This window comes from Pan troglodytes, chromosome 18 (assembly GCF_028858775.2).
Source record: "Pan troglodytes isolate AG18354 chromosome 18, NHGRI_mPanTro3-v2.0_pri, whole genome shotgun sequence".
Lineage (NCBI taxonomy): Eukaryota > Metazoa > Chordata > Mammalia > Primates > Hominidae > Pan > Pan troglodytes.
In genome coordinates, this window is record NC_072416.2 from 86,727,815 (window position 1) to 86,970,234 (window position 242,420).

Here is a 242,420-nt window from a genome sequence, read left to right on the forward strand (position 1 = left end):
CGGACAGAGGGTGGGGAAGGTGAGGGGACAGAGGGTGGGGAAGGTGAGGGGACAGAGGGTGGGGAAGGTGAGGGGACAGAGGGTGAGGAAGGTGAGGGGACAGAGGGTGGGGAAGGTGCGGGGACAGAGGGTGGGGAAGGTGAGCGGACAGAGGGTGGGGAAGGTGAGGGGACAGAGGGTGAGGAAGGTGAGGGGACAGAGGGTGGGGAAGGTGCGGGGACAGAGGGTGGGGAAGGTGAGGAGACAGAGGGTGGGCAAGGTGAGGGGACAGAGGGTGAGGAAGGTGAGGGGACAGAGGGTGGGCAAGGTGAGGGGACAGAGGGTGGGCAAGGTGAGGGGACAGAAGGTGAGGAAGGTGAGGGGACAGAGGGTGAGCAAGGTGAGGGGACAGAGGGTGGGCAAGGTGAGGGGACAGAGGGTGGGCAAGGTGAGGGGACAGAGGGTGGGGAATGTGAGGAAACAGAGGGTGACAACTATCCAAGCGTGAAACTCACAGGTATGTGCTTGGGCTGCAGACACCCTGGCCTCACCCCACCTTGGCCCTTTTGATCCATGAGACTGCACAGTTCCCCTCCTGGACCCTTGGTTCCCCCCACACCCAGGAGGCATAGAACAGGCAGGACATCCTGTGGCCAGAAAGATGATCGGGGGTCTCCAGGGCACGGAGCCCCCACCCACACACTACAGTAGGGATTGACAGTAGCCTGACCGCCACTGCCCTTTCCCCCGTAAGGTGGGGTTCCCAGTGGATGGCCAGAGGGTCCCACCCCAGTGGCTCCGATCCCCACCCTCCACGTCAGCACCAGCCAGGTGGTCACCGTCAATGACCCTGTCACCCTCCCGGGGGAAGGGGCTTCCAGGCCCACAGCCCTGGCAGGTTCATGTGGGGCACTGGCCCTCTTCCTGCCCCACCCACCAGCCCTGTGGTCTGGGTGCCTGGCTCACACCTCCCTTCCTCCCACACGCACCAGCCACAGGCTCCAGGGTCTCAGAGGAACTCCTGGGACATCCCTTTATCTGGCCCCAAAGCCCGGGGCAGGGCCTGCATGTTGACCGACTGCCTTCTCTGCTCTGGCTGGGCTGAATAGCTGGGCCCAGCTCCCTCCCGGGGACTCTTCCCCCAGCCAGGGTTCACCTGAAGGCACCAGTGAGGCAGCGCCACCCCGAACAGGGGTCCCCAGACTTTGGAAAAATCACAAACCAGAAAACTGTCGACAATCACTTCCGGGTTAGCATAGGACTCTAACCTTATGTTTTTTCCAGATACTGACATTAATTTTTTTAACTATTGCTCAATAGTCTCAATATCTCATAAAAGCACCTTTTAGCACCAAATACAGTAGGATAGCACAATCTCTGAACAAAAAGCCTTTTACACGAAAGTATTTTTTTTTTAATAGAGACAAGTTCTCCCTATGTTGCCCAAGCTGCTCTCGAACTCCTGGGCTCAAGCGATCCACCTGCCTTGGCCTCCCGAAGTGCTGGGATCACAGGTGAGCCCCCGCGCCCGGCCCACGTGAATGATTTATTCCACTTGGCGCTCCTTTTCCTCATTTCACTGTACATCGATGAAGACATTGGCACCAACACACAGGTCCATGGATCAGAGTTGAGGAAAGTGTGTTCCAATCTTAACCCTTTTGGTGCTGGCTTTGTTTTACTGAAGACGAAACAGAGGGTCCAAGTGGTTAAATCCCAAGCGCCGGCAGTGGCTGCACGAGGCAGGACTGCCTCCAGCTCTAACTGTACTGCACCTGCACCCACCAGCCAGGGTCCGCCGCTTTCAGCCGGAATCCATAGACAATTCACACGGCAAAGAGAGGAGACCAAGCTTGGGTTTCAAAATGAGCTGAAATATCAAAGCAGAATAAAGTTACTTCTTTAAACGTGGGGCCATTTCAGAGTTAATTTCACAAAAGGAGACATCGTGTTGCTTCAAACTGCGGTGCAAACATCAGAGTGACTCCTTATTTCTCAGTCAGAAATACTGGCAGTCACTTCTGATCTGCGTTAGATTGTAAGTCATTTGTTCTCCTCTAAATAGCAACAAGAGGCCGGGCACGGTGGTTCATGCCTGTAATCCCAACACTTTGGGAGGCCGAGGCAGGTGGATCACGAGGTCAAGAGATCAAGACCATGCTGGCCAACATGGTGAAACCCTGTCTCTACTAAAAATACAAAAATTAGCCGGCGTGGTGGTGCGCACCCATAATACCAGCTACGCGGGAAGCTGAGGCAGAAGAATCACTTAAACCTGGGAGGCAGAGGTTGCAGTGAGCCGAGATCGCGCCACTGCACTCCAGCCTGGGGACAGAGCGAAACTCCATCTCAAAAAAAAAAAAGAAAAGAAACTCTGAAGTCAGTCTGAAGCCTGGGAGGGACAAAGGTGTTTTGCAGGTTCCTGCAGCTCAGGCACCCAGCGGGGGCTCACTTGAGAGGGTTAAGAGGGTGAGTGCCTGGGAGGAGCCTTCAATCAAAACTTAGCTGTGGCTGAGTCCAACTGTGTGGTACCTCCCCAGCACAGCCCTCTGACCTGGGAACAGGCCCAGAGAACACAGAGGGAGTGAAGGTTGGTTATCTCCCTCTGAGGTCTGCGCTCCTACCCCTGGCTCCTGATCCGAGCCCTTGCTGTCAGAGAAGACAGGGACCTCACACTTCCTGAACACGCGCAATGCCCCTACCAAAACACGGGAGCTGCAGGCGGGCCTTTGGTCTTCTTCTGCTCCGTGCCCATTGCCATCTTCCAGAAGACACACATCATGCCTGTTCTCTCCTTCCAGGCCAGGCCAGGGGAGAGGGTGGCCCCCACCCCAACCCCAACTCTGCTCCAACCGAAGGAGCCTCCTCCTGTGTGCACCCCCGTCCCCAGCACGGCGCAGCTCTACCACCAAACAGGCAAAGCACAGCCAGCTCTGCTTGACCCAGGGAGGCCGGGGACCTTGCCCTCTGGAGCAGCCCACGTGGCCCACGGATGGCGCAGTGGCCCCCACACAGAAGGCTGCCCTTGGGCTCCTTTCCGGAGCGGCATGGCCCAGAGGAAGTGGCCAGGTAGCAAGGCCAGGCTACAGTGAGGCTGGCAGAAAGAAGAGGAAATGGGTGTGGACACCATCTGCCGGACTCAGAGCCCTGGGGACTCAGGCAGTCTGACAGCAACCTTGGCCCATGAAAACACGGAGCCTAAGGGGCTCCCGGGAGAGGACAGTCCGGGCTCCGAGCCCAGCTCAGATGAGAGGCTGCCCGGATAATGACCTTCGGAGGGCTCTGCTCATCATTACATGAAATTATGCAAATGAGACTCTTTATGTATTTATTTAAGAGTCTCTGTTGCCCAGGTTGGAGTGCAGTGGTGTGATCTGGGCTCATTGCAATCTCCACCTCCCAGGTTCAAGTAATTCTCATGCCTCAGCCTCCCAAGTAGATGGGATTACAGGTGTGAGCCACCATGCCTGGCCAAGACTCTTTTAAAATGCGAATTCAGGCCAGGCGCGGTGGCTCAGGCCTGTAACCCCAGCACTTTGGGAGGCCGAGGCAGGTGGATCACCTGAGGTCAGGAGTTCAAGACCAGCCTGGCCAACAGGGTGAAACCCCGTCTCTACTAAAAATACAAAAATTAGCTGGGTGTGGTGGTGTGGGCCTATAATCCCAGCTACTTGGGAGGCTGAGGCAGGAGAATTGCTTGGACCCAGGAGGTGGAGGTTGCCGTGAGCTGAGATCACGCCACTGCACTCCAGCTTAGGCAACAGAGCGAGACTCCGTCTCAAAAAACAAAAAACAACAACAAAAAAAACCCGCCCCATTAGCAGCCGCCTGCCTCTCCCCCTCCCCAGCCCAGACACCCCCAGTCCTCCCCCCTGCTGTGGCTTTGCCTCTTGTGGGCATTCTGGAGACACAGAGGCACACGCGTGCAGCCTCTTGTGACCGGCGTCTTTCACTCTGCAGAAGGGTCTCAAGGTTCGTCCCACTGTAGCCTGTGTCAGCGTTCCACTCCTTTTTATGGCTGAAGAATTTTCCAGGCACAGATGGACCCCATTTCGTTTTTCCATTCACTCATCAATGAGCACCTGGTCTTGTCACATTTTCATTTTTCATTTACTTATTTATTTATTTTTTGAGACAGAGCCTCACCCTGTCACCCTGGAGTGAGGGTGGAGTGCAGTGGTGTGATCTCAGCTCACTACCACCTCAAATTCCTGGGCCCAAGTCATCCTCCCGCCTCAGCCTCCCGAGTACTTGGGACTACAGGTGTGCACCACCACACCCGGCTAATCGCTCTGTCGCCCAGGCTGGAGTGCAGTGGTGCAATCTCAGCTCACTGCAACTTCTGCCTCCCGGGTTCAAGCAATTCTCCTGCCTCAGCCTCCTGAGTAGCTGGGATTACAGGCGTGCACCACCATACGTGGGTAATTTTTGTTTTTGTTTTTGTTTTAGTAGAGATGTGTTTTCACTATGTTGGTCAGGCTGGTCTTGGACTTCTAACCTCAAGCAATCCACCTGCCTTGGCCTCCCAAATTGCTGGGATTACAGGCATGAGCCACCACACCAGGCCTGATTTTTTTTATTTATATTTTTTGCAGAGATGGGGGCCTCACTGTGTGCCCAGGCTGGTCTTGGACTGCCTTCAGGCAATACTCCCACCTCAGCCTCCCAAAGTGCTGTGTTTACAGGTGTGAGCCATTGCCCAGCCTCATCACATTTTTTAATGTGTTCATTGGCTGCCGACAGGTGCCAGCTCTGGACTGGGTTTGGTAGAACTGAACCCCGGGCTCAAGCCCAGCTCCTTCCGCTCCTGGCTGAGCTCCTCCTTCTCAGGGCTTCATGTCATTGTTACTGAAATGAAGGCTGAAAAAGCCCTCTGCCTCCCACAGGGACACAACCTTGTCCAGGGGCTCCACCGCTGGGAAGCCTGGCCTCGCTGATCCTCCGGGTCTGTCTTCCCCAGCAACACACTTGTCCCTGGTCACGCCTGCCTGCCACAGGCTCTGTGGCTCCCAGCCCCACACTCCTGAGCCCTCTGGAAGACACACTGCCCCACACATGACCTTCCACACCCACTGGGCCCACAGGGCCCTGCTCCTCCTGACGCATGCCTCCAGCTGTGGGCTGTTCCAAGTGGCGGGAATGCCCTTCCCTTACTCCTCCATGTCCAAATCCTTCTCAGCACGGAGGGGCTGGGGCAATCTTCTGCTGATACCCCCTCATTTAGAGGCTGTTTTAGGTTGAGCTGTGTCCCTAGCCCCAGGACCTGTGGATGTGGAACCAGGGTCTTTGCAGAGGTGATGAAGGTAAGATGAAGGGTCACAGCTCTGGGCTGCTGTGGCTTATGTCCTTATAAGGAGAAGGAGACAGAGACACAGAGGAGGGGCTGTATGAAAACGGACAGCGAGGAAGCCACCAGCCAGGAGCTGGAGAGGCAGGAAGGGGCCTCCCTGAGCCCTGCAGGGAGGGCAGCCCTGAGACCTCTTGGTTTCAGATTTGTGGCCTCCAGAGCTTTGAGAGAGTAAATTTCTGTTGTTTTAAGCCTCCCACCTCCTGGTTGGTGGTCACGTGTGACGGGGCAGAAACCGAGCCCCGGACCTCACAGGGGTAGAAACCGAGCCCCAGGCCTCAAGGCTTTGCACCTGGGTTCTTGCTATTTAAGTGCACGCTGCACCTCTGACAGCAGCGGGGAGGCTCCTCCAAGACACAGCTGCATGGTGGCTCTTTCTCCCACGACACAGCATGGCCAGAGGCCCACAGGACGCCACAGAGGCGGTGCCAGCCGGGCTCCCTGGGCTTTTCACAGACCTGGCATCACAGGGGCCACTAAGAGGAAACATTTTGCCAAGTCCTTCAGATCGTGCTCCCAAGAGCCACGGTCGTTCTACTTTATTTTTCTCAGAGCCACGGTTTCAGGTGAGAGAAGAGTTTTCTCTGTCTCCCTCAAACCTGCCATGAAAAGTGAGTTAATCTGCCAGGCGCGGTGGCTCACGCCTGTAATCCCAGCACTTTGGGAGGCCAAGGCAGGCGGATCACAAAGTCAGGAGATTGAGACCATCCTGGCTAACACAGTGAAACCCCATCTCTACTAAAAATACAAAAAATTAGCCGGGCACAGTGGCGGGCGCCTGTAGTCCCAGCTACTCGGGAGGCTGAGACAGGAGAATGGCGTGAACCCGGAAGGCGGAGCTTGCAGTGAACTGAGATGGCACCATGCACTCCAGCCTGGGTGACAGAGCATGACTCCATCCCAAAAAAAAAGAAGGAAAAGTGAGTTAATTTCACACTCAGGAGGGACAGCATTCATCATTTAATAAAGCTGCAGAAGCTTGCCTAACTTCAGTGCAGTAACCAAAATTAATGAGTTTATACACTTTCCATTAAAAGACACTTCGTGTGAATGTAGAGGGGAATGCGTGCCGAGTGGAGATCCACTGCTGTTTTGTGGGATCTGGGGAGGAAGGAGTCAGCCCCGGTGGGTTCCTGCAGGGCTGCCGTCTGCAAGCTCCAGCCAGGGCGGGACGCACGCAGTGCAGAGCTGGGACGGACGCCCTCAGTGCAGAGCTGGGACGGATGCCCGCGGTGCAGAGCTGGGACGGACGCCCGCAGTGCAGAGCTGGGACGGATGCGCAGCTGAAATTCCGGCACTGCCATCTCCTCTCTCTCTGACTTGAGCCTGGGGTAAGGGGATCTTCAGTGAGGTATGGAAAAAAATGACAAGAGATGTTATTGCTTCTGTGAAAACCCCAGTGTGCCTGGGGACATCGGCCCAGGCTCATCACTGGGTCACCGCCGGAGGAAGGCCTCCACGTTTGCTGGTGGCCTCATCACAAGTATAAAATGTTTACAGCCCCAGCTAGCGGAGAGGTGGGAGCCTGGGCAGGTCACCAAGAAGCCCCGGTCAGGCTGGGGTGCTGGTCTCTGGACGAGGGTCCTGTGGCTGCTGGAACAAAAGACCCCAGAGTTAGTGGCTTGAAACCACACAGCTTCATCCTCTCACAGTTCTGCAGGCCAGAAGCTAACGCGGGTTTCTCAGGGCTAAAATTGAGGTGTGGGCAGGGCTGCTTCCTCCTGGAAGGGCTCCGGGGAGAATCCGTTCCTCGCCTTTCCCAGCTTCCAGAGGCCGCCTGCGTTCCTTGGCTCTCAGCCCCTCCTCCATCTTCAGAGCCAGCAGGGCAGCCTCTCCTCTCCTCTCTGACCTGCTGCCCGCCTCTTACGAGGACCTTTGTGGTTCGGGGGACCCGCCCGGATAATCCAGGGTCATCTCCCCTCTCTTGATCCTTAACTCAGTCATATCTCCAAAGTCCCTTTTGCCAGTGGGGTCCCAAGGGAAGAGCAAGGGTCAGGTCTGGAGCACTCAGGAGGAGAGACTCGAACCTGGAGGTTATGGGCGAGTTCACACCAGGCCCCTGCCCTTGCCTTGTATCTCCCGGACCCAGTCTCTGTCCCAGCCCTCCTCCCTACTCCTTCCGCTGGTCCCGCCTCAGCCAGGCCCCTGGGAGCATTCGCGTCCTCATCTGAAGACCCGCAGCAGCAGCCTCGGCCCCACCCCCAGCCCAGCTGGGCCTCCCTGACACAGCCTCCCCGCCTCCTCTCTTGAGCAGGGATGGGCAGTGGGCAGCTGGGAGCCAGGGAGACAGGGACAAAGGACTCCCCTTCCAGGGCTGGTCCAAGCCCCTCCATGCTGGCGCCAAAGGCCTGGTTGGCTTTGAGGGAGGCCCTGCAGCTCCCAGCCTCCCCGCTCCCTCCCACAGCCGCCAACCCTCCACCAGGGAACCCTTGTCTGAGCCAGGGGCCACCACCCTTCCCCACGGCCCCATTCCTCCAGCCTTGCAAGGCGCCAAGCCAGGGGCATCTCTCTCCCTCGGGCCTCATCCTGCACACCTGACCTTTCCCATCCCAGGTGTTATCATAAACTTTTAGCAGAATTTTGCCTTAATTCTCAGCATTTTTGGCTTTTTTTTTTTTTTTAGAGTTTCACTCTTGTCACCCAGGCTGCAGTGCAGTGAGGCGATCTCGGCTCACTCCAACCTCCGCCTCCAGGATTCAAGCGATCCTCCTGCCTCAGTCTCCCAAGTAGCTGGGATTACAGGCGCGCACCACCACACTCAGCTAATTGTTTGTTTTGAGTAGAGACAGGGTTTTGCCATGTTGGCCAGGCTGGTCTTGAACTCTTGACCTCAAGTGATCTGCCTGCCTCGGCCTCCCACAGTGCTGGGATTACAGGCATGAGCCATTGCACCCGGCCCCCATCCCAGTGTGTTACCATAAACTTTTAGCAGAATTTCCGCTTAATTCCCAGCATTTTCAGCTCCGAGTCTTAACACCTCCCCTCTGTCTTAATGTGGCTCCAGTGGCCCTTCGTCTCTCCCCTGCCCCTTCCATGCCTCCCGCCCCATCCCCACCCCCTCTGCCCACCCCCTGGCTCCTCTCCACCCCCGGCCCCTCCACAGCTCTTTGTCTCCACCTCTAAGACTGGGGCTCCTGGAAGCCACTGGTCCTCATCTTATTATCATCCTGGTCTCCACGGAGCCCATGACGGAGATTCACACAGCTCAGTGGAGCGTCGCCAAGCTCGGAGGGCACGCAGTACCCTAGCAGCACCTGCAATGGCACCTGTGCTCTCTCTCGGGAGGAGATGATGGCCCCAGCTCAGGGCCCAGAATTCGTGCCTGACTGTGCCCCCTTCCGGACCTAAGGACCGCCCTCTGCTGTGCTCGGACTGCCTATGCCCAGACAGAGCGGGGCTCACTCCCCGACCCAAAGGGTTCCCCAGAGTGTGGCCCCATCCCCAAGGCCCTGCTGCCCCCACTGAAAACCCGCCCAGCCCATGGTGAGCACCGCAGAATTCACAAGGCGCTTCCTGCAGACACTTTCTCCCAAGCGGGCCATGCCTTCATTGCTACTCAGATCTCCCTAAAGCCACTGATGTGGTTTGGCTCTGTGTCCCCATCCAGATCTCATGTCGAATTGTCATTCCCAAGGTTAGGGGAGGGGCCTGGTGGGAGGTGACTGGATCACGGGGGTGGATTTCCCCCTCACTATTCTCAGATAGTGAGTTCTCACGAGATCTGATGGTTTTAAAGTATGTGGCACTTCCCCCCTCCTGCTCTCTCTCTCTCTCCTGCCGCCATGTGGGGACGTGCCTGCTTCCCCTTCACCTTCCACCATGATTGTGAGTTTCCTGAGGACTCCCAGCCATGCTTCCTACACAGCCTGTGGAACTGTGAACCAATTAAACCTCTTTCTTCATAAATGACCCAGTCTCCAGTAGTTCTTTAGAGCAGTGTGAGCCTGGACTCACACAGTCACCCATTTCCAGGACCTTTACCACCAGGCCAGGCAGCCACCAGTCACTTTACACACAGCATCTCGTTTCCTAGCACCTGGGCGAAAGTGCTGTTTTCAGCTCTACTTACAGGCAAGGATGGAAAACCCAGAGGGTTCAGCCAGCCTCACCTGCTCGGGAGGGCACAGCTGGGCCGCCTGTACTGCCTTAGAAGGAGAAAAAGAGAAATGGAAACAGGCTTCACGCTGGGGGCCACTATTCTTACCTCACCATAACCTCACAAGGACTGAGCACACCACGGGGGCTCAGAAACCAGGGCCCCCGCTCAGAAACTGGTCCCCTCACTCACACGTGATGTGGCCACTGAAAATGGCTGGGCGCCCTGGCCGGGTGCAGTGGCTCAAGCCTGTAATCCCAGCACTTTGGGAGGCCGAGGCAGGCAAATCACAAGGTCAGGAGATCGAAACCATCCTGGCTAACACAGTGAAACCCTGTCTCCACTAAAAATACAAAAAATTAGCTGGGCGTGGTGGCAGGCGCCTGTAGTCCCAGCTACTCAGGAGGCTGAGGTAGGAGAATGGCGTGAACCCGGGAGGCGGAGCTTGCAGTGAGCCGAGATCACAACACTGCACTCCAGCCTGGGTCACAGGCAAGACTCCGTCTCAAAAAAAAAAAAAGACATCCATGTCCCTAACCCTAACCCTGTGAACGTGACTGCATGTGGAAGAATGGAAGAAAGGTCTTTGCAGACATGATTGAGTTAAAGATGGAGAGAAAGAAGGCATCTGGACAGACCCGACGTGATCATGAGTTCTCCTAAGAGGGAGGCAGAGGGAGATTGGACACAGATGGAAGAGGAGAGGCGTGGGACCACAGAGGCAGAGCAGGAGCTATGCAGCCTCAAGGCACGGGAGCCACGGATGCCTGAGGCCTGGGAACCTGGAAGAGGCCGTGGGGAGCCTTCCCTGCAGCCTGCAGCCCTGCCCGTGCCTCGAGTTCCACTTCATGACTATGCTATCAGACATCTGGCCTACGGAACTGTGAGGCGATATGTTTCTGAGTGTTTTTGTTGTCACTATTGTTGTCGTTTGAGACAGTGGTGCAATCACGGCTCACTGTAGCCTCGACCTCCTGGGCTGAAGCAAGCCTCCCGCCTCAGCCTCCAGAGTAGCTGGAACTACAGGCGTGCACCATCTTTTTTTAGAGATGGGGGTATCACTATGCTGCCCAGCCAGGACTTGAACTCCTGGCTTCAAGCAATCCTCCCGCTTCAGCCTCCCAAGTGCTGGGATTGCAGGTGTAGCCACTGTGCCCAGCCAGCTTCTGTTGCTTTAAGCCGCCCATTGGTGGTCACTTGTTACAGCAGACCCAGGACAAGCCACTCAGCTGAATGAGTTTAGAGTCTGATTTTACCCTTTCTGGGCCAGGAATGCCCTGCGGGGCAGGCGGCTGCAGCTGAGCCTTCTAGACCTCTCTCTACTGAAAATACATAAAAGGCGGAGGTTCAAGTAAGCGGAGATCGTGCCACTGCACTCCAGCTCTCCATCTCAAAAAAAAAAGAAAAGAAAAAGCAAAGTAGCCGTTGAGTAAAAAGGGAAATGACAGAAGAGTCTCACTCTGTCGCCCAGGCTGGAGTGCAGTGGCGCGATCTCAGCTCACTGCAACCTCTGCCTCCTGGGTTCAAGCGATTCTCCTGCCGCAGCCTCCCCAGCAGATGGGATTAGGAGTTAAAGATGTGCGGTGAGTCCCGCGTCCCCCCATGCTCCGGGGGTGTGAGTCGCGCGTCCCCCCCGTGGGGGGGTGAGTCGCCCGTCCCCCCGTGCTCCGGGGGGGTGAGTCCCGCGTCCCCCCATGCTCCGGGGGGGTGAGTCCGGCGTCCCCCTGTGCTCCGGGTGGGTGAGTCCCGCGTCCCCCTGTGCTCCAGGGGTGTGAGTCCTGCGTCCTCCCGTTCCCTGGGGGTGTGAGTCCCGCATCCCCCATGCTCCGGGTGTGTGAGTCCCATGTCCCCCTGTACTCCGGTGGTGTGAGTCCTGCATCCTCCCATTCTCTGGGGGTGTGAGTCCCGTGTCCCCCATCGTCCAGAGCTGTAAGTCCCGTGCCCTCCTGTGCTATGGTGGTGTGAGTTCCACGTCCTCCCGTTCTCTGGGGGTGTGAGTCCCGCATCCCCCATGCTCCTGGGGTGTGAGTCCCGCGTCCCCCCATGCTCCAGGGGTGTAAGTCCCGCATCCCCCCATGCTCCGGGGGTGTGAGTCCCGCGTCCCCCCATGCTCCGGGGGTGTGAGTCCCGCGTCCCCCCATGCTCCAGGGGTGTGAGTCCCGCGTTCCCCTATGCTCCGGGGGTGTGAGTCAGGCGTCCTCCCGTTCCCTGGGGGTGTGAGTCCCGCATCCTCCCATTCCCTGGGGGTGTGAGTCCCGCATCCCCCATGCTCCGGGGGTGTGAGTCTCATGTCCCCCTGTACTCTGGGGGTGTGAGTCCCGCATCCCCCCATGCTCCAGGGGTGTGAGTCCCATGTCCCCCTGTACTCTGGGGGTGTGAGTCCTGCATCCTCCCATTCTCTGGGGGTGTGAGTCCCCTGTCTTCCCGTTCTCTGGGAGTGTGAGTCCCATGCCCTCCCGTGCTCCGGTGCTGTGAGTCCCGCGTCCCCTCATGCTCCAGTGCTGTGAGTCCCGTGCCCTCCTGTGCTATGGTGGTGTGAGTCCCGTGTCCTCCCATTCTCTGGGGGTGTGAGTCCCCTGTCTTCCCGTTCTCTGGGAGTGTGAGTCCCATGCCCTCCCGTGCTCCGGTGCTGTGAGTCCCGCGTCCCCTCATGCTCCAGAGCTGTGAGTCCCGTGCCCTCCTGTGCTCTGGTCGTGCAATGTTGAGTTCGGCACTGAAACTCTCTGAGCTTCATTTTTTACCATCAGCATCCTGCTTCCCAGTGCCTTTGGGAGGAGCAAAGGAGAAAGTCGGGCCAAGGCCCTGGCAAGAGGCCAGCCCTAGACAGCTATTAGCTGGACTTTGCTTCCATCCTGAAACAATACAACTTCTGAACCACACGGAGCGCTGTTGGCCAGAAACTCAGAATCGGATGGGTCCTCATATCTGTGTTTTAAAAGTCACTCCAGACTTCTCCAGGGGACAGCCCTGTGCTTCCGGGGCCTGCAGGTTGGGGGGAGGGGAGGAGAGGTGGGCTGCTGGGGACACTCACAGGCACCTTGACTCCCCTGGGCCCCCTGGTGTTCCCTGCCCTTTTTTTTTTTTTTTTTTTTGGAGATGGAGTCTCGCTCTGTTGCCCAGGCTGGAGTGCAGTGGCACGATCTGGGCTCACTGCAAGCTCCGCCTCCTGGGTTCACGCCATTCTCCTGCCTCAGCCTCCTGAGTAGCTGGGACTACAGGCGCCCACCACCACACCTGGCTAATTTTTTGTATTTTTAGTAGACACGGGTTTTCACCATGTTAGCCCGGATGGTCTCAATCTCCTGACCTCGTGATCCACCCACCTCGGCCTCCGAAAGTGCTGGGATTACAGGCATGAGCCACCATGCCCGGCTCCCTGCCTTTTCTTTCTTTCTTTCCCCTTCCTGTCTTTTTTTTATTGAGTGAAATTCACGTAACATAAAATTAACCATTCTGGGCTGGGGGCCGTGGCTCATGCCTTGTAATCCCAGCACTTTGGGAGGCCAAAGTGGGCAGATCACCTGAGATCAGAAGTTCGAGATCAGCCTGGCCAACCTGGTGAAACCCAATCTCTACTAAAAATACGAAAAATTAACCTGGCATGGTGGCAGGCGCATGTAATTCCAGCTACTCAGGAGGCTGAGGCATGAGAATCACTTCAACTGGGAGGCAGAGGCTGCCGTGAGCCGAGGTCCCACCGCTGCAACTCCAGGTTCGGCCACACAGTGAGTCTCCATCTCAAAAAAAAAAAAGAAGAAGAAGGAGAAGAAAAAGAATTTTTCAGCATCCCAGAGGCCCCTGGCCTCCCAGCCACTGTCCCTCCCTTCCTGGAGGCCAGCCACCATTGTGATGAAGAGAACCCCTTCTCTCCCTCAACATGCACCCCAAAACACCATCCTCTATGTTGCCTGTTTGTGATCCACACAGAATTCCACAGAATTGGGCCTGGCCACTTCTGCTCAATGTGATTGTTTGAGAGAGGCTTCCGTGCTGCGCATAACTGCAATTCGCCCATCTCCACTGCCGCGGAAGAGCCCGGCGATGGGATAGACCGTGATTCGCCCGTCTCCACTGCCGCGGAAGAGCCCGGTGATGGGATAGACTGCAATACATTTTCCCATGAAGCTGTTGATCGGCTCCTGGGCTGTTTCTGGTTTGGGGGGTGTCATGAATGAGGCTGGCATGAGCACATGAGTTCTGGCTGAGTGGTATTTTCAGCAGCTTGGCCAAAAGGTATGACTTTTCAGGACCTGGCTGAAGGAGGGACTCCAGGGAAAAGGGCTGATGGGCGGGAAAGCGCTGGCAGAGGGGATGGCCAAGCCACAGCTGGTAGGCTATGGTTCCCAGAGCCCCAATCAACACACCTCAGCTCCCAACTGGGGCTACCTGGAACGACAGGAAAGGCTGACTCCATGAGCTGTCATGGCGTGGAAGACCCAGTTGTGCCCAATGGACGCAAGCTCCCTCCATTTCTGGCCATCCCCTGCTGATTCCCTCCCACCCCCACCTCCAGCCCGACCCCGCCTTCTCCACCAGGTGCCCTCCCGTGAATTCAGCTCCATGGACAGCTCCCAGGCTGCTGTCCTCCATGTGGTGCTGAAATCACCCCAACAGGGAAGCCAAGGCATGGAGAAGCTAAGGAAGAAAATGGAATTAAATGGCATGGGATGGAGCTACAAAGCCATCTGTCCTGAACCCGCCACCACGTAGAAGTGGAGACAGGGGTCCAGAGAGGGAAGTCTTTTGCCCAAAGGGGTCATGAAGTGCTCGGTGGTAATAAATGGAATCGTCTACGACGACCAAGATTTACAGAACCCTGTCTGCATGCCAGGCACCACGCTGAGTGTTCGTATGTGGACCGCCACCATCAACGCACACGGCAAGCTCAAGAGTAGGGCCCTACGATTGTACCTGCTCAACAGAGGAGAAGCCTCATCGGTGAGCAGCAGAGCTGGGCCTGGAACCTGTGTCTTCAGCCCCACCCCGGGCCTTTCCTCCCCTTGCCCTTGGTCTCAGTGGGTCCACTGTTTCTCTAGAACCAGAAAATGACAGTCACAGCAGCGTTGACGTCACCCCCAGTATATGAGTCAGGGTTCTCTAGAGGGACAGCACTAATAGGACAGATGTATACGTGGAGGGGAGTTTACTGGGAGTATTGACTCACATGATCACCAGGTGAAGTCCCACAATAGGCCGTCTGCAAGCTGAGGAGCCAGGAAGCCAGTCCGAGTCCCAAATTCCAGGCGGTGAAATGGCAGCTGAACTGACATTCATTCATTCATTCATTCATCAATCAATCATTCATTCACCCCAACCAGCCTGCAGAGGTCCTACGGTGCCAGTCGCTGGGGCTGCAGAAACAACAGAAAAGCCCCAGCCTCAGGCTCAGCTGCCCCGGGAATCCTTTCCCCGGCCTCCCTGGGGTCTGAGTCCTCGTCAAAGAGTTGGGGGCCCATGGACATCTCGAGGGAAAGGCAGGGGGCCAGATGGGGTCAGAGCCAGCATCCCTCCAGAGGCTGGGACAGGGACTGGAGTGGACTCACTGTGTCTGTGGTGGGGGCCATGATGGAAGTTGGGGGTCCCGCACAGAACAGACAGGGCTTCCTGCAGGTTTCACCTGCAGTCCAGGGCCTGGGACCACCCCCACCCCCCCATCCCCCCGCCCCCATCCCCCCATACCCCACCCCCCACGCCCATCCCCCCATACCCCACCCCCCCCACCCCTCTATCACCCTTCACCCCCCCACCCCTCTATCACCCTTCACCCCCCCATCCCCCCTTCCCCCCGGGAACAGCGGCCGGGCGGAGTGGGAGTGCCCTCTGGTGGCTCTTTGAGGAAATAGCAAGGGCTATCCTTCATAAAATGCTTTCAGACAGAACCGCTGGTATGGCACTCGGCCTCCCGCTGAAGACATGGATACAGGCTGGACACACACGCTTCGCTGTGTGATACACGCATGTAATGGGGCCTGTGGGGAGTAACCAGCGCTGGTGGGGCCCGGGGATATATCCCTTGAGCGAACATGAACAAGAAAGTGAGCCCACGTTCACCCTGGTTTTCCTTGTGGGGCATCTTCCCGCATTGGCGTGGAGGTCCAAAAGCAGAAAGCACAGCCTTGCCGAGCTGAGAAACAGGGATTAGAGTTTGAGGCTCCAAACCTGCTGGGGCCTGAGGGAACTTGGAGAAAGAGCCCAAAGCCCTGAGTGCAAATCCCCTTCAGGCCGTGGCCGCCCCCTAAGCTGAATATGCCCCCAAGAAACTCCAAGAAACCCAACAGAAAAGGCTCCCGGGAGGATGGAGAGCTGAGCAGGGGTGTCGGCAGCTGCCACGGGCTGCAGACCAAGCCCTATGGGGGGCGGGGGCTGGTGACCATCACAGGCTTTCCCTTGGGAGCACAGAAGTTCCACTCCCTGGGAACAAGGGCTGTAACCCCCAAAGCCAGTCTGGACAGGGCTAACCTGGGCGCGATGGCGCATGCCTGTAATCGCAGCGCAAAAAAAAAGAATAAGAAAAGTTACAAGGTGACTTAGTCTGTTTCCTGTTGCTATAGCTAAGAGTGGGTAATTTATAGAGAAGAGAGGTTTGTTTCTTACAGTTCTGAAGGCTGGAGGTCCAAGAGCATGGCGCTGGGAAAGAGCACGCCAGCCCAAGTCTCTCTTTCTCTTTTTTTTCAAGATGGAGTCTCGCTTTGTCACCCAGGCTGGAGTGCAGTGGCACCATCTTGGGTCGCTGCAACCTCTGCCTCCTGTCTCAGCCTCCCAAGTAGCTGGGATTACAGGCACCTGCCACCACGCCCGGCTAATTTTTGTATTTTTAGTACAGACGGGGTTTTGTCATATTGGCCAGGCTGGTCTCGAACTCCTGATCTCGCGCTCCGCCCACCTCAGCCTCCCAAAGTGCTGGGATTACAGGCGCGGGCCACCGCGCCCGGCCCGTTTCTTTTGTTATGAGGCCACTAGTCCCATCATGGGGGCCCACTCTGATGACCTTATCCAATCCTAATTACCTCCAAAAGCATATAATTGTGGATATTAAGTTCCCAACACATAAAGTCTAGGAGAAACATTCAAACCATAGCACAAGGCATGCTCTCAAAAGGGACCAGAAGCCAGGAGTGCATGCCTGTGTTCCCAGGGACGAGGGAGGCTGAGGTGGGAGGATCACTTGAGCTCAGGGGGTTGAGGCTGCAGTGAGCCCTGTTCATGCCACTGCACTCCAGCTTGGGCAACAGAGTGAGACCTTGTCTCAAAAAAGAATAAAATAAAAATAAAAAAAGAAGAAGGGACCAGATCACCAGACATGGTGCTGATGCCCATAATCCCAGCACTTTAGGAGGCCAAGGTGGGAAAATCATTTGAGCGCAGGAGTTTGAGACCAGCTTGGGTAACACACTGGGAACCCATCTCTACAAAAAACGAAAACAATAGCTGGGCATGGTGGTGCACACCTGTACTCCCAGCTACTCTGAGGGCCGAGGTGGGAGAAGCGCTTGAGCCCAAGAGTTTGAGGCTACAGTGAACCATGATTGCACCACTGCACTCCAGCCTGGGCAACACATGCAAAACCCCGTCTCAAAAATGTGGGAAGGGCAGGGCACGACAGCTCACACCTGTAATCCCAGCACACTGGGAGGCCAAGTCAGGCGGATCACCTGAGGTTGGGAGTTTGAGACCAACCTGGCCAACATGATGAAACCCTGTCTTTATACTAAAAATACAAAAATTAGCCAGGCATGGTGGCACATGCCTGTAGTCTCAGCTACTCGGGAGGCTGAGACAGGAGAATCACTTGAACCCGGGAGGCGGAGGTTGCAGTGAGCCAAGATCGTGCCGCTACACTACACTCCAGCCTGGGGGATGAGTAAGACTCTGTCTCCAAAAAAAAAAAAAAAAAAAAAAAAAAAAGGCAGGGACTAGATCACTGAAAACCAAGAGAAAAAGCACTTAATAGCGACGACAGAATCAGAGGTGGTTCAGATATAGGAGGCCTTCAAAATGATAACATGCTGCTTTCTTCATGTTGCTCCCCTGCTCAAAAGCCTGCATTGCTTCCCCTTGTTCTTCAATGGGGCAGTCACTACTTTCTTTGCAAGCGGCTTTGCACAATGCCAAAAAAAAACAGCTGAGAACGCTGGGTTTCAGTGTGGGCTCTGGCTAAGCCAGGGGTGGTCTTGGAAAAGTGATCTCTGGGCCTCAGCCTCCTCTGCACATAAGGCAACTGGAAGAAGTTCCTGCCTCCAACTCTTCTCTCCTAGCAGGTGCCCTAAGGGCTGAGTCATTGTCACAGGGCTCTGCTAGCGAGGTGGGCCTGTGTGGATGCACACTTTGTGAAAACTCATCAAACTGCACACTTACAAGTGTGCATTTTGGGCTGGGCGTTGTGGCTCACACCTATAATCCCAGCACTTTGGGAGGCCGAGGCAGGCGGATCACGAGGTCAGGCCAATATGGTGAAACCTCGTCTCTATTAAAAAATACAAAAATTAGCCAGGCGTGGTGGCGCACCCTTGTAGTCCCAGCTACTCGGGAGGTTGAGGCAGGAGAATCGATGGAACCCAGGAGGCAGAAGTTGCAGTGAGCTGAGATTGCGCCACTGCACTCCAACCTGGGCAACAGTGCAAGACTCCGTCTCAAAAAAAAAAAAAAAGTGTTCATTTTGGCAAACCCCAACTCAATAAAGTTGGGGTTTTTTTGTTGTTGTTTTTTGTTGTCGTTTTGAGACAGAGTTTTGCTATTGTCGCCCAGGCTGGAGGGCAGTGGCGCAATCTTGGATCACTGCAACCTCTGCCTTTTGGGTTCAAGTGATTCCCCTGCCTCAGCCTCCTGAGTAGCTACGATTACAGGTGCCCGCCACCACACCCGGCTAATTTTTGTATTTTTAGTAGAGACAAGGTTTCACCATGTTGACTAGGCTGGTCTCGAACTCCTGACCTCAGGTGATCTACTACCTACCTCGGCCTCCCAAAGTGCTGGGATTACAGGCGTGAGCCACCACACCTGGCCTAAAGTTGATTTTTAAAACTAGCTTCCTGCCTCTTCCCTCCCAATTTCCACCCCCAATTGGCAACAAGTTTTAACTCTTTTCATGGTCTCTTCCGGCATTTTCCCGATTTCCAGTGATATTCATACCAATGTTTCTTGACTTTTTCTTAATAAGGGCACTGTCACACTCCCAGCAGCAGAGTACGTGATTCCAGTTGCTCCACATTCTCGTGAAAAAAAAAAAAAATGAAATTAATTTTTTAGACCAGTTTTAGGTTTAAAGAAAAATGAGAGGCCAGGCACAGTGGCTCACGCCTGTAATCCCAGCACTTTGGGAGGCTGAGGCGGGTGGATCATGAGGTCAGGAGATCGAGACCATCCTGGCTAACATGGTGAAACCCCGTCTCCACTAAAAAATACACAAAAATTAGCCAGGCGTGGTGATGGGCGCCTGTAGTCCTAGCTACTCGGGAGGCTGAGGAGAATGGCGTGAACCTGGGAGGTGGAGCTTGCAGTGAGCCGAGATTGCACTACTGCACTCCAGCGTGGGCAACAGAGCGAGACTCCATCTCAAAAAAAAAAAGAAAAATGAGCAGAGTTCCCCTGTACCCCCAGCACCCCTGCCCATCTCCCCTCTTATTAACACCCTGCACTGGTGCAGAACATTTATTACAATTGAGATAGGAGGCAGGACTTGACTCCAGCGGCAGGGCTTGGAGCTGGGACCAAACAGGACTGGCTAAAACAGGGCAGGGCAGAAGCAGCTTTTTATAAGACACACCAGACTGGGCGCAGTGGCTCATGCCTGTAATCCCAGCACTTTGGGAGGCCCAGGCAGGCAGATCAGCAGAGGTCAGGAGTTTGAGACCAGCCTGGCCAACATGGTGAAACCCTGTCTCTACTAAAAATACAAAAATTAGCCAGGCATGATGTCCCATGCCTGCAGCCCCAGCTACTCAGGAGATTGAAGCAGAAGAATTGCTTGAGCCCAGGAGACAGAGGTTGCGGTGAGCCGAGATCAGGCCACTGCACTCTAATGTGGGTGACAGAGGGAGACTCCGTCTCAGGAAAAGAAAAAAAAGACACACCCACCAGTGTTGTGTGTCAGTTTACCATCGCCATGGCAACACTCCCACCCCTTTCCATGGCAATGACTCAGTGACCCAGAAGTGACTACTCCTTCCCTAGAAATTTCTGCATAAACTGCCCCTTAATCTGCATGTAATTAAAAGTGGGTATAATGGGTGTGCAGAAGTGCGTTGAGCTGCTGCTCTCTGCCTTCTGGGCAGCCCAGCTCTGCAGGAGCCGTCACGGACCTGCCACACTGCCTCTTCCGTCAAGTTGTTCTCTTCTACCTCCGGCTTGTCCTTGAATTCTTTCTTGGGCAAAGCCAAGAACGCTCGCAGGCTAAGCTCCACTTTGGGCCTCACCTGCCCTGCATCACAACCAACCAGCCCGTATCGGGACACGATCATTGACTTAAGTCCACAGTTTACATTACAGTTCGCTCTTGGCGTTGTTGTGCGTTATGTGGGTTTTGGCAAATATGTAATGTCCCATAGCTGCCATCATGGGACATTACATATTTGTACTTCTTCATACAGAAGAGTTTTGCCACCCCAGAAATGAGGCTTAAAAGTCATTTACCCACTTCCTGCTCTGGAAGAGGAGGGTCTGTTCTCTCACCGCCAGGCACGCCGTGTTCCGTCCAGCCTCTGTTCTCTGAATGAAGTGTTTTTAGGCTAAATAAAATGTTTACTAAATATTTTTAAGCACTAATAACAATAATGGCCCCATGCAGTGGCTCACACCTGTAATCCCAGCACTTTGGAAGGCCAAGGTGGGAGGATCACTTGAGGCCCAGAGTTTGAGACCAGCCTGGGCAACAGAGCGAGACCCCCACCTCTACAAGACCCCCACCTCTACGAAATGAACAAATAAACAAACATGATGGACTCCAGCTTAAAAACAGAACATCCCAACCAGGTCACGCTACTGACTATCAGCCCCCACCGCAGGCTCCCTGGCACTGCCTCCTGGTCACTGCTCCTGGGGCCCCCATCACCGCAGATTCGGCTGCCTGTAATGAGTCGCAGCAACACGAGCCGAAGCATTTGTGTCTGGTTTCTTCTGCGCAACATCCTGCCTCTGAGATCCATGTTGCTTGTAGGGGTAGCGTGTCCTTTTCGTTCCTGTACGATATTCCATTGCGTGGGGGTTACACCACAGCTGGTTCATCGTTCTGTCACTGAAGCACCTTGGGGTTCCTCCTAGTCCGGAGTGTAACGAGTCATGCTGGGGTGAACGATCTTGGATGTGCCTTTTGCTGGACGTTGCAGCTCATCTCTTCCGGGAAGTCACAGAGGAGTAGCACGGCCCAGGTGCCGCGGCACACAGGCTGCGGTTCCGTGAGCGCCGTCGCAGGCTTCTGGAGCGGGGCCGCCATTTTCACTCGAGCACAGACCGCAGGCTCTGGGTGCCCCACACCCTCAACAAAACCGCTCATGATTTCAATTTGATAGAAACGTGGACCGGGCGTGGTGGCTCACGCCTGTAATCCCAACACTTTGGGAGGCCGAGGCGGGAGGATCACGAGGTCAGAAGATCGAGACTGTCCTGGCTAACACGGTGAAACCCCATCTCTACTAAAAATACAAAAAGTTAGCCGGGCGTGGTGGCGGGTGCCTGTACTCCCAGCCACCCTGGGAGGCTGAGGCAGGAGAATCGCTTGAACCCGGGAGGTGGAGGTTGCAGTGAGCCGAGATCGTGCCACTGCACTGCAGCCTGGGCGACAGAGTGAGACTCCGTCTCAAAAAAAAAAGAAAAAAGAAAAAAAGAAAAATGTGCCCACCCTGTCTGCTTCTGCACTTTCCTTTGTCATGCAATCTCACAGGTGGTCTTCACCCGTTTATTTATATCTGTAAATACACACTGGAGGTTCATGCAGTAGCATTTTTAACAACCACGATGTTGCAAATGTTGTACCAGATTACTATTACAATAGTACAATCATCTGCTCATCAACATCTGGGTGGTTTTCTGGTTTTTTCCTTTGTTCTTTTTTTTTCTTGAGACGGAGTCTCGCTCTGTTGCCCAGGCTGGAGTGCAGTGGCATGATCTGGGCTCACTGCAAGCTCCGCCTCCCAGGTTCATGCCATTCTCCTGCCTCAGCCTCCTGAGTAGCTGGGACTACAGGTGCCCGCCACCACGCCCAGCTAATTTTTTGTATTTTTAGTAGAGACGGGGTTTCACTGTGTTAGCCAGGATGGTCTCGATCTCCTGACCTCGCGATCCGCCCGCCTCGACCTCCCAAAGTGCTGGGATTACAGGCATGAGCCACCGTGCCCGGCTCCTTTGTTCTTTTAGTTATGACTACTAACAGACCTGCTATGTCCTTGTTCATGTCTCGTGCCCATGGGCAGATGACACCCCAGTCCGGTGGCCCACCTGTGCCACTGGGCATCAGAATCCCCTGAGAGCTCTTCATGGACCACAGGGCCCCAGGACCCCACTCCCAGTCACTGGTGCAGCCACTCTGGGGCAGAGCCCAGGAAGGCACATTCCTAACAACCCCTAGTGATACTGAGGCTGCTTGCCCAGGTCCCACTTGGAGAACCCTGTTGAGGGTGGCACTGCTGGTCACAGGGCACTTCTTTTAAACTGACATTGTTTTCCAAAGAGGCTGTGACCAACAGAGTTTACTGTTCATGAAACTCAGATCGCAGCCAGGCACGTGTCTGTCATAGCCGGTGCCGGCCGCTCCTTTCCATGGACAGTAACGTCCATGCAGGCTTATGTTCATCAGCTGAGAAAAAGGCACTTGCTGGGTGGGAGCTTGTCTTATCGACACATAGAGTCTGCAGAAGGTGCCAACTGGTGTCGCAGCGCTGCTCCTGACACGACCCGAAATCACCAGGGTTGAATTCACATTCCTCTTACGTAACCATAACAAGTTGCTGGGACTACAGGCACGCACCACGGTGCCCTGTTGATTTTTTTGTAGAGACAGGGGTCTTGCTTTGTTGCCCAGGCTGGTCTCAAACGCCTGGGGGAGGTGGTCCTCCCACCTGGGACTCCCAAAGTGCTAGGATTACAGGTGTGAGCCACAGGGCCAGGCCTGTGGTACCTCTTCCAAGGACACTAATCCTATCAGATCAGGACCCCACCCTTATAATCTCATTTAACCTTAATTACTTCTCTAAAGGCCCTTTCTGCAAACACAGTCACATTGGGGATTAAGGCTTCACATACAAATGTTAGGGGGACAGAACTCGGTCCATAGCATGGAGTCGCACAGTGTTTGTCCTTTTGCGATTGGCTTGCTTTACTTAGTATGTTTCCAAGGTTCACCCATGTTGTGGCATGGGTCTGAACTTCACTCTTCTTGATGACTGACTCACACTCCACTGCATGGACAGCCCGCATTTTGTCTGTTCCTCAGTTTGTGGACATCTCGCCCCCTTGTTTCCACCTTGGGGATATGGAGGAAGATGGGATGGGCGAAGCCCTGTGATCCCCAGGACCAGCCACGTCGTTGGCAAGGGCCAGCGCAGGATGAAACCGCCGGCCCCTGGTCTCCGGCCGGGCCCTCCGTCTCTAGAGCAGCTCGCACCGCTGCAGCCCCTGGACGCCCCGGGCTGTGGACGCGCCCGTGGGACACCGCGCTGAGCAGGACACGCGACAGGTCCCCTCACTGGCGCTGCTCGCGTTGAACCGCGCGGGGAGCCAGGCAGCCCACGGGAAAGGTAAGAATTGTTAGGCTTTTAATCTAAAGTCGATACCTCAAAAAATAATTCCGGAGCTCAGCATTTAATATCAACATTCCATAAAGCAGGAAGTATCAGCCTGACGAAAACCGCCTTAAGTTTTCCGCTTTGACGAACTCGATCATCCCCGGGGATGAAGAACCCGCCGGCCCAGCCGGAGCCCCGTCACGTGACCCGGCGGCCGCGGGGAGCTCTGTGCGCAGGCGCGGATCCGCACGCCCGCCGCCTGAGAAGCCAACTCCCCGTGGCGCCTGCGCTGTAGCGGGGTTTCGGCTGGCTCGCGCGGGTCCGGGCGCGCGCTGCGGGGGCGGAACCGCGCGGAGGCCGGAAGGAAGCTGGAGGGGGCGGGGCGAGGGAGGGAAGCCCGCCGGCCGTAGGACGACCGTCGCGGCCTGATGACGTCGCACAATGGCCGGCCCCCGCGGGTAGTGGAGCCCGTTTGTTCCGCCCGTGTCGAGCCTGGAGCCAGAACCTGTGAAGAGCGGAAGGGCCAAGGGACGTCTTCTCCACGCCGCTCCGACTCCAGGGGAGCCGTGGCCTCCTTCCGCCCTAGCGCTGAGGTTAGCTGGGGTCGGGCGGGCGGCGGGAGGCCGGGCCGGCGGCGGCGGGAGGAGGAGGCCGCCGAGGCGGCGGCGGCGGCGGCGGCGGGAGTGAGGCCCGGGAGCCCGGCGCGCCTCCGGCCGTGCGGACCCACCGGCCGAAGCGTTGCCCTCGGGCCCAGGGAGGGGGACCTTGAGACAGGCACCACCCCGCGTTCCGTCCGTAAGCCGGCCCCGCGGTCCTGGGGCGTCCTGGGCGCCCGAGCTCCTCGCGCGCTGCCTCCGCGCCCCGCGGCGGAGTTTATTTTCCTGAAGCTGTCATTTCTCTTCCGGGCCACTCGCGTGGCACATGTGTGCCGCCGGCTAAGGGGCGGTGAGAGGCGCCCAGATTCACCTCCAGAGTAGGTCAGCCCGGGCTGTTGCTGGGCTCTTCGGAGAACTTTGAGCTCTTTATGAACCTCCTGGAACTTGCTCCGCAGCTTCAAAGTGTGCACAGGTTGGACGTAGTGATTGCCCCAAGACGCGCGCCGGTCTCTTAGGAGTATGTAACTTCCTTGCCCCTTGGATTAGGAGATCAGAGGTGCTGGGTCCTTTATATAGACCAACTGCAGCTATAATGCTCGAAGAACTGAAACTTAACAGCCTTACTCCTGCCAAACATTTTTCCTGAATACTTTATGACAGCTGAGTTTGCCGGGTAGAGTGGCCGTTTTAAATGAGCTTTGTTCGAACAACGCTAACTCATTTGCAAGAGTAGGTCATTCTTCAGACCCATTTGGGAAAATGGAAGAAGAGAGTGTTTGGCATCTGAAGTACCGTTTGGGGTGTAGCAAGCTGCTCATCATTTCTCCTTTGAGACTCACTTCCAGCCTGTTGTCTGTAGAGTAGTCCTTTCCCTTTCAGTAGTTGGGATTCTCCGGGTGGGCCTTGACCTCGGCTGAATCCCGCTTCCCAGCTTTGGGAGGAGAGTCTTTGCCTGATAATTTTACTATCTAAGGGCAGTATGGAGCCCAGCCAGCCCTGGAACCAGTCAAATGTGTCCCAAAGCCGGAAACTCCTCTCCCGTTGTAGGTGGGACATGCTGAAATATTGTAAGAAAGCTTTGTGGAGTCACTCCAGAAAGCAAACAGGTAAGTTAACCTATGGCCTACATCGTGTTTACAGAGATTTGTATTTTGTCACAGCTACAGAGCATCTCAAGGTGAGTACCTCTTTATCAAGGAGATTAGTGGTCACGCTTGGTCAGTTTGCACGTGGGGTCTGTCACCAACCTTGATAACGTTCATTTAGATATTTTAAGTCCATGAGGTTATGAGTCAGAATTTTAACCAGATGTACCAGAACTTAGGCATTCAAATAGGTACTGCTCTGTTGAAAGTAATTGTCCCAAAATGTGCTTGTATTTCATCGGTGGTTCTTTGCCAGAATCTCTTTAGAACTCCTGTTTTGGTAGTAAAAATGTAGTCATATGGGAAAATCAGTCTTATTCAATAGTCACCCTCCAGGTTTGACCAAAAGGTTACTTACGTGGTTGGTTGCTCACCTTATCAGGTGAGACTCTGACTTGCAGCATTTTATCAAAGTGACTAGCTTGAGAGGAGGAAGATTTGCCACCACTAAGAATACCAGAAGACTTCTTCAGGCTTGGAAGGTCATTCGCAATGAGAAGGTCCCCAAACGCTCTGCATTTCAGCAGTGCTGTTGGAGTCTGTGCGTCCTCCCAGAGGGGCTGCTCGGAAGGGAGGTAGCACCTACTCTTTATTATTACTATTATTTTTTGAGACGGAGTCTCACTCTGTTGCCCAGGCTGGAGTGCAGTGGCAGGATCTCGGCTCACTGCAACCTCCTCCTCCTGGGCACTTATTTTAAATTCCTTTCTGGTAGGCAACAGGTAGTTCCTCAAGTAGCGAGTTTTTTGTCATGTATTCAACAAATATCTATCAAGTATCATCTGCCAAATGCAGAAAGCAACAGAGACGGGACGATGGGCACTTGTTATTTCATTCCTTAGGCAAGTTCACCCATCTGGTGGATCAGAGGACTAAGGATTTAGTTCTAAATTGTGCTGAAAATCTTCAGTTATAGATAGTGTAAGAAGACCAAACTGAGCACAAATTGCAAACGTGGGTATCAGTTGAGACTCTTCTACTGACACCCCTGTCTACACTTCTCATTTCATTGTCTACACTTAAGAGGCCATGTTTCCCTTCGTAGCACCTTATTACTATTTTTTGAAACGGAGTCTCACTCTGCTACCCAGGCTGGAGTGCAGTGGCATGATCTCGGCTCACTGCAACCTCCTCCTCCTGGGTTCAAGTGATTCTCCTGCCTCAGCCTCCTGAGTAGCTGGGACTACAGGCACGTGCCACCATGCCCAGCTAATTTTTGTATTTCTAGTAGAGACAGGGGTTTCACTGTGTTGGCCAAGGTGATCTCAAACTCCCAACCTCGTGATCCTCCCGCCTCAGCCTCCCAAAGTGCTGGGATTACAGGCATGAGCCACCACACCCAGCCAATTGTGTGATTTTTAAAACTAGTTTGAGGGGACATTTAGTTTTGCATAAAAGTTGGTTTATTTAAGAGATCACTTTGTTTCCAAGGTTGACATTAAACTATAAAACGTGAGAATGAGAATTTGTCATATTTCAGGTCTGGGTTCAGCTTGGGGCATCCTACTGGGTACCAGGTGCTCCGCTTAGGCAGCTGGGGAGATGTGAACTACCTGCCCTTCTATGATGAAGATGTTTATACATTGTAATAAAAAGTGTACAAAGATAGTATAGGATGTTACTAATGTCAATAGCTAGGCAAGAGAGAGAATTGCCAGTTTGCCACCGGTGACTTACTGCCACAACCCCACACAGACTCCCAGTCTTGAACAGTGAATGCGTAGAGGCCTTAGCAGCCTTGGCGCTTTTCATCCTTGCTTTTGTTGCCTTGGGCTGCAGAAATGCTCTGTGCATTAAGCGCCCGTGTGATACTGTTTGGGGATCAGCTCCTTGACTTTCCCATTTTCAGCAGTGTATACCAGTTTAGGACTACCTTTAATAAAAAGACGAGGGTCTTACCATGTTATCCAGGCTAGACTCGAACTCTTGGGCTCGAGTGATGCTCCCACCTCAACCACACAAGTAGCCGGGATTACAGGTACATGCCACCACTCCTGGCTTAGGACTGACTTTTTAACAACTCCTCCCAGTAGTCCTGTCTCTGGATAGTAACCGAATAGTGTACTTAGAAAACCAAAAAGTGAATCATTTTCAGAACTGTCTGCTTTTAAGTGACTTGGAATGGATTGGTTGGTTTGTAAATCTATGTTATTGCTAACCATTTAGGGTTTTTTTTTGAGGCGGAGTTTCGCTCTTTTTGCCTATGCTGGAGAGCAATGACACGATCTTGGCTCACTGCAACCTCCGCCCCCCCGAGTTCAAGCAATTCTCCTGCCTCAGCCTCCCGAGCAGCTGGGATTACAGATGCCCACCACCATGCCCAGCTAACGTTTTGTATATTTAGTAGAGACAAGGTTTCACCATGTTGACTGGGCTTGTCGTGAACTCCTGACCTCAGGTGATCCACCCGCATCAGCCTTCCAAAGTGTGGGGATTACAGGCGTGAGCCACCACCCTCGGCCCATTTACTTTTTATAAAGTGATGGATTTTAAATGATTTGAGTTTTGTTTTGAGACGGAGTCTCGCTTAGCCACCGCCTAGGCTGGAGTGCAGTGGTGTGATCTCGGCTCACTGCAACCACTGTCTCCCAGGTTCAAGCGATTCTCCCGTCTCAGCCTCCCAAGTAGCTTGGATAACAGGCACCTGCTATCACGCGCAGCTAATTTTTGTATTTTAGTAGAGACCGGGTTTCACCATGTTGGCCAGGTTGGTCTTGAACTCCTGACTTTGGATGATCCACCTGCCTTGGCCTCCCAAAGTGCTAGGATTACAGGCGTGAGCCACCACGCCTGGCCAAATTTGGGGTTTTTTGGCTTTTTTGTTTTTTGGTTGAGTCAGGGTCTCACTCTGTCACCCAGGCTGAACTGCAGCCTCGACCTCCTAGGATCAGGTGATCCTCCTATCTCAGCCTCCCAAGTAGCTGGGACGACAGGTGCCCTAGCACACCCAGCTAATTTTTGTTTTGTTTTTTTTTTTTTTTTTTTTGGTAGAGATGGGGTTTTGCTATGTTGCCCAAGCTGGTCTAGAACTCCTGGACTCAAGTGATCCGCCCACCTCAGCCTCCCAAAGTACTGGGATTACAGGCATGAACCACTGCACCTGACCAATTTGTTCTAATGTATCTTTTTTTTTTTTTTGAGACGGAGTCTCGCTCTGTCGCCCAGACTGGAGTGCAATGGCGCGATCTCGGCTCAATGCAAGCTCCGCCCCCTGGGTTCACGCCATTCTCCTGCCTCAGCCTCCCGAGTAGCTGGGAATACAGGCGCCCGCCACTACGCCCGACTAATTTTTTGTATATTTAGTAGAGACAGGGTTTCACCGTGTTAGCCAGGATGGTCTCGATCTCCTGAACTCGTGATCCACCCGCCTCGGCCTCCCAAAGTGCTGGGATTACAGGCATGAGCCACCGTGCCCGGCCTCTAATGTGTACTTAATCTTAATGATTTCCATTAACAGCCAAAAAAAAAAGTGTTTAACTGTAGGTTGATACCAATTCTTGATACTGTGCATCTTTAAACAGGTTGTATTAAAAGTATAAATTTAAAAGATGAATATTTTTATCTTTAGTGTGTATGGTTATTTGAGATACAAGACATATAAATGTGTGTGTGTGTGACTTGCTGCGTCCGTAGTTATCTTGAGATGAATAATCTGTTTCCAGACCTTGCCGAGATGCCGAGCAGTGTGACGGTGACATACGTTATTTTAACAGCCTCACAGACTGAAGAGTCAAGTGACCGCTGACCTGGCACCATCCCTGCCGCTCCACACTCACTTGGTGGTGACCAGCTGCCCTGGTAGTGGTGGTGTGGCAAGTGTTTGCCAGGCAAGTGTTGCCGTTCTACACCTTCCTACCCGTCTTAACACCGTCCACTTTTAAAGCATGGGTAGCAGTGTACTTTCTATGAGTTTTTGAGGTGGGAAACTAGAAAATATTGACTTTATAATTAAATCTGGATTAGTAAAAATAGGAATGAAATCTGAAGTGACCCCGTCTTTTTTTGTTTTTTGAGTTTTTTTGGAGATTGGTCTCACTCTGTTGCCCAGGCTGAAGCACATTGACGCAGTCTCGGCTCACTGCAGCCTCCACCTCCTGGGCTTAAGCGATCCTCCTGCGTCAGACTCCCAAGTAGCTGGGAATACAGGCACACACCACCACACCCTGTGACTTTTAGTTTTTTTGTTTGTTTGTTTGTTTTTGTTTTTGTTTTTGTTTTGAGATGGAGTCTCGCTCTGTCGCCCAGGCTGGAGTGCAGTGGCGCGATCTCAGCTCACTGGAAGCTCTACCTCCTGGGTTCACGCCTTTCTCCTGCCTCAGCCTCCCGAGTAGCTGGGACTACAGGCGCCCGCCACCACGCGCAGCTAAGTTTTTGTATTTTTCATAGAGACGGGGTTTCACCATGTTAGCCAGGATGGTCTTGATCTCCTGACCTCGTGATCCACCTGCCTCGTCCTCCCAAAGTGCTGGGATTACAGGTGTGAGCCACCGCGCCTGGCCTGAATTTTAGTATTTTTTTTTTACAGAGACAGGGTCTCACCATGTTGCCCATGCTGGTCTCGAACTCCTGGGCTCAAATGATCCTCCCGTTGCAACCTCCCAAAGTGCTGGGATTGTAGATGCGAGCCACCGTACCTGGCCAGCCTCGTCTTTTACATACGCGTGGTACTTAAGTGTGTCAAGTTTCCTGCCAGAGTTCTTTCCAACAGCAGCTACCTGTATGGGAAGAAGGGTTCTCACCTTAGGAGTGTGAGTTGCTGAGCAGGTGAACACGGCCCTCTCCACACGTGCTGGAGGGGCCAGTGAACACGCAGGCAGGGCTCTGAGCCTGCATTACTAAAGGGCAGCCAAGGGATTCTCGGAGGCCCTCAGAGGCTGGCCTTCGAGAAGTGTGTTCAGTAACAGAAAAGGCTCCAGACTTGGAAATTGCTGAAGGCTGGCCCAGGTTCCTGCTTCAGGATGACTCCAGAAAAATGGTGAGATCTGGGCCGCAGTTTTGCTTCCTCGTTCCATGATACAGTTTATCTTTAATGTCAAAAGTAAATACTCCTCTAAGAATGCACACAGCTGTCCTTTGCGATCCGTATCGTTACTCACTTTCTGTTAACTCGTGTGGGCTGCCCTTGAGCGGGGAAGGGCTAGGCCAGGCTGCGTCTCGTTCTGCCACATCTCATTTTGCCAGATTGCCAAAAACGGGAGGCACTTAGCACCCAACTTAGCTGAGCAGTCTAGCCTTGTGGAGTGGAGTTATGGCCTGTCTTTCTCTGCAGAGTGGAGTGTGGGATTTGGGGCAGGGCCGTGTGGGGCCAAGCAAGGTGGAAGTCCTGCTTCTTCAGGCCAGGAAAGTGGGGACAAGGTTTGTTTTCCATTTTGCTAAAGGCTGTCAATCTGTATTCTCTCTTTTGCAGAACCGTGGGTACCGATGGATGTGGCCGAGAGCCCTGAACAGGATCCTCACTCTCCAGAGGATGAAGAGCAGCCACAGGGGCTCTCGGACGATGACATTCTGAGGGACAGCGGGTCCGATCAGGATTTGGACGGGGCGGGGGTGAGGGCTTCTGATCTGGAGGATGAGGAAAGTGCAGCCAGGGGGCCGAGCCAGGAGGAGGAAGATAATCACTCCGACGAGGAGGACCGGGCAAGTGAGCCTAAATCCCAAGACCAGGACTCAGAGGTGAATGAGCTGAGCCGGGGCCCGACCAGCTCCCCCTGCGAGGAGGAGGGGGACGAAGGGGAGGAAGACCGGACAAGCGACCTTAGGGATGAGGCCTCCTCAGTCACCAGGGAGCTGGATGAGCATGAGCTAGACTACGATGAGGAGGTTCCTGAGGAGCCAGCTCCCGCCGTCCAGGAGGACGAGGCTGAGAAAGCGGGGGCTGAGGATGATGAGGAGAAGGGCGAAGGCGCTCCCAGGGAGGAGGGGAAGGCTGGTGTTCAGAGTGTGGGAGAAAAGGAATCCCTGGAGGCTGCCAAGGAGAAAAAGAAAGAGGACGATGATGGAGAAATCGATGATGGGGAAATAGACGTGAGTATGATGGAGCAGAGCGTCGCGGGGCGTCCTGCCCAGCAGCCTGACAGAGACTGGTGCTGGAAAGGAGGGACTCTGTGTGGGACTGACTTAGTGATTTGTTACTAGGGATGGTGCAGGAGAATGAGAGGCTTGTTTTGGGTTCAGTCCCATAGTGATTGGAGAGAAAGAGCCGGAAATCGAGAATGAGAATAGGCAGCTCCAGAAGCTGCCAGCAGGGTTTCCGTGGCCCTCGGCCGGCCAGCTGGTGGGATTGTTTGGGTCGTAGTGAAAGATCTAGCGCCCGGTTTTTTTAGGTTCTAGGAATGAAGGGTTAATGTCTGCCCTTGTCTTTGCCGTCTTCAAGTGATACTCAAGTTAACACTCAACCAGAAACCACATGGGTTTCCACTCTTGTCAGGTTTTTGGACTGAAAAGAATGAGGAAATTTTCCATCTGGTTTTGGATGTTTTAGGCATTTTTATGCTGGTCCTAGAGCCTGACCTCTGGAGAGGGCACCAGCTGGGCCAGGCCTCTTTGGATGTATCCCTGAAAAGGCTTTGCTGGGCACCTCAACTTCTGACAAAGCCAGCACACTTTTTTGTACATTAAATTAATGTGGCCTTCAGGTTGAGGGGAAGGTAGTACTATCTGTGATCCTAGGTATGGGTAGGTGGGGTTTTCTTAGCAGTTGATGCCGTTGGAAAAACTATGAGTATTTCGAGAGAAACACCCCAAAGTCCTCCTGAGTGATACTTTCCGGAGCTATTGAACTCAAAGGAGGTGAGCAAGGGACAGAGCAGTTGAACTGAAGTGGGTTTTTGTTGTTTTTTTTTGAAGGATCCCGGGGAAGGGGATTGTGCTTATGGGGAGTCATTGCGGTGAAGGGTGTCTGCCGAGAGTATCTCTCTGATGTCATGTTCTGGGTTGAGGCAGGTAAAGGCTGCCAGTTAGATGTGTAACCGCCGGTTTGCCTTGAGTGCTGTGCTCCTTTTTTTTGAGAGAGAGAGTCTACCCTGTAACCCAGGCTGAAGTGCAGTGGCGCCATCTCAGCTCACTACAGCCTCTACCCCCAGGTTCAGGCAATTCTCCTGCCTCAGCCTCCTGAGTAGCTGGGATTACAGGCGCCCGCCACCACTGGCTAATTTTTGTATTTTTAGTAGAGATGAGGTGTCGCCGTGTTGGCCAGGCTTGTTTCAAACTCCTGACCTCAGGTGATCCGGCCGTCTCAGCCTCCCACAGTGCTGGGATCACAGGCGTGAGGCACCACGCCCGGCGGGTGCCATGCTTCTCCAGTAGCGTGCTGGCGTGCGTGCTCTCAGTGCACGTTTGGATATGACTTTCCGGCCATCGCTGCTCTCTGTGGCACTGCTCAGTAATTTATAGGGTTTGAAGTATTGCTCATCTGACTTTACGGGACGTGTGTGCACCTACAAGCTGAAAATTTTAGATGTTTCGTCTTTCCACAGCGAAGTGTAGGAAGTGGTCTCCTCAGCTAGTGCTTTTTGCAAGAGGAGACCTACCCCAGGGCTGGCAGAGCGAAAGGAGACACGGTGAGATTCAGGTTCATCAGCTGGGGGAGCTGGTTGGGTTGAGGATGCCCATGAGACTTGAGTTTTTGTGTCCTGGGGGTAACAGCCCTGTCTGCACCACCACTGGGAGTGCAGCAGGTCCTGCACCCAGGGCTCTGGCGTGCTCTAGTTCCTCTTAAGAGGACTGGCTGCGGACCCTCAAGTCTTGGGGGAGATTCATCAGATGGATCAAGGGTCCCCATAGTGGTCCTGAAAGGCCATGTCTGTGGGGCATACTGTGAGTTCTCAGTGCCGCATCATGGGCGCGGGCGGTGCGGTAGATGGGTCCAGCTGCCCTGGAGAATGGCCCTGGCTGCCAAGGGCCTGGACGTGCTGGTTTCCCCTAGACACAGCACATGGAAGAAAAACCCTATTTGGCATTTTTGCCTACCTAGACCTTGCCTGCCCTGCCTGGCACCGTCTTGTGAGGGGACCCACAGTTGAAAACGGAGTGCTGCTGTGGAAACCCCAGCACAGCTCCCTTGGCAACCGGGGAGGCAGGTTTCTTCCACCGCACAGACTGCCTCCAGCGCCCCACATCCCCCATAGGTCTGTGCTCCTGGACACCAGCACAGGTGGACCTTGCTGTGCCACATGCTGAGTGTGACTGGGCAGGGCGGAGCAGAGCCCGCTCCTGCTGTGGGGGCAGCAGGCCTTTAACCAAGGTAGGCAGTGCTGTGAATGGTGGGTTCAGCCTCTACGAGAGCACATTTGACTTCAGGCCCCTGGGTTGCTTGCCCCAGGAGCCCCCGTGGTCTCCTCTTGTTCCCACGCCCAGCAGCGTTTCAGGCTCCTCCATCCTTTATGTGTCAACCTCAGCATTTGCGTAGGCTGTTTCTCTGTTGCCTCTGCCTCTCTGTCGTGACACAGGTTCATCTGTGTGTGTGTGTGTGTGTGTGTGTGTGTGTGTGTGTGTGTGTGTCTGCCTGCTGCTTCCCCTATTCCCAAGAACATGTTTCCTAAGACTGGGGGCTACCTGGCTGGTTCCCCTATCTCCCTGGGGCCTGGCACATGGTGGGCAGCCAGTCAGTAGAGGAATCCTACTTGCCCGGGGCACATTGAAGGTGAGAGCCTTTGTAATGTGAAGTGGCAGTGAGTGGAAGGTCCACGCTCAAGAGCCAGTCACAGATGGAAGGGAGTTCACGTGAGCAGCATCAGCCCTCCACCCTTGCGGGAAGGACCCAGCAGAGGTATGCGCCACGCCATCCTGTGCATGAAGAGCTGCCACTCCGGCTGCTTCCAGCTTTTTCCTCCTCTCATGCCCGGTTCCAAGCCTGTCGTCCACTCTTGCATCTCTGCCGTATCTCCACCAAGCCCACCTCCTGTGCCTGCCTCTTTCTCAGAGGCCCTGCTGCATTCCTGCCCCGCGCCCTGCTCCTTGTCTCTAGCTGCGTTTCTCTGATGGACTGGGAGCCCTGGGGTGCGCCGGGTCCGTGAGCAGTCAGCTTCCCACCAGGCCTTTCGCCCGGTCCCCTTTCCTTTCAGTCCCTGGAAAGCAGCCTCTGCGTGTGGTGGAAAGTGTCCGTTCTAGAAGACATTTTTCTCGTTGCCTTCAAGTAGAGCCCTGGTGTCACGTCTACTACCCAGATGGTTCTCTGTGGAAGAAGTACACTCTTTGGCCTGTACCTTCGCAAATGGATGTTTCTGAGGCCTCATAGCATTCCAGATCCCAGCAGGGTCTTACCGGCCCAGTCAGGAGAGGGACTGATTCGCCTAGAGGCTTTCCCTGAATGCCTGCAGCCTCGTGGCCTACCCCTTGGCACCCTGGTCTACTGGATGCCTGGAAGGACTGAGTGGCAAAGTCTAGAGAGCCATTTGATTTGGCATTCTTTTCTCTTTTTCTTAGTTTTGATTTTTAATTTTTGTTGCTTTTAATTTAAAAAACAGATGGGGTCTCACTATGTTGCCCAGGCTGGTCTTGAACTCTTGGCCTCAAGTGATCCTCCCACCTGGGCCTCCCAAAGTGCCAAGCCGCTGTCCCTGGCCTGATTTATCATTCTTTTTCAAAAGCGCTTTCTCTTCTCTCAGGGCACATGTCCCTTTTAGATTTTGGGTCACTGGGACAGGTGAACTGATTATGGGGTACACTTTCCTTGATCGGGACATCAATTTGTACAATAAGCCCTTGAAATTCTTTGTTTAAACCACATAGCTTGTGCCTAAGGCCTTGAGTCTGTGTTTGGTATGCTGCCAGAACACCCCCCGATACAAGTGTCTTCTGGAAGTGCCGCTGGCCTGCGTGGTGGGGTGGAAAGGTTCCATACGGGGCTGGGACCAGCTGTTTGCAGCACCTGGTTCATTTGTGGTGTGGGTGAGGGTGTCTCTGACACCAGCTGACCTTCAGTCACCGGTCTCTTACCTGTTCAGGAAGCGGCATGGAAGAGAGCTGGGTGCAGCAGGCCTTGTTTTTATGCTCCTGCCGTCCCCCTGAAGAGTGCGTGGAGCCCACCCTGACCCACTCATGCCATGTGGCAGCCTCTCCTTCCTCCTACACGTCTAGTCTCTCCCCAGAACCACCTTTCCTGCTGGGAGATGACAAGCTCCTTCCAGCCTGGTGAGGCTCTGATTTGCCGTTACAGTTGAGAGGCCTGGCCTTGGTCTGTCTGCCCGCTCTTTTGCTCACTCCGTGTTCCGTGTTTATATCTGACTTGACATTTGGTTAGCAGACCTTCCGTCACCTGGAGCACACTGGCCCTTGGAAAGGATAGGGTTCCCATTTTGTTCCATTCTCCTCTTATTGAGGACCTCCTACATTTGTAGGGTGGCCTCCCAGCCAGCCAGCAGCACAGTGGGCCCTGTCCTGAGTGGGTGGGCCACATGACTCCTGTCATAATTGGTAGCTCTCAGTCCACCTTTTGGAACATTTTCTTTGCACATGGTCTTTAATATTTTCTCCTGTTTAAATCCACCTTTCCTTTTTCTTTTCTTTTCTTTTTTCTTTTTTTTTTTTTTTTTTTTTTTTTGAGTTGGAGTCTTGCTCTGTTGCCCAGGCGGGAGTGCAGTGGTGCGATCTTGGCTCACTGCAACCTCTGCCTCCCGGGTTCAAGCGATTCTCCTGCCTTAGCCTCCCAAGTAGCTGGGATTACAGGCATCCGCCACCACGGCCAGCTGATTTTTGTATTATTAGTAGAAATGGGTTTCACCATCTTGGCCAGGCTGGTCTTGACCTCCTGACCTCGTGATCCACCCGCCTTTTATGTCTGGATCCATGAGCTCTTCTGCAGAAGATTCTTCAGCTAGCCTCATGGCTGTGGGTTTCCACTTCAAGTGGGGTTCTCTTCCGTGTCACTGATAAGGTGCCAAGTGCGCCCATTCTATTGCCAAAGCCCAGGAAGCAGCGGCCTGTACCACACTTGGAAAAGGGGCCCCTATAGCATCAGTAGTAGGCTCAGAGACCTTCTGTGCCCCTTAGCGTGGTTAGTGTTCCACGTAGCCACGTGAAAAAGCGCAGGCCACCGTCCTTACAGCTCTGAGGCCTCAGAAGCTCTGAGAACTGAAACCTTTTCCTCACCTGGTGGCAGACCTGGCCCAAGCTGACGTGAGGCTGCTCATAGCCTCCTGCCTCCCCTCTTGTGGGAGGGGCCCCGAGACCTCTGCACAGGATTGCTGTGTACCTCGAAGGCTACCGTTTTAGACCCTGTGTTGTCACCTTTCTGAAGCCAGAATATTTCTGAATTCTCAAGACACCTGGCCCCACAGGTTTCAGATAAGGAATGATAGACCCGTATTTTCACCCACATCCTGCAGGCGAGATGCCCAGGATTCAGGAGGTTGTGGTTGGCCTGAGTGGCCGTGCCAGGTTGGGCCCGGGGCCCTGCTGCTCGGCTTCCTCTGGCACAGCAGCTCCACGCAGTGGCCCCCTTTCCTTATCTGCATCTGCCTTTGTACAGAAGCTCCAGTGTGAAATAACTTTTTTCTTGTTGTGTAAGGAATACATGTTCACAGTGTTCTTTCTATTTAAGAAAGGAAAAGGCTGCACAAAGAAGAAAGCAAAAATCACCTGTGTCATTGCTCTGAGTTAGTCCTGTTTAGCACATTACCAGTGAGGCGTTTCCTTTGAAATAGAGGACTCGGGCGCGCTTGCTGAGCACTTGCTGCTCATGTTTTAATCCCGGTGCAGCATTTTCCTTCAGCCCACATCAGCCTGCTCTGGGGCACCTGCCCCGTGGTGCAAAGGGGAAGACGAGCTTTGCAGATCAGGTGACCTTTGCAGATCAGGTGACCTGTCCACACTCACAGTCATGACAGCCTGGACCCAGGATTTGAACCTGGGCCTTTTCCCCCACTGCATGTGAATTTTATAAAGGCTCTTAAAATTGGAGTAGATGATGCCCTCAGCCTGGTGTCCTTTATCCACGTGTGTATTTCCCCTGCGGTGAGAAAGCACCAGCAGGAGTGTGCCAGCGTGGAGACCCAGCTTCAGATGGGTGCACTGAGGCCTGTGTGTCTCCTCACACTCACCCTCAGTGTCCACGTGAACTTGGCCTGTCCCAGGTGGTGTGTGTTGAGAGCCCCACGGGCACCATCCCTTTTTAGGCCAATTTGTAGCTAGCTGGTCCACTCAGGCCCCTCCTTGTCCTCTGCTTCCTACTCTCTGTGGCTCGGGTCACATGAGCAGAAGGCCATCGGCGAGAGGGAAACCAGGAGGCCCGGAGTTCCTGCGTGCCAGACACTTAGTGTGACAATCTCAGATGACTTCAGCTCTGGGTCCCTGTCTTGAGTTGTCTTTGCATGATATTCTAAAATTTAAGAACTTGTTTTAATTATCCATTATTTAGTGATTTGTTTATTTATTTTGGGAGGTTGAATATTTTGTTATTTACACATATAAAGTAAGAATAAAAATTGGGCACGGAGGCCGGGCGTGGTGGCTCACACCTGTAATCCTAGCACTTTGGGAGACCAAGGCAGGCAGATCACCTGAGGTCAGGAGTTCAAGACCAGCCTGGCCAACATGGCAAAACCCCGTCTCTACTAAAAATAACAAAATTAGCCAGGCGTGATGTCGGGCACCTGTAATCCCAGCTACTCAGGAGGCTGAGGCAAGAGAATTGCTTGAACCCGGGAGGCAGAGGTTGCAATGAACCGAGATCGTGCCACTGCACTCCAGCCTGGGCGACAGAGCAGGACTCTGTCTCCAAAAAAAAAAAAAGCATGGTAATCATCCATTATTTAAAAGACCATTGTGCTAAATGGTGATTAGTTGAAAATTCACAATATTGCTGAGTGATTGGTGGATTATTTTTGTTTGTTTGATTTTTTAACTGAAAGGGGCCATAAGCCCAGCACACCAGTATGTACAGCCCCTGTTCCTTGCGGGTGTAGAGGCTGGGTGACTGGGGTCAGTGTGTAGGTGCTAGTCTGTGTTCTTTGGGTTGAAATGATGTCTCGCACCTTCAGTATGCAACTCGTCTGTTTACTGATCACCTTTAGTAGCTACAGGGTCCTCCCTCCAATCTTAAGGTGGTTACATTGTTCTCCTTTTTTGCTTCTGTGAATGTTGGTGGTTACATCTTTGCAGAAACAATGCTACATCTGATCTAGTTTGTTTCCTATTCATCCTGATGCGGAAAAAACCCTTCTCACCACCTCATCTCCTACACGCTCACTTCCAAGTAAGGCAGGAAGATTGGAATGGATTCGAACTTTCCAAATGAGTTTTGTTTTTCTCATGGGAACAAAGAATGTGTTCTCAACTTAGATTTGAGCTTACATAGAATACCACGTTGAGATTTTAGTGTGGTGCTCATTACTGTAAGAATAGTAGTAAAAAGAAGACACAAACTAAAAGACCAGAGAAGAGAGACATCCTGTCACTTGGCATAAATATGCCTTCTCTGATCATTTCTTTTTTTAATTTGTTATATTTGATCATTTCTTTAAAAAGTGATTCTGCTGGATTACTTAAGGGATATAACTCTCAGAAATCTGTTCTTTTCCTTATAAAATACTTTTTAATAACCAGATATCTTTGAGGCAAAAGATGATGCAAATATTTAAGCTGTGAAAGTTTAGGTTGTCGTAAATCCAGGGTTTGGTTTCAGCATTTTTTCATTCAACAGATAATTACGGACTGTTTACTGTGAGCCAGATGCTGCCTGGGCCCAGCAACTTGGCGATGGGCCTGCCCTGGCAGACGTGGGCCTGCCCTGGGAGACGTAGGCCTGACCTGGCAGACGTGGGCCTGCCCTGGGAGACGTAGGCCTGCCCTGGGAGACGTGGGCCTGCCCTGGCAGATGTGGGCCTGCCCTGGCAGACGTGGGCCTGCCCTGGGAGACGTGGGCCTGCCCTGGCAGATGTGGGCCTGCTCTGGTGGGGCACAGGGTTCAGCCAGGCAGGTGATGGTGTTGTCAACACAAGGGTGCTCAGGTGTGGCTGCAACACCTGCAGGGCTTGGGGCTGCAAGGACCTGTCGTAGGGGGAGCTCAGGGAAGGCCACCCCAAGGAAGGGGGCTCAAGCTTCCATCTGAAAGTAAGTTGAATAATCAGGAAGAGGAGAGGGAAGAACACGGTCAGGCCTGGAATTGGAAAAGGGCGCTTCACACTGAAGCGAGACTGGAGGAGTTGAGGAGGGAATGAGAGAGGTCAGTTAGAAAGTGGTTTTACCAGGCTGGGTGTGATGGGCAGTGGTGCAGAGTGCAGGAGATGGGGAGGGGGATCGAGAGGGGCTGCATGGGACCGGTGAGATTGGTTACGCTAGGGCTGGCTGGAAGAGGCCGGGATCAGGCTGACGAGTACTTCCATCTTGGATGGTCCTGTGTCAGGGATGTCAGGTGGGCAGCTGGTGCCCACGTGGGCTGGGGTGGTGTAAGGAGGGGTCTCAGCTGCACGTCCGTGGGAACAGGCCCTGGGACAGTGGGTGGCTTGGGGAGAGCACCAAGCAAGGGTCAGGTTTGGCTGTGCATCCGAGTCCCTGTGGGTGAGGCCCAGCTTAGAGCTCCTGGGTTGTTCTAAGACTTGACAGCCAGGGTGAGGAGCTGGTTGAGGATGAGCCTCAAGGCGGGCCACTCCCGGCTGCTGGCATCACTGCCCTGAGGCACCCAACTCCTCCCCTCCCCAAGAATTGTAAATTAGAGGAAGTTTGTGTTTAAGGGACATAAAATATTTTGTTCTCCAAATTTTATTTAAATGTTAAAAGTTTTAAAACCCCGAAGTGTTACTATTTCCTGCCCAGAGTTGATAGTTAAGAGAAATGTCACGAAAGCCCACTCTGTAAATTGCCCTGTGTGCTGCACAGTGCTTCTCCCTGGTGCTGTGGCGGGATGCTTAGAGCTGCCGGGCACGCTCTGATCATCCCTGCTATGTAGATCTGGGACCTAAGATTTGGAAAATTGACGTGAATTCAATTCCTGTGACAATATCCAGGTTCCACACGCAGCTTCCTGCCCCTTCTGGTTTGGAGAAAGCAGTGCTGATTGATAGATGCCTCCCCCACGCTAAGCCGGTGTCCTCTGTTTCAGGATGATGACCTGGAAGAAGGGGAAGTGAAGGACCCCAGTGACAGGAAGGTGAGGCCTCGTCCCACCTGCCGGTTCTTCATGAAAGGTAATTGTCTGCGTGTGAGGCCTTCTCGCAGCCAGCTGGGGCCCCAGCTTCTGGGGCTGTGGTGCTGGCTCACCTTGCCAGGCCCTGCTCTGCTCAAGGCGGTTCTCTGGGCATTACTGGCTAGGTGGCGGTGGTGGTGGTGGTGATGGCAATATTGATGGTAAACAATAGGCCCTTTTATTGGTGCTTTTATAACTTTAATGACTGCGTTGGTGGGAGCAGCCTGGTCATTCTCATTCTCACACTGGTGGTCCCAGGCCCTTCCGATGGCAGCAGACCCATAACTATAATGCAGATGGCATCAGTCATTTTTCAAAGGGGTCCTTTTCATAAGGCCGAATGTTCTAGACACCAGAATTAGCATTTTCCCCACCTCTGTAGAGATGGCCCCTTTTCCTGCAAGATGTGTCCGAAGCGTTTGTTCGTGTGGAATGGATTTCGAAATGGCCAGAGATGGCCGCTGAAGGCAGCAGGGCTCTCTCCTGTAGAAGGAATGGTGTGAGTTCAGGAGCTGCAGCAGGGGGCAGTGTAAGAAAGTGTCAGAAAAATCTGGGCTGACCCATCTTAAAATGCGGCAGAACTCTAGCCTGATGATGTTAGGGCTTTTTGTTTCGCTGCTTAATGTCTCGGGGGATTCGGAAATGGAAATGAGAATTTCCAACTTGTAAGGGTATCTTTGATGTGCAGCAGTAGTTTTGGCATATTTCTTGTAATTCAGCGTTCCCCTTGGAAAGGTGGGAAGGTGTTTTTCTCTTTTCTCTTAATTTTGCTGTAAGCCCATAGATGACTGTCACTGCCAGCCTGTGTGTGCCGTCTAAAGCTCACAAGAGCTTCCTGTACTTCTTTTCCAGATGTTGTGACACCATTATCCACTCTTCTTCCACCAATATCCAATTCCATACCATTCAGAGGCCAGGTTAAAGGTACAAAATACGCTATATTCACTCTCTTCAGTACCTTAAAGTCCCCCTACTCCAGAGGCCAGACTTCCTTCTCCTGGATCCAGAACACAGCTGTGAAGCCAGAAGGAAAGGGGGTCTTTGAGGGGCAGAGAGCTGTTCGGAACCTCCTCCTTAGAGGCACGTGAGCCAGTCGAGCATCGGGGACAGGCAGGACACACCCTTGGGGTGTGGCGGAGTCCCATCATTCAGAGGCAGGCTCTGCTCGTAGAGCAGCCAGGAACGCCCCCGTGCAAGAGATGACCTGATGATGTGGGGCTCATGGGAACCCCGGGTCAGGCTCGCTCCTGTGGGTGTGTGCTTGCTTGGTTTTGCCAAGCAAAAACAGTTGATGCGCCCAAGTCACACGTGCATGTGAGGGGCCCCCACTGGGGAGAGCCTGTGAGGGCAGCAGACTTAGAGCCGTAGATTGTCACAGACACGCCTAAGAATGCAGAGAAATGTGCGGTACATTTTGGAAAAGCCTTGGTATTCACAGTGTCAGTATTTCAAGAAATTGGAGTTTAAGCAGAAGACCTCTTTTCCATAATAGTGTGGGAATTAACAACATCAGTGTCTCAAATTTCTGTATGAAAGTGATGGAGAACAATCTGTACACATGTACGTGTACACATTTGCAGTCATTTTGAATCAGCACCCATCACAGTGCAGTGCTCTGGTCTCTGGGTGGCAGTGTGACTGGGAAGCTTGACCAGCCAGTCGGCGTTGGCCTGATGGTTCCAACTGCAGGAGGCTGCAGCATCCACCAGGGCAGGGAGACTCTGGACCAGGAGCCCAGGGCTCACTGCTGAGCTAGTTCAGAATTTAACAACAGAAGCACAAAACAGACAAAGAGAGATGGTTACTGGAACTCTTCATTCCCTTCGTTGGGAGATGCCTGGATGAACACAGACAGGATCCTGTCTCCTTGCACATCACGTGGGTTGGTCAGAATTGGAAGGTGGTGCCCCCAAGGTTAGACTAAGTACTGAGTTTGGGTTTCAGCGAGTGAGACCATGTGGAAGGGTTTCTACAGTCAAGAAAGGAGTTTGAGACCAGCCTGGGCAACATAGTGAGACCTTGTCTCTACAAAAAATGAAAAATTAGCAGGGCTTGGTGGCACGCATGTGTAGTCCCAGCTACGTGGGGGGTGGGGGCTGAGGGGGGCAGATCACTTGAGCCTGGGAAGTTGAGGCTGCAGTTGTGCCATGATCGTGCCACTGTACGCCAGCCTGGGCGACAGTGAGACTCTGTCTCTTGAAAAAAAAAAGAAATCAGAAGCTAGATAAGGCAGCATTTTTGCAGCTTAATCAGGTGTTATCAATAACTCATTTCAGAAGTGTTTTTATTCTGTTGAGTGAGGTGATACGGTACAGAGGAAGTGGCTGATTCTTACCGTTTTTTAGATCATGTCTTCTGCTGCTGCTTTGTTATGAGAAATTTGGACTTAAATGTTTCTGCCTACCTGCAGTTTATATGAAATTGAAATTCTTCAGTTTATGATCCCTCCAATAACAACAAGTTATTTTAACAACAAAATGAAGTTTGTTGTGTTGGCAAGGATATGGAGATGTTGGAGCCCTCATTCACTGCTCGTGAGAGGGTAAAACAGTGCAGCTGCTTTAGGAAACAATTCCTCAGAAGCTCCCGGGTTCCCACTGTATGACCCAGCAGTTCCACTCCAGGTATGCAGCCAAGAGAAACGGACGTGTGCATTTATGTGAAAGCTTGTGCATTAATGTTCACAGCAGCATCATTTCCAGTAACCAAAAAGAAACAACCCAGGTAACCAAAAAGTGAGGAATGGATAAACAAGTGTGGCCTGTCCATGCAGTGGAATGCTACTTGGCCATAAAGGGAATGAAGCACTGGCTCATGCCACAATGTGGACAAACTTTGAAGACGTGCTGAGTGACAGAAGGGAGCACAGAAGGCCACAGATCCACAGAGAGAGAAAGCAGATTGTGACTCACGCCGCAACGTGGACGAGCCTTGAAGACGTGCTGAGTGACAGAAGGGAGCACGGAAGGCCACAGATCCACAGAGACAGAAAGTAGATTGTGACTCATGCCACAATGTGGACGAGCCTTAAAGACGTGCTGAGTGACAGAAGGGAGCACAGAAGGCCACAGATCCACAGAGACGGAAAGTAGATTGATTCCTCGTTGCCTGGGCTGGGGGTGGAGAGTGATAGCTAGTGAGTACAAGATTTCCTCTTTGGGGTGATGGAATGTTCTAGAACTAGCTAGTGGTGATGCTTACACAACTTTGTGAATATACTGCAAACCAGTGAATTGTACACATTAAATGGGAGTATTTTATGTTATGTGAATTGTGTCACAATTAGAAAATTCTTTTCTTAGAAAAAAGTCGGTGGCTGGGCATGGTAGCTCATACCTGTAATCCTAGCACTTTGGGAAGCTGAATGGGGAGGATCACTTGAGCCCAGGACTTCAAGACCAGCCTGGGCAACATTGCAAGAGCTCATCTTTCTTTTTTAAATTACTTGTAGAGATGGGATCTCACTATATTGCTCAGGCTGGTCTCAAATACTAGGCTCAAGCAATCCTTCCACCTCAGCCTCCCAGAGTATGGGGATGACAGGCATGAGCCACTGCTCAGGCCTCTCTTAGCTTTATCTCTGACACGTTGTGATATAGAGATTAATCATTTAATCGCTTAGTGGACACATTGAGATTTGTGACCAATTGACAGCAAAATGCACTGGGAACACACCTTGCTCACATTTTAGAGATCAGTGCTTTGTGTACGCCTGCCCGGCTCCACAGCACATACACTACAACTGGAGCTGTACTTCTTCATGGGATGTTTTTACCTCTCATGGGCCTGTGTTGGATCATCAGGACACAAAGTTCTGTCCACAGAGGAGTAAGTAGCATCTTCTTTAAACTGTCCCACTTCGGGTTTCTTTATTTCTTCTTTTTTTTTTTTTTTTTTTTTTTTTTGAGACAGTGTCTCGCTCTGTCACCCGGGCTGGAGTGCAATGGTGAGATCTCGGCTCGTTGGAACCTCCACCTGGGTTCAAGCGATTCTCCTGTCTCAGACTCCCGAGTAGCTGCGATTACAGGCATCTGCCACCACCCCCAACTCATTTTTGTATTTTTAGCAGACATGGGGTTTCATCATGTTGGCCAGGCTGGTCTCGAACCCCTGACCTCAGGTGATCCGCTCACCTCAGCCTCCCAGAGTGCTGGGATTACAGGTGTGAGCCACCACACCCGGCCCCTACTTTGGGCTTCTGATTTGTCCCTCAGTGAACAAGCATCCCAGTCCATTTTTTGGGTCTGATCTCCTTGGCTGTGCTCCCCGCAATTTTTTAAAATTGTGGTGGAATGCTTTTTTTTTTTTTTTTTTTTTTTTTTGAGATGGAGTCTTGCTCTGTCACCCAGGCTGGAGTGCAGTGGCACCATCTCGGCTCACTGCAAGCTCTGCCTCCTGGGTTCACGCCATTCTCCTGCCTCAGCCTCCTGAGTAGTTGGGACTACAGGCGCCCGCCACCATGCCCAGGTAATTTTTGTAGTTTTTGGTAGAGACGGAGTTTCACTGTTAGCCAGGATGGTCTCGATCTCCTGACCTCGTGATCTGCCCTCCTCGGCCTCCCAAAGTGCTGGGATTACAGGCGTGAGTCACTGCACCTGGCCTTCTGTCTTTTTAAGACTGAATAATAGGTGCGGTGGCTGATGCCTGTAATCATAGCACTTTGGGAGGCCGAGGTGGGTGGATCACTCGAGGTTAGGAGTTCGAGACCAGCCTGCTCAACATGGTGAAACCCTGTCTCTACTAAAAATACAAAATTAGCTGGGCATGGTAGAGCACACCTCTAATTCCACCTATTTGGGAGGCCAAAGCAGGAGAATCGCTTGAACCCAGTAGGTGGAGGTTGCAGTGAGCCAAGATCACGCCACTGCACTCCAGCCTGGGCGACAGAACGAGACTCCATCTCCAAAAAAAAAAAAAAAAGATTGACCAATATTTGTTAGTGTGGAGCAGCTGCACTGGGTGTTTCCCTCACCTGTGGGTGGACACTTGGGTCGTTTCCACCTCTAGGCAATTGTGAATAGAGCTGCTGTGAGCGTGGGCGTAAAAATCTTCAGACCCTGCCTTCAGCTCTTCCGCACATGCCTGGCAGTGGAGTTGCTGATGACCTGGTGGTTGTGTGTTTCATCTTTTGAGGAACCGCTGGCAGCGGAGTTTCTGATGACCTGGTGGTTGTGTGTTTCATCTTTTGAGGAACCGCTGGCAGCGGAGTTTCTGATGACCTGGTGGTTGTGTGTTTCATCTTTTTTGAGGAACCGCTGGCAGTGGAGTTCCTGATGACCTGGTGGTTGTATGTTTCATCTTTTGCGGAGCCGCTGGCAGTGGAGTTTCTGATGACCTGGTGGTTGTATAGTTTCATCTTTTGCGGAGCCGCTGGCAGCGGAGTTGCTGATGACCTGGTGGTTGTATGTTTCATCTTTTGAGGAACCGCTGGCAGCGGAGTTTCTGATGACCTGGTGGTTGTGTGTTTCATCTTTTGAGGAACCGCTGGCAGCGGAGTTTCTGATGACCTGGTGGTTGTGTGTTTCATCTTTTGAGGAACCGCTGGCAGCGGAGTTTCTGATGACCTGGTGGTTGTGTGTTTCATCTTTTGAGGAACCGCTGGCAGCGGAGTTTCTGATGACCTGGTGGTTGTGTGTTTCATCTTTTGAGGAACCGCTGGCAGCGGAGTTTCTGATGACCTGGTGGTTGTATGTTTCATCTTTTGAGGAACCGCTGGCAGCGGAGTTTCTGATGACCTGGTGGTTGTATGTTTCATCTTTTGCGGAGCCGCTGGCAGTGGAGTTGCTGATGACCTGGTGGTTGTATGTTTCATGTTTTGAGGAGCCGCCAAGCTGTCTTCCACAGTGGCTGTGCCATTTTACTTTCCCACCAGTGGTGTGGGGGCTTCCAGTTTCTCCACGTCCTCACCATTACTCTGTTCTCTGTTTTTTTTGATAGTAGCCATTTCAGTGGGTAGGAGGTAATATCTTACTGGGTTTTGATCTGCCTTTCCTGAAGATTGGTGGTGGGGTGTCTTTTTTCATGTGCTTAATAGGTCATTTGTGTATCTTCTTGGAGAAATGTCTTTTGCTCAGTTTTGAATCCTTGCAAAACTGTGTTTAAAGCAGCAGGTCTGAGTGTCATCTGTGAACCCCTGGGAGTCCTTAAGACCCTTTCAGGGGACCCTGAGGTCAAAACTATATTTATTTATTTTTCTTTTTCTTTTATTTTATTTTACTTTTGTGAGATACAGTCTCCCTCTGTTGCCCAGGCTGGAGTGCAATGGCGTGATCTCAGCTCACTTGAAACCTCCACCTCCCAGGTTCAAACGATTCTCCTGCCTCAGCCTCCTGAGTAGCTGAGATTACAGGTGCATGCCACCATGCCCGGCTAATTTTTGTATTTTAGTAGTGGCTAAATTTTGTATTTCAGTTGGTCAGGCTGGTCTCGAACTCCTCACCTCAAATGATCCGCCGCCCGCCTTGGCCTCCCAAATCGAAACTATATTTATAATAACAGTAAGGCTGAGGCAGGCATTCACCATGCACTGGCATTTCAAATGCCACTTTACTTCATGTCTGCGCTGTAGTAGTAAGAACTGTAATTTAATTAAATCTTACACTTGAGTACGGATGTTTTATTTTTATTATTCGTAAGTTCTTTTTAAAAAACTTTACTAAAGTAATATTTATGTGCCATGAAATTGACCCATTTTAAGTATACGGTTCCATGATTATATAAGCATATCCCTATGATAAAGTTTAATTTGTAAGTTACGCACAGTAAGAGATTAACAACAATAGCCAATCATAAAATAGAGCAATTATAATAAAAATGTGAATGTGGTCTCTCAAAAGAGCTCACTTTACTGCACTCAGCCATCTGATGACGTGGGATGAAATATGCTCGCGTGATGACACGGAGGCCCTGCCACTTAGCATTGGGCCCCTCTTGACCTCCTGCCAATGCGTCAGAAGGAAGGTCACCTGCCCCCAGTGATCCTGGGTCACTGAGCCACGGTGAGCACAGCACCGCCGTACCCCCAACGGTTGTTGTTCAAGAGGGCTGCTAAGTGACTAGTGGGCACTTAGCGTCGTGGACAGCTTGGATCTGTTGGACAAAGGGATGATTCGTGTCCCAGGTGGGACAGAGGAGGTCGGCACAAGATTTCATCACGCTACTCAGCACAGAACATCATTTAAAACTTGGGAATTATTTTTGGAATTTTCGATTTAATATTTTCAGACTCAGGTAACTGAAACTGTGGAAAGCCAGAAAGCAGAGCTTCTGTGTGTGTCTCAGTACTCAGCGTGGTGGAGTGGCAGCGTGGGTAGAGCCCCTGCCGGCACCCAAGTCCAGCGGCCTCAAGGGGCAGCACATGCAAGGCTGGAGCTGCGGCTGACCCTGTGCGCTCTCCGTGGAGCACACATTCATGAGAAAGACTGGCAGACATGCCAGGGAATGCAGATCCGGGTCCTGGCAGGATCAAAGTGAGCCTGTGGCTTCAAGGAGAACAACGGACAGTGTTAGCAGTATTAAAATTGGAGCTTTCCGTTGAAAATTGGACTTTTGTGTGCTCACCAGCTTCTCGGTGTGTCAGGACTTTCTCAGGTGACCATTGCAGGATGTCACAGAATCATGCCTGGGTAAAAGACCCATTCAAAGTTCAAGATAGACCAATGGATTTCAGAAGAACCAAGTTGGAAAAGTGTGGTGATAGGGTTCAGTTGCAGCTCGCTGTAAGGAGCCTTCCCTTGCTGAGTGCGGTGTCAGGGAGAAGCTCTGAGCACACTGAAAAGGCTTTTAGATGCCCCTCCCTCTCTAGCTGCATCTCTTCCTGGGGCTGTAGTGTCCTCTCCTGCTTGAGCCACAGCGGCCCTTCATGGTCGATCGCATGCAGATGGGAGGCCAGGGGTTTTCCAGGGTCAGCATTCAAGAGATTCGCAAAAAGGCAAAGAATGCCATTCCTCTCACCAAATATTTTAAAAACAGTTTCATAAATATTTGTTACTATATATTGGATATCTTGTTATTGTTAAATAATGAGATATCTTTAAGTGTCTCTTTTAATTTCTAATATCATACGTATCAATAGAAATGACCCATATAAACCAAGTAAACACAGGGAATTGATATTTACTGTATCAAAATCAGAAGAGACATTTAAAGATATTTCATGTGTGGGCTGTGCTGGAGCATGAGCTGTGCCTCAGTTCCTGCCATCTCTGTGTTTAGTTTCCAGATTTTCCACGTTTCCTATCTGTTTCCTGTCTGTTTCCCTGATCCAGTTTGGGTTGGTTGCTGCTGAGCATGCAGGTTCCCTTTCTGTAGTTACATTGTTTAGTGAAAAAAAGCAAGGTTCAGCACAGAGCATAATATATATGCTCAGGTAAAAGGGGGCAATGATTGATGGATGGAGCCCCAGTATATTGATAACTGCCTCTGGGAACGGCCCTGGAGGCATGGGATAGGTGGTCAACTTCACAGTGTACCTTTTAGAGTGGGTGGGTATTTTTTATTTACAAGTATTTCATTTGATTATGAAATATTTCATATATATATAATAATACAATGTTTACACTGGCGTAAAGATTCATAAGAGAATAAAACAGTTGGCTGGGCGTGGTGGTTCATGCCTGTAATCCCAGCACTTTGGGAGGCCGAGGCGGGTGGATCACCTGAGGTCGCAAGCTCAAGACCAGCCTGACCAACATGGAGAAACCTCGTTTCTACTAAAAATACAAAATTAGCCAGGCGTGGTGGTGCATGCCTGTAATTCCAGCTACTCGGGAGGCTGAGGCAGGAGAATCACTTGAACCTGGGAGGCGGAGGTTGCAGTGAGCTGAGATTGTGCCATTGCACTCCAGCCTGGGCAACAAGAGCAAAACTCTGTCTCAAAAAAACAAAAACAAAACAAAAGAAAAACCAGTTGCTGCTGTGCCGACATTCCAGTTAAGAAAAAGACCATCATCCTGTCTTGAAGCCAGAAATAGTACTTAGACATTTCAGCAGTGGAGGGGCCGCCTCCGCCCCGCTCCAGCGGCCTCTGTCCCTCCTTGTCCTCTTCTGGCCTGAGGCCATGTCTGTGTACACAGTATCCGCAGAACTATCTTTATACTGTTAGAATCACAATCCACATAAATTTTGGGTTTGAAGTCCCAGTTAGAAACAGAAGACTATACAATTTGTAAACCAGAAGATCTTTATTTTTGCTTCTATTTTCTGGATAATTTCTTGCTTTCTTTTTTTTTTTTTTTTTTTAACAAATTGCTTTTTAAATTATGAAAGTAAGGCTGGGGACGGTAGCTGACACCTGTAATCCCAGCTCTTTGGGAGGCCGAGGTGGGCGGATCACCTGACTTCAGGAGTTTGAGACCAGCCTGGCTAACATGGCGAAACCCTGTCACTACTAAAAATACAAAAATTAGCCGGGCTTGGTGGTGCACACCTGTAATCCCAGCTACTCGGGAGGCTGAGGCAGGAGAGTTGCTTGAACTGTGCGGCAGAGGTTGCAATGAGCCTAGGTCGCTCCACTGCACTCCAGCCTGGGCAACAGAGCGAGACTCCATCTCAAAAAAAAAAAATTTAAAAAAGGAAAGAAAGTAATATGGGCTGGCAGAAGGCAAGAAAATAAAATCTAAAGCCTCTTCCCACATTCCCGACAGTTGGGTGTGTTCCTACACAGATATAAGTTCACATTTTAAAAAGGTAGATGGGACAACGGTGTTCTTTCTGCCTGACGTCTGCTGGAAGTGTGTCCCAGCTAGACGTGCAGACCAACTGTGCTGCTTTCCAGAGCCATCTTCCCCTTTACTCTGGCCAGGGGCAGGACAGCGCTCAGCACCCCCGGGCAGGTGGCTCCCGAGAGCTGAGCACTGTCACCCACCAGTGTCTGGTCTCTAGTGGCAGCCCCACGCTCGCCTTCTCAGCTTGCTCTTTGGCGCTCACTTGTTTGTTCTCTTCTGCCTTGTTCCTCTTTTCTCCCCATGCCAATATCAGTGAGAAAGGATCTTTTTTGATAGTAGGTTCGTAGGTGATGTCCTAAAAATTTTCGTAAATACAGAAAAGAACGATAACATTTAGCCACCACCCAGATACATATTTTAGATGAAAAAGAAGTACAGAGGCCGAGTGTGGTGGTTCACGCCTGTAATCCCAGCACTTTGGGAGGCCGAGGCTGGCAGATCACAAGGTCAGGAGTTCGAGACCAGCCTGACCAACTTGGTGAAGTCCCGTCTCTACTAAAAATACAAAAATTAGCCTGGCATGGTGGTACCCACCTGTAATCCCAGCTACTCAGGAGGCTGAGGCAGGAGAATCACTGAAACCCAGGAGGTGGAGGTTGCAGTGAGCCGAGATTGCATCATTGCACTCCAGCCTGGGTGACAGAGCGAGACTCCATCTGAAAAAAAAAGGAAAAGGAGTACAGAAAAGCTGTGGTTTCTATTGTCAGCACTTTTCTGTACTTGGACATTTTTTACAATGAGCTTTTGTTACTTGTTTAGTTACACACGTGATTTTGAATACTGCATGAGTATTTTCAGAGGCAAACCATGAAGAGCTCTGTAGTGTGTTGAGTCTCAGATGGATGACTGCATAGTCAGTTTTTCTTTAAATCTCTCTGAGGCTCTGGATTTTTGAACCCCCTATAGAATAACATTTCCCAACCTCTTTTGTTTTTTGTTGTTGTTGTTTTTGAGAGAGACTCGCTCTGTTGCCCAGGCTGGAGTGCAGTGGCACGATCTCGGCTCACTGCAAGCTCCGCCTCCTGGGTTCACGCCATTCTCCTGCTTCAGCCTCCCGAGTAGCTGGGACTACAGGCACCCGCCACCACGTCTGGCTAATTTTTTGTATTTTTTAGTAGAGACGGGGTTTCACCGTGTTAGCCAGGATGGTCTTGATCTCCTGACCTCGTGAGCCACCACGCCTGGCCTCCCAACTTCTTTTGACTTATGTGTGATCTCTGAAATGCTTTTAGAAATTTTAAAAATTACTTGTCATTTTTGCATTTCCAGAGAAGCAGTTTTAAGTTTTCTTTCGTGTTTAATTTGGATTGATATTGTTATTATGTTGTATTGAGTTGGTTTTAATGCAGGCTTAAGTGTTCATGATGCTTAAGGTTAAAATGTTAAATGATTTAAAATCTAACTACATGTTAACCCATTGAAAAAATTTTTAAACCACTTAGATACTGTATGCCATATTTGGTTTTAAACAATGTGTACACATTATTCCCAAAAAAGTACATTTTTAAAAAGTGATTCACTCAGTAATTGAGTTAGACACTTAGATATCTTATATTCTACACTTAAAAGTCGAGGTTTCCTTTACTAACCCGGATATTCTGTTGAAGATGAAGGTTTGTGATTGTTATTTATGAGCAAAGTGTAAAAGCCCTGTTTCAGTTCCAGAAATAACTTGAAATGCTCTGTGAGAGTTTTCTCTGTGAGAGAAATGCAGACGTACAGAGGTGGCCACGGGGACCCTGAACACACCTGCAGGCTTCCGATCATTGTTAATGCTTCTCATTGATGTCTGTTTCGGCACAAATACAATTAACATCCAGTTGTACCTAGATGAGCCTGGGCCAGGGCTGGAAGCAAAGCTCTGGGGCTTTTCTGGTTTAAGGGGAAAATTAATACTCAGACAGTTGATATGCGTGAACTCTCCACAAAGTGACTTTGTGGTCACTCTGACCGAGGTGCCTGGCAGCCTCTGGGGAACTGCCGTGCCTGGGTAGGTGCAGCTGTCTGGCTCAGCCTCTCCAGGCTCATCCCGCCCACCTCCCCGTTCAGTCCCCACTACTGTGTGGCTCGCCATCAGGCCTGGGTAAACATGGCCTCTGCCCCCTCCCACCCCCCACCCCAGCAGCTGCCCTTGTGCAATTAGGCTCTTGTGGACCCTTTCTGATCTCACTTTTGTTTCCATAGGGAACTGTACCTGGGGAATGAATTGTAGGTTTATACACCCTGGAGTGAACGACAAGGGGAACTACTCCCTAATCACCAAAGCCGACCCCTTCCCGCCTAATGGTGCCCCGCCTCTCGGACCTCACCCGCTGATGCCCGCCAACCCTTGGGTGCGTGATGCCTCTTCTTTCATTGTTAGCACATCAGCCAACTGAGCTGTGTCTGAATCTCAAGCTTAAGACAAGTCACTGTGCCTTAGCGCAGGCTCAGTGCCCCCTTTCGGCTGCTTCTGTCGTCCCGAGTGGAAGCAGGCCTCGGCTTTCCGAGGACGGAGTGAGGCTTGGTGGAAGGAGAGCGGCCACACACGGCCGGCTTGTGTTGTAGTTGATGTTTTTACTGTCTGGTTTCTCTGTACACTTGAAAGTTTCACTTTCTCACCTTCTCCCTTCTCGTTTTTCAATAGGGTGGGCCGGTCGTTGATGAAATTTTGCCTCCACCCCCTCCAGAGCCCCCAACAGAGAGTGCCTGGGAACGAGGACTCCGGCATGCAAAGGAGGTAAACACAATTCAGCAGAAATCCCGACGAGAAAGATGCTATTACAGGAGTGGTTCTTGACAAAACTGGGATTTCCTCGGTCCAGAGAGAGCCCCAGAAATCTCTGAAGTTAGGCGTCTGTTTCTGTGGTGTCTTTCTTTATTTTTTATTTATTTATTTTTTTGGAGACAGAGTTTCACTCTTGTTGCCCAGGCTGGAGTGCAATGGCCCAATCTCGACTCACTGCAGCCTCCGCCTCCCAGGTTCATGTGATTCTCCTGCTCGGCCTCCCAAGTAGCTGGGATTACAGGCATGCGCCACCAGGCCCGGAAGGATGGAGAGTTATATGTAACTGTCTCAGGCAGCAGCCCAGTAGGCCAGGGAGTTCAGTCCAGGGCATACCCACTGTCTTCACGGGGCTGGATCAGCACTGGGCCACACCCCAGCTGGCACTGCCCAGGAGCACAGGGTGCAGTCTCCAGCCACTCACAGAAAGCCTGGCGAGGCTGCCCGAGCCGCACCCCCAGGATCTGCACCCCACACTCCTGAGACTCAGTGTCTGCTCTTCCTGGAGAAAACTTGGAGCTTTCTGGTCCTATCACTGCACACTTCCTCCCTCTAGGCCCACGTTGGCCCCAGTGTGTGAGCTTCAGCTCTGGGGACCACTCTGCCGGCACCCAGCCCTGCTTCCTCATTTTCCTGGTCAGCCTCCCTGCTGGGAAATGACGGACAAGATGTTCCTTCTCACTCCCTCGGCATGTCACTTCCTTCCCTCTGAGACTCCAGCCACTCCACCTGCTGCTTGTCACTGAGTGACTGAACCCTGGATCTAGTTCCAAGGGTAGTTGAAGGAAGTGATGAACACCTCATGTGGGCACACGGAGGCCGGGGGCAGCTGTTTGTGCAGAGACGGGCACAGACTGCCCTCCCCAGAAAGACACCTGTGCTGTGTCCGCCCCTCACCCCTTGAGCACTTGCAGCGTGCAGCTCCTGCTCCTGCAGGGCTGCTGCGGTCGGGTGGGACGGCTCCCTTTGTGTTTCCTAACAGCGACGCGCGGTATTCTGTTCCATGTTGACTTCTTTCTTCTTACAATGGTAGGTTTTAAAAAAAGCAACTATTCGAAAAGAACAGGAGCCTGATTTTGAAGAGAAAAGGTTTACGGTGACCATTGGCGAAGACGAACGGGAATTTGACAAAGAAAATGAAGTTTTTCGAGATTGGAATTCTCGGATCCCGAGAGATGTCAGAGACACAGTGTAAGGAATGGCCCTGCCTGCCCCTCCGTTTCCTTCCTGCATGCGGCCACGCTCCGGAGAGAGCAGCCATGTGCAGGGCCCCAGGGTGCACTCGGCTGAGACCCAGCCCCACTCACTGGAGTCTCAGTGACGTTCCTGAGAGCATTCAGGCACGGTTCTCAGAGCTCATCTCAGTTTTTTGCTTCTAGGAAGGAAGCGTTAGGGCTCTGTGCCGTGGGCCTTGACTGGCAGCACTCACACCGTTGTGGTTCCTGAGCTCTGAGAGTTTTCGCTGCTGTCCTTGAGGCCTCTAGAGCCCCACAAGTCTGTGTTTCTGGCTCCTCACCCCTGCCCACATTACCCAGGAGCCAGGAAACGTGTGGAGGTTGCCACAAGCCAGGAACACAACAGCTGCGGCCTCTTCGCTGTCAGGGCTGTTCTGCCTTCACTGCTTCTCCTCCAGGGCATTGATGGCTGGTTTTTGTTTTTTGGTTTTTTTCCCCGAGGCAGAGTCTTGCTCTGTCGCCCAAGCTGGAGTGCAGTGGCGCAATCTTGGCTCACTGCAACCTCCGCCTCCCTGGGTTGAAGTGATTCTCCTGCTTCAGCCTCCTGAGTAGCTGGAACTACAGGTGTGTGCTACCACACCCAACTCAGTTTTGTGTTTTTAGTAGAGATGGGTTTCACCATGTTGGCCAGGATGGTCTCGAACTCCTGACCTCAAGTGATCCTCCCACGCCTGCCTCCCAGAGTGCTGGGATTACAGGCGTGAACCACTGCACCCAGCCCCTTTATGCCTGGTCTTTAAAAATCCTGTCTTAACAGAAGAAGTGCCTGGGTCAAAGGGTGGAAGTCAGATCTTGGGGGATTGCATGGCATATAAAGTGCTGTTTTCCTCTGCCTGTGGATGGCACGGTGAGGTTCAGGGCAGGGAACTGGATTATAATTCGGGCAGATCTGAATTGGCACTCCCATCATGCTGAGGCTTTAGCAGCCCTGTACATTTCTGGTTGCTATTAGGGAATCATAATCACTATGATTTCTATATGGAGTGACAATAAACGGTGCTCAAAAAAGGAAGGCGTGCAGGGCTTGCACTCCAGGATTCGGTCCTGTCGACTTGGCCCTGCAAGGCGCTTCTCAAGGCCTTCTTGCTGGGAGCAGGCTACCCTGGGCTTTCTGCCTGCAGAAGTTGGGGGAGGAAGCCCCAGTGGCCCACACCTGCCCCAGCAGGTGAGAGCTTAGAGGTTAAAGGGATAGGTATTTAAAGACTTGGTTAACATGTACATTTTCTAATTAAGTTTTGTGTGGAATGTCAGATCACAGAAAGGAGCATTTGAGTCAGAACTCTGCAGGATCACCAGGGGTGTCTCCTGAAGCCCTGGAGGCCTTTGTGTGTTTTTGTTAGACGTGGATATCGTCTTTCCTTCCCCAGAGCTCGTGCGCACAGAGGTCTCTATAAATATGTGTGGGGAAGGATGGATTTTAGAACCTGGGCGTGATCCTTGAAACTGGAAACTCTATTTCCAGTTTCCTGGCTGGAGCAGGGACCGGAAAACTGCCTGCTTGGAAGTGGTTCGGCAGGTCTCTGAGGTTTTTTGGAGTGCCCTCTGTGTGTGTTTTGCCTGTCAGTGTTGGTTACAGAAACAGGTGTCTCCCATCCTGGCACCAGGTGACAGAAGCTGGCTCCTGGCTCCCTAGCTTCTCTCCCAGGAGCCGGTATCTACACTGCAGGACCCCCAAATGTTAAAGTCTTGGCAGTCAGGGCTGAAAGGTTTTCACTGGTGTCTGAAAGCCAGGTTTTTCTGTATGTTTGTATTTTGTTTGTTTTTATAGAGTAGCCTCTGTGTATGTTACAGTTAACCTGAGGCCTTTTGTGCCAGGCCTCCCCTGAGACCTGGTGAGTCAGGACCTCTGGGAACAGGGTCAGGGTGCATGTGTCACAGTGGCGAGGTGCCCTGGCTGTTTCTGATAGACACAGTGGAAAGAACTGTCAGGGTTCTGCCAGGAGGGTGGAGACCCCCCTATGATTGTCACAAAGAGCATCTAAGGGAAAGGTGGGTCCACCAGGTAGGTGGCTGCAGAGGAAAACAGTGAGTAGAGGGAGCCAGTACAGCTGGGCTGCTGAGACCCGGAGGGAAGGAAGGAGCTGCACTGCAAGTGCAGATGTCCTGGTGCGTGCTGTTGGCAGGAGTGGGTCCCCTTGTCACCCAGCCTTCTCGGTCCTACCTGTGCCCACTGCAGGCAGGGCCTCACCTGGAACAGCTGGCAAAGCAGGTCGCAGCTTGTAGGGGTGTGCAGGAGGGTGACTGGCAGCCCAGTTGGCGGTCAGGCTCCAGGGCCTTAATGGCACAGAAGAGGCCAAGCCAGCAGCACTTATGTGTTGCAATCCTGCTGCATGACAGGCTTCGCATCCAGTGCTCCTGACCTGTTTTGGGTCACAGCAGGCCGAGGTCAGGGCCATGTCCCTGCCGCACAGGTGAGGAGAGTGCAACCTGGATTGATAGCTGTGACCTCCTGGTGTGGTGCCTCAACCTCAGCCACATCTGCCCCCGGCAGCATGTGAGAGGTCAGATTCTTAGCCCGACCCCAGAAAGACTGAGTCTGAAACTCCAGGGAGAGCCCAGGCCAGTGGTTTGTTTTTAACAAGCCCTCCAGGTAATTCTGATGCATATTAAAGTTTGAGAATCATTGATTTTAAGTAATTCCAGCGACATAAATTATCTGAAGATACCATGTTATTTTATTTCCTAATGTTGAGAGTTTTCTGTGGGTTTTTTGAGATGAGGTCTTGCTATGTTGCTCAGGCTGGTCTCCAACTCCTGGACTCAAGCAATCCTCACGCCTGAGCCTCCTAAGTTGCTGGGAATATAGACGTTAGCCACCTGATGTTGAGTTTTGCAAATAATTGTCACATAGAAGCACCTTCATGCAGGCAGGCTTTGCTTACTACAGGATGGAGCTCTAGGCACTTCATTGTAGAACCAGTGGAATATGAGGCCTTTTCGAGAAGTCTTGAGGAAATAAAGGACAAGAAAATTGTTGTTCCTTTTTTTTTTTTTTTTTTTTTTTGAGACGGAGTCTCGCTCTGTCACCCAGGCTGGAGTGTAGTGGTGCCATCTTGGCTCACTGTAAGCTCCACCTCCTGGGTTCACGCCATTCTCCTGCCTCAGCCTCCCGAGTAGCTGGGACTACAGGCGCCCGCCACCACGCCCGGCCAATTTTTTGTATTTTTTAGTAGAGACGGGGTTTCACCATGTTAGCCAGGAATGGCCTCAATCTCCTGACCTCGTGATCTGCCTGCCTCGGCCTCCCAAAGTGCTGGGATTACAGGCATGAGCCACCGCACCTGGCCTGTTTTTTCTTTATATCTCTTTTGGAATTAAAAATTGACCTAGCAGGATCACTTAGTAAACATAATACTTTGTGGCCGGGCACGGTGGCTCACGCCTGTAATCCCAGCACTTTGGGAGGCCAAAGCGGACGGATTGCCTGAGCTCAGGAGTTTGAGACCAGCCTGGGCAACACGGTGAAACCCCGTCTCTACTAAAATACAGAAGAAATTAGCAGGGCGTGGCAGCATGCACCTGTAATCCCAGCTACTTGGGAGGCTGAGGCAGGAGAATTGCTCGAACCTGGGAGGCAGAGGTTGCCAGTGAACCAAGATCATGCCCCTGCACTCCAGCCTGGGCAACAGAGCGAGACTCCATCTCTTTTTTTTTTTTTTTTTTTTGAGACAGAGTCTGGCTCTGTCGCCCAGCGTGGAGTGCAGTGGCGCAATCTGGGCTCACTGCAAGCTCTGCCTCCTGGGTTCACGCCATTCTTCTGCCTCAGCTTACCGAGTAGCTGGGACTACAGGCGCCTGCCACCATGCCCGACTAATTTTTTTTTTTTTTTGTATTTTTAGTAGAGATGGGGTTTCACCATGTTAGCCAGGTTGGTCTCGATCTCCTGACCTCGTGATCCGCCGGCCTTGGCCTCCCAAAGTGCTGGGATTACGGGCGTGAGCCACCGTGCCCAGCCCCATTTCTTAAAATAATAATAACAATAATACTTTGCTAGACAGACGCACTCTGATTCACACCTTTAAATATTCCGTTTCTACCACCTCAAGCACTTTGTTCAGGTACCATCTGACTTATAAAACCTCACATATTGGCTGGATACAGTAGCTAGTAATGTCTATAATCCTAGTGTTTTAGGAGGTCGAGGCTGGCAGATCAGTTGAGCTCGGGAGTTGAAGACCAGTCTGGACAACATGGCAAAACCCCATCTCTACAAAATATACAAAAATTAGTTGGTCATGGTGGCACGCACCTGTAGTCCCAGCTACTCAAGAGTCTGAGGTGGGAGAATCTCTTGAGCCCGAGAGGTGGAGGTTGCAGCAAGTGAGATCGTGCCACTGCACTCCAGCCTGGGTGACAGAGTGAGACTCTTTCTACAAAAAAAAAAAAAGTTCTCACATATGTAAGACATTAAGAAATGAAATGACGGCCGGGCACGGTGGCTCATGCCTGTAATTCCAGCACTCTGGGAGGCTGAGGCAGGCAGATCACAAGGTCAGGAGATCGAGACCGTTCTGGCTAACATGGTGAAACCCCATCTCTACTAAAAATACAAAAAATTAGCCAGGCGTGGTGGCGGACACCTGTAGTCCCAGCTACTCGGGAGGCTGAGGCAGGAGAATGGCATGAACCCAGGAGGCCCAGCTTACAGTGAGCCGAGATGGCGCCACTGCACTCCAGCCTGGGCGACAGAGCGAGACTCCATCTCAAAAAAAAAAAAAAGAAATGTCATCTCTGCATAGGGCTCCTGGGGATGCTGTGCCCAGAATATTCTACAAGTCTCATAGGGACATGTGACCCAAAAGACCCGAGGGCCTCTAGTGTGCACAGGACGTCACCTGTGAGAAATGCGGTCATCAGTAGTAGCCCCACCGTGAACAGAGTTTCTGATTAAATCAGAGTCAGGCTGTCAGGCCATGGCCAGGGCCATGGACTGGGCCCCTGCCAACTCCCCATACGCCCCCAGCGCAGAAAGTAGTGCAGTGCCGGTGTATTAGAGGCGGAGGTGCAGGCTGCTGTTCTTTGGAGTAGGATGTCAGGCTGGGATACAGAGGAAACAGAACAGTAATTTTCAAAAAGCACACTCCCTTTCCTCAGGTAACAGGTCTACCAGATGCTGGTCCAGCACCTCCTTTGTCCCAGATGCTTAACTGAGAGAGTGCAAGTGGCTTTTACCTGGGATTTGCTGGTGCCCTGTGGGGAAGCCCCCTGAGTGAGCAGGGAGGGAGGGTTGGGCTACCTGGAGAGTAAGACAGGGCCTGCTCCACATGGGTAAGCCCACAGTCCCACAGACTCAGGGCAGATGGATGTATGGGTGCCCAGGCATTGCCTGTGGCCTCTGCATGCCTTTGGGGACCTCCTCCCCTGCCTTCACTTTCAGTGGCCAGCGTTGCAACAGGAAGGTGGGCAACAGGCAGGTGGGCACCAGGCCGACCATGCTGGGTTGGAGTGAGGGCAAGAGGCAGCAGGGGGCCGCGTCGCTGCTCCCTTTGTGAGCTGCCTGGGACCCTCCTTTTCACCTTGAGTCTCTGCAGCAAGCAGGGGCACGTGAGCATCTGACTCCCACCCTTTGCAGAGCACAGCCTCCCTCCACCTGGGTTGAGGTCAGCACGATTTCACCCTGAATTGTGCAAATGCAAGTTGCATTTCATTGTGTAATATTGCATAACCCTTAGATTAAAAGTGAGTAGTGTTAGACATTTTAGAACTTTTTCCTAGTACTTTTTGAGCTCCAGTTTCCTTGTCACTGAAATGAAATGGTTAAACAAAGTGATCTGGAAGCTCCAAACTTCTGTCTTACACGTTCTCTAATTGCTCGACTTTTCACCTGCCATGCCTCTCCCTGGGCAAGGCTGTGGGCAGAAACCACCTGCCCCTGATGGGCATGTCCAATGGTTCCCCTCGGCCAGGACCTCGTGTTCTCCTCTCCAGCGAGGAGCAGGTCCACTCCACGTGCCAGTGCTGAGTCTGACACTGCCCAGACCTCTGGGGACGCGGGGCCTCTGGAGTGCAGATTCCACGTGTGTGCACAGGACACTGTTGGTGTTGGCTGGTTAAGTGGTGACTGCAGAACGAGGTGCGAGCCTCCCAGTTGCTGCGAGCCAGCTTTGCCCAACCTTGCTTCACCACAGAACCCTTTTCTCAAAAGGCCCATTAACATTTTGGGTTCCCTAAAACAGTTGGGGAAGAGTTTGTGCAGACCATGATACTGCCCAGTAGCATTTATTTTTAAATTGAATTAAATACCTTCCAAATTCATTTCAAGAGTGTTTCAGAATTTTTCAGGATGGTGCTGAGGAGTCCGTTGTTGGCATGGTTGCAGTTCCTGGTGGCGTGTTGTGTTGACACGTTCTCTAGAACGCATGCTGCGGAGCAGATGGTTCCGAGGCAGCCACGCTGAGGAAATGCTGTGTGCCTCATTCCTATCTGCTCATCCACGACTTCCAGAAAGCCTGCAGGAAAGAGGCCTTTTCATTTTGCTTAAGTACAGTTTCCCAAAAACAAATTTGCCGGCACCGTCCTCTTGTCAGAGAACACACGCCTCACTCATTTTGGGAAAGGCTTTTCTACCCTCCTGGGCTTACGCAATCAGCCTCAGCCCACCGAGTAGTTGGGGGCCACAGCCGTGCGCCACCAGACCTGGCTGATGTTGTGGTTTTTGTAGAGACGGTGTCTCGCTTGCTGTCCAGGCTTCCTCTTCGTTTTTATGTAGCCTGATGTCATATTGCCACAGGTCTCTACAAACGTTTCCTGAGTGTTATAATTCAGTGTGATTTGAGTAGTGTACACATTAGATTGAACGATGTCCGACTGATGGGAACGGACTGAAGCTGTGTCCTTTGGGAGAGGCAGTTCTAGGCCATGTGGAGAGTTGAGGAGGCCTCGAGGGTGTTCGTAGCCACCCATCGCTGGAGCCACCTCAAGCCATGATGCCTCAGGTTCCCACCCAGTCTACCCGAAGCAGAGGGTTGGCCTGTGGCTGAGACATACCCTGGAGGGGCGTCCAGGGACCTCCCATTGCTAGTGTACACTTTGTTTCCTCTGCTCCACAGGAAAGGAGATGCGGAGTTGTGGGCCCCGCCAGGAGTTTAGAGCAGACCCCCCCACCCTGTGCGCAGTGGGGAAGAGAGCCTGACCTTCCCAGCAGCTGGACAGTTGTCCCCTCCCTGTTCAATGAAGAATCCCCTCTGTCCCTGAGATGCCACCTCTCTGGGCGTGCCTGGGTCTGCGTCTGGACCTCTTGCCTCCTCCATCTGGCCGCCGGTTTTCATGTGCTGCGATGGCACTGGCTTAATTATACAGGCTTTTTAGGATGTTTAATGTCTCAGAGGGCGTGTCTGGCGTGTCTTTTCATTTCCAGGGTTTTCTTGGCTGTTCTTGGGGTGCGATTTTTCATGTGAACTTGGGTGTCAGCTTGTCTGGCTCCTTAAAGAAGCTCATTGGTGTTTTTGCTGGGATTGTGTTAAATTATCAGTCAGTGTAGGAAGGACTGGCTTGTGGGCGATTCTGAGCTGCGCTTTCCCAGTGCAAGAGGCACCTCGCCATTATTCACGCACGCTTCGTGTCAGAGGTTTCAAAACCCCCATTTATTCATGCACACCTTGTGTCAGGCGTCTCCCCATTTATTCACACGCTCCATGTCAGGCGTCTCCCCATTTATTCACTCACGCTTCATGTCTCAGGCGTCTCCCCATTTATTCACACACGCTTCATGTCAGGCGTCTCCCCATTTATTCACATGCTTCATGTCAGGCGTCTCCCCATTTATTCACGCACGCTTCATGTCTCTCAGGCGTCTCCCCATTTATTCACACACGCTTCATGTCAGGCGTCTCCCCATTTATTCACATGCTTCATGTCAGGCGTCTCCCCATTTATTCACTCACGCTTCATGTCTCTCAGGCGTCTCCCCATTTATTCACACACGCTTCATGTCAGGCGTCTCCCCATTTATTCATGCACGCTTCATGTCTCTCAGGTGTCTCCCCATTTATTCACACACACTTTGTGTCTCTCAGGAATCAGCTCTCCACATTTCTGGTGAAATGTGTTGATATTTTATTCCTAAGTATTTTTTTCTTCTTTCTTGCTATTGTAAATGCGGTTTTCTCCACTCTGCCTCCTAACTGGTTGTAATCTGTGTCTGTGAAGACACTGATTTCTATATTAATTTTTTTATCCTCTGCCTTTCCAAGTTTCTTCATTGTTTGTTTGAATTGGCTTTATCAAGTCTCTGGGTTTTTCATGTATAGTATCATATCATTTTGCAAATCTGAGCTCGTTTTGCTCCTTGTTTTCGTGTTCTTGTGCCTCTAGTGGGCTCCCCTTGTCCAGTCGAGGTGCCTCCACACAGGGACAGGTGGTTGCGGAGACTCCTGGGGGAGCTCCTCCTATTCCCCAGTCAGTAAGGTGCTAACTTTAGTTCCAAAGTGTGTCAGTATATTTTTATCATGCTAAAGTATCACTTCCTATTTTCTTTTCTTTTTTTTTTTTTTTCTTATTTAATTTTCAAGACGGGGTTTCACTCTTGTTGCCCAGGCCAGAGTGCAATGGCACAATCTTGGCTCATGGCAACCTCCGCCTCCTGGGTTCAAGTGATTCTCCTGCCTCAGCCTCCTCAGTAGCTGGGATTACAGGCATGTGCCACCACGCCCGGCTAATTTTGTATTTTTAGTAGAGACGGGGTTTCTCCATGTTGGTCAGGCTGCTCTCAAACTCCTGACTTCAGGTGATCCACCTGCCTCGGCCTCCCACGGTGCTGGGATTACAGGCATGAGCCCCCGCACCTGGCCCTCACTTCCTATTTTCTTGAGTATTTTTTATCAAAAAGGCTATTGAATTTTTGTCAGACGTTTTTGTCATCTGTGAATAGAACCCTTTGACTTTTGGCCTGCTCTTAGATGTAGTTTGTGAACGGATTTCCTAACCTTGAGCTAACCTTGCGCTCCTGGAGTAAACCCCACTGCGTCACGGTCTGTTACTTTCTGTCCCTAATGTTTTGTGTGGTCTTTTTACGCCAGTGCTCCTAAGTGATGAGAGTTCTTTTTCATTGGCCCTTTTCAGACTCGAGCCTTACGCAGACCCTTATTATGACTATGAAATTGAGCGGTTTTGGCGTGGCGGACAGTATGAGAATTTCAGGGTGCAGTATACAGAAACAGAGCCGTATCATAATTACCGAGTAAGTATGACTTCAATATCCACATAAGAACTTCATGATCTGTTCATTCAAGTTATCCCTTTTTATTTATAGTAAAAAATATAGGGCTTTATATGAGCTTATAGAGCCAGCACAATGTACCAATTTCAAAACCAAATTGATTGTTACGGAGAACGAATTCAGAGGCAGCGATTACATTAATGGTCATTTGAACAAAGACTTGCCTGAAAACTGGTTCTTGCTATGGTTTTGTTTTTTTGTGTGGTATTTGTTTGTTTGTTTTTTGAGATAGGGTCCCACTCTGTCACCCAGGCTGGAGTGCAGCGGTGCAATCTCGGCTCACTGCAACCTCTACCTCCTGGGTTCAAATGATTCTCCAACCTCAGCCTCCTGAGTAGCTGGGACCACACGCATGCACCACCATGCCCAGCTAATTTTTTTGTATTTTTTTTGTAGAGACGGGGTTTTACCATGTTGTCCAGGCTGGTTTTGAACTCCTGAGCTCAAGCAATCCGCCTGCCTTAGCCTCCCAGAGTGCTGGGATTAAAGACATGAGCCACTGCGCCTGGCCTGGGTTGTTTGTTTTGGAGACGGAGTTTAACTCTGTCGCCCAGGCTGGAGTTCAATGGCGTGATCTCACCTCACTGCAACCTCTGCCTCCCAGATTCAAGCAATTCTCCTGCCTCAGCCTCCTGAGTAGCTGGGATTACAGGTGCCCACCATCACACCTGGCTAATTTTTTGTATTTTTAGTAGAGACAGGGTTTTGCCATGTTGGTCAGGCTGGTCTCACACTTCCGATCTCAGATGATCTGCCTATCTCAGCCTCCCAAAGTGCTGGGATTACAGGCGTAAGTCACTGTGCCCAGCTTGACCTGGTTTTGAAAATGAGATTTGCCAGTATACTTACTGATGCCTGTGTCCAGGGGTGCCTGCGTCTCCCTGCTCGGGCGTGTCACTCTTCCCCGCCCCTCAGTGATCCCGTTTAGGATGTGGCGCCTGTTCTGGTCCACTTCAGCCAGCTTGTTAAGTCTGTTCCTGCGGGCCTGCTGCACTTCACTGCTCTCATGGAAGACTGGTCTATACTGAGATTTCCTCCCTGGAAATCTCCCTGGTCTGAGCCTCAGAGTTTAGCGTATTGATGAGTTATGTGCTTCAGACTGTGAGTTCCTCATCTTAGCTGTTAGGGTGATTTGACGAAGTTGCCCCAGGGAAGGGTCAGTTAGAAGCTGCTGTGTAGTTCCTGTTCTGTGACTGCAGGGACAGTCATGAGCTTTGAGGACCAGGTGCGGCTGTCTCCTCAGGAGCCCATCAGGGTGAGCTCGCAGAGGGAAGAGGGCCCCATCGTGCCGGAAAAGTCCCCCTGCTCGATGCTCTTGTGCCCCGTCTCTCCATAAAGCAGCTTCCTCATTGCAGGTGGGCTGCAGGGTCCTGCTGCTTACCCCTGGGCAGGGTACCCTGGAAGGTGGGAGAAAGCCCCAGGGATCCCTTTCCACTGCGTTCCTCTCTGCTGTGTCCGAGGGAGGGACAGCAGGGAGGCTCGGGGTGCACCCTGCATCTCCCCAGCAGAGGCCTCAAGCCTGAAACCCATCAGGTGCGTTGTGATTGGACTTTATTCAGTTTTAACCTTGAATATTAGAGCAAATGAATGAGTAAGAGCAGAGGAAAAGTTGGAAAGGGCATCCGAGGATTGTACTAGAAGAAGAGGAGCAGCCTTTTGGGTGCCCGCTCTGCTCCAGAGGCAGGGCATGTGCTCTGCTGTGGCTGCACCCCCCCGGGACAAGCCTGGAACTCCCATCTCTGGATGGACGAATGGACTTGCCCAGGCCACACGGTGGAAGGCCATCTGTGCCAACCACACCGGGCTGTGACTGCAGAATTGCTGCCCTGAGTTAGTCTAGAATTGGTGGTTGGGATGATTTCACTCCTAGTTTGTGTTTGCTCTAATTTGGCATCTGACCCGGTTTTTAACATTGTGTTTTAAGGAGAGAGCTGGGAATGAGATGAGATCCCCACTTGAGGGTGCTCCCTGATCCTGCCTCTCTCTTGCCATCTCCTCTGTACTCCACCGCACGGAGTTCAATCATAGTCGGGAGCACTTGGCGTTTTGTGTGTAGGTTTCTGGGGTACAGGTGTGATTCTGTGACACAGACAGATCGCGTGGTGTTGGAGCCAAGGCTTTCAGTGCCTCTGTCACCCAAATAACGCACGGTGTCCCCATGTGTTTGGCTTTTTAACAAAGGAAAGGGAGCGGGAGCGAGAGAGAGAGAACAGACAGCGCGAGCGCGAGCGGGAGCGGGAGCGGGACCGAGAGCGGGAGCGCCGGCAGAGGGAGCGCGAGCGAGAGCGGGAGCGCGAGCGCGACAAGGAGCGGCAGCGGAGGAAGGAGGAGTGGGAGCGTGAGCGAGCCAAGCGGGACGAGAAGGACCGGCAGCACCGTGACCGCGACCGGGAGAAGGAGCGGGAGAAGGAGAAGGGGAAGCCCAAGCCCCGCTCCCCGCAGCCGCCAAGGTAGACCCTGCTTCCTGAAGCCCAGGGGTGTGGGGGAGGTCCGGCATGCAGCTCTGTACCTAGTCCCCCTGGCCTGCGCTTCCCCTCTGTGGCCCACAGCTCTGGAGCCCAGGGGACCAGTGCAGGCCCACAGCCCGAGCCCACAGTTCCAAACCCAGAGCTCTCCGACGCAGTGCCTTTCTGTAAAACTCCCAAGGCCGTGACATCTGCCCTGAGCTCCTGGGAGGCCGTTCTCATTCTAGAGGATCTCACTGATGTGAAAATGCTTACAGTCCACGTGCAAACATCGGTGTGTTTTAATAGGCGCTGCCCTTGTATACCACGCACGGTGTGTAACTCACACCCTGGGCACCATGTTACTGTTCTCAGGAGAGTTCTGAATTCCAAAGCATGCCTGGCCCCCAGAGCTTGGGACTGGGCTCAGGTGCTGTGGGGCGTCCGTGTTGCTGGCCAGGGTGAGGCACTCTAGCAGCCAGCATGCAGGGGAGGGCCGGGCGGGCTGCTGTTGTTCCTTTGCGGAGTGGGTGCCTTGGGTGCAGAATGATCCTTGCTGCCAGCTGCTGGGGGCACAGCCAAGACCCATGAGACAGGCAGGCGCTGGGGCTCAGGACAGCCCTTTTTTTCTCTCAAATATACTTGACTGTTAGAGCAGAATGGATGGGCCTCAGTGGACATTAGAGTACTGGATGATGTTTTTGGTGGGTGTTTTTTACAACTTTATTGACATATAATTAATGTACGCTGCAACATACCCATTTAAAGTGTACAATCAGTGGTTTCTAGAATATTCACAGAGTTGTGCAGCCATCATCGCAGTCAACATGAGAGCACTTTTGCCCCCTAAAGTGAAACCTTGTGGTGGCTCACACTTGCACCCTGCACTTTGGGAGGCTGAGGCAGGTGGATTGTTTGAAGCCAGGAGTTTGAGACCAGCCTGGGTAGCAAAGCAAGACTCCATCTCTATTAAAAAAAAAAAAAAAAAAAATTAAAATTAGGTGGGGGAGGTGGCATGAGCCTGTGGTCCCAGCTACTCGGGAGGCCAAGGCAGGAGGATTACAGGATCGCCCAGGTGTTGGAGGCTGCCATGAGCTACAATCGCACGGCTGCACTCCAGCCTGGATGACAAAGTGAGACCCTGTATCTAAAAAAAAAAAAAAAAATTAATTGTTTTTTAAAAATCTAGGCTGGGCACGGTGGCTCACTCTTGTAATCTCAGCACTTTGGGCGGCCGGGGTGGACAGACTGCTTGAGCTCAGGAGTTGAGATCAGCCTGGGCAACATGGCAAAATCCCGTCTCTACAAAAAAATACAAAATATTAGCAGGGCGTGGTAGTGCACCACTGTGGTCCCAGCTACTCGGGAGGCTAATACGGGAGGATCGAGGATCGCTTAAGCCCAGAAGGTTGAGGTTGCAGTGAGCTGAGATAGCACCACTGCACTCTAGCCTGGGTAATAGAGCAAGATTCTGTCTCAAAATAAAAAGAAGAAACATTGTACCCATCAGCAGTCACTCTCCATTTTCCCCACACTTCCCAGTCTCTTAGCAGCTTTGTGTCTCTAGGTATCTGCCCATTCAGAACGTTTTGTAGAAACGGAAGTGTGCAATACACGGCGTTTTGTAACTGGCCTCTTCCACTCCGAGCGTTTTTAACATTTGTCCACGTTGTAGCGTGGGTCAGTGCTTTATTCCTCCATGGATGCACCGCATTGCATTTCTCTGTTCGTCTGTTGATGGACGTTGGGTTGTTTCTACCTTTTGGCTGTTGTGAATGTGAATTTGTGTGCAAGTTTTTGTGTGGACATAGGTTTCCATTTTTCTTGAGCATATACCTCAGTGTGGAATTGCTAGATCACATGGTCACTCTATGTTTAGCTATTTGAGAAACCCTCAAACGGTTGTGCAGAGCAGCTGCACCTTTTACATTCCCGCTAGCCGCGTAGGAGGGCGCCATCTCTCCGCATCCTTGTCTGCACTTGCTGCGGTCCGTCTTGTTGATGACAGCCGTCTTGGTGGGTGTGACGTCTCCCTGCCGTTGAGATTTGTATTTCTCTGATGATGGATGATAATGAGAGCATCTTCTTCTGTGCTTATCAACCATTTGTATATGTTCTTTGGAGAAACGCCTATTCAGATCCTTTGCTCATTTTTTGTTTTTTATTATTGAGTGGTAAGAGTCCTTTATGTATTCCAGATACGAGTCCCTTATCAGGTTTATGATGTGCAGTTCCAATTAATGTTTTCTATTTTGTTGCTTATGGTTTTGGTGTCATGTAAGATACCATTGACTAATACAGGGTCATAAAGATTCACTGCCGTGTTCTCTTCTAAGAGTTTCATAGTTTTAGCTCTTACACATAGGTCTTTGATCCAGGCTGGGTGACAGAGAGAGACCCTGTCTCAAAAAAAGGGGGGGTGTCGATGAGAGCATGAACGTTGCTCCGTCTCAGGGTTGGTTTGTGTCAGCGTCCCCGTGGGGGTGAAATGCGAGGAGGGATCAAGGCAGTTCCTTATTGGGAAACAGCCCGAGACCTTCCAGGGCCACGGCCTGCAGGACTTCCCAGTCAGGAGTCTGTACTTCGAACTCAGGGATGTTGTTTGACTTGGCTCTCATAAAAATCCACATTTGGGCCTACACCTTCCAATAACACTGGACTCCGCTAGACCTGCAGGCATGGGCAGCTTCGTGGCTGGAGCCACGCAGTGGCCACACTTGGAGGGGCCACAGTTCTCATGCTCCCCTCAGAGACCTGGCAGCCATCAGGACCTGCGACTGTGGCTCTGGAAGGATTTGCTTTCCACCACGGGACAAAAACAAGCCCCTTGTCCTCATCTTGTCCGTGTGGCTGGACGACACCCGCTCTTGTGTACAGTGGAACACAAGTCGTCTCCTCTTTTCTGAAAGTCAGCTCTCAGGCAGGACTTCGCAGGCCTGTTTCAGGGTCACTCATGGCTGTAGCTGCTGCTTAGCCGGTGGCAAGTGCCAGTTTTGACTGTTTTCATTCTCCAGCTCACAGTGAATGCACTTCCCTAAATGTGCTGTATTTGTCATACTTTCCTAACACTAGGCAAAGTAATCTTCTTAAAGAACATTCAGAATAAGTGACATATTTCACATGTTTTTAATCCTTTTATGTTACAGTAATCTCTAAGTTATTTTGAAGTTTACATGGTCATCCAAACGGGGAAACCGTCATTGACCTTGACATTGTGCCGCCTTCTTCAGCCTTTCAAGCCCTTTTGGGTAGAAGCCCTTCCCCTACAGCACACACAGTATTTTCAGTGTGCACTCAGCCTAAGGCTGCCTTCTCCCCTGAGACCCCACTGCAAAGGTGCGACCCAGCACCCTGTGCACACACCCCCAGCCGCTCCCTCTGCCCAGATGGGCTGCCCCCACTTCCTCCATTCCGTCTGCCTGGACGGGCTGCCCCAACTCCTCCGTTCCCTCTGCCCAGGTGGGCTGCCCCCACCTCCTCCATTCCCTCTGCGTTTGACAGGCTGCCCCCACCTCCTCCGTTCCCTCTGCCTGGATGGGCTGCCCCCACCTCCTCCGTTCCCTCTGCCTGGACGGGCTGCCCCCATCTCCTCCGTTCCCTCTGCCTGGACGGGCTGCCCCCACCTGCTCCGTTCCCTCTGCTCGGACGGGCTGCCCCCAGCTCCTCCATTCCCTCTGCCTTTGACAGGCTGCCCCCACCTACTCTGTCCCCTCTGCCCGGACGGGCTGCCCCCACCTCCTCCGTTCCCTCTGCCTGGACGGGCTGCCCCCACCTGCTCCGTTCCCTCTGCTCGGACGGGCTGCCCCCAGCTCCTCCATTCCCTCTGCCTTTGACAGGCTGCCCCCACCTCCTCTGTTCCCTCTGCCCGGACGGGCTGCCCCCACCTCCTCCGTTCCCTCTGCCAGGACGGGCTGCCCCCACCTCCTCCGTTCCCTCTGCCTGGACGGGCTGCCCCCACCTCCTCCGTTCCCTCTGCCTGGACGGGCTGCCCCCACCTGCTCCGTTCCCTCTGCTCGGACGGGCTGCCCCCACCTCCTCCATTCTCTCTGCCTTTGACAGGCTGCCCCCACCTCCTCCGTTCCCTCTGCCAGGACTGGCTGCCCCCACCTCCTCCGTTCCCTCTGCCAGGACGGGCTGCCCCCACCTCCTCCGTTCCCTCTGCCAGGACGGGCTGCCCCCACCTCCTCCGTTCCCTCTGCCCGGACGGGCTGCCTCCACCTCCTCCGTTCCCTCTGCCCGGACGGGCTGCCTCCACCTCCTCCAGGGTTTTGCTCAGATTCCTCTGCACGGGTAAGTCTCCCCATCCCCTCCTGCTTGCCGGCCTGCTTTCTTGTTCTTCATGGCCCTCAGTGCCCATCTGGAGCCCTCGCAGCAGGTGGTCCTGGGGCACCACCGTCTGCCCTGCTCCCCGTTGCAGCCTCTGTGCCTGTCCCAGAGTCCTGCACAGGTTGGTGCTTACCCACATTTGGGGGTGCTCACTTATATTTGGGGGTGCTGTCCGTGAGTTTTGGATTTGGTATCAGCCTGCATTTTTACCTGCATGTCATAATTGATTGTTACAGGGTTGCTAAAATTGCACGTTGATTTCTACAAACAGAACCAGCTGAGTCTGCTTTCCAGATTCACAAAATAGGGGTTTTCACGCCACCCAGATCCTTGGTTTTAGAAGCAGAGACACAGAAAGGCAGTGATATCCATGTGGAAGGTCACTGCGCTGTGTTGCTCTGGGTTTATGAGTCCGTCAGCATGTCCACTTTGGTGGCTTATGGGCTCACGTGCCTGGCCACAGACGCCCTTCCCCAGCCCCTAGTCATGTATTCTGCCTGTTTCTAAGCAGCCGGGGGCTCTTCCCAGTCAGGAGTCTGTAATTCCAACTCAGGGATGTTTTCTGTGTACAAGAATGTACTTCTGGGGTACGCGTTAGAGGGCCGCCATGCCTAAGGTTGCTGTGTTCCTCTGCTGTGGCCCGCACGTTAGTGACCCGCGGAGTGGGAGGGCAGATTCCCAACTGCTGTGCCCGTCTCCTGTGTGCTCAGCCTCCCCAGAGAAAAGCGGGTGACGGATCCCAGGAGGCTTGGAGAGGGTAACTCTGCCAGCATGGCCACCAGACAGCAGGTTGCCATCGCCAGCCCCTGAGCCCTCAGCTTCACAGAGGAGTCTCACATTCAGGAAGGGACTGGGAGGTGCTCAGACGTTCTCTGGCCTGATCTGGGCTCACAGCTAGGGTTCAGGAAACTCTGTACTAAATGAGTTTTTCTTAAAATCAAACACAGCTGCTCTCACCAAACTGGGCCGAGCCGCTCTTCCCACCTGTTTCTGACCTGGTTCATTTCCCTTCTGTGAGGCTCACGTCCCTTTCTTTCCTTCCTGAAGCACTTGCTTGTGCTCCTGGGGCTGCCCTCAGCCCCTTCTCGGAGCTGCCAGCAGCAGGGCTGACGTTCTCTGCGTCGCTTGCCTGGATTCATTCAGCCGGCTTCCGGGTGCTGGGGAGTCCCCGGTCTTGGCTTCACTCACCTTTGCGGGAGCCCTGCCAGGCCCGCTACCTGCCTGGAGGACAAGGGTTTCCCCAGCGCAGAATTTCCAGCCAGTGCTCCTGCTTCCTTCTCCCTTATCAGCCAGAACTGGCCTGGCTGCCTTTTCAGGAGCAGCTGAATTCCCTTTGCAGTAATACACGTATTGAATGGGTGGGTCTTTGGCAGGTTGGGAGTTTGTAATCATTAGGTGGATAGAAAGAACTTTTCTCACCTAAACTGGAAGAAAATGACACAGTTTTACCCAGGGAGATCCATTTGAGAAGATTCTGCCTTCAGCTACCGAGCAGAACATGAATGAGGGGCTCTGCAGTGTCCGGCATGGCTGCACCAGAGCTAGGCCCTGCATGGGGGCTACACCTAGTGAAGCGCAGTCACTTTTGTTTCGTCTAAAGCGTGGTCCAAGCTCGTTATAGCAGGCACTTCACCACCCCAAGCTTCACGAGAGGGGGTGCAGTCGTGCAGCGGGAGGAGCAAGAGTTGGCCGCTGTTTGGGTGCCATGGGTGTCCTGGGTAGAGTTGAGGGCCTCCCCCGGGAAGGAGAATGCTGAGCCCCAATAGGAAACACTGCCCTGAGCTACCTGATGGCCAGCCTTCTGTCCATGGGGGAGCCCTTTCTTTTCCTTATCTCTAACCTAATACCCCTCTTTCCTGAGGTTCTCTCCTACTGCCTAAGCTGTTTGGCTCTGGGAGTTACTGGCTAGCTTGTCCCCGTCGGGATCTCATCCCCATCGGGATCTCTGGCGGGGCTTCTTGACCAGCTCCCCCTGGACCTGCGGCTGGAGACGGAGTTGTGCCGCTCTCTCCGTCCTGGTTTGCCTTTTGAGGCTTACCCACTCCTCCATCTGGGCTATTTTAAAATGATTAGAGCAGAACCTTTCAATCAATTCTATCTAATGCATCTGTAGAGCTAAGGGGGCGGTCCCTTATGTGAAACCTAATCTTTATAGCTAGGCCGATGGGTGTGCTCACCGCCGAGGCACGTCATTACAATGCTCTTTGGCTAGTCATTGTCATTAGAAATGTAAACACTGATTGGGGACCTTCCAGCAGGAGCTGTCTCCAAGCTCTTCAACTTCCAGGTTTACCTTTGCGGCTTTGGGTGCCCCTTCAGGGCTTGAGCTTGGCAGGCTGCTGCGGTGGGGTTGTGGGGTGGACCCCTGAGACGGGAAGCACTCGCCCCCCAGCACCTACTCACCCCGGGCTCTTCATTCTCACTTTTCCCTGGTAAGTTCCGGACACCGCAGTGTCCGTACCCCTTTCGCGGCCCATCCATTGGGCGCCTGCTTCCTGGGCCACCGCTTCATGCTCAGTTTTTTGGGCTGAGCCCTCTCATCTGCCAGTTTGAGGCACCCCAGGAGTCTCAAGATCTCTGCTGGGAGTGGGCCAGGCTGCACAGTCTTCTTCAGAGGGATTTGTGACTCCCCTAGAAAGGTTAAGAAACGCTATTTTAGACCAACCTTCTGGGTAAGGGACTAGTGGAGTTAGGGATTTTCATGTGCAGTTGAACGCACAGAAGGCGCAGTTGCTGGTGTTTGTATCTGCTCTGCGCTGAGACTGGCTCTTGCAGGTGTGAGTGAGGCCGCGTGGCCTTCTGCACAAGTCACAGAGAAGGTGACGGCCACTCAGGTCGTCCATTGGACCCCACTTTTTTTTTTTTTTTTTTGCAAAGTGTAAAGACATGGGGCTGGCACTCCAGATCTGCTTTGGGCTTTTTCTGTTACGTTTTAAGGGAGGTGGGCAGAGCATGTGGCCCGTAGCTAAATGCTCCACAGGCACTCACAGAACAAGCCAGGAGAGAAGCTTTGCTGTGGAGGTGCTCCCAGAGCTGCCTCTGAGCAGGCTCAGCCCGGGGAGGCCCATAGGCTCCCATCTCCCGTTTCCCTTGTTGATGTAGATGCTTAGCTCTTTTGATTGAAGAAAGAACCTTCATGCGTTTTTATCCTTTTTCACCTTTGACCCCAAACTTGACAGCTGCTCGGGTTGGAGTTTCTGGACACGTGGCCTGTAGCAGCCTGGCGTCTGTGGCGCCTCGTGTGGCTGCTGGCATCGGTGAGGCATGAGCTATGAGTGTGCCAGCCTCGGGCCCTTGGTTTTGTCTGCCTCTGGCATGTTTGCATTGGTGGTGGAGCTGACCTTTGCCCCTTAGAGAGTCTCCTGTGGCCTTCAACGGGGAATGGGGGCCAGATGATAGCGCGGGCCTTGTGCTGCGGGAAAGGCTACTTCCTCAGTCAGAGGTCATCTGGAGGGTTTTCCCCTCCGGTTGGAAGTGTTCATGCAACTTCCAGCTCTGTCCTGGCCCAGCTTGGAGGTGGGCCTTCCTGACTGGGCCATCCCTTGCGAGCGTTCTCAGCCCACACTGGCTCCCTCTGCGCACGCCCCCACTTGTGAAGGAGCTGAGCCGCACACGGTGGGCTGTCTTGGGGCACCCATGTTGTGTGTTTTGGTTTTGTTTATTTTGTATCTGCCTGGTTTTTCCAAGTCTAATCAAGATGTCCCCTGGGGTGACATTCTTTGCTGAGAGAAGGGCACATGCCTTGGTTCCCTGGGCTGTAGAAAGCCAGTGCTCAGCCTTGCTTTCTGCCGCAGACTTGGGGCCCGGAGAGTGGCGATCAAAGCATAGTGGAGATAACGCCCAATGGGAGGCTGAGGCAGGAGAATGGCATGAGGCGGAGCTTGCAGTGAGCCAAGATCGCACCACCGCACTCCAGCCTGGGCAACAGAGCGAGACTCTGTCTCAAAAAAAAGAAAAAAGGAAAAAAATGGTTATCTGCATCCTGGTTAAAATCAGTACCACCACGTCCCACACGTCCATGGTAACATGGACTTGCTGGATAGGACCTCCTTGCTCCATGGGCCTGGAAGCAGCTGCTTCAGAAGGAAGGTGGTGCGGCCGGCGGCAGCGGAGGGCGTGCTGTGCAGTGACGAGATGGTGCAGGCCTGTCCACAGCCCTGGCCCAGAGAAGGAGAGACCTCACTGACCCCTGCTGGGCCTGCCTCTGGCCATCTTCATTTTGAAATTCGGTATCATTGTCTCCAGAGGGAATGAGCAGCTCTTTCTGGGGGGCAAGCACCAGCTGCCCTGAGATTGTGGAGGCCTGCACTGCCCGCCTCTCTGGACCTCAGCTGGTTTTATTTCCATGCCGTGGCAGGGGGCAAGCAGACGCTGTTTTTCCTTCCCCCTCACCACAGCTAGGACTCCACATGCTGTTACAGCTTCACCCGAAGAAGAGGTGGTCCTGACCACGCCTTGACTTCTGCCCGTTCCCTCTCCCTGTGTTGGAAGGGCCGCACTGTCCCTGTGACTTATTGGTGCTCCCTTTCCTCTTGGGGTGTTAGGATGAGAGTTATACAGGAAGTATAAAGGTGAAAGTAGCTCTCTAGTAGCCTGTGACAGGGAGGATCATCAGACAGGTGTTTACTTCCTTCCTGGATTACTTTTCCAGGAGACACCCAGATGTGGCAATAGCTCTTGGGGTTTTGGGCTGACGTACAGGAGCTGAAGCTGTGATGTCGCGTGTCCGTGTCCTTAGGACAGTGTTAAGTGGGGAGCTGCCCCCATCCTGCATTCTCAGCAGATAGCAGGCATGTTTGCCAGCCGGTTGGTTAAACAAGCTCTGAAAACATAAACATTGATGGTTTTGGTGGTTTCATGTGTTGTCGTGTGACGTAAGCAGATGCTACCACAGCAGAGCCAGAGGTGAGCAAGACGTAGGGCAGAGAATCCCACTCACAGTAACACAGGAACTAAAACAGCTTTTTAAAATATGTTTGCAGGCCAGGCATGGCGGCTCAAGCTTATAACCCCAGCACTCTGGGAGGCCAGGGTGGGAGGATCACTTGAGGCCAGAAATTCGAGACCAGCCTGGGCAACATAGGGAGACCTCAAATCAATGTTTAATGACCTGGGTGTGGTGGTGCACACCTACAGTCCTGGCTACTCAAAAGGCTGAGGTGGGAGGATCCCTTCAGCCTGGAAGCTCAAGACTGCAGTGATTATGCCACCACACTCCAGCCCACATGGGTAACAGAGCAAGACCCTGTCTCTAAAAAAGAAAAAAAAAAAAAAAGCCACGTTCTGCTTATACAATTGCCAGGATTTGGGGTTAGTTTGTGTCTGGGTGGTGGTTGTGGTTCTTAGTGGTGACACCGAGCCCAGGTTCGGCACCGCACACTGCTGGCTGAATGAGGAAAAAATATCTGATAACCCACCAAGAACCTGTAAAATGTGTATCTCCTTTGACCCATTAATTCCATTGCTCAGGAGTTTACCCTTTAAAAAGTCAGATAAAGATTTATATATAAGGGGTCACTTTAATATCATTTGTGTTTGGGTTTTTTTGTTTGTTTTTTATAATGGAGTCTCACTCTGTTGCCCAGTTTGGAGTGCAGTGGCGCAGTCTCAGCTCACTGCAATCTCTGCCTCCTGGGTTCAAACCGTTCTCCTGCCCTCAGGCTCCCCAGTAGCTGGGGTTACAGGCACGTGTTACCACACCCAGCTAAGTTTTTTGTTTTTTGTTTTGTTTTGTTTTGTTTTGAGACGAAGTCTTGCTCTGTCGCCCAGATTGGAGTGCAGTGGCGCAGTCTCAGCTCACTACAACCTCCGCCTCCCAGTTTCAAGCAATTCTCCTGCCTCAGCTTCCCAAGTAGCTGGGATTACAGGCGCCCGCCACCACATCCAACTAATTTTTGTTTTTGTTTTTATTTTTTTTTTTTGAGACAGAGTCTCACTCTGTCGCCCAGGCTGGACTGCAGTGGCGCGATCTCGGCTCACTGCAAGCTCCACCTCCCGGGTTCACGCCATTCTTCTGCCTCAGCCTCCCAAGTAGCTGGGACTACAGGCGCCTGCCACCACGCCTGGCTAATTTTATATATTTTTAGTAGAGATGGGGTTTCACCGTGTTAGCCAGGATGGTCTCGATCTCTTGACCTCGTGATTCGCCCGCCTCGGCCTCCCAAAGTGCTGGGATTACAGGTGAGCCACCGCACCCGGCCTAATTTTTGTATTCTTAGTAGACATGGAGTTCACCATGTTGGCCAGGCTGGTCTCGAACTCCTGACCTCATGATCCGCCCACCTCAGCCTCCCAAAGTGCTGGGATTACAGGCATGAGCCATCGCGCCCAGCCTAATTTTTGTATTTTTAATAGAGACAGGTTTCACCATATTGGCCAGGCTGATCTGGAACTCCCGACCTCAAGTAATCCGCCCGCCTCGTCCTCGCAAAGTGCTGGGATTGCAGGCGTAAGCCACCATACCTGGGCTTATTTCATAAATATTTATTATGAACCTACTAGTATGTCAGCACCAGAGATAGTATTAGACACGGCAGACACCATCCCTGTCCCTCCTAGAGCTGACAGCGTAGTTGGGAAGATGGAAATTAAGTAAGTAATGACACTCACAGAAAGTAACTGCCATTCTGGTTCAGGAGAAATCTGGGTGTTCCCCTGAATAACAGACACTGAGCCAAGGGCCATGGACATCACCCAAGTCCATGTGGTGATGGGTTTTGTGCGTGGCCTTTTTTCCCCTTAGGACCCTTTGTTTCTCAGGTGATCCTTAAATAAGCCAGGTATGAGATCCATAGTCTCTCCCGCTGCTGTCACACACGGCATTGCTGTGAAGCGGAAGGTGGCCTGAGAGTTGCTAATGCCACTGTGATTTCAGCCGCCAAGCTGAGCCACCAAAGAAGGAGGCTGCCACCGCGGGGCCGCAGGTGAAGAGAGCAGATGAGTGGAAGGACCCTTGGCGCCGATCCAAGTCTCCCAAGAAGAAACTCGGGGTGTCGGTCTCCCCGAGCCGGGCTCGAAGGCGTCGGAAAACATCAGCCTCGTCAGCCTCTGCCTCTAATTCCTCCAGGTAAGGAGGGCTCGTGGGACAGCTGGGGTGTCAGCACCTTGGAGCCGTCAGCTGACACCATGTACCTCACTGGGTCAGGTGGGGAACACCCCAGCCCCACTGTTTGCTGTGGCGTCGTTACCTGCAGACCAGTCAGTGGGACTAACCCGGCGTTTATACCTTCAGCAAAGAGCATCAATGTCAAGTAGGACTGACGCAGTGACCCCAAATGGGGCACAGACCCCGGCGACTGAGCCTGACTGCTCCCAGGGAGTCACAGGCCACACTGGAGGGAGGGGCACCTGGATGCGGGAGGATGCACAGACCTGGGGCCCAGTGAGTCCATCTGTTCCTCCAGACTGGACCTGAAGCTGTTGCCCCTCCACCTACAGTCCTGGTCTCAGCACACAGGAGCCCGGCTCCCGAGTGAGGGATGACGGAAAGCGGGGGGCCGGGGTAGACCCCATGATGCTTGGCAGGAACAGGAGGTGTGGGTGGGAGGCCAGGCTTCACTGAAAGTGGATGCAGATGAACAGATAGACACACACGGACCCACGTGAGCTGGGTCTGCCCACTCAGGCCGCGCCACCCGGTAACAGCAGGCACACCCCACGCCCAGGTCTTGATTTCTAAATGCTGTTCTGCACCAAGGAGGGATGGCACTGAAGAGTGTCTGGGGGAGGCTGTACGCCTCTGTGCGCGCGTGTGCAGCTGTGCGTCTGTGGGTGTGCAGCTGTGCATGTGTGCGTCAGGGGGTGTGGGGCAGGGAGGGCCCTTCTCACTTCTCGCCGCGCTCCGTCCCGCCCGCCCCAGGTCGTCTTCGCGGTCATCGTCCTACTCTGGCTCCGGCTCCTCCCGGTCGCGATCCCGGTCTTCATCCTACAGCTCCTACTCCAGCCGCTCTTCCAGACACAGCTCGTTCTCAGGAAGCCGGTCCAGGTATGTCCCCAGGGCCCATGAAGGGCCCTCAGCAGGTGCAGTGAGCATGGGCACCTGCGGATGTGGCTTTAGTTGTGGCGCCAGTAGCCCCTTGGGGTATTGAAAGTCCCTGCTGGCAGCTGAACTAGGATGGCCAGGGGGTCGTGTCCTGTGTCCCCCACCAAACACCAGCCTTGCGGGCCCTCGTCCTTGTGTAGATGTGTGCTGTCACTGAGGGCCACAGCCTGAGATCCTCGAGTTGAGGCACTCCAGTCCTCCGGGGACAGGCCGAGGAAGGGGCCAGACCCAGCCCTGTCCTGTGGGTGTTTCTGTGGGAGCTGTGCTGCTGCCCCACTGCCAAGGAGCCTGTCTCCTCCTGTCCTGCACACACATGAACGTGACACTTGCCTCCCGGAGGACCCGCCAGTGGATGCTGACACCTTCCACGCTCTCTGGTCTACTCTGGGCCTGTGTTTTTAGCAGATGACAGAACAGTCCAGAACTGAAGTTAAAACTGAGGCACATAAATGGAAATTCGTGGCCTTCTCCATGGTTCTGGGTGGGTCCTCAGTGGGCTTGGGCTGGTGAAGAAACAGCCCCAGGCCTCTTCCGACACCTTTGTTCACTCCCCTAGGTCCCGGTCCTTCTCTTCGTCCCCGTCCCCGTCCCCAACACCTTCCCCACATAGACCTTCCATCAGAACCAAGGGAGAGCCGGCCCCACCGCCCGGGAAAGCAGGGTGAGTGCCCAGCCTGTGGGCAAGTCCTGGCCGGCCAGGCCTCCACAGGCTGCAGCCTCCTCCCTCCATCTCTATCTCTCATTTGTGTTTGGGACCAAAGAGGTGAGGATGCCTCAGGGGGCTGGCCCCAGGGGGTGACTGGGCTGGGAGGCACTGGGCACAGCCCCTGTTCTCAGGGGCCACCCTTACACAGCAGCACTCCCTCGGGAACCCTGGGGACAGAGCACAGCCCTGGGGACACGGCAGCAGCCGGGTGTTCTTAAGGGGTCTTCCTATTAGCCTGCTCTCCCCACTGCCTGGCGGTGCCTGTAGCTCTTGCCTGTTAGAGGGGAGCCTGGAAGGGCTGCTGGGGGCTTTGAAGCCGTTCCCGAGCACTCTGACACCGATGGGTGGGGAGCCGTGTCCAGGCACGAGCGTGCTCACCGAGCGTCACAGGCATGCAGTGTCGTTCCCCGAGCTGTGGGTCCATTGAAAGGGGATGTAGGCCAGCGGGGCCTCGTCCACCAGCCCTGCCCTGCTCGAGCCTCCCTGTCTCACAGAGAGAAGTCAGTGAAGAAGCCGGCCCCGCCTCCAGCCCCACCACAGGCCACCAAAACCACTGCTCCTGTCCCCGAGCCCACCAAGCCAGGAGACCCTCGGGAAGCCAGGAGGAAGGAGCGGCCAGCCAGGACCCCCCCGAGGAGGTGAGCACTCCGGCGTCCGGGGCCCTCAGGCTTTCCGTGTTCTTGGTGCCACTGTGATGCTGGCACTGCTGGAAATCCAGAGTGCCAGGGTCCAGAGCCAGGTGGTGGGAGGCGCCCCCTAGCCGAGCAGCACCCAGTGAGCCCTTACCCGGGAACCTGCCCTGTCCCCTCCCTGAGCCTGTGTTTCTGGAGCGTGAAGGGGAAGGGACAGCGTGGCAGGGAGCACAGGCCTTCCCGCCATGGCCCCGTCTGCACTGGAAGGTGCTGCCCCCGAGAGACTGCACTTTTTATCTTGACAAAACACTGAGCCTAAAGGAAGACAGGCCCAGGCCCTGTTCCAAGGCGGTAGCAAGGCCAGTCTGGAGGCTCACCTCACAGGGCTGCTGGTGGGGAGGGGAGGCCGCGAGGGGCTGTGGAGGCCCCCCCTGAGCCCCGCTGTTGCTTGTATTACAGGCGGACGCTAAGCGGCAGCGGCAGTGGCAGTGGTAGCAGCTATAGTGGTTCCAGCTCCCGATCCAGGTCATCCCCGTCACCCTGTGCCTCTGTTTCTCCCTCCCCGTCGGGGCCAGGAAGTCCCAGAAGCAGCCAGTGTGGGTTGGGCTGTCTCCCACAGGCGGGCTGGGGCCCTTCTGGATCTGAGTCACCTTGGGGCTGTGGAAGGCTGCGGTTGAAGCTTTGACACAGGAGAAAATGGGCCAGGACTCGTGATAGGAAGACCCCCTCCCCCCACAAAAACAGCTTCACAAACTCGGGGGCACTCAGGTCAGGAGGAGGTGCCTCTGCCCTGCTGACTTGATGCCCAGCACCCTGAGAGAGCACCTGCACCTGGGGAGGAGCCGGCAGCTTCCAGCCCAGCAGGGCAGAGGCTGGGCCTGCGTGACCTATCACACCTGTCGAGGGAACCGGCCTGAGGGGTGGGGAAGCCGATAAAAACATCTGAGAAGAGAATACATGGAAAAGCTTTGTGGACCCGGTGCGGCGGCTCACACCTGTGATCCCAGCACTGTGGGAGGCGAAGGCAGGAGGATTGCTTGAGCCCAGGACTTGACGACCAGCCTGAGCAACATAGACCCCATCTCCACAGAAAAAGATTTTTTTTTTTTTTTTTGAGACAGTTTCATTCTTGTTGCCCAGGCTGGAGTGCAATGGCGCGATCTCGCTACCTCCGCCTCCCGGATTCAACCTCAGCCTCCTGAGTAGCTGAGACTACAGGCGCACACTGCCACGCCCAGCTAATTTTCTGTATTTTAGTAGAGATGGGGTTTCACCATGTTGCCCAGGTTGGTCTCAAACTCCTGAGCTCAGGCATTCCTCCCACCTTGGCCTCCCAAAGTGCTGGGATTACATGCGTGAGCCGCCGCACGCAGCCTAATTTTGTATTTTTAGTAGAGACTGGGTTTTACCATGTTTCTGATCTTGAACTCCTGACCTCAGGTGATCCATCCGCCTCGGCTTCCCAAAGTGCTGGGATTACAGGTGTGAGCCACTGCACCCAGCCCAGAAATTTTTTTTAATTAGCTGGGTATAGTGGTGTGTGCCTATGATCCCAGCTACTTGGGAGGTCAAGGTTGAATGAGCTGTGATCACAACATTGCATTCCAGCCTGGACAACAGAGATCCTGTCTCAAAACAAAAAAAAAGGATTTTTGCTATTTAGTTGTTTTAAAAGAAAGTATTAAATCAGTCCTTAGATTCCTTGCATAGAACTCTTTCATTTCCAGGCAGCAGGTCGTTTATATATTTGTCACAGTTCTTTTTTTCTTTTGTTTGTTTTGTTTCTGGAGAGACATGGTCTTGCTGTGTTGCCCAGGCTGGTCTCAAACTCCTGGGCTCAAGTGATCCTCCCACCGTGGTCTCCCAAACTCGTGGGATTATAGGCATGAGCCACCGCGCCTGGCCTAAATGTTTCTTAATAAGTCTGAAATGTTTTAAAGACCTGACTTTTGAAAAAAAAAAAAATGGTTCTCTTACATTCCCCCGTTCCTTGCTCCGGTACCCAGTGTACCTGGAAGACGTGGTTGGTGTTTTCTCGAGCAGCATATGGGCAGGGCAGACCCAGGTGCCAGTCCTGTGTGCTTTGTGTCCGTGTTGAGTGCACGCCAGTGAAGCTACAGACCTGCTGTTTCCAGTCTGTCTGCCGTGTGTTCCTCAGGCATTCCCTGAGACTGCGGAATTGCTCCTTGTGTTTTTAATTTCCCTGTGGGCTGAGGCTATCTCCCTTTTGTCTAAGCCAGGGACTCTGCTTAAATTCCATCCTTGCCACTGTTGAGTCAGCTCAGTCCTGTTTCCCTTCCCAAGAAGCAACCTGACATTCGTTTTGTTTTTTGTTTGTTTTGAGACAGAGTTTCACTCTTGTCGCCCAGGCTGGAGTGCGATGGCATGGTCTCGGCTCACTGCAACCTCCACCTCCCGGGTTCAAGCGATTTTTTTGCCTCAGCCTCCCCAGTAGCTGGGATTACAGGCCCCTGCGACCACGCCCGGCTAATTTTTGTATTTTTAGTAGAGATGGGGTTTTACCATGTTGGCCAAGCTGGTCCCGAACTCCTGACATCAGTTCAGCTGGGTCTCGGACCCCATTGCTCATGACGAGATCTGCCCATCTCAGTCTCCCAGAGTGCTGGGATTACAGGCGTGAGCAGCCGTGCCTGGCTGCAACCTGACATTCGTTAGTGAAATGGGGCCCTGGCCTAGCCATGGGGACGTCCCTTACTTTGTAACCCTGAAACTGCCCAGTGTCCCCCCAAAATCACACATTCCGTGGGTACATGATCCATAAATGGACACTGGGTAAAAGTGGACCATGGAGCACCCCCTGCTGGCCCCTCCCTCCAGTCTGGCTGGGGTGTGGTGAGATGTGCTTGTGTGTCCAGGTCCCTGAGCGTGAGCAGCGTCTCCTCAGTGTCCAGTGCTACGTCGAGCAGCAGCTCTGCACACAGCGTGGACTCGGAGGACATGTACGCAGACCTGGCTAGCCCCGTGTCCTCAGCCAGCTCTCGGTCCCCGGCCCCAGCCCAGACCAGGAAGGAGAAAGGTACTCAGGAGCCCTGGTACCTTTGGGGAGCAGCTCCCGGGGGAGGAGGGCGGCATCAGCACAGACTTTGCCTGGCTGTTGGTGTGGCCATGGGAAAATCACCAGTACCCCCATGACTGCGGATTTATCATTGGTAGGAAAATCTAAGAAAGAAGACGGTGTTAAAGAGGAAAAGCGGAAAAGGGATTCGTCCACACAACCACCCAAATCTGCAAAACCTCCAGCAGGGGGGAAGTCCTCCCAGCAGCCCTCGACACCCCAGCAGGCACCCCCCGGGCAGCCCCAGCAGGGCACATTTGTGGCCCACAAGGAGATCAAGTTGACACTGTTGAATAAGGTGAGGGCAAGGGCCCTCCTGGTGGCTGCCCCAGCGTCTAGGCCTGGGTCCATCTGCTTCCTGAGACAGCTTCCTCCTGGGGGACGGAGCCTGAGTGAGGGCAAGTGGGGCCTTGCAGGTGTCAGCACAGCCTGGGTAACAAAGCGAGACTCCATCTTCCCGGCCTGGGCTGGGAAGTGTGAGCATCTGGGGAGGTTTGGGTGCTGCTGGCCTCTCTCTGAACAGAGAGGGCGTTCTCTTCGTGCCTGTGGCCGCCATTCCCTGCCATGCAGTCTCAACACAATACCGGAAGCCTCGGTCCCTGTCCTCTGTCCTCAGCAGGACACATCCCTGTCCTCTGCTGGAAGGGCAAGAGGCCTGGCTTCATGGGTCCCAGGTCCTCCTAGAGTGGCCCCCGTGGGGAGCAGGAAGGCCTGCAGGGTGCTTCCCCTGGAACGTGAAGGGCCCCAAGTGCACAGTGGGGGTGCCCTTGGTCCGGGTCATGGAGGCCTCACTCAGGGCTACGGGGTCTCATGGGTGTGTGGTGGGACCTTTGGGAGCAGAGCAGGTTGCTGGCAAGGAACCCATGTCCTCTGGGGCGAGGACACGGCTTCTGGCTCCTGGCCCTGCTGTCCTCACTGGCCTCTCTCTTGTCCCAGGCGGCTGATAAAGGAAGCAGGAAGCGCTATGAACCATCAGACAAGGACAGGCAGAGCCCTCCTCCAGCCAAGCGAGCCAACACATCCCCAGACCGAGGTGAGCCTCCCAGCCCCTAGGGGGCAGGGCAGAGGGACGGGAGCCTGGGGATGTGGAGCAGCTGGGTCTCAGACCCCATTGCTCTTAACAAGTAGGAGGAGGGTCCAGAGAACATCTGACTTGCAGGTGATGCCTGTCGGTATTTAGGGTGTTGAAAACTAAAACGAAGAAAAGGTTTTAAATATTTGTTTAAAAATAACAGGACCGGGCGTGGTGGCTCACGCCTATAATCCCAGCACTTTGGGAGGCTGAGGCCGGCAGATCACTTGAGGTCAGGAGTTCCAGACCGGCCTGGCCAACCTGGTAAAACCCTGTCTCTACTAAAAATACAAAAATCAGGCCGGGCGCGGTAGCTCATGCCTGTAATCCCAGCACTTTAGGAGGCCAAGGTGGGCAGATCATCTGAGGTCAGGAGTTTGAGACCAGCCTGGCTAACATGGTGAAACCCTGTTTCTACTAAAAATACAAAAAAATCAGTTGGGCGTAGTGGCGTGCGTCTGTAGTCCCAGCTACTTGGGAGGCTGAGGCAGGAGAATCGCTTGAACCTGGGAGGCAGAGGTTGCAGTGAGCTGAGATTGCACCATTGCACTGCAGCTTGGGCAACAAGGCAACTGTATTTTTTTTTACACATGTGCCATTTTTGCAAAATATATTTTCCAAAACAAATGAGCAGGAATGGCATTGGTTTTTCCATTTTTGCAAATCTCTTTAGTCTGGCTGACGGAAGACGGCTGGACCCACATGCCTCGTGCCTTCTGGAGATCCTCCCAGGCTCCTGCGGACTGAGTGACAAGGCAGATAGTGTCTATATTACTGTTGAACCACATAGACCTGAAAGGGCCTCGGGGACCCCCAGCCATGCTGACCACACCCCAAGAGCTGGGGCCCAGATGGAAAGACAGGGAGATTGTCCTGGCTGGCTTTGATGGGTGGAGCTCAAACCAAATAGAGGACAAGGGGGCCTGGCCACCTGCACAGACACTCCCAGACACAGAGAACAGGCAGGGGGCTTCCAGACCCCTTCCCAAGCAGTTCTCTGGGTTTGTCGGACACAGGAAGAGGAAGCTGCTCACCTTTGTCCCTAAGCCCAGGGCCTGTGACCTGTGTGGCCGGTCTGGAACAGCCTTGCTGCCCTTGCCTGGGGTTGGAACCAGGGCCTCTGGGGTCCTGCGGACCTTTGTTCTCGCACCAGCCTTGGGCCTGCGCTGGGCAGTGGACACCCCCCCTCGGTTGCTGCGCCTCCCTCCTAACATTGCCAGAGTGAAACACTCCTGGTCTCTCGGCTTTGCTTGTATTTCTTTACTGCCATGTCTTTCTTGTTGTTCCATATTTGAAGACCCATGTGATAAATTTCTTCAAAGCTAGGAAGGAGTTTTGTCTCTCTGCGTGAGATATTGGCTGCTTGCTGGAACCTGGGGCCCAGGTTTGGCCTCAGCCTCATTTCCACATGCCTTGGTGCCCACATCTCTCTTCTCCTACTTGGCTCTCCCCTTTTTATTTCTTTATAAAAATGAAGGTGGTGAACTAAGCAGCCTCAGGCTTTAGAAGTGAGTCCCTGGCATCGGTGAGGCCACCCACACAGCCATTCCCTGTACATCAGGAGGGTGGTCTCACTCTGTACCTATCACCCAGGTTCTCGGGACCGGAAGTCAGGTGGGAGACTGGGCTCCCCGAAGCCAGAGCGGCAGAGAGGCCAGAACTCCAAAGCCCCTGCAGCCCCGGCTGACAGGTGAGTCCCACCCAGCATGTGCCCTGGGCACACCGAGGGGGCCAGCCCCAGTCTCTTCCCCAGGGAGGCCAGCAGCAGCAGGGCTAGCACTGGGCCAGGCTGGAGGCGTCACTACAGCTCCTGCTGGTCTGACGGGGTGAGGGGCAGGGACAGCGAATTGCAGCCCCACCCCCCACCCCCCCACACACACACACACGCTCCTGCCCTGGTTGAGGCTGGAGGGTGCCCTCTGCTCCGCATGCCCTTGGGCAAAAGATCCCTGGGCACAGAGGTGGGAAGAATAACAGGAGGTTGTGCGGGGCCAGCCCAGGACCCTCCCAGTCTGCTCCACAAAGCCCGGGAGCCAGTGGCTAGGACCAGGCCTGCTTGTGGCAGTGGGAGCCTGGCCATCCAGGGAGCCCCTTGCCTGTCCTGGTGGCCGCTGAGGACACAGTGGAAGCGCCCCTACAGGGAGGTCACCCCTTCCACCTGCAGGCGTGGCTTCTGGGGGCTCAAGGTCTTCCCCACCCCCTTGTAGGAAGCGCCAGCTGTCACCCCAGTCCAAGAGCTCCAGCAAGGTCACGAGCGTGCCCGGCAAAGCCTCGGATCCCGGCGCCGCCAGCACCAAATCAGGGAAGGCCAGCACGCTGTCTCGGCGGGAGGAGCTGCTGAAACAGCTGAAGGCCGTGGAGGATGCTATTGCACGCAAGCGGGCCAAGATCCCCGGGAAAGCATAGGCCGTGCCCCGACCGGACTGGACGCATTTTTATACATAGGGTAAGCGCAGCCATTTTGGATTTTGCAGTTAATGTCTTATTTTGGCTGTGATTCTTTTTAAAAAGTAAAAAAGAAAAAAAAGTTTCTCAGCTGGAAAAGAAGCCACACAGGAAATGACAACGACGCTGAATCCCAACCTCCCTCCCCAGAGCAGAAGTCCGGCAGGACAGACAGACACAGACAGCGCTAGTGACCAGCAAGGTTCTCATGTAAATTACAAGCCCCAGCCGCCAGCCCCGCCTTCTCTTCCTCCTCCTCCGTCTTCTTCCCTGGCCCTGGTCAGGCCTGTGGAGCCCCAGCTCTGGGTCCCTAGCCCGGGTCCAGGCAGCCAGGCTCCCTCCTGAGCTGAGAAACGGAACCTCGCGAACCACTGGTGGCACCTCCTTCTCCTCCCCAGCCCCTGATCACCCGCCCCCGGATCAGAAATATATCTATATTCTCGACTAAAGTCTCATCAGGAAATATTTCCTGTCTTTTATTTTAAGCATCAAATTGTTTTAGTTGATTTAAAAAGGAAAAAATACAGAAAAGACCAAAAAAAGGCCAAGGGTGTTGTTGGGGCATCTGTCTAATGTGGAGGGTCTTTTTTTGAGGGGTCTCCTAAAATAAAATATTTTGATAAGCAGCTGTCCTTGCCCTCGTGGTGTGTGCGCCCTCTGCCCATGCGCAGCCGGGGCTGCCTCTGTGTCGTGCACTGCACTCGGCCCAGCACTCGGGAGCCGCTGGGGGGCGAGGGTGTGGCTGTGCACTCACTCCCCCCGGGAGGACCGGCTGTGGAGCAGCTCCTGCCTTCAGACCCAGCCCAGGAGAGCATTGCGCCTCAGTTTCCCCATTCGTGGGGCTGGGTTGGGGCTTCCTTGGTCCGTGAGGTGGAGGTACTTTCCCTGCAGGGGCCGTGGAGCTGCTGGAGGGGAAGAGATCCAGGGCTGACTCCCAGCCCCAAGCCCAGCTGCCACCTCTGCAGTGACCACCACCGGCTCCGTGTGCAGGCCCCAGACCTGCTGAGCCAGGCCCCGCGTGTGATGCCACGTTCCACAGCAGAGGCCACCGGCAGAGCCCCCCAGGAACCCCCGCTGCTGCTCCCTGCTCTCCACCTTGAAAGCCACAGGCCTGCGCCCGGGCAGCGGCCTCCCAGGTGCACGCTCCAGGGCCTCCAGCGCCTCCTTTAATCAGATTCAAGTAGCCGCGGTGTGGTGCCCAGGCCTGCGGCCCACCCATCTCCCTCATCTTCCTGACCCGAGGTTCAGGATGAGACCTCCGAGAGAGAGCTCCCTCCCACAGGGCGGCGAGCTGAGCCCCAGGGAGGCAGCATCCCGTGCTTCCGCTCCCAGCATGACCTGCGTCCATGCCACTCTTCCCCTGGATTAAATGACAATTAGAGTGTAGGCAGAGGAGCTGGGCGTGAGCGAGCACCACAGGGGGACCGCCTGTGCACTCCTGAGGGGACTGTTTCCCATTTTATGTCCACCTCCCTCCCATAGCGCAGGCCATGCAGTTCATCTTGTGTCTCAGCAATTTTTTTCTTTTCTTTTTTTTTTTTTTCTGAGACTGAGTCTCACTCAGTCGCCCAGGCTGGAGTGAAGTGGCACCATCTCGGCTCACTGCAAGCTCCGCCTCCCGGGTTCACACCATTCTCCTGCCTCAGCCTCCCGAGTAGCTGGGACTACAGGCGCCCGCCACCACGCCCGGCTAATTTTTTTGTATTTTTAGTAGAGACGGGGTTTCCCCATGTTAGCCAGGATGGTCTCGATCTCCTGACCTCGTGATCCACCCGTCTCGGCCTCTCAAAGTGCTGGGATGACAGGCGTGAGCCACCGCATCCGGCCACAGTTTTTTGAGGCTTATCCGATTTACCATCAGGTCAAAGCGAGGTGCAAGGGAATTCCCATTCTCTGAAAAGGGTGGCCTTCAAGGCCACAGAGCTGGAGTCCAGGCCACCCTGGGTGCCAGCCTGCAGCCTGTCATTTGTGAGCTGCACCATGAGGGCTGGAGGCCAGGAAATGGCGCTCTGTGCCCCCAGTGTGGGACACCTCAAGCTAGCATCTGCAGTGACTGTCTCTTTACGGCCAGGAGCGGACAGGTGAGCCCACCACAGCTCACCTGTGGACTGGGACCAGGCGAGGTCCCCTCTGCGGCTGATCAGCCCCCGGCCACAGCCCTAGGCACCTCAGTCTGGAGCTGGGTTTGAACTCGCACCGGGTGGCAGTGGACCCCAGGTGTGGCTACCCATCCCTCTGGCTCTTGGACACCGGTGCAGAGGGGCCTGTCCTAGGAGGGTGACTGCTCCCATGTGGTCTAGTGGAGAGGATGTTTGGTCAGGCAGCTGGGAAGGACGGCCTTGCTGTGTGACAGGCATCGATGGGCGTCCACGCCCTCCAGGGACGTCCTGCTCCAGGTGGTTGGCGCTCACGTTCTCCTCGCTCCCCATGCAGTGACTAGAAAGCCTGTGTGGGATTCTGGCAACGGCATCCGCCCGCCAGCCCCTCCCAGGGGGTGCCGCAGGGCCTCTGCCCTCTGCCCGCAGCTCCTCCCCCACAGCCACGCTTCCACCCACCCGTTCGGCTGGGCTTTGGGTGGGCAGGCAGACGTAGACCTTGCTTGGAGGCGGTGGCCCTAGAGGGATCCACAGATGGGGAAAAGGCCGAGACACACGAGACCACTCCTGCCGGGGAAAACCCATGAGGGGGTGGGGGCGGCCGCGCCGCAGGGAGGGGCCCTCTGCTGTCCCAGCCAACGTCCCATGACGATTTTGCACCCCCGCCAGCAGTGCCCTCGGCTGGACACACCTGCGTTGTGGGCAGCCGGCAGCGCGTGACCCACTGTGCACCTGCGCCTTGATGTAGGGGGGAGACCCTGCAGAGAGCGCTTCCTTCCGCCCTGTCCAGTGCCCTCCCTGCCTCACCCCTCTTCCCGCAGGCCCGCTCAGGGCGCTAAAGGGCTCCTGACTGTGGGTCCGTCCTTCGCTGCGTCTGGGGGGCGTCCCCCGCGCTGCCTCTGACCCGCCCGGCCCTGCGTTTGTCTGAAGCCCCTCGTTCCGCATCTCCGGACCAGGGTCCGGGGGCGTGGTCTGCTGGGGGCGGGCCCGGGTTGTGGTTTGAGAGCCGGCCTGTCTGGGCCTCCGCCTCCGGGTCGCCCTCCAGCCTTCCTGCCGCCGCTTTTCCAGTCTTGCCCAACCCGGTATTTCTGCGCTTGCCTCAGCCACCCGCAGGAGCGCAGGCCGCCCTTCGTCCTCCCGTCCTCTGCGCCCACAGGACCCCGGGCCCCGCCCAGTCCGCAGGTCCCGCAGGTCCCCCCGGGCATGTCTTCCTGGCCCTGCGACCCCCGGGACAGCGCTGAGAACACGCGGAAGGTGGGGAGACGCGCGGCGCTGGCCGGGTCCCTGGCGCCGTTGTCGCGGTGCAGCCTGTGCCTGGGAGTCCGGCCGTCCCACCTCAGAACCAGAGCAAAGCGGGAGATGGGGCGGCGGCCGCTGGGAAGAAGGCAGCCCCGGGTCGGAGGAGGAAGGAGGCGGGGGCGGAGCGGAGTCCGCGGTGGGGCTGCCTTCTTCCATCCTCCCCTGGGCGGGGCGCAGGATGCGGGGGCGCCCAGCCGAGGGAGGGAGGCCGGGGAGGACACTCCTGTGCCTGAGGGCTCCGGCTTCTTCTGCTCACTCCCTCCTGCCGAACTTTTCCACTCGGCCATTTACCTCCTCAGGCACTGGCTGCCCTCATCAGGCCGACCAGGTCCTGCCCGAGGGAATGGCGTGTGACCCACGTGTGGACAGACCTGTTCCCCATGCCAGGAGGGAGGGTCACTGGCTCCACCGGGGGATGGGGGACGAGGGCACTAGGCCGAGGTGGAGGGCTTCTCGCTCTCCCTGTCTTTTCCTGGCGTTTTCCTCCGTTCCCTCTGGCTCCTATTCCCTCCCCCTTCCTCTCTTTCTTGGGTATGGTTGAGCAGGTCGTGCACTGCACAAGGACTCCCAGCAGAGGACGAGGACTGACATCAATTTGTCTTTCCCTCCCAACACTGTGCGTTCCCTAACCCTGCACGAAGGCACCCTCCTCCCCTCCTCAAGATTCCCCACCCAGCCTGGCCTGCAGCCCCAGCCCCAAGCTGCAGCTGGGCAGGTTGGGCAGAGCACTGGGGAGGCCAGGCCCGGCCATGCTGAGCCCGGTGACTCGTCAGGGTTTGCACAAAACATCTTGAGCACCCAGCTGCAGGCCCCTCGGGACGTTTCCAGTGAGGCTTCCCTGGGCCCCTCTCTGTGGCAGAAGGGACCCCGGGGCTGCTTCGTAGGTCTCAGCCCAGGGGAGGACCCAAGAGACGCCGGAGCCAGGGAGGGGCCCAGCCCCCTACCCCCGGGCTGTGCTTGGCATGCAGAGATTGCGGGGGGTCTTGAGTTTTTGTCCCCAGAAGAATGGCTGAGTGGACTCTGGAGAAAAGACAAACACCCCTGCCCCACTGCCGCCGCCCTGTCTCCCAACAGTAAGAGTGCTTGTCAGCCTCCTGGCGGCAGGTGCTGCGGGCTGCGACCACCTGAGCCAGGCAGGTGATGCTAATGCGCCTCAGGGCAGCCCTGGCACTGGAGCTGCTATCATCCCACTGTACCCATGGGCAGAGCCGCTCTCCTCCCTCCTTTTTCCATTCTGTGTTATTTACAGAGCACCCTCCTGTGTGCCCTGCACCACTCTCAGCCCCAGGTACACAGACGTGGCCTGTGTACCACAGGCCACAGGGCTGCCACAGACGTGGCCCTCAAGGCGCTCAGCCCGCCTTTTGGGGAGGGCCGTGAGGGGCTGGAATTTTTCTGAGACAGCCAAGCGCCCGTGCAGAGAGGCCTGTATCAGCCCAGCCTAAGGCAGGGCCAACCCACACAGGAGCACCTGTCCTGCTGGGGATGCAGTGGGTTCTGCTGTGTCCTGGAAAAGGCTCTACCCACACCCTAACCCAACCTGTGAACGCACGCTCACTTGGAAAAGGGGCTTTTGCTTTGATGTAATTAGGGAAAGGATCTTGAGATGGCTCATCCTGGGTTAAGGCAGGTCCCACGTCCTGAGAAGGGGGGAGGGATTATCTTTTAGACCGGGCCCTACATCCAGCAACCCGTGTCCTTATAAACCACAGAAGAGGAAAAGGCAGGTGCAGCAGAGAGGCCACGGGAGGAGCTGCAAGCCCGGGAAACCGAGGGCTGGAAGAGCCTCCAGGAGGACCCAGCCCTGAACACGCCCAGCTCCACGGCCTCGTGGAATAAACTTCTCCCATTTCACACCCCCCAGTTTGTGGTGCATGGTTAGCACAGCCCTAGGAAACCAGCACGGATAGTGAGCTCCCCGTCACAGGAGGTATGCAAGCAGAGGGTGGGTGGGCAGGGGCACTGTCGGGAGGAGCAGCCCTGGGGACTCCAGCAATCTGTCTTTGATTCCTCCCAGACTGTTAACCCTGGGGCACAGCCTCCTTCACCCCCAGAGGCCCACAGCAGACAAGCTGAGAGCCACACAGCGGCCAAGAGGAGGTGCTGGAGGGCCCAGGGGTCCCAGTGCTGCCTCAGCCCCACCCGACTCGGGAGCTTTTGTGTTCAGAGAGACTGAGGTTTTCAGCTTAGAGGACACCTCCGTGGAACACATCTGCACTGCGGCAGGGGAGGAAAGGCTGGGGGCACACAAGCACCCTCCCTCCCGCCCTCACCCCGAAGCTGAGGGGACCAGGGTGGACAGATTCCCCCACCTCTGATGTGGCCAGGGGCCCTGGGGACTCCAGGGCAACTCTTCTCAGGATGACGTCAAACCCCCGGCATTCAAAACTTCCCGAGTTCTGGCTGCAGCTGTCCCTTTCCGGGGAAACAAAGGCACCTCCAGCGCCCCCAACCCCAGCCAGCCTCACCGAGCAAGGAGGCCAAAGGCAGCTCCCGGCCCCGCTTACATAAAGCTTCCTGTGTGCGCTGGTCACACCTCACGCCTCACGCCTCATGCCTCACTCACACCTCACACCTCACTCCTCACACCTCCAACTCAAGACTTTTTAGCTTGAACTTTTTTCTCAATAAAACCACAGAAGCCCAGGCCGGGTGCAGTGACTCATGCCTGTGATTCCAGCACTTTGTGAGGCCGAGGTGGGCAGATCACGAGGTCAGGAGATCAAGACCATCCTGGCTAACACGGTGAAACCCCGTCTCTACTAAAAATACAAAAAAATTAGCCAGGTGTGGTGGTGGGCGCCTGTAGTCCCAGCTACCCAGCAGGCTGAGGCAGGAGAATGGCGTGAACCCGGGAAGCTGAGCTTGTAGTGAGCCGAGATCGCACCACTGTACTCCCCGCCTGGGCGACAGAGTCAGACTCCGCCTCAAAAAAACAAAAAACAAAAAAACAAAAAAAAACAACACAGAAGCCCCACAGAGACCTGAAGACGTGCCTGCCTCCCCCATCTCCTCCGGGGCCTCTCCCACCTGGGTGAAGGGGGCACGTGAGCCTCACCTGATCTTGACCATCTCAGCTAAAACACTGAACCACCCTTGGCACCCACCAGCAGCAGATGGAGAAGAACTGTATAGGGTGCAAAAGCGCCCCGCCACCATCAGGTCCAGATGAAAACCTACAAGTTGAATCAGCAAGGTGCTGACGGATACGCAAGCAGAAACCCTCTTATAGGAGGTTCAAGGCTGGGCGCAGTGGCTCACTCCTGTAATCCCAGCACTTTGGGAGGCCAAGGCGAGCAGATCACTTGAGGTCAGGAGCCTCAGACCAGCCTGGCCGATATGGCAAAACCCTGTCTGTACTAAAAATACAAAAATTAGCCAGGCATGGTGGGGGGTGCCTGTAATCCCAGCTACTCGGAAGCCTGAGGCAGGAGAATCGCTTGAACCTGGGAGGTGGAGGTTGCAGTGAGCTGGGACAGCACCATTTCACTCCAGCTCGGGTGACAGCAAGACCCTGTCTCAAAAAAAAAAAAAAAAAAAAAAGTTTGAGAATGTCAGACAAGGCAGCACCCTGTGTAGGTGCTCAGGTTGGGCGGAGTCTCTCTCGGGGGAGGGGGGTAACAGGACAGCGCCTCCCAGGGCCTCCTTGCATGTCTGTGTCCTGATGCACAGCAGGCGGGGGCTGCGGGGACCAGAGAAGGAAGAAGCGCCCCAGCTGGGCACTTCCCGAGGAGGAAGTGGTGCCGGAATTTCCCCCAGGTGTGGCCTCAGGTATAAGAGCGGCTGCTGCCAGGTGCATGGCCAGGTGCACCTGTGGGATTGCCGCCAGGTGTGCAGGCCGCTCCAAGCCCAGCCTGCCCCGCTGCCGCCACCATGACGGTGAGCCTCTCCACACGCTGCTCGGATGGATGCTGCTTGGATGTGCAGCCTGGCCTGGAAGGGCTGGGGTTCTCTGAGCCTGGGAGGAGGGTGTTGGGATGGGGTCTGGGAAACCCCTCAGTCTGGGGGTAGGGGAGGCAGCTGCAGATCCTCGGAGCGCTGGCATGCTGGGTTTCTTGGGCTGAAGGGCTAGCCTCTCTGGGCTTCAGTTTCCCCATCTATAGAGGGAGGGCTGTACTCCATCTTTCCGCTGGGAACAAGGAAAGCTGAGGTGGAAGTGAGGTGCCCTCTGCCCTGGGCACCTCCTAACCACCCACCTGCCTGTTTCACCAGCTCCTCCCTGGCCTCCTGTTTCTGACCTGGCTGCACACATGCCTGGCCCACCATGACCCCTCCCTCAGGGGGCACCCCCACAGTCACGGTACCCCACACTGCTACTCGGCTGAGGAACTGCCCCTCGGCCACGCCCCCCCCCACCTGCTGGCTCGAGGTGCCAAGTGGGGGCAGGCTTTGCCTGTAGCCCTGGTGTCCAGCCTGGAGGCAGCAAGCCATAGGGGGAGGCACGAGAGGCCCTCAGCTACGACCCAGTGCCCGGTGCTGCGGCCAGAGGAGGTGTTGGAGGCAGACACCCACCAGCGCTCCATCTCACCCTGGAGATACCGGTGAGGACCTGGGGATTCCGCTGTGGCGTGGGGCTGCCCCTCCCCTGGCGGGGCCCTGACTGCCCGGAGAGCTCTCTGGGCCTTGGTGGTTCTCACCTGTCAAGTGGGCGTGGCCACCTGAGCTCCCTCCCTCCGGCCCTCCTGACCTGGACCGCTGAGGTGCTGCTTGCGGCCGGCTGTGCCCTGCCTGCCACTGTCCTAGGTGGCCAGGGTCCCCTGGGGAAATTCTGGGCCCGTCACCTGAGCTCCTGCAGAAGTGGGGCTGGGTGATGAAGTGGGAGGGAGGCTCCTAGAGGCCTCCGGACCCTGCTCTGTGCTCTTGGAGGGCCCTGGGGAGACGTGGATTACCACCACATGTGAGCCCGACTGCACCCCAAGCCCGTGTGGCTCAGCCCTCGCTGCCTCAGGTCCCATCCTGAGTACACGGAGAGGGGCCCTGAGGGGAGAGGGGCCTCCAGGAGGACAGGGTAGGGCCAGAGACTCACTGTGCACCCCGTCCCGCAGTGTGGACACGGATGAGGACCGCTATCCACAGAAGCTGGCCTTCGCCGAGTGCCTGTGCAGAGGCTGTATCGATGCGCGGACGGGCCGCGAGACAGCTGCGCTCAACTCCGTGCGGCTGCTCCAGAGCCTGCTGGTGCTGCGCCGCCGGCCCTGCTCCCGCGACGGCTCGGGGCTCCCCACACCTGGGGCCTTTGCCTTCCACACCGAGTTCATCCACGTCCCCGTCGGCTGCACCTGCGTGCTGCCCCGTTCAGTGTGACCGCCGAGGCCGTGGGGCCCCTAGACTGGACACGTGTGCTCCCCAGAGGGCACCCCCTATTTATGTGTATTTATTGTTATTTATATGCCTCCCCCAACACTACCCTTGGGGTCTGGGCATTCCCCGTGTCTGGAGGACAGCCCCCCACTGTTCTCCTCATCTCCAGCCTCAGTAGTTGGGGGTAGAAGGAGCTCAGCACCTCTTCCAGCCCTTAAAGCCGCAGAAAAGGTGTCACACGGCTGCCTGTACCTTGGCTCCCTGTCCTGCTCCCGGCTTCCCTTACCCTATCACTGGCCTCAGGCTCCCCCAGGCTGCCTCTTCCCAACCTCCTTGGAAGTACCCCTGTTTCTTAAACAATTATTTAAGTGTACGTGTATTATTAAACTGATGAACACATCCCCAGAGGCCAACATTCAATGCGACATTCTCCCGTTCAGCCCTGGTCCAGGCCAGCCATGGACCCAATTCTGGGGTGTCCTTCCAGAAAGGTCTACGCAGCCGCGAGCAGTGCATGCAGGTGGGACTGAGCTGTAGCACGGGGGGGTCACAGGTGTCCCTGCTCTGCCCACACAGTGTCTCCCCTGAGGACACCCCTGGGAACAGGAACCAGCCTCCTTCCCCAAGCAGTGCCTTGAGCCCTATGCTTTGTAATGATGTGAGCGCCTAGGGGCACCCTCTCGGCCCCCAAGGCAAGAGTCTCTGAGGATGAACTGCAGGGCTGTCGGCTCAAGGCAGGGCCCCCAGCCTTCATGGTTCGGATCAACATCCAAGGCCAAGCGCCCTCCCTGAAGGTGAACTAGCCACGCTTTGGGACCCAGGCTCTGTTGGAGATTTTAGTTAAGGGGCCCCGGGGGGAGCAGCCCCAGTCGTGGAAAGGGGGCCCAGGCCTGTGACAGTCTCAGGGCCTCAGTCTCTAGGCCCCCGGCCCCAAGGGCTGACATTGCCATGGGGCTGCTGGGCAGTTGTTAGCCCCTCCCCTGCCTGGCCCCCTGGCTCACCCACCTACTGCGTGCACTTGCCTGGAGATGGCGGTGGGGGTGCTGCACAGAAGAACAAGGACTCCACTCAGACTCCCAGAGGAGGAGGCCTCAGGGAAGACTTCCTGGAGGTGGTGGCCCTTGTCCAGGAGATGGAATTTTCATTCAACACTTTTATTGAGTTTCTTTTCTTTCTTGAAAAAGGGTCTCGCTCTGTTGCCCAGGCTGGAGTGCAGTGTGGTATGACTTCAGCTCACTGCCACCCCCACCTTCTGAGTTCAAGCAATCCTCCCAGCTCAGCTTCCCAGTACAGGCGTGCACCACCACACCCAACTCATATTTGTATTTTTACTGGAGGCGGGGTTTCGCCATGTTGGCCAGGTTGGTCTCGAACTCCTGAGCTCAAGTGATCCTCCCACCTCGGCCTCCCAGAGTGCTGGGATTACAGGCGTGAGCCACCGCACCCAGCCATATGAGTTTCTACTAAGCGCCTGGCACTGGGAACAGGCCGAGAACAAAATGGTGAAAACCCTTCCTGCCTCCACGGTGACTAATGAAACAAGTGGTGTGTAGTCTGTGAATGAGTCCAGGACAGAGGCTCTGGGGGAGGGGCTGCAGTTCTTTTTTTTTTTTTTTTTGAGAAGGAGTCTCGCTCTGGCCCAGGCTGGAGTGCAGTGGCGCAATCTCGGCTCACTGCAAGCTCCGCCTCCCGGGTTCACACCATTCTCCTGCCTCAGCCTCCCGAGTAGCTGGGACTACAGGCGCCCGCCACCACGCCCGGCTAATTTTTTGTATTTTTAGTAGAGACTGGGTTTCACCGTGTTAGCCAGGATGGTCTCGATCTCCTGACCTCGTGATCTGCCCGCCTCGGCCTCCCAAAGTGCTGGGATTACAGGCGTGAGCCACCGCGCCCGGCCAAGGGGCTGCAGTTCTAAGCAGAGGGTCAGGGAGGCCTCGAAGACCTGAAAGGGAGGAGGAAGGAGCCAGGCAGCCATGCAGGGAACAGCTCCAGGCAGCAGGAAGAGCCCATGCAAAGGCCCTGAGAAGACACGTGCCGCGTGTGTCCAAGGGTCAGAGAGTGGCCTGTGTGGCTGATGCCAGGTGAGAGGGGGACCGCAGGGGCAGGGCAGGGCGCTGGGGGTGCAGATCATGTCTGCCCTGGGGCCATCAGAAGCTTGTGGCTGTCACTGGAGGGAGCTGAGCCTGTGGGTTCTGAGCCTGCGGATTCTGAGCTGGAGGCACTGGGGTGAGGCTTTGGGTTTCAATGGCAGCATCAGGATGGTTTCAGGGGGTGAGGGCAGAGCGGGAGGCGGCAGGTGGCCTGGGTGGGGATGGCCCATGTAGCTGGGGTCTGGATTTGGGCCAGGATTGGATGTGGGGGTGTGGGGGTTTCAAGGGTGACCTGAAGCTTGATGACCTGGGGGGACGGCTGAGATGAAGCTGGATTGAGACGTCTGTATGGTGCCGAGTGTTGGCTGGTAGGGGGTGGATTCTGAAGGCCCCCAGGAACAGAGGACCCTGGCTCTGAAGTGTGCGTTGCTGGGAGAGCAGGTGGACAAGCAGCAGGCAAGGGCTGCTCCGGCCTCAGGGGAGTGGGTGCCTCGGCGAGAGCCCGAAGGTGGGGGATGTGGCTGATGCCGGGCAAAGCTTTGGGGGCACCGGGCTGGGGTGGTGGTGAGGACCTGTGGGCAGGTGTGTGTGCAGCCAGCCACAACCTCCACACAAGTGAGGGGAAGGGGTGGCCAGAAGCCCCTGCAACTTGGCCTGAGCGTCCTGGGCAGCTGGGGGGCCCCCCAGCATCAGTGTGGGGGCAAACAAGGCCACATCCGCCACCAGTTTCACCCCAGCTTCTACGGAAAAGAGGCGCAGGGTAGAGGCTCACCACGTGGCTCCGGCCCTGTTCCCTTTTCACTTAACGCCAGCGGCCTCCTCTGGAATCCAAGCCCCTTAGGGAGGCGTTAGGTGTGGAGGGCCTGCAGGGCCTGCAAGAGCTGTCAAGGGAGGACTCCGCTGCCTCCTCCAGGCCCGGGAGGACCTTTCTAGGGAGGCACACACCTGGAATCCAGGTACTATATTTCGTGGAATATACGGTACCCGGGATTTCGTGTGCTGCTGAGAAGGAAGGCGATGCTGATGTTAATGAAACTAGAATGCAGCCCGGCTGGCAGGAAACGGGGTGCCTGCCCAGGCCTCGGGAACCATCGCTACCCCGGCCCCGCCCACCGGCCCCAGGCAGAGGCTCACGCGCTCCCGGCTTCGCTGCGTTTATTGCGGGTGGGCGCACCTGGCGGGAGGGCAGGTCCGGGGCGAGGTCACACGACCTCGTCGGTCACCGGGATGGGGTTGACCTGGGGACCTCCCGAGGGTCCCCCCGCCGCCGCCGCAGCCTCCTCCTCGCTGGGCTTCTTGCGGGCCTCGGCCGGGGGCCGTGGCGGGGGATTGCTGGGCGGCTGCTTGATGGTGCCTCCGATCTGCGGCCGCTCCCGGGGCTTGGGCTCGATGGGCGTCCACTGCTCGCCACGCACAGCTGCCTGCGGGGCACTGAAGGGTTGAGCTGCGCCCCAGCGCCCGCCCTCCCCGGAGGCCCACCCCGCTAGGGGCCCCGGGACAGGCTCAAGTCTGAATCCCACGCAGGATGGTGTGACTGCCACTCAGAGAGGTTAAGTGACGCGCCCGAGGCCACACAGCCAGGACCTGGGTCGGCCTGACACCAGCCCAAGCTATTTCTTCATGCCAGGAGTGGGGCCCGAACCCCTGGGCTTCTGGAAGATCCCGTGGTGGACACTCCCAGATGCAAATTCTAGCACTCAAATTCTCCTCTCAAGGTGCCAAGGGCGGGGAAAGCAGGGAGGCACGCCCGAGGTCCAGCAGGAGGGGTGGCCCAGGAGAGTAGCAGGCCCTGCTCCGTCTGGTGGGCGCCATTCACCCACCCTGGCCGGCAGCCCCCCAAGGGTGCCCAGGCATTTCTGCACATGGGGGTGGTGGGGGGAGAGCTTGAAGAACACGGGATTCCACTGGCTTTTACTAAAAATACAGACTCCTGGGCCCATGCCCGGAGGTTCCACTGCAACAGGTCAAGTGGACCTGGGAGTGTGTGCTTTTCGTCTTCTATCCCATAATATCTGGTGGAAAAATATGTCACATCATATACGTCATGAACAGAAAGAGAAACTGGACACGTGTGATCCTACCTAACTCCAAAACGGAAACATTCCATTCTGAAGAGCAAAACTAGAAGGCTGATAGAGGAAAAGGCAGGAACGTGAAGGCAGGACCCAGGGCCAGGGAAAGGTGTTTTCACAAAGCACAGACCATAGAGCAGGTGAACAGGGAAACCTCTGCTCTTCCGTGCAGTGAAGGACTCCACGGGCCAAGTTAACAGACCCTTACCAGAAAGCATGAAGGCATCCCCAGTGTCTAAAGGTTACAAAGGCTCAATAGCTAAAATGTATGTGGAATTCCTGCAACTTAAGAAAAAGACAATCAGGCCGGGCGCGGTGGCTCACGCCTGTAATCCCAGCACTTCGGGAGGCCGAGGCGGGCGGATCACTAGGTCAAGGAGATCCAGACCATCCTGGCTAATGCGGTGAAACCCCGTCTCTACTAAAAATACAAAAAATTAGCCAGGCATGGTGGCACGTGCCTGTAGTCCCAGCTACTCGGGAGGCTGAGGCAGGAGAATTGCTTGAACCCAGGAGGCGAAGGTTGCAGTGAGCCGAGATCACGCCACTGCACTCCAGCCTGGGCGACAGCGTGAGACTCCATCTCAAAAAAAAAGAAGAAGAAAAAGAAAAATACAAAAACCACAATAGAAAAATGGGCAAAGGATTTGAACAGGCAACTCAAGGGAGAAGAAACTCCAACAGCTCAAATCCACAGTCAGAGAAGGGCGAGTCCAAGCTCCACACGGCCAGCTCGTGCTGTGAAACTGGCAAGCGTGGGAGAAAGCCTAGTGCGTGGTGGGAGAGATGGGGCCGCATGGCTGGTGGTGGGTTGTCTGCTGGGGAGCAGCTGAGCCCGGCAGGGTGAACGGTGCAGAGGCTGATGCCTGACCCAGCAATTCCTCTCTGGGTTTAGCACAAGGAATTCCTCCCGAGGTCTCCAGGAGCCACTAGCTGTGCATGGCAGCAGGGAGACGGGGGGCACGCGGGTGGCCCCCGGAAAACAAAGCAACAGCCCAGATGAGCACTTGGCAACAGGAAGGGGTTCTAAAGGAGAGTTCTGCCGGTGGCAAGTCAGTGAGGCTTGAAGCAGAACTCCACTTCCATACGTGGAAGGCGTGCACAGAAAGCGCTGCACCTTTCCCACGCACACACACTAGAAGACGCACAGCAAGGGGAGGGCAGTCGCCTCTGCGGGCAGGAGGGACTTGGCTCTATGGACAAAAGGATTTAAATAAGCAAAGTCTGAGGGCTCTGTCCACCCAGAGACCCCCGCAGTGAGAGGTGGCCTGCAGCCGTCTGTTCCGGAGCCCAGGGCAGGCAGAGGGCATTTCACCCAAGGCCTGGCCAGGCTGCGCCCTGTCCTCCCACCCATCCCTGGCCTCTCAGAGAGATCACTGTATCCCATGGGATGGGCAGCCCTCTAACAGGGTGCTGCGGTCATAAACCAAACCCAGGTGTCGGCAGTTGAAGAAAATGTCTGCGTCCTGGCACCGCCCATGAATCAGCGCGAATAGGGTTTAGGTGAGAAAAGCCTGATAAAGGGACCCAAGCTCAGGCAGGGTCTTCGGCCGGCTACGTGACCCCAGGCCAGTCACAGCACCTCCCTGAGCCTCCGCATCTTTGTCTGTAAAGTGGGGACCCCAGTACCCCTCCCAGGGCTGTGGTGCGGGTTAATGAGGAAATGCAAGGAAATGACCCGACACACTAGACACGCCAAAAATGGCAGCAGCAACCGCTGCGTCCCCGCCATGCTGTGAGCACACGCCCGGGCTCACACTTGCTCCCAGCCTTGGCTCAGCCTACAGAGCCGGCTTCAAGGGCCATGCGTGTCCGAGGGTGTCAGGGCATGGGCTGGGGATGGGGGTGGCCGGGGCCGACCTCAGAGGGCGCCACTCACCAGCAGGTAGATGCCGCTCGCAATGGCCAGGCAGGCGGTCCCAAGGATGGTGGCCAGCAGGAAGCCGGCGGGCACCGAGAGCCTGGGGGACAGCGGGTGAGAGGCAGGGACACAGAAGGGCACTCAGAAAGGGGAACGGAGCCCCAGGTCTGGGGGCCAAGGCCACAAAGTCTCAGGACAAGGCAGACTGCAGACCAAGGGGACGTGCATGGCCCAGGGCTGCAAAGTCTCAGCACAAGGAACACCCAGGGGACGTGCGCGGACCAGGGCTTGTTTCGGTCCTGGGTGTTCTCGGCCTTGATGTGGACACTAGTGGCTCTGGGGCACTTGCTCGGAGGAACCAGCCACGTGTGGGTCTCCTGGCCTCAGCCGGCAGTAACCACCAGACACACAGCACGGAACCCTCCACCCTACCAGGAAGCCCAGGCAAGACCCCCCAGCAGTGCCTGCTGACCCCAGACCGTGGCGACGGATCGGAGCTACTCGGATTTGGAGTGGATCCTTACAAATCCTGCACACTAGACAGCAGACACAGGCCCTGCCAGAGCCAGGGACCCGAATTTTTGTTTGGAAAAACACTGAGGTAAGTGGGGGTGGCTCCTGTCCAGGCAGCCCGGCCGGTGGGACAGTGGGGAGGGTCGGCTCCAAGCCCTCCTGAGCCCTAGAGGGGGTGCAGGGCGGGGACTCACAGGAGATGCAGGACGGCCCGAACGTAGTAATTCCTGGTAAAGGGCCCGAACAGCTTCACCACGGCGGTCATGTACTTCTGTCCCCTGGGGGAGGGAGGAAGGGGAGACGGCGCGGCTGGGCCTCTCCCACTCAGGACTCCCTTGCTGCCCTGCTGACCACCCCAGGGCACCCAGGCCTCTTTCCTCCCAGAAAACACACCGGGCAGGCACCGGCCTTGCTTTACCCACAAGCACCAAAGGGTTGGTTCCGGAGCCTCCAAGTGAGAAACCAAGCTCCACCCAACCCTGTGAGCCCTGCCTGGGCCCCGCAGCCCCCGGAGAGACCCCAGAGCAGGAGGAGACTCACCAGCGCTCCATGGTGGAGCCCTTCTTCCTCTTCCCCCGGGGGTACTCCAGCAGGCACACAAACACGCCCGCCACACTGAAGCCATGTGGTTAAGGAACGGCCCAGCTCAGCCTGAGGGGCCACAGGGAACTCCCTTTACTGAAGACAACACAGAGAGGGGCCCGAGCACGGTGGCTCATGCCTGGAATCCCAGCATTTTGGGAGGCTGAGGCGGGAGGATCACTGGAGCCCAGGAGTTTGAGACCAGCCTGGGCAACATAGTGAGACCCTCATCTCTACAAAAAAGTTAAAAGCCAGGTGCAGTGGTGTGTGCCTGTGGTCCCAGCTACTCCAGAGGCTGAGGTAAGAGGATGGCCTGAGCCCAGGTGGAGGCTGCCATGAGTCACAGCTGCACCACTGCACTGCAGCCTGGGGGACAGAGCGAGACCCTGTCTCAAAAAAGGTGGGGGGCAGCCACTGCCTGAGGTCACAGAGCCAGGAGGCAGCCACGGGAGGTTCCAACAGGTCTGGCACTCGGGGCTGCCCACGCCTGCCCTCCCACCACCCTGCCCAGTGCTCCTTGTCGCAAGGTCCGGCTGGGCGGCAGGGCTGAGATGGGGCGGAGGAGGTAGAGGGGCCGGTCAAGGGGGATGACTGACAGGAGCGGGCAGAGGGGATCCCAGCAGTCCAACAGGGAGGCGTCAGTGCTGGCCCTGGCCCTCTGGTGACACCCCCTGCCCACCACTCACCAGGACTTAGACTGGCGGGTCTGCCACTGATCGCCACATGGTCCAGGCGAGGGGCCTGGCTGCTGGGGCCTGGGCTGCCCAACCCGTGCACAGCCCACCCTGTGTCCCAGCCTGGCTGCGGTGGTGGAGAGTGGAGGCAAACAGCTCACTGTGAAGTGGCTCCCCAGCTCTGCCCTGGGCGTTCCCCGCCCACCCCAGCCTCAGGTGGAAGGATACATGGAGTAGGCACCAAAGTACCACTGGGTGAAGCGCCCAGCTGTGGCCACGATGCCCCCGGTGATGAGGACTGCGGGGAGAAGTGGGTCAGGCACTGTGGGGCTCCCGTCCCGGGGGCCTGGGCCACCCCCCTTCTCTACCTACTGTGGGCCACCAGGCCACCCAGAGCTGCCCCCTACCCATCCCCACAGCACAGTGACAGGGTCGGGGACACCCCCAGGAGGCACCCCTCTGCGCTGGTGAAGAGCAGACCCTGTGGCGCACGGGCTGGCGGAGGGGGTGCTGGACATGCCCGGGCTCTGGGTCCCAGGAGTGGCCAAGGACAGCCCGACCTGCAGGCCCCAGTGGGCTCTGGGACCCCCAAATGGACCCCCTTGTCACCATGAGTCTTTGTTTGATGCACTGAAAGCTAACAGGCCGAGTGTGGTTTCTGCATCTTCTTGGGGGAGTGTCTCTTTCCCCCCGATACGGAGTTCCTCTTAACCCATCAGCGGTTTTGCCTTAATTTCGGTTTCGTCTGATATGGCTATTTCTGCACATTTTTTGGGGGTATTGTCCAATATTCCCCCTTACTGTTTTTTTTTTTTTTCGAGACGGAGTCTTGCTCTGTCGCCCAGGCTGGAGTGCAGTGGCGCAATCTCGACTCACTGCTACCTCCGCCTCCAGGTTTCAAGCAATTCTCCTGCCTCAGCCTCCTGAGTAGCTGGGACTACAGGCGCCCGCCACCACGCCCAGCTAATTTTTACATTTTTATTAGAGACAGGGTTTTCACCACATTGGCCAGGCTGGTCTCGAACTCCTGACCTCAGGGAATCCGCCCGCCTTGGCCTCCCAGAGTGCTGGGATTACAGGCATGAGCCACGGTGCCTGGTCCTTCCTACTATTTTATTTCTTTTTTTTTTTTTTTTTTTGGAGACAGAGTCTTGCCCTGTCACCCAGGCTGGAGTTCCACTACAACCTCCACCTCCCAGGTTGAAGCGATTCTCCTGCCTCAGCCTCCCGAGTAGCTGGGACTACGCGCGCCTGCCACCACACCCGGCTAATTTTTTGTATTTTTAGTAGAGACGGGGTTTCACTGTGTTAGCCAGGATGGTCTCGATCTCCTGACCTCGTGATCCACCCGCCTCGGCCTCCCAAAGTGCTAGGATTACAGGTGTAGCCACCTTGCCCTGCCAGCCATTCTGTTTTTGTCTCCACATGGTCTTGTTGGAAGATTTCCTATCCTTGGTTTGAGCCCAGCTACACATTAACTCTCTGGGTTTGTCTGTCTGCGTCGGAGGAGGGGAGGGCAGTGTCCTTGAGTCTACTCAGCCAATTGTCCATGCATCTTTGGGGACCGTCCTGGTCCCGAGCCTGCCATCCGAAAGAGGGTGCAAAGCTGCCGCTGGTGCCACCAGGGAGGTCTGAGGACGTATTCTGGCACCCAGCCACATTTACAGAGCACCTGCTGTGTACAGGGGGGACTCTTTGTCAAGGCCCTGCTGTCTCTGGGCCAGCTGCCTCCTGGGGCTGCACGCTCTGGAAGGACCTCCCCAGGCAGGTGGCATTTGAATTGAGAAATAAATGAGACAGCCATGAGGCTCTGCAGAAGCAGCAGCTTGTGCCGAGGCCCTGGGGCACGCTCAGGAGATCTAGGAACAGAAAGGAAGCACGGCAGCTGGAGGAGGGGGCCGGAGAGCCGGGAGGCCAGGGCGGGCAGTGCAGGGCGTCCAGTCTGGCTCTAACTCTTCGGGCCAGGAGCCCCTGGAGGGTTTCAGCAGGAGGCCAGACTAGAGCCCAGGTCTCCTGGCTCCCAGCTGGGTGCCCTCAGTCCGTCTACTTCCTGTAGGGAGTGCGGGGCAGGCAGGGTGAGTCTCACGGGGCAGCTCTGAGGAGAGCTGTCTGAACTGACCCACCGACTTCTTGGCCGCTGACTTGAAGCAGGCGGTCACTTTCCTGGGCACAGGACAGGCTGCAGGGCCCCATACTCCAGCCCTCCCACCCTGAGATCTCTGCTCCCACTCCAGCTGCCACGCACCCTCCAGACAACAGGGAGGGCGCTCAGAGCCCCAGGGGAGTGGTGGCAGCGGGCCCCTCCTCCTCACCCTCAGACCCCAGGCCCTTCCCAGGCACTCCTCCCCCGGTGCAGGTCCTTCCTGGAGCTGCTGCAGTGGTGCCTCTGCCCTCAGACCTCGCCTGAGCCCAGCCTCACCCGTGCTGGGCCAGACACTCCCTGGCCCTGGTCCCGAGAGGGTCCATTTCCAAATGGAGTCCGCTGCCCTCACCAGAACCTCTGAGCAAATGCACAGCAGGGTGACTGGGGGCTGTGCCATCCCACCCCAAGAGCAAAGTGCCTGTGCAGCTGGGCTGGGCAGGGCCGTCACTGGGTGGTTTCAGCGCCTTGTGAAATCTCAGACCGCCTCCAGCGCAGACTCCAGATGAGGAGGGCTGAGCCCCAGGGCATGAGCCCACTCCCCACCCCAAGCCCAGGGAGAGCGACCTCCAGGCCAGCTGGCTACCGAGCGGCAGGGGAGCTCCTCCCGATGCCCAGGCCGGAGCCCCCACTCGGGGGCTTCGGGGCGGTGACCCCGGAAACCACCGGGGCTGAACCGCCTCTTCCCCTGCGCTGCAACTTCCTCCTTCGCGGAGTCGGGGGACCGAGAGAAGGGAATGGGGGAGGGGCGCCGCGCTCCGCAGGGTCTGCAAGGGAACTACTGGGGGTCTCAGAACTCCTCCTTCCAGCCCGCGGCCTGAGGGTCCCGCCCCCGTTCCCCGCACCCTCCTGGCCTGACCCCGGCCCGGCCTGGCCCGCCTGGCGCCCCACTTCCCCACCCTGTAAGTAGCCCGAGGTCCCAGCTGGGGTCTTGGGACACCCCTCCAGGCTGCAGCCTCCACCGTCCCTGACGTGCACTCACTCAGGCCGGACGCCAGCGCCTGCTCGTTGGCCCACATGGCCCACTCGATCTGCCCCATGGCGACACGAACCCGGCTGGGACACTGCTAGGCGCGCACTGCCGCCCCTGCGCTCCCGGCCGAACCCCGCCCCGCCCAGGCCCCGCCCCCAGCCCCCCAGGTGACCGCGGCTGGGCGGAGACCCGCATCTGTAGGGTGCAGGGCTGTCCCGGAGCCTTCTGCCCCCGCCCTCTCTAGCCCCGCCGAGGCATAGGAGGGGCCCTGCCCGGCAGCCCCAGCCCAGGCGGGGAGCCCCCGCGCCTCCCCAGGGCTTCCCAAACTTCAGCTCTCAAACACTGACAAGTGCCCCTGCCCAATGCTCCGGACCCAACCGAGGGTCCCGTGTCAACCAGGGGTCTATTAATAGCAGGAAAAGGTGGGAAGGTCGGCTTCCTGAGCAAATCGGCCTCTCCGGAGCCTTGGGGGGTGGGGGAGTCACCCCTACAGCCCGGGAACACCTCTGCACCCTGACGCTACCAAGGACAAGGGTGGCCTCCCCGTGGGGACCAGAGGCCCAGCCCCCATTTCCTCCCCCTGGCTCTGGGCTGGCACAGGCGTGGCCTGGGTCAGACACTGCAGGGGGCCTCCCGTCACCAGGTCACTGAACTGTGACTGAGACTCGAGGGAGGGGACAGGATGTGTACAACTGGGAAAGCACAGAATGCAGGGACGGCCCCGTCACGTCCGGCCTGGGTACGGGAGGCAGGGGCTGGCGTGGGGGTGGTGAGCCCAGCGCCCATGGGAAGACTTTAGACCTGGGGTTGCTCCCGAAGGTCCCACCTGAGCCAATGTGGGGTTTGAGGGGAGCCCCTCTGTGGCTCTGCCCAGCCTGCCCCTCCCCCAGGCCCTCATGGGGCACACCTGGACTCCCTGACAGGTGCCAGGGTCACTCAGAGCAGGAACCCCAGGATGCTGGTTTACAAAACAGAAAAACAGCAGAGGCAGGAGGCGGCAATGCTGGTTTATTCCCCACGGCCACCGGGGCCGCACTGGTGCCCACTCCTGCCACCATTCCAGCCACACCTAGGCCGTGGGCAGCCACCATCCGAGGCACTTGGTGGTTTCCTGAGGCCCAAGGAGGCTGCTCCCAGCACAGTGACCCCTTCCCTGGTCCGCTGGAGGGACCATCTCCCCACTGAGCTCCTTTCTCAGAGAACTGGGCATAGCCAGAGCTGGGGTGAGAAAGCCCTTCAGCCCTGCTGCACCGAGGCTCTGCCAGTTCTCATACCCCCTCCCCATCCCATCTTGGCAAAGCGCTGGTGCAGCTTAGGGCAGCTGAAGCACTCGGCGGGGACCTCTCCTGACACCTGGGCGGCCGCAGGACTCCCTGCACTGCCCCACAGCAAGCTGTCCACGGGCCCGGGGTCAAGCCACCACCCACATGTCCCAGTAGTCCGGCCAGCCCACCACATCCGCTCCCTAGCTCCGGCGAGGCCACCCCTTCTCCAAGCGGCATGCGGTCCCTGCTGAGGCAGTCAGGCAGCTGGCTTCGGCAGGCCGTCAGGACCCAGGAGGTGGGCGCAGGGGTCATCCAGGATTTGAGGCCCTGGCCCCACCTGGGGATAGAAATCCATGTCAGGTCACCAGAAATGGCAGCGCCTCATCCTGTGCCCAGCATCTGTAGGGCCGGACGCAGGAGGGTAGCGGTGTGCCCCCGCCCTTCCTGTGGGTGCTGGTCAGAAGTTAAAGCGCCTCAGTGGTGACACCCACACGCAGCTCCTGCAGGCAAAGCCGCCCCTGCCAGCTGCGAGCCCCCTGCCCTGGGCACTGCTTCTGTCACAGGGTGGACAGAGAACCACAGAGCCTGGGAACAGGCAGCCCCTGAGAGGAAGGTGGCGGCAATGGCTTGGGCGGCCGTGATCACTGGATGCAAGCTTGGCCCTCGGAGCAGGTCAGAGGGCAGGAACCCCGGTCTGCTGGGGCAGTTGGGGTGGGGGGGTCCCAGGGACCCCAGCAGCCCCCACCCCAGGCGCTCCCTATTCAAGGGCCTGATGCTCCCCACCTGTCTCCCTGGGAGCCTGTGTCAGACTCACCCTCCCACCCTCAGCGCAGCCCTGCTGCTCTGAGCATCACCAGTGGCCTGTAATGTCCACTTTGAGAGCAAATGAATGGACAAAGGCGTTCTGGCTTCCTGCCTGAGACACGGTAGGGACAGGGAGCCGCGCTTAGCCTTTAAGGGCCCTGGGGGCTGGGCGGGCCCCCCTGGCAGGAAAGGAAACCCCGGGGTACTGGGTGAGCCCCAGGCCTCACCTGAGTGACAATGATGTATTTGACCCCACCGGGGGTCGGCTCCATGGCCAGCGCAGCCTGAAGCTCAGCTGAGAGAGGGGCCGGCCTCACCTGCAGCCCCTTCAGAAACCTGGAAAAGCAGGGCAGGGGCAGGGTGAATGCATCCGTTTCTCTAAGCGTCTACAACAGTCTACAACAGGCAAGTCCAGAGATGGGAAGTGCATTCCTGGCCGTCAGGGCTCAGGGAGGGGGAGACGGCAGGTGGCTGCTGTGGGGACAGGTTTCTTTTAGGGGTGATGAAAAAGTTAAGGAGGTGGCGGTCACATGACCCTGTGAATGTCCTCAACACCACCGGATTATATGCTCTCGAATGGCTGAGACAGGAAATTTTAGGTTATGTGGTAAACAGCTATGCCCAGGCTGGACCCACATCTGGCCAAGGGTGCTGCCAAGCCCCATGGGGTAACAGCTCAGGGAAGTGCCCAATTCAAGCTGGTGCATTCGTCACCGTGTTCTGCAGAACAGCGGAAGCCTGCAAGCCCCACCCGGAGCAGCAGCCACGAGCCTGGTGCTTCCCAGGCGGGCAGTCCTGGGGTGTGGGTCTGAGTCCACCCCACAGGGCAGGCCCCTGACCATTAGAAGGTGTTATTGCTCCCACCCGGGACAGACGCACATCCCCACACGCTTCCAGACACCCTTAAATGGGAGGCACCTCTCACATTGAGAATAAGACACCATGAAAACACGGGAGGGAAGAAATCAACAGCCCCGGGGCGTAAGGAGGCTGGGCCAAGCTGTGCACCGAGGAGGGCGTACATGGGGGCTCTGTGGCGCCAAGATGCAGCTGCCGGACCCCACCCAAGAAAAGACACCCAACTGCAGGGGCGGGGTCAACACCCGGCCGCCTTGACTGGCTCTAACTCGCTTCAGTAAGAAGGAAATCAGGGGCTTTGACTCCTTCCCTTCAAAATGTTGGACACTTACGCACACATCTGGGAGTGCAGGCGTGTTTCCTAAGCCACTGTTCTATAGGATAAGAGCCTGTGGGCTCCCGAGCTGCAGGGGACGCTGTCTCTCAGGAGGTGGGAGACCCTGGGCGTTGCTCACACACGCGTGAGCGGCCTCTCTTTCTTCCCTGTGGACGTGGGCTGTGGGATGGCTCTATGGGGACACCCTGCCCGTGGCTCCCACACACGGGGGACTGCTGCCTGCCCTGGGACTCACTGTCTCAGTGCCACAGCCTTCAGGTGCCTCCGTCTCTTCCGACCAGAGTTCCTGGCACCGTCTCCCAAAAAGGAGGAGGGGCGGGGTCCACACTCACGTGTCTCCATTCGAGCCTGGGGGAAAGCCGTGCCTCACAGCAGCCACAAACTCAGCCACAGTGTCGTCCAGGGTGAAGATCACGGCATTGGGGCCCGCATCAAAGGTGTACGCCACCTGGAACCCATAGCAGTCACCCTGGCTACTCACGTGGTGCCTGGCCCTTGTCTCCCCAACCCTCTGGTCTGCCAGGCGGCCTTGGGCTCTCCAAGAGCTCAGTCTAGGCCCTCAGGGCCACACTGGAGTGGAGCTGTGACCCCAAGTGCCTGGTACTTGACACGTCTGCCTGTGAACCCAGGAAAAAGGTGGTGGGGCCGTGACCAGGGCAAGTCAAGAAACAAAATGAAACAGAAGAACCCAGATGGTCAGTGAGCTTCGCACACAGCAGGGCCGAGCTTTCAGACACAGATTGCCCCGCACGCGAGTCCCGGGGCCGTCACCACGGCAGCACAAGCCTAGACACGCGCTACAGCGCGAGCGCAGCCTCTGCCCTCCCGGCCCGCGTCACCTTGGTGTCCCCGTGGTGGGCGTTGAAGCGGTGCACCAGGTGGATGATGCGCCAGGAGATGGCATTGAGGTAAGAGATGGGCGGGAAGGTGTCGAGGCAGGTGGCGTGGAACTGGTTGCTGTCCTTCATGGTCAGCTGGGCGAAGCTGGGGAAGTCTCGCTCCCGGATGCAGCGGGCCATCTCCGCCATGCGCGCGGGCACCACGGACTCGGCCCGGAACTGCAAGGCACAGGGTGTTTCCCATGGAGCCGCTGGGGGTCTCGACAGCAGAGGGTTCGAGGAGAGACTCCGGGGTTGGAGGCCCGGCTCGAGCCCCATCTCTGCATTTGGCTCCTGCACGTGGTCTTGGCGGGGCTGCCGCAGGTGTGAGAACACTCGGGCCCAGACAGAGGCTGAGGGCAGAGCCGGGCACAAGCGTGACTCCCAGGGCCCCGGGACCACCCGCTCCTGGCCTTACCCGCAGCAGGGGGCTGGTCTCCACACTGGCCCGCATGCCCACGGTACTGCCTGTCAGCTTCTTCTCAGCGCTCACCTGCACGAGGGAGAGACAGCCTGGGCCACACCCTGCAGGGGGCCAGCCCCAAGGACCTCAGCCTCAAACACTCGGCCCTCCCTCAGCCAATGCAGGCAGCAGGGGTGGGAGTCAGTGCCACCTGCCTGACCACAGAGGCCTCCCGGCCACAGCAGGGGTGACGCGGGGGCAACTTCCAGATCCCAGCAGGTGGTGGCGCCCGCCGCATGGGAGCGGTTCCTGAGCACTCAACCACGCTTCTGTTCCTTCAGCCCCCGCTGACCCCAGGAGCCAAGCAAAGCCTGGATGGACGCCTTCGCTCCTGCTCCTGGCAGCAGCCCTGACTAGGGACAGAGGCCACAGGGCTGCTGCTCCACCCGCCCCACCCCACTCACCACAAGGATGAGCACGCGGAGTTCAGGCCAGTGTGACTCGGGGGCCACTTGCCGAGCAATGCTGTCCTTCCCGTCGGCCTGCTCTCCCATCTGCCACTCCACAAAGCCCCCATACAGGCTCCGGCAGGCGCTGCCTGAGCCCCGGCGAGCCACTTCTGAGAGGTCACTCTCCACGCCGTAGACACGGGCCAGGGTGTAGGCTGCAGGCATGCGGATTCAGGGAGGGTCCTCAGAGCTGCCTGCGCCGTGCTCCCTGACAGCTCACCGCCCCAGGAACGTCCCACACCCCACGGCAAATGGGGATTTCCAGATGACAGGGCTTCTGGGCCATCAGCCTTTGAGGCCAGCATTCACCGGCCCAGCTGTCTGTCCCCCACCTCCGCTAGTTCCGCTCTCGGACACTCTCTGTTCACGGCCTGCAGAGCTTGCGGCCTGCGACAAGGGCAACAAAAGGTACCTGCGGCAGAGCAGGAAGCCCCATGGAAGGCGGGAGAAAGGCCCCCGAGGACACCCAAGCTGGGCTTTGAGGGTGGGAAGGAATTTAAGGTTGTGTGGGGCAGGGACTGATGCCAGGACAGAGCTGGACTCCACAAGACGTGCCCCCTGCCCACCCAGCACGGGAGCCACCTTCTCCTCTCCTTCCACAGGGCTCCAGCAGGGCAACCCCACCTCCAGGTCTGGTCACCCACCCTGGTCACTAAGGGTGGTTCATGGAAGGCACGGGAGCCCAGGTGGGCCAGGAAGCATCACCCCTGGAGTTGAGGGGTGAAGATGGTGCGAGACCACCACCGGGGGGACAGGCTCTGACACTGGGTGGGAAGCCGCCAGCAGGTGGCCTGGGGCCGGCAGAGAGCTGGGTCCAGCGGAGCCTGCAACCAGCTGTGCCCATTGGAATCCTCAGTTACGTGAGCCACAAAATCATCGCTATTTTAGGGCTGAGCCAGTTTGAAGTGGTTTCTATCACTGACAATCTAGAGGGGCTCCACATACAGCAATGGGAAGATTTTTTTATTTTTTGTAGAGATGGGGGTCTCACTATGTTGCCCAGGCTGGTCTTGAACTCCTGGCCTAAAGTGCTTCTCCCCCATCAGCCTCTTAAGTACTGGGATCACAGGCGAGAGCCCCACGCCAGCTGCAACTGGAAGATGAAAATGTTCACATGTGCTCTGGGAAGAGACTGAACAACTCCAGAGAGGCCAGGGAGGCCTGGGGTGAGGGGATGCTCTTTTAGTCACGCCCAGCAGTGGGCTCCCTGACCCGGGAAGAGCATGAAGTGGCTCCTGCGCCCACAGCCCAGAACCCCTGCGGGTCTCTGTGGGCACCCACCTAGGCAGGCATAGCCCGCCGCCGAGGAGGCCAGGCCCGCAGCTGTGGGGAAGTTGTTCACCGATGCCACGTGCACCTTGCAGCTGAGGCTGGAGGGCAGCGGGTCCCCATCCCGTGAGTTCCTCCGCTTCCGGGCCAGGCAGCGGACTGCAGAGACAATGAGACAGCGTGTGGCCCAGCCGTCAGCACCCTGCCCGCCCTGCTCCTGCCCACCTGCCCGGGGTCACAGCTGAACACCAGGCCTCTGCCTGCCAGACTCCTTGTGGAGAGTTTCTTACCCGGGAAAACCCCAGACCGACCCAAGCCCAGCTGGTCATTGAGGTGGGCCACTGCCCTGGAGCTGGCGGCCCAGCGGGCATGTCTGGTTCCCAGCCACCCCGCCTGCTGCCTCAGGAGGGGCACAGAGGCAGAAGCACTTTCTGGACGCTCGGACCCTGCTGACAACAGGGAGGGATGGGCTTATGGGGACCCCAACTCACTCTCCCGCAGGCAGGCCTGGAGCCGCGGCTGCCCCACATCCTCCTCCCGGCCATTCAGCCAAATCCGGTCCTCGGTGAAGTCCTTGCTGATGACGGCTGTTGTGGTGGTTTTTAACTGAAAAGGAAACCCAGGGCCACCTCAGAGGCCAGCATTGAGGACCGATGCCAGCCAGGTACCCCTTTCTACTGAGAGAGCCTCGTGGCTGCCCACTCGAGCAAGGTCAGCCCTGCTGAGGGCAGGGGGGGAAAGGCCAGTCTCAGCTGGGCAGTGGGGAAGCCCGTGGGGGATGAAAGCGTGGGCCACACCTTGTGGAGCAACCAGGCCTTATCCTGAATAAAGAGACGGGGACTCCCAAGGGAGCCCCTGGGGCACGGTGTGCGCATGTGTGACGAGACCTGGGGGCATGTGTGTGCTGTGCTCAGCTCTCCTAATACTGGGAGATGGAACAGACACTGCGTGCTGGCTGGGAGTCGTCGCTCAGCCATCTCATCCTAGCCTTTAGGTAAAAAAGTACCAATTTTTTTTTTTGTTTCAGAGACAGGGTCTCACTCTGTCACCTAGGCTGGAGTGCAGTGGTGCGATCATGGTTCACTGTGGTCTCCAATGCCTGGGCTCAAGAGACTCTCCCAAAGTGCTGGGATTGCAGATGTGAGCCACCATACCCAACGGGTACCAACTGTTCTACAAATGTTCTGGAAATGGCACTGTGGTGTTTAGTCGTCAGTCCACACATACCTGGTCCTGGTGCAGAGTGACGCTCAGGGAGGAGTTGATGGGCAGAACCAGCTCTTCATCGCGCTTGCCCCCTGTAATGAACAGCCAGGGCCAGGCCGGTGGGCTTCCCGGCCCACCCTCCCCCAGTGTTCCCCACAGGTGCCCCCACCGCCCACCCACGGCCCCCATCCGCCTCAGTCCCCTCTCTCACCGCACAGCCTGTGTGCCCCTCCTCCTGCCAGACCCCGGCCTGCAAGAACTGCTCCCACCCCACTGAGCTCAGGCTCCCAGAGCAGAGCTGGAGGCCAGCCAACCTCCGTCCCCGCTCCCCGTTCCTTCATCGCTTCTACTCCAGCATCCGTGAGTGCCCAGGTGCGGATCGCTCCCACCGCGGCCTGCCTCCCCTCCACCTTCCCAAACAGAAGGAGCCCAGCTCTGAGAACTCCTCACATCTCACTGCTCATATGCCCCAGGAACATCCAAGATAAACCCCTTTCTGCCCAGCACGGCCATGGGACAGCACGTGAAATCAAACTTCCAGAAAGCCCGAAAGGAAACGTTTGCCCTGGGAGCGCTGCGCAGTGCCTCGGCTGAAGTCTTATTTCACGGCGGCTTCGCTAAGCGCACCATCTGCTCGGTTTTGTGCGAGGGGAGGTCTCTGAGGATGGCGGAGAGTTCCAGGGGTGATAAACGCGGACACCTGGTAGAGAACCACGCCCTGCGGCTCGCGAGGCTCTTTCACGCACAGCACTGAGCGGCCCTCCTTGCAGGCGGACGCCGCTGCCCTGACAGGCCGGGCGAACCTCTGCTTTCAGGAAGGTGGGCCAGGGGACTTCTCCCGCTTCCTCCCACTGGGGACAACTGAGACCCTGGACATCACAGGTGAGACTCTCACGGGTGACAGAGGGCGGCTGTGGGACAGTGCAGGGGGAGCCCCGGGCTTTCTTTTCTGTTTGCCCTAGACCTAGCCCTGCAGAAGCTGGAACTGCCAACCAAAGCCAGCCCTCCCTAGCAGGACCAGGAAGGGCAGCCTAGCAACACAGAAACAGACTCCTGGCCGGGCGCGGTGGCTCACGCCTGTAATCCCAGCACTTTGGGAGGCCGAGGTGGGCAGATCACCTGAGGTCGGGAGTTTGAGACCAACCTGACCAATATGATGAAACCCCGTCTCTACTAAAAATACAAAAATTAGCCAGGCTGTAGTGACGCACGCCTGTTATCCCAGCTACTCAGGAGGCTGAGGCGGGAAAATCGCTTGAACCTGGGAGGTGGAGGTTGCACTGAGCCGAGATGGCACCACTGCACTCCAGCCTTACTCCAGCCTGGCAACAGAGGGAGACCCTTTCTCAAAAAAAAAAAAAGAAAAGAAAAAAAGAAACAGATCCCTCCCACACTCCAGGCTGGAACAGTGCCCCGCCCCCTTTCCCTCCCTGAAGGAGCGGGGACTTTCACCTCCCCAGGAGTCATCGGAGAGCACACAGGAGACTGGACTCCCCTGACCTGCCGGCTCTTGTCAGAGGCCAAGCAGACACTCAGGAATTCCTGAGGGCCTGGTGGGGATGGGACAGCGTTGGTGGGGAGGGGAACCTGGACTTCTGCCTCCTTATCTTGAGCCAGCACCCCCTCCTCCACCGGCACGCTATCAAAAACCAGCTCAAACGTAAGGTTTAAAGAAGACCAGAGTTTCTGAACGTTACAAGAAAATGGACACGTTTCCATAAATATCACTGTTGGTGAGCCTCAGTGGCTCACACCTACGATCCCAGCACTTTGGGAGGCCGAAGCAGGCAGATCACTTGAGGTCAGGAGTTTAAGACCAGCCTGGCCAATATGGCAAAACCCCGTCTCCACTAAAAATACAAAAATTAGCCAGGTGTGGTGGTGCACACCTGTAGTCCCAGCTACTCGAGAGGCTGAGGCAGGAGAATCGGTTGAACCCGGGAAGCGGAGGTTGCAGTGAGCCGAGATCACGCCATTGCACTCCAGCCTGGGTGTCGCAGTGACAGTCTGTCTCAAAAAAATAAATATAAAAGTAATACAAATAAATAAAAAATATAAATATAAAATAAATAAATATAAAAAATAAAAATAAAAATAATAGGCCAGACGAGGTGGCTCACACCTGTAATCCCAGCACTTTGGGAGGCTGAGGTGGGCAGATCACGAGGTCAGGAGCTTCAGACCAGCCTGGCTAACACCGTGAAACCCCATCTCTACTAAAAATACAAAAATTAGCCAAGTGTGGTGGCACGTGCATGTAGTCCCAAATACTCGGAAGACTAAGGCAGGAGAATTGCTTGAACCCAGGAGGCGGAGGTTACAGTGAGCCAAGATTGTGCCACTGCACTCCAGCCTGGGTGACAGAGCAAGACTCTGTCTCAAAAAAAAAAAAAAAAAAAAAAAAGCAGAAGAGAAAATCCAGAAATGGACCCACACAAACATGCCCAGCTGATTTTTTTTTTTTTTACGAAAGTGCAAAAGCAATTCAATAGAGGAAGGATAGCCTTTCTGGGCTAACTGGACAACCTTGGATCACAGACTTAAATATAAAAGGCAATCCTGTACCACTTGGAGGAAAGCAGACAATCTTCAGGACATAGGGCTAAGCAAAGAGGTCTTAGACTTGACATGAACATTGATACACTGAACTTCTTTAAAATGAAAAACTGGCTCTTTGTTAAGAGGACAAAAAGATTAGCTAGTTTGGGAGACAATACCTGCAAACCACATGTCCAACAGGAGACTAATATCTAGAATACATATTTTATTTTTTTTCAGTAGAGACGGGGGTTTCACCATGTTGGCCAAGCTGGTCTCAAACTCCTGACCTCAGGTGATCCGCCCACCTCAGCCTCCCCAAGTGCTGGGATTACAGGCTTGAGCCAGCGTGCCCAGCCTAGAATGTGTAATGAACTCTCCAAACTTATAGTAAAAAAGCAAACCATCCAGTTAGAGCGTGGACACAGAATATGAAGAGACATTTCACCAAGAAAACCCACAGATGGCAAATAAGCACAAAGAAAGATGCTCCACGTCACTGGCCAACAGGGAAACGCGAATGAGGACCACAGTACCCTGCCAGCACATCCCTACCAGGACGCGGCTAAAATGAAAAACAGCAACTCCACCAAATGCTGGTGAGGATGCGGAAAATCTGCATCACCGTAGGGATGCAAAATGGCCCAGCCACTCTGAAAAATAATTAGACAGTTTCTTAAAAAAAAAAAGTATATATATAATATATATATGTATATATACACACACATACATCTATATAGGTGTATACATATACACACACATATATCTATATAGGTGTATATATATATATACACACACACAAACATACATATATACATAGAAAGAGAGAGAGAGACAGAGAGGCATATATATATCTACCATCTGACCCAGCAACCACACTCCTGGGCATTTATCCCAGAAGAATGGAAATGTATGTTCACACAAAAACCTGTATACAACATTTTATGGCAGCTTTATTGGTAAGGGAAACACAAAAAAATTAGCCAGTCGTGGTGGCGGCTTCTGGAAAGAAAAGAAAGAAAGAAAGAAAACCTTAGATGCTCTTTGCAGGGTGAGGCCTTGGCTAGAGAGAGGGTGGTCCATGGATTCCACGGACTGGCTCAGCAACAGAGGGGCAAAGCACTGATACAATCCCGGGGCACGTCCACATTCTATGCTGAATGAAATAAGCCAAACTCAAAAGATACTGGGTGGGCCACATAACTGTGATTCCAGTTTCAGAACATTTTGAAATGACGTTACGGAAATGAGTGGTCAGTGGCGGCCAGGTAACCCCGGCGCGAGGGGAGGGGCGGGGCTATGAACGCACAGGTGCGGACCGGCCTCCCCCGCACGGATGTGGGCCTGCGGGCCCCCCAGTTACCGCTCCTTGGAGGTTACCACTGGGAGAAACGGGGCGAGGGAGGGACACAGGGTCTCGGGCTGGGGGGGCAGTGGCGCGATCTCGGCTCACTGCAGCCTCGACCTCCCGGGCTCTGGCCATCCTCCCGCCTCAGCCTCCCGAGTAGCTGGAGCCACAAACGCGCACCACCACGGCGGATTCTTACGATTCATGGGAATCGATGATTGATGATTTCGATAGTTAAAGTTCGGTAATCGCTAATGGGCAGGCGCCGGGCGACCCTGCAGGGGCGGCAGCCGTCGCGGGGGAACAGGTGGCGCCGAGCTTGTCACGCGAAGGAGCGCGCGGCCACGCCCGACCACCGCCGCGCCCCTCCCTGAGCCTCAGTTTCCCCGTCTGTCGAGGCCCCGGGAGGGCAGGACGGAGCGCGCCGCCGAATCAGCGCGCGACCCCCGCGTACCCGGCCTCGCTCCCGGCCATCCCCGTCCCAGGCCGGCCCGCGGCACTCACAGTACTTGATGACCGCGATGTTGACCGGCGCTGTACAAGTGACTGCCGCCAGCGGCTTCTCCGAGGCCATGGTCCCACCGCGCAGTGTCCCCAGCTCCACAGCCACTTACGGCCCGCGATCCCACCCCAGAGGCCTCTGCCTCCTCACGCGCTACCACAGGATTGGCCCGTGCGAGCCCGGCTGCTCGCGCGCCGACCAATCAGCGGCGAGTCGGGCGCACGCATTACCTCTCAGCCAATGGACGGGATCGGACGATGGTTTGCTGACGTAGGTCCGCCCCACCCGCAGGGTGCGCTCGCCAGGCCTGGGGAGGGGTGTTGTCTGCGCAGGCGCCGTGTGTCCAGGCGCCGGGCGTCCGCGTCGGCGATCAGGGGTCTGGGCGCGGCGAGGTGGGCACTGTCGCCTGTGGGGGCTACCTGTCTGCTGGTGCTGTGCGGGCTTGTGCGGGGCTGTGCGGCAGCTGTGTGGGGCCCGTGAGGAGCTGTGCGGGGGCTGTGCGAAGGGCTGTGTGAGGCGCTGTGCTGGGGGCTGTGCGGAGACCTTGAGGCGCTGTGCGGGGTCCGTGAGGCTCTGTGTGGGGCGCCGTGTGGGAGACTCTGCGGGGGCCGTAAAGGGTCCGTGAGGCGCTGTGTGCGGGTTGTGAGGCGCTGTGCGGGGACCATGAAGGGGCCTGGGGCGCTTTGCGGGTGCCGTGGGGCGCTGTGTGGGTGCCGTGGGGCGCTGTGTGGGAGGGAGGCTGTGCGGGGCCGTGGGACGGTGTGCGGGGCTGAGGGGAGGGCGGGTCGCGCTGTGCCCTCCTTGAAGCTCTTGGATGGCCCCGCTGGGTATGGGGGTGCACACAGGCCCGTGGTCAGGCGCTGGAGGGTGTATCCCGGGATCCACTCTTAACCCGGCAGCCAAAGGCACCCTGTCCCCCCGCCCACAGCCTTCTCCGCGCCATGTCCTGGGCCAGGGTCCCCCCCCACACGGGGCTCACACGAAAGACCCCGGGGCGGGGAAGCCCTGCAGCCCGGAGCTGGGTCCAACCTGCATTAAGGTGGGCGTCTCAAATACCCCCTGTAAGGCCCTGTAGGAGCAAAGCCTTGGACTGGGTTGCGGCGCTTGTGTGTGCATTGACTTCTCCTGTGAAACGTACAGGAACATTTAAGCGTGCCGTTCCCTGCCGTTCATTCCAATCATGTGCCAGGCCCCCACTATTTCTAGAGTTTTCTCATCCCAAACAGAAACTCTGTCCCCTTAAAACAATAACTTCCCATTTTCCCCTTCCCCTTTTAAAATTTTACCTTTAGTTTTTAAATAGCTCAGATTGGCTGGGCATGGTGGCTCACACCTGTAATCCCAGCAATTTGGGAGGCCGAGGTGGGCGGATCACGAGGTCAGGAGTTTGAGACCAGCCTGGCCAACATGGTGAAACCCTGTCTCTACTAAAAATACAATAATTAGGTGGGCGTGTGGTGCACGCCTGTAATCCCAGCTACTGGGGAGGCTGAGGCAGGACAATTGCTTGAACTCAGGAGGCGGAAGTTGCAGTGAGCCGAGATGGTGCTGCTGTACTCCAGCCAGGGTGACAGAGCAAGACTCCATCTCAAAAAAAAAAAAAAAAAAGCTCAGATTTCGGAAAATATGGGAGTATGCAGTGTGAAGTGTCCACTCTGCCCAGCCACCTACTTCTATTACCAGAACCATCATACTTATAAATTCTTTATTTTTTTCCAGAAACAGAAAAAAAGTCTGTTTTTTTTCTCACTCTGTTGCTCAGGCTGGAGGGCAGTGGTAGGATCAAAGCTCCATGCAGCCTCGACCTCCTGGCTCAAGGGATCTTCCCACCTCAGTTTCCTCAGTAGTTGGGACTACAGGTACACACCACCATGCCCGGCTAATTTTTTTCTTAATTTTTTTGTAGAGATGTGGGGGGGTCTTGCTATGTTGCCCAGGCTGATTTGAAGTCCTGGCCTCAGGGAACCCTCCCATCTCAGTCTTCCAAAGTACTGGGATTAGGTGTGAGCCACTCCACCTGGCCTTTGTGTATTTTTTCATTGACGTGCATAGTACAAGCACATAGCGTGTTCTCCCACCTTGCTTTTTCTACGTACCTGCTTCTTAGAGATCATCCCAATTTAGTAAAAAGCTTCCTTGTTTGTTGTCTAAATATACCTGGTCTGTCCTAGTTGGGTTGTTACTATAAACAGTGCTTTTCTACGTTGTTTGTGCACATGTATTTCTGCAGGAGAAATTCCTGGAAGTGGAATTGCTGGGCCAAGTGGGATGTGCCTGAGTACTTTTGATAGGTGTTGGCAAGTTGCCCTTTGTGGAAGTCAATTGATTACTCAGGTCTCTCTGCGGAAGTCTGAGAGTGCCTGCACGCCTTCACCAGCACAGTGGGTCACCTGCCAGAGTGACATGTGGTGTCTCACTGTTTTCAATTTGCATTTCAGATGGTTGTTATTTTTAATTTCTCTTGCAATCACAGCTGCTTTTCCATTTTATGCAAAGCCACTAAATCCTATTGAAGAGCTGATGTGGACTGTCTCGGCCTATAGTCAGGGTGTATTCCCTCAGCTACTCAGAGAGAGTGGGGCTTCCAGTCACCTCCTTCCTTCTGCCACGGCTGTGATGAAAAAGAAGACACAGGCTTGGTGCTTTGGGAGGCCAAGGAGGGCAGATTGTTTAAGTCCAGTAGAAAAAAAAACAATTTATTTTTGTTTAGAGACAGGGTCTCACTCTGTTGTCCAGGCTGGAGTGCGATGGCACCATCAGCTCACAGCAGCCTCAACCTCCTGGGCTTAGGTGATCCTCCCACTTCAGCCTCCCCAGTAGCTGTGATAAGTGCCACCACTCCTAATTTTTATTTTTTATTTTGTAGAGATGGAGGTCTTACTGTGTTGCCCAGGCTGCTCTTTTTTTTTTAGACAGAGTCTCGCTGTGTCACCCAGGCTGGAGTGCAGGGGGGCAATCATAGCTCACTGCAACTTCTGCCTCCTGGTTTCAAGTGATTCTCATGCCTCAGCCTCCCAAGTAGCTGGGATTACAAGCATGCACCAGCAGGCCCGGCAAATTTTTGTATTTTTAGTAGAGACGGGGTTTCGCCATGTTTGGCCAGGCTGGTCTCAGACTCCTGGCCTCCCAAAGCACTGGGATTACAGGCGTGAGCCACCATGCCTGGCGTTTTTATTATTATTATTTTTTTTTTTTTTTTTTGAGACAGAGTCTTGGTCTGTCACCCAGGCTGGAGTGCAGTGGCGTGATCTCGGCTCACTGCAACCTCCGCCTCCCACGTTCACGCCATTCTCCTGCCTCAGCCTCCCGAGTAGCTGGGACTACAGGCGCCCACCACCACTACCGGCTACTTTTTTTTTGTTATTTTTAGTAGAGACGGGGTTTCACTGTGTTAGCCAGGGTGGTCTCGATCTCCTGACCTTGTGATCTGCCCGCCTCAGCCTCCCAAAGTGCTGCGATTGCAGGCGTGAGCCACTGTGCCTGGCCCTATTTTTTTTAAGTTTTAGATAACCTCTATTGATTATGACTAAATAGAAATAAGGAATTCTCTTCCATCTCCCAGTCACATACCTTCTTATTCTATGCCTCCATCAGCATTCCTTATTTTCATTATTACAATTATCTAAATTATACTCACAGTTGAGCCACGTAGCAATGGGTGCCGACAGTGTGCTTGTGGGCAGACTCCCTTATTGAGTGGAGAACTAGGATGAACTACCTCCCTGAAAGATGTCACACATCGATCCCCACCCTGACGCCTGTAGCCCAGCTCTCCTGAACCTCAGCCTGTATGTGTGTCGAAAATAGGCCAAGCATGGTGGTCCATGCCTGTAAGCCCAGCAGCACTTTGGGATTTGGGAGGACTGCTTGAGGCCTGGAGTTCAAGACCAGTCTGGGCAACATAGCGAGACTCCACCATCTCCACAAAAAAAAATTTTTTTTTTTTTTTTTAAGACACAGTCTTGTTCCATTGCCCAGGCTGGAGTGCAGTGGCGCAATCTCGGCTCACTGCAACCTCCGCCTCCCAGGCTCACTGCAACCTCCGCCTCCCAGGCTCAAGTGATTCTCCTGCCTCAGCCTCCCAAGTAGTTGGGACTCCAGGTGTGTACCACCACACCCAGCTAATTTTTTTGTATTTTTAGTAGAGACGGGGTTTCACCATGTTAGCCAGAATGGTCATGGTCTCGATCTCCTGACCTCGTGATCCACCCGCCTCGGCCTCCCAAAGTGCTGGGATTACAGACATGAGCCACCGCATCCAGCCTACAAAAAAATTTTTTCAAAATTAGCTGGCCGTAGTGGTGCACACCTGTACTCCCAGCTACTAGAGAGGCTAAAGCAGGATGATCACTTGAGCCCAGGAGTTCAAAGCTTCAGTGAGCTCTGATCACACCACCACACCTGAGCCACAGGCATGGGTGCTTTGCTGAGTGTGGTATGGGTAGGCTTTGTGTGGCGCTGATTCATGAGGGGAGAGGGTCTGGGAGATGAATGGGAAGCCAGACAGCTGGAGCCCGTGGGTGGGCCCTGACTGGTGTTGGGGCAAGGAGGGGAAGCCCAGCCAGGGCTGAGCATGTCCTGCCTGGCTCCAGGCCTGCAGCCCTGGGGGTTTGGCCTGGACAGGCCAGCAGAGGGGCCCCGAGCACAGCCTGCACAGCATCCTACTGCTGATCCCCGGGGCTTCCTGCTTCCTGGTGCTTCCTGTCCTTTCCCCAAGCCCAGGCATCTGGGACTTTAAAAAGTCAGAAAGCAACTGGAAAGGAAGGCATGTGTCTAGCTTGCTCTATATCTGCCTTGCACTGGGAGGCCTTCAGTGGGAATGTTTTTCTGGAAGCAGTCAGCAAATGTGAAACACCATCAAGCCAGGCGATTGGAGAGGTAAAAAGAAGCGAGGACTCAGGGAATATGGGCATTTTAAAAATAAAAATTTAAATTGAAAAAAGACAAGGAAATGTTTATTCCAGAGGAGTTAACAATTTGATACTTTTTTTTAACTTTTATTTTAGGTTTGGGGGTACATGTGAAGGTTTGTTACATAAATAAACACATGTCACGGGAGTTTGTTGTAAAGATTATTTCATCACTCAGGTACTAAGCCCAGTACCCAATAGTTATCTTTTCTGCTCCTCTCCCTCCTCTTGCCCTCCCCCCATCTTTTCTGCTCCTCTCCCTCCTCCTGCCCTCCCCCCTCAAGTGGACTCCCGTGTCTGTTGTTTCCTTCTGTTCATAAATTCTTATCATTTAGCTCCCACTTATAAGTGAGAAGATGCAGTATTTGATTTTCTATTCCTGCGTTAGATACTTACTTTTTATTTTTCATTTGTTTGTTTTGAGACAGGGTCTCACTCTGTTGCCCAGACTGAATGCACTGGCAAGGTCACGGCTCACTGCAGACTTGGCCTCCTATGCTCAAGCAATCCTCCTGCCTTGGCCTCCTGAAGTACTGCGATTACAGACTTAGCCACCACACCCAACCAATTTTTAAATTTTTTTGTTTTTTGTAGAAACAGGGTCTTGCTGTGTTGCCCAGGCTTGTCTTAAACTCCTGGGCTCAAGTGGTCCTCCCACCTCGGCCTCCCAAAGTGCTGGGATTACAGGCATGAGCCACCACGCCTAGTCTTCTCCTCTACACAAGAGTCAGTAGAGAAACCTGGCTTCCCCACAGGACTGCTTGAGTCCAGATCTCAATCCGCTGTCTTCCTGCAGCTCCTCCCACCATATCACCCCACACACTGGCCCCAGTATAAAAAGCAGCACCATATTTGCGGTCCTGATCAGATACCCTACTCTGACTTCAAAGTCAAAGGGGCCGGTCACGGTGGCTCACGCCTGTAATCTCGGCACTTTGGGAGGCCAAGGCAGGTGGATCACTTGAGGTCAGGAGTTCAAGACCAGCCTGGCCAACATGTGAAACCCCCCTCTCTACTAAAAAATACAAAAATCAGCTGGGTGTGGTGACATGCCCCTGTAGTCCCAGCTACTTGGGAGGCTGAGGCAGGAGAATCGCTTGAACCGAGAGGTAGAGGTTGCAGTAAGCCAAGATCGCACCACCACACTCCAGCCTGGGCAACAGAGCGAGACTCTGTCTCACAAAACAAAACAAAAAAGTGAAAGGAAATCTCAGAATTTCTTAGCGAGTGACAATATAAATTAGAGACAAAAATGACAGACTCTGGCTGGGTGCAGTGGCTCATGCCTGTAATCCTAGCACTTTCAGAGGCCGAGACGTGTGGATCACTTGAAGTCAGGAGTTCAAGACCAGGCTGGCCAACATGGCAAAACCCCGTCTCTACTAAAAATACAAAAATTAGCCGGGTATGGTGGTGCGTGCCTGTAGTCCCAGCTACTTGGGAGGCTGAGGCAGGAGAATCGCTTGAACCTGGGAGGTGGAGGTTGCAGTGAACTGAGATTGCACCACCGCACTCCAGCCTGGGCGACAGAGTGAGACTCCATCATAAATAAATAAATAAATAAATAAAATTACAAACTCTGGGTCTAAATTGCCTGAGTTTAAAGAACAGCTCTGCTACTGATTCACTGTGTGACTTCAGGCAGGCTACTTAACCTCTCTGTGCCCGTTTCCTCACCTGTGGGGATAAGGATGGTTTCTTGTAGATGATACAGCCCTCTGAAGGGGCCTACCCATGTTTATCTACAGGGAGTATGATTATTGACCCCCAGAGAAGCTCTTGGGTGAGTGTGGTCATCTTTCAGAAGAAACAATGTGCATTTGGTTAAATCAGTGAGTAAATACAGCTTCTTCTGTAGCTTCCAGTTTTCCAAACCAAAAGCTGCAAATGCACCCACACGGTATGCACGTGGCCGGAAACCTGGCCAGCTGGGCTGGTGGCTCAAATAGCCCTGCCGTCCTTGTGTTCCAGCCACTCACCTCGGAAAGTATTTCCCTTCAGGGACACAAGCATCCACCTCACAGTTTTCCAGCTCGCTTTCCCGCACCATGGTGCTCCTGGGTGGGAATATCTGGGGCTTGATTCATGATGCCTGGGTGGACAGAGAGGCGGGATTGCCCAAGCCTCCTGGGACTGATAATGGGATTAAATTTTTTTGCCAATGAACAAGCAGATCCCTTTCCAGAGAAGAGAAACAAATCTGTATTTACCCTCATTAGAAATTAGTATCAGCTGGGTGCGTGCGGTGGCTCATGCCTGTAATCCCAGTACTTTGGGAGGCTGAGGTGGGCGGATCACGAGGTCAGGAGTTCGAGACCAGCCTGGCCAACATGGTGAAACCCCATCTCTACTAAAAATACAAAAATTAGCTGGGCATGGTGGTGGGTGCCTGTAGTCCTAGATACTCGGGAGGCTGAGGCAGGAGGATCCCTTAAACCCAGGAGTTGGAGGTTGCAGTGAACTGGGATCGCACCACTGCACTCCAGCCTGGGCGACAGAGCAAGACTCCGTCTCAAAAAAAAAAAAAATTAGTATCAGCCAGGGACAGGGGCACACATCTGTGATCCCAGCACTTGCGGAGGCCAAGGCAGGAGGATTACTTGAATTCAGGAGTTCAAGACCAGGGTGGACAATATTGCGAGACCCTGTCTCTATAAAAAGTTAGCCAGGCATGTGGCACACACCCAGCTACTCACGAGGCTGAAGCAGGAGGATTGCTTGAGCCTAGGAGGTTGAGGCTTCAGTGAGCCCTGATTGCACCACTGCACGGCAGCCCGAGCAACAGAGCCTGATCCTGTCTCAAGAAGAAGAAGAAAATAAAATTAGACTAGGGGCACGGTGTAGCTCACACCTGTAATCCTTGTATTTTGGGAGGCGGAGGCCAGCAGAATCCTTGAGCTCAGGAGTTTGAGACCAGCCTGGGCAACAAGATGAGACCCAGTATCTACAAAAAATGCAAAATATTAGCTGGGCCTGGTGGCGTGCACCTGTAGTCTCAGCTACTTGGGAGGCTGTGGAAGGATCCCTTGAGCCTGGGAGGTGAAGGCTGCAGTGAGCCAAGATTGTGCCACTGCACTCCAGCCTGGGTGACAGAGAAAGACCCTGTCTCAAATAAGCAAAAACAAAAAAGTTTGTCTAAATCTTTTTCACATCTGGTGTGGCAGATGTGGATAGCTGGACCCTCCTGGGTGCCTCTGCATTATGTCGTTTGGTTGATGCATTTGGAGAGAATCTGTGCTCTCCACACCTGCAGGGGCAACATGCTTTCCTGTCCTCTTCAGATCAGGGTGGCTGTTCTTGGGTGCTGCACCAAAACTCCAGCAGTGGGCTTTCTTCAAGGTGAGCTGCAAGATGGAATCTGAGGCCCACCCGTCAGTAAGAGTTTCCTCCTGGTATCCATGGAATCTACTGGTCTGTCTCACTTTGGCCTTTGACCCAGGCAGGGGTTCCTAACATCTACATCGGTCATTCGGACAGCCTTGGTTTTGGTTCACTGCCTTACACGGGGCTTCCAGATGTTGACCTGCTTCATTTTACAGTATCAGGAAATCACTTTCCCCTCAGAAAGTAAGCATGAGAAGCTGTTAGGCTTTTAGTGGAAGGTGAAAGTTTCCAAATTTTCTTTTTTATTAGACTGTGTAAGTTTTACCATTGGCAGTAAGTTCTGTCTGTTGTTCCTCTTGAAGTGGCCGGCTCACCTCATTCCTGCCAAGACCCAGGTCCGTGTTCTCACAGCGCTGCCATCTTTCCTCCGTGTGAGCGTGTGCTGTGCGGAGAGTGGACCTCGGTGTGTGCGGGGCTGCGTGCACTGCCATCGGCTCCCTCTACACGAGCCGCCGTGGACCCAGGGCTGAGCTGTGACCACGAGGGCCATCCCGAAACTGTGATTGTTTTCTGGTATGTGGGGGATGTGCCAGAACCAGGGCTGAGCTGTGACCACGAGGGCCATCCCGACGAGCCCCCATGGACCCAGGGCTGAGCTGTGACCACGAGGGCTATCCCGACGAGCCGCCGTGGACCCAGGGCTGAGCTGTGACCACGAGGGCTATCCCGACGAGCCGCCGTGGACCCAGGGCTGAGCTGTGACCACGAGGGCTATCCCGACGAGCCGCCATGGACCCAGGGCTGAGCCGTGACCATGAGGGCCATCCCGAAACTGTGATTGTTTTCTGGTATGTGGGGGATGTGCCAGAACCAGGGCTGAGCTGTGACCACGAGGGCCATCCCGGAGCTGTGATTGTTTTCTGGTGTGTGGGGAATGTGCCAGCACTCACGTGGCTATGGCTGCTTTTGCACCATGGGTGCGTGTGCCAAACAGGAGAGCAGCTCTGCCCAGCAGAAGCCACTTAGAGGGTCTCAAGGGGTCTGCAGACCACCTGTAAGAACAACTTGTTCTGAGACGAGGGAGACCCCACCATGCTGGGCACAGCCCAGCTGGGGTGCGGTGGGGGGGCACACCCTGTCCACGGCACCGCAGAAATGATGCTTGGTGGATGGGATGGCAACGGGACCAGGACCCGCTGGCTGGGCTGTGTCTCCATCTCAGCCCCTCTTTTTGCCAATGCAAAACAGTTGAGTTTCACAAGGGCCTTGTGCGGATGAGAAGTGCCCTGTGATCTCACTGCCCACCTTCTCTCGCCTCTCAGCTTCTTTTCTGAAGTTTCCTGGGCCTCCCCGCTGCCTGTTCCCAGGGGAAGCAAAAAGGAGCTGGTATTTGGGGCTGGATAAGCAATACTGCAGTGATCTGCGTCTTCCTGTGGATGTATCACAGGCTCACCCTCACTCAGAGAACAAGCACAGGGGAGGGGAGGAGAGGGGAGGGAGAAGCAGGGGAGCTGCTGAAGAGAAGGGGCTGCTTTAAGATTCCCAGATTTGGCGTTGAGGTGGGGGTTTCTGGGAAGGAGCTGGGGTGGCAGTGCTGATTGACATCCTGTGGGAAGGTGGCCCTGCATTTCCTTGGGATTCCCAGAGATGGCGCGTGACCCCTGGCAAGATGGGAGGCGTCTATCTCCCCTGTTAGGCTGGGCCCTGGGTCTGAAACTCTGCCGCCTTTACGCATTCGCATGATACAGCTCTACCCAACCCCGGGGCAGGTGCTGAGCTGCTCTCAGGCATTGCCGTGGGCCGGGCCAGGGGTGGCTGTGAAGACAGGCTCGCTGCAACTAGAACCTGGCGTCCAGAAATAGAGATCCTAAGAGGAGTCAAAGCTGAGAGTGTTCCTTAGGTTGGCAGTTTTATTTTGGGTGTCCTAAATGTCTTTGGTTTTTTTTTCTTTTCTTTTCTTTTCTTTTTGTTTTTTAAGGCAGGGTCTCGCTCTGTCACTCAGGCTGGAGTGCAGTGGGGCGATCTCAGCTCACTGCAACCTCCGATTCCCAGGTTCAAGTGATCCTCCTGCCTCAGCCTCCTGAGCAGCTGGGGTTGCAGGTGCACACCACCACGCCTGGCTAATTTTTGTATTTGTAGTAGAAACAGGGTTTCACCATGTTGGCCAGGCTGGTCTCGAACTCCTGGCCTCAGATGATCTATCCACCTCAGCCTCCCAAAATGCTGGGATTACAGGCGTCAGCCACTGCGCCCGGCCAGCCTTTGGTTTTTCTATGGCTTACTTGGAGTTCTCTTTAATTCTGACATAGAAGTTCGCACAATCCCTCTTTTATAGATGAAGAAACCAAGGCTTTGTGACTAACTCAACCCCTCAAGAAGGACAAAACTAGCATCAGAGCCCCTTGCTCCTGGGTCTGGCAAGAATGCCTCTTGTTTGCTGAGAGGTCCACAGATTTACCCGGCTCAAGACTGGGAGATGGGAGGTGACCAGGTCAGTGCCAGCCTCTCTCTGAGCTCCTCTGAGTCGTGGCAGCTGAGGTGCTCCTCCGGGAATGTTCTGCCATCCGTGAGGTCGTGTACGCCTGGAAGCTTTTGTTCCATTGAACTCTGCCAGGGAGCTATACTTAGCCACGCGAGTGGTGGCCAGGAGTGGGTTCTCTGAATATAGATAGTAGCAAGCAGGCTATTTTCAAACACCTAGAGAACCGCCATGATTATTCTGGGCCAAAATGATATTTATAGGATGCTCTGGGCCCTTGGACATGAAGGCAATAACCTTAGCGCCTTTTGGCATTCGGGATAAGTTTCTTTCAACGGGGAGTGGAGAGAGGGACCCGGTCACCCAGAGGCCCGCTGTCCCTCAACACCTGTTTCCAGGAGGCCAGGCGTCCTCTTTGCTTTTACACTGTGAGTCAGAGAACAGCGAGAGGCACGCAGGGCCCCACTAATTTTCCTTCCTGCACACCCTGGTGTGGGTCCTGTCTGAGGCCTGCCGCGTGCTATCAGGGAAGACGTCATCAGGGGACTTTTCCTGCTGTGAGGAGGGTGCAGCCCCCGCCTTTCAGAGCTCGGGACACCCTCTTCCTCTTGTCCAGGATCCTCAGGGATTTCCTAGGCTTCCACCCTCACCCAGACATCACTGGGCCGTCACTGAAACACCCGCTTCCAGTGTGCTCAGGTCCTGCAGCCTCCTGTCCATCCTTGCCCCGCCTCCCGCCCGGAGGAAAGACTCTGACACTGCCCCTGGAAGAGGGAGGAGAGTGGATGTGATGAGTGAAGATTTGGGTGGGGAAAGGATGGCCTGAGTCCTGGGAGGAAGAGCTCTCCCGGCCCCGAGCCCCCGGAGACTGTGAGCAAGGCTGAGACGCCTCCTTCCTGGTGCTCAAGCTGCAGGTGTTGGATAGGGCTCCAGAAGCCCAGATTTTAAATGACCGCTCCAGGTTAACCTGGGGATGGTCAGGCAGAACAAGGAGGAGAGGCCAGCAGTGAAGGGCAGGGCTGGTGGGCAGTGGCTGGGGGTGTCCTGGGTGGAGCTGGCCACCCTGGCTGCCTCTGACTTGGGCCAGACCTGCGTTAAGTGGAGTGGCTCCTCCATTCTTTACACCCCAGGCCGCTGGCAGGTGCCCTGCCTTTCCTCTGCCCCTCTCTCTGCCAATCCATCCTCTCCCTCCCAGCCCCTCTCCGCCCAGATATAAATATAAGAGCATTTTCCATGGGCTGAGACAGAAGGGAAAACATTCAGCTTTATTTTCGGCTTGTGAAATTCCTGTCCTTCATTCCCAACAGGTGCAATCGCCTCATTTAGATATTGGGACCCAGAAATAGAACACAATTAACAATATAGCTTCCTTTAGGGATCTGGATGCTACAAAAAAAACAGACAAAAAAAAAAGCCCTCCTGTGAGATGCCGAGACTTAATAGAAACCGTGGTTGGAGCTCTTGCCTTTTTCCAGGCCGGTGGAGACCCTCACCCCTGGCAGCCTGACCGTGACGCAGAGGAGGCAAGAGCTCCGGGAGACAGTCGGGAGGGAGGGGGCCCTGGAGGACAGGCTCCTAGCTCTACTCCTCCTCAAGACCCGGGTGCTGGCCTGTCCCCTGCCTTTGCCCCGATGGGGATGAGGGAGAGGAGTTGGGTCAGGGAACAGCTATGGCCATTGGGGAAGGTGACTTGGATGCAACCTTTGAAAGAGATGCTTCCAGTAAACCCCGTCGGTTAAGATCAGCTGTCCCCCATGATCCTTTGTGTGTGTTTTTTTGTTTTCACACAGGGTCTCGGTCTGTCGCCCAGGTTGAGTGCAGTGGTGTGATCTTGGCTCACTGCAACCTCCACCTCCTGGGCACAAGCAATCCGCCTGCCTCAGCCTCCTGGATAGCTCAGACTACAGGGGTGTGCCACCATACCCAGCTCATTCTTTTGTATTTTTAGTAGAGACAGAGTTTTGCCATGTTGCCCAGGCTGGTCTCAAACTCCTGGGCTCAAGTGATCCACCCACCTTGGCCTCCCACAGGGCTGGGATTACAGGCGTGAACTCCCATGCCCGGCCCTCATGATCCTTTGTAGACTGAGGGACAAAAGAAGAGGGTGAGGCCTCCCCTCTCCTCAGCGTTGAGTGCAAGGACCCTCGAGGCAACTCTTGGCAAAGCCCCGTGTTCCCACTGGCTGTTTAGGTGGAATTGCGTCCCCCACTTCCGTATGTTGAAGTCCTAATTTTCGGGCCCTCCGCTTGTGACCATATTTGGAAGTAGAGGCTTTGCAGATGTCATGAGTTAAGATGGGGGGCCTCCTGGAGCAGGGCAACATGACTGTGTCCTCATAAGAAGAGGAGAGACAGAAACAGACACACACAGGGAGATGCCACGGGACTCCCAAAGCCACAAGAAAGCCTGGAACAGCCCCGCCCTCACAGCCTCCGAAGGACCCAGCCCTGCCTTCACCTGGATCTGGGACTTCCAGCCTCCAGGACTGGAGGAGAATGAAACTCTGTTGTTTCGGCCACTCAGGCTGGGGTCCTTTGTTATGGCAGCTGAGTGGGTGCCTCCCTCTCTGGGGATGGCCAATCCCTGTAAGGGAGGCAGTGGTCCCGGTCCCGGAAGGTGAGAGAGGCTTTCTCAGCGTCTTCACTCCGCCAGCTCACGTGGAGACTGGTAGCGGCTGGACCCCAAGCTCTCCTGGGGAGTCTGTTTACTCAAGGTCACCCTTGATCCAGCGGAGCCCAAGGTCTAGGTCAAGCTTCCTCTAGGATGTCCCCAAGGCTCTTCAAACAGGTGTCGTCAAGCCATCTGCCCAAGGGCCCGTCAGCACCTGGCAGGTGTTAGCCAGGCTGATCTGCAGGCGGGGCTGCCCCGAGTGGGGCTCCCACTGCCCAGGTTGGGACTGGAGCAGCCAAGTGGCTGAGCAACAAGATGCTTCGTGTGTGGTCCCTGTGAGCCCCCCTGAATAGTCTCATGGACAGACAGATGGACGGGAGGCTCAGTGGGCTCTGGGAGCAAGGGGAGTGCTTGCCGCTCTCCATGTGACTCCATTCCAGGACCAGGACAATGATGTCTTCCTGTCTGCAGCCAGAAGCAGGGCAGCTGACAGCGGCCCAGCCCTCCTGAGGGACAGGTGTCCCCTCCCAGAAACCTCCCTTCCACCGTCCCCATCAGTGAAGGTGTCAGGGACTAGGAGGGGCCTCCTTGCTCCTTCCTGGACGCTGCCCCTGGGGTTGAGCTGGAGAGGCTGAGACATGCTGGGAAGAGGAGGACCAGCCCAGTGGGCGGCCGCCCAACAGCTCGGCGGTGAGAAGAGGCCACGTGTAAGAAGGAAACGCCACCACCCCACTGGATGGTGGGAGCAGGACTCCAGGGAGGGGGGTCTTGAGTGTAGGCAACCATGTCGATTTGGCACAGCGTCTCAGCAGGGCAGGGCAAGGGTCTGGGATTCCAGTTCACGGATGCCTCAGGTACCATGGGTGGACAGAGGCCCAGACCCTCTACAAGACGGCAGTGATCATGTCAGACCCTCGCAGCGCTTGAGGGCTGCAGCAGGAGCCCTGAGTCCTCTCTTCTGACCAGGCAGCAGGGAGGACTCGCTGCCCCCAGCTGCACAACGCCTGCCCCGGCCTTGGTCTCGGCCCTCTACCTGGCACCAGCTGGAGCCTCTTGGCCATTCCTCTGTGCCATGGGACGCTCTCCCACTCCCGCGCTGGCTTCTGCCCACAGTGGCGCCCCTGCTCACCCAGTGGCAGTGTCCCCACCTCTCAGGAGAGTTTTTCACAGTGGCAGGCCCTGACCCAGAGTCTCCTGCCTACTTGGTGGCTAAAGGCCCCAGGTGATCCCCGAATCCTGCTGTCTCAGGGAGTTTCTCAGAGTCCCACCTCCTCCACAGAACCAGGGGATTGGCCAAGACTCAAAGCTTCAAAGAACGGAACATGCAGGTGTGCAGAGACCATTTATTACCCCACGGCTGTTATTGCCTGGGAAGCTGAGTGCCCTGAGACCCCAGCCCCCTGAGGCTCTGAGCGGGACAAATCCCAGAGGCACTCACTCCGCCTCATCCCAACACACCCGAATCACCAATCGTGGGCTCTCCCAGTCCTGCCCCATCTCCCGGAGAGTCTAGTGAGGTGGGGAGGGCACGTGTGTGCACATGTTTGAGTGTGTGTGCACATGCACATAGACGTGTGACATGGGACAGCTCGTCCCAGACCCCAAACCAAAGGCTGGCGGGGGCTGGCTGAGAGGTAGTTGTGCCTACTGAGGAAGGGCCACAGGGCCGTTCTCACTATCAGTCAGAACCGTTCATTTCTGCTGCAAGGGAACTAGGCAGCCTTGCCAGCCATCCGGCGGCAGTGCCGGCCCATGCTGGCGGCCACCTCCCCGAGGCTCTGACTCTTGGAAGGGTAGCCCCGGAGACCTGACTGTGTCGAAATGGAACCAGGGCTCTTGTTCTGATGAAACCCTTCTCCAGGAGAGGAGTCTCCTCTGAGTGGGCTCCGCGGGGTGGGAGGCCTGGGCGAGTGTCCTCCGGCCCGGGGCCCCGCTGGACTCTTCTTTGGTTCTGATTGGACGCAGATGTGGAGGCCGCACCAAGTGTGAGGCCAGGCCCCGCCCTCCCAGACTCCTGGCTCCTCTGGCGGCAGGAGGGACAGCAGCTCGCGGGGTGAGGACCATCCCTCCTGCCTGCGCCGACCACGTGCCTCTCAGGGGCCCGGGCAGCAGCCAGACTCCTCGTGCCGCGCCAGGAGGGACATGCGGGAGAAGGTCTTGGTGCAGCGCCGGCACCGGTACTTCTTGGCGTCTGAGTGCGTTTGCAGATGGGCCCGAAGGTTGGAGCGGTCGGCAAAGGCCCTGCTGCAGTGCGAGCAGGCATAGGGCTTCTCCCCTGTGGGAGGAAGGTGGCGGCCGGTGACACCATGGAAGATGGCGTGAAGGCTACAGCACCCACCCTGCCCATCAATGGATACTCCCATCCCTTCCCCACAAATGCTCACAGCCCGAGCACCCAAGGTTGAGCTGTGTGGGGACGGGGTGGCACGCCACATCGCCTGAAGCCCCTCCCAGGAGCACAGGCCGCCACAGGTGCTAGATCTCCTAGTGTTGCTGCAGTAGCCCTCCCGGGGGCCTTGGCCACTGGGAGAGGACGGGAGAAGCACTGGGGGCCTCTGGCAGCTGTTTCTGGCCACTCACAGGCAAGTGGGGGGGGGGGGTCTGGCCAGCTCCAGCAGAATCCAGGGCAGGGGCAGAGCTGTGGACCTTGAGGAGGCAGAATTTAGGAACCACCTCCCATCAGGACAACAGAGGATCTGGACAAAGTCCTGTTAGGACCTTGGCCCAACACCTGTAAAGGGAAGTGTGACTGGGAATCGTTTGTTCATTCCTGTAGCCCCATAGAGTCCTGAGAGACCCCAGCCTGCAGCCCCTGAGGGGCCCAGAGCACCTGCATTCCTGCTGGTGGGACACTGGGCATGCTCCTGGCCAGGCCAGCCTCCTGCAGCGCCTCCCCACACTCCTCACTCCCAGGCTGAGGGCACCAAGCCCCAGGGCCCTTTGGCACAGAAAGGGGGTGTGTGGGGGGTGTTGTCATCAAAGAGTTGAGAAAAACCAGAAAGGATTTCCCAGAGACCTGGAAAAGGCCTTCCCTCTGGCCTGCACCCAGGTGTGACTCAGAGGGTCCCTGTCACAAAAGTCATGACTTAGGGAGTAGGGAACCTCCAGTTAGAAAAAGTGTGAACTAGCAGGCCGGGCGCAGTGGCTCACACCTGTAATCCCAGCACTTTGGGAGGCCGAGGCGGGCGGATCACGAGATCAGGAGATCGAGACCATCCTGGCTAACATGTTGAAACCCCATCTCTACTAAAAATACAAAACATCAGCCGGGCGTGGTGGCAGGTGTCTGTAGTCCCAGCTACTCGGGAGGCTGAGGCAGGAGAATGGTGTGAACCTAGGAGGCGGAGCTTGCAGTGAGCTGACATAGAGCCACTATAGTCCGGCCTGGGCGAAAGAGTGAGACTCTCTCTCAAAAAAAAAAAAAAAAAGAAAAAAAGAAAAAGTGTGAACTAGCTGGGCACAGTGGCTCGTGCCTGTAATCCCAGCACTTTGGGAGGCCAAGGTGAGAAAATGGATTGAGCCCAGAAGTTCAAGACCAGCCTGGGCAACATAGCAAGACCCCCGTTTCTACAAATAATTTAAAAATTGGCTGGGCATGGTGATGCATGTCTGTGGACCCAGCTACTCAGGAGGCTGAGGCAGGAGAATCACTTGAACCCAGGCAGTCGAAGCTGCAGTGAGCTGCAATCAAACCACTGCACTCCAGCCTGAGCAATAGAGTGAGACCCTGCCTCAGACCAAAAAAAAAAAAAAAAGTGTGAACCTCTGGGCCTGATGCGGAGACTGAAGCTTATTCCTGGAGCCCTTTCTTCCTTTCTGTTTTTATTCTTTGCACGCTGAGGTTGACAGAAGGCCCGGGCAGAGGCTGCTGGCCAGCTCTTGGGAAGGGCAGGCCACTTTTGTACTTTAATGGCATTATGTTTTTGATTTTTTTTTTTTTTTTTTTTTTTGAGACAGAGTCTCGCTCTGTCACCAGGCTGGAGGGCAGTGGCGCCATCTTGGCTCACTGCAACCGCCACCTCCTGGGTTCAAGTGATTTTCCTGCCTCAGTCTTCTGAATAGCTGGGATTACAGGTGTGCACTGCCACGTCTGGCTAATTTTTGTATTTTTAGCAGAGACAGAGTTTCATATGTTGGCCAGGCTGGTCTCGAACTCATGACCTCAGGTGATCCACCCACCTCTGCCTCCTAAAATGCTGGGATTATAGGCGTGAGCCTCCGTTCCTGGTCGGTTTTTCTGTTTTGTTTTGTTTTTTTGTTTTGAGTTGGGGTCTCACTCTGTTGCTCAGGCTGGAGTGCAGTGGCATGACCACAGCTCACTGCAGCCTCAACCTCCTGGGCTCAAGTGATCCTCCTGCCTCAGCCTCCTACGTAGCTGGGCCTACCAGCACGTGCCACCACACTCAGCTGTTTGGATTTTTAGTAGAGACTGGGGTCTTGCTTGTTGGCCAGACTGGTCCTGAACCCCTGGCTTGAAGTGATCCTCCCACCTCAATCTCCCAAAGTGCTGGGATTACAGGCGTGGCTCCTGCACTGGCCCCTGCTGACACCTGGATTTTGGACTTCTGGCCTCTAGTCTGTGGTCTGTGGGACTTTGTACAGATAAGTCAAGAGGCAGAAGCTGAATGTGAATGCCCATGCTATTGTTTATAAAATCACCCCTCCTCCTTTTCTAACTCCCACAGCCCACCCTCTCCCCCCAGCCCAGACCGTCCTTGCAGACCTTCACCCTGTCCTACCTGTGTGGGTGCGGACATGGCCCTGCAGTAACCAGGGCCTGGAGAAGGCCTTGCCACAGATCTTGCAGGTGCAGGGCAGCGTGTGAGTGCGGATGTGCATCTTGAGGGCACCCAGGCTGGTGTACTCCTTGTCGCAGTACTTGCAGGTGAAGACACGCCCCACCTGCAGGTGGCAGTGCAGCTGCCGGTGCCTGGCCAGCCCGGCCAGCGTGTGGTAGGGTTTGTGGCAGTGGAAGCACTCAAAGCCGCCCGGGGCTCGGGGCATCCGCTCAGCCCCAAGCAGTTTTTCCGGAGCCCCGTGCCGGTCTGGGCCCAAGATCGGGGACCACCATGTGGGCAGCACCAGCAGTGGGGGCAGGTTGAGGTGGTTCAGGCTGTCTTTGAGGGGTACAATGGCGGCCCGGCTGGCCCGAGGGTCGACCTGGCTGACTTCCAAGGCGTCCGGCCCAGAGGCCCCCAGAGCTTCCTCGATCCGTGGCAGGAGGGGCAGGGAGATGCAGGTGACGGCCGAGGAGCGGTCCCAGGGCTGGGGAAGGTCACCGGGCACAGAAGGGGCCTCCTTGTCTCGGGGGAGGAGGGGCACCACCAGCCCCCAACAGGCAGAGCAGGCACCATTGATTTCTAGAGGGGTGGAGGGGAGAGAATAGAAAGATGAAGAGTGAATCCCCAGCACTTTGTGTTTTCCAACTCCGATTCGTGGACCCAGTCACAGCCCATCAGCAGCCTGGCGTGGGAGGTGTAGCCGGGAACCTGCGTGCAGACCCAGCTTGCAAGGGAGCTGGCGGTGCTGTGCAGGGAAGTGACAGCATGGCCAGGAATGGAGTCATCTAGAACAAGAAGGCCCCGCGGTCTAGAGAGCGAATCTCACTTCCTCTTTAAACACAAAGAAACATCTGACAGGACCCTTTGTGTTCAGGAACATGAAACAGGCCTCGTGGGTAAAGGAGGGCCCTTTACGCCTCGGCTGGGCAGGACCCTCTGATGAGCCCCACCCACCTCTGGAGGGGTCCCAGCCTGGGCCAGCATCCTCCAGGCGCCCACGCAGCAGCCATCAGTCAGACGCTTGGCAGCAAGGTGCCGGCTGAGTGTAAAATCAGTCCGCTCATAACTAATCACCCTCCAGTCACCCCACAGTCGCCCCTCGGGCATCTCCTTTTGTGGATAACGAGGCAGTGAGCTCAGAAGCCTCCCTGGCCGCTGACCAGTGCCCACTCTGCTGTGCTCTGAACGCAGCCGAGCCACATGGCTGGGGTGCTCTGGCCTGGGCTTTCAGAATTACCCCGGCTGGGCTCCTCCCCAGGATGGTGGTCCCTGTATCTGGGGGCTGGCACACTGCACACCACATGGGTGATCCACGTAAGGGCAGCAGCCCCCAGATAAACAGGTTAGTCTGCAGGTAAGAGTTAAACTCTGTATGTCCCCAAAGCCAAAATCTCCCAACAGCCCTCAATCCCTTTCTTACTCTATATGTGTTAAAATGGATCTCTGGCTCTGTTTCTACCTCCATGCTGAGGCTTTGGGTAGAGACAGACAACACATAGAATAGGAGAAAATATTTGCAAATCAGACTTCTGATCAGGAATAGCATCTAGAACACTAGAACATATAAAGGATGTTAGCAAGTCGACAATAAAAAGACAAATAATACAATTTTAATATGGGCAAGGGATTTTTTTTTTTTTTTTTAGAGACGGAGTCTCGCTCTGTTGCCAGGCTGGAGTGCAGTGGCACGATCTCGGCTCACTGCAACCTCCACCTCCTGGGTTCAAGTGATTCTCCTGCCTCAGCCTCCTGCGTAGCTGGGAGTACAGGCGCCCGCCACCACGCCCGGCTAATTTTTTTGTATTTTTTTTGTAGAGACAGGATTTCACTGTGTTAGCCAGGATGGTCTCGATCTCCTGACCTCGTGATCCACCCTTCTTGGCCTCCCAAAGTGCTGGGATCACAGGCGTGAGCCACCGCACCTGGCCCCCCACCCTTTTTTTTTTTTTTTTTTTTTTTTTTTGAGACAGAGTCTTGCTCTGTCGCCCAGGCTGGAGTGCAGTGGCGTGAAATCGGCTCACTGCAACCTGCAACCTCCACCTCCCAGGTCCAAGTGATTTTCCTGCCTCAGACTCCCAAGTAGCTGGGACTACAGGTGTGCGCCACCATGCCTGGCTAATTTTTTTTTTCCCCCAGATGGAGTCTCGCTCTGTCACCCAGGCTGGAGTGCAATGGCGCGATCTGGGCTCATTGCAACCTCTGCCTCCCTGGTTCAAGCAATTCTCCTGCCTCAGCCTCCCAAGTAGCTGGGATTACAGGCATGCGCCACCACGCCTGGCTTATTTTTGTATTCTTAGTAGAGACAGGGTTTTACCACGTTGGCCAGGCTGGTCTCGAACTCTTGACCTTGTGATCCGCCTGCATCAGCCTCCCAAAGTACTGGGATTACAGGCATAAGCCACTGCGCCTGGCTTTTTTTTTTTTTTTTTTTTTTTGAGCTGGAGTCTCACTCTTGTCGCCCAGGCTGGAGTGCAATGGCGTGATCTCAGCTCACTGCAACCTCCGCCTCCCAGGTTCAAACAATTCTCCTGCCTCAGCCTCCTGATAGCTGGGATTACAGGCACCTGCCACCATGCCCAGCTAATTTTTGTATGTTTAGTAGACACGGGTTTTTGCCACATTGGCCAGACTCGTCTCAAACTCCTGGCCTCAAGGGATCTGCCCACCTCAGCCTCCCAAAGTGCTGGATTACAAGTGTGAGCCACCGCGCCCGGCCTGGGCAAGGGATATGAATAACTATTTCTCCAAAGATGATACACAAATGGCCAATGAACACATGCAAAGATGCTCAATGCCATTAGCTGTCAGGGAAGCAGAAATCGCAATCACAATGAGATGCTCACACCCAGTAGAACTGAAAAAAATTGACAGTAACAAGTGCTGTGAGGATGAGGAGGAATAGGGGATTCAAAGGAACGCCTCCCATCTGCCACTCTCTCCTGACCTGACCTCCTGCCACCCTCAGTTTTCCTAATTACAGAGTCATCAGGTTTCTGTCCACCCAGAAGTGACGGCAATGACAGGCTAAGAGGCAGCGTCCAAGAGAGTTCTGGGGAGACGGCACTGGGGGAGCCCCAGGTTTCCCGGCTTTGCTGGGGCCTCTCTGCAGGAAAAAGTCACCATTTCTTGTCTCCGTCTCTAAGACATGGCCACCTTTCTGCCTCCAGGTATTGTCACAGAGCCAGGACCCTGTTTGTGGGCCCAGTGGCTGAGCCCAGAGGCAGGACGGGGCAAGAGACAGTCTCGCCCCGTCAGGCTGACCATGTGTTTCTGCTGGGATTTTCAATGCTTTCCCCATACTCTCTGGGTTTTGCTTGCCTTTTTATTCATGCTGCGGTCCAGATCCTGGGGAGAAGAGACTGTTTTGTTTTGTTTTGAGACAGAGTCTCGCTCTGTCGCCCAGGTTGGAGTGCAGGGGCGCGATCGTGGCTCACTGCAACCTCCATCTCCCGGGTTCAAGTGATTCTCCTACCTCAGCCTCCTGAGTATCTGGGATTATAGGCACCCGCCAGCACGCCGGGGTAACTTCTGTATTTTTAGTAGGGACGGGGTTTCGCCATGTTGGCCAGGCTGGTTTCGAACTCCTGACCTCAACTGATCTGCCGTCCTCGACCTCCCAAAGTGCTGAGATTACAGGTATGAGCTGCCACACCCAGCTGAAGAGAATGTTTAAGTACCTTGCTGGCTTCGGGGGTTCCCTGGGGAGCCATAGGAGCCACTTATTTAAAAGGAGAGATTGAGGGGCCCCAAATCCCAGCACCTCAGGTCTATCCTGGGGTAACATCTTGGCAGAAAGTTGCCAGGGCCCCCTGGCTGTCAGAAAGCCAGGCAGCTGGGGCTACAGTGAGGAGGGGAGCGGGGGCGGGGAGCCGAGAGCACTGCGGGGCAGCACCGCTACTCACGACAGTTGCCCACTGGGCCCAGCACAGCTACCCAGATTTGCACACTCGGATGGACCCTAAGCAACACTTTGAAACTTGCAAGTATGACCCACGTAAATTCCGTACACGTGTGTACTTACATGCGCATCCACATACACATAACTGAAGCCAGTGTCCTTTACCATGAGCCAGGCACTCCAGCAGTTTCTGCTCTATTTTATTTTACAAAATTGCTGGTGGTGACTCATGAAACTGATTTCAAAATGCACATTTGAAAAGCATGGTCCTAGCTGGCACCCCCTGGTGGCAGCCCGGGCCTCGGGTGTGGGTCCAGGTGGGATCCCCCCCATTTCCCCAATTCTGGGTTCTGAGCTGGGATAAAGGCCTCTTGGCGGTGTTGCTGGGGGCCACAGCCCCAACAGCGCCCTTCCTGCTCTCCCCCACCGGCCACAGAGCGTGAGTCCCGACCACCGCGTCCGCCGGCGCCCCTCAGTGGGTCTTTGTCCCAAGAAGCTGCCAAGCCAGGTGGGGACTGCTCTCACCGCCCGTGTGGCAGGCTGTCCTCTGAAGGACAGAGTCCTCTTCTCTCGTGTCCCTAAGCCTAGCAGGCAGTGGGAATGAACGGGCAGCCCGGTTGCTGGGCACCCATCTCCCCAGCCTAGCCGGTGTGTGGAGGATTGCAGCCCTTTAGCCCAGCCTGCCCAGGCAAGCCTGCCGGGGTGGGCAGGAGGGCTTCTGGGGTGAAGGGAGGTGGGGGAGGGAGGGAGACCACGGGCGGAGGCTCACCTGAACTGAATGCAGGAGGGGCAGTGCCTTTGCACCAGAAAGAGCCCACGTGTCCTTCTCACCATCCCCTGTGCTTACACCCCCAGTCAGCATACTCCGGGGGTCCCTGAGCCGGGCCGCCCCAGACGGCCCTCCTTCCCTCCCACCCACCACCCCGCGACCCCTCCCAAACGTGTGCGCCAGGAAGATGACTCCAGGGTGCCCTTAGCTGGGGCTGTAGTGGTTGGGACGGGCGGCTGTATATCAGGGGTGAGTTCCAGGGAGACTTGGGGGCTTAGACAACTTAGAAAACTTGTCCAAGTGGGGAGAGAATCCCGCCCGCCCTGCCGGAGGCGGGGCTCAGTGCCCTGAAGTGGAGGCGCCCGTGGGCCACCTCCCTCCCTGCAGCCGCAGCCGCTGCGCAGAGGCGCTGGCTCCTTCTCCTCCCACCTGGGACAGGTGTCTCCCCAGCCCCCGCTCCCAGGGGCCTCTCTCTCTCTCCCGCCCCGCAGAGTCGAGTCCCGGCAGGGGCTCGGGGATCGGGTAGTCAGTACCTCTCTGCGTCTCCAGCCGCCGGTAGTTGGGGACCCTGTGGCTGGAGTGCGTTTTCACCAGGAAGGAGCGCGGCATGTTCCCCTCCCGGGCGGCAGGCCGGGGTGGGCTGGGGCGGGAGGGGCGCGCCTGGGTCCGGACTGCTGCGTCCGCCCGCGCTTGAAGGGGTCAGGCTCATTAGCATAGCGCGCCGCCTCCGCCAACCAGCGCCCGGCGCGAGTGGGGCGGGGCCACGGGGGCGGAACTGAGGGCGAGGCGGGGTCGCGGGCAACACGCCCAGGACAGGTGCGCGGGCGGGGCGGGGCGGGGAGCGCGTGGCCGCCGGTGTCCTCCCCACGGGACTTCTCGGGCGTGCGCGCCGCCGAGTCACACACCGACCCTTCGGGCCTGGCCACCCACTCGCCGTGAGTGAAGGGCAGAGTTCAAAGCTGAGTGGAAACCGAGCGAGAATCTATTCCACGGAATGTGGAAGCGTCGGCCGAGCGCGGTCCTTGGAGAACCCTTGCTGCGGGGAATGACGCTCACTCTGCGGCCTGGCCTCGCCTCCCCATCCCTTCTGCAAACTCACAGGACAGGATTGATGGGGAGAGCCCAGGCGAAACGAAGCTGACCCTAGTGACCAGCCCTACTGGCGGCTCTGGAACAGGCCCGGGACCGGTGGCCTGGAGACAGTGGTCCTTTCTGGATGGGCTGCAGTCTCCGAAGGCTTCCCCCACTGGAGTCAGCCCTTTAGGAGTTTTTCCAATGCCTCCAGAAAGCTGTTTTTTGGGGGACGGAGGACTTGGCCTGGAATTCTGGAATTCCCAGGGGGTCAGACATGGTTATGGGAAGTTTAATAAAACCGGTGAATCACATGAATTCTGCAACAGCTGCACGTGTGACCTGGGCAAGCCGTTTCCCTCCTTTGTGGTCCTGTAGAACCCTCAGGGCCATAAAAAGCTGGGAGCCGCTGCGTCCAGTGTCTGGGTCTCTTTTGACATGGACATTTCATAACGTTGGGGGCCAGGTGGGGCCGTCTCTAGGCTGGCGTGCACACAGGGTGTCCCTGGCTGTGCCGCCGGCCTGCCTCCCCAGCAGGGCTTCCACCTCAGAGCTGGGTGGCCTTTGCCCTCTGTGGGCCGGGGGTGGGGAAGGTGGGGGTGGTGAGTCCATGGAAGCTCTGAGGGACAGACAGCAGGGAGGAGGGCCATGCCACACCAGCATCCCACGTCCCACATCACACATCCAGGGTGTGAAAAGCTGGGCTAGTATCAGCCCCACTTTGCCAATGAAAAAAAACAAGGCTGTGAGTTTGGGCTCAGCAGCTCACGCCTGTAATCCCAGCACTGTGGGAGGCTGAGACAAGAGGACTGCTTGGGCCCAGGAGTTTGAGACCAGCCTGAAAAACAAGATGAGACCCCGTCTCTACAAAAAAAAAAAAAAAAAAAAAAAAAAAAAAATTTATTTTAATTAGCCAGGCGTGGCAACACCCATCTTCAGTCCCAGCTACTCAGGATGCTGAGGAGGGAGGATTGCTTGTTGCAGTAGCCTCCAGGAGGTGGAGGCTGCTGTGAGCTATGATGACCCCACTGCACTCCACTCTGGACAACAGAGCAAGACCCTGTCTCAAAAAATTAAAAAAAAAAAAAAGAAGACCAAGGCTGTGAGAGGTTAGGACACAGTGGGATTGGGACCCAGCCACACTCCAGCTTGTCTGCCACTTGGTGAGGGGGAGTGGAAGGACAGGTGGGGGCGCCCCTGGAAGAAGGTGCCCGCCTCTCCTGCAACCACGGCCTGGCACCACCCCGCCGGGAGTGTAGATTTCAGAGGACACATGCCTGCCTTCTGCTTATTCACCTGTTCCTCGCCTGGAAAGGTTTCTATTTATAGCCTCCCTTCCTTCTCCCTCTCCCTCGCAGACACAGATAACGCTTGCAGATACCTGAGCCAAGCCTCCACCCACACCGTCCCTCCCCGCCCACCTACCCGTTGTGTGGCCACCCGCCAAGCCCCAGCAAGCTTATCTCCTAATCCCAGCTAGAGCCTGGTGTTACTCAGGGCTGCTGTAGCCCTCCCGTGGAGAATGGCTGATTTCATCCTGGGAACGCCCCAGAGGGCCTGCGAGCACCTTTGGGGTGGGGTCCCAGGGCTGCCGCAACAACTTGCCCCCCAGGGACGCTCAAGTCGGCTGCAGACTCACTCTTCAGCTGTGATGCACAGGGCGGTGTCCAGGCTGGACCCAAGAAGGCCCCACAGAGGGAAACAGCAGCGTCCCCCTTCCCACAGGTGCAGCCTTGTGGGTGGAGATCGGGGGAGGGCGGCCGTCTCCATCCTTTCCGTGTCCTCCGTTCCTCATTGCCGGCAGCTTGGCTCTGGGGGTTAAACTTACGTGCCCCTGAGTGGGGAAACCCGCGGCCCACAGCCTGCTAGACCCGCCCTCCTGAACTGCAGCAGGCGACCCAGGTCCTTGCCCCCTTCCCTGGACATCTAGGACATCAGGATGATGACTTGTGCTGGGCCCGGCAGCCTGGCCTCTCCCATCTGCCTCCATCCGACACCCAAGAGCGGTTTTCCAGTGGGTAGCCCACCCCAGGAATTGCCGGTCAGGGCCAAAACGGTTACAGTTCCGTTTATGTTGACATTTTCATCCTTCCTACGCGTATGTCTTCCTGCCTTTCTGGTTTTACAGTGACTGTAACCATAGTGCCTGGAGATGTGCACACAGGTATCCAACAAGGTAGACATCTCTGTCACCACTGACTGTTGTTTGTTTTGAGATGGAGTCTCACTCCAACCTCCGCCTCCCAGGTTCCAGCAATTCTCCTGCCTCAGCCTCCCAAGTAGCTGGGATTACAGGCATGTGCCACCATGCCTGGCTAATTTTTGTATTTTTAGTAGAGACAAGATTTCACCATGTTGGCCAGGCTGGTCTCCAACTCCTGACTTCAGGTGATCCACCTGCCTTGGCCTCCCAAAGTGCTGGGATTACAGGCGTGAGCCACTGCACCTGGCCAGGAAGGGTGGTTCTTAAGCTGGGGTTCAGTGGACACATCCTGTGTGACATGGGGGTTCTGAGAGGCAGACAGGGTTGTTTTCAGAGCCCCCAGCGAAAGTGGCTTTCAGTGCCAGTGCCAGGTGGCTGGCAGCCCTGTGCTCTTGGGAGATGAAGGGGATGGACATGGTATTTGCCGTGTGCCTTTCCCGAGATGTGTCTTTTGTCTGGCAGATGGCCTAATGCCTAGTTGTCTGACCTGCAACCATGAGTCCCTCCAGGAAATTTGCTCACACTGGCAGATGCCCCATGGCTCCTGTCTGATTCACGTCCAGGTTATGCCTGCCTGACCATCGCTCTGGTGTTGGGAGCCTGCCCTGTGTCCCCCACGTCCCCGAGAAAACCCAGCCTGGGCAGCCCCTGGTTCTTCCTTGTGGAAGGTGCAAATTCAGTCCCCACCGCAGTAGGAAACATGTTCAAAGACTTACTACTCACAGGTCCTGGGCAGGGAGGGCACCAGGAGTGGGAAGGGCCATCCTCCGTCCCCAGATCCCACAGGGCAGAAGTGAAGAGTCAGGCAGAGAGAAGAGAGTGTGTGGCAACGGGCCGTACGCACAGGGAATGGGGAGTGGTCACTGCAGGTTCACAAGCAAATGCCTGAATGGTCTGATTAAAGGAAGTGCAGGGAGTGCGGAGAGCCCAGGCTCCTGGGTGGGAGATACGCCCCTAAGTGCTCATCTCTGGCCCCTGACATGGGCGGTAGAGCGTGGTGTCCTCCTGGTGCCCAGGCTGCAGGCTTGGCTGTGCTGCCCGTTAGAACAGTCCCTACCCACACCACCGGTAAGACACATGAAACTGCACAATGCCTCAGCACAGGCAAGGGAGAGTGACCGGTGCTGAGGGGAGCCCTTGGGCCTGCGGCAGATGAGGTGAGACTTGAGCCATCAAGCAGCGAGGCAGCGTGCGTGTGAGTCTGCAGGCCACAGGCGTGTTTGTGCGTGTGTCCATGGGCGTATGCGTGTGGGAAGTCGCAGTAGCTGCTCTTAGGTGACACAGAGGCTGGGCATCAGCGGGTAAGTCCCGGGCGCCAGGAGAGGGATCTGTGGGGTCCCCAGCATCGTCCTGCCGAGTCGGATACCTGAGCTCGGTTCCAGCAACACCATCCGCTCTCTGCCAGGGTCCTTTGAGATTCCCACCTGCCGTGTGAGGGAGCTGACACCTTACTCGCGGCAGGCTGTAGGGAGGCTGTGGGGCCACGCTCTGCAGCTGAGGGAAGGAGGAACTCAGGCCCGCTGAGTGTTCTTTTGTCCGGCCACAAAGGGAGCAATGCCTGCCGGACGAGGGGCTGGGGCCGCATCACGCCTGGGACCGGGATGAGCACTGTCCAGGGCTCCTGCGAACAGGGGCGGGCCTGGGACAGGGGGACCTGGGGTGGGAGACATAGGAGAGGGGACCCCTGGGGGAGAGGGACTTGGCATCCCTTCCGGATGCAGGCCAGCAGCGGGTTACACAGGCCCTTCGTGAAGGTGCTTTCTCTGTGGCCTGCGCCCTGGGTCACCCCATCAGCAGGGTCCTTGGAGCCCCAGTGCCGGCAGAAATGCCAGGGACAGCATTGACAGCGTGCTGACGGACGGCACCGTGGATTGAACTGTGTCCCCCTAAAAGATGCTGGGATTCCCCCAACCTCTGGGCATGGGGCCTTATTGAAAATCTAGTCTTCACAGGTCCCATCAAGTCAAGGTCAGGCCATTAGGTGGGCCCTAATCCAAGGACTGGTGCTCTGATAAAAAGAGGAAGCTTGGATTCAGAGCGCAGGGGGAGGGTGACGTGCAGGTGCAGAGGAGTTGTGTGTTGACCACAGGAGCCAGCCAAGAAGCACCAGGCCGCTGCGGCCGCCCCCGGCCCCCACCCCCGCCCCATGGCACAGCCCGCCCACACCTGGGTACTGGACTTCCTCCTGAGCTGGCGACACTTAGACTCCTGTTGTGTTCGGCACCCCAGGGTGTGGCCCCTTGATACAGTGGCCCAGGAGACCCAGCGTCCAGACCGGGATGAGGCCACAGGCCCTGGCTTGCCCCTGATTCGAGGGACTCGTGGAAACAGGCCACTGCTGTCCATGCAGAACACACCCCAGTCCCCACAAACCCACAGCAGGTGCCCTGAGGGTTCCGAGAAAAGCACCGCGTGGGTGCCACTCCCGTTTCCTGGGGCTGGCGCCACAGCCGCTCCTCTCCAGAGACTCTGGGAAGCTCACATGGCAGACTCTGCAGGGGTTGCACCGGCCCCGGGTTCAGCATGCCATCCACCACTGGAAGAGCCCAAACCGCGGCCAAGACCAGGACTGCACGTCAGAGGGTCCGGGTGGGCTTCCAGCCAGGCTTCTACCCGCCGAGGCCCTGGCTCTGAGTGGGTGCCATGTGGAGTCTCCCCTTGCCCTGCAAAAATGTATCTCCAGCCAGCCACAGTGGCTTACGCCTGTAATCCCAGCACTTTGGGAGGCCAAACTGGGCGGATTGCTTGAGGTCAGGAGTTCAAAACCAGCCTGGCCAACGTAGTGGAACCCTGCCCCTACTAAAGATACAAAAATTAGCCAGGTGTGATGGCGCGTGCCTGTAATCCCAGCTACTCGAGCGGCTGAGGCAGGAGAATTGCTTGAACCTGGGAGACTCCTTCCTTCTCAAAAGTATCTCTACTTGTGCCCGAGAGCCCACTGATAATTAGAGATGCATTCCTTAGGCTATTTTTGTCAAAATACCAAAGTGCCTTTGACATTGTGATGCCTTGCTGAGTGAATTTAGGCCTCTTTTTCCTAGAGTGAGTTTAGAGAGCGGAGAACCCTGGGGATGTGGTTATAGAAGGAAGAGCGGCGGAGGCAGCAACACCGGAGACGGCTTTTTCAGGCCATCCCTCGATGGGGCCGGGTCCTCCCAGGTGTTTCGGATCGGAGGAGGCTGACTGTAGCTGAGGGCACCCTCCCTTCCCACCTTCCTCCTCCCTGCATCACATCCTGGGCAGAGTTAGGGGTCCCCCATGGAGGCCTCTGGGGTTTTCCAGATGGGCTGCCAAGTAGGTGCCCCGGCTGGACCACAGGGTGGAATGTCAGCCGGGTTTGCCTCTTGTTAGCAGGAGATTTGGGGCAGGTTTTCTGAATATCTCTTTTCATCTATGAAACAGGAAAAGTGGCTTCTGCTTCCTTCCCTAGGGCCTCAGGAGCCTAAACCCAGGTGGCCCCAAATTAGAGGAATCCTCAGGCACCACCCAGATGCACCCAGAGGATCCTGGGAGGGTCAGGCTGCTGCGGCAGGTGTGCTGGGCCCTGGGGTAGAGGAGTTGCAGCTGGGAGGCCCCTTATTGGAGGCAGCCCCCACCCCCGGCCACCGCGCACACCTGCAGTTCTGGAAAGGCCTGGGCTGAGTCTTGCGAACCACACCCTGCTGCCGCCGCCTTGGAGTACCCAAAGTGCTGGTCGTGGCTCCTGAGATCCAGGTATAAGAATTATCAGCAGTTTCTTGGGGGCCCAGCCTGGGGCCAGGGGCTCTCCATTCCCACCTGACCCCTTTCTAATGGAGAAGTTCCCTGGTCCCTGAGACCTGGACGTGCTTTCTGGGGAGCAGGGTTCATGCTTCCCATGCAGTTGCATAACGTGAAAACAAGGGCATGCTGCCGCAAGTCTGCGACGGGCCTGGACTCCGCAGGGCAGGAGCCCCAGCTCCTCCAGGGCAAGCCACATCTGGCTTTGTGCCTCGCTGTCAGGCCCTGGTGTACTCCAGGGTGGGAGGGAGACCCAGGCTTCCAGGACTCTGCCTGAGCGCGGTGGGTCCACATCCGAGACGCCGCGGCCCCGGTGGTCAGAGCGGGCGGCCCTCTGGCTCCGGCGCTGTGCACGCCCCCACACCCCGACGTGAGGGGCTTCGGCCCACTTCCCTCGTGTGGCCGTAGGAGGGGTCCCGGCCTCCCCACTGTCACTGGGACAGCCCCCACGGGTATCGGGGGTGCAGACATTTGGCTCTACCTAGGGCTTTGTTAACAAGAAAAATGGAGCAGGGGTCTTGCTCCATGCCTGAGGTCTCGTCCCACCATGGCAGGATCTGCTGAGCTCTGACGGACCCGAGTTCCCCACTTTGCTGGGGTTTGTTCTGGAGTCCTCCCCTGGGCAGACTCTCCCAGACACCAGGTCACCCGAGAGGCGGCCGGGCCCGTGAGGAAAGCTGAGGCCGCACCTTCACCCAGACGCTGGCCTGTGGCTCTCAGCTCTCCTGTGGCCTCCATGAGGGGACCTGGTGGGAACAGACCTGCTCCCTCCAGAATTGTGTGCAGGGACACAGAGAGTCCTGAGGAGGGGGTCCTGGGCTTCCTCTGACAGCCCTCCTGGGCGCGGCAGCAGCGGGAGGCCTGGGTTCAACCAGGAGGGGACAGGGTTTTGCTTCCTCCGCATTCGCAGGTGGCGCGGGGCTTGGGAGCAGGTGCTCGGCATTAGGAGGTGGCGCGGGGCTTGGGAGCGGGTCCTTGGCAGGGCTGAGAGTTCGGAGGTGGCCCAGGGTTTGGGAGCGGGGCAGGCCAAATGTGATGGGGACAGCTCCTTGTCCGGGCTCTGCTCTCTGTCCCCTCAGTCTGGGCACTGCTGGCTTGTAGGAGGCTTGTGGCTGAGGTTCAGTCAGGGAGGGAGGGCAGTCGCGTCGCCTGAGGCCAGCGGGACAAGCACACAGGGACAGGCTTCTGCCCCTTTCAGAGGCCGCAGTATGTTAAAACCGTTCCTATCCGTAGCATGAGCGTTGGCGGGCCCCCGGGGAGTCTTTCCCCTTCCCGCCCCAGGCCCAGTGCCTGCCCTGGTCTTGCCGAGTCCCCAGCGCAGTGGTCACAGTGCGGTGCCAAGAGGGGGCCTCAGAGCTGAGGGTGACACAGAGCAGGGGGCCTCGGACCAGCCTAAGTCGGGATTCGTCCCCTGAGGCACCTGCCACGGAACTGGGGGCCTGGGGCAGAGCAGAGCAAGGGGAGGCAGTTCCCAGCCCCAGCCAGTCCATGCCTCCCAAAACATGCCGCCTCCTCTCCCTTCCCCGGGGCAGTGAGGCGCCGCTCAGTCACTGGAAGGTGCTTTGCCCTCCCCAGGTGAGGCGTAGAGACTTAGGCGTCACCTCCCTGAGGGCTGCTGTTGAGGCCACGGCCTGCCCAGACAGGGCCCGGAGCTGTCTTCAGCCTTCCTGGGCACCCAGGGTCGTGCCCTTGTGACGGCTCCATGTCACCCTCAGGTCAGATGTGGAGGCGGCTTGGACGTGGAGAGCTGCCCCCGTCGCTGCTCCTGCTGGGAGGTGGGTGGCGGGTAGGCTGCCCAAGGGGTGAGACAGGCTTGGCCAGTGGCCAGGTGGCGCACACACGGCCGGGACTGTCGGCCTCACTGGGCACCAGTCAGAGGCCCACATGGCTCCAGGGGACACTGTGTCTTGAGCCTCCTTCTGGAAGGCCACAGGGAAGGGCAGGCTGGCAGGTGTCTCTGATGTTCCCTGGAGTTTGGTGCTGCCTGGTGAGGGCCTCCCAGACACAGGACCATGTCATCAGGGGTCAAAGAGTAGTGGGAAGGGGAGGTGGGGACTCCAGTGGCCCTTAGCGAGGGCAACTGGAAATCAGCCCTGCTCCCTTGGGAGTGTCTCCCTTCAAGTGACAACTGGCGGAGGCTCCTGTGTGTCCGGCCCAAGCTGTGGCCTTCAGGGTCAGGACAGCCACCTCCCCTGCAAGTAAGGAATGCAGAACAGAGGCTGGAAACACTCCTTAACTGAGTGCGGGAGGGAGGAGGCAGGAGGCAGTGACTGAGCTATAATGACCAGCTGCCCTGGGGTTGGCTGGCGAGCAGGTGATTCTTGTTGGCCTGAGGCCCTTGGACACTGGAGAACAGGACATCCCATGGCCCTGGTGGTGGCCCCTCAGAGAGCTACAGGCAGTTGGTGTAACACTCAGTATGCTCAGAAACCAATCCAGGAGGTGCTGAGGTGGCGCACACCTGTAGTCCCAGTGACACGGGAGGTCAAGGCGAGTGGACCACTTGAGCCCAGGAGATCGAGGCTGTGGTGAGCTGATTGCACCACTGCACTCCAGCCTGGGCAGCAGAGTGAGACCCCACCTCTAAGAAAAAGCAAGCAGCCTAGGAGTCCGAACCCCAGCAGCCCTGTGGGTGTGGGAACAGGGTGCTCCTCTCAGAGGCAGGAGGGCCCAGTGCCAATGTGTAGGTGGCTCTGTGGGACCCTCCATGGCTGAGTGAGGCTCAGGCCCAGGCTGTACCCCCAGCGTGAGCTGCCTGGGGAGGACACAGCCGACCTCCAACACAGACAGCAGCTGGCGACTCCACACCGTGGAGCACAAAAGCCAGTCGAGGCTGCTAGAGATGCTCTGAGACATTTTATTTAAACTTTTTTTTAAAAAAAAAAGACAGCAATAATTAATGCCAAGAACAGAAAAGATGTTGACGTGTTGCCCGGCCCGCCAAGCGGGCCCCTGCCCAGGCCCCCAAGCTCTGCCACCACTGGGGTGCCGTCCCCTCCCGCAGCGGGGCACAGTCAGCTTTGAAGGTGACAGCGGGCCAAGGCCAGGACTCTGGGTGGAGGAGGCCCCTTCCGCCTCTGCTGGGAGCAGCCACAGCCTGTGGCTGGGGTGCTGGGATTTCTTCCTGGTCATCAAAGAGAAACGTACAAACCTCAAGGACCCAGACACACAGTGGGTGGCCCAGGGCAGACCCCACAGCAGACCCCACGGCTCGCCTGAGCTCTGGCAGCTGCCCCACTGCTCCTTCCCTCCTTGCCCCAATCCCCCAATGCTTGTTTTGATTGTTTTCTTAAAAAATATAATTTTGTAAATGTTCCATAAAAATACTATTATTCCTAGTCAAACACAGATATTGCAATATGAAGAGTAACTGCTCTGTCTTTGCTCTATAAAACGTGAAAAGATTATCACACTGGATAATATAGAAAAGATGCCAGGGTTCCTAAGTATCACAAAAGCCAGTACCAAATGCGCAAGGTGGAAGCGGGGCCGGGGCAGGGTCGGGCTGGGCAGGGCGGCAGCCTGGGTTCCTCCCAGCTCGACTGCGGAGCGCGACCCGCGCGTCGGTCCCTTCTTCCCACGAGGGGGTATCATGGCTTTGAAGAGACGGCGGCGGCTCCAGGTCCCAGCGTCCAGCCCTGCCCAAGTAGGCCGCCTGCTCGGCCAGAAGCACCGAAGAACCCAGCGACGCCGGTGGGACCAGGCGGCCCTGCTCTGGCGGCCTCGGCGGCTGGCCCGTATTCAGGCCCGGAGGCTCGGCCCCGGCTCCCCTCCTGTGCGGGTGCAGGCTCCTCCTGGTCCGGTGAGGTGCGCTCCCGAGCAGGTGCCAGGTGCGACACAGGAGCGGGGACATCCCTGACCCAGACGCAGGCGGGTGGCTGCGCTTCCCTTCAGTTCTCAGAGAGAGACAGGGCCAGAGCAGCCTGGAAGGCGGCCTCCTCGTCAATACTGTAGTCCTGGAGACAGGAAGGAGAGAGGCACCGGGCTCGAGGGAGACAGGAAGGAGAGGTCCCCTCTGCCCATCACCCACACAGGCGTGTCCACCCTTCCTGCCTCCCTCCAGCAGGACACAGGAAGGACCCAGCTCCACTGTCCCCACAGGCTCGGGGCCTGCACGGTCCTCTGGGGGGTGAGAAGGTGAAGGTGCGTCCGTCACCCGCTGGGTACGGGGGCACTCGGAATGGATGGCTGCTGGTTCAGCTCGGACTCTAAGCCCGGGGTTTCCGAGGTGAGCAGGCCGGCCAGGGCTCCCTGACCTCTAACAATTTCCATCCTGAGGCAGGCGGAGCATGGGTCCCGGACGACTGGCAGAGGGAGTGACAGCCATCGCCAGGACTGTTAGCCAGGGCCAGGAATGAACAGGGCGGCGCAGGGAGGGGCCGCACCAGGAGTGAGGAGTTTGTGCGAGGGTCTGCAGGCCTGGGGGCCAGGTGTGTGCCTGACCCGCGGCGGGTGGGAAAAGGAGACGGGGCTGGAGTGTTCGATGTTGATGAAAGTCCTTCCCGCGCTCTCCAGAAAGCTTCCAGAAGGAAGCCTGGCTCACCCTCGAGGGGTTCTGTGGGGTGGGCAGGCAGGGACCTGCCCTGTGTGGTCCATGTCCCCGAGAGGCCTGGGCACCCTCTAGTGGCCACTCAAACTCAGCTGCCATCACTCCCCACCTGCAGGCAGCCCCCACAGAACCTGGGGGAATGTGGCCACCTGAAACGAGGCTTCTGTTTCTGGCTTCCTCTGAACCCTGCGAACCCTGAGGCTGGCGAGGGGCCCGAGCAGGAGGAGGGTGGATGAGGAGGGCGTGGGGGAGGATGGTGCTGGCAGGATGCCTACCACAAAGGTGTCGTAGGAGAACTTGTGTCGGTGAAGCAGGTGCTGCAGGAAGTTGGCGCTCTTGTAGCTGGGGTCCCCCCAGGGCATTGCCGAGCAGATGGGGCACACCTGGAACAGGCACTGGGGTCAAGCCGAGCTGGACCGCGGAGAGGCGGGGTAGCCGCAGTAGGACTGGGGGCCCTCCACTGAGCCCCATCAGTGCTGCCTCAGCCTGGGAAGGCACCCCAGACCTGCAGGCGCGTGCCCCGGTGACAAGCGAGTTATTCAGTGCGCGTCACCCTGAAGGACTCATGGACACTCCCCGGTTTCCGCCAGGTGCTGCTCGGGCAGCCAAGTTCCCACCCTGGGTCCCAGGAGGCCTTTGTGGCCTGGGCACCCCCGGACTCGCCGGGAGCAGGCTCCTGGGCCTTGTACTGTCCCCCACAGGCCTCCCCTGGCACAGGCGTCGCTTGGGGCAGGCACTGCTCACCACGCGGTTGGGGTCGCTGCGGTGGCTTTCCACACAGTGCTTCACCAGCTCCTGCTGGTCCAGGTTGCGGGCACCACAGTACGGGCAGGCGAAGGTGGACCTGTTGGGGATGTTGCTGGCGGGGCGGGGGTAGAGTGAGTGGCACGGCTAGGTGTCTAGGGGCTCTGCCTCCCCGCTTCTCTCAAGCACAGGTGTGGCCCCAGGCCTGCCCTCTGTAGGCTGCAAGAGTGTGGCAGTGGCTGGGTGCCCCCTGTGCCTCTGCACGCCATGGCCTCCTGAGGACACACCCAGGACCCTCGTCCACCCCACACAACTAGGCCAGCCAAACGGCAGAGACTCTGCTGGCGCTGCCCTGGCAGGAGCCGTCTCTCGGCCCATCCACCTGCTGGGAGGCGATGTGTGGGCCCGGCCTGCGCCCTCCTCCTGCTCCCCACACCTGAGCTGTCCCTACCCCAGGGGGCCTGGTGGGTATGCCAGGGAGGGCAGCACAGGAGCCTTCCTGCAGGGTGGCAAGGAAGGTCCACTTCCCCAGAGTGGACCCGGCCCCGGGTGACTCCCCCAGCCTCTCTGGGATGGGGCACTGCGCTTGCTCCCAGAACGAGGAAACCGCGGAGGACGGTTCCTCTCCCTTGCCCGGCAGGGTGCCTACCTGGGGATAGGCTGTGATGTGGGCACCACGGGGACGAACTTGGGGCAGTTGGCCATCTGCTCCTGGACCTTCAGGCAGGACGAAATGTGCACTCTCATCTTTGCCAGGGTCACCTAGGAGACAGGGCAGGGAGGGCAGGGGTCACCTCGGAGACAGGGCAGGGAGGGCAAGGCGGTCGGGTCACCTAGGAGACAGGGCAGGGAAGGCAAGGCGGTCCTGAGAATCTGGAAGGGCCGTCCTGGGGAGGCCGAGACCTCAGGTGTCCAGGACCAGAGAACTGTAAGCAAGCATCTGTGTTGCCAGCAGCAGGGGGACCCGGTCCCTTCTGCTGCTAAAACAATCTCAGGCACCGAGCAGCCACTACTCCATGGCCAAAAGCAAGTCACTGCAGGACAATCTGGCCGAGGGCAGAAACCTGGCTGGAGAAGGGTAGCGGGAAACAGGTAAGGAGATCTCTGGCGCCTGCAGGAGTTCAAATACTTGCTCCAGAAAAAGGAAGAGGCCAAGTGGAGGCCACTCAGAAATGCCCCAGGCTGGGGACAGACGCTCCGTGTGACTGAGGGGCAAGCTGGGGATGCTTCCGTGGAGGCAGGGCGCCATCCTCCACCCACAGCACACCCACTGTCCAGGGCAACAGGCTGCAAGACCGCAGGTGTCTGAGGCCCCCCTGGACTCAAGCTTGGCAGCCAGCTCTGCCTAAGGGCTGCTGGACTCCGAGGGATGCACCACATTCCAGCTCTGCCTAAGGGCTGCTGGACTCCGAGGGATGCACCACATTCCAGCAAGGTGCCGGGAGACACAGCCGCATCTGAAGACCCAGATGAGAGAACTGAGCTGCTGTGGGATAGGGGAGGCCGCTCTGCATGTGACCCATTCTGATCCTTTCTGGCTGCCCAGGAGAGAAGAACTCTGAGCAGGGGAGAGACGGGAGGTGCCCAAGCACCCAAGGCCACAGCCTGCTCAGCCGCACCACTCTGGAGTCCAGGGCAGCCCCTGGACATCTGGACCTTCGACCTCGAGGACACACCACCGAGGGGCCACGTACTAGTGTGAGCGCTTCACAGAACTTATTAACCTGAGATGTGGCAACGTCGGGAAATGCAAATGCAAAATCAACTCTAGCTGCTCAGTCCTCCGGAAGCCACTGAAAGAACGGGGCGCTGGCTGGGGCCTCTCCACCCTGAGGCGGATGTGCCAGGGAGGGCCGTGGGGCACGTGCCAGGCACCAGGACAGGATGGACATGGGGGCCAGTGAGGCCCATGACAAGCTGCAGGCCCTTAGGCTGCTCTGATGTGGGTGTGGCAGTGCCCATCAGCCCGGCTCTGGCCCTCCTGGCAGCTGGAGGGTGCTCGGCCCTGAGATGTCCTTGACTGTGCCCGTGGCCCTTGTGACCTTGGAGCCCCCAGCGCCGTCCCCGGTATCGGCTGGCAGGGGAAGGCTGCATTGGGAAGGTTTCAGCTCAGCCCCCTGGTCCCTACACTGGCCACAACCCACGTGGTTTCCCCTGGCCCGGGCTAGGCGGCTCTGACAGTGCTACCCCCACCGGGCTGGCCCCCCCGTCAGTCGTCACCACAGGAAGTGAGAGATGAAGACGGGAGGGGAGGGAGGCGCCGGGGCTGGCTTCCTGGTGCAGGAGCAGAGACCGTGATTACTCAACAGGAAAGAGAGACGGCCCCGGCCCCAGCCCCCGCCCTCTGCAGAACCCGTGGGCTGAGGCTGCCCATCAAGTGACCCCGGCTCCAGGGCGGCCCAAGCAGGCGGGTACCTTTTTGTTGCAGCCTCGACAGGGCGCTTTGTAGGACGAGAGCTGCTTCTCCACGTGGGTGGCCTTGTCCACCTTCTTGGGGTCGAAGGGCAGGCGGCAGAGTGGGCACAGCGGGGATGGCACCTGCAGGCAGGGCTGGAGGCACTCCCCGCAGAACCTGCAGGGCACAGGGGCCTGAGTGCCAGCCCGCCGCTCGGGTCTCCCGAACCGCAGGCCTTGCTCGGGGCCCTTCTTAGGACCCAGCATTTGTGGGGTCCACAGGGGCAGCTCCCCCTACCGCTGTCACCGTCTCTGGAGATGGTCACTCCTATGTCCGGGGCCCACCAGCTGGATGGGCCCCATCTGGCTAAAGGTCCCTCCTGACAGGAGGCCCCTGTGGTTTCTGGCTAGCGGCAGAGCCGTCGCTATGGCTGTCCCCACGAGTGGGCCAGAGGAGCTCCCATAGGCAGGAGGCCCCAGCTCGGCCTACCAGGTTCACGTTCACGTGGCGACAACACCTGGGTGGGCTGTGGGGCGCAGGGACAGCCCGGGCACTCTGGAAACTCTCCCGGCTCCACACTCTGGGGGATAAAACCTCAAACAATCGCGGGAAAGGAAACGGCCAGGCCCCAGGGGCTCCAGACGCACTGGACAGGGAAGGGCCAAAGCCAGCCAAGTGGCAGCACATCCTGAGGCTGGGTGGCAGTCACCAGGCTTGGGACAGCTTCGCAGGCAGGAGGGGGTCCTGCTCCATCTGGGCGGAGGCTCGGGTCCTGGGCACCCATGGGCCCTGGCTCTTGGCACTGCCCCTGGGGACACCACATCGTGAGGACAGACTGAGCGTCCCACAGCCCCGTGCGTACTCCGGGCTCCAGCAGCAGGGGCTTCCTTGGGCTCGCACACCCTCCTGCTGCTATCTACAACCGCCTCCCGCTCTGCAGACGCACACACCCCTTGGAGGGGTGCACCACCAGCCAGTGGGAGCACCAGGCGCGAGAGCCCCCAGTGCAAACACAGAGAAGGAGCTTAATACTGGGGCAGCCACATCTGGCCTTGTGAGGAGCACTGTGGGGACAGCTGAGCTGTGGCGAGGAGCTGGAACGGAGGCAGAGCCCCCCAGTCCCAGGAAGGCTACAGCACCCGGGGGTGTAGCTTCCCTTCTCCCTGGCAGGGCCACAGGGCTGGTACAGGAGCCCCACTGGACAGAGGGGCTGTGGGCAGGCCCCGGGTTCACAAACGACTCAGCTGAATTCAGGGCCAGAGTCCTCTTTGCTGTCAAGAGATTTCCACATCCCTCAAGAAGAGGCCCTTTCTGCAAGGAGGAAGGCTGAGGGCCTCAGGCAAAGGTGGCCAAGCAGGCATCTTAAGTCCCTCCTGCTGTCCCCCAGGCCCTCTTTGCCACCACTGGATTCCCACAGAGCCACCACCTGGCTGGTGGCTCCCACATGAAACTTCGTGTGAGAGAAAGTGGGACTCAGCTTGAGACCCGTCAGAAAGTGAACAAGCCTTTTCCTGCAGAGTAAAGAGGTCGCTCACTTTACCCACCTCACCCGAGTTCTCACCAGGCGCCCCAGCAGATATTTCCAGGGTCATCCCTGGCACTGACCCCTGGATTTGAGCCGGGGGGGCCGCCTACTTCACCCGTTCACGGGAGGAAGGTGCTGGCAAGATGGTCCACCTGGGGAGGCCTCAGGGGACCCCCATACTCAGGCACTCATGGCAGGAGAAGCGGAAGCAGCTCAGGTGCCCGTCGGTAAACGGATGAAGAGACAGTGTGGCGTGCACACCCATGGAAAGGGCGTTCGGCCGGGAAGAGGCGTGCAGCCCCACCACGCACCGGAAGGCCTGGAAAACAGTGCAGGGTAGACAGCAAGCACGGCCCACCCGTGTCGTGGGGGTCCACTCACACTCAACGTCCAGCAGAGAGAAACCCAGTGACCGGAAAGCAGACGAGTGGGTGCCAGGCGAGGGGGAGAGTCCTGGGTTTCTTTCTGGAGTGGGAAGAATCTTCTAGAATTGCATCGATTGTTGCATAATTGCAAACACACTGGAAACGACTGGATGGTGCACCTCCTGAGTGAACCCTGAGCTGCCAGAGACCAGGCCGGGGCTCGGCTGCACAGCACGACCACGGGCTGAGGGGAAGGAAAAGGGTCCCAGGCAGAGCTTGGGAAGAGAGGAAAGGTGCCCAGAAGGTTGGCTGGGAGGAAGACAGCCTCGTCCTCCCCGGAAGGACTCAGGAAAGACACAAGAGGGAACCCAGCCCAACCGGCAGGGCAGCTGGGCCCGAGGAGCAGGAGGCAGAACGAGGCACCCACAGGGTGGGTGCTCTATCGGCCTAGTTTCCAGTGACTGCCAGCCTGGTGTTCAGAGAGCCAGCAGCCGGGAGTAGTGCCCGCTTCCCCCACAGGAAGTTCCTGTCTGCGCCCACCCAGGGGCTGGTGCTGAGCAGCTTCTCAGCTGAAGGAAGTGGCTGAGGGCTATGGGTGTGGGGGCGTCGACAGCCTTACAAAGGGAGGGGCGATCGCGCACTGGCCCTCCCAGCAGGCACCCGGGACTGCCAATGTGTCTCCCACACTGGCCGCTGCACAAGCTGAGAAGCTGGGACGGCCCGTGCTTCAGGGATCTGCCTGGCTGGCAGGCCAGCACCCTCAGCAAGCCCCACAGCTGTCCTGCACGAGTGGAGGCTGCTCACACAGCCCTTCCAGGCAGGTTCGTGATCACGCGTGTCCTGGCCCACAGGCTTCTGGTTACAGAGGTGGCTCACTGCTCGGACTGTCCCCTGGCTGAGAACAGCTCCTGCTGGGCCCCCAGGGGGCCTCCTGCGCGAGGGCTAGAGCAGGGTGCATGCCCCCACACTGGGATACTCTTGCCATGAGAGATCTACCCTGGAGGAGGAAGCTGCTCTGGTTGGGGAGCTTGCGGAGGGGACAGAACCAGACCAGCAACAAACTTCCGAAGGGAACCTGAAGAGCCTTTAAACTTTCTGTGGTCATTTGCATGCATGCCTTAGCAACACCAACAAGAAACAAAGTTAGAAGCAGAGAGAGAACAGCCAGAAAACAAAAGCCAGCAGGAAAAGTCGGGGAGAAAAATCTTTGAAAGGCAAAGGCTGTGTGAAAAGCTCTTGCAGCACCCGCAGTGAGACTAGGATGGTCGTCATTCTACCAAGAAAAGCATGGCGGAGGGGAGTTTCTAGGAAAGATGCTCCACAGTTCCATGTAGTTCTGCATTCTGTGTTGTGGAAACTACATTTTAGGAAAAGACATATTTAAAAAGAAGGGCAAAGACCAATTTGTGCAGGTTAGGAAAGTGGAGATGCTGTGGCCGACCGCGCGGTGAAGGTGTTGGCACCCAAAGCCTACGGGAGGCTTTTCTAAAACAAGGCCTAAATCAAGCCTCACAGTGCTCAGTAACAGATGAGAAGGTGCGGAACACACCTTCAAACACCCGCTACCTGCTCACAAGAAGGAAGTCCTGCCAGGCGCAGTGGCTCACGCCTGTCATCCCATCCCTTTGGGAGGCTGAGACGGGCAGGTCACCGGAGGTCAGGAGTTCGAGACCAGCCTGGCCAACATGGTGAAACCCCTTGTCTACTAAAAATACAGCAATTAGCTGGGTGTGGTGGCGGGTGCCTGTAATCCCAGCTACTCCGGAGGCTGAGGCAGGAGGATCACTTGAACCCAGGAGATGGAGGTTGCGGTGAGCCGAGATGGTGCCACTGCACTCCAGGCTGGGTGACAAGAGCAAGACTCTGTCTCAAAAAATTCCCGTTCAGAGGCTGCCCCCCCAAAATGTCACGGCTAAGTGAGATGGAGGAGCAGGGGCAGAGCCTGTAGCAGCCTCACAAGAGAAGTAGGTAGAGCTGTCCCAGCGTGGGCAGGCGCCTGTGCTGCCTGACACAGGTAATGAAGGCAGCTCTGCATCCTGACACTGGCCCTGCCACCTCCGTGGGTGACCAGCACACATCCACCTAGCAGTCCCAGCTCCCTCTGTACCAGGAGCCCCTGAAGTCAGCTGACTTTGCTTGCAAAATGTTCTAGAGCCTCCTACTAGTCTGGGTGCACCCCCCTCCACTCCACCACCTCAGCAGCTTGGATGTCTGCGGGGAAGCCCTCCTGCTCTCTCTCTCCCCCCTGCCACTGCTGATTTTGCTCAAGAGCTGTATTATTCAGCACTTAGGAGAGAGCAGACACTGATCTCGGCTTCCTCCCAACGGGGCTGGCAGCTCCAGAATACTTGAGCACAGCTCCCCGCCAGGAGAGCCACGTCCTCGAGTTTCTGTTCCTGAAACACCCTAGAGGAGCCGGCTGTGAGCCCTGGTGCAGCTGGAAACCCCAGCAAGGTGGTCAGTGTCTGCTCCTCTGTGGACCAGCCTGCCTGGCTACTCAGTGATCGGTGTCATCCAAGTTCTCCTTCAAACAAAACATAAGAACATCAGACTCCAAACAAGCCCCTCTAAACTTTAGGGAACTCCTTTCCTCTGTAGTCAAAACAGGCAGACAGCGGGTCCGAACAAGAGTTGATAGCAAAAACTACAAGTTATTTATTTACAACTGCCCATTCCAGCCGCACAAGCCCAAATCCACCACTACTGGCGGAGCGGTGGCACCTGCTGCCCTCTGAGTACCCGAGCGCCCGCCGCAGCCGCCGGGGACCCCGAGCTTGGGCAGGGCCGCAGGTCGCCCCGTGAACCGAAGCAGCAGTCGGACCGGGCGCCTGCGGCTGGCGCGAAGGAGGCTGGGCGGAGGATGAACGCGCCCAGAGGGCAGAGGCGGCGCGGCACAGGGAAACCCGGACCCCACGCGCCCCGAGGCCCCGGCGCCCCGAGTCCCCGCGCGCCCAGTCCGGGGCTGCACCGGGGCGGCCGCCGGCCTCGCGACCCCTCCCGCGGCGGGGCACGGCCCCCTCCCCGCGGCCCCTGGGCGGGCGCGCTCACGTGTGGCCGCAGCTGCCGATGGCCACGGGCCGGTGATAGACCTCCAGGCAGATGGGGCAGGTGTACTGCGCCTCCAGGCCGCTGTCGCCGCCCGCCGGCCCGGCCGGCGGCTGCCGCTGCTGAGCCGAGGCCACCAGGCTGCGGAACATAGCCATCCCGGGGCCAGGCCCGCGCCGCCCGCCGCCCGCTGTCCTGGCCCGGCCCGGCCCGCTAGTCACAGCCGCTACTGCGCCGCGCTGACGTCATCGTAGGGCGCCGCCCCCAGCCGGGCTTCGCGGCCGTCACGGCGCCACTCCGACGTCATCGGGGCGCGCCCCTCGCGCTGTCGCCGCCACAGTCTGCGACGGGACCCGGCGTGCCCATGTGTCAGGTGGGCGAGGACTACGGGGAGCCGGCGCCTGGGGAGCCGCCCCCGGCGCCGCGGCCCAGGTAAGAGCTGGCGGCCGGACCCGCCAGGCCGCCCCTCGCCTTCCCGCCGCACTCCTGCCCCGAAGGGTCCCGGCCGGGCTTGCTCCGGGAAGCCCCGCGTGGAGAGCGGGACCTCGCTCCCTAGCACTCGGGGAATGCCTGTCAAGCGGTGACGGCCACCTAGAAGGGGACTTACTCCACTGGTTCGCACCTCTCATCCTAGCAGCCACTGGGGACGGCTCTGCCGCTGACAGTGCTGTCCTTATTCGGAGAGAACTGGTTCCGTGAAGCTGTCTCTCCTCCCCGGGTCAGCCTTGGGAGACTGAAAAGCGGCGTTTATGTGCCCCCTGAGCCGGCTTTTCTAGGCTAAACATCCCCCCAGAGCCTTTGTTTTTCTGGAAGTTTGGACAAAGCACAAGCCTGGGTTTTTGTGTGTACGGAGGTGCCTTCCTCTGACCCAACTCGGGGTGAGAAACAGGAGCTGTCTCCCCAAAGCCCACTAGGGGTGGGGAAGATGTGATCTGTGTTTCTCTCTTCTCCCCCCTCCCATCTCCAAAGCCGTGAGCAGAAGTGTGTGAAGTGCAAGGAAGCGCAGCCCGTTGTGGTGATACGAGCCGGAGATGCCTTCTGCAGGTGAGGCCTGGAGGTGGCTGAGACCCTGGCAAACATGGCCTCGCTGGCAGACAGGATAGCCCCAACTTGTGATGCTTTATTAATTCTTTTTAAAAACATATACTTACTTTATTCCTGCTTCTGATGTGGTCCCTCGTGCCCCTGGTGTTGAAGTGGAGGCGAAAGCATTGGTTTCCTGCTTGGGAAAGTTTCCCGTGAGCTAGCCACAGATCCGCTGATGAGGTTTCTGATGGAACTTATGGGGACAGTTGGAAGTGGGGCCGTGGTGTCTAGATTGGGATAAGCTGTAGGAGGACCAGGCGTTTGGGGGCAGCTGGAATACATCTAGGGGCGGATCAGAGCATCTTGGGAACTTGGCAGATGGTCTGGGTGAAAGTTTTTAATCTCGTGTGAGATGCTTGTTTCATCTGTGGCGGGATAGAGGCTTGGAAGACCTCCAGCTTTCCCCCAGGCGCTTGTCATGTCTTTCTTGGCTTGTAGCCATTGCATTGGTCAGTTGTTTCCACTAGACTCATAGCTCCCTGAAGGGAGGACCAGGCCTCTCTCCTTTTAGCCCTCTTAATTCCCAGTGGTGGTGCATGGTTTTGTTGTTGTTGTTGTTTGTTTTTTTGAGATGGAGTCTCGCTCTGTCACCCAGGCTGGAGTGCAACAGCTGGAGTGCATGATCCCAGCTCACTGCAACCTTTACCTCCTGGGTTCAAGTGATTCTCCTGCCTCAGCCTCCTGAGTAGCTGGGATTACAGGTGCCTGCCATCATGCCCGGCCAATTGTTTTTGTATTTTTAGTAGAGACAGGGTTTCACCATGTTGGCCAGGCTGGTTTCGAACTCCTGACCTCCAGTGATCCACCTGCCTCGGCCTCCCAAAGTGCTGGGATTACAGGCATGAGCCACCACACCTGGCCAAGGTAGGTACTTCTTTAACCACCCAGGAGCATCTGAAATTGCCAAGCACACCAGGCTGCCGGCAGAATTCACTGAGGAGAGGCTGCTGTGGCTGTATGCTAGGCCCCTGTGGCCAGAAGGGCTTTTGCTGTGCTTGCTGGTCCCAAGGAACAGTGGGGAGCCGGCTCTCCAGGGGAAGGCCTTAGGAATCTACATCGAGCTGGGATCCCCAGGGATCATTCAGATCAGCACGTGGGAGAAACCTTGGCCTTCCCTGACCCACAGGGGACAGCGTGGTTTCAGGAGCCCAGACGCAGCATGTACACGTGGACCCACCACGCTTGAATCCCAGCTGGTGGTGTAGGGCGCACAGGCTCTCCTGGTCCACAGTGTGGAGGTGAAGCCCAGCACCTGTGTCTCCTTGTATGAGACTCCCCACGCCCAAAGCTGGGTCCTGGGGGTCACTTCTCATGTCCCAGCCTTGATACTTGCCAGTTACCTGCAGTCCCTCACCTGGCATCTTGCTGTTAAACACAGACTTGCTTTATTGTCTGTAAAGGAACCACAGGGGGGTCATTCGGCCTCTCGTACGTGGTATCCATTCAACGTAGGGAGGGACTGCTGTGCACATCAAGTGTGTCTGACAGGAAGGAAGAGACTTGGAGCCCCAGGTGCAGGGTGACTCTTGCAGTGGCATTGTCCGCTCTGTACCGGGTGCCGTTCTTCACCCTGCCTGCCAGGATTGCAGGAGAGCTTTAAAATGCAGACTCCTAGGCCTCACCCCTAGACAATTTGACTTAATTGGTTTGTGCAATTCTAACATACAGCCCGGGCCAAGAACCCCTGACGTAGTGAGCCAGAGTCAGAGAGCTGGAAAGTTTATTATGAACAAAGATTACAGCTGGGCGCAGTGGCTCACACCTGGAATCTCAGCACTCTGGAAGGCCCAGGCAGGAGGGTCACTTAAGGCCAGGAGTTTGAGACCAGTCTGGGCAACAAAGCGAGACCTTGTCTCTACAAAAAATACAACAATTAGCCAGGCATGGCGGCATATACCTGTGACCTGTAGTCCTATCTACCTGGGTGGCCGAGGCAGAAGGATCACATGAATCCAGGAGTTTGAGGCTGCAGTGAGCTATAACTCTGGCACTGCACTCCAACCTGGGTGACACATCGAGACCCTGTCTCTTAAAAATGCAGTTCTCAGGCCTGGAAGTTCTGATTCTGTGGGGTTAGGGGAGGAGCCCAGGCCACTCTGTGAGTGAGCCTCTTAGCCATTCCTGGCCCAGTTGAGCCCAGCACACTAAAGATGCCAGCTCTGGGGCCCCAGGATACTGAGCCCTCGCTGTGGCCCACCCCATTTCCGCACTTCACCCCAAAGAGGTGGTGTCTCTGCATGGTGGGTCCTCGCTGTGGCCCGCTCCATTTCCACGTTTCACCTCCAAGAGGTGGTGTCTGTATGTGGTGGGTCTTTTTTTATGGGGTCTGGGTTGGCCTTGCCCTGTACGTGCCTAAGTCTGTCCACTCCACCAGCTGGGCCCTTCTGAGCGCCTGTGGGGAGGGGTGCCGGGGCTCTGCCCTCGTTTGCTGGATGCAGCCTCCGTGGCTGTGCAGTTTGTACCTGGTCGTGGGAGGGGCCAGTGAGCCTCGTGTTCACCCTGAGGAAGCCACTGCCAGAGGGGCCAACCCCGCCCCTTTCACCAGTCTCTGGACAGAGGCTGGATGTGAAGATGCTGCTTTTAAAGATGGAGATTGGTAAAGGACGTCGTCACCTGGCAGCGCCTCAGGACGCTGCCCACCGTGCGGGTAGCAAGCGGTTCCCTCATCTCAGGTCTGTGTTGCAGGGACTGTTTCAAGGCCTTCTACGTCCACAAGTTCAGAGCCATGCTGGGCAAGAACCGGCTCATCTTTCCAGGCGAGAAGGTAGCGTCTGGGTCCTGGGGGTCTGACTGAGCAGCCTGGCCCCTCGAGGTCCCCGCTTGTCCCTCCCACAGGCAGCCTGGCCTGCTGCAGCCCGCCAGCTCCTCCTCGGCCTTTGAGGGCAGACTCGATGTCCTGGATGTCCACGAGGTGGGGTGTCTGCCTGTGTTGGAGGTGCGGTGCCCTGAGTGATGTTTTTTCTCCCCCAGGTGCTCTTGGCGTGGTCTGGGGGGCCTTCGTCCAGCTCCATGGTCTGGCAGGTTCTTGAGGTGCGTGTTCACCACCCCCTGGGCCCGGGCTGCTGGGCTGAGCTTCGGGCTGGGGGCCTCCCTTCTCAGCCTGCTGAGGGGCTCTTGGTTGGGGCTAGAGAGCAGTCCACCCCGCGGCCTGGACACTTGGAGAGTTCTCAGATGTGTTCACAACAGGTGCACCAATCAGGAGCTGAGTCCACAGCGCGTGTGTGCGGCCCACTCTCAGATGTGTTTACAGCAGGTGCACCAATCAGAAGCTGGGTCCACAGCGCGTGTGTGCGGCCCACTCTCAGATGTGTTTACAGCAGGTGCACCAATCAGAAGCTGGGTCCACAGCGTGTGTGTGCGGCCCACTCTCAGATGTGTTTACAGCAGGGGCACAAATCAGAAGCTGGGTCCACAGTGCGTGTGTGCGGCCCACTCTCAGATGTGTTTACAGCAGGTGCACCAATCAGAAGCTGGGTCCACAGCGCGTGTGTGCGGCCCACTCTCAGATGTGTTTACAGCAGGTGCACAAATCAGAAGCTGGGTCCACAGCGCGTGTGTGCGGCCCACTCTCAGATGTGTTTACAGCAGGTGCACCAATCAGAAGCTGGGTCCACAGCGCGTGTGTGCGGCCCACTCTCAGATGTGTTTACAGCAGGTGCACCAATCAGAAGCTGGGTCCAGAGTGCGTGTGTGCGGCCCACTTGACTTCCGTCCATTTGCTCAACCTGCGTAGAAACACAGTCAGTGGAAAGCTGCATCTTGGCTCAGCCATGTGTGACCCGAGGGAAGATTGGGAAAGGGGAGGGGGTTTGCCAGGAGAAGCAAAGGGAGCAGCGTTTGAGGTGGAGGAGGCGGCCCGCGCAGGGAGGTGGAGGCGGGCTTAGGCTGCACACAGGGCTCGGCTGGGGGTGGTGGGGCTGTGCCCGTGGCGTGTCAGGGGTCAGCTCAGGAAGTCTGAGGCAGGTCGGGCTTCTCAGGAGGGCACAGGAGCGGGATATGCTTGGTTTCTCCGCACTCTCATGAGAGGTGCAGACCGGAGGAGGCTGTTTCTGTGGGCTGGGTGGTTGAGAGGAGAGGGGTCGGCTTTGCCGGGTTGAGGAGTGGGGTGTTGGTCTCAGGATGGGCGCACGGCACGGCACTGCTGAAATTAGTTTTCTGTTTTCTGAGGTCCCCTGAACCTGCCAGGAGGGTGTTGTGAGGGAACTGGCCCAGCCCTCTGTGTAACGCTGGTGCTGCCCTTCCTGTGCCCAGCGGCGCCCCTGCCTCTTGCAGGCTGTTGGTTTCTGCTTGTGAGAGCAAGTGCTTCCTTAGTGGTCAGAAGCGTGTGGGATGTTGGCACAGTGGCCCCGTAACCCAGCCCCCTCTCCTGGGGCGTTGTTGGGACATCCAGGACCAGCTGGTGAGGGGCATGTTTTACCAGGGGGATGAAGACCCCCAGGCTACCCTTTAAAATAAGTCGGGCGTGCGGCCTCGCCTACTGGACTTGCCCGGCACCTGAGTCTGAATGGCTTTGTCCGATAAACGCAATGGCAGGGGAAGACCACTTCACCTTCCAAGACGGCATTAAATCCAGATGAAGAATGTTCTGAGCTGGAAAAGTGTCCTGTGGCTTATGGCTGGGGGCTGAGTCCCTGCTGCTTCTCCCTCTAGGGCCTGAGCCAAGATTCTGCCAAAAGACTGCGCTTTGTGGCAGGGGTCATCTTTGTTGACGGTATGTGGGGCCATTGCTCCTCCTAATCCCTGGCCACTTGGGGTAAGCCCTGTGGATCCTCCCTCGGGTGTGGACCCTCCCTCTGGTGCGGGTCCTCCCTCTGGTAGGATGTGTTGAGCTGCTGGTGCTGCCCCTGCGCTGAGGGCCTGGTGGGGACATCTCCCTGAAGGAGGCAGCAGATGTATCCATCGTTAGGTGGCATCACTGTTCCTGGAATCTAAGAAAATCCTTAGAAAGTCGGGGGTGGGAGCAGGAGTGGCGGCTGCCCAGCCCCCATCACGGGGTCTGGGGACAAAGAAGGGCAAGTTAAGTGCTGATGGTGAGGGGGGCCCAGGGGCCGACTCCCCGACCCTTGCTCCTGCAGAACGAGCTCCTGGGGTGTTGACTGTAGCGCTGAGGTCAGCCACAAGAGAGAAACCCCTGCCCAAAGGAAAATGGCCGACACCCCACAGCTCCACCAGGAAGCACCGCCCTGCGGAGCGAGGCCTCGAAGGGTTTTCCCAGGTGGAGGTGGCCCTGCAGCCTGCCCTGCCTGGCTCCTCTCTGAGCCTTGACTCTTTCTGCCTGGGTTTTTCAGAGGGAGCAGCCTGTGGCCAGAGCCTAGAGGAGAGATCAAAGACCCTGGCCGAAGTGAAGCCCATTCTGCAAGCAACTGGGTTCCCATGGCATGTGGTGGCCTTAGAGGAGGTGGGAGGGCTGTCCCTGGAAAGGGGTCCCGGAGGTGACCCCTGGGGGGCACCTGCCCGTGTCCCAGCCTCACTGGCCTCTCCCTCGTCCCAGAAGGCGGGGCTGTGGGTGGGGGGTGGGAGGCACCTGCCCGTGTCCCAGCCTCACTGCCGTCTCCCGCATCCCGGAAGGTGGGGCTGTCTGTGGGGGGCACCTGCCCATGTCCCGGGCCTCACTGGCGTCTCCCTCATCCTGGAAGGTGTTCAGCCTGCCACCGTCGGTGCTTTGGTGCTCTGCCCAGGAGCCGGTGGGATCCGAGGGGGCCTACAAGGCGGCCGTGGACAGCTTCCTCCAGCAGCAGCATGTGCTGGGGGCCGGGGGTGGTCCTGGCCCGACTCAAGGGGAGGAACAGCCACCCCAGCCCCCGCTGGACCCCCAGAACCTGGCAAGACCGCCTACCCCTGCCCAGACTGAGGCTCTTTCCCAACTGTTCTGCTCAGTGAGGACACTGACTGCCAAGGAGGAGCTTCTGCAGACCCTGCGGTGAGGCCCTGAGAGCCCCCCTTCCCCGGGCCCTGACCCCCACTCATACCCCTGAGAGCCCCCCTTCCCCGGGTCCTGCACCCCCCGGCCCCTGAGATGCTCTGTGTTTTAGGACCCACCTGATCCTGCACATGGCCCGAGCCCACGGCTACTCCAAGGTCATGACTGGGGACAGCTGCACACGCTTGGCTATCAAGCTCATGACCAACCTGGCGCTGGGTCGAGGGGCCTTCCTGGCCTGGGATACGGTAGGCAGGGGCCTGGGTGTTCAGGAGGCCCATCCCCACCTTCACCCCTTCGGCCACCTTCACTGGAGAGTAGCCTCTCGCGTATCGGTCCTGCGGCCTCTCGGATGGTGGTGGGGTCTGTGACCTCCCCTACCTGGCAGGGGAGGAGGGGCAAGCACATTCGGGCCTTGACCTGGACCACACAGCCCCCGCCTCCCCCAGGGCTTCTCGGATGAGCGGCACGGGGACGTGGTGGTGGTGCGGCCCATGCGGGACCACACCCTGAAGGAGGTCGCTTTCTACAACCGCCTGTTCTCTGTTCCTTCTGTCTTCACACCAGCCGTCGACACCAAGGTGGGCCGTGTGGGCTGGGCAGCCTCTCTCACCATTGACACCGGGGTGGGCCATGTGGGCTGGGCAGCCTCTCACAGCCTCAGGTCACCAGCACACCTTCAGTGACTCCTGCTGTGGCCCCCAGCAGTGCTGCATCCTCTGAGCCCACCCTGTGCCGTGAGGGTGTGGGGGTGACAGGAGGACCCCACAGTGGGTGCACTGCTGAAGCCGGTTCTCTGGCTGCCTTGAGCAGTCGCAGCAAAGCCAGACCCATGTGGGCCAGCAGTGTGGAACCCACGGCACCTGCCCTGGGGACTCTGCCCCAGCCTGGGGCTGGCCTCTGGGCTTTCCCGTAGCCCCAAATCTGATTGTCCCTAGGCCCCTGAAAAGGCCAGCATCCACCGGCTGATGGAGGCTTTCATCCTCAGGCTGCAGACCCAGTTCCCCTCCACTGTCAGCACTGTGTACAGGTGTGTGTGGGTGTGTGTGGGGGGTGCGCGGGTGTGTGCTGTGTGCGGGTGGTGAGCTCACCACTCGTGCTCAGGCCAGGGCTTAGGGTGGAGCCCCAGCCCGTGTGATTGACCTGCTCCTCCCACGATCCGGCCACAGGACAAGTGAGAAGCTGGTGAAAGGCCCCCGGGACGGCCCTGCTGCCGGCGACTCCGGCCCCCGCTGCCTCCTCTGCATGTGTGCCCTGGACGTCGACGCCGCTGGTCTGTGTTTCATGCTCTTGGGGTGATGGGGGGAGGGAGCCAGGGAGTGGGTGTGGGGGCTCAGCAGCCCCAGGCTCCCTCAGCCCCTCTCTGCTTGCAGACAGTGCCACGGCTTTTGGGGCTCAGACCTCCTCGCATCTCTCCCAGATGCAGTCACCCATCCCCCTGACTGAGACCCGGACACCCCCGGGGCCCTGCTGTTCTCCAGGGGTGGGCTGGGCCCAGCGCTGCGGCCAGGGGGCCTGCAGGAGGTGAGTCCCTGTCCCTGCCACCCGTGGCCAGCTGCATGGGGCGGGAGGGGGACCTGTCCTTACCCCACACTGCACAGCATTGAGGTGCCAAGGTGGGCGCACAGCCAGCTCTGCTCCCGCAGGGAGGACCCCCAAACCTGCATTGAGGAGCAGCTGTGCTACAGCTGCCGCGTGAACATGAAGGACTTGGTGAGTACGTGCCCACCTGTCCTGGGCCGGGCTTGGGGACGCGGGAAGGCCGTCACCTCGTGGGTGGCTTGAGGGGGTGCTGGCGGGTTTCTTGGCCCCTCGACACTGGCCTCTGTTGCAGCCCTCACTGGACCCCCTGCCGCCGTACATCCTGGCTGAGGCCCAGCTCCGCACACACAGGTACTGGGGCCCACACTGCCGTGGCGTGTGGGTAAGGGGCCTCGGGGCTGGTGCCCACTGCAGCTTTCTCTCTAGGGCCTGGGGCTTGCAGGAGATCCGGGACTGTCTGATTGAGGACAGTGACGACGAGGCGGGCCAGAGCTGAGCGTGAGGACGTGCTGGCCGGGACAGCAGGCAGTGGCCACCTGGTCCACCACACTGGAGCCGGAAGGCAAGGACGGGGGACTGGCCTCTGATTGTCCATTTGTATAAATAAAACATTTTTTAATTAAAAAACTCTACAGTACACGTGGGGGACGGCAGCGCCACGCAGGCCGTGGGGACGCCGTGTCCTTCTCTGACAGCAGCATCAGGGCTCAGGCAGGCCGGGAGGATGCATCACAGCTGGTGGCCTTGGACGGGGCAGTGGCTCCCCCGGCCTGAGGAGTGCCGCCCCTTGTGGCCACACTGCCCAGCAGGCCGGCTCCTTCCCTCTCGGGCGCCAGCAGCAGCTCCTACTCCTTCTCACGAGTCCACTTGATCATGGTCTCCGGTGAGCGGTAGAGGAAGATGAGCTTGGCGTACAACTCCTCCTCCAGCTCCAGCTCCCGAGTCTCCCGCACCAGGAAGATGTCCTGGCAGAGCTTGAGGATGCGGTCCACGCACGGCAGCTCCTCGAACATAATGGAGTGCGAGATCTCGCTGAAGAATCCGCGCACGAACTTGCCGATGACCAGCACGATGGACACGTACAGCCCCATGATGCTGCGGGGGAAGCTGGTGAGTCCTGGGGCCGCCCGGAGCCCCCCGAGCTGCGGGGTGCCCCCCAGCCACTCACTCACCCGTAGCCAGCCAGGAAGCCGAGGCTCGGTGGGCTGACCTTGTCACTGAAAATGACCATGGGCAGCAGGTTGCAGTCAGTCCGGCACTCCTGTAGCTCGATGACCCACCATTCGAGGAAGCCGGTGGCCCCCGCACCCTGCTCCCTCCGCAGCTGGATACGCACGCCGAGGTAGTCGGCCTCCTCATCTGGGATGGAGCGAGAAGATCGTTGAGGCCGCAGGTCACCCCTCTCTAGCCTCCCGCAACCCCCACGCCCCTACTCACTGGGCTGCAGCTGCTTCACAGGGTTGGCTTCGGGCCCGTTGGGGGCACGGATGTACTTGGGGAAGAGATTGGGGATGACCCTGCAGGGAGGGGCTGGCAGGTCAGGCCTGGCCCAGCGAACCTGGCACAGCCCTCCTGCCCACCACCCGGGCCCTTCACTCACACAGACTGGTCCGAGGTGCCCTCGAGCAGGCTGGCCAGCTGCTGCCGTGCAGTGCTGTTGGGGGCCAGGGCCAGCATGTGCTTCTCGTTGGCATACTCCACAGTGCCTCCCTTCGCCAGGTCCCTGTGGGTGGGAACACAGCGTGACCCACTGTGGTGGGTCCACCCACCCAGGCACTGCCCCAAGTCCAGGACGAACCTCTGGAAGTTCCAGGTGAAGCGCAGGGTGATGTCGGCCGTGCCGTTGTAGAGCTCCCGCTTCATCTGGGCACGGCTGGGTGGGCTGATGCGCCACAGTGCCCCGGAGCTGCCCTCAATCTGCGCCGTGACGATGTCCTCAGGGCTGTACTGGCTGATGAACTGCATGGCCAGCTGGGTACAAGTGACACCCTCAGTGACTGCAGCCGCCTCCCCCCACCAGCTTTCACAGGGCAGAGGCCACTTACCGGCTGGGGGTCAAACTGCCGGGACAGCTCCTCATAGGCCTGGGCCGTGAAGGGGATGATGGACGGCTGCTGGGCGCTCATGGTGAACAGCGGCTGGGGCAGGCACGGGGACACGGGGCCACGAAGATGAGCGTGGAGGAACGGCTGGGGGTGCTGCACCGCCTTGGCCAGAACCCCCAGGGGATGGGAATGGACAGGCGGACCCACACATGCTCACCTCATAGCCGCCCAGCTTGAGGGTGACGGTGACATCGATGGGCTGGTTGACAACCCCGACCACGGAGCGCACCAGTGACATGAAGAGCAGCGGGAACCAGATGATGGCGATGAGGAAGAGGATGATGAGGCCACCCATGCCGTACTTGACGATCTTCTTCTTCTTCTGCCCTTTGGGCTGCGGGTATCTCTGGAGGGGAACGACACAGGTCATACGCTCAGCTCTGCCCTTCCTGCGGGTCACGCAACCGCATTCTCCAGCTCACCCAGCAGCCCAGAAAAGCCCCAGCCTGACCTCAGCATGGCACAGCGGTAGTAATGGTGGGCAGACACAGGCCAGTGGTGTAGAACTAAGAGTCCAGTTGGAACCCTCATGTTCAGGGGTCGTTGATCTTAGACAAGGGAGCTGTGACCGTTCAGTGGGAACGGACAACCTTTTCCAACACGGTGCAGGCACCGCCCCAGGCAGGAGAATGAAACGCAACTCCTGCCTCATACCATGTGCCAAAATTTACCTCAAAGTGGATCAAAGAGCGAAACTTCAGAGCTAAAACTATAGAACTTTTAGAAGAAAACGGGCAAATCTTCATGAACCTGGATTTGGCGAAGGAAACAAAGTAAACCAGATATTACCAAAATAAATACTTTGTGCTTCCAAAGACACCAAAAAAATTTAAGAGACAGTCCATAGAATTGGAGAAATTTTCTGCAAATTTTAATTGATAAGGTTCTAGCAACCAGAGAATACAGAGAATTCTTCCAATTCAGTCATTTCTAGCCAATGTATCTGCAGAAAAACAGAAAAAACTCTAATAAAAAACAACCCAACTGCTGGGTGTGGCGGCTCACACTTCTCATCCCAGCACTTTGAGGTCAGGAGTTTGAGACCAACCTGGCCAAAAATACAAAAGACTAGCCAGGCCTGGTGGTGCGCACCTGTAGTCCCAGCTACTTGGGAGGCTGAGGTGGGAGAATCGCCTTGAACCTGGGAGGCAGAGGCTACAGTGAGTGAAGGTCATGCCACTGCACTTCAGCCTGAGATCCTATCTATCTCAAAAGCCCAACTAAACTACGGAGAAAGGATTTGAATAGATATTTCCCCAGAGAAGATACACAAATGGCCAAGCACATGAAAAGACGCTCAGCGTCGGTCAACAGGGAACTGAGAAGAGCCCACAGCAAGCCACCCGTTCAGCAGCATGGCCAGAACAAAAAAGACATAGTAACAGTTTGTTGAGGATGTGGAGAAACCGCAACCTCGTGTTGGTGGTGGGAACCTTAGATGGTGGAGCTGCTATGGAAAACCAGCGGCTCCTCATGATGGAAACCACCACCAGCACTTCCGGCCCTGGCGTGCAGCCACAGAACCAGGGGCATGGGCACACAGACGTGTACACCGGCGTGCCTGGCAACAGCGCATCAACAGATGAGCATGTTGTGGTCCATCCATGCCACAGAATATCATTTGCCCATAAACAGGAAGGCCATACTGCCAAGTGGGTGGACCTCAGAGACACCATGCTGAGCGAGGAAAGCTGATTACAAAAGGACAAACGCTGTCTGAGCCTGTTTTCATGAAATATCCACTGTAGGCAAATCCCATAGAACCAGGACCTAGACAAGTGGTTACTAGGGGCCAGGGGAGGGGGAAACGGAGTGACAGCCAATGGGCACTGGGTTTCTTCTTTTTACTTTTTTAGAGACAGGGTCTCCCGCTGTTGCCCAGGCTGGAGTGCAGTGGTGTGATCAGGCTTAATGCAGCCCTGAACTCCTGGCCTCAAGCCATCCTCCCACCTCAGCCTCCAGAGTAGCTGGGAACACAGGTGTGCGCCATCACACCCAGCTAACGTTTATTTTTTTGTAGAGAGAGTCTCACTATGTTGCCCAGGCTGGTCTTAAAACTCCTGGCCTCAACTGATCCTCCTCTCCTTTGGCCTCCCAAAGTGCTGGGACCATAGGCATGAGCTGCCATTGCCAGCTAATTGTTTTATTTTTACATTTGCTGAGGCAGGGTCTCGCTTGTTGCCGTGCAGATCTTGAACTCCTGGCCTTGAGCAGTACCTCCCTCCTGGGTCTCTTACAGTGCTGGGATGACAGGGGTGAGCCGCTGTGCCCGGCCCGGGGTTTCTTTTTGAAGTGGTGGAAAGGCAGATGCTCAACTGTGAATCTACTAGAAACCCCTGAGTTGTACTTTTTAAATGGGGGAGTGCTCTGACACACGAATTCTCTCTGAGAAAAGCCATTACACAAGAACGCAGCAAACAGTGGCTGTCCGGTCCTCCCTGCACCAGGCCCTGCTCTGCTGCCAGCCTGCCTGGAACAGGACCAACTCCGCTGCCCACTTCTGCCCCCAGCACTCACTCGCAGCTGCCAAGATCACTGGCCTCGTGATCAGCTAGTGGGTGGGCTCGCCTCATGTCCCCATGGGCTCCGAGCCCTGGGAGGGGCTCCGAGCCCTGGGAGAGCCTCCAGCACCACGGGTTCTCGTGGCAGCAGTGCCTGTCTTAGGGAGAGGGCATATCCCTGGCCCTTGTCCCGGCCCCCGCCCCGGGCCCAGGCACCTTCTCTGTCTCTCGGCTGCATTTGATGATGAAGATGTTAGCATAGATGTCCTCCACACACATCCAGCTGGACAGGGACAGCGTGGTGTCCGTCCACACCCAGTCCATCACTGCCCGTAGCTCCACCAGGAACGGCACCAGCCGGAACCTGCCCACAGCCAGGGTTCCCGTCAGGTAGGCTCCCTCATGCCCGGGCCGTGACCCCCACCCCGGCGGACCTGCACTCACCCCTGGAAGAGGAAGAGGTTGAGGTGATTGTACTTCTTGGTGAGGAAGTTGCCGAGGATGCGGGTGGGGTAGCCGCAGCGGATCTGGTAGGCGGACAGGGCGAAGTAGATGCACTTCACGAAGTACCAGAGCTGGGCCACCACATTCTGGTTGAACATCCTGGGGCGGGATGGCCAGGTCAAGGACCCCATCAGAAACAGCCCCGCAGGGCCCCCAGCGCGCACTGCCCCGCCCCTGGAGACCGAGCGCCCCCACGTGTGGGCCCACCTCTCAGTGACGGCGGGCAGGATGAAGAACATCCATAGGTGGATGGCCAGCACCAGCACCACCTGGAAGGCCAGCTTGCCCAGCACGGTCTTGCGCAGGTAGAGGGCGCGGTCGACCACCATGGTACTGAACTGGATCAGCAGCATGACCAGGAAAGCCTCGGGTACCTGGTCGTCTGATAGGGAGGACGTGATGTCTGTGGCCGCCGAGTGTTTCTGTGGCCAGGAGAGCACAGGTCAGGGGGAGCCAAGCCCGGGGGATGTGGGTGGCTGCTGAGCTCTGCGTACACTGGGTTTGGGTCCCGGGCCTGGCTCACCCCAAAGGCCCAGAAGCCAAAAATGATGATGATGAAGTCGACAACATCAGCCAGGAACATGAGGGCATAGACGTCGGTGGCTGCGCGGTACTTGGTGTGCAGGATGTCGTGGAAGAAGCGCCGTAGCGGCCGGTATGTGCCCTGGGCCCTGCGGAAGGGGGCGCTCAGCCTGGGTCCAGTACCCGCCTCCCCACCCCCACTCCCCAGCTGCCTCCGGCCGCCATCACTCACAGGGACAGGCAGAAGCCCTGCAGCCGCCGCCCGGCCGCCCTTACTCTTCCTCCAGAGCGGCTTGGCCTCTTCTCTCTCCCCGTGGGGGCCTCTTTCTCTTCCTCCCCCTCTTCTTCCTCCCTGTCCTCAGCTTCTGTAGGGAAAAGCTGACTTCTGCCTGGGCCCCCTGGGGACTGGGCCTGGCTCATGGCTCCTGACCACCCTAAGAGGCTGGCATTCTCCCTGTTTGACAGACAAGCAGACGGAGCACAGGAAAGCTCCCAGTGTCACTGGCAAGGAGACAGCTGGGGCTGTGTCCTCTGTCTGGGGCAACTGTGAGGGGCCAGCCCAGGCCAACAGTCGCCCTACACGTGGGGAGCATCCCTGGGGGCAGCAGTCAGGGACAGCGCTGTAGGCAGAGCCGGGAGCTGTGGCTCAGAAGTGGCACCTTCCTGGGATCCAGGTGGGCCTCGCACTGGGCTTGGCCGTCTCATCTGAGAAAAACCCTCCCTGCAGTAGCCCCACTCAGAAAACTGGGTAGGCAGGAGGTTGGGGGGCAGGGTGCTTATACCGATGGCTGCCGCTCCTTTCCGTGCTGGGCCCTCCTCCTTCTTCCTTCTTCTAAAACGTAGACTGATGCGCCTCGTATCACGGGGCCTGAGCTCCACTTGGGGTTCTGGGGTCCCGTCCGTGGGTCCGACCCTCGCTTCCACCTGAACGTGGTCTTTGGTGGTGGCCGCAGGCACCCCTGGCCCCTCCTCGGCTCCCTGCTCCTCCTCGCCGCTCTTGTCATGCTCCTTGGATGGTGACTCCTCCTCATGGTCCCAGAGGCCATAGCACTGAGGGGCGGGAGGGTGTGGTGAGGGGGCCTTGCCTCCCTGCTGGAGAGCACAGGTGCCCAGAGGGCCTGCCCAGCCCTGCATTGCCAGCCAGGGCTCACACTCACCAGCAGCTGGGAGCGGTGGAAGAAGAGGGCCATGAGCTGCACCAGGTCGTACTTGATGTAGCCGTCAGTCTTCTCCAGGCCCAGGATGCGGGGCGGGAAGTAGGGCTTGTTCTCGTAGCGCCGCAGCACCACGTGGCTGTTCCAGGGGAAGAACCCAAACTGGAACAGGTACTTGACGACCACCGCGATCTGTGGGGGAGGGGGCTCAGCACGCGGGGAGGGTCACGGCGCGCTGGGCCGGGCGCCCCCTCCCCCGCGGCCTCGGCCCACCTCGGTGAAGACAATGGCCGTCATCCAGAAGCGCTTGCTGGGCCTCGGGATCGACAGCATGGCCCACAGGAAGACGAGCACGGGCAGCACCAGCGAGCCGGCGGAGGCCGTGACCATGTGGTTGAGGATGATGATGAAGTAGCAGAACAGCTCCGAGTGGGCGGCCACACACTGGTACACGGCCCGCAGCAGCCGCAGCGCCCGGCCCTGCCCCTCCGCAAACAGCTCTGCCTCCTCCAGCTCTGGGATGCGCAGGCGCCTGCAGGGAGACCCGCGAGTTTGGGGGAGTCTGGGACTGCCCGAAGGCACGACGGCCCGATCTGTTGCCGGTCACAGACAGGCTCCTGCCCCTGTTCGGCTGCTCCCCGAGGGCCATGGTGAGGCTGGTGGTGTGCACGTCCCACCCCCACCTGTCCAGGAGCAGCTCGCTGGCCGTCCGCATCCGTCCCTGGTACAGAGAGGCGCCAGCCTCACGCTCCCCGGGGTCGGTGACCGCCTCCTCACTGCCACTGCGCGTGTGGTAGCCGGTGCTCAGGGGGCTGCCCGTGTCGTCTGTCATGCTGCTGAGTGGCTCCTCTGCGCCCAGCCCACTGGGGAGGGAAGCCGAGTCACAGAGAATCCTGCTCTATGGCCTGACCCCAGGCTGCAGGGAGGGTCAGGGTGGAAAGTGCCCACGGTCCTTTGGTGGACAAGGGAATGGCGAGGGTCGGGGATGGCTGGGCGTTGCCCACACACCAGGGGCAGCAGCTGGGGCTCGGGTCACCCCAGCACCTACCTGGACACGGTGCTTGGGGCATTGGGGGCCTCGGTGGGGCCTGGCAGCGTGGCCTCGGCCTGGCTTGTGTACAGCTGATCCAGCACGCCCCTGTGCACTTCGCCGCCCTGCAGGGCACAGCAGGGGGCTCAGGGCTGCGTCCAGCTCTTGTCCCCACACGGGGTTTCGTGCAGTGGGCGTGGGACTAGGCTGTTAAGCAGGCAGGGGCGTGGTCAGGCAGAGCAGGGACGAGCGTGGTGCACGGGCAGGCTCACCTGCAGGAGCTCCTGTGTGAGGAGGTAGCGCTCTGCCCGCAGCACGTCGCTCATGGTGCCGTGGTGCCGGGTGAACTCCTGCAGCCAGCGTGTCAGCCCGTCCACTAGTGCCTGCCCCAGCATCCACAGGAACTGCGCCGTGCTCAGCACCCTCTGCACCACGTGGCTCCGGCCTGCGGGAGGGCGGGAGGGGGCGCTGGAGGGGCAGCCTGTGGGGCCAAGAGAGACCTCCCGCTCCCCGGCCCCGGGCCCACGTACCTGCCGCTGCCTCCTCGGGGCCCTCTGCCGGCTCCACCTCCTGGCTGGGACCACCTCCTGGGCACAGGATGCTGATGAGTGACTGGCAGTCCCGCGGCTTCCCCTCAGAGTCCCCACGCCCCCCAGCTCACCTGTGGGTAGCTGTCCTGCCTGCTCTTGCCTTGCCTGCTCCTGCTCCTGCTCCTGCTGCCGCCGCCTCAGCACCGTCTGGGCGTTGGTCACCCATGCCTGGTACGCCAGCTGTGGGCCAGCCCCTGGGTTAGGACCCGGCCTCCCGAGCCATCAGACCCAGGCGGGAAGCTGGGGTTGGGCAAGCCGGGCGCCAGATCCAGATCCCTGCTCTGTGTCTCCCAGGGACCTCCGTGTCCCTGAGCCCCTCCCGGATGCGGACCCTGAGGGGCTGTGGGGGAAGACCCCCACCCGTTCAGGAGTTGGGTGGGCTGGTCTAACACCGAGAGCCAGGGGCCCAAAGACGGACCCAGGACAGCCAGGCGGCCAGCACAAAGGTGTTGGGCCGGTCTCACAGGTCAGGCCACAGGCAGCCACCAGAACCTGGGTGGTCAGAGCCAAGACGGTGGGGCAGCAGGCTACACCTGACCCATGTCCCTGTAACCTGGTTTCCCATGGGACTTGGGAGGCCTGGATGGGGCTGGGTGGGCTAACTGGAGGTGGAGGAGCTGGGCTCCCAGGCCCTGGGGGCATCTGACACCCCCTATGCTGCCCTGCTCCAGGACCACAAGCTCTGTGGTTGGAGTGGGGCCGACGGGGCTCTCCCACCTCACCTGGAAGGCACTCTGTGCCGACGGCCTCAGGTCTTCAGGGACAGCCTCCTCCTCTTCCTCGCTGTCGGACTCAAACAGGAAGTAGTCCCCAGAGTGGATGACTGTGGGCAGGCAGCACTGAGAGCCAGCCTTCCATGCAGGGAGACTCCCAGCCAGACCCCCTCCGCCTGCATGGGCCAAGGCCCGAGAGCCACCCTTCCCATGCGGAGTAGCCGGGAGCGGTGCAGGCACAGGACACAGGCCAGCGCGGTGGGACAAGACAGAGGCGGGCAGGGCAGCTGAGGAGCAGAGCCAGCGCGGGCTGGGGCGCGGAGTGGGCCGACTGCAGAGGACCAGGGAAAACCCGGGAGGCTGAGGCAGGCGGATCACCTGAAGTCAGAGGTTCGAGACCAGCCTGGCCAACATGGTGAAACCCCATCTCTACTAAAAATACGAAAATTAGCTGCGCGTGGTGGCGGGCACCTGTCATCCCAGCTACTTGGGAGGCTGAGGCAGGAGAATCCTTTGAACCTGGGAGGTGGGGGTTGTAGTGAGCCGAAATCACACCATTGCACTGTAGCCTGGGCGACAGGGCAAGACACCGTCTCCAAAAAAAAAAAAAAAAAAGGCCTGGAGTGGGGCACATGCTTGTAGTCTCAGTTACTTGGGAGGCTGAGGCAGGAGGATCACTTGAACCCGGCAGGTGGAGGTTGCAGTGAGCTGCAATCATGCCACTGCACTCCAGCCTGCGGTGACAGAGCGAGACTCCATCTCAAAAAGAAACAAAAACAGAATAACGCAGTGCTGCTGGGTCCCAGGTGAGATCGCTGCTCGACCACCATGTGTCATCGGGGCAAGCTCCGAGACTCCCACCGTTGGAAGGGCTGGGGCATAGCCGGGAGAGGACATATTCAGGCCAGGGGTCTGCAGCCGGTGAGGCACCCCCCGACCCAGGAGGCCTGAGCACGTCCTGACACTCAGGGCCTGGGGGTCGGGGGAAGGGAGGGGAAGATAGCAGGCCAGGCAGAGGACAGGTGGGGGCACAGAGGGCCTGAGAGGGTGGCCACAGGCAGGCTAATTGGGGGTACCTGTGGCGTGGTCCAGCCAGGGCCGCCACCACTGCCGCCGTGGCGGGGAGGAGCCCCCTGGACTGTCGGGCCCTGTGGAGGGGCAGGGTGAGCATGAGGCAGCAGTCAAGCCACCAGGAGGGGTCGGGGCTGTGAGTGCTCCCGTCTTGGGGACAGGATAGGTGGAGACAGACACAGACACCCACAGTAATGGGGGCCGTGTGGGGCTGTGGGGCTCAGAGCCCATGTGCGTGGACGGACAGTCACAGGGCAGCCGTGGGGCCTGCCAGACAGAGGATGATCATGCGGACAGGACAGGCGGGCTGGGAGCCCTGTGGGACGTCACATGGGCACAGACGCAGCACACGCCAGCAGGCACAGACATGCTGGACACGGGGCCCTGGGTGCCGGACTCCAGCTGCACTCACCTGGCTCCAGGCCGGGGTCCTTGGGGCCCAGGGTGTCCTGGGGACGACTGCGGTCCACCCGGCCCTGCCTGTGCTTCTCCTGCTTGGCACGGATACGCTCCATCCTGTTGGGGGGAAAGGTGGGGGATGCTGAGCATTGGGTGGAGGAGCCGGGGAGTCCCCGCCCCAGGGGCACCTACTGTCTTTTCAGCTGGGCCAGGGACTTCTCCTCTATCCTGCGGTGGAAGTCGATGCTCTTGAGGTTGGCAGCATTGTAGAGGGCGAAGCCCCTGTAGGGAGGCGGGGATGGGGTGTGAGCACCAGGCAATCGCCCCCAGCAGCATGGGCAGCTGCCGCTCCCTGCTCAGGCCGGGACAGCTCAGCCCGCTCCTCTCTGCCCACGCTGGGCAAGAGGCACCCACGGGGGAGGCATCTGCTGCCCCCACCCTCCGTGCTGTCTGCGGTGAGGACAGGCCCTTCTGCCGTACAGATGCAGGGGCGTCTGGTGGCACCCACCCCACCACAGCTGCAGGGAAGCAGGCAAAGCTGGCCCCAAGCCAGAACCCCTCCCCGGGGCAGTCGTGACACCACACGGTGGCTCTCCCGCTGGTGGAGAAACTTAGCCCTTAGTGGGAAAGTTGGCCGGGGGTGAGACACCAGCCACCGTCAGCACTGCAGCCTGTGGTCTCTGAAAGACCCAGCACTGGGGCAGAGTGTGATGGTGCCAGGGGTCTGCTGGCCTTCATTCTCCCTCTAGATGACACGCCCATGTCACAGAGTGGCAGAGCCTGCCCTCCACGGGCCGGGGCCTGTGACAGCGAGGGACCTCCCATTGCCCCCTCCTAGCCCCAAGACGGGAGCTCTGGGCTGTGTCTGGGCCCGAGCTTGCCTGGAGGCTAGCAGGGCGGTGGCCTGGAGGTCGGCCCTGACGTGCAGGTAGTAATGGCTAAGGAAGACGCGGCGCTGCAGCAGCAGGAAGAAGAAGCAGACGCTGTCCCAGATGATGCCCGCCTCCTCCACAGGCAGCAGGCAGTCCTGGTCTCTGTCCATCATCTCCTTGGCTGCAAGGCAGGCACCGGCAAGGATCAGGCCCAGGGTCCAGGAGCAGGGGGCTTCCCCACGCGCTCCCCAGCCACCATCCTCGCCACTCACGGTCATAGTAGCCCTTGACGGTGCATACAAGGCTGAAGAGCTGGATGACCCAGCAGAAGCCAGTCTGCATCTGCTCCACGAAGACGCAGGCCAGGAGCTAGGGGAGAGCAGGCTCAGCGGGGCCAGCGGGGCCCCGGGGCGGTGGAGGGGGGGGCGGCCGGAGGCTGGGCTCACCGACAGCATGTTCTTGGAGATGACGACGGTGACGTTGTACAGAATGAGGCAGTCCCACAGCATGAGGCGGGCCCGCGTGTCCCTCTGCAGCAGGGCCGTGCCGAAGAGCAGCAGGTAGAAGCAGGCCAGCAGGTAGCCCAGCCCGAAGATGCTGATGCGGGTGGCCCCCGTGACAAACACCACCACCAGCACCAGCCAGAACAGGTATCGGAAGACGGCCACCTTCAGCATGTCGAGGTAGGACCTGCCAGGCCGGAGCGTCAGGGCGGGTGCCCCGGCCACCCCTCCCAGAAGGTTCCCCGTGGAGGGTGACGTGGAACGCACCTGCAGTGGATAAAGTTGGGCACGGGGTTGGGCTCCCCCCGCAGCGGCTCCAGGCGGTCGCTGTTGACGCCAGCCATGCGCTGCCACTCCTCCGTGCGCTCAGCCGAGAACACCTGCCACTGCTGGGAGGCGCAGAGCAGCAGGAGGAAGTCGCCTGCAGGACACGGGAGCTGCTGCTGTGCCACACGGGGACCCACACGAGGTGGGCACGGCGCATAAATCCCACCTCCCACCCCAGGCCTGTCGGCGTGCAGCCGCTGGCAGCAGACACACGTCTGCCTGGGTGAGTGACCGGGTGTCCCTGGGGGAGCCCCAGTGTGGGGGCTTCCGCACAAGGGCTGCCGTGCACACATGCTGAGGTCTGCGTGCATGCGAGGTCAGGGCCTGCAGGCTGCCGTGTGCCTGACTACACCTCCGCCCGTGCACGCCTGTGTGCACACTTGTGAGCAGATTTGGGGGTGTGAATGTACTCTGAGGGTCCTCTGCGGAGGCGGGGGCGGTGGGGGGCACTCACTGATGAGGTTGGTGGAGTTGGGGGCCCGGAAGAAATCAGGCAGGTACAGCCACTTGATGAGTGCGGAGTTCATGGGGACGGCCCGGCTCCAGCGCCAGGGGTAATCTGGGGGTGGGGGTGTCATGTCAGGAAGGGCCAGGCCTGCCTGGGGCCTGAGACACCTGGTCCCCACCCGTTGACCGGGGGCCTCAGAGCCCGAGACTATCAGCAGCCCTCAGGGTCCATGGGAATCACCTCACGCACACCTGGTGTCTTAAGAACTGACAGCTCTAGTGTCCTGTGTGTTCACACACACACATTCCTTCAACTATGCACCAAGCCCCTGGGGGCAAAGGAACTGAGCAGGAGGCCAGAGAACACGGGGGTGGGGGCTGCTGGGCCTGAGTTGTGGCCCACACGGCGTCATATTCCATGATAGGACAGTGCGTGTGATAGGACAGTGCGTGTGATAGGACAGCTCTGAAAACAACAGCCAGAAGCTGCACGGACGCCTGCAGCCGGGAAAGGTTCAACCTGCAGCAACCACAGCCAGGAACGTGCTGCTCAGCACGTGGGACCGGGATCCATGCGACAGCCTAGACAGACCTCAGTGTGCTCTGCCAAGTGAAAGAAGCCAGACCTCAAGGCCACCTGCTGGCAGTCCTACTGACGTGGTGTTCTGACAGCCACGTGCTGGGGATGGGAGGGGCCGGGGCCTGCTGGGGGAGAGAGCCGTGGCACTGCCGGCCCCCGGCCACACTTCCTGGGAGGCGGGTGAGGCAGGGAGGGTCGGTCCCTAAGGCCTGAGGGGGTGGATGTGACTGCAGGCATCTGCAAAACCCACAGCCCCATCTGCCACAGAGGGAACACCTTGCGATACAAAAACAAAGTTACCCTCGAGGTTGGGGAACCCAGGACACGCTGATCTCACAGGATGGCGACTGCACGGCGCAGCCGCATGGAAGGAGGCAGAAGAAGGGGAGCTGGCCTAGGTGACGCTTGAAAGCAGGTATTTCAACAAGGAAGAGGTGGACGGGAGATGGGGAGCTGGCCTCGGTGATGCTCGAAAGCAGATGTTTCAACAAGGAAGAGCTGGAGGGCCCAGAGGTGGAGGCAGCCCTGTAGCAACAGGCACACCCAGCGCCCAGACCCCGGGCTCTAAACCTCACGCTCCTGGAACTCGACTGGGCTCCCGGGAGCAGTGGCTGTGAGCACAGGGCTGGGCCTGGGAAGCAGAAGATGAGGCAGCAGCGCCTGGGAGCAGAAAACAAGACGGGGCCGGGCGTGGCAGCTCACGCCTGTAATCCCAGGAGGGAGGCCTGTAATTTGGGAGGCCGAGGCGGGTGGATCACCTGAGGTCAGGAGTTCAAGACCAGCCTGGCCAACATGGTGAAACCCCGTCTCTACTAAAAATACAAAAATTAGCCAGGCCTGGTGGCGTGTGCCTGTAATCCCAGCTACTCAGGAGGGAGGCTGAGGCAGGAGAATCGCTTGAACCCGGGAGGTGGTGGTTGCAGTGAGCAGAGACAGAGCCACTGCACTCCAGCCTGGGTGACAGAGCAGGACTCCATCTTAAAAAAAAAAGGAAAAAGAAAACAAGACGGACTTGAAAAAGGCGGGGCAGGTAGAGAGGGCCCAGAGCTCCCAGGGCCTGAAGCTGGGACCACACGAGACAAAGTAAACGGTGCTGGTCCCACAGCCAGTTCCAGAGATGATGACCAACATCAGTGCCCCCACACACATAAATACCTGAATAAAGAAATCAGCAGGAGACAAAGGACAGCTTTTCCTTACAGAAGATGCCAATTAATATGTGTAGAAGAGATGAGGAAACAGAAAACCACCATTAGGAAATAGGGCCCGGCGTGGTGGCTCACACCTATAATCCCAGCACTTTGGGAGGCCGAGAGGGGTGGATCACCTGAGATCAGGAGTTCAAGACCACCCTGGCCAACATGGTGAAACCCCGTCTCTACTAAAAATACAAAAATTAGCCGGGCATGGTGGTGCTTGCCTGTAATCCTAGCCACTAGGGAGGCTGAGACAGGAGAATTGCTTCAACCCGGGACGCGGAGGCTGCAGTGAGCTGAGATTGTGCCAGTGTACTCCAGCCTGGGTGACAGAGCAAGACTCCATCTCAAAAAAAAAAAAAAAAAAAAAAAAAAGGGTTCTTGCTATGTTGACCAGAGTGGTTTCAAACTCCTGGCCTCAAGGGATGCTCCTGCCTCAGCCTCCCAAAGTGCTGGGATCACAGGCGTGAACCACCATGCCCAGCCAAATACGGGGAGATGATGTAACAGTGTGTGGCCGGAGGGGCCAGGACCCACTCAGCAGAGGGGAGGCCCAGGGTCTGCGGATGACAGAATTCTTGGAAAGCAGCCAGTAACAAATGGCAGCTGTCCTTGATGGGAATCCCAGCTGACGGACACACAGAGACAACAGAAAGAAAGTCTGTTTCATAAAACCACAAGGCTGACCCCACACAGCCCACCAGTGCCAACAGGCTGGGTGCCACTGTGGGGCAGGTGGGACGCCCCTGAGCCGGCCACATGCACAAATGTGACTCCCCATCTCAGACCGCAGGGTGCTGTGTGCCTTGAGCAGACCCTCAGCACCAGGACAGCCACGCAAATCCAGTCTCACGGCGTCAGCAACACTACCGGCCTCCCTCCAGAACTTCCCAAGAGACAGGAGAGGCGGGGGCGGCTTAGACCCAAGACAAGAGACTAGAGCAAACATCAGACCAGATCCCGTCTGAAAACCAAATGGCCACAAAGAAGGGTGCTGAGGCCGGGGCTGTTTGAATGCAGAGGACACGTTTGACGATGGCACTGCCAGGAGACGGGACCGCGAGTGTGGGGCTGTGGGCTCAGACACCCTCCCCCAGGAGACGCATGCTCGAGGCAGCACTTGGGTGTGAGGCATCACGGCCGACCCGCACAGGGCCCGGAGAGGACGCAGTGCTCCTTGTGTGACTCACAACTTTCCTGAAGGTTTGAAATATTTCAAGATAGAATACTGGGCAAAAAAGGAAAAGAGAACAGCAGAGCCTGGAGGGGGCCAGGCCGCCCCCGAGAGACAGGATGCAGGTGATGGCGCCTGGGTAGGATGTGGAGCGGGCAGGAGGGACTGGAGAAGGCCGAAGCTAAGTCTAGGAGGGTGGACAGGAGCCCGGGGCAGGCGGGAAACACCCCCACGGGCATCCACAAAGCCACAAAGCCCACGCCCACCCAAGCCACGTGCCCCTCACCGATGCACAGGGCCGGGGGCATCCCCAGGCACAGCAGGTACTGGTACAGCAGGAACAGCGCCAGGAAGAGGCAGTAGTTGGGCCAGAGGCGGGCAATGGCCTGGCGGTGCCTGCGGGTGAGGATGGCCACCAGCCAGCAACCGTGCAGGATCACCAGAAAGTTCATGCGCTGCCCAATCACGTTCACGGCCATCAGGAAGCAGATCTGCGGAGGGGAGAGGGCGGGGCGTGGGGATGCACTGAGTCTTGGGGGAGGGCGGGGCGTGGGGATGCACTGAGTCTGGGGGGAGGGCGGGGCGTGGGGATGCACTGAGTCTGGGGAGAGGGCGGGGCGTGGGGATGCACTGAGTCTGGGGGGAGAAGGGGTGGGGATGCACTGAGTCTGGGGAGGGGACAGGGCGGGGCGTGGGGATGCACTGAGTCTGGGGGAGAGGGACTTTCTTGTCCCACACAGCAGGCCTCAGGCTTGCAGCAGCCCTGCCTGGAGGCTGTGGGCATCAAGCAAGGACAGGGCCAGCGGCGCTGTCAAGAGGGCAGGAGTGGCTGGCAGTTGCCATCGTGCAGGGGAAACTGAGGCTCCAGGAGGTGGGCTGTACAGTAGAGCGGATCTAACTTGGCCCCCTGCCTGTTGTCAGCACCGACACACCACAGGAGTCCAGGGAAGCTGTGCCTGGCCCTGGGTCCCCCACCCCCTGTGGCCCAGGCAGACCCAGGTGGGGCCAGGCTTGCGGTGCCTGCACGGTGCAGCCGTCGTCCTTCCCTCCCGAAGGCCAAGCCCTGCCCCAGGGGGAGGCAATGTCCTTGCCTCACCTCCAGCCCGAATTTGTAGAAGAAGAAGTTGATGAAGTACTTGAGGCAGCCGAGCAGATCCTGGTCCAGCTGCTGGCGGGTGCCGCTGGCAAACACGGCCTGGGCAGGCAGCGGGGCCAGCTGGTGCTGCCGGCGGTAGTGCTCCTGGCGCCGGTACACGATGGCCTCGAATACCAGCAGCAGCAGCACTTGCAGGTGGTTCTGCGGAGGGCAAGGGTCAGGGGGCAGCCGGGTACTCGCCCGCCCAGCCGCCCACCAGCCCCTCAACTCACCTGGATGTAGCCCAGGTTGGGGAACCCTTTCCGCACCCCAAACCAGTTGGCAGGGTCCACGGGCCCCCGGTACAGCAGGGACTGGCTGATCTCCGTGGGCAGCAAGTTGGTGCTGTTGGGGGAGGGCTGGCAAGAGGCCGGGCATCAGTGCCCCCTCCCAGGCCACAGTGCCCCCTGGCCCTGCCCGGAGCCCACCACAGCCACAGCTCTGGGGCAGGTCCACTGCTCCCCAGCCAGGGACACCAGGGCTGCCAGCCTTGGAGCCACCTTCACGGGGAAGGGGACCAGGTGTTTGAGAAACAGGGAGACCACGGGCAGGGGCTAGGGGAGTGAAGAGAGGTCCAGGGAGAAGGAGGGATGTGCGAGAAGGTCCCAGGCACAGATGCCTGACTGTCTCTCCCTGTCCAGGCCTGGGGTGGGGCCCTCCCGTCCTCACTGCCAGAGACCCTGGGACTCCGCCCCTACTGGACACCCTTGTGTGCAGGGAGTGGGCCCCTGGTCCACAGTTGAGGTCGAAGGATGCTGCCTCCAGGAAGCCCCCTTGGCCCCCCCAGGGGAGAGTCCTCCATCTCCATTGCTGGCCCCACTGCACTGAGGCAGCTGCCCCGGGAGGGTCGGGCTGCGAACACAGAGTTGCCTGGAGCTTCCTCCCGTCCCAGCCCTCGGGGGCCAGTACCTCGGTGCAGTTGCTGGAATACTCCTGGGGGTTGACAACCTTGAGCTGGTACAGCATCTTACACACGATGATGACGCAGGTCCACACGGTGGACAGGCAGGAGGCCATGGGCCGGAAGCGTGGGTAGGGCAGGGCGAAGGCCCACAGCACCACCAGCAGCAGGTTCATCACCGACACCTGAGGGCAGTGGGCACGTGGGGCTGGGCTTGGAGAGGGCAGTGGGCACGTGGGGCTGGGCTTGGGGAGGGCAGTGGGCACGTGGGGCTGGGCTTGGGGAGGGCAGTGGGCACGTGGGGCTGGGCTTGGAGAGGGCAGTGGGCACGTGGGGCTGGGCTTGGGGAGGCCGGCTGGGCAGGCCAGAGCGACCCCACCCCAGATGGGAAGCTGAGTTGCCTGCCACACTCACCTCCTTCAGGGCCACCCAGACGGTGTACAGGGCCACCAGCTTGAAGACGTGAAGCTCCAGCAGCCGCCGCAGGAACACCTGCACGCGTGAGAGGACGTCCGAGAAGCCGGCTGCCAGCTCCAGCAGCCGCTCAGCCACCAGGCCCCACTTGGCTGCCCCTGTGATGGTGTGAGGGTCAGTGCGGGGCACAAACGGGGGTTCCCGGGTCCCCTGTGAGGAAGAGGCTCTGGAGCCCAGAGGGGACTCTGCCAACGCCCCCCGAGCTGGGACATGGCACAGCAGACTGGGTGGCAGCTGTGCTCTACCCGCCCAACCCACCTTCAGGCACCTGCGTGGCCTGGTGGGGAGTGGCCACGCCCAGCCCCTCGTTCCTGGAGTCCTCCTCCTCCTCCTGCTGCTGCTCCTCCTGCTCCTCCTGCAGCAGTGGGGTCCCACTCACTGCATCCTGCCTGGGAGAGGGTCCGAAAATGTCATCTCCCAACTGGGTTCCTGCCCCTCTCATTTCCTGGGGCTGGAAGAAGCCCTGTTGGCACCGATTCTGCTGCAGCTGCCAGTTCAGGTGCACAGCTGTGTCGCAACTCATGCCCACTGTCCCTGCAACCTCCACGCTACTGCCATCCCCTTGGTATGAGCAAATGCCCCTTGGGATCTGAAGGTGGAAGATGTGGCCTCTCCAGGGCCGGACAGGGAGGGCGGGGCCGCACCTGTGAGCCCACCGCGGGAGGCGCGTGCCAGGCAGGGACACGTGCTCCATGTCGGTGAGCTGCATGAAGGGCCTGTGGAAGTAGTGCAGCTGCAGGATGCAGGCCAGCAGGAAGAAGCCGGGCACCAGGATGCTGGAGAAGAGCTCGGACACGCTGAACTGCTCCAGGCCCAGGTCCCCCAGCCTGTGGAGGGGCAGCATCAGCACCGGCCCGGCCCCCGGCAGAGCCGCTGCAGCCCCGGGGAAGTGCACGGGGCGTCGGCGCCCCTGCCCCACCGCCCCAGCCTGGACTCACTGCTCGTCGGTGAAGCCGGTGAGGTTGCGCCAGTAGGCAGGGAAGTCCTGGAACTGGAAGGTGTAGACGGCGATGAGGACCAGCATGGTATAGGCCACCACGAGCCACCAGAAGGCCTTGAGCAGCTTCCGCCACAGGCTGTAGTAGACCTGCCGGGTGAGGTGGGGGTGGTGAGGACCGCGGGGAGGGTCCGTGCCCCAGCCCCCATCCCGGCCCGCCAGCCACCTGGAAGAGGGTGAGGCAGAGCAGGAAGAGGAACATGTAGACAATCTTGTAGACCACGAGGCGGCCAGCGAAGCTGACCACGATGAACATGCCAGCACACACGTAGATCCAGTACTTGGCGTACACGCCCTTCACCAGCTCCCCCAGGCTCTGCAACAGCGTCTGCGTCCGCGTGGGCTCTGTGGGCCAAGCCAGGGGCAGGCGATGGCATCAGGGCGGGCAGGCAGGAGGGCAACCCCCGCCTCTGGCCCACCACTCACCTGTGTCTGCCACGGTGACCTCCGTCAGCGCAGCTGGAGACTCTGCCCACTTCAGCAGCTTCTCTTTCACAAACTGGCGCAGCAGGAGCCAGAAGGTCAGGGTGTAGAGCAACTGTGAGAAGCGCAGGGTGTCACAGTCAGCCGGGGGGCCCAGCACCCCTCCCACAGCCGGGGGACCCAGCACCCTCCTATAGCCGGGGGCAAGAGCTCTCAGGGAGGCGGCTGGCACCAGCCCATCCACCGCAACCTCCCCACAGGCACCAAACACCCTCTCGCTCACACCCACTCAGAGGCACACGAACACACTCACATCCACAGATGAGTGCATGGGTTCACTCGCGCTCACACGCAGAGTCACACGGGTTCACTAGTTCACGTGGGCACAGATCCATGCACGCACCTGCACACACATCCACATGCTGGAGTGCATGTTTGCCCACATGCGTGCTCACATATGCACACAAGCTCACAGGTGCACATCGTGGCACACAGGCTCACAAGTTTCACAAGATGAGACCCACTGGCCTGCAAACAGGTGGCCAGACACGATGCTGGCACCCGTCTCACATGGACACGCAGGCACCCTGTGAACACATGGCCTGCACAGCTTGTCACTGAGACCCAGGGCTGTGCATGGTGCCAATGGGCAGAGCCCACGCTCACAGTGTCGGGGCACGGGGTGGTGCCCATGCCAACAGACAGAACCCACACTCACACACAGTGTCGGGGCACAGGGGTGGTGCCCGTGCCAACACAAGGTTGTCTGTTTATTCACTCAACAAACACTCACTGAGAAGCTACTCTGGGCTGGCTCTGGGTGGGCAGAAGGGGACAGACAGACACATCTGCCTTCTTGGCGCTGCCACTCCCCCAGGCAAATGGACATTGAACAGGACGACAACCCTGATGGGTCTGCGCACCCAGGCACCCCTGGATGTGGCGGTGCACACTCACCATGGCACCAAGGTCCAGACAGGGGTAGCGGGTGTGCTCCAGCCCCAGCTGGCGCAGGCTGACGGGGCCCAGGGTGGTGGGCAGCTCAGGGCGCAGGTCCATGGCCCACACGTAGCGTAGGCAGCACAGCGTCATCCCATACAGCAGGATGCAGGGCGAGCATAGCATGGCCAGTTGGTGGCGGCTGCGCACCGTCCAGATGAGGCAGGCCCAGAGCAGCAGTACGAAGGTCAGCCAGCTGTGGTAGGTGATACTCCACACCTGCGCGGCAGAGAGGGCTGCACAGCTGCCCAGCGCACCCCACCCAGGCGATGCCTCACACCTGCGCGACAGAGGGAGCTGCACAGCTGCCCAGCGCACCCCACCCAGGCGATGCCCCACACCTGCGCGGCAGAGGGGGCTGCGCGGCAGAGGGGGCTGCACAGCTGCCCAGCGCACCCCACCCAGGCGATGCCCCACACCTGCGCGGCAGAGGGGGCTGCACAGCTGCCCAGCGCACCCCACCCAGGCGATGCCCCACACCTGCGCGGCAGAGGGGGCTGCACAGCTGCCCAGCGCACCCCACCCAGGCGATGCCCCACACCTGCGCGGCAGAGGGGGCTGCACAGCTGCCCAGCGCACCCCACCCAGGCGATGCCCCACACCTGCGCGGCAGAGGGGGCTGCACAGCTGCCCAGCGCACCCCACCCAGGCGATGCCCCACACCTGCGCGGCAGAGGGGGCTGCACAGCTGCCCAGCGCACCCCACCCAGGCGATGCCCCACACCTGCGCGGCAGAGGGGGCTGCACAGCTGCCCAGCGCACCCCACCCAGGCGATGCCCCACACCTGCGCGGCAGAGGGGGCCGCCCAGCCACCCTCCCCAACTACATCCCACCCCAACCCCCACAGCCGCCTACCATCATGGCGATGAGCGCGCATACATAGCTCTGGTCCATGATGAGGTGGCCCAGGCTGTGGAGCGGAGACGCCTCCCTGGGCTCAGCCCGCTTGGGCCGCACTGCAGGTGGGGACAGCGGTCAGCTCCGGCAGGGTGATCTCCAGGCCCCCCCGCCCTGACTATGCCCTAAAATCTGGGCCCTGGGCAAGCACACAGCAGGAGGGACAGGCCCCCGGTGGCCACGGTGGGCTATGGGCAGCACACGTGGGCTCCGGCGATTGGACTGACACCGTCCCCGAGCGTCAGGGATGGCCCTGCCAGCACCTGCCGTTCTCTGGGCCTAAGTTTCCTTGAAAGGTTGGGAAAGGTGGCCCTGACCCCCTTCCCAGCTCTGCGCACCTGAAGACTCTCGGGACCCCCACCCCAGGGCCCTGGCTTCATTTGCTTCATTCAGAAACACATTGCAAAATGGAAAATCAAGGGTTAGGGTAAAGAAAGAAAGTAGCCAGAAAGAGCCCCCAGGCCCTCCCAAGGCGACATGGCCAACACAGAGTTCCCAGGCCAGCCCCTGCCCTGGACGAGCGGCCTCCTGGGGCCACTGGGCCACCTAGAACAGCTCCCAGAGCTAACAGCACAAGACAGCATAGCCACGTTCTCTGGGGAGGGGTTGGGGGACCTGGAGGCCCCCCATGGGGTCTTGGGGATCAAGGACGCGGCCACTCAGCTGCCCTGGGGGTCTTGGGGGTTGGTCAGTAACATGGCCACTCGGCTGCCCTGGGGGTCTCGGGGGTCACTGACACCGACCCGTGGATGTCCTGGGCCCCCGAGGGGGCGGCAGGCAGAGGTGCGGCGCGAGCATGCGAGAGCGCCAGGCGGCCACCAGGGGGCAGCACCGGCCTCCCCGCGCCAACCCAGCCATACCTTGCAGTGTGCGGTACTTACCAGGCCGCTGCCGGAGGGAGCTCTGGCCGGTCAGCTCGTGCACGATGCAGTTATCAGCCTCGGTGTCGGGTGCTGTGGGCACCACGTGCTGTGGGCAAGCAGCGGTGAGCCATGCAGGGGCTGGCCGGGCGCCCCCCACGCTGGTGTCTCCACCTGCCTGGCTGCTCACCTGGTCAGACTCCCGTTCCTGGGGCCACTGGTCCAGCTCTGCTAGCTCCAGCTCCCGAGCCTCGTACCCCTTTGCCGCCTCCTTCCTCTGCAGAGACCAGCGTCTTGAGCCCAGACCAGCTCCACACCCCACCCAGAGGCAGGAGGTCCTGAGACCAGCCCCATGGCCTGGCCTCAGCCCACCCCCCATGGGTGGCAGGTGCTCACCTGGCCGGAGGAGCGGTACGCACGGAGCTTGCGCAGAGAGGCCGTGGCGTAGCACAGCAGCAGGAGGACGCCGGGGCTGGCATACACAGGCCAGTCCAGGCTGGTGTTGAGGACCAGCGCATGGGGGCTGGAGCAGTTGGTGGGACCCACGAAGTCCTTGAGACCCAGCACCCTGTCCAGAGAAGACCCGTCACAGCCTACCACCCCAGAGGCAGTGGGGCCACAGGGGCTAGACGAGCCAGGTGGGCGGGACCAGGGCGGGAGGAAAAAGGGGCTGTGTGGCAAGCCGTTACCTAGCCCAGATGCCGGCAGGCGGGAGCAGAGCCTGTGCCAAGGGCATCTGGTAGCAGTAGAGGCAGATGAGATGGCCGGCGCCGAAGCACCCCACCGCGACGCAGAGTCTGCTGAAGCCCCGAGTGCTGATGGGAAAGTGGCAGGCCCACCAGGTGCAGGTGGCCAGGAAGAGCAGCAGGTAGACACTGGAGAGGGCCGAGGGGTGGGCGATGCCTGCGGGGCAGGGGCACACAGGGTTTTACCTGGCCGGTGCCATGTGTCCCGCTGTCTCCACAGTCATCAGGGAACTCCAAGACCCCTCCCAGTGTGACTGCCAGTGCCCCCTGCCTCGGTGCGTACCTGCCAGTGCAAGCAGCGTTACGGCCAGGACCCGCCCAGCCGCCACCAGCAGCCAGTGGGCTGTGACTCGGAAACGAGCGGCCAGCCGTGACCTCCGTGTAGGGGCCAGCGTTGCTGCTTCCTGCAGCCCTGCCGTGGGGCTGGCATCCACATCCCTCTCGTCATCATCCTGCCAAGGTCACGGACAGGGGCAAGGTCAGGTGTATCCCACTGAGGCCACCTCTCCAGCCCACACCTGCCCAGCCAGGAGCGTGGGAGGCGGCCACATCCACAGCTGCTCCTCTGAGGGCCACAGGACAGCCTCCCTGGGCACAGGCCCCAGCCGTCCCTGAGGTCTGCCTGACACCTTCCTACTTCCTCACTCAAGCTCACAGTTCCTGCAGGCCTTCCTGGTAGCAGCTCCCACCCTGGCCGAAGACCCAGGGTCTGTCCTGCCAAGCCCAGGCACGTGATGACCTTGCCAGGTATAGACAGACCACAGACTGTCCTATAGCACCTCATCTCCCCGAACCACACACCCAGGGAGCAGCAGGGCCCTGTCTATACCCCGGGGGGTCTCTAGAGACCAAGGGGGCCTGAGGGACATGGCCAGGCTCCAGGGTCTCCTGTGTACCCCTGCCAGCCTTCTGGGTGGCTCTGCCTGGAAGATAGGGGTGGTACTCCTGCCCTCCCCAAGCCTCTGGGGGGACAGAGGTGGCCAGCTACCTAGAAGAAGTGACAGGCCGGCCTGGGGCTGGGGAGAGAGACCTGCCAGGCCTGTTTTCCCTGGACCTGACTAAAGATTTCCCAGAACACAGCCATTTCCCAAACACCGGGGAAAGCCAGGGTGTGGTGGAAAGAACACGGCTGTCGTCAGATGCCCTGGCTCTGGCCTGGCTGCCACCGGCCCAGTGTCCCCATCTGTGACTCGGGGGCTCTGCTGGTGGCTGAGGCGCCAGGTGCCCGGGCTGAGACCGCAGGCTGTGGGGCTGGACGGCAGGCCCCATCCCAGCTCTGACAGTCTCCGCGCTCTGCAGGCCGAGGCAATTCACAGCCTCTCGGAGCCTATTCCCCTTCTGTCAAATGGGATGGGGGCTTGACGGGACAGATGAACCAGACCAGTCCTGTCCTCACAGGCCTCCAGGGCTGCAGGGGCTGCTGGGAGGCTCCGAGGCCAGGGTAACAGGGAGATCAGGGCAGGAGAGGCCCAGGCCCTGAGCCCACCCCTCTCAGAGACCACACAGCAGCTGGGGGCGAGGCTGGATCAGAACACAGGGCGCCATCGCTCACCCCACCCACAGGCTGGCCCTGGCCCTGGCCCTGGGAAATCTTCTGAGCAGAGCCGTGAAAAATGAGCATTTCTGGGAGTGGAAAGAACAGAGGCAGCTGCTGTGGGAGAACAGGTGTGAGGCCACCGAGGGGCAGGCCCGGCCCTGACTTGGGGTGAGAGGCCACCGAGGGGCAGGCCCGGCCCTGACTTGGGCCCCACGTACCGCAGCCATGCTGCAGACGCCCCTCACCTCCTCCAGCGGCCAGCGCCCCTCGGGCTGGCCGGCACACTCCGTCGCATGCCTGCACACACGTGTGTGTGTTGCCCGTATGTGGGAGTGAGGGTCGCCCGGGGGCCCTGCCAGGCCGGGTCATGGGGCTTCTAGATCTTTCGGAACGGTATCCTGCAGGTGCCTGGTGCCCCCAGCTCACTCTGAAGTCCGTCCACGCTGGCCGCCCAGGGCGCAGCTGCACACTCAGGCTCCCATCACACCAAGATGAAGATGACCAGAGTCCAGCCACCCAGCCCCTTCCCAGCAGCCAAACTCCAGGAAGCTCATGCCCCATGCCCCCATCAGCATGGAGGAGGGGCTGACGAGGGAGGGGCGGGTCTCTTGGAGGACAGGCAGCAGCACAGTCCTCATGAGCGCTGGACCCCCTCAAATGCCCGGAAAAGCCACTTGACCTCCAGGTCCCCGTTCCCACTTCTGAAATGCGGGCACCAGCCTTGCCCCATGGGGTGGCGACAGGACAGGCAGGAGGGCAGGCCGCCTCTGCAGGCTGAGCAGGTGTACTCGACCTACCGTGTGGCTTGGGGAACCCCTTTCCCTCTCGGGACTCCTCTAGAAGTTGAGGCCCATGTGCGTGGCGAGCATCAGCTATCTGACGAGTGGGCACTGGGAGGGTGAGGTGGGAGGAGGCTGGGTGCCCGGGGCAGGGAGTTCGTGGGCCAGGACACCCAGGTGGCCATAAATCCTGGCTGAGCCTGGGGATGGCAAGTGTGGGCCCAGGCAGGGACGAGAGGGTCTGAGCAGTCAACGTTGGGTGTCGCAGGCCCCAGCTCATGCCCTGTCCGTGCGAGGGGGCCATAGCTCAGAGATTCCCGGGGCCGGACCTCCAAGTCTTGTAGCAGCTAAAGTTCACTCTGCCTCCCACTCCGAGGACAGAGGCCCTGCTTCAGGCCTGTCGCTCCTGGGGTCCAGGCCCCTGCTGGGGCTCTGGGCCGACAGCCTGTTTGCCTGTAAGTGCATGGGGCCTGCTGGGGCCGCCCCTTCTCAGCCCTTCTGCAGTGGCTCTCCAGCCAGCCACACTGCCCAGCACTGCAGGTTTCCACCACCGCGTGGCCCCAAATAATTCCCCTGTGAAGAGTTCCTAAGGGCACAGATGCCATGTTGGGGCGTGGAGGTTTCTGACTAGAAACAGAGCCCGAGTAGAAACAGGTCTGAACGGATGGAACTGCAGGCTGGGCCCCGGGGTGGGATTTGGAACTTCCTCCTCTCTTTAACACCAACTTACAACCAAAACGTCTACATCTGTTTTAAAAAGATTAAAATAACCCTCAAAATGGCTGAGACCACAGCTCTCGAATGACCTCCCTGACACACGGGTGACGCAGCTGCCCTCACCAGCTCCCGTGGATGTGGGCTCTGCCGGGTGTTCCTTGCAAGGCGCCCGCAGATGCCGAGGCAGACAGAGGAGACCACCAAGATGCCCAGGTCAGGGGCCACCAGCCGGATGGCGTTGGGGATGTCCTTCAGGTCCAGCCTGCGGAGAGCAGGGAGCAGCCGCGGTCAGACCAAGAGGACAGGTGTGGGTGGGAGCGTGGATGGGTCTCCAGGTGCGGGTGAGAGCGTGGATGGGTCTCCAGGTGCGGGTGGGAGCGTGGATGGGTCTCCAGGTGCGGGTGGGAGCGTGGATGGGTCTCCAGGTGCGGGTGGGAGCGTGGATGGGTCTCCAGGTGCGGGTGGGAGCGTGGATGGGTCTCCAGGTGCGGGTGAGAGCGTGGATGGGTCTCCAGGTGCAGGTGAGAGTGTGGATGGGTCTCCAGGTGCGGGTGGGAGCGTGGATGGGTCTCCAGGTGTGGGTGGGAGCATGGATGGGTCTCCAGGTGTGGGTGGGAGTGTGGATGAGTCTCCAGGTCCCCCTCTGTCCCTCCTGGGTCCCCCCACTTCCTGGGGCCTGAAATCCCCAAGGGAGGCTTGCTGGTTGGGGGTGGGGGGAATGGTCTTACCTTGTGACCCCTATGTGTCGCGAGAGGGTCTCCCAGCGGCTGCCTGCAGAGAAAGACGGGGGAACCCAGGTCAGGCTCTGCCCAGCCAGCACCGTGGCCTGGTCATCCCTGGAGCGTTTCACCTGGACCATCCAGGCCAGACATAAATCAGGCTGAGTCAACCCCCCCAGGAGACTCGGGGTCACTGCAGGGCCCTCTCCCTGACCCCCAGGATGGCTATCCCTACCCCGCCCCCTCAGCAACTCACAGCTGGGTCCCAGGAGCTGGTCCAGGTGGGGCACAGTATGCAGGCAGATCTGGAGGGCGAGATGGGCCACCAGGAAGAGCAGGCTGAGGCCCAGCAATGCCCGCAGGAGGCGGCCTGTGTGACCTGCGGCAGAGCGAGTGGGTGAGGCTGGTCCTGGGGACGGGGAGGGGCCGCAGCCCAGGCCGCTCAGCCGGACAATAGCCCCCAGCCAGGCCAGAGCCCAGAGGCCTGAGACGCAAGCCCGTCATGGACTCAGGACCCCATCAGGCCGGCCGGCCAGCCCCACTCCCCACGCCTCCCCAGGGTCACTCTTGTGACAAGGAGCCGGGCATCCTCCTGGGGGTGGCAGCAGGATGGGCCTGGGGCCCACAGGCAGGAAAAGGCCTCCCAGGCTCAGAGGAAACCACCTGGGGTGTGCTCCCTCATCCAGCAAATACCTGTCACCGTTCAGTTGTGGAAGCAGAGGAAATAGACACAAGGAGAGGCAAGAAGCTCCACCTCACCCCAGTGGGGGCTGCAGGTGGATGGAGACCAGGGCATGCGGAGCGCCCCTGAGCAGCTGTGGCTGGGGTGGGAGCAGGGCCATGATGGCTCTGGAGAAAAGTGGGGCACGCAGCTGCCTCCCTGGGGCTGAGGGGCTGCAAGGAGAAGTTGCATCCCTATGCATGGCCTATGCACGGTACCCAGTACCCATGGCCACCCTGGCATTTCAGGCACCTGCTGTGCGCCAGGTCAGGCCCCAGACTGGCATCTTCTCTCTGTGTACCAGCACCTGGCAGGAAGCGGCAGCACCATCTGGTTGCCTGGCAGCCTTGTCCTGCTCCCAGCTGCCTGTGGCCCCACTGGACTCAGCCCCCCAGCAGGGAGGCCTTCGGCTGCAGGGCAGGGGCTGGGCGGGCGCACCCTGTGGCTGGGGGCACTCAGGAGCCCTGGCTTCACCTCTGCTCTCGGCGCACATGTGGACAGCTCACCCTCCAGCAGGGGTCCGGACCAAAGTCCTTGACCCATCGGGTTCTGAGTCCTGACAGGGCTGTGGACAGCTTCCCTTTCCACCCCGGCACCTTCTGGCAGGAGCTTCCGGGCCCTCACCCTGGGGCAGCAACTCCTGCACCACCAACCATGCCCGGCCACGAGTAAGTGCAGAACAGCTCAGGCCCTTCTCACAACTTCCTGGAGCTCAGGGACAGGCAGCATCTGGGTCTGGGTCCAAGGTGGTGAATGTCACCACCACATCTGCCCTCTCTCGGCCTCGGGGCGCAAACTCAGGGCCTGTGTCCACTCTGTTCAGTTTTTTGAGCACAAATGGTGTTAGGTGACAAACTCGGGATTGGCCTTGGACACTCAGCCCCCTCTTTCTGGAGTAAAGACTCATGACCCACGTCCAAGTCACCCTGCACATCCCTAAGCCTGACCGTGAGGCAGCCCTCAGGGATGCCCAGGACTCCCTGTCCGCACCACCAGGCAGTCGAGGCAGGTTTGGACCAGCTTCTCACACTCACACCTTCCTAGGGTTGCCCCAGGCCCTGACCTGCTGACCCTGCAGCTATGACCTCTGACCTGTGGAGGATGGGAGGGGTGAGCAGGAGGGAGAGTGGGAAGGAGGAATGGAAAACAGTCCAGGAAGGGAGGCTGCAGCCCCAACACGAACAGGAGCCACCACCAGGGGGCTGTGCAGGGCTCCCGGAGGACAGGACCTTCCAGGGCCTCCCTGCCCCGAACCCATAGGTGCCAGGCTTCTCACTGCTCACGACCTCTGTGCCGGGCTCATACCTGCCACACCAGCCCCTCTTCAGCAGAGCACAAGTCTGGCACCAAGAGGGCACCAGCCAGGCGCCCCGTGCCCCCGCCTCTGTACAGCAGGGTCACTGTGGGGTGACATAAGAACACCGACCCAGGGAATGGGCTCCTGCCACACCTGCCTGGGAACCTGGGCTGTGAGTCCTGCTCGCTGCACCCTCTAGCCTGACGTTGAAGTAACCTCGCCAGCGGGGCCCTCTGTGGCACTGGGCACTCAGGGACAGCACGTGGTATTGGAGAAGGTATTCTGAGTCCTAGAGAGAGGGACCTGTGGGGCCTGCCCCACAGGCACGTGGGGCTCCTGCTGGGGCTGTAAAGGACCCCCGGGCACTGAGAGGACATCTGCGCCCTTGAGCAGCCAGGCTGACGGGTTCCCTGCACACACGATCCAGCAGCCCGGGAAGGAACTGCCTGACCAGAGACCCCTGGGCAGGGAGGGGCTCTCAGGCCACCTGGCTCCCGCCCACCCACCTTGCCCTGCACGACAGTCCAGGATGTCCGTCTCTGGCTACATCTCGGATGCCACTGCTTGCCCATTGTCTTCCTCCCTCCCCTTTCCCTGCCTCCTTCCCGGTTCAGTTCTCGGGCCGGCCAGAGTGTCCTGGTCTGGCCATGTTAGAACGGCTGGGCCATGATCCCTCCCCAGGGTGGAAGGGGCCGCAGCTGGGCCTGGAGGCCACTCCTGGCCACGTGGCACGACCGCTCCCTGCCTGGGCTGGATCAGACTAGGGAGCTGAGAGTCCGAGGGGCACCCCGGGAAGAGACGCTGCTGGAGATGGGAGGGGGCCGGAACGTGCAGAGGGATCGAGGCTCTGCTGACCTGCACGGGGCGGGGCGGGGGGAGGTGCACACAGAGGCCGAGGGGGCACCCTGACACCGGCCCTCTTCTCGACAGCATGACCTCAAGGGGTCGGGCCGCTTTCTCGTGCCTTCACCTGCAGCCCCTGTCCCCGCCCACCCCCTCACTCTCCCCCTGCAGGTCCCACTCCCAAATGCAAAGCTGGGAAAACCAGGTTGAGCCGGGGATCAGGCCACCTCCGCAGGGACCCACTGCTGCCTCTTCCAGGAGCCCAGGAGACCCAGTGGGTCTCCTGCCCCCGACTCCAACTCCCTCCTGGCAGGACACACCCAGCTCACAGTGGCCTTTCCATCCTGGGAAAGGGAGTGAGAGGAGGCTCAGGCCAGGGACCCGCCCAGCTCTGGCCGGCAACCGCCCTTCAGCCTTTGTTCCTGAACCACTGTGTGGGCCCCAACCCATCCGCTGCCTGCTGGAGGGAGCCCATGGGGAATGGACTGTTCTTGCCACCCCTATCCATGGCAGGCGAGGGGCTCAGCATGGCTCTTGCCCACCCAGAAGAAGGTGCAGGGGGCCTGGCGTGGTGGTTCACACCTTTGGGAGGCCGAGGTGGGTGGATCACCTCAGGTCAGGAGTTTGAGACCAGCCTGGCCAACATGGTGAAACCCTGTTTCTACTAAAAATACAAAAATTAGCCAGGCGTGGTGATGGGCACCTGTAATCTCAGCTACTCAGGAGGCTGAGGCAGGAGAATCACTTTCACTTAAACCTAGGAGGTGGAGGTTGCAGTGAGTTGAGATCTGCCACTGCACTCCAGCCTGGGCAACAGAACGAGACTCCGTCTCAAAAAAAAAAAAAAAAAAAAAAAAAAAAAAAAGGGCCGGGGCTCCCCCTCCAGCTTGCAGGGCTCTCAGGAGGAAACAGGAAGGGGCGGGGAGGCCCCAGGGCATCGCAGACCGGATGGTTGACAGAGCATCGACCTCCCCCAGAGCCGGAGCCCTTGGACCCCTGCACGGTCTGCAAAGGCTCAGGGGCCCCACCACGGCAGCATCCTGATGCGTGGTCCATAGATACCATCCCCACACCTGCCGGACAAGGGCTGGGCCTGATCTGTGGGGAGTGTGGAGTTGCCCTGAGTCTGATCCGTGGAGTGTGCATGGGAGCCCCCTGGAACCTGATCCATGGGGTGTACATGGGACCAGCCAAGGGACCCAGGGTGCCTTGAGGCTGAGCCATGAGGCCCACCCAGCGACTGAGCTAGGGCTGAGCTGCGGGGTGGGGCCACGAGAGGGGGCTTTTGAGACAGAGGATGGAGACTACACAAGGCTGGCAGAGCCGGGGGACCAGTGAAGCTGGAGAGGGTGGCAGGGCCTCCCTGCAGGGGGCATGGCAAGAGGTGGGGGGGTGGTCTCTCTCCACACAGCAGGGTCACTCTTGGAGGTGGGTTTTATCCTAAGGCAGGATGGGGCTTCTGAGTCCCTAAATGACAAGCAGGTCTCTGGGAGCCAACCCCTGTGGCTCTGCCTGCAGCCCTGCCTGGAGCACCAGGGTCTGTTCCCACTGCCCCAGCCCCAGCCCCTGCCCCTCTCCTCCCTGTTCAGTCTGAGCTCAACCTCCAGCCCCCCAAGGATCAGGCTGACGCCTACAAGGGGACCAAGGCCCAGATGGCGTCAGAGCTTCCACCAGGGCCACGCCAAGCCCAGCAGCTGCACAAATCATAAAGCCCCGGGCACTCGGCTCGGGCAAGCCTCACACTTTCCTCTCTCCCTCCCGGAAAACTGGGCAGCGTCTCCGTCTCTGAAGGGCCTCTGAGGAGGCTCAGGCAGGGAAGTCCTCCCGGGTCCTCTCCAAATCTTCCCACCCCAGCTCCTCCCCTGGCCTGGCTGGGCGCCTGCCTTCCCCCACTGCTGATTAAAGGAAAGTGTTTCCAATTGCGCCCTGGGCATGAAATATTTACGGAACAAACGGCGAAACACCAGGGGACTGGGAACAGACAGAACCGGCTCCACAGAGCAAAGGGGAGGCCCAGGATAGGGACCGGGAGTGGGTGTGCCCACCCACCACAGCCATGCATCCTGGAGGGGTTTGGGCCTCAGGCCCCAGCGACTCCCAGAACTCGGCCGCACTGGGCCCCTCCCAAAATGCCTCTCTGCACCCCTGAATTCTACCCATGATCCAAGATCAGTGCCTGCGCTGGGTACAGTGACTCACACCTGTAATCTCAGCACTTTGGGAGGCTAAGGCAGGAGGATCGCTTGAGCCCAGGAGGTGGAGGCTGCAGTGAGCCATGATCATGCCACTGCTCTCCAGCCTGGGCAACCAAGCAAGACCCCCACTCAAAAAAAAAAAAAAAAAAAAAAAGCCAAGCACGGTAGCTCATGCCTGTAGTCCCGGCCGAGGTGGGCGGATCACCTGAGGTCAGGAGTTCAAGACCAGCCTGGCCAACATGGTAAAACCCGTCTCTATAAAAACACAAAAATTAGCCAGGCATGATGGTGGGCGCCTGTAATCCCAGCTACTCGGGAGGCCGAGGCGGGAGAATCGCTTGAACCCGCGAGGCGGAGGTTGCAGTGAGCCCAAATCGTGCCATTGCACTCCAGCCTGGGTGACAGAGTGAGACTCCGTCTCAAAAAAAATAAATAAAAAAGACCATTGCCCACCCCACAGCACCATGAGTTAGGAGGAGCCCGTGGGATGCTTCCAGCCAGATGTCGCGAGGCCGGAGAGCGACCTTCCACCTGCAGCTGGCAGAACGATGGACCCCAATGATGCCTGCACCCCACTCCCCAGAATCTGTGAACGCAGAAGCTCACATGCAGAGGCGAGTCCAGGCAGCAGAAGAAATGGGGGCTGCCCAACAGCTGACCTTAAACCAGGGAAGTCGGCCTGGATTAGCCGAGGAGGCAGATGGGACGAAGCCACAAGGTTACCGCAGGGGAGAGGGAGCAGGAGAGACAGGGTGTGACCCTGACCCCACCCCACCGGCTCTGGAGATGGAGGGAGGGGCCCCAAGCCCAGGAAGGTAGGCACCTGGAGCAGCTGGAAGAGGAAGCACATCCTCCCCAGAGTCCCCTGGAAAAACGCAGCCCGGTGGACACCTCGTAGCCATGGACAGGCCCCCACGCTGCCAGCCTGCTGCGTCCAGCACCTCCCAGAAGGGCGGCACCCGAGAGCCTGTCTCCACAGTCACGCCCCCCGGTCCTGCTTGGCCTCCTCTCTGCCCTCTGCTGGGGAAGGTCTCTTGCTCCCTACACTTGCCCTCCCTGCGGACCTTCCTTCCTTTCAGTGGCTCTTCACCCTCCAAACCCAAAGACCAGCGGAGGGCCCGGCCCCACCCACGTTTGGCCCATGGCCTTTGGGGACAGGTCTCTGAGTGTTTGCTCCCAAATGCACTCTCCTAAAACGTGGGCACAAAATGGACATGGCCCCCACAGGGCAGGGAGGTGACACGTCACAGGATGACATGGCCCCCCACGGGGCAGGGAGGTGACACGTCACAGGATGACATGGCCCCCACGGGGCAGGGAGGTGACACGTCACAGGATGACATGGCCCCCACGGGGCAGGGAGGTGACACGTCACAGGATGACATGGCCCCCACGGGGCAGGTAGGTGACACGTCACAGGATGACATGGCCCCCACGGGGCAGGTAGGTGACACGTCACAGGATGACATGGCCCCCACGGGGCAGGTAGGTGACACGTCACAGGATGACATGGCCCCCACGGGGCAGGGAGGTGACACGTCACAGGATGACATGGCCCCCACGGGGCAGGTAGGTGACACGTCACAGGATGACATGGCCCCCACGGGGCAGGTAGCTGGCACGTCACAGGATGACATGGCCCCCACGGGGCAGGTAGGTGACACGTCACAGGATGACATGGCCCCCACGGGGCAGGTAGGTGACATGTCACAGGATGGAGGGTTTGCTGCTACCCTCGTCACCCAGGCTGCAGGCTTGGCACGTGGCCTCACCGCCCTCTGTTTGGAGGATACGGGAGAGCAACACAGTCCTGGCCCAGCTCAGACCCCAAGGTGGTTCCCAAGGGGGGCCTCAGCTCCGCCCCCACACAAGTGGATCAAAGTCAACTGAGGTCCAACCCCACAGCGGGCGGCGGGAGGGCGGTCCAGGCGGCTGGAACTTCCAGGCTGCCAGAGCCTCAGCAGGCAGGAAACGTGCCTGGAGCCTGCAGGGAGTGGGCAGTTGGGGCCCATCCACTCCCTGTGGCCTCCCAAGGGACATAGGGACTCCAAGCCCATGACCCTCCTCGCCCCCCACAGCCCCTGCAACACGGATCAGAAAAGATTCTGAGCTTAGCTTGGGGTCTATGATGAAAATAAGAGACTCTGATGGCTGGGCATGGTGGCTCACACCTGTAATTGCAGCTACTTGGGAGGCTGAGATGCGAGGATTACTTGAACCTGGGATGCGGAGGTTGCAGCGAGCCAAGATTGTGCCACTGCACTCCAGCCTGGGAGACAGAGCGAGACTCTGTCTCAAAAAAAAAAAAAAAAAAAGACCGGGCGCAGTGGCTCACGCCTGTAATCCCAGCACTTTGGGAGGCCGAGGCAGGCGAATCACGAGGTCAGGAGATCAAGACCATCCTGGCTAACACGGTGAAACCCCGTCTCTACTAAAAATACAAAAAAAAAATAAGCCAGGCATGGTGGCGGGCGCCTGTAGTCCCAGCTACTCGGGAGGCTGAGGCAGGAGAATGGCGTGAACCTGGGAGGCGAAGCCTGCAGTGAGCAGAGATCGCACCACTGCACTCCAGCCTGGGTGACTGAGCGAGACTCCGTCTCAAAAAAAAAAAAAAAAAAATTTATTTCGGGACCCCTCATCTTCCACCCCGGGCTGTTAAAGGTGAGGAAAGCTGTACGAATTTTGGCTCCATACGAATGCCCACCCCCTCCCACCCTGAGAGCGTGGGCAGGGTCCCCTGGCCTTACCTTGGAGGCCGCATCGGGTGGGGCCGGGGAACCAGGGCAGCAGCAGCAGGAAGAGCAGGTAGACCAGCGAGAGTCCGCTGAAGCGGAGGAGGCAGGCTGCGGGGAGATGGGCGTTAGCTACGTCGCCAACAGAGGATGGCCAGCCCCACCCCAGAGGACAGCGCACCCGCGGCCCAGCTCGTCACACCCCCGAGGCCGTGTGCCCTGTGAGTGCTGCCCTGGGCCAGAGCCATGGAAGCCGCCTTGCGCTTCCGTACATATCTCTCACACGCCACGACACGGGCACCAGCCTCCCAGCAGGGCGCTGAGGCTGTGACCCATCTTTCTACCTTGCTTTTTTTCCTTTAAAAATGCTATTCTTGGGCTGGGCGCAGTGGTTCACACCTGTCATCCCAGCACTTTGGGAGGCCAAGGCGGGCGGATCACTTGAGGTCAGGAGTTCAAGACCAGCCTGGCCAACGTGGTGAAACCCTGTCTCCACCGAAAATACAAAAATTAGCCGGGCATGGTGGCAGGCACCTGTAATCCCAGCTACTCGGGAGGCTGAGGCAGAAGAATTGCTTGAACCCGGGAGGTGGAGGTTGCAGTGAGCCGAGATTGAGCCACTGCACTCCAGCCTGGGCGACACAGCGAGACTCCATCTCAAAAAACAATCAAACAAAAAAACGCTGTGATTCCTGCCCCCAGCACGTGTCTGGGAGCCCCCGCACAGGTATGGGGCAGTGGGACACAGCGCGCCTTCAGCCCAAATGCTCTGCGTGGCCGCACTCACCACAGCCCCCACACCATGTCCCGTGTCTGCCGTCCTGCCTGTCCCAGAAGGTCTCGGGGCCTGGCCTCCCACCCTCATCCTGAGAGTCCGGCCAGTGCCTGCATCAGTCCCAACCACACAGCTCCCACCCGGGGTCTCCCTGGCACTTGCACTGATCTGATAAGGTCTGGAGTCAGGGAGGCTGTGCCTGCCACGTGCTAGCCAGGCCTGCTTCCTCCTAGGAATGTGAGGCTTGTCAGGACATGAGGGGTGGGGCCTGATGTCGTCTCCTCGCAGGGGACCTGAGGGACCACTCAGCCTTTCCGGGGCTACCAGGGAGGACACTGGGACTGGAAAAGTGCCTCATGCTGCCTAAGGGGCGCCAGCAGCCCATCCTCCAGCCTACTGTCCACCCACCCTCCAGCCTCAGGACCCCGGTCAGGAGGCTGAGGAAGGAGGCCACAGTGAGCTCAGACCCGTGTCCAAGCGAGACCCCTAGCTGCTGCTCCCACCATGACCCCAAAGCCCCAACCAGGATGTAGCCAACGAGGTCCCTCCATAGTCTGGCTCTGTGCCCAGGGGAGGCCATGCGTGCCACCATCTGCTCCATCCTTGGTGCCAAAGGAGCCCTGGGAAGTCTTCTGGAGGGAGGTCCAGCCCAGCCCAGCTCTCACCTTGACACCCGCCTGCCCCTCAGTCCCCAAGAACCGAGCCTCACCCTAGACCAGGGGCACGGAAAACGCAGGGCAAGTTAGAGGAGACGCAGGCAGAGGGAGACCCCGACCTCCACGGACAGCACAGGAGGCCGGGCCTTTCACAGCCTGGTGGGGCCTCCAGACCCATCTCCCCATTGGCACCGTGGAGCTGATGCTTGCACCTGAAAGGGCCAGGGGCGCACGGCAAACTCGAGAAGCACAGCCCCTCCCTTCTCACTCTCAGCAACTTCACCCTTCCACCCTCCCAGAAGCAGACACGAAAGAATCGCGCTCGGCGCTGCTACGGGCTCAAGGCGGCCTCGGCTTAGCGCACACATCGCGGAGTGCCGGGCTCCGGGGGGCACCGCCTGCCCTGCTGGACACAGCAGCCTCCCCCAGCTCCCCCAGGAGCCCTCCCTGAAGTTAAGATCCCCTCTTCCTCCCATTAACGCACCAAGCGTAGCCATCGGCTCCATGCTTTTAAATCTAAAGTTGTTTGACGATTATACATTTTCATTTAAAAAAAAAAATCCATAAGATCTGGCCCAAGAGGCAGGAGGAAAATGCATTCACAGCAAAGGCTTCTGAAGTTCTCTGTTGTTCTCCACAGCTGCACTTTTCAGCCAGGTGAATTCTGCCCCAGTCCTGTCCCCAGAGAAGGTGGCACCTCCCCTCTGCACCTGTCCAGCCAGGTGGCAGCCGTCCATGCATCCGTCAGAGCAGAGGAGCTCACGGTCTGACCTGCCAGGAACGTCCAGTGCTCAACAAGTGCACCAGGGTTGGGTTGGAAGCCCGTGGCAGGGCACCCTAGTGTGGTGTGGACACCAGGCAGGGCTCCTGGAGTCAGAAGCGTAGGTCCTGGGGATGAAGGTCACCAGACCCTGAGGCTGTGGGGAGGCCAGGGAGGTGGTGCCGTGCATGCAGTTTCCTTTGGGAAAACGAAGAAGTTCTAGAGATGGGTGTCAGTGATGGCTGCACAACAATGCGAATGTGCTTACCGCTGCTGACCTGTGCCCTTAAATGCAGCTAACGTGACAAACTTTAGGCCAGGTGTGGTGGCTGAGGCCTGTAATCCCAGCACTTTGGGAGGCCAAGGCAGGCGGATCACTTGAGCCCAGGAGTTCGAGACCAGACCAGGCAACACAGAGACCCCATCTCTACAAAAAAATTCAAAAATTAGCCGGGGATGATGGTGCATGCCGGTGGTCCCAGCTACTCAGGAGGCTGGAGCAGGAGGATCACTTGAGCCCAGGAGGCTGAGGCCGCAGTGAGCCATGATCACGCTGCCGCACTCCAGCCTGGGCGACAGAGTGAGATCATATCAGGAAACAAAGCTTTATGGATGTATATTTTGCCAGAATAAAAAAATAACCAGCCCTGAAATCTGCAAAGGATTCTCAGAAGCCCGAGCCTGAGGCTGCAAGGGACTGGGGCTGGAGATGAGGCGGGTGCAGGGGCTGAGGATGCAGATGAGGGAGGGGCTGGAGCTGGAGGCCTCCCTGACTGCCCTGCCCCTGGCCGAGCCAGAGGGGAACCTTGAGGGGCAGAGTGGAGTCAAAGGCAGAGGACGATGGGGGCGTGGGAGGCACCTTGGCAGGGGTTCCCCGGCTGGCCAACGTCACCCGGCAGGGCAAGTCCCCTGCCTGACACCAGGACCCACCACGGGCCTGCCCTGGGGTGATCAGCAACACGCCCCCCAGAGTTTGTTCACTCATTCATTCATCCATTCATCCATTCATTCATTCATTCAATACCCAGCAGGCCCCACCAGGCAGCGGGCTTGGTCTAGGGTCCGGGGACATGGTGGACAGTTGGACAGACAGCTAAGGCTTGTCCCAGGTGGCGGCCACTCAGCAACAACACAGACAAGGAAAAGGCTCAGAGAGGAAGAGGGCTACTTAGCCCAAAGCCCACCCACCGCCCCCCAGAGCACACTCACCCCCCCAGAGCACAACCGCCCCCCCAGAGCACACCTGCCACCCCCCAGAGCACACTCGCCCCCCCCAGAGCACACCCACCCCCAGGTACACCTGCCCCCCCGAGCACACTCACCCCCGTGGAGCACACTCGCCCCCCCCAGAGCACAACCGCCCCCCCAGAGCGTACCCGGCCCTCCGGAGCACACCTCCCGCCACAGACACCAAGCAGGGGCAGCCTCACGGGTGGGATGAGAAGGGGGCTCAGGGTCACAGCCCAGCCCACCACTCCTCCCGTTATCTGGTCTTGGGGTCCTCGGAGTAGCTGGCTAGCAGGTCAGGAGTGAGGAGCGCTCCTCCAATGCTCCAATGCCCCCATTTTCAGATGGGATGGGCTCTGAGAGGGGAGGAGCTCCCGAGAGTGGTCAGGGCCCAGGTCCAGGCATCCCGGCCGCAGGGCCACGGCTTTTCGAAACACTCCTTGGATCTACCTGTGTTGTCTATGCAGCCGGCAGTGCTGTTGGTCTAAGTGTGTTGATGTGGCCTCAGCTGTGACTTTGTGGGCTAAAGCCAGAGGGGGAGACGTCAGAGCAGGCTGCCTGGAGGAGGCGGCATTGCTTTTGGCCCTGAAGACTGGCCCCAACTCAGGGCAGGTCAGAAGCTTTGCAGATCAGGCTCAGGCAGAGAAGGAAGAAATTCAGCCAGAGGGGAGGCGGGGCCTGAGACAATCCAAGGAGCGGGGACAGGAGCCTGCCCTGCCCTGTGGCTCCCATGTTCCCATCAGGAGCTGCCCAGGCTGGGCCTGTGACCCCGTGGGGGTAATGCCTTTTCCTGAGTCAGCTGCAATGGGATGGGGTCAGAGAGAGCTGTGGCTCCCAACCCCCAACCCCCTCGCCTCACCAGCACACGCCTGACTATGGCCCACATCCAGCTCCTTGGGAAGCAGAGAGCCCAGCCATCACCCATCCACAGACCCTCATCCTACAGCTGAGAGGAGCACAGTCAGGAGGGGAGAGGCTGCCCCCACTGTAGCTGCTGGGCCCCTGGGTGTCCAAGGGCTGGGCTGGCCTCTGCTTTCAGTGGGTGCTGGCCAGGAAAGCCACAAATGCCACATGGTGGTAACCAGGACCACACACCACTCAACCGGAACATTCCACAAAGAAGGCTGGACACCACCCACTCCCACTGGCACACAGGAAGACCTGCCAGGGGATGTCAGATGCCTGAGCCCCCCTGCCAGGATCCAGTTCCTGGGATGAGACCCTTGCAGATGACCCACGCCTGGGTGGGAGAGAAACTGCCCAACCCTCGTTCCCTGTGGTGATCGAGGAGTTGCTGTCTGGCCTCCTCTAACACGGGCTGAACCAAGCCTGACGAGGCCTGAAGGACTGTCACAGGGAGGGCTGCCGGGTGGGGCTTTCACAACCTGGACACCTCATACGTGCTCCCTCCAGGAGCCACACAGAGACCCAAGGCCAGGATTTCGAGCAGGGGGGCTCCGTGAAACAGCCGGTGCGGCCTGTGTGTGACCCCACACTGCCGGGGCCCGCGGGCCAGCGCTGGCCGAGAGCAGGACGTGGTGCAGAAAGACTGCGGCCCACACGGGTGGGTGACCCGGGACCCACAGGAGCTGAGGCTGCATCACAGAGCAGGCAGAGACGAGCTGGGGGCATCGTGTGAACCAAGGCCCTGGCGTGCCGTCCTGCTCCACACCGGCACAGGAGCTGAAAGCTGGGGCCCCAGGCCCAGCAGCTGAACCTCCCACCCGAGGATACCTGTTGCGCCTCAGGGAGAGGAGAGGCCTAACCAGAGGGTGGACACACCTACGGCCATCAGGTCACCGCCGCGGCCATCACGTCACCGCTGCCCCCAGTGCAGGCACGGGGCTGGGTGATCTGTCCTGTACAGTCCTGTGGCACTAGCCAAGGACCACGACTGTCACCTCCACATTGCAGACGAGGAGATGGAGCAAGCCTGGGATGCGGCAAACAGCCGCCCCCGCCGCCCCCGCCATGTGGCTCGGGCCTAGCTGGCTGTGGGGACAGAGTAACTTTATTTAAATGCTAATCTGCTGATTAACCCCGGGTCTGGGAATGCCTCCAGACTGGCTAGTTGATGCATCATCTTCCTGCAGGAGCACCTACTCCCTGGCATTCATGTGCAGGAAAGAAAAAAAAAGAGTGTCTAGTCCTCGTACGTTTCTTCCTAAACAAACCCGATGCTGCAGCAGGAATCTGGCCACCCCACCCCCGCCAGGTTCCCAGCCACCTGCACATTCCTCCCAGGGCACCATACGAGCCCCAGATCGGGCGTTTGGGTTCAGAGCTCTACCTGCCTGGAGGCTGCCTGAGGCCATGTTTCCGTCTGTAAGTTCCTGCCAGTAAATAGCCTGGTACCAACACACTTGCTCTGTCTGCCTCCTTTTATTTCCCGGCTCCTTCAGTATCTGGGGGTTGCTTTGCTTATACCGCCTTTTCACGGAACGGTGGCGCCTACCCTCGAAGCTCCCATCTCCAAAGGGGACAGTGCAGAAGGCACCACGAGAGGCCAGGGGCCTCCAGGCCAAGAGCTGCAGAGCGGCCTCACAGGAGAGCCTCGGGCGGTGGACAGGTGGGGACCGGGTGGGACCAGCAAGTCTGAGGAGACAGTGGCGGTCAGGAGTCAACCTGGCCAGCAGATCCCGACATGAGAAACCGGGGCCAGGGGGTGGGGCTGCAATTCCTGGGTTCCCAGCACAGGGCAGAGCCTCGGAAGGGGGAGGGCGGGGGCCGCCCAGGAGCCAGGACAGCAGGAGAAGGAAGGACTGGGGCCTGGAGTCCAGGTGTGGCCCAGCACTTGGGTCCAGGGTCACAGGAGTGAGCAGTCAGAGGTGTCCTCAGCCATGGAAGGTATCACACACCAGGCAGGGAAGTGGGGCTCTGCGGCCGCCATCTGGGAGTCTCGAGGGTGGTCTATGCTCTCGGGGTGACTGTCCACTCCTCACGGGCACCAGGCCACAGGGAGGGTGTGCAGGACGCCCACACCCAGCCCGATGTCCACCAGGAGCTCAGTCTTAGGCATGGAGGCACCTGCCCAACCTGGGTGCCTAGAAGGATCCTAAGAGGCCCCTCCACAACCTGGAGTCAGTCGTTCTGCCCCGGGACTCTGGACCCCCCAATGGCCGCACTGGCCGCTGGTGGGGCCGGGTGGGCTGATGGACCGGAAGGATCTCGTGTGACATGTCCTCAGGAACCACACCCACCTGAGTGCTGTACAAAACTGGTGGCTGGGGCCGGACACCGTGGCTCACGCCTGTAATCCCAGCACTTTGGGAGGCCGAGGCGGGAAGATGGCTCAAGCCCGCCATCTCATGGTCAGGAGTTCGAAACCAGCCTGGCCAACATGGTGAAACCCCATCTCTACTAAAAATACAAAATGTATCTGGGTGTGGTGGTGGGTGCCTGTAGTCCCAGCTACTTGGGAGGCTGAGGCAAGAGAATCGCTTGAACCTGGGAGGTGGAGGTTGCAGTGAGCTGAGATTATGTCACTGCACTCCAGCCTGGGCAATAGAGCAAGATTCCGTCTCAAAAAACAATAAAAATAAAAACAAACAAGCCAGGTGCAGTGGCTCATGCCTGTAATCCCAGCACTTTGGGAGGCAAAGGCGGGCAGATCAGAAGGTCAGGAGATCGAGACCATCCTGGCTAACATGGTGAAACCCTGTCTCTACTAAAAATACAAAAAAGTAGCCGGGGGTGGTGGCGGCCACCTGTAGTCCCAGCTACTTGGGGGGCTGAGGCAGGAGAATGGCGTGAACCCAGGAGACGGAGCTTGCAGTGAGCCGAGATCAGGCCACTGCACTCCAGCCTGGGCGACAGAGCGAGACTCCGTCTCAAAACAAACAAAAAATGGGTGGCTGGGGAGCCGCACTGGCCCTCGGTCCCTGGGGAAGGGAAGGGCTGAGGCAGGCAGATGGCAATCCAGGTTTAGACTCCAGGTTAGACCACCTGGAGGCTGAGCCCTCGGAGCCGGGGGCTGGAAGACGCGATGCACTGAGGTTAGGAGGAGGGACCTCGAGAGAGCTGGCAGCGCAGCAGCACCTGGTGCAGGCCCTGGGTATGCAGGGGGCGTTGCTGGGGGAGGTAGTTACCTAACCTGCCTGCTTTCCCGTGTGGTTAAAAGGCTCCAATGACAGTGCCTGAGAGTGTGTGGACACTGGCAGCCTGTGAGAGCAGGGGCGGGTGGGAACAGGTCTCCAAAAGGACTGACGGGGCCTAGGAGACAGGAGAGGGACAGGTGCTTGAACAAGGGCTGGGGGCCAAGACGGGGGAAAGAGCTTCTCAAAGGAAGTGGAGCCATGGGCTGGACTGAGATCCCATCTCCACCTTCTCCAGGACTTCCACACCCAGGAAGGAGAGCCCACGGGTTGAAGCTTCGTCACCTGGGAAGCAGGAGAGCCCGAGGGTCGGAGTCCATGACCTGGGGGTTCCTGGCCCTGAAGGAGCCAGGCTGCGGGCTGGAGCAGGGCCAGCTGCCATGGCTGGAGGCATCACTCTCCTTGAGTCCTCCCAACAACCTAAGGGTGGCACCATCCCACCCCACAGACAGGCGAACTGAGCCCAGCATGGCCCAGCAAGAGACTCAAGTCACAGGCAGACTCCCCCAGCAGCCTCAGCTCCAGCAGATGCCCCAGGAGGCAGGAAGGGTCTGGGCCAGGGAAGGGTCTGGGCCAGTTATCACAGATTTCACAGACTCCAGCCAGCCTCAGAAGGTGCCACAGAAAGGCCTGGCTGGACACCCCTCCGCCACCCTCTGTGCCTCTACTTCTCTGCCCTGACCTAACTGGCAGAGAGGATATAGGGCTAGACGAACAGGCCCTCCGGGGTTGGGGACAGAGCAGCTGAATCCTGGGAGGAATCCCCAGGAGCCTCTTCAGCCCTGTGGTCCCACTATTTCAAGCATAGGTGGGTTCCTGGCAGCGGCTGCCCGGACTCTCCTCCCACAAGGAGATGGCCATTGAGGAGCAACAGCCCTCTCAGCCCAAGTCCTTGTGCACCGAGACCAACTGTGTGGCCCTCGGTCTGGCATTCAAGGCTCCCACCACTTTGGGTTAAGTGTCAGCTGACCCTGTGGGCTTCCTGCCACTCCCCGACAGACCAACATCCTGCTGCATCCCAGCCTTGGCCCCAGCAGTGGCCTGGCCTGGGGGCAACCCTGGCTTCTGTGAGCTCTGTCCCCACCCATCATCACTCAGCCATCCCCAGGGCTCCTCCTGCTGTGATGCCAGTCATACCTGTGGCTCATAGCAGCTCATGCGTAACTGCTTCTCCCCGAGCCTATGACAGAGGCAGTGCTTGGAAATGCAAACCCACCGCCCCCACTCCACAGGCACCCATGGACTCACAAGACACAGCAGATGCAGGAACAGCCTCGGCACCCACCTGCAGAGCAGGCCGAGCGGCAGGGGGTGCGGCAGAACCCTGTGGGTTGTGTCTGTATGTGCCCTGCAGAATGACACCACTGGGCTCTGGCCCTGACCTCTCACAACTGCTGAGATGACCACAGATGAGCCCAATCTCCTCTGTCTTAGTTTGTTCGTCTATAAATCAAGAACCATAACTCCCTCCTCACAGGATTGTCGCAGAGACAACAGTGCCTGACACATAGCATGAGAGAGCAAACATGCACCAATCCCTGTGGCACTGCCAAGTGATACAAGCCACAGAGAGTCAGACGCCTACCATTCCTTTTGTGTAAAACTGAAATTCCACATGTCTAGGATGGACAAAAAGGCTGAGGAAGATCCACACCAAGCTGTTGCGTCTGCTCCTGCAGAAGAGGTCCTTGGTCCCCCCTACCCACGGCATTTCCCTTTTTTACAAGGGGACTGTTTTCATGCGTTGCTGGAGTTATCAACAAGTGAACTGGTCAAAAAGGAAAAGGACTGGAGGAAACAGACAGAAGCAGGGCAGGTCGCTTGGTCCAGCCTTCCTCTCATCAAAGGAAACAGAAGCTGGGAAGGACATCAGTCGTCTGAGTCCCCAGAGCTCACAGCTGCAGCTGCAGGGCTAGAACCTGGGCCTCCTGGCCGGGGCAGGCACCTTGCTAGGTCTTGACTTCTTTTGCTACCAGCTGAGCATGGCAAGCTCTGAAAGGGGCCGGGTGAGGGCAGGCGAGGATCAGAGTTAGCGGATGACAGCTGCCAGGCCAGCGCAGCTACAGGGAGCCGGGGTCCTGGTCCAAGCCCCAGCTGCCCTCCCCCTGGCCTGCTCCAACTCCTGCAAGAGCGCTCTCTGCCTTATTTGGCTTGGAAGAGAAACCGATAAACACTCCTGTGCTAGTGCTTTCGACGGTGGGCGGGGCCGGGCAGAGGAAGAGAGGAAGAAGAGCAGACGTGGTACAGGCAGCTCCTGGAGGCCGCTGCTCTGCCCTGCTCTGCAAGGGAGCCTGCTGGGCCTTCCCTGCCATGACCCCAGGCAGAGCACAAAAACCAAACCCAGACCCAGAGGGGCCATGAGGGCTCAGACAGATCCCACTTTTATGGAAGAAGAAGGCTGGCAAGGTTGGCCCAGGGGACGGGGGGAAGCCAGCCCGCCCCCAGACACCCCGCGCAGCGTTCACAGCAAGGTCTATGGTGAGGTTCACATGGGCCGCATGGCCTACCACCCCAGAGTGCCAGCACAGGAGCCTTGGACAGCAGACAGAGGGGGAAGCTGTGTGGGGAGGGGACCTGGGGGGCTCCCCTAATGGAGGCCGAGCCCGCCCAGGCCCACCTTCACCAGCCACCCTGGCATCCGGGCCTGCTCCGCACAGGCTCCCAAAACCCCAGCTGCTTCACTCCTTCTCCGCGCCAATCCCCACCTGCCCCTCAAAGGCCCCAGCGGACGTGACACCTGGTCCACACCTGGCCCACCCCCCACGCCTGGCCCACCCTCCACGCCTGGCCCACCCCCCACGCCTGGCCTACCCTCCACGCCTGGCCCACCCTCCACAGCTGGCCCACCCTCCACAAGCAGAGGTCCTGCCTCCAGCGCCCACCACCCCACACGCCCACCTCAGACCTCGCCGGCAGGGCCTCTGTGCCCTGAGTGACAGTGACCCCGGCCGTGGCTACAGACGGCTGAGCCACGGGCTCCGCTCCCCCGGGGCGCTGGACCGTCTCAGGCTGGGATCCTGCACAGTTCTCTGTCCATCCCAACCCACCCCAAGCTGAGGACTAAGGAAGCCCCTCTTCCTGCCTCATGGACAAAGAAGAGTTGAGAGAAACTCAAGAAAAAGCCCCGTCTACACTCTCTGTCCAGCAATGAGAGAGAAAATGGATTCTAGAACCCTTCACAAAGCTCTGAAAACCTCAGAGACCTTCGAACCAACCCCTGTCATCTCATGGGAGAACCCCAGGCCCTAGGAGAGCTTTGTCCAAAGGCAACAGTGGGACGCGGCCACAGGGAAGGCAGCACCCAGGGAGCCCAGGACAGGCAGGGACCCGAGCGGAGCCACCCGTCTTCGAGGCAGCAGCACCCAGGAAGCCCAGGACAGGCAGGGGCCCGAGGGGAGACACCCGCCTTCGACGCAGCAGGAGGTAAACGGAATGTTCCTTACCTACTTGGAGCCCGGCCAGCAGCCTGGGGCACTGAGGAGCTTCTGGAGCATTTAATTAGCTCGGTGCCTGGGTTTAATTAGCTCGGTGTCCAGGTTTAATTAGCTCAGTGTCCAGGAAACTCAGTTTTATGGCTCATCTGACCTACACGGGGCAGGGTCCTGCAGGCCTGGTGGCTGCTGTGGGCTGGGCACCCACCGCACCTGCCACAGCCATCTGCTCTCAGACCTGCTGGCGTGGAGAGTCAGGACACCCTCCCAGACACACTCAGCCCGCAGCCCCTGGAGGGGTTTGCAGGGCAGGGTGGGGGTCCGTCTGTGAACAAGGTGACTGTGCAGGAACAGAGGGTCAGCAGGCACCTGCTGCACACAGCCACGTGGGTGGGACTGGGGGAACTGTCTCTGCCCAGGGAGCGGGGCAAAACCCACAGGGTCCTGCAGGCATCAGCCCCTGGGATTCTCGCACAAGCCAGGGGTGACTCCACCACGCCCATTTCACAGATGAGCATACAGAGGCTGCAGGAGGGGAGGGTTCCCCAGGTGACCTGCTGGTGGGTGGAACAGAGCACCTGCACATCTGGGCCTGAGCTCTTGTGGCACTGCCCTGCCCAGGAGGGCACCAGGCTAAGAGTGACTTGCAGGGCACGAAGGTGCTGACCAAAGGCCCAGCGGCACGGCCCGAGGCAGAAGCAGTCTGGTCCCAAAGCCGCCGCCTTCCGGTCCCCACACCATGGCAATGGTTGTGCTTGCGGGGTGGGGGCGGGTGAGCTAGGAGGTGCCTTTGCGTTCTCCCCGATGCTGCTCAGCATCCCATCCCCATCTTCCTGGTACTTGGGGTCAGCAGTGAATGACCCCCAGCATGGCAGGAGACCAAGCAGAGATGAGAATGCCCCACCCCATGAGTGAGACATCCCCCACATCGGGGCCTGGGTGGCCCTTCACCCACTTCCTCCTGACCCTCCCCACTGCCCTCCCCACCTCCCCCTCCCTCCCAGGGCCTGTCCTTCCCCACAGACAACCAGCAGCGCTGCCAGGGTGTGGAGGCCTCAGAGTTTTTCTGTGCTGGGCTCCCCTGCAGGGTCAGGGATCTGGGACTCATCCCTCAGCAACAGAGAAGGGGACAGATTCCAGGGCATGGGTGAGGCCTGCGTTCCACACAGAGCAATCCCCTGACTCTCTGCGCAGGTGGGTTCCTCGCCAGCCCCCGCAGCCTCTCCAGAAAGGGAGGAAACCAGGGCTTATCTGGGCAGCCATCTCTGGCGCAGATACAGGTAAATAGGTGGGGGACAGTGGGTAGAGGGTGTGGCCCCAGGAAGGATGCAGGTCCCAGAATGTCTGACGGAGCCGACCCTATGCCCCCACTGTGCCCTGGGAAGGGAGCTGGGTCAGGCAGAGCCACCTCTGTGAGCAGCAAGGCCTCCCTCCCGGCCCACCCAGAGCTCAGGGGTCTGGGCAGAGCCCAGCTGAAGAAAGGGCCCCCGCTGGCCTTTGCACACAGCAGGCACTCAGAGGGGCGGTGACAAAGTAAGACCTCCAACTCAGCTCTCCTTCCTTCACACACCATGGCCTCCACCACCTGAGGTCAGTGATGGGCACTTTCCTGCCACCCTTGGATCGGCCCTGCCCACTGGCCCCCATCTGAGCTGCAGGCACTGCCCTCCTGGATTCCTGCTGCTCGACAATCCCGGGAACGGCAGGACCCCCTCCAGCCCCAAGGAGACGATGTGTCTGGGGAGAAGGGGCTCCCAGCCGAGCAGTCAACCCTGACTGACAAGGGTAGACCCCCAATGGTGCCACGGCCAGAGTGGTTTGCCAGGTCACCCGTGGCAGCCGAGGCAAGGAAGGGGCAGCCCCTCGGGTCTCCCGGCAGCCCACAAGTGCTGTGTCGGCCCTGACCCTGAGCTGTGTGCCAGGAAGTGGCTTCTGTTGTGCCACTTGTCAGACGGGGAAACTGAGGCACGGTGGGCTTACAGGGCACTGTGTGGACAGTGTGGCCTCCCACAGCTTCAGCCGCCCTGCACACAAGCCCTGACCAGGCCTGGCTGAGAAGGACAGCCACAAGGTGGTACCTCGGCCAGCAGCTATGAGTTCACAGGTCCCACAGGCTCTTTCCTGAGACCCCCAGTCCCCAGTACGCCCGAGCCCCCACCTTATACCCAGGAGCTCCAGGCTGCAGGACTAGGAATTGGCAGCTCCCTAAGAACCACAGCTTTCCATGAGCAGCCGTCATGGGGGTAGCCCGTCCAGAGGGTGCAACCAAAACAGTCTGGCCCTGGGGCACTCGGACAGGGTGCGGGTCCAGGGGTAGAGCCAGAGACACCTGGCGTTCCAGGTCATGATTCAAGCCTGCCCAGGGGCCAGCTGGTGAGCTGGCAGCCAATGTCCTCCGGAGATAGGGATGAGACGTGGGGCCGGCTCCTGGCGGCTCAGGGCACTTACGGGGGCCCAGTTCCTCTAGGAGGGCCCTGCTCGAGGTCTCAGCCTGTGAGCAGCTCCTGTGTGAACAGGGTGGCCCAAGGCAGAAGCTGGAGGTGAGCAGAACCGGCTCCAGACCAGCAGCCAAACCCCTGCTTCTTCTCTGGGACTCTGTCTCTTCATCTAGAAAGCAGCAGTGGGCCAGGTGTGGTGACTCCTGCCTGTAATCCAGCAGTTTATGAGGCCAAGGCAGAAGGTTCGCTTGACCCTGAGAGTTCAAGACCAACCTGGGCAACACAGGAAGACCTCATCCCCATTTAAAAAACAAAACAAAACAGAACAGAACAGGAAGGCACTGACATGCCTCGTCACCTGGAGCTGCCAGCCAGGGTCTGGCGTGATACAAATGTGCAGAGTGAAGAATCAGGTCAGGGCAGCACTGGGTAACAGCCGGTAGGTGCTCCCTGACACTCTCTGGCTGACCCAGGGAGTGGACAGCACATTCCAGAGGCCGCATGGACCACAATGATTACACTGATTAGCATGGAAGGGCCCATGTTAAGGTCTGGGTAAACAAGATCGCTCTGTGACCTGGAGCTGGCCCCGCCCCCAGCATTCCAGACTAATTGAGAGGGTAAGATTCCTGAAATGAAGGCTTTGGAAGCTAGGAGGCAGCTCTCCAGGCTCTGTGAGGCCGTCACAGCCATCGTGCCCCAGGCACACCTGTACACCTGCACACAGGGTCGGCACGCAGGGGGTCAGGTGTGGTTGGAAGCCCGTGGTTCAGAGGCGTTTCAGGAGCCCACAGCCTCCTGGGGGCCAAAGTGCACGATGAGCCACAGTTAGCACCAGATGCTGAGCTGGGTCCTCAGGGAAGGCTTCCCCGGGGGGCACCAGAGCAGGACCCAGTGGCAGGAAGGATCTGCGAACATCAGATGCGAAGGTCCTGGGGGAAACCCAGAGGTCATGAAGCTGCGGAGGGTGGGGCGGGGTACGAAGCGGGATGTGCCTTGAGACACGGGGTCTCGGCCACAGGAGATGGGGTCCTCTTGAAGCCCCAGCAGCAAGCACGTGGCAACGCCCTCCCGGCGCCCAGGTTCCATATAACCCATTCTCCAGAGCTGAAGTCCACACCACCAGCGTCGCTGGATCCTGAGCAGGTAGATTCTTAGGCTGAGGTTCATCCAAACCCAGGCGCCATGTTCTAAAGTGTCCTCTGGGAAACATGAACGTGCTCTCCAGGCAGAGATCACGCATCGACATTCCCCTGCCAGGCCAGGCGCGGTGGCTCACGCCTGTAATGCCAACACTTTGGGAAGCTAAGGCGGGTGGATCATGAGGTCAGGAGTTCGAGACCAGCCTGGCCAACATGACGAAACCCCGTCTCTACTAAAAATACAAAAATTAGCCGGGCATGCTGGCACATACCTGTAATCCCAGCTACTCGGGAGGCTGAGGCAGGAGAATCGCTTGAACCTGGGAGGCGGAGGTTGTGGTGAGCTGGGATCGCACCACTGCACTCCAGCCTGGGCGACAAGAGTGAAACTCCGTCTCAAAAAAAAAAAAAAAAAAGAAAGAAAAAAGGAATGCCCCTGCCACGGCCTGCCTTTGACCCCCAGCATCATGCCGTGACCTCCCAAAACGAGGACTCCGCCCTCGGCACCAGGGGCAGACACTGGCGACCACTCCAACCATAGCCCCAGCAACTCACCCCAGAGAGGCAACAAGGGCTTCCTAAGAAACCTGGCCACTGAAAACCTCCCGGTAGCCGCCTCTCAGGAGCACTGCCTTCTCAACACAGCTACCTGGCCCTGGCAGACCCGGCTGCCCACTGTGTCCTCAGCGGTGCTGGACCCAGGACAGAAGGTGGGGTGCTGACTCAGAGCCCTCACCCTGTGATTTACCCAGCGGCACCCAGCCCCCTGGCCTGTCCAGTCTGGCCTGTCTAGACTGCCCCAGGGCCCAGTCACAGGCTGGCCTGCTCTCTAGGGACTTCCCCGGCACTCAGAGAGGAATGCAACCTGGCCGCCTCCCTCGCAGGCAGGAGGGGAGTCACCAGCCACTCGGAGGCAGCCTGGAGAGGGGGTGTCACAGGCAGGTGTCTGGTCACACTCCCTTCAGAACCTTGCTTCCCCTTCCCCCCAGGCCACTGGGACAGGGCAGGAGAGGGAGGGGAATCTCAGGGCAGGTGTCCAGGATGGTCGTACATCATGTCTGTGTACTTCTGCAGGAGACTGGGGTCTGGTCCTAGCTCAGCCCTCCCCTCTCTGTGCCTTGAGTTCCCAGTAAGTGAAATGGGGACAGAATTGGGCACCTGCACCAGGACCATCTTGCCCTCCCAGTGGATGCCACCCCAGAAGCACTGCCCGGACACGTGGCCAGGTGAGCACCTCGTATAGCTGGCAAGGGGCTGGACAGCAGCGCCTGGAGCCTGGCTCCCTGGTCCCTAGAGAGCCCAAGTCGTTATCTCTAATTTTTTTTTTTTTTTTTTGAGACAGAGTCTCACTCTGTCGCCTAGGCTGGAGTGCAGTGGCACAATCTCGCTCACTACAACCTCTACCTCCTGGGTTCAAGCGATTCTCCTGCCTCAGCCTCCCGAGTAGCTGGGACTACAGACACCTGCCACCACGCCCGGCTAATTTTTCTATTTTTAGTAGAGATGGGGTTTCACCATGTTGGCCAGGCTGGTCTCGAACTCCTGACCTCAGGTGACCCGCCCACCCAGGCCTCCCAAGGTGCTGGGGATACAGGTGTGAGCACCGCGCCCGGCCGCTATCTCCATTCTGAACAGGGTGCTGAGGATGGAGGAGGTGCGACCAGAGACATCACATGCGAGTCAGCGCACGGCTGTGTTCTCAGTCGGCAGCGTGGGTGCCGTGGTCACGCCTGCGGGTGGGGTGTGAGGGTTGATTCATGTGTCAGCGCTGCTGGGCCACGCTGCCCAGTTTAGTCAAACGCCAATCGCAATTTGGTGTGCAGGTGTTTTTTAAATGAGATTGATTTAAATCAGCAGACGGCATGAGGGCCTCAACCAATCAGCAGACGGCAGGAGGGCCTCATCCAATCAGCTGACGGCAGGGGAGTGTCGCCTGAGGGCCCGGAGGAGGAATTCCCAGGACCGCCACAGAGAACCCCTGCCGAGCGCACAGCCTGGACTCGAGACTGCAACAGCGGCTCTTGACAGCCAGCGCGCCCTGCGAACTTCAGACGTGACAGCCCCACAATCGCGTGCGTCAGCTCCTTAAAATAAATACCCATTTCACAGGTAGAGAGACATATCAATATATAACAAGCACCAGGCTGGTGTGGCCGAGGCCTGGGGACCCCGAGTTCCTGCCGCCTGTGTGGTCCCTCCCAGCACCTGGCAGGGCCCAAAGGGGAAGCTCAGGCACACACCCACCTACCTCCGGGGCCCTGGGCCCAGCTGACTGCGCTGAACAGCCAGCCCTGCTGCCACAGGGCTGGGGCGGGTGGGACGCCGGGGGCCCCCACACATACTCTGGAAATTCAACAAAGTCATGAAGCAACCAAGGGAAAAAAATCAACATTCTGGGCTCATAACCACTAGGTGGGCAGGGCACTGCCTGGCTCTTCCCCAGGATCACCAGCCCCAGAACGGGGACCCGGCCCCAGCTGCTCTCAGAGCCACAGGGACAATCACCTCAGGCCACGAGGGCCGGGGCCACCCCAGGTTGGAACCCTGGGCCCAAACTGGCTAGAGTGGGCCTCAGTTTCCCCTTTCCATGAAATCTCAGAGAACATTCACTTTCCTCTTCTCCACTTTCAAAAGTTTTTAAAATGCAGAGAAGCACAAAGCAACACCCAAGGTCCTCACGGTCAGCCTGTGAGTGCCGCGACGGCTCTGCCCGCACGCGCCTATTCTACCAAGCACGGCTTTCCCATCAGCTTCTCCGATTGATTGGCTTCCCTGATTGATTGATTAGCTTCTTCCCGGATTGAGCTGCAGTGCGCTCTTCACTCATCTCCCCATTCCTCCGCCTTTCCAGAAGGAAACGGTCTCATGAGTCTCAGGACATCCTTACGGGAAGGAGACATTTCTGAGTTCTGGAATTCCATCCAGGGCCATCTGCAAGGGCATCCCTGGCCTGTGGCTGTGCTGAGACCCCTGGGCCAGGTCCTGCCCATGAGGAAGGAGGTCAGGGGGCTGTGCTGGGAGAGCTTTGAGTCACAAAAACAGGCCCCCACAGCCCAGAGCCCCCCAGCCCTGATCCCCCAGAGACCAGAATGACTGAGGCAGGAAGGAAGGGGACCAGCCACAAGGTCGAAGCTTCAGTCCGCTTTGGAACTCCCCCACTGCAGGTGACTGGCTGGGGTGGAAGCCGCCAGCTTCCCTACAAACCCCTGCTCCTCTCCCATCTCTCTCAGGACCCCAAGAGCCACATACCATCATACACTTGGCCACTGAGCCAGACCCCACATTTGCAGGGGGAGCCCATGTCATCCTCAGCCACCTAGGAAGGCGGAGTCACTGCTGTCCCCTGGCTCAGAGGAACCAGGGTCCCCATAGGTCACAGGGTGAGGCCACCCAGCCAGGGAGGGGCAGAGCCAAGCCAGAACATCTCCGCTGAGCCTTCTGCCTCAGGGTGACCTCACCCTGCCCTGCCCTACAGCCCCGAGTCAGGACTACAGCCTTGAGGGATCGAGGGGACTCAAGCCAGCTTCCACCACTGAAGGGCAAAACCCACACTCCCTGACACAACCCCCAAGCCCTCGCAGACTTCCCGGGCTCCCTGACAGCACGAGACTCACGCACATGCCTCTCCCACTCCCTCCCCCGGGTCCAGACCCCAGGTCCCTGAGATTTCCCCCAGGCCCTCCAGAGGGGACCCCGTGGACCAGACCCTTTAGAGCAGAGGTCTGCAAAGTGGGACCCACGAGCCCCCAAAGCCATGTGCCACCACCGTCGTGTCCTGGGGAGGGGGGCCCAGGGCCCAGCCAACCTCACGGGCCCAACCTCGGTCCAGGGCTGCCGGCTGGTGGGGGCAAGGGCTGGGCTCCTCTTGCACGGCCTGGCACACTGCCTGGGCCTCGCAGCCCCTCCCCCCACATCCCAGCTTAGCTGCTGGACCTTATGGCAGGGTGTCCCCATAGCTGTTCCCACCACGGCAGGCCGGCTCCAAGAAGCTCCCCAGGCCAGGAGGAGAAGCTGATTAAGTGGCCACTTAAGAGCAGAGAGTGGGTTGTTCCCTGTGGGGGGTGGGGAGGGGACTGGACGGTCCTGGCTAAAGCCTATGCGTGTGCTCAGTTCCTGGAAAAAGGGGAGTGAGAAAGACGGACACACTGCCCTCTCACCCACCACATCCTGTTTTTATGGAAAACTAATCCAATTCCTAACAGCAGAGCGAGCAGCCGAACTCCCGGGGGTCCCGGGTGGCCCTGACAAGCAGGTTATGGGCGGGGGCTCCCTAGTCCGTGGGGCAGGAGCTCGTCCACAGGGCAAGAGCGCTTCCCTCTCAGCCGCTCCTCCCTTCTCCCTGGGGAGAGGCCAGGATGGATGCGCCCTTCCTGGCAGTGAGGGGCTGGCTGGCCGTCTCCACCCCTGCAGCCTCAGCCAGGCCCTGCTCCCTTCTAGGCCTCGGCCAGTCTGGGGTGGGGGGGTGCCCACAATGGGCAGGCCAGCGACACCATGAGCTGCAGGGCCCCGTCCGGGGCACAGCAGTATTGCGGCTGCAGACCCTGGGATCTGGAGCCAGAATAGCCATGGCCGGGGCCGGCTGCACCTTGGCAAAGCAAGCTGGGCCTCAGTTTCCTCATCTGTACAGTGAGGACACCAGTCCTATTCACTGCAAAGGCCACACACTGAGGTACGCTAGGACACAGCAGCACCCGCACCCACTCTTGCTATGCAGAGTGGGGGCCCCTCATCCAAAGGGGCCAGAAGTATTTCCAGTGTGGGATTTTCTGGATTTTGGAATATTTGCACACGCATAATGAGATATCTTGGGAATGGGACTCAACACAAAATTCTATTCACATTTCAATATATACCTCGTACAAATACCCTAAAGGCAGTCACATAATTTTATTTGTGTAAATGATGACGGGGGTCTCACTGTTACCCAGGCTGCTCTCAAACTCCTGGCCTCAAGTGATCCTCCCACCATGGCCTCCCAAAGTGCTGGGATTACAGGTGTGAGGCCACCGCGCCCAGAGCATACTTTCAATAATTCTGGCTTCTGACTGTGACCTGGCGTATGAAGTCAGGTCTGGAATTTTCCGCTTGGATTTGGATTTCGGACTTGGGGACTGGGATGCCCAGGCTACAGCATCCTCGCATTTTCCTTACCAATATGAAGACAGACCTGCGGAACGCCTCGGCAGCAATGGAGCTGTGGGACCCGTCCCGCCTCCTCTCCTACCACTGCACCTGACCGGAGCCCCCACCTCACGTCGGCCGGCTCCATTCCTGAGGGTCAGGGCCAAGCCTGGGGACCTGCAGCCTCCAGTCAGCACGCAGGGAGCAGAGCAGGGAGAGGACCCCAGGCCTGGCTGTCACTGCTTCCTCCTGAGGACCTGAGCCAGGTCTGGGGCTGAGGCTCAAACAGAACATGTAGCTCTGGTGGGCGGAGCGTGGTGGGAAACAGGGAGGGGCCAGGGTGGGCGGGGCCAGGACGAGCCTCATGTCGCCTCTGCTAGCTCAGACCTGGCCCTGCTCCTGCGCAGGTTAGAGGGAACAGAGAGGCCGGCATGGGGCGGAGTGTGGTTAACAGATCCCCTAGGGGGTCACATCCCTTCCAATGCCACATGGCGGGGCGGTAGGGGGCTCTGAGGCTCTCCTAACCTACTCCAACCTGGAGGCTCGGGACCCCCACGCCTCTGCCCCTGAGAGAGGAAGTGAGGGACTGTTGACGCATGGCCCGTCCCCAGGGAAGAGGACTGATGCCTCCCAGGGTGTTCTCCCTGCCCGCACGCCCCAGCCCCTCCCCACCCTCTCTCCAGGCAGAGAGTGCACAATCCGGTCTTCCCAAGCCTCCGTCTGTCCGGACAGAACCTGCCAAAGCCAGAGGAGGCCTGCAGACAGCCCCACAGAACACCCGGCAGGCGGCTCCCAGGACGCATCCCCGAGACCTCTCAGCCTGATGCCTGCGCACAGCCCGCTCCCCCATGATCCGGTCACACCTGCCCCCCAGCCGGGCCCCGCCTGCATCACTTTCTGGCTATGGACTTGGGAGCTGGCTCGACCTTTAGGAGTCTGCAGTTCCTGTCTGTGGGGTGGGGGGACGGGAGCGGCTGCCTGGCTAGGCTGTAACGAGGATGGCATGGTGAAGAGTCCAGAGTCTGCCAGGACACTGAGCAGGGCGTTCTCCTCGGGGGCGGCTCCAGAACTGCAGTCCATCGGGAGAGGTGGCCGTTAGTGTGGGGGCCCCGCCATGGGCGGTGCCTGCCTGGGCCGCTCCCTTCCCCCTCAGCCTGAACACGGTCCTGGGTGGGGGTACTCTCCCGCCAGCTGCCGAGCACGTCCACCACCTGGTGCCTTCACTGCCAGTGACTCAGCCAGGCCGGCTGGCAGCCCAGCCGCACCAAGTCACCCTGAGCACGCCCCACGGTTCCCACGGAGCAGCCAGGTCCGGGCCAGGCGTCCTCCACTGGGCCCCGCGCGGCCCTGCCGTAGGTGACACCAGCCACCACCAGAGTCTCTGGGCCTCACGTCCTCACCTGGGAGGCCACTGAGGTGCCCTGGGGGCTTGGGTGAGGAGCTCTGACTATAGGAATCCGGTGGGCGGCACTGGACAGACTCCCTGCCGTCACACGCCCTGAGCGCAGGGGATTAAGAGGCTCTCGGCCCTCTCATCTGCAGGCGGGGCCTGGGCGGAGCAGCTCCACCCTCTCACATCTTGCTATGTGTTGCAAGGTCCTTCCGCCCCTGTCACTTAGCAGGTCGTCTCAGTCCCGGAGAGCCAGAGCCGTGAGGCAGAGCAGGGCAGGTGCTAATCTCACAGGGAGATAAAAATCAACCGTGCGAAAGGCCCCACAGAGCAATCGCTACTGGCACCGGGCCCAGCCTTGCAGGAACTCTGCACCCAGTGACCCCCCCTTGGGAGATCCAGACCAGTTCCAGTCTTAAAGACGAAGTGCTGGAGGCTCAGAGAGGCTGAGAGATTCACCCAACCACCGGCCCGATGGTGCTCAGCAGCAGAGCCAGGACTGGGAGCCTCATCTGACTACACACAGCTACGAGTGCGGCGACAAGAGACCAGGCCAGGCGGGGCTCCCATCCCACCGCCTCCCTTGCCCTGCAGGCCCCAAGCCCAGCAGGCAGGGTAAGGAGCACACAGCTTTCTTGACTGGGGGCTCGGCTCCCCACGGCTCATGCAGCTGCTGGGCTCAGAGGCCACACGCACCCAAGCCTGAACCTCAGCAGGGCCACTCTACAAGTGCCCTGTGACAGTGTCCAGCGGAGGTCCCAAGCTAGCCATGGGGGTCCCCCTCAGCCCACAGTCAGAGCAGGGCCACAGGGAGGTGCCGGGTGGGACAAGGTTGCAGCGGTGACACTAGTGGAGCCGACGTCCAGATGCCCGTCCACCCGCGGCCCCAGGCCCTCCTGAGAATCTATGCCCGTCCACCCGCGGCCCCAGGCCCTCCTGAGACTCTATGCCCGTCCACCCGCGGCCCCAGGCCCTCCTGAGACTCTATGCCCGTCCAACCGCGGCCCCAGGCCCTCCTGAGACTCTATGCCCGTCCACCCGCGGCCCCAGGCCCTCCTTAGACTCTATGCCCGTCCACCCGTGGCCCCAGGCCCTCCTGAGACTCTATGCCCGTCCACCCGCGGCCCCAGGCCCTCCTGAGACTCTATGCCCGTCCACCCGCGGCCCCAGGCCCTCCTGAGACTCTGGTCAGGATGCCCGTCCACCTGCGGCCCCAGGCCCTCCTGAGACTATGGGCATGGCTGTCAGAATGACCATCCCTGGTGCCACTGAGACCCCAGATCCAGCACCTGTGTCCAGCGCTGAAGTCCCAAGTCTGTGTCCAAGCTCAGAAGGAGGGCCCAGAATCCCAGACGTATCATGGCAGCAAGTGAGCCGGGGGTTGGGACAGGTAAGCAGGCTCTTGTGGCTTAGCCACCAACTCGGAATATACTTTCCATGTGGACATGAGGCCCAGGTGCCAATAACCAACAGCCACGCTGGAGCTGAGGGCCCTGGGAGCCTGTAGGCCCCAGCCCACAGGCAGGTGGCAGAGGGCACGGCTTCCTCCCTCATAAAAAGGCCCGTGCCTGGCAGGGCACAGTGGCTCACGCCTGTAATCCCAGCGCTTTGGGAGGCCAAGGCAAGCAGATCACGAGGTCAACAGATCAAGACCATCCTGGACAACATGGTAAAACCCCGTCTCTACTAAAAATACAAAAATGAGCCGGGCATGATGGTGGGTGCCTGTAATCTCAGCTACTCGGGAGGCTGAGGCAGCAGAATCGCTTGAACCTGGGAGGCGAAGGTTGCAGTGAGCTGAGATCGTGCCACTGCATTCCAGCCTGGCCAAAGAGTGAGATTCTGTCAAAAAAAAAAAAAAAAAAAAAAAAAAAAAGGCCTGTGCCCCCTCCTCCCTGTTCTCTGAGGGGGATGCCCGCCGCAACCCTGGCTCAGTCTTCATGTCACCCCCTTGCAAATGTGCGAGCTCCTGAGGCCGCAGGCTGGGGTGGGCCACGGCAGGGCCAGCCTCCCCTCCAAACACCCACGGGACACGTGAGTGGAGGCACATGGCTTCCAGCTGGCCCCAGGGGTGCCTGGAAGACTGTGTCAGCCTCTGGAATGTGAGGCAGCCTGTCTGTCCACCCAGAAGCTTCTGGCACTCCAGGGAGCTCGAGCTCGCTGTGCTCTGGAAGCAGCAATTACTCCTCCATCTGTCACCAGCGGCTCCAGCCAGCCCTCAGGTCCACGTGCCTCCTTCCTCCTGGGTCTCATTGATTCAGGCTGAGCCTCTCCCTCTGGCCCCCCAGTAACTCCCGGCGTCAAGCCCAGGCCCTCGCTCAGGGGATCTCAGTAGAGGGGAGGCCTGAGTCAGGACAGCCCTCCATGAGTGGGGAGCCAACGAGGGACCCCCTGAATAAAAACCGCAGAGGAGGTCTGCCCACCTGGCGTGGGGGCCAGGGAGGAGGTGGGCAGGGGGAGGGGCCTTGCCCGAGACCAGAGGTGGCCGGGGGCCGAGGGTCGGCAGGAAGCCAGGCGACTGATGGGCGCAGCACAGACTGCCTCCACGTGGCCCTGCACGGCCTGGCCTCACTAGGGGAAGGGTGAAGAGAGCAGCTGGCGCTTCCCCTCAAAAAAACCCTGGGGGCTCAAGGCCACCCCTGAGGTCTCCAGACTCCTAGTGACAGGGCCTGATAGGGAAAAGGCTGACAGGTAGGTCGGAGGAGTGGACAGCAGCTGCCTATTGGGGGTGAGGGGTCCGGCCACCCTGCACCCGGTGTCCTCCTGGGTGGTCTTAGGAAGAGGGTCACTCGACCCCAGCCCTCCAGTGCAGGGCCCCACCGGAGCTTGCTCTGGGCACTTCTGGCCCTGCCGAAAGTCCCCTCAGGTGCCACCATCCCTGACCACCAACACCTCCCTGCAGGTCCCCCGAGTCCCTTCAGCACCGCAAGCCTCCTCCCCGCCACTGCTGACCTTCAGAGATTGGGGCCCCTCCAGGCCTCCCTCTCCCCTGGCTTGGAAGGTCTGTGCCCAGCGATAAGGTCTGGGATGCAGCTCCCAGCACAGCAGGAACCAGTCACCAGGCAGGGCTGGGTGGGCGTGGCCTGAGCTTCTAAGCGCATGACTGTCACCTCCTCCTGGCCTCTGCCTGGGCCCCCTTCCCACCCACAGGATGGCGAAGCCCAGTGACTCCCTAACTAGGCTGTAATAATATAAACTAGAGGTCCAGCCTGGTGATACATGCCTGTAATCCCAGCTACTCAGGAGGCTGAGGCATGAGAATCGCTTGAACCCGGGAGGCAGAGATTGCGGTGAGTCGAGATTGTGCCACTGCACTCCAGCTTGGGCGACAGAGCGAGACTGTCTCAATAAGTAAATAACTAAAAATAACACTATAAACTGGAGAAAGACACCCGTGGGTGCTGAAGGGGAAAACAGGACCCAGCTGTGATAGCCAGGACAGCTCAGGGTCAAGGAGACTCACTCCTGGGCTCCAGAGTCCCCAGTAGCAGCCTGGGCACCTCTGTATGCTGCGTGGAGGAGAAACGGGTGGGCATTGCTGGCCCAGCTGCAGGTCTGAGCGGGGGTCCCAGGAAGCCTGAAAAGGAAGCCGGCAATCCCGCGCTGGACCCATGAAGAAGGGCCGACCAGACAAGGATGGGGCCCAAGGGCAAAGAGACCGCTTGTCTCATGCCACAGTGGCTGGGGAGAGCACTCTTAGGGTACATGGGGTTCCCTGCAGGATTCCGCAAGAAACAGGGCACCCCGGAGCTGGCTGCGCAGGAGCGAACGGTGCCCACATGGTCTAAGATACCTCACCACAGCCTCCTGGGCGCTGAAACCACCCAGGCATTCAGAGATGGTAATGCCAGGCCTGGGAATTAATCCCAGAGGAACCAGTCAAAGGAAGGAAAAACAGGCGCAAAGATAGTGGCTATGTAACGACAGGGCGGTGCTGGGAGGCAGGCTCACTTTGCAGGGACCCAAAGGCACCCACTCCATCCAGCAGACACCCAGGGAGGCCCCGGCCCAGACAGTGAAGACGACAGAGTTCCCGGCCGTACCCGTGACACCCAGGACGTAACGGAGTGAGGGGACCAGGGACTCCGGAGCATGGCAGAGGGGCAGTCCCTGACCCTGACAGGACGCAGGCCCTGGGGAGAGGCGTGGCTCCTGGAAGGTGAGCAGGAGTGCCTAGCACAGGCTGGAGCAGGAGGCAGAGGCGCCCACACAAGACACAGAGGATGCCGGGGCAGACCTAGCGGCCAGGAGCCAGGCAGAACAAGGCCCAACACAGGCTGAATGCCACGGCCACCCACAAAGGGAGAGGACGTTCAGTGGCAGGTGGAGCCCCTGACCAGAGCCCCCCAAGAGTGTCCGGGCTTCATCTGAATGAAATGCCTGCTCTTAAAAACACATGGCGGGGGCCCGGCGCAGTGGCTTACGCCTGTAATCCCAGCACTTTGGGAAGCCAAGGCAGGCGGATCACTTAAGGTCAGGAGTTTGAGACCAGCCTTGCCAAAATGGTGAAACTCCATCTCCACTAACAATACAAAAATTAGCTGGGTGTGGTGGTGGGCACCTGTAGTCCTAGCTACTTGGGAGGCTAAGGCAGGAGAATCAGTTGAACCAGGGAGGCGGAGGGTGCAGTGAGCCAAGATCGTGCCACTGCACTACAGCCTGGGTGACAGAGTAAGACTCTGTCAAAAAAAAAAAAAGAAAAAAGAAAGAAAGAAAAGAAAAAAGACACGGTGAAGGGCAGGACAGGAGTGGCAGCCATGGGTAGGGAGAGCACATGCAGGAGGCTGGCTGATGGCTCCAACAGGTCAAAAGACAAAAGACCCCATCGTTTAAACAGCTGGGAGACTTGAGGAGACTCCTCAGAAGAAGGCAGTGCACACGCAGAGGCAAAGACCCTCGTTAAGCACCCAGGTCATTGCAGATTAAAGCCACGGGAGGCACCAACCAGAGCCAGAGCCTGGCTCCAGCATGCGCAGCACAGGCCGTGGGGCAGTCGGGGCCTCAGAGCCAGGCCCACGGGCTACAGGCTGGGGAGCGCAGGGGCAGTTTCCTTTCAGGTTAAACACGTGCCACCCGGGACCCGAGATCCCACACCGTGGCGCACAGAAGGGACCAAATGAGGCCGGGCGCGGTGGCTCACGCCTGTCATCCAGCATTCTGGGAGGCCGAGGCGGGTGGATCACGAGGTCAGGAGATCAAGACCATCCTGGCTAACACGGTGAAACCCCGTCTCTACTAAAAATACAAAAAATTAGCGGGGCGTGGTGGCGGGCGCCTGTAGTCCCAGCTACTCGGGAGGCTGAGGCAGGAGAATGGCGTGAACCCGGGAGGTGGAGCTTGCAGTGAGCTGAGATTGCCCCACTGCACTCCAGCCAGGGCGACAGAGCGAGACTCTGTCTCAAAAAAAAAAGAAGGGATGAGACGCAGGGCCGGGACCTGGTGGCTCAGGGCATTGCCCGGGGCCCAGCTTCCCGTGGAGGGGCCCCACTGCTGCCCCAGCCTTTGGGCAGCTCCTGTGTGCACATCCAGGAGGGGAGGAAGGGGAGAAGCTGTGTGCTCAGGGCATCTGGGGAGGCGAAGCCACGGGAGGTTAGCAGAGAATGAACACAGGAGGGAACTGGGGGGCCACACACCAGGGGCAGAGCAGGGGATTTAGCAGACGGGACTGACCGCAGAAGGGCCAGGGCTTGGGGACAGGACTGCGGGGCTGGACCCTGGATCGGGGCGGGCCAGTCCGGTGCTGATAGCCTCTCTGCCACCCACGGCCCCTGAGCCTGTACGTCCTCATGTGTGCAACAGGGCTGCTGCTGCTGTCTGTCCCAAGAGGGGAATGTGTGTGCTCATGCCCCACCCGGCAGGAGATCTGGGCCCGGCTCACTTCTTGGCAGGGACTAGAAGGAGGGAAGGGCCCGCACCAGGCTGAAGTGTCAGGATTTTCTTCTTCTTCTTTTTTGAGATGGAGTTTCGCTCTTGTTGCCCAGGCTGGAGTGCAATGGTGTGATCTCGGCTCACTGCAAACTCTGTCTTCCGGATTCAAGTGATTCTCCTGCCTCAGCCTCCCGAGTAGCTAGGATTACAGATGCCTGTCACCACACCCAGCTAATTTTTGTATTTTCAGTAGAGACAGGGTTTTGCCATGTTGGCCAGGCTGGTCTTGAACTCCTGGCCTTGGGATCCACCCGTCTCGGCCTCCCAAAGTGCTGGGATTACCGGCGTGAGCCACCATGCCCGGAGGACCTGCTCTTTTAGGAAAAGCACAAGGGTGTGCACCCACCAAGGAGGGAGAAAGCGAAGGCAGCGGAGGCCAGGGCAGAGCCTTACAAGCCGCCCATTGCAGGGTCCTCATTGTCACTGGCCCGCAGACACATTGCGGGGTCCTCATTGTCACTGGCCCACAGACACACTGCGGGGTCCTCATTGTCACTGGCCCACAGACACATTGCGGGGTCCTCATTGTCACTGGCCCGCAGACAGGAAAGGAAAAGTAAATCCCCGCTGAGGCAGGGGCAGTGGGATGGACGATGGCTTCCCTTTTCAAAACTCCCTTTCATGTTGCTTTAATGATGTGTCATTTTAAACGGTACTTTAACCATAAACAGAAATCAAGTAAATGAGGGAGCGAGGGCCGCGTGGTGGCTGAGCTGCATGAAGGCAGACAGTGGGGGTCCCAGGCGACAGATTGCAAACTGCAGGCCTTGGGGGGTCCAGGAGGTGAGTGAGACCAAGACCAGACCTGGGGTCCTTGAAGCCCCTCCAGGGCAGGCAGCCCCAAACCCACGCCTGTGCCTTCCTTCGAGGCTCCTCTCGGGCAGGTGGCCTCCCTAAACCCACATCTGTCCCCTCCTTTGAGGCCCCTCCTGGGCAGGCGGCCTCCGCAAACCTGCGTCTGTCCCTCCCGCATGGCCCTCCAGGTCTCGCCACAGCCACAAGCCTCCGGGAGCTCCTGCGGACCCGGGAATCTGTTTAAGTCACAGTTGAGTTTCATTGTTTTCCCCGGGGCTGGAGGCTTCTAGACACACGGGAGGGAGGGCGGACAAACACACCCCGGCACTGCGGGGGTCCAGGACTCCCCTGCCTGATGCCACTCCCGGACCGGTGTGGCTCACAGATGGGCATGGGCCGAGCCCCCTTCCTGCTTTTGGGGGTAGAGCTGTGGCACCCAGAGCCGGCCTTGTTCTTCACTCTTCCTGGGCCCATTTTAGCCGCCCATCCACAGGCAAAGGAAACCACAGGGGGTGGCTGAGGCGGCTGCTGTCCCTCTTTAGCCTGAACCTGAGGAAGGAGAAGCAGCCCCAGCTATATATACCCACAGAAAAATAGTGTGCAGATTGGAGCCTGGTAAACAGCCGGCAGCCAAACCCTGCCGGCCTGTCAGAGGGAGCCTGAAATACTCCCTGTAATTATGCTATTAAAACACACCCGAAAAATTGATCCACCCCACTCGGCAAAGGCTCCTGAGACAACGGCGGGGAATCGGGTGGCCACGCACGTCAGCCTAAGGGGCCCTGGCAGCGCCCGGCAGGACAGCTGTCCACTGCACGCCTCAGAGCCGGCACCCGGGACGGTCAGCGTCCCCATGGGCCCGGCACCAGCAGCTGCCCAGATCCTCACCCGCACACAGGAAGGGTCCCTGCAACCCAGCGTCCACCGTGGAGAAACATGAACTTGAGCAAAAATACGGCCTGCGGTGGGTGTGCGACCCCACACAGAAGGGCGAGAGGCTCGTGTGCCATCCCACACACTGTGAGCCACCCACACACCCAGGCATCCAGCAGCCGCCGAGGCACAAGGCTGTGGCCCAGGGAAGGCACCTGGGGAAGCGGCCGTTCCAGCTGGAAGAGAGACCCAGAGAGCGGGGGCAGGTGGGGTGCATGGCGCGTTCACCAGAGGCTTCCCGCTGGGAACAGGGGAGGACAGAGGTTCAAAGGGTTAAAAAGGGAATTTAATCTGATTTACGACTTCACTTTTTTTATTTTTTTTGAGAGGGAGTCTTGCTGTCCCCCAAGCTGGAGTGCAGTGGCACGACTGTGGCTCACTGCAGCCTCTACCTCCTGGGTTCCAGCGATTCTCCTGTCTCAGCCTTCCCAGCTGGGAATACAGGTGCCCGCCACCATGACCAGCTAATTTTTGTATTTTTAGCTGAGATGGGGTTTTGCCATGTTGGTCAGGCTGGTCTCGAACTCCTGACCTCAGGTGATCCACCTGCCTCGGCCTCCCAAAGTCCTGGGATTACAGGTGTGAGTCACCGCGCCCGGCAAGGGACCCCATTTTGGACGGCGTCGGGGGAGCCCCATTTTCCTGGCACTTGTCACACTTTTCTTTCCCCGCCTGTGCTCAGCATCGCGCTTTGTGAATAAACAGCAATGACCGTGCGGGGCCCCCAGCCTCCTTTCCTGGCTAGCTTGGGAGGGAGAGCAGGGAGCTCCAGCCCCACCCCAACACCCACCTCCACTGGCCCTGAACCAGAACTCCTTGGACTTCTGGCTGCTGCCCAGAGCTCTGTCCCACAGGACCTGCGTGAGAGGATGCATGAATGAATCTGAGTGGTCGGGAATCTGCAGTGGGATGGGCTGGGCTGCAGACACCCCTGGGGACGCGCTGTGTGTGCAGCATGAGGGAGGCCGACAGCCCCACAGGTCCCAAGGAGCCTCTGTGCTCCTGGGAGCTGCCCTGTGTGCTCCAGGACCAGGCAGTGAGTGGCCCCTTCCCCTCAGCTCCATGGAGGCCCAACGGACCCCCGGCCACCGCGGCACGCAGCGCAGCTGGGAAAGCCCGTGTTGCGGGTCTCCTGGCCCCACGACTGTGCGAGGAATTCTGAGCCTTCCGGGGGGGGACGGCTGTCCCGCCCCTACCCCCACCCAGCCTGGGTGCGAGATCCAAAGCCCGAGAGACCTGAGACTTGGAAGCGGCTGTAAAGCTTTTACGGTGTCACTTACAGGGGAGGAAACCCAGACCCAGAGAAGGGGGTGAGGGCCCCACACGTTCAGAGCAAGATAGGGTCGGCTGCTGCCCACGAGCCGCCACCAGGTCGGCCACACCTCTGCCTGCCCCCATCCTCCCAGTGACCCTGGACCCCAAGTCCCCTTCAGGTGCCTCGGCCAGCAGGTGTGGGACTCAACCGCCAAGGAGAGGACAAGCCTTCACCCCGGGCCTGTCCCTTCCCACTAGTGTGATCTTGGGTGTGTGAATTAACTTCCCTCACCCCAGAGTCCTAATCCAAAAAATAGGCTCAACAGCCGCACCCTGAAGCCAGCAGAGGAGCTCAAAGGTCAAGAGCAGGACAGAAGGCAGATGCAGAGGATGTGGGTGGGGGTAGGGGAAGGGGGGTCCCGCCTCACAGTCACCCAGGAGACTCAGGCCTCAAGGCAGGCTAAGGCAGAGAGGGGCAGGGGTTGGCTGGGAACAGCTTGCCTTTCAGAAGAACACAGGACACACACCCAGCAAGGGTCTGTCCATGCCAGATGTGTGTGTGGGATACTGTGCTGGCTTCTAAACTGCTCTGTGAGCTAGGATTCTCTACCACAAGGAAGGGCAAACTTGCTTTTGGAACCAGAAGAAAAAGCATATATAAACAAAGAAGCAAAAGTCTAACTGTCAGCCGGGCGCGGTGGCTCATGCCTGTAACCCCAGCACTTTTGGAGGCTGAGGCGGGCAGACCGCTTAAGGTCAGGAGTTCAAGGCCAGCCTGGCCAAAGTGGTGAAACCCCGTCTCTACAAAAAATACAAAAATTAGGTATGGTGCTACACACCTGTAATCTCAGCTACTCAGGAGGCTGAGGCAGGAGGATGGCTTGAGCCCTGGAGGCTGAAGTTGTAGGGAGCCACAATCACGCCGCTACACTCCAGCCTGGGCGACAGAGTGAGCCTCTGTCTTTAAGAAAAAAGAGAAAAAAGCCTAACTGTCTATTTCTAAAATAGCTAAACAGAAGACTAACATTTTGTTGAATTGAAAAGGGGATTTCTGAGGCCAGAGAGGCCAGGAATGGCTTCCTGCAAGATGCGGCTCTCACTGGACCCTGACGACTGCGGTGGCCCCATCTCAGGAGCGGGCTGCAGAGGGCAGATGAGGCCGTCAAGGCCCACGGTGGTTCCCCTTCATCTTTGAGCACCGAAAGCAAATGCACTGCCGAGTCAGCACAGGAGAGACACCGCCCAGGAAGCTGCCTTGGGGCCAGGATCAGAGACTGTGCACCCCCACCCACCCCCAGAGGACACTTCCTCTCTGTGGGACCCTGGCAGCTGGGGCTGGAGCTCCCTGTGTCCTGGGCACCAGTGACCCGCTGCGGGACGACCACCTGCTGTGACCCATCCTCAGCTCCTGGGCAGTCCCTGGCCCCTTCCCCAAACACGCACATATGTGCACACTCACACCTGAAGCCCTTGGTGCTGTAAGGCAGGCCCCACGCTCTCCTGCTGACTCATCCAGCCTCCAGGCCCAGCATGGAGACACAGTGCGCCCCTCTGTCACACCAGGGAGCTGATGCTCAGAAGGGGCCCCCAAGCCACAGAGGAAAGCAGCTCCCACCCTACTCTGCCACAGCCATGCTCTTCCCAGCACCCTCGGATGGGACAGGCCAGGGTTCTGTGCAGGTCCTGAGACCCCGGCACGGGCCTCCAAAGGGTGACTCTGCCATGCTCAGCTCAGAGGGTCCGCACTGCTGAGCAACTGTGAGCCGAGTGCCTGCTGTTCCCCAGCTTCTCGGCCGCCTCCCAGGGGTGGTGAGACCCTGATGGTGACAATGGTCTGAAAAAGGAGGCAGCATCCCTCATGCTAAATGGTGACACTTCTCAGTGACAATCAGCCTGAAGGAGGTGACGCCCAGCTTGCCGACCGTGGGTGTGCCCCTAGGCTGTGCCACGAGGCACCCTGAAAAGCAGAAGCCATATTGTCAGCCCACGTGGGTGTCCCACAGTCAGTGACATGGTGGCTTCTCTCGCAGCAGCTGGCTTTCCGCAGCCCTGTCTAGATTTCCCACTGATAGAACTGGAGGTGCGGTCCCATATTATCAGAATCACAAATGTCCTGCCCTTTGTTTTCTTTTTCTTTTTTGAGACAGGGTCTGTCACCCAGGCTGGAGTGCAGTCATACAAGCATGGCTCACTGTAGCCTCCAACTCCTGGACTCAAACAATCATCCCACCTTGGCCTCCTGAGTAGCTGGGACTACAGGTGCACCACCACCATGCCCAGCTAATTTTTAAATATTTTTCATAGAGATGGGGATCTCTACATCGCCCAGGCTGCTCTCGAACGGCTAGGCTCAAGCAATCCTCCCACCCTGGCCTCCTGAAGCTCTGGGATTACAGGTGTGAGCCATCGCGCCCAGCCCTGCCCTGACGTCTCTCTAGAAGAGATGGGCCCCGATCCCCCAAGGCTCCAGCAACACTAGCTGAGACTGCTGAAGCAGGCCCCTGCTCCCCGTGGGTGGGGCAGCTCCCTGCCAGATTTTTGGGTAATGATCCTGCACTGGAGGGGGAGGGCGTGGGGGCCAGGGGCACCCCAGGATGACTCAAACCCTCACCAGGCACTGTCTGAGCCAGCGCAGGCACACACTGATTAATGCCTTCTGAAGGCCTCATTCATTTCCAAAACACGGTAGAATTGCTTCCAGCCAAAGCTCGCCAGAGAGGGAGGGGGCACTCCAAAGACAGCAAAGCCAGTGTCCCACCTCCGGCCAGGCCAGCTGAACCTGCACATCGTGGGTCCGTCTGGAGCTGCCCACACCCCAGGGCCGGAGAGCCTGACTCAGGAGTCCCGGCCAGCAGGCAGGCAGGGTTCTTGGCCGGCTCCACTTCCATCTCCCCCAGGTGACTGAGAGAAAACACTGAGGCCCAGGCCCCACGCCCCATCCCCAGACACAGAATCAGTGTGGGGTATGGCCCGGGCTTCAGCATCTTTCAAATTAAGAGACTTTATGTGGGGCCAGTTTTAGGTTTAAGGAAAGTACCATACAGACAGTCAGTCATCACTATTCTTTAAAAGTTTCATAGAAGACTGACACGTGGCCTGGGTGAGCACCCCTGGGCTACCTCCCCATCCTCCCCAAGGAGGCCAAAAGCAAGAAGAACAGTGATCCCTCCCCCAGATCCCCCACGCGGATAGCAATCGAGAAGGCAGAACCCAGGCCCCCTGACCAATGCCCAGGGGGCAGCAAACCACATGTGCCACAGAATCGGGCTCAACACCTGTTTAGGTACAGCCCATGAACTCAGGAGGGCTTTTACATTTAATGGCTGGAAAAATACCAGAAGAAGAAGATTTTGTGACATGAAAATATTTACCATCTGGTCATTTAAAGAAAAACATTGCCAACTCTGCCCAAGGAGCAGCCGCCATCTGAGAAGGGGGGCATTCCCTGCAGGGAGGACACCCGCTCCCACTCAGACACAAGAGGAAACGGAACGATCGGTGTGAACGGGACGTTTCAGAAGCTTTCCTGTTTCCCTCTCTAAGGCCTGTCAGCTCTAGACTCTGCCTCTGTGCCAGGCTGTCCTGCTTGTTTTCAAGGCACAGGAAGGAACACAGCCGGGCCCTGTTTACGGCCCATCTGACCCTGCACTGGGAGCAGGTCCCAGGCTGCCCAGTCCACACAGCGCTGACCGCACTGAAGAGAGTTGCTCAAAACCTCTCCTCTCCAGCCTCAATGGTTTTCATTGATTCCTGTCTAGAAAATCTTCCCCAAGTTTCACCACCTTTCTGTGCGACCGATCAAAACGCAGTCTGTCTGGGAGCCTCAGGCAGGCGGCTCTAGATCCCCAAAGCTAGCGCTGGGCGAGCTCCCACCTGGAGCGAGGCAAGGGCTCCGAAAGGGCTTTTAGAATCAAAAGGCCCCACCTGCCGTGTCCATGGCGGACTCCCAATGCAAACCATCCCACTTGTCCGTGGGTTAATTCCATCCGACTGCTTCCCAGCTCAATCACACGTGGGGAGCCCCCGGGCGGAGGGCGCGGGCCCTGGGTCCCGGCTAGGCCAGGGTCGGGGAAGGGTAGGGGTGCCAGGCCGTGCAGCACCAAGCCACCCGGGTGTGCTTCGCGAAAGGGGCACCACTGCCCGGCAAGCAGGGAACACAGATGCCAGGACTGGGGACCCCTGCCCCGCCCTGACACCAGGCCACAGCCTCCGGGGGTGTCCCCTCCCCCAGACCAGGGCAGAGGCCGGCCCCGGCCCCTGCGAAACTGAGCCCAGTAGGGCAAGGGAGGACCAGGGAGGAACCCACACTATTTTTTTCCAAAGTGTGGGACCGCCTCAGTCCGGCAGAGGGGGGTGCAGTGGTGAGCGGGGCTGGGCCCTGGGCACGGGCGTTCGTTGGGCTCGGGAAGCTCCAAATTAAACAGCTCCAGGCAGGAAGCCCGCCTTCTCCCAGATTGTCAGGAAGTCCTGATGCAACTTTGCGCTTTTTTTTTTTTTAAACCCGAAAGAGAAAAAGAGATTCGTGCTCCCCCCACCACCGCTGCGGCCCTTCCCACCGGGGCAAACACCGCCTCGCCCGGCGGCCTCCTCTCCGCAGCGCCCCGGCGGAGACGCCAGCCGCGCTATCCCCGGCGCTCGCTCGACCGCCCCCGTGGGCACGCGGTGCCGTCTCCCCCAGCCGCCGCCGCCCTTCCAGCCCGGCCCTGGGACAGCAGCCCCGCCGCCGCCTGGCGCGCTCATGCTTCAGGAATGCGGGCGCCCGAGTCGCGCGTCCCTGGGAATTTCCGCGCCCGCTCGCCCGCAGCCCTCGCCCCGGCCGGCGTCGTCCGGTGTCCAGGCCGTGGGGAGCCGAGACGCAGCCCCCTCCCGTCGCCCCCAGGCGCCCGCCCCCCACTCACCAGCCAGCAGCGCGCAGGGCAGCAGCAGCCAGTACAGGACCGCGCCGAGCACGTGCGGCTCCATGGCTGGAGGGCCCAGGGCCCAGGGCCCGGCCCAGACCGAACGGACGCCGCGGCGCTATGGGGCGGTGCGGGGGCCCCGGGGCCGGCGCGCCATGGCTGACCCGCGGGGACCCGCGCGCCGCCTTCTCCTCTTCCTCCTTCTCCTTCGGCCGCCCCGCCGGTGCCGACGTCCCGGGCCCGCGCTCGCTCAGGCGTCCGCCCTGCCCCTCGGCGGAGCGTAGCGCTCAGCTCACTGGGGCCGAGCTGGGCCGGACGGCGGTTCCCGCCCTCCTCCGCCCGCGGGCCTTTATAAGCTCGGCCCCCGCCCGCCCTCCCCGGCGTGCCCGCCTCCGCGCTTCCCCGACGGCCCGGCGCGCCCAGGCACCCCCTTCGCTGTCCCGCGCGGCCCGTCCCGCCTCCGGCCCGCCCTGGTGCGTTGGGGCCTGGAGACCCCCGACTGGCGCTGGCCCGGAGCGGACCCCTCCCCTCCCGCAGTCTTAGCCCCGCGGCTCCGAGCGTGCGCGGCGGTGGGCAGGGGCGCTTCTCGCTGGGTGGGCTGCGGCTGGGGCCCGGGCGCTACATAAGGGGTCCCGGGGCCTCTGGCTCCCCCAGGCAGCGCCCCACGCGCAACTGCACCCCGCGTGCCCGAGCGACTTTCGCTTTGCTCCCCGAGGCGCGAGCACGCAGCGCCCCCTGGGGACCGTGGGGAGGCTCGGAGTTCCCGCGGCGGCCGGGCCTAGTGGTCCCGGAGGGAGCACGCGGGATGCTCGGGTCGCAGCAGTGCCGCGATCCGCGTTGGTCTGACGGGAGCTCCGGGGCTGCTCCCAGCCACGCCGGCCACCGCGCGCGGCTTTGCCCGGGTCGCTCTGGCGTGAGACGGTGAGAGTGAGAGCCACGGCCTGTGCACCTGCTGCCGCGGCGTCCTACCACGGAGAGGTAGGGTCTGAGTCCAGGGTGTTCGGGACCCTCACCCAGGCCATGGCAGTTTGGCCTTCGTCTGCCCTTGAGGTGGGCACAGAAAGAAAGAGGGCGAAGGGCTCTACACCGTTTAATTGGGCTCAGTTCATGGCTCTCAAACTCAGCTGCGTAAGGCAGGGAGTGGGGCTGAGGGGACTGTGGCCACTGAGCCTCAAGGCACTGGCAACTCATGAGAGCCCAGCACAAGCCCACACCCTCCAGCTCAAAAAAAAAAAAAAAGATGGCGGGGCAGTGGCTCAGGCCTGTAATCCCAGCACTTTGAGGGGCTGAGGCAAGGGGGTAGGGGGTCGGGGGATCTCTTGACGTCAGGAGTTCGAGACCAGCCTGGCCAACATGGTGAAACCCCGTCTCTACTAAAAATACAAAAATTAGGCCGGGCGCGGTGGCTCACGCTTGTAATCCCAGCACTTTGGGAGGCCGAGGCGGGTGGATCACCAGGTCAGGAGATCGAGACCATCCTGGCTAACACGGTGAAACCCCGTCTCTACTAAAAACATAAAAAATTAGCCGGGCGTGGTGGCGGGCTCCTGTAGTCCCAACTACTCGGGAGGCTGAGGCAGGAGAATGGCATCAACCCAGGAGGCGGAGCTTGCAGTGAGCCGAGATAGCGCCATTGCACTCCAGCCTGGGTGACAGAGCCAGACTCCGTCTCAATAAACAAACAAACAAACAAACAAACAAAAATTAGCCGGGCGTGATGGCAGGCGCCTGTATTCCCAACTACTCAGGAGGCCGAGGCAGGAAAATCGCTTGAACCTGGGAGGCAGAGGTTGCCGTGAGCCGAGATCATGCCATTGCACTCCAGCCTGAGTGACAAGAACGAAACTCCATTTAAAAAAAAAAAAAACCACCCAGAAATGGAGATTTTCATGGGAAGTCTAGTGTTTAAAGGCTGATATAGGCCGGGTGCGGTGGCTCACGCCTGTAATCCCAGCACTTTTGGAGGCCGAGGCGGGTGGATCACGAGGTCAGCAGATGGAGACCATCCTGGCTAACACGGTGAAACCCCGTCTCTACTAAAAATACAAAAAATTAGCCGGGCGTGGTGGCAGGCGCCTGTAGTCCCAGCTACTCGGGAGGCTGAGGCAGGAGAATGGCGTGAACCCGGGAGGCGGAGCTTGCAGTGAGCCGAGATCACCCCACTGCACTCCAGCCTGGGCAACAGAATGAGACTCCATCTCAAAGAAGAAAAAAAAAAAAAAGGCTGATTTACTTTCTCTGCAAGTCTCACCCTCTGGTCAGGCTTTGAAAAGTTGCTGCAGAGGTGGGGAAGTCTGGGAGCTTGCCCTGCAGATGGACTTGCAAAGGTAGAGGATGTATGTGTCCTAGAATTGTTAAAGCAGCAAAAAGCAGAAAAACTCTGCCCACAGAAGCTTGTCAAATAAATGATAGTGTGTCTCACAGTGGAGTGCTACACAGCAGGTAAAAAACAGAATCCAGCTAGGTGTTTCGTATCAACGTGAAGCTAAGATACAATGGCACTCTGTAGCAGCGGTTAGAGAGAATCCCGCCATTGCTCTGTTATCAAGGAGGAACAATTGCTAAGTTACAGTGCTAACAATTGGGAAAAGCAAGCAGCTACACTCAGGGCCACGCTCACCCACTTGGGGTGGGAGGGAGACCTGGTCTTCACCTATACCGTTTGGTGCTGTTTTAATATTTTGCTTCATACATAATTCACTTATTCACAAAATAAAATTAGCAAAATGGAGACAAATACTCTGAAAAAGATCTCTGCTTGCCAGCCAGGGAGAGTTGGGGCAGGCAAGGGCAGGGGAGCCCAACTGTGCCCAGTCCACTGCCCGTTCAGGAGTTTGGACTGTGTTCTAACTCAACCCCTGTTGCAGAAGACAACGCTAAGGGCCAGAGCGGGATAACCATTTGCCAAAGGAATAGACCGGCCTTTGCACCCAGCTTTCCAGATTCCAAGTCCAAAGTCACTCCTGTCCCACTGACCCACAGCTGGGAGCCCTTTCTCAACTTGCTGTTGCTTTTTATTTTTGTCACTGTTTAAAACAGTGATTTATTTTTTATTTTATTGTATTTTCTTGAGACAAAGTCTCCCACTGTTGTCCAGGCTGGAGTGCAGTGGAGCAATCTCGGCTCACTGCACCCTCTGCCTCCTGAGTTCTAGTGATTCTCCTGCCTCAACCTCCCAAGTAGCTGGGATTACAGGCGTGTGCCACCACACCTGGCCAACTTTTGTATTTTTAATAGAGATGGGATTTCAAAATGTTGGCCAGGTCTTGAACTCCTGACCTCAAATGATCCGCCTGCCTTGACCTCCCAAACTGCTGGGATTACAGGTGTGAGCCACCATGCCCGGCCAGTGACTTAGTCTTGGGACAGCAACAATGGTCAGGTCCCCTTGGGAGAGAGGAAAAGCCAGGGCAAGAGGGGTCACAGGGACTTTAAGCTTTATCATGCAGGTTGTAACTTTTTCCCAATGATAACATAGTCACCATTACTTGTCTATACTTAAAAATTAATTTCAGGCTGGGTGTGGTGGCTCACGTCTGTAATCCCAACACTTTGGGGGCTAAGGCAGGAGAATGGCTTGTGGCCAGGAGTTGGAGACCAGCCTGGACAACACAGCAAGACCCCATCTATACAAAAAATAAAAATTAGCCAGGCATGCCAGCCAGGCATGGTGGCTCATGCCTGTAATCCCAGCACTTTGGGAGGCTGAGGCGGGTGGATCACAGGGTCAGGAGTTCGAGACCAGCCTGGCCAACATGGTGAAACCCTGTCTCTACTAAAATACAAAAATTAGCCAGGCGTGGCAGCAGGCACCTGTAATCCCAGCTACTCGGGAGGCTGAGGCAGGAGAATTGCTTGAACCCGGGAGGCAGAGGTTGCAGTGAGCTAAGACCATGCCATTACACTCCAGCCTGGGTGACAGAGCGAGACTCCGCCTCAAAAAAAAAAAAAAAAAAATTAGCCAGATGTGGTGGTGCCTGCCTGTGGTCCCAGCTACTTAGGAGGCTGAGGTGGGAGGATCTCTAGAGCCCAGGAGGTGGAGGCTGCAGTGAGTAGCGATGGTGCCACTGCACTCCGGCCTGGGTAACAGACAGAGACCCTGTCTCAAAAATAATAATAATTTTGGCTGGGCACTGTGGCTCACACCTGCAACACCAGCACTTTGGGAGGCTGAGGTGGGTGGATCATTTGAGGTCAGGGGTTCAAGACCAGCCTGGCCAACATGGTGAAACCCCATCTCTACTAAAAATACAAAAATTAGCCGGGCATGGTAGCGCATGCCTGTGGTTCCAGCTACTCGGGAGGCTGAGGCAGGAGAATCGCTTGATCCCAGGAGGTGGAGATTGCAGTGAGCTGAGATCATGCCACTGCACTCCTGCCTGGGTGAAAGAGCAAGACCCTGTCTCAAAAAAAAATAAAATAAATAATAATTTCAAGAGGCAACAACCCCAGAGTCTGTTAATGGAGTGTAGAAACAAAATGTGGTCTGTTCATACAATCTGATATTATTTGTCCATAAAAAGAAATGAAACTCTGATGTACGCTACAACAGGGATGAACTTGTGTGTGTGTGTGTGTGAGACAGGGTCCCACTCTGTCACCCAGGCTACCAGGCTAGATTGCAGTGGTGCAATCATGGCTCCCTGTAACCTGGACCTCAGGCTCAAGGAAGCCTCCCACCTCAGCCTCCCAAGTAACTGGAACTACAGGCATGCACTGCCACACCCAGCCAATTTTTTTTC

The 242,420-nt window shown here is 57.8% G+C and overlaps 8 protein-coding genes and 3 long non-coding RNA genes across 36 annotated transcripts; 4 read left to right on the forward strand and 7 right to left on the reverse strand.

Annotated features, from left to right (window-relative positions):
- Positions 1–13,671: 13,671 nt before the first annotated feature.
- Positions 13,672–14,722, reverse strand: LOC134808774 (uncharacterized). Its single transcript, XR_010152471.1, has 3 exons — positions 14,587–14,722; positions 14,334–14,454; positions 13,672–13,808 (listed from the first exon to the last, which is right to left on the reverse strand). It is a non-coding gene; the product is annotated as an uncharacterized LOC134808774 (long non-coding RNA).
- Positions 14,723–23,499: 8,777 nt separating this feature from the next.
- ZC3H18 (zinc finger CCCH-type containing 18) lies at positions 23,500–86,308 on the forward strand. Of its 18 annotated transcripts, XM_063797478.1 has the most exons (21): positions 23,574–23,730; positions 28,592–28,705; positions 30,286–30,902; positions 39,916–40,000; positions 40,852–40,923; positions 51,909–52,057; positions 52,351–52,443; positions 53,522–53,679; positions 62,784–62,901; positions 65,122–65,390; positions 76,585–76,776; positions 77,569–77,694; positions 78,308–78,412; positions 78,952–79,095; positions 79,549–79,614; positions 81,966–82,126; positions 82,264–82,463; positions 83,102–83,198; positions 84,831–84,927; positions 85,445–85,683; positions 85,838–86,308. In XM_063797478.1, the coding sequence occupies exons 3-20, from the start codon at positions 30,300–30,302 to the stop codon at positions 85,641–85,643; spliced, it is 2,934 nt and encodes a 977-aa protein (XP_063653548.1). In that variant the 5' UTR covers positions 23,574–23,730; positions 28,592–28,705; positions 30,286–30,299; the 3' UTR covers positions 85,644–85,683; positions 85,838–86,308. The 18 variants fall into 18 exon arrangements, 16 of the variants coding, with proteins under 16 accessions (XP_054524543.1, XP_063653552.1, XP_016785863.1 ...); XM_016930373.4 differs by lacking the exon at positions 28,592–28,705 and having other exon boundaries at positions 23,511–23,730; positions 85,833–86,308; XM_063797477.1 differs by lacking the exon at positions 28,592–28,705 and having other exon boundaries at positions 23,511–23,730.
- A 6,642-nt stretch (positions 86,309–92,950) lies between these two features.
- On the forward strand, positions 92,951–94,777 carry IL17C (interleukin 17C). Its single transcript, XM_016928856.3, has 3 exons — positions 92,951–92,956; positions 93,266–93,618; positions 94,123–94,777. Exons 1-3 carry the CDS (start codon positions 92,951–92,953, stop codon positions 94,379–94,381), a joined length of 618 nt encoding a protein of 205 aa, XP_016784345.1. The 3' UTR covers positions 94,382–94,777.
- Positions 94,778–97,606: 2,829 nt separating this feature from the next.
- On the reverse strand, positions 97,607–105,434 carry CYBA (cytochrome b-245 alpha chain). Its single transcript, XM_523459.7, has 6 exons — positions 105,293–105,434; positions 102,399–102,468; positions 101,455–101,529; positions 101,109–101,192; positions 100,420–100,501; positions 97,607–97,889 (listed from the first exon to the last, which is right to left on the reverse strand). The coding sequence occupies exons 1-6, from the start codon at positions 105,348–105,350 to the stop codon at positions 97,671–97,673; spliced, it is 588 nt and encodes a 195-aa protein (XP_523459.1). The 5' UTR covers positions 105,351–105,434; the 3' UTR covers positions 97,607–97,670.
- Positions 105,435–106,276: 842 nt separating this feature from the next.
- MVD (mevalonate diphosphate decarboxylase) lies at positions 106,277–117,404 on the reverse strand. 4 transcript variants are annotated; one of them, XM_054668569.2, is made up of 11 exons: positions 117,203–117,404; positions 112,834–112,904; positions 112,098–112,212; positions 111,619–111,765; positions 111,329–111,430; positions 110,293–110,492; positions 109,844–109,918; positions 109,387–109,605; positions 108,880–108,995; positions 107,580–107,688; positions 106,277–106,885 (listed from the first exon to the last, which is right to left on the reverse strand). In XM_054668569.2, the coding sequence occupies exons 1-11, from the start codon at positions 117,270–117,272 to the stop codon at positions 106,805–106,807; spliced, it is 1,305 nt and encodes a 434-aa protein (XP_054524544.1). In that variant the 5' UTR covers positions 117,273–117,404; the 3' UTR covers positions 106,277–106,804. The 4 variants fall into 4 exon arrangements, with proteins under 4 accessions (XP_054524544.1, XP_054524545.1, XP_523460.5 ...); XM_054668570.2 differs by lacking the exon at positions 117,203–117,404 and adding an exon at positions 116,898–117,077; XM_523460.9 differs by lacking the exon at positions 111,329–111,430.
- On the reverse strand, positions 113,263–115,025 carry LOC134808775 (uncharacterized). Its single transcript, XR_010152472.1, has 3 exons — positions 114,935–115,025; positions 114,702–114,819; positions 113,263–113,512 (listed from the first exon to the last, which is right to left on the reverse strand). It is a non-coding gene; the product is annotated as an uncharacterized LOC134808775 (long non-coding RNA).
- Positions 117,405–117,519: 115 nt separating the features above from the next.
- LOC112205902 (uncharacterized) lies at positions 117,520–131,833 on the forward strand. Its single transcript, XR_002940039.3, has 3 exons — positions 117,520–117,592; positions 125,797–126,282; positions 129,704–131,833. It is a non-coding gene; the product is annotated as an uncharacterized LOC112205902 (long non-coding RNA).
- Positions 129,703–140,694, reverse strand: SNAI3 (snail family transcriptional repressor 3). The gene is made up of 3 exons (XM_523461.9): positions 140,505–140,694; positions 135,263–135,883; positions 129,703–132,798 (listed from the first exon to the last, which is right to left on the reverse strand). The coding sequence occupies exons 1-3, from the start codon at positions 140,578–140,580 to the stop codon at positions 132,617–132,619; spliced, it is 879 nt and encodes a 292-aa protein (XP_523461.1). The 5' UTR covers positions 140,581–140,694; the 3' UTR covers positions 129,703–132,616.
- A 9,151-nt stretch (positions 140,695–149,845) lies between these two features.
- RNF166 (ring finger protein 166) lies at positions 149,846–159,884 on the reverse strand. 2 transcript variants are annotated; one of them, XM_523462.6, is made up of 6 exons: positions 159,631–159,884; positions 154,713–154,869; positions 152,947–153,059; positions 152,298–152,412; positions 151,829–151,936; positions 149,846–150,960 (listed from the first exon to the last, which is right to left on the reverse strand). In XM_523462.6, exons 1-6 carry the CDS (start codon positions 159,783–159,785, stop codon positions 150,895–150,897), a joined length of 714 nt encoding a protein of 237 aa, XP_523462.2. In that variant the 5' UTR covers positions 159,786–159,884; the 3' UTR covers positions 149,846–150,894. The 2 variants fall into 2 exon arrangements, with proteins under 2 accessions (XP_523462.2, XP_063653555.1); XM_063797485.1 differs by lacking the exon at positions 154,713–154,869 and having other exon boundaries at positions 159,631–159,754.
- A 30-nt stretch (positions 159,885–159,914) lies between these two features.
- CTU2 (cytosolic thiouridylase subunit 2) lies at positions 159,915–168,802 on the forward strand. Of its 2 annotated transcripts, none has more exons than XR_002940040.3 (15): positions 159,915–160,059; positions 160,597–160,671; positions 163,399–163,477; positions 163,684–163,743; positions 165,364–165,424; positions 166,002–166,111; positions 166,350–166,633; positions 166,746–166,881; positions 167,083–167,214; positions 167,572–167,663; positions 167,803–167,906; positions 168,054–168,157; positions 168,280–168,346; positions 168,468–168,526; positions 168,602–168,802. XR_002940040.3 is itself a non-coding variant. In XM_001137658.7 (15 exons), exons 1-15 carry the CDS (start codon positions 159,992–159,994, stop codon positions 168,669–168,671), a joined length of 1,548 nt encoding a protein of 515 aa, XP_001137658.3. In that variant the 5' UTR covers positions 159,915–159,991; the 3' UTR covers positions 168,672–168,802. The 2 variants fall into 2 exon arrangements, 1 of the variants encoding a protein (XP_001137658.3); XM_001137658.7 differs by having other exon boundaries at positions 168,007–168,157.
- On the reverse strand, positions 168,770–238,005 carry PIEZO1 (piezo type mechanosensitive ion channel component 1). Of its 4 annotated transcripts, XR_010152468.1 has the most exons (52): positions 237,679–237,874; positions 202,852–202,947; positions 195,305–195,427; positions 195,058–195,100; positions 194,453–194,591; positions 191,580–191,748; positions 191,240–191,453; positions 190,947–191,118; positions 190,741–190,827; positions 190,572–190,659; positions 189,649–189,749; positions 188,751–189,011; positions 187,797–187,908; positions 187,537–187,715; positions 187,312–187,460; positions 187,018–187,200; positions 186,632–186,762; positions 186,314–186,471; positions 185,908–186,084; positions 185,232–185,357; positions 184,960–185,160; positions 184,150–184,354; positions 180,921–181,025; positions 180,407–180,560; positions 180,083–180,326; positions 179,909–180,005; positions 179,646–179,817; positions 178,957–179,046; positions 178,778–178,881; positions 178,371–178,442; positions 177,304–177,404; positions 176,653–176,761; positions 176,522–176,578; positions 176,264–176,436; positions 176,010–176,116; positions 175,645–175,824; positions 175,235–175,493; positions 174,965–175,153; positions 174,590–174,857; positions 174,040–174,172; positions 173,809–173,956; positions 173,493–173,707; positions 173,226–173,384; positions 172,998–173,145; positions 170,952–171,030; positions 170,438–170,626; positions 170,221–170,313; positions 169,974–170,146; positions 169,776–169,898; positions 169,613–169,692; positions 169,348–169,534; positions 168,770–169,270 (listed from the first exon to the last, which is right to left on the reverse strand). XR_010152468.1 is itself a non-coding variant. In XM_016930377.4 (51 exons), the coding sequence occupies exons 1-51, from the start codon at positions 237,740–237,742 to the stop codon at positions 169,021–169,023; spliced, it is 7,557 nt and encodes a 2,518-aa protein (XP_016785866.3). In that variant the 5' UTR covers positions 237,743–238,005; the 3' UTR covers positions 168,770–169,020. The 4 variants fall into 4 exon arrangements, 2 of the variants coding, with proteins under 2 accessions (XP_016785866.3, XP_016785867.3); XR_010152469.1 differs by lacking the exon at positions 178,371–178,442 and having other exon boundaries at positions 237,679–237,909; XM_016930377.4 differs by lacking the exon at positions 170,952–171,030 and having other exon boundaries at positions 237,679–238,005.
- Between the last annotated feature and the right edge of the window lie 4,415 nt (positions 238,006–242,420).

Bases quoted from the DNA above. Each gene is read 5' to 3' on its own strand.
- MVD (XM_054668569.2), bottom strand. From the start codon at position 117,272: ATGGCCTCGGAGAAGCCGCTGGCGGCAGTCACTTGTACAGCGCCGGTC. The intron at 112,905-117,202 runs GTGAGTGCCGCG...TGTTCATTACAG, and splicing joins CATCGCGGTCATCAAGTACT to GGGGCAAGCGCGATGAAGAG. The intron at 108,996-109,386 runs GTGACGCGGGCC...TATGGGTTCCAG, and splicing joins CCCACCACGGGGACACCAAG to GTGGCGTACACCTTTGATGC.
- PIEZO1 (XM_016930377.4), bottom strand. From the start codon at position 237,742: ATGGAGCCGCACGTGCTCGGCGCGGTCCTGTACTGGCTGCTGCTGCCC. The intron at 191,454-191,579 runs GTACGCACCGAG...CCTGCCCCGCAG, and splicing joins AACGCTGCTTGCACTGGCAG to GCATCGCCCACCCCTCGGCC. The intron at 170,627-172,997 runs GTGCCTGGGCCC...GTTCCCCTCCAG, and splicing joins GCAGCCGAGAGACAGAGAAG to AGATACCCGCAGCCCAAAGG.
- RNF166 (XM_523462.6), bottom strand. From the start codon at position 159,785: ATGGCTATGTTCCGCAGCCTGGTGGCCTCGGCTCAGCAGCGGCAGCCG. The intron at 154,870-159,630 runs GTGAGCGCGCCC...TGTGCCCTGCAG, and splicing joins ATCGGCAGCTGCGGCCACAC to GTTCTGCGGGGAGTGCCTCC. The intron at 153,060-154,712 runs GTACCCGCCTGC...CCTGTCTCCTAG, and splicing joins GTCGAGGCTGCAACAAAAAG to GTGACCCTGGCAAAGATGAG.
- SNAI3 (XM_523461.9), bottom strand. From the start codon at position 140,580: ATGCCGCGCTCCTTCCTGGTGAAAACGCACTCCAGCCACAGGGTCCCC. The intron at 135,884-140,504 runs GTACTGACTACC...CCACCCCTCTAG, and splicing joins GCGGCTGGAGACGCAGAGAG to AAATCAATGGTGCCTGCTCT. The intron at 132,799-135,262 runs GTAGGACAGGGT...TTCCTCCCACAG, and splicing joins CCATGTCCGCACCCACACAG to GGGAGAAGCCCTATGCCTGC.
- CYBA (XM_523459.7), bottom strand. From the start codon at position 105,350: ATGGGGCAGATCGAGTGGGCCATGTGGGCCAACGAGCAGGCGCTGGCG. The intron at 101,193-101,454 runs GTGAGTCTCCTC...TCCCTCCCCCAG, and splicing joins GGCTCCACCATGGAGCGCTG to GGGACAGAAGTACATGACCG. The intron at 97,890-100,419 runs GTGAGTGGCGCC...AGTGCCCCGCAG, and splicing joins CGAGCGGCATCTACCTGCTG to GCAGCTGTGCGTGGCGAGCA.
- CTU2 (XM_001137658.7), top strand. From the start codon at position 159,992: ATGTGTCAGGTGGGCGAGGACTACGGGGAGCCGGCGCCTGGGGAGCCG. The intron at 167,664-167,802 runs GTGTGTGTGGGT...ATCCGGCCACAG, and splicing joins ACTGTCAGCACTGTGTACAG to GACAAGTGAGAAGCTGGTGA. The intron at 167,907-168,006 runs GTCTGTGTTTCA...CTCTGCTTGCAG, and splicing joins CCTGGACGTCGACGCCGCTG to ACAGTGCCACGGCTTTTGGG.
- IL17C (XM_016928856.3), top strand. The intron at 93,619-94,122 runs GTGAGGACCTGG...CCCGTCCCGCAG, and splicing joins ATCTCACCCTGGAGATACCG to TGTGGACACGGATGAGGACC.
- ZC3H18 (XM_016930370.4), top strand. From the start codon at position 30,300: ATGGATGTGGCCGAGAGCCCTGAACAGGATCCTCACTCTCCAGAGGAT. The intron at 77,695-78,307 runs GTATGTCCCCAG...TCACTCCCCTAG, and splicing joins TTCTCAGGAAGCCGGTCCAG to GTCCCGGTCCTTCTCTTCGT. The intron at 79,096-79,548 runs GTGAGCACTCCG...CTTGTATTACAG, and splicing joins GCCAGGACCCCCCCGAGGAG to GCGGACGCTAAGCGGCAGCG.